Here is a 277,650-nt window from a genome sequence, read left to right on the forward strand (position 1 = left end):
TCTCAAACTTGATTGTTTTTATAGTTCAGACCCAATAAAAGCCATGGTTTTGTTTTTCCCCTTGTCATAATTTAGGAGTTTCTTTTCACCTTTATCTAACCAAACTTACTTAATGGTTTCTTTAAATTATTATAATTGAGAGCAATTTATAATCAAACTAGTTTCAAATTCTGTTTTGTTTTCAAAACAGGTAAGTACAGATTCAAGACATTAGGCAGTAGTGATGTTGGGATGGGTATAATTATTATATTTTTAAAGGATGACTAATATTTGTGCAGTGTTCCCTTTGCTTGTTTCCTCCCTGCCTTTCTCACAGATAGCTACATTTATCCCAAAGGGCACTGAGCTTTTAGGGGCAAATTAGTTTGTTCTGATAGCAGAAAAGTTGGGCAGATTGAATATACCCCTGGGATACATTGATCTTGTCCTGGACTTGAACATTGTTTGGGAATACTGAATGGGTTGCAGAAATTATTAGCAGACAAACTTTTTATTTTAGTTAAATTTAATTTAAAAATGGATTTATAATTTTTTATGCAATGGGACCTTCATATATTGCTATTAAAAGTTAGTTGAGCAAATAAAACATTAGGAAATGCTTTAGGAGAGCACTGTCCACTAGTCTTTTAAGTCATCGCTGCCTCTCTGGTTTTGAATAATAGAACTCAGGCTTTACCTGTGTTTCCTACCTAGGTGCAAGATACCATGCTTTGTTGATCCCTGACTGTCCTGGTGCTTTGACAGATCTAGCAAACAGTGGCTACCTGGCTAGAATATTGCAGCATTTCAGTTCGGAGAACAGTAGGTAAACTTCCTTGGTGTTTTACGTGCTATTGTGTACATCAAGACATCATAGATCAGAAAGGGTGTTGCAAAAAGTGGTGATTAATGTATAAGATACACATACCATATTACCTTAATATTTCTTCTACTTTACTCTAATCCTTAAAAAGATTTTGGACAGTATATCAGATACACAATGTGCTCAATAATTGTTAGGAATGCATCAACATTGCATTTATACAGCATGTATAAAGACCCATTTCAAAATTCATAAAACTGAAGATTTTATATAAAGGTTTATTTTTTTAATAGAGCCTATTTGTGCTGTTGGAAATGGAGTTGCTGCCTTATGTTGTGCCACGAATGAAGACAAATCCTGGGTGTTTCAAGAATACAGCTTAACGGGGGTAGGTATTGTATGCTGAAGGAACAGTGCATTTTTCACGCTAGATAGCTCTTTTGAAGTTTCAGTAGAAACCTATGTGATATAAAGTTAAGTCTCTTTGAATGAAACTTTATTTCCTATAATTTCACAGACTTACCTATACAGTATCTGTGTTTCTATTATTATTGGTTAATCTTTAGTGAGATTCACAGCCTTTGAGGCTGGTTAATAGCTCAGCAGCTCGAGTCCTAACCAAGGACCTAGGAACTGTTGTTGTTGTTGTTGTTATTGTTGTTGTTGTTGTTGTTGTTGTTGTTGTTGTTGTTATTATTATTATTATTATTATTATTATTATTATTATTATTATTATATTTGCTTTTCAATGTCCTGGTTTAACTTACAACAATGGTCTCCCATCTGGTCTAATCCTGCTACATTTTTGGAAATGGATCAAGATTGCCCAGGTACTGCTAAAAATCCAGGCAGTATGATGTAGTTTTTCATATGTGGCTGAATTTCTCATATTACAGCCACAGATCTTCCTTAAGATTGATGTTTTTATTTTTCTGAAGCAGATCTTCTTTACTTGCATTTAATTTTATGACCAGAAAAAGAGTATATTTGCTTTTTAAAAAAACCTTTGAAATCTAGTTTTATATCCAAGAGATTCTCAAAGTACTTTAGTAAGCTCAAGATAATCACATGCAGAGAGTATAAATACAGTTATAGCTACAATGAAACTGAATTAGTAATCGCTACAGGAATCATTTGCAACGGTAATGCATTTAATTCTGTATTTCATATAAAGTGATCCTACTGTATTCTCTTGATTAGGAACTGCTTTGCTGAATTATGTGAAGTTCTACTTAGTTCTATAACCAAAACATAAATCTTCCTGCATAGGTTTCACTATAATACAGTGTAAAAATATTACTTATATTGTTGTGTTTCTTCCAGCCTTCTGTCTATGAACTTGTAAGACTTCCTAGTTTTGCCAGCTTACCCATTATTGTTGAAGACTTTTCAAAAGATTCTGGAGCTACTTTTAGTGGTATGCCATTTTAATATTTTTTGTTAACATAGATTTTTATTAATACTTGTTAAAATCAGTATGTATTTAGAATTACTAAATTATTTTCTGAACACATTAAAGTAGAAAGTATGGTGTGGTAATAATTTATAGGAATTTAAAATATGGATGAATAGGATTTCTTTTTACATACCTTGTGATCTTAAGAATAAAGTACAGTGAGACAATTGTGGTTTTCTCAAGTCTGTAGAAACTATTTTGACCTGGTTGCCCGCTAGATTAATAGCATCAAATTTGCAGCACCATGCTCATAGCAATGAATAGTTACACCAGTCTCTCCACCCTACAATTAAAAAGCTTTAATGAATAGAATAGAATTCTTTATTGGCCAAGTGTGATTGGACACAAGGAATTTGTCTTACACTCTCAGTGTACATAAAAGAAAAGATACATTTGTCAAGAATCATAAGGTACAACACTTAATGATAGTCATAGGGAAACAGTCAATATAAATCTTAAGGATACCAGCAACAAGGTTACAGTCATACAGACGTAAGTGGGAGGAGATGGGTGATAGGAACGATGAGAAGATTAATAGTAATGCAGACTTAGTAACTAGTTTGACAGTGTTGAGAGAATTATTTGTTTAGCAGAGTGATGGCGTTTGGGGGAAAAACTGTTCTTGTGTCTAGTTGTTTTGGTGTGCAGTGCTCTATAGCGTCATTTTGAGGATAGGAGTTGAAACAGTTTATGTCCAGGATGTGAGGGGTCTGTAAATATTTTCACAGTCCTCTTTTTGACTTGTGCATTATACAGGTCCTCAATGGAAGGCAGGTTGGTAGTAATTGTTTTTTCTGCAGTTCAGTAAAAAGCTTTATTTAAGAGATGCATTTTTACTAAATTAGGAAACTAACTTCTAGTTTAATGGGACCCACTACTTTAATGGGACCCACTTTAAACAGTGCTGTTGCTGATTAATAGCAGAGTGTTGCAATGTAATAATTTCAGAATAAAGATCACACTAGCATCAACTGGGGGCCGCTTGCTTTCCTGATGCTGGAGTGTAATAGAATGGCAATGTGTTGTAGAATGGTAATCTGCAGTAAGAATTGCATAGCTACTCTTGAACTAGGCATTAGTCTTACAGTCTCCTCTCTATCAGAGGTAACGTATGGCTTCATGCCTCATTGCAGAGCCCTGTCCTGGAACAGATCTGTACTTCATTTTTTTTTATTAGCCTAAAGATTATCAGGGGTGATACTCTATTCTATCAAATAGTGTGTGAGGTACAAACCACACAAAATAAAGTGGAGAGTTTCATGCACATTTTAAGCATGAAATCCTGGTTTAGATAATACTGTATATGAAATGAACTGCAACATGTGATGGTCATTCACCTTTTCCTTCTTTACTTGCAAGAGGAGATGATATCTAACCAGGAAATTGACTTTTCCTCCTTTTTCATTATATTGAGAAAGCACAAGATTTACCTTGGCTCAGCCTTATCCCTTTTAACCTTCTAAAGACCTTTTAGAAGGCTGTTAAACATGAATACCTACATCTTACTAATGCAGGATTCAAGTATGAATTTCACACAAAGAAATTCATTTATTTCTTGCAAAGAAAGAAAAGTAAGCATTCCTTATTAATGTTTTAAAAATAGGTAACATTTTTCTTAGGTTTTTGAAAAATGATATATTGTTACAAGTGTAAATTAAGATGTGAATATATATATTTCCACCGCAGCCAGCAAGGTAGATGCAGTTCATGTCGTGCTTGACAGACACCTTGTCACTGGACAAAATGAAAATTCTACTATTGCAGCTGTGCAGAATCTTATTTTTCTCTGCAATGGCAGGTAAGAAAAGACAGATGACATTACTAGTAAAATACAGAATTTTTGCAAATGCATCTGCATTACTGTAACCAGCTTTAGTAATTTGTGCCAGCATTCTCCACCCCCACCCTGAAATTGGTCAATTTGAAGTTGTTGCTAGAATAAGAGATAGTATTATTAAGCACTTTATTCCTTAAATGTATCATATGGAAATATCTCTATAGTAATTAACTCGATGTAATGGTTCTTTTAGCAGAAAATGACGGAAACATCCCTGTGACTGAGCAGAATAAATGAACACGGAAGAGTTAATTTGACTTGTGAACATTGCTAATCTTTCATTTATCAACCAATAGAAAAGAACACAGCTGATTTCTAAAGTTGGTATTTTGTAGCTCATGAACAAGCAAATATTAATTCATATAGTAAGGCCTGCCTGTTATCAGATGTACCAGTATTCATAGATTTTCATAGTTTGTATGAGTCTAAGAATATTTCTCCCTACCCTCCCACTTTCATAAACTAAGGATAAATTGATTTGAAAGATTTCAGTCACAATTCCATGTTTCTGAACTTCCATCAACTGTAATGTGTTTAAATCTTTTCTTCTTAGGTACATTTCCCATTATGCCTGATCTGGCCAAAACCAGTGTAAGATCTGGGCTGAGTAAGTGATCTGATAAGTCAAGGGTGAATCATATGTTATCATTTCAGATTGTGAATTAAGTTTCAAGCTGTAGGACTATATAGTGACTTTTTCTCTCTCATATAGGAATATATAGTATATTGTAAAGGTTACAGTGAAAGTTATTAATGATATTACTAGTAACAGAAGTTGTGAACTTCAAGAAAAGGAACGATTTAACTGTAAAAATATTTAATTTTAAAATGGGACAGGTTAAATTTATTTCGTAAGAGTTGGTTAGTATTTTCCATGTGTTCATTTGTTGTAGCATGATAATAGTGGTTCATTTATTTTGCCTACTATAGAAAGCTTTTGATTTTGATTAAATTCGGGTTTTATTTGCTTAGCGATTAGCCATATTTGTGTATATAATTTTTTCATTTTATTCTTGAAATAAATCATTGTCAATATGAAAGCTTCATACTAAGCTTATTAACTATATCCAAGTTGTAGGTTGTGGATCTTATTTGTTAATCATAGAAATAGTACCCTACTTGCATAGATTATATACAGCATAATTTTGACTCAAGACTGAAGAAGTACTTAGGGTTTTCCTGCAAACTAGAGTTTGCGAATCAAGGTTTAGATTCATATAATAGACTAAATAACATGCTAGGCAACCCCTGTAGTCTAGGCAAATCTATTCCATATCTTATGATTGTATAAACTCAGACAATTTAGTTGGGTAACACAGACAGTCATAGAGTAGTTTTACTGTAGCAAAGGACCAGAGGAAGAATGCATTCCATTAGGTTTTTTTTTTAAAAAAAGCAGACTACCTTCTCCAGTGCATTTGCATCCAACGCCAAAAGAAAAGCAACTTTTCCAGAATTACAAAACCTAAAAACTTTCATTAGTACTTGAGCTCTGGTTTTTTTTAGATTCCAATACTCCACCAATAAGAAAAGAAGATGTAGCCAAGGTGGGCTCCTTCGCTTAACAATGATGTTACTTAGGTAATGAAACATCTGCAAGCAAACAGCCACATTGAGAGTACCAAAGACTCCACTGTATAATAGCCAAGGCTTGCATTCTGTAGAAATTGCTCTATTGTTGTCAAGTAGACAGTTTATGAGGGGAAAAACAAGTTAGAAACAAATTACTGATCTATTATTCCCAGGCTGCTATCAGTAGTACTTTAAAGCTACTACAGAACACCTCTTCCTTGCATAAAAGAATATTGTCAGTTAATAAAACAGCAGTATAAAAATATATGGGCACAATCTACACTCAGATTATGATGGAAAAATAGAAGTGCTTAATGAAATACATGAATACTTTCTTGATTCGTGCTCCCATTAGATACAGCCACTATACTTGTCCCAAATGTGCTCCCCCCCCCAAAAGCAACTGGACTTTGTTTTTCCATGTAAACATTTCGCTTCTCATCTAAGAAGCTGTTTTAGTTCTGACTGAATGGTGGGGAATGAAAGGATTTAGAGTCCTTGGAGTCATTTGGTCGTCATCTTGTCACCACTACCCTATTTCCCCACAAATAAGACATCCCCTGATAATGAGCCCAATCGGGCTTTTGAGCGCATGGCAATAAGGCCAAGTGGTTATTTCAGGGTTCAAAAAAACTATAAGACAGGGTCTTTCGGGGAAACACGGTATATTTTTAAATCAGAACTATGCCAAACTGGGATCTCATCCCCAGTATTGCACTTAGAATTCCTGTACTATATCTGATAGGATTCAGTCCAAAGAAATAATGTAGTATTAATGGCCTTTTGAAAAGCACTTTGCTACCGTTTGAAACTCACATTTAAAAGTCTACAAAAATGATGTTGAGACTTTAGAAAAGGTTCAGAGAAGAGCACCTAAAATGATCAAAGGCCTGGAGACTAAAACATATGAACGGCTGCAGGATTTGGGTTTGGTTAGTCTAAAGAAAAGAAGAATTAGGAGTGACATGATAGCAGTATTCCAGTATTTGAGGGACTGCCATAAAGAAGAGGGGGTCAAATTATTCTCCAAATCATCAGAGGGCAGGACAAGAAACAATGGTTGGAAACTAATCAAAGAGTTTCCATGCAACCTGGAATTAAGAAGAAACTTCCTAACAGTGAGGACAATTAACCAATAGAATAGCTTGCCTTCAGAAATCATGGACGCTCCATCACTGGATGTTTTTAAGAAGAGAGTGGACAGTCACTTGTCTGAATTGGTATACTATAGGTTCTCCTGCCTGAGCAGGGGGATGGACTAGATGACCTACAAGATCCCTTTCAGCTCATTCTATTAAGACAAAATGGGGGGGGAGGGACTGAAGGTGTTCAATGCAGCTGCAACAATGCCTCAGATTTTGAGAAAAGACAGTATTGCTTTAAAGTTTAGGCATGTGGGCAAACATCAGACAGGATGACCTAGGCCAAAATATCACTAAGTATTAAAATCCTAGTTGCTCTATCCTGGGGAGAGGGAGCAGCACAGTGGCAACATCAGCTGGGGAATGAGACTGCATCAGGGGTGAAATCTACTTACCTTCCATACCGGTTCAGAAGTGCACGCTCTGCACACATCACGTGCAATTTTTGGACCCTCTGTGCATGCACAAAGCCTTCTGCGCATGCGCAGAGGGTTAAAACAGTTTACTTCCTGGTTAAAACCAGGAAGTAACGACGTCCGGGAGCGTGGGCAGAGCTTCGTGCTGCTGCTGCTACCAGTTTACCAAACCATGTGCTGCCGCCGCTACCAGTTCACCTGAACCAGTGCGAACGGGTAGTATTTCACTTCTGGACTGCATTATAATTTAGATTTACCATACTTTTCAGAATACAAGACGTATTCCAGGAGGCCGTTCCAACCACCAATCAGCTGCTCATGCTGAATCAGGCTGTGATAACGTGCTGAAACTGACCAGGCTGTTTGCTGTAAGGTTGCTAGCCAGGTGAATACCAATGGATGCTGGCAGGCAGAGGCAGAATTTTTTCTTCCTTGTTTTCCTCCCCAAAAACTAAGGTGTGTCTTTATTCTCCAGAGTGTCTTATACTCCGAAAAATACGGTATATCCCATCTTTTGTTTGTACAATTCAAGCTTGTACATAATCTTTCTTCCTCCTTTTTTCCCACAACAATAACCCTGTGAGACATCATTCATTCTACAAGAACAGTAGGGAAGCTGCTCATAATTCTAAGAATGGAATGTTTATAAAACACACTTGTTCAAATCTTACAGTGATTTTGTTTGTAGAAATAGCATGTATACATCCTTCAAACGGAGGACTTGCCTCAATAGGAGTCAACAAAGCTGTATAAAATGTAGTACATTTTATTCTTTTGGAATGCACTCATACATCACAATGTTTTATCATTATTAGTAATAGTAGTACCTTGAAGAAAAAAAGCAAGGCAATTGGTCCTTTATGCATCTGCAATATAGTGAAGAATAAAAATATTGGTAATTGTAATATTACAATCCTGATATATAAAAGCACAGCAGACCTGAAGAATCTTTTCTCTGCAAATTCATACAGAAATCTCTGAATGCAGAAAATCTTTTCGTATGCAGCATGTAAATCTTTACATCTATAAATGGGTAACATCCATAAAATTTGCCATGTCTACTTTCCATTTGCAGTACCAAACATCCGTTCCTAAAAAAGGAGAAAAAATATATAAAAATAATAGGCACATTAGCTGCAGACATTTTAAGAAACCATTGCTATTTAATGTACAAGAAGAGATTGGCAGATAGGATTTCACCTATTTAAGGCTAATGCAGAACATGCAGTAGAACTGAAAACCAGAAAATAGCTTGCAAGTTATATACAGTTTAGCATATATCAATTTTTATACCTGCATGTTTAAATTTCAAATTAAAAGGTTATAAATAGCAGAGTTATTAATACAGGAAAAGGAGAAACCAATTTCATTTTGATTATTTTGAGTCAAGAGAGGAGCATTTAAGATTAAAAAAAAACATTCAATGTTGAAAATCCATGTGCTAGCTTTGAATGTTGCATGTGAACATCTACTGGTCCAACCTTAATATAAACGTTTGGAAAAATATCTAATTTATAAACTTCAGCTTTGTTAAGATATTTAAATTTAGGAAGTTTAACTTGTCAAAAATATTTCAGATTTATAAAAGAAAAGCACAGTAGTATAACCTAGGATCTGCCATCCAAGAATTTACAGTGATTTTTAAACTGCATTTAATTCTATGTGGAAAATAAATAAAATCCATAATAATAAATGGATTATGGGATCAACATCCTAATTACAAAATAATGTACTTATAATTTAAATCTCTTTGCCATTTGTAGTCAGTTGGTTTTATACTTGAACATTAGAATCATGTATGAAAACATACAACAAAAAATACAAATAAACAGGCTAACATTTAGATTTGCAATGCTTGTGAAATGTACCATGTGAAGGAATTTAGGAAATAATATTTAGTAAGACAAGAAACCCTTAATTTTACCTTTATCATGACTTCCAGTTTAACTGCATCAGCAGCAAACTTTCTGATTCCATCTGACAGTTTTTCCACAGCCATTTGGTCTTCATTATGAAGCCAACGGAATGTCTTTTCATCCAGATGCACCTTCTCCAAGTCAGATGCCTGGGCTGTATTGAAGATGATAGAAGCAACCAATTATGGAAGTAGGCAACGGTATACTTTATTGTGATACGAATCGTACAGTTATCACAGGGAATGCTGAATCTCAACATCTTACAGAAACCACTCAGTTAACAAACTAATATAAATATGTAGCAATAGCACTTACTGTATTTTTCGGAGTATAAGACGCACCTTTTTCCCTCTAAAAGGAGGTGAAATTTTAGGTGCGTCTTATACACTGAATGTAGACCCACTGGCCCCCGCCTCCCAGCAGCTTACCTCCTTGCAAGCAAACAGCAAGAAAAAATAGCTCCTTTCAGCTTCAGCACAGGCTAATTAGCACAAGTTGATTGGATTGCCTCCCGACTCAGCTGATTTGCTCTCAGCTGTTTTGCACAGGGCTCTGCTGCTTGCTGCAAAGAGGTAAATTGCTGGAGCAGATTTTTTTTTCCTTGTGCTAATCAAGCTATGCTGAAAACGAAAATGAAAGTAAAGCAGGCTGTTTGCTGCAACGAGCAGAGGCAGAGGGAGATTTCTTTTTCTTCTTTTTCGTTTTTTTAAAAAATAGATGAGGAATAAATATGGCAAAAAGGAAATATAGAAATTGTAAATTTAATTGAAATGACTAAACACTGTTTAAATTTGTGAACCGGCCAAATACTCTTCAAAGAAAATACATTGTATGTTTGTATGTGTGTTTGTCTAAAAAACCACAACTTTTTATAAAAAAAAAACAAAACAAAAAGGTAGGTGCGTCTTATACTCCGGTGCGTCTTATACTCCGAAAAATACGGTAAGACTTATATATCGCTTTACAGCCCTCTCGAAGCGTTTTATAGAGTCAGCATATTGACCCCAACAATCTGGCTCCTCATTTTACTGACCTCAGAAGGACTGGAAGACTGAGTCAACCTTGAGCCTGGTGAGATTTGCAGTCAGCTGGCAGTCAGCAGAAGTAGCCTGCAGTACTGCACTCTAACCACTGTGCCATTGTGGCTCACTTAACAAAGTAATATGAATATGTAGGTATTGATATTATCCTGTCAGTCCCATAGCAGAAATATTACATATTCCTGAACAGTAAATATATTAAAAAATGCTGATGTATCTCTTTGAGTTATTAGTTATTCAAAAAGTGAACTTACCTATTGAGGACTGAAAGGATTAACCGTTACACATATACAGCCCTCTGTAGGTATTTCAGTAAAAGTACATCCTTAACATTGAGAGGATGTGCTAAGAGATCATGATTAAGGTGTTTTAATCTATTTAAACTGTATTGAACAATGTCTGTCTAAGGCTATTGGACCCCAAATGTTTAGTAAGACAGAAAACTTACCATCTTTGACGCTCAGTTTTGGTGTTAGTTTGCTATTATCTTTACTGAGCTCTCCCAGTAGTTTAGGTGAAATGGTGAGAAAGTCACAGCCAGTCAGTGCTTTGATTTGTCCAGTGTTCCGAAAAGAAGCTCCCATTACAATAGTTTTATAGCCAAACTTTTTGTAATAATGGTAGATTTTAGTGACACTCTTTACCCCTAAAAGAGAATATAAGGTAACTATTTAAAGCAATTACTGCAACTTTATTCAGGGGTAAAGAAACCCTCAGAATGGCTTATTTTCAAATACTAAACATTGCAGGTTGATTCAATTGCAAACTTAATGTCTCAGCCACACTTATTCAATTACCTGGGTCCTCTGATGGCTCATAGGTTTTTTTGTCTGTATTTGCAACATACCAATCCAGAATACGCCCAACAAAAGGAGAAATGAGGGTGACCCCTGCTTCTGCACAAGCAACTGCCTGAGCAAAGGAAAAGAGCAGCGTCATATTACAATGAATCCCATGCTGCTCTTCAAGGATCCTGTAAGATAAAACAGAGGAGAATTATTTTTCCCATCAGTATCACTTCTGTTATGTATGCAATTTTATTCAATGCTGTATATACAATTTTTTTAAAACCACGTTACTTTTTTAAAAAAAGAAATGTCTTCTCAGTGAGTCAGGACACTTTGTTTTCTTCGTGGTTAGTGGGATGTGGGCAACAGTATATTAGCTTGCAAAGTGGTCTCTGCGTTATAGAGCGCAGCTTTCATAGAACAGCGGAAGGACAATTGGAATAAAATAGAATTTCAGTTTTCCTTGTGGCATACGGAGTAAAACAGTCCATCTTGGCATGCTAAGCATTAGGAGGGAAGGCTACTTGTGACATGGATGTGACTACTCTTATTAAAAAGTGTTCTGTGAAAGCTTTGACTGGTGAAACGTGATGGGGATCAAAATATATAGTCTCATCTAATGATGATCTCAGCATATGGAAATTGCAACTCAGACTGTAATGTGATCCAGGAAGGGATAAATGAACGTGACACTGCAGGGCCAATTATTCTGTTAGTCAACATGAATGGATAAGTAGGAATATAAGAGATAGATGAAAACTGAGTCAGCAACAAATTAGAATGATTGCTTGGTCAGTATCTACTTTGAAAAACATCTAGTTTTGAACACGTTGTTTAAGCATACATCTATTCATCTGTTCAAATGGCAAAAGAAGAAATTTAAATCTGAAATGATGATTTATTTGTCAGACATAAGGATAGCTGCTTCTGTACCCACTACCACAGCTCATCACCAGTGCCAAATTGACAGGCCCCTCTATGCCTTGATACAAGGCTAGACTGCAGCTGTCAATTGGCTTGTCACACTATATTTTTTCTTAGGAAGGTGGGGTGGGGGTTCTGTAGCTTCTGTCCAATACTGGCACGTTGCTGTCCTGTGTCTGGTCATTTCTCTCTTGTTATGTTGGGTGAGGAATGGGTTGCATAAAATGATCGGGGGGGGGGGCTTAAGTTTGAGGCTTCTGATGTAGCATGTTGCAAGAAATAAATGTATCTTGAAAGAAATGAAAATGGCTGTGTTTAACTGCATGTTTTTCTGCCCACATCGTTAAATGGAAATGAAAACTGGCTATGTCAGAGGAAACCTAAAAGATTAATGTAATCAGAATGAACTATTTTAAGAAGTGTGTATGGTAAAAATAGACAAGATAGGGTGAAGATAGAAATTCCTATGCAAAAAATGACAAACCAAATATAAAATAGCTACCAAATGAGCCTTATACTGTACTACTGTTCCTGGTACACTTACTTGCCAGCTTGGATGCCCTCCCATGTTGATGACAGCTTGATGAGGATACGATCTTTGCTAATTCCTATGTCTTTATAAAGATCTATGAATTGTTTGGCTCTCTTAACCATGCCTTCTTTATCAAAAGACAACCTTTAAAATAAAAAGATACATTTTATGTTTCATTATAATTTGTGTAAGCTATACTCAAGTAGGCAAATATGCAAAGATATGGGATGCAACATTCATGTCTGTCTATACCACTGGCACACCTCAGTCCTCTGCTTAAGAAGTCAATGTCATTAGGCGAGAACATCATTAAAATTGGCAGCTTCGCAATATTTATCATGCGCCATTTCTACTACTTCTGCATTGTCTTAAACTTTACAATCTATCAAATAAAATAATCTGAATAACGTTAAAAAAAACCACAAATGCTGTTAAGAAAATTAGTATCTTAATAGTAGGACAACAAAGGGCTTATTCAAAGGCCTTTCTAAACAAGGTCTTCAGCTGGAAGCCTTAAAAGAAAACATGAATGGTAAGCTAAACAAAAGACTCCAGTACATAGATGCAAATAAGAGGATGGCCATCTCTCTAATCCATGCAAAAGAGACTAACTGGTTTAACATAACAAAAAAATGCTTTGGGCTGGAGTGGTTGGAACCCCTTGTTGGGTGTGTGATTTGTTGTGTTGACCAGATCCACTATCTGTTTTTGTTTTTCACTATCTTTTTACCTGAATTGTATATCTGTTGTTTTGTTTTTATGCTGTGAGCCACTCAGAGTCATACCTCCACTGATAATCTTCACAGGCTCATATGCAACATTATGAGAGCGAATGTGGTATTGGAGTTATGAACTTAGACTAGAAATAGGGAGACCCAGATTCAAGTCCATCTTCAGGCTCAGGTGTTCTGGATCAGATAGTCACCCAAGCCTATCTCACAGTTTTTGTCTTATGGATATAAATAAGATGGGAGATGCGTGCCACTTTGATTTCCTGAAGTACAATATGGATATCAATCAATCAATCAATCAATCAAACAAACAAACAAATATAAATAATATATTTGATGAATTCAGAAAATATTCACCTTGCGTCTACTTCTGTGGACACACGGCCAGGTATCCTCTTCAGTATTTCTGCCCCAAACAGTACAAAAAGCTTATCGCAGGCATTTGTAACTTGTTCATTTTCTGACCTAGAATTGTATAATAATCAAAGTAGAAGTTCATGTAATGAGGAACAAATGTGGTGCCAATGTGACATCTACAAAAATAAATGAGTCAAATTGGAACAGTAATATAAATTCTTTGCATGATGTTCTGAACTTTATAGTGTCAGTTTAATGCAGTGGTTAAGGTGCCGGACTAGAAAATAGGAGACTGTAAGTTCTAGTCCTGCCTTAAGGCATAAGGGACATTGAGCCAGTCACCCTCTCAGCCCTAGGAAGGAGGCAATGGCAAACCATTTCTGAAACCTTACCTAGAAAACCATAGGGACTTGTCCAGCCAGTTACTAGGAATCATCACTGACTTAAAAGTGTGCACGTGTACATATACAAATGTTCTGAGCTTTATCAACATTAATCTAAGTCTTTAACTCCTGGGACAAATGTGATTAATGCAAACTCAGAAGAGAACTCTATTTAAACCTCTGACTCATTCCCTAGTGGTGCACTTGAGCCAACTATTCCCTTCTTCCTTCTGTAATGAGAAAAAAACTGGGAGTGGCTGGCAATTTGCAGAAGGGCTTTGACTTCCTCTATTCTGCGGTTATTTAATTTTTTTGATCCCAGTTTAAACCAGACAGTATCTTATGTGAAGGTGAAAGGCAACAGAGAGTGAGGAGGACGCATATTGATAATACCAACTAAGTGTCAAAGCGGCAAAATTAGAACATTGGCAAATTTACTCACCCACCAAGTTTCTTTCCGTATGCAATAGCATCTTCTACCAGTTGCTGATAGGCTGGCATCTGAGCTGCAGCTAGTATCAGGGATGGGTTGGTAGTAGCATCTAGAGGCTTGTACTCTTCGATAGCTGTGGAAAGAAAAGCAGCAAACAAGAATAAAAAGGGTTGGGTGGGGGGGGGGGCATATTAGTCTCTCAGCTTGTAAGAATTGTTTTAAGGTTATGCGATAAGATGGAGCAATGTAATTAATGTAGTTATTCCAGTGCCAGAAATTATGTTCGTATATAATTTAGAAGAGACAGATATAGTTCTTAATAAAATTAGCAGCTAGGATATATTATTCAAAGACTCATTCAAAATCATATAGGAGGTTGATAGTAGGAAGGCTGTTCTCCATAACAACTTTCTTGCTATGTCCTATATTGATTAACATAATGATTTTTACCACAGTGCAAACAAATTTCAATATGTTGTACAGATACAATCCACTAAATGAAATCAGTCTGAAAAAGAGCAATATAACAACAGAAAAAAATAACAATCTGGAAAAACATGGCATGTCTTTGGCACCAAAGTGAAAAGGCAAATTCGAGTTAGTGTCAGTGAGAATGTTACTAAAGAGACATCCCTAACAAAATGACTCCAGAGGATGGTAGAGGACAGGAAGGCCTGGAGGAACATTATCCATGGGGTCGCGATGGGTCGGACACGACTTCGCAACTAACAACAACAAAATAAAAAGGCACTTCAGTAAAGGGACCTTTTCATAATTGGAAAATATGCAGTCAAACCAAGATCTATAATATTTGAATCTAACTCAGAGCATAATAATTCCAATGAAAATATAGTTTAACAAAAATAGTAGAGATTTAACAAGAAAAGAAAAATCTACAAAAAAACTAACAGGATGAAATGTATTCCTATGGAGGAAAAGTTCTGAGGCAGAGACTCAGAAACTGTTTCAGAGTTGTTTAAGAATTCTAAAGGTCTTGGCCTGCATGCATTCTCTAATTTGTTTCTTTTTACATGAGGGGACATTTTTAAAATGACATCTGCTGTATATAATATCACTTTGGGAGTTTGCAAGCTTGTTTGATAGGCTGTACTGGAAGCAGTCCATCTGGAATCAATATACAGGTTGACCTCAACTTACAATCATTCGTTGTGTGAAGTTACAATAGCATTGAAAAAAGTGATTTATGACCAGTTTTCATAATTATGGCCATTGTTAGCACCATTGTTGTCACGCTTGGCAACTGGCATGTATTTATGAGAGTTGCACTGTCCTGGGGTCTCATGTTCACCATTTGTAACCTGTCCAGCTGGCTTCCGACAAGCAAAGTCAATGGGGGAAGCCAGATTCGCTTAATGAACAAATGATTCACAACCACTGCAGCGATTCACTTAACAACTATGGCAAGAAAGCTTAAAAAATGGGGCAAAACTCAGTTAACAACAGTCTTGCTTAACAAGGAAAATGTTGGATTCAATTGTGGTCATTAAGTCGAGAACTATCTATACATGGTAGTTTTAATTGTTCAGCTATAAACAGCTAATTACCATAATTTTGAGACACCAAATTAACACTAGTTCATCACCTTTTTAAAAAACTTTTAATGTAACTTTTGTTAGTAACCAGTATTCTTCAAAGCATTAAAAGCAACATAGCTTTGTTTCAAATTTCTGAATAGCAAAAGTCATGGAATAGAATTTAATTAACAGCAAAATGATACCCAGTTATGCGAAATGTTCTTTGTGAACTTCTTCATTTATGCAGATTTAGGAAGTACTAATTACTCCATTCTCTCTTTCAACATTTCAATGTAGACAGTCTTCTGTTAATAAGTCATTGGGACCAGAATTTCTGTTACCAAGTGATGTGGTTATAAAGAACAATGTTACATGACCGTATCGTTTAATGATGGCAATCCTGACAGCCCCATTACAGTCATTAAACAAGGACCTCCTTGCAACTTCCTGCCAGCTTCCCACAAGCAAAATCAGTGGGGAAGCTGGCAGAAAGTTGCAAGTCTCAGATGGTTTGCAAGCTGGCCAGCAGGCAGATAAATGGCTGCTGTTGAGTGGGGGAGAACACACTGTGTGAGAGGCCAGTGTAGTGTGACACAAGCAGTGAGGCTTGGGTTGGCTGCTGCTGGATGTGGGAGAATTACCTGAGCAAACTTGTAGTCTTCTTTGCCACCTTTCCCATTGACTTCACTTATGTGAAGCTGGCAAGAAAAGATCGCAAATGGCGATCATGTGACTACAGAATGCCACAAGGGTTGTGAGCCAGTGCCAAGCACCCAGATAGCAATCACATGACCTCAGAAGTGCTGGGATGACCAGAACCAGAACCAACAAGCCGGGCTGGCCTAATATGAATTTTATAATGGGTGTTAGTTTTTAATCTGTGGGCCAAATTTTTATATATTCGATTTTAAACTGTTTTTAAATTCTGTAAATCTATATGTGTTTTAATATGGCTGTACACCGCCCTGTGTCCTTCGGGAGAAGAGCGGTATAGAAGTCCAATAAACATAAACATAAACAACTTCAAGGACCGGTTGTAAGTTCCACTCATTCAGCCATCGTAACTTTGAACTTTCTCTTATAGTAAACAGATGTTTTTTTTTTTTTTTTTTTTATTGCAAAAGTTTTACAATTACATTTTCACCCCTTTTTTTCACCCCCCCACCTCCCTCCCCAAACTTCCCGTCCTCCCTAACCCTCCCTAACCCTCCCCCCCCAGACTTCCCTATTATGTACTCATAACTAATAACACTGATATATATACCTGAACCCATCCCTCCCCCTACATAATTTTCCCTCTTTGTCTCTTTATATTAAAATATTTCTAATACATTGTTTTCAAATAAAAGCTATTTGATACTTTCTAATTTGGTATTTGTTCTGAACATATTCTATCCACCTTTTCCATTCCCATTCATAAGTCTCTTGTGAACAATCTTTTAAATATGCTGAAATCTTCGCCATCTCTGCAAAGCTAGCCATCTTCGAAGTCCATTCCTCGATAGTAGGCAAAGCTTCATTCTTCCAATATTTACCTATCAACAATCTTGCTGCTGTTATCATATACAATATTAATTTTGTTTCATCCCGTGTAAAACCCTTAACTATGCCCAATAAAAACAATTGTGGAGAAAATTGAATTTTTTTCTTCAAAACATTCTGCATGACCCACCATATTTTTATCCAAAAAGCCTTAACTTTCCTACAGGTCCACCAAACATGATAATACGTAGCATCCAAACATTCACATCTCCAGCATTTTGGCTGAACATTAGGGTACATACATGACAGCTTTTTAGGATCTAGATGCCATCTATAAAACATTTTATAAAAATTTTCCCTCAAATTCTGCGACTGTGTAAATTTAACATTCTGAACCCAAATTTTTTCCCATGTTTCCAACATCACTGGTTCTTCAAAATTTTGTGCCCACTTAATCATACAATCTTTAACTAATTCCGTTTCTGAATCCCTTTCTAGCAAAACATTGTAAAGCCTTTTAATATGCATTGGACCTTTCTCTCTTATATGTCTAACCAATTCTTCCTCATGCAACATAATACCAGTTTTTTGGTCCTCTTTCCATCTCAATTGTAATTGATTATATTGTAACCAGGTTAAATTAATCCCTTCGTCCAACAGTGTCTGCAATGTCTTCAACTGCCATCTGCCCGCATCTGTAAAAAGAACCTCTTTGTATAAAAACCCCCCGAGTGACATTATATTTGTATTCCACAAGGTATGACCAAGATCCAGCCATAGCGGTATTTTATAATCCCATTTGAGTCGGTGCTTCTTCCAAACTCTCATCAAAGAGTCTCTAAGTATATGACTTTTAAATACTTTATCAACTTTGTCATCATAAAATAGGTAAGCATGCCATCCAAATTCAAGATCAAAACTTTCTGCATTCAATATTCCAGCCTTTTTACTTCCAAACCAATCACTTGTTAAAGTTAAAGCTGCTGCATCATAGTATAACTGTAGGTTTGGAAGTTTAAGGCCTCCTCTTTCTGGAACATCTTGCATAATTTTCAATTTCACTCTCGGCTTTTTCTCGTTCCAGACAAACTTATTAAGTCCAGTTTGCCAAACTTTCAGTTGTTTATCACTTTTAAGCACCGGAATCATTTGAAACAAAAACAGAAATCTTGGCAAAATGTTCATCTTAACTGCTGCTATTCTTCCAAGTAAAGACAGTTGCAGCTTTTTCCAAGTCCCCATGTCTTTCTGAACCTCTCGCCACAACACCTCATAGTTATTTTGAAACAATTTCATGTTTGATTCTGCAACCTGAACTCCAAGATATTTTACCTTAGGTACAATTTCAAAACCTGCCCTCCTTTCAAACTCATGTTTACGATCTTGTGTCATATTTTTGACTATCGTTTTAGTCTTTTTTGAGTTCACTCTGAAACCTGAAACTCTACCATAGTCTTGTATAATGTCGTTCATCAAGATTATTGATTCCATTGGTTGTGATAGGGTAACCACCAGATCATCTGCAAATGCCTTTACTCTATAATCCTCTTGCCTTATCATTATGCCTTTCAAAATTTTTGAGTCCCGTATTGTATTTAGCAAGACTTCCAATGTTAAAATAAATAAAAGTGGGGACAACGGACATCCCTGTCTTGTTCCTTTTTCAATTTTAAACTCTGTCGTCAAACTTCCATTAATAATAATCTGTGCTTTTTGCTCTTGATAAATTGCTGAAATTGCCTGTGTAAACTGGTCCCCAAAGCCCATCTTTTTTAAAGTCTTTAGTAGAAAATTCCAATCCACTCTATCAAAGGCCTTCTCCGCATCCAAAAAGACCAGCACTGCAGAAATCTGTTTATTCTTATCAAGATATTCCAATAAGTCTATTACTTGCCTTACATTGTCCTTCATGTATCTACCCTCAATAAATCCCGCTTGGTCCTCATGAATCACCTTTTGGATTACTGGCATCAACCTGTTGGCTAATACCTTCGCGTAAATTTTATAGTCTGTATTCAAAAGAGATATTGGTCTGTAGTTCTCTGGTTTTTTAGGACCAACTTGTTCTTTTGGTATCAAAGATATATAAGCAGTTGTCCAGGATGGGGGTATTTTACCCCCTTGTTGAATATTGCAAAATAAATCTCTAAGTTGTCCCACCATTTCAGCTTGTAAAGTTTTATAATACACTGCAGTCAAACCATCCGTGCCAGGAGCTTTGGCTGTTTTTAGCTGTTTAATTGCTGCTGTTATCTCCTCCTCTGTTATAGGATAATTCATTCTTTCCTTTTGTTGATCAGTAATTTTTGTAACTCTCTTATCCTTTAAATATTTTTCTATAAGTCCATTCTGCACCTCATCTTTGGCATATAGTTTAGTGTAATAATCCACAAAAGCTTCTTTAATTAGTTTTTGTTGAAAGATTTCTTTCCCTCCAATATCAATACTATCAATAGTCCGTATACTTTGTTTTTTCCTCAATGTGTAAGCCAACCATCTGCCCGGTTTATTAGCATTGCAAAATGTATTATGCTTCGCGTATTGTAAACTTGTTGCAACTTGTTCCGCCATAAGCATTTGGAATTGGTCTTTCAAAAGTTTTATAGCACTTCGTATTCTTTCATCTGTTGGGTTTTTAATAAGTAACTGTTCTTTATTCTTTATTTCCATTTCCAACTCAGATCTTTTCTTTTGTCGGAACAGTCTATGTTTAGAATTCATGTAGATAAGTACCCCTCTCATATAAGCTTTACTTGCATCCCAAACAATTTCAACTGGGGTACCTTTATTCAAATTTATTTCAAAAAATTCTTTCAAATGCTTTTTAAGTTCTATTATATTTTTTTCATATCTAAACAGGTTCTCGTTTAATCTCCAAGAACGTCTCTCAACCTTATCCATCTCGATTTCTATCCATACAGGACTATGATCAGTCAAAATTCTTGGAAAAATCTTTGTTCTTTTTGTCTTAACAAGTAGATCATTTGACAACAAGATAAAATCAATCCTAGAAAAAGATCTATGTCTATCAGAAAAAAAAGTGTAATCCAATTCATTTGGGTTATGTATTCTCCAAACATCTTTTAGTTCCATATCTTCTTTCATATCAAAAAAGGTCTGTGGTAATCTAATTCTAGACTTTGCCAAGCTCTTTTTATCTAATTTAGAATCAATTACTCCATTCCAATCTCCCATAATTAAAATAGATCTGTAGTCCCATTGCAATATTTTAGTATGTAACATCTTGTAAAAATAATCCTGTTGTTGGTTGGGAGCATAAATTCCAATCAAAAGAATTTGACCATTTGCTGTAAACAATTCAATTGCTACAAATCTACCATCTTGATCTACTTCTATAACTTTTGCTGTTAATTTTTTATTTACATAAATAACCACACCATTCTTTTTCTGCGAAGTTGAAGATATATAATGTGCTCCTAGTTTTGAGTTTATCAAATATTTTTGATCTTGAGTTGTAATGTGCGTTTCTTGTAAACATATTATATCATTATTAAATTGTTTCAAATATGTAAATAATTTTTTCCTTTTCTGTGCTGAATTCAACCCATTGACATTCCAAGATAAACACTTAAAGGTCATTAGCCTCTTCATGGAGCGCGGAGCAATATGCTTGAAGTTCATCCACAAGCTTCGATCTCGCTCCTCCCATAGCGCCAATCTCTTGTGCAGTGCTCTTAACTGCCTTCTTGTCTTGTCTTTCCTGTTGTTGTTGTTGCTTCTGTTTAAATAGCTTGGATTGAGCTCTAGTTATACGTTGATCTTTAACTTCAGTCAACTGAATCAAATCCAAAATTGGAGAAGAATCCAGCGATGGCTCACTCAGAATACCTCCTTCTGCACCTTGCACGTTTTCTAATTCCTGCTTAGACTGTTCTTTCAATTGCCTCTCTTCACTCTCCTTAATCTCCAGAACTGTAGATGTACGTGGAGATGGTGTTCTTTCCATAAGAATAGTACTGTAAAAGTGTTGCGCCTTCTCCACGGTATTCAACCGATATCCTTCTCCCTTATATCTGAAAATTACCCCAGCTGGTGCATCCCACCGGAAGGGTATCTGTAAATTTTTCAATTCCTTAACAAGAAAACCAAATTCTTTTCTAGCTTTCAGCATTTTAGGAGGTAACTCTTTAAAAATTACAAGCCGTGAGCCCCCCACTTGTATAGAGGTGTGGAAAGATTTTTGCAGGATATCATTTCTAATTTCTCTCTCAGTAAAGTATATGACCACATCTCTGGGTAATTGTCTTTGCCTGGCCACCCAAGAGTTCACTCTGTAAATTTTATCTATTTTATGAAATACCAAATCAGGATTAACTTGTAGAATCTTAGCCAGGGCTTCAGAGCAAACTTGTCTCAAGTCCTGTCTTTCCTCCTCTCGAATTCCCCGAAGCCGTATGGCAAATTCCATCGCCCGGAATTGTATCATAACAATCTCATCTTCAATTCTCTGCATTTTATTGTCAACTTCATCAATTTTATAATCATTGTCTTTCATCCTAACATTAACTTCTGATTTAAATTCTTCAACTTTAAAATCAACTTTCCCAATAAAATCTGCCAGGCCAGACGCCACTTCTGATATTTTTTTGGTCACCATAATTTGATTCTGTTTCACCATGTCTTTAATTTCATTAATTTCCTGCAAAAATTCCTGATGTGATTTTTGAAGTTCCTGTTGTGATTCTTGAAATTTATCATCCAAAGTTTTAGAAATAAATTCTTTTAAATCTGCCACATCAAATTCTTTTTTCTGAGTTTGTAACTGTTGAGCAGGGGGAAGTTGCGTTTGCTGTTTGTGTGTGGGGGATCCCCCCCCTAATGCCTTCCCTTCCTGCTTCTTTGAAGCCATCCTGGCTCGTGATCTAGTTTTTCTAAAGAGGGAGGTTCCTTTTCCTTTCCCTCCTGCACAAAGACTTCTAAAAAAGTCCCCCAGATTTGATCAAACAAGGGTTAAAATAAAGCAAAGTCCAATATTGAAAAGGGAAAAAATTTCCCAGTTATTTCTCTTATAACAAGCAAGGCAGCTTAGTAGCAACTTGGAAACTTTGTAGCAAAACAAAGTAACTTCACCAATCCACACTCGCTGGCTCGTTAACTCTGAAGCTAGGCGCCATGTTTTTTCAAAGCACTTTCACTCATTTGCATTTTCTCAGATTGAAAAGTCAACAAAGTGCTAATACTTGCGTTTCCAAATTTCAGGATTCAGGTAGTTTCGCTGTTTATTAAAGCTGGTTCTTTCGCTTTAAGTTTCCTGCAGCCGGCTTGTTCTGCAGAAGCAGAATCGTCCCACGCCGCCCGGAGTCTCAGCAGGTTGGAAGGGAGCCGCGCCTGTTTCCTCCCCAGAAACAATTCCCTGGGGGGTTACAGGGGCTCGACCTGTGCCCTGCTATCTCTCCTCCAACAATCCTCAGGATTTTGAAGTTTTCGAGCCGCTTCTCGATCGCGAAGCGGCTCTACAGGCGGCGGGGCTGGCGGAGCTTCAAAGAGCGCCGCCGTCGCCGAAGACAAGGAAACCGGAAGTCCCGTAAACAGATGTTTTTAATAACTTGCAGACAAGTGTTACATCTGTATCTACACTCTTAGCACATTTTTGCCTTTGAATAGAAAGCTCTGTGCAGTAAAGTCAATAGTTGCAGTTCTCACCATATCAAGATCCAGATGTGTTTCACAGTTATCCCACATCCACTTTCAAAAAGCAACTTTTATAAGGAAAAAAAAAAATTTTGATATACTGTGCATATGCATATGACTATTACCTTTTCCATATTCAAAGGCTGACTCAAATAATTTGCAGGGAGATCTACCAAAAGTAGAATTCCTGTCTATGTAGGACAGTGCACATACACTGTAATGTAGAAACAACTATTTCTGAACTGGCATGTCTTAAGTACGCTTTTACATTCCAAAATGCTACATATCAGGCTAGAAAATTGTGCTTTTCATGGTGAAGCTCCCTGTAGGTGCTTTGAACATAGCTATGCTGGTAATCATCTCAAACTACTTAAGGAGGACATACCGTACCATAGTTCTTTGCAAAGTTACATAAGTGGCATCACAGAAACCCACATAGCCATGTGATATTCTTAAATATATTATGCAATATTTCCATAGAAAATTTACAAAAGTATTTTTACATCAAATATTTAACACCACCACATATAGAGGGTAATTTCCTGCTCTGCAAGTTTTATTCGAAAGTTGAAAAGATTTTTTTTTCTTGTCAAAATCTGCTAACTCATAGCCCATCAGCAAGATTCCATCACCTGTTAAGCAACAGGAAGAAGAAATGTCTTTCATAAGACCATTTACAAAATAGTTAATATTTCATGTTAGGTTAGATTCTCTGAGCAATTTTTACCCTGAGAAATGACTATTATCCATGTATATTATACATTGACAATCTAAGCAATAGATCAAGAAATATTAAATTTTGCAAGCAATACTATTTTATGCAATTATGTAGTGAGTGTAGTGGTAGAATACATAGGAGCTTTGTAAACAGATCAGCTTACTTATAAAAGCCGATTTTCAATAGCATTTAAATAGAAAAGCACATTAAAAGCTGATTTTAATAGCAATTAATAGAAAAACATATAATGATTCTCTTCAGCCATTAAATCCAAGAAGAATTAGGCTAGGATTTGAAAAAATCAATAGGCACATCCTCCAGAAAAATATAAATATCAATTACTTGCAAAACTATGCAGACTAACAGGTAAGAGAGTTAAACTGCGAGAGAGTTTAAAAGATTATCTGAAAGATTTTTTTAAAATATACAATGTTTTAACAATTGTGAACTCTTTTTTTTTTTTTAAAGTTGATTTATATGCCGCCCTTCTCCGGAGACTCAGGGCGGCTTACAATACGCTAAGCAATAGCCTTCACTCTTGCCGATAGTTGGGCAGCAGGCACGTTTAATAAATTATCACTTATCCAAACTGTGAGTTACTTCTGCTTTTTGCATAAATAACATCTTCTAAGTGACTTATATCACTCCACAATAGCAGAGGTGGGACGTTTTTAATGCTGCTCCTTGTGGAAAGGAGTTAGTTAATCACACTGTGTTAGAAAGGCTACAGGTTAGTAATATGTAAACTTTTTCAAAGCCTTGCATTTTAGAAAGAATTGAAGTCAAGTTCCTTAATCCCTAGAACTAAATTGTGGGTGACGACAACAAAATATAGCAATAGCAATGAAGACCTGATATACATGTATTTCCCTGCCAGTAGACACAGAAGCTAGAGCGATTAATCCATGTTGCTTTCTTGGCAACAAAACAGAAGTGGAATGCCACTCTATAGCTATGAGACTTCCTGGCGGTCTCTCCCATTCAAGGTCTGATTTATTTATTTATTTATTTATTGGTTCGATTTATATGCCACCCTTTTCCGGAGACTCAGGGAGGCTTACAATGCGTTAAGCAGCTTACAATGCGTTCAAGCTGCCTCATAAACAGGGTGCCCTTAAATTGCCCATGAAAACAACATCGGAATCCAATAAAGCCACCTTTTTAAAGTCAACTAGAGCAGGGGTCTCCAACCTTGGCAACTTTTAAGCCTGGAGGACTTCAACTCCCAGAATTCCGAATTCTGGGAGTTCGAGTCCTCCAGGCTTAAAGTTGCCAAGGTTGCAGACCCTTGCACTAGAGCAGGGGTGGGCAAATGTGGCTCTTTTACAACCTGTGGACTTCAACTCCCAGAACTCCTGAGCCAGCTTGGCTGTCTCAGGAATTCTGGGAGTTGAAGTCCACAGGTTGTAAAAGAGCCACATTTGCCCACCCCCGAACTAGAGAAAGCTTATGAATATTCCAACACTGCAGAGAGTTTCTAAATGTTTTCCTTCTACTGAGTGGGTAGACTTATTAGGCCTGTTTATGCGAAAACAAGCATTGCACCGGGCTACGAAAAACAAGACTTCCTCATCTCTTCCCGCTCTTAACCAGCTTTCCCTGCAGGCGGGAGAGAAGAAGACGGGGAAAGAGCATTTACATCCACGCCAGCCCGATCGGACTTGATAGGGAACCCCAGAGGTCAAAGGAGCTTCCCCCGTTCTATCTATTTTTCCCGGATCCTAAAAAAAGGGATCGCCGCCCCTCACCGTGGAAATCCCCCGTGTCGGCCACCACGGTGGTGTGTTGCTTGAGCTGCTCCAGCGCCGACTCCATCTTCTGCTTTTTCACGGGGGAAACTGACATGGTCGCGCGGGGTTGCGAAGAAATAAGGAGGCGCGGTTGCGGCGCCTGAGACGTTTCCGTAGCCTCGGACGAGAAATCAAGTGGATCGGCACGCGGCTTCCGGGCTTGCGCAGCGCGAAGGTGTGTGTGTGTGCTTGTGTGTGTGTGTCGGCTTCTTCGTCGGAAGGCAGGAGGGCGGGCAGAGGGCGGCGCCTACGTCATCACAGATTCACATGTTCCCCGCCTCTCTCTCTCTCTCTCTTTCTCTCTTCCAAAGAGCGCCGGGGTGCGCTAAGGCGGCCCTGGGCAAAGGGCACAGGCGATTGGTTGTAGCCTTTGGTTTTTCCTGCTCGGCAGCCAATCAGAATTGCTCTGGGTTGAAGGACGAGCAGGCGGTGCCATGGCCTTAACTTAAATCAGAGGTCTTCAAACTTGACAGCTGTAAGACTTGTGGACTTCAACTCCCAGAATTCTCCAGCCAGCATAGCATGGCTGGAGAATTCTGGGGGTTGAGGTCCACAAGTCTTAAAGCTGCGAAGCTTGAAGACCTCTGACTTAAATGAACTAGAACCGATCATTGGAAGGGCGGGAGAGAAAGGGCGGTCGGTGTGCCTCGTCCTTGCCTACGTTTGAGAGGCAAGGTGTAATAAGTCAGGTTGATTTGTCGTCCCCGTCCCTCCCTCCCTCCGCCTGCAATCTTGCCTTGACCTCCTCCGTTTTACCTAATATGCTTTTTTTTAAAAATGTATTGTTTTATCATAGAAAATAAAATATAAAACAGTAAAACAAACAAAACAGAAACATACTTTTAACCCTAACAACAACAAAGAAAAAAAAAATAGTGTACAAAAAAAGAGAGGAAAAAATGGTCAATTAAATTTAACATTTAGCATGTAGGATTCACCCTGACTGGGTGCTGGGGAGAAAACCCCAATAAATTCTCCTCCCATGTATTTATATGTTTAGCAAGAAAAAGCAGTCAACAGGTTGAGCTAAACATTACACTAATCTTTAAATCCCTCTGTTAACCATCTGTTATTATATTTAGCATGTAGAAAGTCTACAAACTGACACTAATATGCTTTTTTGAATACTTGGCAGCTTAAAACGGAGGAATTAATCAAGTAAAATATCACTGACCATTTGAAAGAAAGCTTCTGAGAGCCAGTTTGGGCTAGTGGCTGAGGCACCAGGCTAGAAACCAAGAGACGGTGAGTTTTAGTCCAGCCTTGGGCATGAAAGCCGGCTGGGTGAGTTTGGGCCGGTCCCTCACTCTCAGCCTATGATGTCAGGTTCGGGAGCGCAACTCATGTATTAATATTAGGTTGTGCCAGAGAAAGCAGATCATGCATTTGTGGGAAACCCTAAGAAGAAGAAAAAAGTTTCTGCAAGAGACAGTCCCACATGATTTAATTCATTTCATGCATTGTTTTAACATATGGATTATATACATTTTTTTGTTGTTGTTGCAGGATTCAGTCTGAGTCAGTCATAGGGACTAAAGGTTTATTCTTCCAAGCTTCCAAGTTTATGGTGGAGCCCATCCTGAGGGAACTGCCATCTCTCCAGAATATGCACTGGCCTGTTATAAACTTGTTTAAACACTGGTTGTGGGTAGCTTTTAGTTGATAATTAGGGTGTTGATAGCTGGCTATTAAGTTGTTGATTGTTGTTCCTTTGTGCTGCCAAGTCCTCAGGTCCTAAATACATGATCAGCACTCCTGTTGACTGATAAGGGGCTAATTCCCAGGCTTCGATCATTTCTCTGGCTATTTTTGTCCCTGCTCAGCAACAATTGTAGTAGCTGCGAAATTGAATGCATGTCCTTTTTCATTGCAGTGTGAGGCTACCAATGAGTCCAACAATCCTTGTTAACGGCTCACTCGTGTTCTTGCAATCTGGTGGTTAGCTTCCTCCCTATCTGTCCTATATAGTTACAAGGGCAATCCATGCAGGGAATCCGGTAAATTACATTAGAAGTTTCTCCCACCTCCAAGTTATCTTTGTAGTGCACCAATCCACCAGATTGCAAGAACACGAGAGAGCCGTTAGATGAGGAAACCTGAATTCATTGGTAGCCTCCCACTGCAATGAACAAGGACAAAAATAGTTCTGATTTCTTGTCTAGACTACCTGAAAGGGCTGACATATATGAAGCAATATAATGAATCGTTGACTTTGATTTAATAATGGATGTTTTAGTATTAGTTGTTTGATAAGTAACACAATGTTTTAGAATATTAGACTTTTAATATTCTACATGAAATATTTAATAATTATCTAGTAGTTTAGTAATCTAATTTGAAGAAGTATTTTAGTTAACTCTTGGAATTTTAATATTTGCATTTTTGTTTCGTCTTTGTTAATTTGCCCCCTTTTTCCTTGAATATTCTATTTTTTATTGCATAATTGTGCAAAATTCTGGTCAGTGAACAATAGGGAAGGAATTTAGTTTGCTAAATTGAAAAAAGAGTCAAGAGTTTGTAATATCTTTAATATTTATTGGGGAGCTGCATGGAAGAGAAGGTACATTTACCAAGCTACAGTTAGTGAGAATTTTTCCACAGTCTTTGTGCCAGTCCGGAAACAACTACACACCTGTGATTTTGTTGTTGTTGCTGCTGCTGTTTGGCTGGGCTAGTATATTTACAACTCAGTTGCTTTGTGTCTAGAATTACATGAGGGGCAATATTTTCATTTCTTATGTTCAGGCTCTGCAGAATTTAGGAGTGACTATTTTACTGTGAAGTCCTTGGTGCTCTCTCTGCACTAGCATTGATGGTTGTTGTGGTCCGCCAGCAGCCTGTGAAACTGCGGAGTCAGACAGTGAGGAGGCTGGGGAGGAACATGGGCCAGTCCTGGAGTCTGAGGAAGGCTCGGACGAGGGCTCTGCATCAGAGGCAGAGATGGGGCCAGGGCCATCTGGGAGTTATGTGCGGACTCCAGAACCTCCAGAGTCGGACATCAGAGAGGCAGAGTAACAGGGGGAGCCCGTTCCTAGTGCGTGCATGCGCAGAGCTGGCAGAAGGCAAGAACAGTTAAAACAAAAGGGACAACTTGGGAGTAAGGCTTGGAGATGATTGGCCCCTCCCATAAGACATAAAGGAAGAGCAAAGGCATGTGGGCCTTTGCAGGAAGCAACGTTGTGGATGGTGTTGGTTTGTACTTTGAAGCTCTGTTTTTGATTGTTTGTGTGTGGCCTTGCCAAGATAATTGCCAATTAGGTCTTTGGCAGCATGTCAAAGATAAAGGTGGGTGTTTACCAGCCTTATCCAAAGGTCTGTGGCAGACTTCTGTTGGACTATTTATAAACTCTTGGTGATTCAGCATGTGCTGTGAAAGAAAAGAATTCACGACTGTTAAAATAAAAAAAAGGGGTTTGAGGACTAATTGTGTGCTTTTTACTATATCAGGAAGCCTAGGTCAGAACAATGGTGATACCTAGTTGGGTGTCTGCAAACAATCAAGTTCAGAGAGCACCAAGGACTCTACACCTCAAGCCAGAGCTGTACACTTTTTTTTTCATGCAAAGCAGTCATTGAGACTACAACTGTGTGTATCCTTTTTTTAAACTTTAGCTTTCTTTTGCTTTACAGATCTGCAAAAGTGGTAAATGCGAAGATTGGTTGCAAAATTCTTTTTTCATCACAGTCATAACTATGAATGGTTGCTCTATGAGGCAGTTGCTGACTGAGGATTACCTGTGCCTCCTCGTAAATAGGAATGGTTTTTTTGGGGGGAGGGGGGAGAAATCAGGGCCAGGCAAATGCACACAGCATCAATTAAAAGTGGAGAAACTGGTGGGGCACTTTGTGCTCTTACATTAGGTGTTCTTTGTGCTCTTACATTAGAAACTGGGAATAAGAAGTGACTGGTAGTTGAACACTAATAGGCAGTTGGGAAAAGTATATAATAATCCTAATTAGGTATTTCTTTTATACAATATTCAAAGCCAAAAAGAAAATCTCTAGCTATGGTAAGATACTATGATAAAGCTATGCTACTTCTGCTATGCTAAAACACCCATGCATCAGCTCGTACTGTTTGTCTGATTAATTTCTTACATATTGTGGAGTACTCAGTTAAAGAATATCAGGGGGAAACAGATCTTTTCCCCCTATAGATTGTTTTAATTTTAATTGAAACACATGTAAAAAGAGTAGAAATAAATATATATATATTTCTGATTTTAAAGTATGATTTAAATTATCTCTGCGAGCTACCTTTAAAATACTTAATGTGAGCATATTTGTATTTAGCAATATCTCCACAAAAGCTTTTTGTTTCGCTTTTGTTAAGAACTTTGTCTATATAGTTATGTAGAAATAAAATTTACCTCTGCTTTTTATCTGGAAGAGGAATGCCTAACTTGAATATTCAAAATTCAGTTCAGCCCAGCAGACATGTCATTCATTCAGTTTTTTGTTGAAATTGGCCAATGTTCTGCCAACGGGATTATAAGAGTCTTATTCAGGGTATACGGTTGGCCTGAGAAAATGGAACAAATTGCAGTTCTCTCTTACTTTGACCAAAATTTCAAACTGGGCAGCTACCTACTTCATATGCAATATAAAGGCCAGAATAGGAATGGGCAGTGTTTTGACTTTGTGCCATTCTCAAGTTGAAATGTCCCATTTTGAATTCAAAACAGTTGTTCTGAGTTCAGAGCAGCTGTTTTACATCTACAGTTGACGTTTTTGGCCAGTTCAGCAGTGTTTGCAGCCTGACGTCATGTTTCTAACTCAAGACTTAAATGACCAAAACAACCTGTTTGAAATGTGAAAGAAGTGGGGTATTTTTTTTTTCATATTCAAATTTTTTGCACATTAAAACAGAAAATCATTTGTGAGATTTTAAGTTTGGACTTGGAATAAAAACTAGAGGTAAACTCAAAGTTGAGTGGTGAGAAAGTGTTCAACTTCTTTGTAACTATCAGTATCTACAATTGCGTAGTGTATCTCATGTATGGCATATTTCATGTTGGTGCCCTTCAGATTAAATGACTTTCAGAATTTTCAGCCGATACAGAAAGCATTTTGACATCAGTTCCTACCAATATATGATAATTAATCATGAATGAAAATAGGGCTGGGTCTTGTCCATATATTAAGCAAATACATGCAGAAGGCTTTCCATATAGAATAACTACAATGTTAAGTTATAAGAGACAGCCCCAGTTTGAACAGTGCTGGTAGATAGTTTTAATATGCAAGAGAGGACACATATTAAAAATCTAAAATTTCCCATTTTTGGTTGAAATCATGCAAATTGTGCGACAAATGAAGCATAGATACAGTTAAGCAAAGAATTAAAATTTCCATTCATATTTTACATAAGGATACATTTTAAAATTAATATTAATTTTCAACCAACTTGTCATTTCGTTTATAGTACATACAGACAATTCAGCAACACTAATGAAAGCATCTTTGGTTAGGCATATCTTCAGACATAAGTATATATATATTCAATTTGATATGCTTCAAATACTTCCAAATAAATCAAGACAGAGACTAGTCTCTCTACAGCAGTTTTCTGGGGCTTGTGATGCAATGAGGATTGTGCTTGTCCATTAATGTGATATAGGAGAGTCTTGCAACTACATCTGCCATAGAGTGTTTGGCGGTCCTCCTCCAATGGCAGAGAGGAAAGTGATTGCTCCAAGTAGGAGGGAATTCAGTCTTCCAAGCTTCCTATTGGTTACTGCAGAAAAGTCACTGATGGAATTATTTATACTCTAATACCTTCAGATAGAGAAAAGTCAAACATGCCAAGACAGGCTGTGGATTTAGATGATCCAAACCTCTTCTGTTCTGACATGTCATTGGAAAATAAGAGCCAGAGAAATGTATTTCACTTCAATTATGAGAAGAGAAGTTTACAGAGTTGTAAAAAGTCAAATGAAAGATGGGACGTCACTTCAGTCCTCCTATCATATACATAGGTGGGGAAAAAGTAGTTTTGTTACTTTTATTTCTTCCTGGAATTGTTCCTTAATTGTGTTAATCATGTATCTTTAGTGAATTAAAATATACAGCTATTAATGTACATTTAAAAGTGAGAACATAGCCATTTATTTCTTATATTTATTGTTTAATCTTCATATTAGGAGTTCTCAATATCTATATTACTTTGTTTGGCTTTACCGTATTATTAATATTCCATATGATAAGCAGAGAGTTAATTTTGCCTGCTCTATATTTGGTCTATAAGTGCATCAGCTACTACTTATATATTTGTCAACTTCACATATATATAATATATATTTTTCTGATTTTAAAGTATGATTTAAATTATCTCTGCGCGCTACCTTGAAAATACTTAACGTGAGCATATTTGTATTTAGCAATATCTCCACAAAAGCTTTTTGTTTCGCCTTTGTCAAGAACTTTGTCTACATAGTTATGTACAGATAAACCATTCCGGCTAATGTACAAATAATAGTAGATAGAGGAACATTAAGCCTTCTTTAAAGGCTTGGTTTCACAAATTTCTCCAGACATGCAGAATAATACACATTTTTTGGAATGATATATTCCAGACACATTCCATGTTTAACAATTTCTTCAAGATTTATATATTTTCAGATTCAAAATATATGTAAATGAAGTTTTAGCAGCTAAAATCTTATATACTGATTTGCAGTTTGAACAGAGTTTGTGTTCACCAACATTGACTACAGCAATTTTCATAAGTCTACAGTCCTACTTCAATTGCATACTTTGATTTTGGGTAAATAGCTTCCCACTAGCAATGTAAGCAGCCAATTACATAATTTAGGCAGAAAAAGAAAAGCATCTGAGAATCATGACTGGTTGTGGATTTTGGCTTATGCCTAATTAAGCAAAGCGAAGCTTCACTTTACAAAAGATAGGAGACATAGTGGCACCTGTACCTTAGTATGATGAACCTACTAAAAACTTAGCCACCAAATATAAGTTTTCACCAACATTTCTGGATTTTAATAATTATAAGAGTAATTGATGGTCTTTTGAGTGCATAAGGTGCCATGTTCTAATTTCATATTTCACTTTCTTCCTCTCTATATGGCTCATAAACTTAGTTTTTATGAAAGTTTATATTCATTAGAGGATTTCCTGGAATCAAAATAAACTGTTTCATGAACCATACATTGGGAATCCTTCCCCTGATTAAAGCAGATTGCATAATTTGAATGCATTTGGAATGTTGAGAATCCCATCAGATTGGAATTATATGTTGGGTTCTTCCTTGTATTTTGATTAATCATTATTAATTGGGTGATACTGAAGCTTCTGATGAGTCAAGAGTGCCCAAACAAAGAGCTAATGTTGTCCTATCCCTAGGATAAAAAGGATAGGTAAGAAAAACATCCTAAAGCCATGCCAAACAACAAAAGTGAATGTATTTGTTTGGCAAGATTTTTGCCATATGGTACTGAGAATAGTTACAGCCCTTTGTTCTAAAGCTTGGTCTGAATACAGTTTAGTGATAATGGATTAAAACAAAGAAACCAGGGGTGAAATGCTACTGGTTCGGATCGGCTAAATCGGTAGCGGCACATGGTTCGGAGAACTGGTAGCGGCGGCAGCGCAAGGTTCTACCTACCTGCCCAGGTATCGTTACTTCCTGGTTTTAACCAGGAAGTAACCTGTTTTTGATGTGATGCATGCGCAGAGCACACACTTCCAAACTAGTACGGAATCAGTAAGTAGATTTCACCTCTGAAAGAAATGCACATTGATTTCTAGATTGTATTTCTTTGGATTACTCCGTTGGAAGAGGGAGACTTCTTCAATTTCCCTCTGGAGTGAAGAGATCTACCTTGAATATTCTTTGCCAACCTCTGTAAAAATGTTAAAAAATTGCTTGTTAACACCTGAAGTCCAATGTTGGGGGAAATGGAAGCAGGGAATATCCTGAAAACATATAGGTAGCCTTTTGGGGGCGCCTGACATGCTCTAAACCCATGATGGCAAACCTATGGCATGCGTGCCCAAAGTGGCATGTCGCCTGGCACGCGCGTCGCCTGTTCCTCTTCTGGGTTTCTGGCGCGCATGCACGCATGATGATCAGCTGGCCTTTTTGCATGCGGCAGTGCCAGAAACTAGAAGAGCTGGTCTTCCATTTTCCTGCATGAGCATGCGGACCGGTGCCAAAAAGGTTTGCCATCACTGCCCTAAACTTAAATCTTAATCTACACCAATTTTGCAGATGGTGGAGAACAACTTCCTCCCGTTGGTTTAAAAGAGAATAGGCACAAAAGAAAACGGGAAAAGAAAAAGAAAAGGTCTGGGGGGAAAAACCAAATGAAATGCTGTTTTCTTTTCCATCTTGCTGCAGTCTGAGGACTCTTCCCATGAGGCTCTGGTTCTAAACACATGAATATATATGTACAGACTTGGACTGTAGAACTCCAGATATCTCCTTATACTAATAAATAAGAAATAGAAGTTTTTATATACGTGGCTATAGGCCAATTCAATTATGCACTCTTTTATATGCCTTGACATTCCTTTTCATAAGACAATTTGAATACTGTGACTATTTAGATTTGCTGTTGAAATTATCAGGGATGCCTCACATGTTCACTTCAGGATCAGAAGAGAGGTATGTGGGGTCAAGCCTGGGCAAGTGCAAAGCATTCAAGTTGATTCAAGTCTTGGGTGTGTGTATGTGTGTGTGTATGTGTGTGCAAAGCCTATAGAAAAACATATGCAAAGAAAGGAGAGATGCGTTCTTGCAAGCAAAGAATGCTATCACTTTCAATATGAATGAAGCAGTGAATCATTAAACTGCTATTGGGTGAACCCAACTTACTACAGTGCAAAGTATTTTCCCCAAGACCCTTTTTGATTGTGTGCAATTTTTTTTTAAGCAGCCTGGGGGGGGGGGAATAATTCTAGGAAAAAAAGTAGGCCAACTTAAAGATCTTGCCTGCTAATGTTAAGCTTTTGTATGTAACAAAGGTGATGCAGAAGATTCCCCATTGCATGCTAGATACAGGTTGCACTGAGTTTTGTACCAAATTAGCAGAAGATTTGGAAGCATGCAGGCTTCAAAGCACATGGATTTGCTGACTAATAACAAAGGGTATTTTCAGCTGGTTCTGGATGCATTGATGGGCCACAGAGAAAACGTACTGGGTAGATTGATTGGGTTGTTTTGCTTCAATTCAACCTTTGCTTAGAGCAGAAATCTGGTCATCCTCATGCTCTGAAATCATAGACGTAACATCATGTATAAAATATATAGCAATATAAAAATATAATACTTCATTCAATACTACAGCTTCTTTCCCAATGCATTGTCAAATTAATAAGGGAGTTTAGTGTTCTCTTTGTCAACTGCTGAAGGAACAGTTGGTCTGAATGACAATGTACATTGATAGTCCCAACAGTCTCACTTGAAGAGGTACTCCTTTATATTTTTCCTCTTTTCCCTTTTTTCTGCAAGTAAATATATGTGACTACAAGTTGAAATAAACCAAAATAACTTAAATAGAAGAATCAATCCTCTCTTGGCGTCGCTGCATGATTTCCTCAAGTTCTGATTTCTCTCTATTTTTCTGTTAAGAAAAAAAAGATAATGAATTTTATTTAAAAAAAACCCATTACCTATGTAAGGCAAATCACTTTAGTAATTTAGCATTTTCAAGAGTGAGTTCACTACTATAGTTTCTTCTCTCCGATTTCTCAGAAGCAATTTGAGATGACCTGCAATTGTCTTCTCTTCCAGCAATCTCAAATTTTAAACAAAGAATTATTGTCATGCTCTGACTTGCCAGAGATTCAAAGCTATGTCCTGAGCTGCTGCAGTTCCTGCAGAAAAAACACTCTCCTTACTCCTCTTCCTGCAAAAATGAAATAAACATTGCAGCCAACCACTGCAAAACCTTGATTCAAGGTGAGCGTTTGTCCAGAAGTATACACATATATAATATCCCGGTGGATTCCATTAAAGCGAGCTAAAAAAAGTGCAAGCCACATTATTACTTTAAAGTTAAATCTGCCGTTTTACTATAGAAAAAATCTTTTTTTTTTACTGATTTTACAATACATGACAAAAACATATGAACTATAAGAGGTGCACATATAGAAAGTTAACAATTCAGATTTAAAATAGACATAAAATGCAAATATCCTTGGAGAGAAAATAAATTATCAGGCTCACCAGACAATGAAATAGCTAGCAGAAATAACTACTGCAACAAATTTAGGAGCCCATCTGGACAAATTTTGTAATCTATGAGCTAAAATGAGGAAAATAATTTCCCCCTTTGATTAGGCATGCTTGTAGTTAAGAAAGGTGCTTTTAATTCAGCACTATGTCATATAAAAGGGAATTGCAAGGAGATATATGGTATAAAATTGTTTAGAATAGAATAGAATAACAGAGTTGGAAGGGACCTTGGAGGTCTTCTAGTCCAACCCCCTGCCTAGGCAGGATACCCTACACCACTTCAGACAAATGATTATCCAACATCTTCTTAAAAACTTCCAGTGTTGGAGAATTCGTAACTTCTGGAGGCAAGTTGTTCCACTGATTAATTGTTGTGTCAGGAAATTTTCCCTTAGTTCTAGGTTGCTTCTCTCCTTGATTAGTTTCCACCCATTGCTTCTTGTTCTACCCTCAGGTGCTTTGGAGAATAGCTTGACTCCCTCTTCTTTGTGGCAACCCCTGAGATATCGGAACACTGCTATCATGTCTCCCCTAGTCCTTCTCTTCATTAAACTAGACATACCCAGTTCCTGCAACCATTCTTTATAATTATCCTTGAGTCCCCTAATCATCTTTGTTGCTCTTCTCTGCACTCTTTCTAGAGTCTCCACATCTTTTTTACATTGTGGCGACCAAAACTGAATGCGGTATTCCAAGTCTGGCCTTACCAAGGCATTATAAAGTGGTATTAACACTTCACGTGATCTTGATTCTATCCCTCTGTTCAGTGGTGAAATCTGAACCGGTTTGCTACCAGTTTGCTGGCTGTGCATGCGTGCTGTGCGCCAAGCGTGTGTTGCACACGCACATGTACACCAAACATGCACTGTGTGCGCATGTGCAGTGTGCACCAAATGTGTGCGGCATGCGCAGTGTGCACCAAACGCATGCTGCATGCACAAAGCAGGATTTCCTGCTTTCTAGCAAAGCTAAATTGTGTGGCACAGCTGATCCCCCCTCGCTGTTCTACTTACCTTCCCAAGCCTCCTTTTAGTGTGTACTGCGTGTGCGCATGTGCAATACATGCCAAAAGGAGGCTTGGGAAGGTAAGTAGAACAGCGAGGGTGGGATCAACTGTGCCGTGAGATTTAGCTTCTCTAGAAAACAGGATTTTCTGCTTGCTAGCAAAGCTAAACCGTATGGCACAGATAAACATCGGAAATACCAGTTCGGAGGAACCAACAGCTTTTTTTAACTACTGGTTCGACCGAACCGTTAACTTTTATCACTACTGGTTCGCCTGAACTGGAGCGAATCAGTAACATTTCACTCCTGCCTTTATTTATGCAGCCTAGAACTGTGTTGGCTTTTTTGGGAGCTGCTGCACACCGCTGGCTCATATTTAAATGGTTGTCCACTAGGACTCCAAGATCCCTCTCACAGTTACTTGAACTTGGACAAAGTTGTTTTTGCAGGAAAGTGGCAATTTTAGGCAGCGGTAAGGGATCTTTTGTGGGCCAGGCAATCGTTTTAGTGTAAGAGAACAGAAACTGATACAAGCCTGCATTATACATTGTTGGAAGATTGGTTTAATTCTGTAAATTAAAATGACACTGTTCAGGCTGTTTCAATTCCAACCAAGATCCAGCCAAATAAAGTCAATAAAGAGCTGATAGACTGCAATTCCTGCCTTTCATGTAAACATGCAATTATCCTGAAAAATCAGAAAGACGGGGGTACTATCAAAGAATGTAAATGGGTCTAAAACTTCAACCAATGATTTCATTTGGTCTCCAAAGAAATTAGCTCAAATTCCAGTCTCAACAGAGAGTAAGATAAAACAATGAGTTACTTGAAGCAAAGCCCTTAGAAATTTGAATTCGATTATCTTAATAGAGCTGGTACAAAATAGTAACATCCATGCATCATATAACTGAAACTTTTAACGGCACTAAACATGCTTATTATCTTTATAATTGGCAAAATGGAGGATGGTATTTGAAAACTTTTGGGGCTGGGGGCAGGTTAACCCTTATTTGTTCCAGATTATCAAGGCTTGGAAGGAGACACTTAGATATCAAAATACTCTCATCTGATTCATGTTAAAGCAATTAATTTCCCAGGAATAGTGGTGTGTAACGATTAATTTGAAGAAAATGACTGTGATTTTAAGCATCTGAGCTGGAAATAATTGGCTTTGCTATTGGACATTGTTAAGATCATAGGATCACAAAGGTCCAGAGCAGCTTTCAAAGTGGCATAGACAAAAGGTCTAAAGTTAAAAAAAAGAGAGGGGGGGGGACCGGAATAAAATGTAGGGATTATTGTTAAATTACTTTTATTAACCCTATAAAAATGCATTTTATTTGGAAGATACATTCAGTTCTTAAATGTTATAAGTTAAATTCTGTTGTAGCTGAAAGTAGATGAATCATAAAGTACCTCAATGATTCTCAACTTTTTATTTACCACAGACCCACTTTAAATATCTTTTGTGGCCATGGACCCCGAAGACTTAACTCAAGTTTTAAATCATAGCATTTCTTCAAGCCTTCTCAGATCCCCTGTGACAACATCGTGAATCCACAAGTTGAGAACTACTGAACTACCTTATCAGCACAGCAATAAAGTCTGCTTTAAAGGGGGATGAGGTGGCTCAGTAGCTAAGATGCTGAGATTGTCGATCAAAAGGTCGGCAGTTCAGCGGTTCAAATCCCTAGTGCCGCGTAATGGGGTGAGCTCCCGTTACTTGTCCCAGCTTCTGCCAACCTAGCAGTTCGAAAGCACGTAAAAAATGCAAGTAGAAAAATAGGGACGATCTTTGGTGGGAAGGTAACAGCGTTCCATGCGCCTTTGGTGTTTAGTCATGCCAGCCACATGACCACGGAGACATCTTCGGATAGCACTGGCTCTTCGGCTTTGAAACAGAGATGAGCACCACCCCCTAGAGTTGGGAACGACTAGCACATATGTGCGAGGGGAACTTTTACTTTTAAAGTCTGCTAGTTTATCTGTAATGCTTTAAAGCATCAACATCTTCCCAGGATTTTGAGATAGCCCTCAAAGTATTAACAGTCTTAAAAGATTGTGGACTGAGTTAACAATGTCACTACCCATCCTTTAAATTATGGCTGTGATCATCAAAGGGTTGCTATTTTAGGAACCTTACCTCTAGAATAGACCTTTGCACTGTGATTTTGCTAAATACCCGGGCGCCTTCTTCTCCGCATACTTTTTTCAATTCTTCTTTGTTCAAGGAGAAAAGCTGTGCTCCTGTCAGTATGCCAAGATGGTCCACGGTTCTAAAAAAACATGTTAAGGGGAAAAAAGCATTATTGAAAGATGTACAAGGCCCCAGACATTCAACACTTTTCATAGGCCAGTTTGTCCTAAATTTATGGAAGATTATAATTAATTCTGTATCCTTGACATCTGTTCCAAAGGTTTCTGAAACTATGCCATGATCTCTTCTCTGAGAAAGGTCTGCATTCAGTCTTCATGAAGTATAAGAAATTTGAAAAGTGGACCAGTTTCTTAGAAATGAACTGAACTAAAGTAAACTAAAACTAAACTATGGTAATACATTTTTTTAAACCTCTTTCAGACCAAGCTGTTTTTGCCTCTTCTCCTGTGCCATTCTGAGCAAATAAAAAGATCCTTTACTGACATACATAAGTAGTGGGCAAACTACTCAAAGTCCTAGTCATCACTGTCATAGTTATGTAAACTCTAATCTAGAACCTTGGTAGTACAGTGGTCTAAGGCACCCTGTTATTAAGCTGGTTATTAAGACAAGCTGCCTGCAGTTACTGCAGGTTCGAATCTCGCCAAGGCTCAAGGTTGACTCAGCCTTCCATCCTTTCTAAGGTAGGTAAATTGAGGACCCAGTTGTGGGGGCAATAAGCTGACTTTGTATAAAATATACAAAAGGATGAAGGCTATTGCTGAGCACATTGTAAGCCGCCCTGAGTCTCCGGAGAAGGGCGGCATATAAATCAAATTAAAAAAAAAAAAAAAAGCAGTTATGGGGATAACAAAACATCTTGATACACAAAGGCAGTGCCTCTCCTTTTTAGCTAGAATAGAACTAAGCATAATAAAACTATCCCTTAGTGATCTGCGGATAGTTTTTACATTATGATTTGCTGGAAATCCTGCACTAATCAGTAGAACATCCAAATGTAAGTAGAGATTATTTTGGCTGTTCTAAATCGAAAGTATATTTATATAATTCCCTTCACAGAAGAAAGTTCCCTTGAAACTGAAGAAGATGGTAATGCATGTGTTCAGCAGCAGTAACAGTTTATTTTTAGAAAAAACTTGATTTGCATCTGCAGATGTCTCTCTACAATTATTCCTTAACATCTTTCTGAGGAGGGTAATCTTTAAACACTGATTAATGTATGTATATGTGCTAGTCCCTTTGAGGGTAAGCAATATTATGCAGAGCACAGAAAAGGAGTAAGAACTAGCAAGCACCTCAGAAAAAGTCATGAGATTTAAAAAAAAAAAGGAAAGGAAATACAACTAAAATTACACTAACACCCTTCACCCTACCTCTCTTTATCATCCAGTCCTTACAAACCTACTACAGGCTTCCTACACTGCTTTTCGTTTTTTTAAAATTTCTCACCTCTTTCAGGATCACATCAACTTTCTCAGCCTTCCTCTTCCTCTCAATCCAATTACTCTTCCTTCATATACTGTATTGGCATCATAATATGAACCTAGATTATACTATCTAGATCAAATCACCATGTACTTATTTCATGCCAGTCATTAATTTTGTATTCCATCCACATTCATTAAATTCCATATAATCTTCAGCCCATCACTTGTTTTAACACACACATTCCATCTCACCACATTCAACTTATTTTTATATTTCTTGTGACATATCCAAACTTCACTGTCATACAAAAAAGCAGAAACACACACTTCGCACACCTATTGTCACTTTTTTTCACAAGCATTCTTTTTAATAGGACACATACCACCCATCCATTTCCTCATCTTTGAGAAACATTCAACTATGGTAGCTGCCAAATACAACAATTTCATCTTCAATATGGTAATTTTCAGATTTATATCACTGTTGCATCAAGACACATGTTAAAAGATCTCTGGGTAGCTCTGTGCTGCATTAAGTGCAACTTTTGCCTAGTATGTACAAATGAAATGTGCTTCCTCTGAATTAGAAACAAAGGCAGCCAAGCTGCTCCATGAGAAGAACAGATCCAAAATCCAGTTCTGCAATATCATTATTAGCACCAACTACTAAGTAAAAGGTCAGATCAGCATGTGTGCAAACTTTTCTATTTTCTGGAGATAACAGGCTAAAAGGGGATAAAGTAGGGAAAGGCTTCATTTCTGTACTGTTTCAATCCAAGTACATTTCTGTGTCACCTGAAGGCAAGATCTTACTGACAGCTGAGATTTATTGGGGACTCAATCAGAATTTCATCATCCCAGGATGATGCTAAGTGTAATCTTGTACCTTGTGTACCTTGTGGCAAACCATCATGATTTGGGGGATTTTTTCCCCTCTTTTCCTTCCCCACCTCTTGATTTTAAAGAATCTGAGAGGATGCTGGCTCATTGCTATGGCGCTTTACTGACCCTGTTAAAAATGTAAATGATATTTAAATTTTGATCTTTTAAATTCAAAAGTTATCAAAGATTTGAGGGACGTATAGTATGGAATGCAAAGACGTTTTTGTGCATTTTCTCCTGTTCCCTATTCTGCAAGAAACCTAATTGTTAAGAAACCTTTTTTTAAAATCCTGCTATCCCAATCACTTCACATTATCTGAAACAAAAATGAATCTGTTGCCCTATAGATGCATTAGACTTACTTCCATTATCCTTAGCAGTTGTAGGGAAGGGAAGGGAGAATTGCAAGAAATAAAAAAAGAAAAGATCTGGGGAGGCATAGAAACAGGAGAAGAGCCACTTACCCTTTGCTGAATGAATTTGCTTCCAGCCAAACTCTGACTTCCCCAGCATTGGATTCAAAGGTTAAGGGCACATGAACCTGCTGGGTCTTCTCTACTCTAAAATTCCTTTGAGGTTGCTGGATTTTGATATTTGTGATCTTTTTCAGCAATTCATCATTGACCTCGTCCATGTGATGGATCAATTCTAAAAAAAGAAATCGAAGAAAAATTATCCAAGTTCAGAAGAGACATCAGGCCTATCAATCTTTTAAAGCATGTTTTGTTGCAGAAAGTCTCTTCCTCATTTATTTGATTATATTTAAGCTGCATATAAAAGCACGTTTAAAGATGTCTGTTTCCAGCTACAAGTAGTCTTCGATTTACAACCATTCATTTAGTAACTATTTACAGTTACAATGGCACTGAAAAAAGTGACTTATGTTTTTCAGTCTTATGAGCTGCGGTGGCGCAGTGGTTAGAATGCAGTACTGCAGGCTACTTCTGCTAGCTGCTGGCTGCCTGCAATTTGGCAGTTCGAATCTTACCAGGCTCAAGGTTGACTCAGCCTTCCATTCTTCCGATGTCGGTAAAATGAGGACTCAGATTTCTGGGGTCAATATGCTGACTCTCTAAACCGCTTACAAAGGGCAGTAAAGCACTGTGAAGTGGTATATAAGTCTAAGTGCTATTGCTTTTGCTATTTTGACCATAGTAGCATTGCCAGGGTCATTTGATCAAAACTCAGACTCCTGGCAACTTGCATTTATTTATGTCGGTTTCACTGTCCCAGGGGCCCATGATCACCTTTTGCGACTTTCTAGTCAGCAAAGTGAATGGGGAGCCAGATTCATTTAACAACCATGTTACTGCCTTAACAGCTGCAGTGATTCACTTAAGAACTGTGGCAAGAAAGGTCATAAAATGGTGAAAACTCTCAGTTAGCAACAATGAATTTTGGGATCAGCTGTGGTCGTAATTTGAGAGCACAGCCCAAAATTTTCTTTCAAAGAGAAGTGTGCTCTTAAGTCTCTTCCATGCAAGTTGCATTTGCCCTGAAGCCTTTAAAATTAATTCTCAACCACTGTATCTAAAATCAGTACATTGAATTGTATTCCACGTGCGTTAAATTTGCACACCTACTATTGAGAACATTAAAATACGGGAGACAAACAGATGAACTGCCCTTCTTACCTTGAGGACAAGCAGCTATTGTCAACTTCAAAATGGTTCAGGCCTGTTACAGCCATCTTTCCATTTTTTTTTATTTTTTAAAAAAAATTGATTTATATGCCGCCCTTCTCCGGAGACTCAGGGCGGCTTACAGTGCGTTAAGCAATAGCCTTCATACTTTTGTATATTTTATACAAAGTCAGCTTATTGCCCCCACAAACTGAGTCCTCAATTTACCTACCTTAGAAAGGATGGAAGGCTGAGTCAACCTTGAGCCTGGCAAGATTCGAACTTACTTTAATTGCAGACAGCTGGTGTTAAATTACAGTGCCTTGTTTGCAGAGCTATCCAGGCTCCATTTCTCAAATTGCGGGGGGGAGGGGGGGAGTCTGGAATGTCAGACCAGACAACAACAGACCATCCTGTAAGATGGTCATCTCAACAGTTGCTGGCCAGAGACTGAGGGGAGTTGCCAAGGAGATGCCAATCAGTGGAACAAGTTGTCTCCAGAAGTTGTGAATGCTCCAGCACTGGAAGTTTTTAAGGAGAGATTGGACAACCATTTGTCTGAAATGGTATAGGGTTTCCTGCCTAAGCAGGGTTTTGGACTTGAAGACTCCAAGTCAACTCACTGATCTGAGTTGAAAGATCAGAATATTTTGGCCAGTATTAATAATATAAATTTCTTTTAAAATATGAAATATATTAGTTCAGATTACATGGGTACTTACGTCCTTTGGCTTCTGAAGAACTGTGGGCTGCCATTTCACTTCCCCATTTGTCGCCAGCATAGCTAGGAGGTAATTTATGGGAAGGACTGGAAGATCCAGATGCTCGTGGACTCAAGTCTCGGTATTTCTGATTACTCTACAAAATGTCCAATGATTGTTTTTGAGTTATTCAATCATATTTCTATTATCCTTCATTCCTTATTGCTTGATAAGAAAGTATAATCATTTAACTGATGTAAAACCTTGGTTTATTTTTTTCTCCAGTTATAAAATTCCAATCATTGATCTGACATTATTAAGAGATAATTTCAACCTTCAGCTGCTTAGGACATCTGCTTTTAATGGCATCTGAGATACTGATATGCTGGAACATTATGATGGACATTAATATATATCTATATAGACAGATATTTCTATGAATAACAGAACAGAGATTTTGATTCTCTCTGGAAATGTATTATTAAAGCCGTCCACAGAAATGAATACTTCTTTCAGTATTTGTGAGATGGGTGGCTACATAAATATGATTCATTTATTTAATGAATGCATCATTATTGCAGAAAACTCATGATTTTTGTGCCCAGGTTGCACCCTAATTCTTTAGGAAAATTTTTATCCTTTTAAACTACTTTTGTAAAAAATATAGAAGTGATTGTTCATACGTTCACCAGGAATTGAATCTGGCATATGGTTAGAAGGTCAATTTAGGGTCAATGAGTATTTTGTCTACCGTACCTCACAGAATTGCTTTGAGGAGAAAGGAGGAAGATACATATCTATGTAATTTCCGCTGTTGTTTTAATAAAGAGAATTATTAAAGAGAATTTTAAAGCTCTGTGTGTGTGTGTGTGCGTATGTGACTAAAATATGATTTCCTTATAGTTAAGAAAAATTAATAGCCAGAATTATTTAGGGAAGCATATCTATCAAAGTAACCTATGTGATTTTGTGTTTAATTTAAAGAATTACGATATTAATTTAAGAACTAAATCAGACCTGCTCCATTGCGGCAAAATCCTCCGAAGTCACCAGATCTAAAATATTATATGGAACATAACCAGCCTGTCCACTTCGGTTTTTCAGCTTCCACCATTGTTTGTTATCTTCCAACACCTGTGAATAAAAAAACAATTTATCTGCTAGAAAAGGTTATGTTCTATGATTTGTTTAAACATCTTCCTCTGGAATCTTTACTTTCCAGGTAGTCCTTGATTTAACAACCATTCATTATTGACTGTTTGAAGTTACAATAGCACTGAAAAAAGTGTTTTAGGACTACGTCCTTACACTTACAGCCATTGTAGGATCCCCACAGTCACAAACCTGGCAATCAGCATGCATTTATGATGTTTTCAGCATCATGTGATCATCATTTGTGACCTTCCCAGCTGGCTTCTGACAAACAGAATCAATAGGGAAGGCTGGATTTGCTTAACAACCGTATTATTCACTTAACTGCAGTTACGCACTTAACAATCATAGCAAAAAAAGACTATAAAATCAAGCACAATTCACTTAGCACCCGCTTTACTTACCAATGGAAATTCTGGGTGTAATTCAAAGACTACCTGTATATTCCTTGCACAATTAAACTGATATCACTCTTTACATTCTTGAGCACATAATTATTTCTATTCTGTAAATACCCTGGAATGTTTTTTCCCCCCCTGAGAATATATTATCACTTTCAAATAATTTACAGAAAAACCTTACTAGTAAATAAGTGAATTTCCATCCTATCTGCTTTTTAATCTTCTTTCCCTAATGTCCAGTGCCTCCTGTCCATTCAGCTTTAAGAATGACTAGTGAGCTCGAAAGCTTAATAGTGGAATGGGCCAACTTGCCGCGGCCAACTCAATGCAGGACAACTCGCAGCAGGACAATTTAACAATTCTATTTAATTATTTAAAATAAGTAAAAAATATTTTAATTTTTGCCATTCACATTTCATTCTGTCCCTCCCTTTTGCGTCCTTTCTTTAATGATTCTATTCCACTATTTCTTTGATATTAGTGTAACTCTTGTCCCACAGTGAGTTCACCATGACAAGTTGGCCGTGATGAGTTGGCCATGGAGAATTGTCATAGACCCTCCCATAGATAGGTGCCTTCTCCATGGGAGAAAGTTAGTGCTGCAGAGCATTAAAGTGCAGATTTCCTTCTCTCTCCCACCTGCCCTGAAAAAAATCTCACATGGAATATTGTGTGTGGTGGATTGAAGGATCCATTCAAAGCTCGTGTGATCATGCCCGCCTCCCACTTCCCTTTTCCAGTTATTTGCAAGGATCTTGGATTCATCCTTTTACCTCCAGAATTTCGTCTTTCAGCACTGACAGTTCAGTTGCATTTCGAGCAGTGAAATCATAAAGAATTTTGGCATATCTCTTTGACGGAGCCATACCCTGTGCCTCAAAATTCCTGCAAGAAAGATAATGTAGGGGGAGAGCCAGATTAGTCTATTATGGCAAAAAAACATTGGTAGCATGTTTGTCAATTAACAAATCTCTAGTTAGAATTTAATTCAAATTTTTATCAAAATTGGCTAGTTGAAGACGATGCTAATGCCTTCTGATTTTTTTTTTTCAAAAAAGATATAATAGCATTATCACAGCATTATGACTAGTCAGAATAACTCATGGCCTAATTTAAAACATGTTAAATGATACACCAGTACATTTTCCCAGTTTTTTTAAGCTCATATGCTACAGTTCCTGAAAAAAATTAAACTACACATTATATCAACAAAATAAAGTAATAATAAAGTCTGCCTGTAAAAGTAATTAAAACAATAACTCTTCAGAACATAGTTTTAGTTCATATTACAAAATACTTTTCTTAAGGTAAGCAAGCCAGACCTTCAACATCATAACTGCAACCCCAATTCTCCCAAGAGTTGGAATGAAATTTGGCAGCATACAAATGTGTGAAATAACAGAGTTAACAATTAGAAGACAGCAGCTGGATTCCCTGTTTGCCTGTTTGTATTACATTGGAATAGATAAAAGAGAAAATATTAGCTTTGATGGGCTGATGTTTGAAACCAAGGCAGGCAACATCATCTTACCAGGAGAAAAGGTAATCTTTTCCAGAAATGGCTCCCAACAAGAGAAACATAAAGACGCCCAAACAGGAAAAGGAGAATGATATTTAAGTTGGTGTAAACAGAATGAGTCACTGGAAAGAACGGTGGAGACTAGGAGAATGCTTTCATTGGATAAGTGACATTGAAATCTGTTCAAAAATACTCTGAATTACTCTGCATCACTTGTGAACCCTACTGTGAAGGACACTGATCATCATATATTCATTTATACTAACAAGATTATTCTTAATATTTTTCTTCATCCACAGAAATGTCCGTTTAAATATAGTGCTAATCATGGATATTTAAGCCTATTTAAGATTTTTAAGATCACACATATGTTGGTATTTTTTCTCCCTTCCTTCCTTCCTTCCTTCCTTCCTTCCTTCCTTCCTTCCTTCCTTCCTTCCTTCCTTCCTTCCTTCCTTCCTTCCTTCCTTCCTCATTATCTATCTCTTTCTTTCTATTGTTATTCTTCTTCTTCGGGTTCTTTGCTAGTTTCAAAAACTCTGTAATCCTTTTTGTCTTGTTTTATGTCTTCAGTTAAAAAGATAAAGGAAAAAAACCACTTGAGGGCAATTATTTCATCCTTCCACAGTTACATAGTTAAGCCCCACAATATGTCCACTAAGGCTGGGGAGTACAATCTGAGGTCCCAGGGTGGCTGCAATCACTCAAAATGTTAGCCACAGACTTCATTGAGTCCCAACCTGATTACCATTGAATGATTTAACATGACAGAAAGAGAAAATATTCAATACACAAAGAGTATGGTAATCACATTAAATTCATTTATATCAAATACTAAATCAAGTTGTGTGTACAGTAGTTTTTGCCCTGGCGTCATCCAATTGCAAGAATGCAGCTCCCAGCTTGGCCTCTCAACCTAAAGTTGTGTTATTTCTGAAAAGACAGATCTCCAGAATGTTATGACATCAGCTACTCACATTTTTTCATCCCACAAATGAAACAATGAAAGGAAAATACCTATTTACATGTTGAGTAACATGCTGAGCAAAGGCATCCATCCCTTGCTTTTGGTCCGAAGTCTGGACTGGCTTCAAGTGGCGATTGGGACACCCATTGGATGATGACAGCTTCCAAGGAGAGGAAGAAGAGGAAGAGACCAGAACATTATTAATTTTGTGCACATCCCAAAGGAAGTTCCGCATTTTTATCAATCAAAATCATAATATGAAAGGAGTCCCAAAGGTACTTTTTCAGGAGGCAATTGGATTTTCTTGTTTTTTCTTTGAAGATGTTTCGCTTCTCATCCAAGAAGCTTCTTCAGCTCTGAATGGATAGTGGGGAATGGAAGGATTTATATTATCCTGTCAGAGCTGAAGAAGCTTATTGGATGAGAAGCGAAACATCTTCAAAGAAAAAATAAGAAAGTCCAATTGCCTCCTGAAAAAGCACCTTTGGGACAATCACAACCTGGATGACTGAGAATCTCTACAGACGAATATGAAAGGTGGTATTTTCACTAATATCCGTTTCCAGGAGGTCATACACAAGTATATAAGAGTATTTGTAAGAGGGCAAGCCTGCCTGACTGCCAAACTATCATTCCTATTGTATGAATAATCTCATGAAGTGGTATGAAATCCAGTTATAAGTTTGCAACTAGCTGGATCCTCTGAAGTTTCTAAACATGGATTTAGGCTTCAGTACTTCAGCATTGACTAAAAAGGGGAGAGGAAGAGGTAGGTTCTAAGAACTACCTATGGACAGACACAAAATGAGGGAGAAAGAGAGTAGTTCAGGGGCAACTAAAATCTCATTCCCTCCCCCATTTCACACATTTTAAAAAATCAGTATCTCCCCCTCCCTCCAACTATGTCAAAGATCTGTGTGCCAAAAATTCCCAAGCAGATTGATTTACATCCCGGTTAGTTCAAAGAGGGAGGGGGGAAACTGAAAGAGCTCTTGTTAATTTCATCCTGGTATCTTGCTTGGGCTGCTATGCTCTTGGAACTGTTGCATAGGTCTGCAGAATCAAAACAATGCAAATCAACACTTCCTTTTAAAGTGGTATGATGAGCAAGGTAACTTGCATTTGGTCATATACAGAAATATCTAAGTGGTTATTAAAAAGAGGGTTAGTTATCTTTCCCTTTTATGGGTGGGAAAATAGAATGCTATGTTAGCTCAGCCATTGGGAGGTGAAATGAGGCAAGATTTCCACCAGCAGGAAAACAGAGACTTATAAAGTTTTGAGAATTTCACTGCTGGAAATAAAAAGAGATGGGTTTTTTTCTGGTTTGTTTGGCGAGTCACAAACAAATCAGCTCAGCTGCTATACACAACAATGACATGAGAACACAAAGATGCAGATTGATTCTGGAACAGTGCAAATAAATCACATGGGCGAGACTAGGAAGTGCTTAGCTAGATTGCTGAAAGTTAGCTAAGTATCAAAAATGTTCAAGATGCCTTGAATGATTAATTCACCTCCCTATTTTTTTTTAAAAAAATAATACAAATTCATAGATTTGTTTATCTACTTTAACAACAGTAGTGTATTTGGCTCACAATTTGAATAAAAAGCTAAATAGAAGGGAGGAGAGAGGAAGGAAGGAAAGGAAAGGAAAGGAAAGGAAAGGAAAGGAAAGGGGAAGGGGATCCACAAAGTACCTCTTCTTGCAAATGGCCAATATCGATTTCCCATGGAGCCCCACGAAAGATTTCCAGGGGTGGCTCCCATCCGTTGTGAAACTTTGGAACATATCTTGGGATGTTGGCATCTCTTGGCCATTCGGCTCTTGAAAGACATATTAAAAATAAGTTTATTTTCTAGGGAGCAATAACATACACAACCCTTTCCCATTTCAGATTACTAGTTTTCAAAGCTGAGCATCTTTTTGGAACACCAGCATCCTGATTGCTTAGCTCACATACAAATGTTACTAATGACCTTACAAAGCTAGATACAAAACAACCATTGCTCACAACGTGGATAGCCATCCCACTTCCTGGCTGTGGTCCACAAGTGCTTTTGGGGTCTCTATGGTTTTAAATTCATGAGGAGAGGCGCTAGCAAGGAAGAAATGTTAATGTGTGTTTCATTGCTAAAGGCCTCACTTTTTAAATCAGGGAAATTCTTGCCTTCAGTCTACATTATTTCTGTTCAGATAGCATTTTCACCATCTTCAGCCAAGGAAGGCATTATTTTGAAGGGTGACTTATGTTAGTTGTGATAAAAAAACAAGAAGAATAGAGAATCATATAGACATTCAAATGGAACTGATAAATAAAATGGACAAATATTCCCTAAAGGAGATATACAACTTTTGAACCAGGAAATGGACTTCGATATTTTTTTATTACTACATATACAAAAGAACTCTAATAAGGTCTTGTAAGACTCTATTGGAGGGGACAAACGAAAGGATGAATGTTATTTACTGGATACACAAAAGAAATCTGTTAAATTTCTGAAAGAATTGCGGCTCCAACATGAATAAAAAACTAGCTCTTTGAAGGGACTAAAAATGAGATTCTTAAAAACTCAGGGAAGGTTTACAAAATTAGCTTATTCAATCAGAGCTAAAAGAGAAAAAATAGTTGTATCTGGTTTCCCTTACTGGACTTTTGCTAACAAAGAACAATTGACAAAGTATTTGGATTTTGGTTTTTACTTACAAGATGTGCTATGGAATGAAGTGAAATTATGTATTTAGAGATAGAGATGAACTATTAAAATTGCCTTTAGTTGCTGGGATGAAGGGCGAAGTTAATCTTTGTTTTCATTTTTTCACACTTATTTTTCTTTTTTTATTTTACTGTTCGTATTTTTAATAGTTTTATTTGGTGTTGCTTTTATTGTTTTCTATTATAAAATTAGTCTGGAAGAATCCTTCTTTGGGTTCCTCTTCCGCTTTTTGCTTTATTTACATACCTTGACCTTGTCCAAGTCTCTCCTAAGGATTCCCACAATACCATTTCCTTTGGTGTTAGATGCCCTTTCAGAAAATCTGTAGTATCCTTTGAAAGAAGTGGACTGATGATAGACCTTGCAAATTCAGGGCCTCCACTACTGTTAACAATCTGGATTACAAACAAGAAATCACAAATGAGAATTTCCAATAATCTTTTATGGTTAAAACGTTTGGAAGTATTAGGCCTTTTCAGGTACTTATGACAATTGAGACCAAAATTTCCATTGGTACGTGAGACAATTGTTAAGTAAATTTTGACCCATTTGATTACCGCAGATGTTAAGTGAATCACTGCAGTTGTTAAGTTAGTAACATGGTTGTTAAGTGAATCTGGCTTCCCCATTGACTTTGCTTGTTGGAAGGTTGCAAAAGGGAATCACGTAATTCTGGAAACTGCAACTGTCATAAATAAATGCCAATGGCCAAGCATTCAAATTTTGATCCTGTGACCATAATGCTGCAGTAGTCATAAGAGTGAAAAACAGTCATAAGACAATTTTTTCAGTAGCACTGTAACTTTGAACGATCACAAAATAAATGGCTGTAAATCGAGGACTACCTGTATTTAAACTGCTAGATTAGGAAAATATCTGAAATCAAAGCTTAGCCATGGACTTTTACTTCCAGGTTGGTGCCATGCCAAGATATTGTTTTAAATAGCATTTGGGTGATAAATAGGAGTTAATGTACTGTTTACTGGATGCTCACGGCATGTTTACTTTTCTAAAGTCCATATTTGCAATACAGACACAATTGAGTGCAAAATGCACTACGCTACTCAAGTGAATGGGTTGGTGCCATCTAAATCCTCCAGAGAATGTGTTATGTTAAGAATGTTGCCACTGACGGCAATGGCTGAGATTCAGCTGAGGGAGATGCAGTTTTTAAGTAAAGTTGTAAGTCAATACATAATAAACACATTTCAGGTGCAGTTCCAATTTTACTCAGTTTTATCATTCAAAAGTATGGTCATTTAATTTTCTTTACACCTCTATACCAGGCAAGAGCCCAAGATCAAAAGTTTCAATTACGGAATGACTAATGTTAGGCTTATCAATGTTTGAAAAATTAACCGCAAAGAACGTTAAATGCTATTGTTGTAGCATAAGAGTTTGATGAAGCGGGTTCATGTGTGTCTGCAAAGGAGAAGAGTGGGGAGCAAGTATCCAAAGGTGTATTCTGCCATCAAAACTCAAACCCAATTGCTTATATACTTGGGGCACAATTAAAGAAGGCATTGTATTGTCACATAGTTCTATTGTGGAATCATATCTGTGAGAGATTATGGGAAGGCTGGAAAGGGTGCATAAAGAGATAGAGGGGGAGTCAGTTGATATTTTATCCCATAAATGGCAGTTTACGCTTAGGTGGAGAGAAATCTGAGCCATTCAAAGCCATTTTTCAGCCATTCAAAGGGACACTGCCTTAAAAGAACTCACTATAAAGGAGGCTGGGAAATTCCATGTACTGTATAGTTATCAAGATTTTGTATTTACCCCAGACTACCTTCCTATTACAGAGCTTGACAACCATGTCTTGTTATTTTTTCCATCATTGTAGTTAGTAATGAATGGCTATGAATGGAATGTTTTGCAACAATGCATGTTATACTTTAAGATAGCAACAGCATTTAGACTTAGGACTTAGACTTATATACCACTTCACAGTGCTTACCAGCCCTCTCTAAGCAGTTTACAGAGTCAGCATATTACTCCTAACAATTTGGGTCTTCATTTTACTGACCTCAGAAGAATGAAAGGCTGAATCAACCTTGAACCAGTGAAGATTGAACTGTTGGCAGTCGTCAAGAGTTAGCCTGCAATACTGCATTCTGACCACTGGGCCACCACAATTCTTGTAAGAGTCTTGTATTGTATTGTAAGAGTCCTATTTTTGCTGGAAAAGGCTAATACAGCTACCTTTTAAAAATTGTAAAAATCTCTGTAACCACAGATTTTTCTTTTAAGAAAGAATGTTCTGTTTTCTCTGCTTTTTTATGGTACACAAAATAGTCACATGCCTCTCCAGAGAAATAAATACACAAGTTGACTCATTAGATATGATAGCCTTGCTATTTCTATTCTCAGATATTATGGGGAAACTGAAGTCAATCCTCTCAACTTGTCATGAGCCTTTCAACCTCCTAGGTTACTACTTTGGAATACTGTAAATCAATCCCTAATCTGGAATAGATGAATCTTTAAACAGGCTAGAAAAATGTAATATGTGTCAAAAACATGCCTATTGCTGGTTGAGTTACCATTCTCAAACCTACTCCCAAAAACTACATGCAACGGTTAGAATTCAGGGAATCAGAAGTCAACATATCTGGATGCCATTAGATGAGGAATGCTGGATTAAAATTTATTATTGAATAAGGGAGAAGGTAATTTATACCAGTTCCAGTGGTCCAAACAGGAAATGGACTAATTCTGAAGCACTTGGATTCTGAATATGTTTTTTCAGTTTGACCTGAGAAGAGAAGAAAAACAAGTTAAATCTAAATCTTTTTTATATTCAACTATGTTATAAAACTGTTCAAAAATAAATAAATAAAAAATTAAGCAACTCCAAGAAATGGAGAACTCCAAGAAGATATCCACCGTATTTCAATCCAGATGGTGTAAACTATTTCTCTCTAAAGTAACATAAATCATACAGTCAGGTTCTTGTACAAAGCCAAATTAGGTACTGTATTATGACTCTACCTTATTCCCATGATCAAGTGGGCAGTTGGCCTCTTGGCATTAGATCAACTATTGCAGGAATTACTAAGATTAACTTGATCCCACTTAATGTAGAAGAGTTCTTTTGAGGTTTCCAAGGAACATACAGTTGTATTGTTAGTCAAACATTGTTTAATTAGCAAGAGCGTGTTTAAATTGTATAATGGGTTTGCTTTACTGCAGCTGCATTGATTGTAGTTCACTGGGCAGCCAAAGCTCCTGCAATGTAGCACCTGAAAGAGCTAAACTGCAAAGGAAACCCTATGAGTTGCTTTGTTCATTGGTATTGATATGGGACTTGGACAGATCTATTCGTTATACTGGAAAGAATGTGCTACCTATTTTCACAAGACTCAGTAGATAGATAGAAGCAGTCTGGCAACTGCTTGTGTAGCCTTGACACTTCTCCCATTCTGCAAGCAGCAGTCTCGCAACTGCTTCATAGCCTTGACACGTCTGCTATTCGGCAACAACCAACATAACACTGTAGTAAATCACAGTAATTTACTGTGAGATGGCGGCCATATACAAGTAGTTCTCGACTTACAACCATTTGTCGAATGACCGTTAGAAGTTACAATAGCACTGAAAAAAGTGACTTATGACCATTTTTCACACTTACAACCATTGCAGCATCCACATAGTCCTGTGATCAAAATTCAGATGCTTGGCAATTAGCAACAATATTTATGAAGGTTGCAGTGTCCCAGGATCATGTCATCACCCGCTGATAGGGGAAGCCAGATTCACTTAACAAGCCTGTTACTAACTTAACAACTGTAGAGATTCAGTTAACACTTGTGGCAAGAAAGGTCATGAAATAGGGCAAAACTCATTTAGCAACTGTCTTGTTTAGCAACAGAAATGTTGAGCTCAATTGTGGTTGTAAGTTGAGGACTTCCTATACGTTTGATTAATTAATAAATAAACAAATAACACAACATAGTAAAAATCAGATGTTGTATCCATTCATCCATTTGTCTACCTACCCATCTACTTGGGATTATTTCCTCCAAGACTCAAGACACTTTACAAGGCATTCCTCCACCCACCTTCTTTTCCCACATAGCATTCTTATCAGGGAGGGCTTGCTAAGAAAGAAGGAATTTCCAGGACTGAAGGTAAATTTGAACCTGCCTTGCCAAGTTCCATAACAATGCCTGAACCACCATATCGCACTACCTCTTATATGACACACATGGTAAGGTTGCCTTAAGATTTGCACAGGTACTGAACTAGCATATTAACCATGTGATTTGCCACTAGTGCAACATTTGCCAAAAGGGTAATGATCTTGCATACGGCACACATATTATTCGGTTTTGTACAGTTTCTACCTCTCTAAGTACATTTTTAGTCAAATGCTGTGGAGGGGAAACCTATTCTGTTTTTTTCTCTCTCAAGTACAAGAATATCATACTGTCAGAAGATTCTCAGAAAGAATTGATGTGTTTTTTCTTCTGTATGACAGTCAAGTGTCTCTACTAAGCAGGATAGTTAAGTACTTTGTCCTCCCTGCTTTGGCTTGATTTTAACAATGAACATGCAGAATGAACAGTTTTTGAACAAATAGTCAATAATCAGCACTTGGCTGGGGATGATGTGAATTGTAATCCAACACATCTAAGAGCTCAGGGTTTGGCAAGGCTGGGGTAGGGACATGCTGAGAATAACCAGTTTGAGGATAACCATTTTTGACTTGAGCAAAACTAGGTCTTGCCAACACCTCAGGTTTTTTTTAGAAAGGTTTTAGGGGTCACATTTAAGAATTTGACTGGATGATTGGTGGGAACAAGTTTAAATTTTTCTTTGCAAACAATTGTTGCATTCAAAATTTTTGCTTCTCCCTTTTCATGGACCAATAGAAGCAGAAATGAGACTTCATTATGTGACATGACATGTGACATGTATACAAGTGCAAAATCAGTGCAAAAGAGTATTTGTCCTATATGCTGATATTTTGTGACTGGATATTTTTGGGGATCTTCCTTTAATATTGCCTTTGACTGGTTGTCACAGCCTCCAGCTCCCATGTACATAAAGTGTCTCTCTGAGGGTAATTCTCAATGCATCTTATGAAATGGATCAAATGACACAAAAACTAACGCTCGACTTTGTGACTTTTTAAAGTGTCAGCTGCAACCTTGTGCTTTATTTTGGCAACTTTGTAAAGTTGTTTACTACTTTCTACTGAGATTCTCAACTCTTTGACTATATAAGCATAATATTTGGTTGATTTCCAATAACAGCATGAAGCAAGCAACTATGCCATTATCTATCTAGTTGAGACAACATTATACCCAACGCCCTTTGCTTCTTACCAGGAGATTTAGTGCCAGCTTGATTTTCTGAAAGCAGTCCAGAAACTCGGTTTCATGTGGAGGTCTTGCACGCAGAGTCAGAACTCCCTCTTTAAATCAAAAGATAATAAACACATTTTTTTAAAAAAAAATTGACACTCCCGTGCATGAAGAAATATTAATGTGACGTGCTGACCATAATAATCTACATTCCTTGAGGGCACTAAGTGTTTGAAATATCAATCTCGCCCAACTGGATGCCCTTCAGTGCAATGGCTTATAACTTCCATCATTCCACAGCCAGCACAACCAGTGGGGATGGCCAGTAGCTCTGCTATCTGTTAATGGCAGGATCTGTAGTCCTATATATTTAGAGTCTCCATTTGAGAAAAGGCTGAAACAGTCTACAAAGAAACAGCCACCTAACCCTATCAAGTATAGTTAAAAGCTATCTCTATAAACATCGATGGTCAAAATAACAGTATATTTTTCCTTCATGTTCTAGGACAGTGGTGGCAAACCTTTTTACTCACCGAGTACCAAACAGGTACGCGCTTTATGTGCTTGCATGCCATCCATGCTAACACGCGGCTTCACCCCGTGCGCTGTGTGCACAACTGCACCATCTGTGCATGCACACAGCTTTCATGCACCCCCGTGCGCTGCACATGCAACCACACCATCTGCGCATGTGCGTGACTTTTGCGAGGCTCTCCTGTGCTCTGCATGTGCAATCGCACCATCTGCGCATGCATGCAGGTTTCACGCGGCTCCCCATGTACTGTGTGCAAAATTGCACCATCAGCGCATGTATGCGGTTTTTGTGTGTGCAATGCAGGCGCATGAAGACCATCAGCCCTTGCACTATGCATAAGTACAAACACACGTGCATGTGCAGGAGAGCTCCAAAGAGCAGCTGGGTCCCCTGAATTGTGCACATGCACACCAGAGGCCCGAACATCAGCTGGGATGTGCGTGCATGCGCAGCTGCAGGTGAGTTGGGCAACAGCTCACATGCCTGGAAAGATGGCTCTGCGTGCCATCTCAGGCACACGTGCCAAAGGTTCACCATCCGGGTTCTAGGCTGATCAGAAACAGAGCTATGTAGGTTGGGAGTTGCTTGGTTCTCAAAGGCCTTATAAGGCAAATTTAAATATTGAGCCAATCCCTTGGGACACACTGAGAGATTGGTTTTTCTCATTGGAGACATTGGAGGTTTTTAACTATACCTTTTATTACATGTCTATGTGCTTTTGATTATTGTTTACTAATTAAAAGAGCATCACTGTTTACTCTACAGGAAGAAATGAATCATTGAACTTGGACCCAAATCACAATGGTGAAAAAAAAAAGGCCCCATCCTGACAGGGAATGGCCAGTGTTCCTACCCTCTAAGATGACAAGACTAAGAAAGCTAGAAATTCATCTTGATCCAGTGGCTTTATTTTTGAACAGGAGGAGAGAAACGGAGCAAGGAAAGAGGTGAGTGGGATTTAGAACTGGCCTAGAAGTCAGTATTTGAACTGGATCCTTCAAACCTGATGGGATAGGGTGTACAGTGCATTCAGAAAGTATTCAGACCCCCTTCACTTTTGTCAATTTTGCTATGCTGCAGCCTGATTCTACAGTTGTTGAAATTCATTCTTTTCTCATTAATTTCCACTCAGTATCCCATAATGACAAAGTGAAAACAGAATTTTAGAAATGTCTATAGATTTATTAAAAAGAAACGAAATATCACATTGGTATAAATATTCAGATCCTTCACTTAGTACTGTGTTAAAGAACCTTTGGCAGCAATTACAGCCTTGAGTCTTTTTTTGGGTGTGACGTGACAAACTTTGCACACCTGGATTGGGGGATTTTCTGCCATTCTTCCTTGCAAATCCTCTCAAGCTCAGTCAGGTTGGATGGTGACCATCGGTGGACAGCCATTTTCATGTCCCTCCAGAGATACTCAATATGGTTCAAGTCAGGGCTCTGACTGGAGCACTCTAGAACATTTACAGAATTATCCCTAAGGCATTCCTGTGTTATCTAGGCTGTGTGCTTAAGATTGTTGTCATGTTGGAAAGTGAACCTTCGACCCAGTCTGAGTTCCTGAGCACTGTAGAACAGGTTTTTATTGAGGATATCCCTGTACTTTGCTCCATTCAACTTTCCCTCAACCGTGACCAGTTTCTTAGTCCCTGCTGCTGAAAAATACCCCACAGCATGATGCTGCCACTACATGCTTCACTGTTGGGTTGATATTCGGCAGGTGATGAGCAGTGCTTGGTTTCCTCCAGACACAATGTTTAGAATTGAGGCCAAACAATTCGATCTTGGTTTCATCAGACCAGAGAATTGTTCATCACAGTCTGAAAGTTCTTCAGGTGTTTTTTTGTAAACTCCAAGGCCTTCATGTGTTTTGCACTGATGAGAATCTTCTGTCTGGTCATTCTGCCATAAAGTCCAGATCGGTGGAGGGCTGCAGTGATGTTGTCCTTTTCAAACTCTGTCCCATCTCCACACAGTATCTCTGGAGGTCAGTCAGAGTGAACATTGGGTTCTTGGTCACCTCTCTTACTAAGGCCCTTCTCCCCCAATTGCTCAATTTGATCGGGTGACCAGATCTTGGAAGTGTGTCAAATTTCTTCCATTTGAGAATTATAGAGGCCACTGAGCTCTTAGGAACCTTCAGCGAAGCATAAATTTTATTATAGCCTTCCCCAGATCTGTGCCTTGCAATTATCCTGTCCCTGAGCTCTGCAGGCAGTTCCTTTGTCCTCATGGCTTTTGCTCTGCTACAGTATGCCTTGTCAGTTGTGAGACCTTCTGTAGAGAGCTGTGTGCCTTTATAAATCATGTCCAATCAATTTAATTTACCACAGATCAACTCCACTCAAGGTATAGAAACATGCCAACAACGATCAAGAGAAATGGGAGGCCACCAGAGCTAAACTTCATGTGTTGTTGCAAAGGGTCTGAATAGTTATGCCAATGTGATATTTCAGTTTTTCTTTTTAATAAATTTACAGCCATTTTTAAACTTCTGTTTTCACTTTGTCATTATGGGGTACTGAGTGTAGATTAATGAGGAAAAAAATGAATTTCAACAACTGTAAAATCAGACTGCAGCATAACAAAACTGACAAAAGAGAAGGGGGTCTGAATACTTTCTGAATGCACTATATATGAAAATAGGCATCACTTAACGGAACTGGCTTAATAATTATAAACTACATCATGTGGTGAGGTGGGGTCATCATTAAAAAACACAAATGTGGCTCTTGAAAAGAGTTCTTGAGGCTGATATTTGTTGCTTCTTTCACTTTCATGATGTGCATGTAATGATATACCAAACGAACACGAAATCTCATTTTTCATTCAGCTGAAATTTTCAGGACAAAAACCATATTTGTCTTTATTTTGATAAAAAGTTGCAAGGGTCACCAAGACAAAAGAGAATTTACTTGAGGGTTGGCTGGGTGCTTCTAACCCCTGGACTGCCTGCTAATTTGCTTATTTGTAAAATAATTTATTGTCCAGATCCACAAGAAAAATTTACAAAGAATAACAAATCCACAAAGCCAATAAAATGACATCTACTCTAGTATTGACATCTGTTATGGATCCTCTCTCTTAAGGAGATGCATCTAGTGGGGCCAAGAAGAGAAGCCTTCTCAGTAGTGGCTCCCTCCTTGTGGAACATTATCCCTGCAAAGATAAATTTGGCCCCAATTTTGATATTTTTTTTGCAAGGCCCTGAAGATACGTTCTACCAACATGCTTGTGGACCCCAGAGTGATTTGGAGCCCTTTAAGTGGCTGGTCGATTTTTGTCATCAGGGGAATGAGTGTTTATTGGGTTTTGTGCTGGGTTTTTTATCTTTGTAAGTCACCAGAGTTACCACGAGAATTGGGCAGTCATATAATTATTCAAACAAACAAAGGCAGCCCTTATACCATTATCACCCCTAAGCAGAACAAAAACATATTTAAGTCCTTCTGGAAAATGAGGAAAAAACTGCCCAGGGTGGGCTAAGTCAAAATAGAAAGGCTGTCCTATACGCCATTATCCCTTTATCTCATGTACGTTTTTCCAAACCTCACCCCATTTTAGACACAAACTAAGGATGCTCTCTTTTTCCCTTTTGAAGGAGAAAATCCCCTGAATCTAATACTATACACCCTCTAAAGGGCCTTATATTTGCTCCTACAGCCAATAATTTAACTGTTGATACCTGCTGGCCCTTTCTTCTTGTTCTTCTTTCCCTTCTTCCTTTGGTTCAGTTGCCTGAATGCTTCTGCTGCTTTTTGAAGCTTGGCCACGAACAGCTCAATGTCATCGAGGGTGCAATTCAGTACTTGCTGCAAACACACAAACGAGAGAACTTCAGACAAAGCCAACAGCCAGAAGCCATCCATGCTCACACGAACTTACTCTGCATCTCCCTGATTAAGAGTCAAAATGTTAATTGCAGCTTTAATCATGAGCAGTCAATGTGATCTGCAGGTACATTATGTTTTAAATAATCACCACTAGGAAATTGTGGGCCGCCTCCAGACCAGGTGGAGAGAAATGCTTGGACAAGGGCATCTTTCCCCGCTATGTTCTTATTTGCATCTCAAAAAAAAAAAAGCATTTCTTTTGGTAACACATGAACAATCAACAAATAGATTATACCATCAAGTGGTTACCTCATCTTCTCCCATATAACTTTAAAAAAAAATTACTATCACTAACCGTTTCTTTTTCAATCTTCTGTGCTAAAGCTGCACGAGACTCCTCATATTCCTGGGAGCTACTACTTCGTCGATCAGTCTCTGGCAAAATACAAAAAGCAAAGTACAATTAATCCTCAATTTACAACAGTTCCTTTAGTGACTGTTCAAACAACGGCACTGAAAAAAGTGAATTATGACTGTTTTTCACACTTACAACCTTTGTAGCATCCTCATGAGCATGTGATCAAAATTCAGATGCTTGGCAACTGGTTCGTATTTATGACCATTGCTGTGTCCCAAGGTCATGTGATCACCTTTTGCGACCTTCTGACAAGCAAAATGAATCTGGGGAAGCCAGATTCATTTAACAACCAGGTTACTAACTTATCAGCTGCAGTGATTCACTTAACAACTGAGGCATGAAAGGTCGTAAAATGGGGCAAAATTCACGTAACAAATGTCTCACTTAACAACAAAAATTTTGGGCTCAAACAAAAAGTTTGGGTCATAAATTGAGGACTACCTGTATTGTCAATGGAAAAAAAACAAAACAGAAGTGGAATTAAATTATTTGTTTAAAAACATTCCCTGTATCAAGCTACCCTATGAAGCTTTCTTTGACATGAATATTATGAATATACAGTAGATATATGGATTCTGTCAAAGGAAACAGAAGTAGTCGTTTGGGAACTAAATGTATTCATTAAAAACTTAGAAGGTGGAAGCATCACATAGTTATTTATTTTATTGCTCTGGATATAATAATAATAATAATACATCTAAGAAAATTTGGCAGAGCTTTATCAGTTTGGCTGGTTCCAGACTCTGTTTTGCAGAAAGAGCTTTGCGGGCCTCATTGCCAAGGATTTGTCAGCTAAGAGCTGCAATGAAATTGTTCTTGCGCACAACTCTCATAAACCTTTAAAATGTGTCCTTTTTTAGCCACCCCTGCAGCAAAATTGAATTTGACTTGTTTTCAAACAGACTTTTTCGAAAGAAAAGAATCAGAGTAACCAGATTTTGAAAGTAAATCCTGTGTGGGGCTAGCTATGTCTAGCACAGTCAGAATCCAGGTATTCTCATCTAACAAGCTCATCTGACACGCAGCAAGATCCATGAAATAATTACAAAGTATATCTTTAGAAACATTATGTTTTAAATCAACTTGCAACATACTAATATACATTGAGGTGTGAAGCTGGCTGATAGTCAAGTTCATAATTTTGGGATACATCTTTTGATAAACATGGATGATTAGTTGTAATGCAAATGCATAACTTGCTATAAAAAGCATACACAAAGGCCATCTCTCTTTATCACTGGACATTATTCCTCTTTTGCAAAATTAAATTTTAAAATAGGATTCTAGTTCTCGGGATCAAACTATTGCTCTGTTAAGAAGTCCAAACAAAACGGTTCTCTATCCAGTAAGTTTAAAACAACTTAAACCTTCAATTAAACAAAATTTTCAGTGTCAAACTGACACAGTGGCTGGGGATGGCGGGTTATAGTTTCTTATGCTTGAGGGCATCAAGTCAGGAAAAGCTGCCATATATAAGAAAGGTTCCCTTCAAAGAAAAACTCTGTGTCAAGATTGAACAGCTTTGCTTCTTTCAAACCTAATACTTTTCAACTTGCCAATGAACTGGGGGGAGGGAAGGGGGAAATAGAATGTTGAGAATGTGTGCGTGGATCGTGAGAGCCTGGCAAGGTCACTACCGCAGGTGCTTGAGAAAGACATGGGCCGTTCCCATAACAAAAGGATGTCTCATAATTGGACAGGGGTGGGGAGAAAGGGAAAATATTGTTTAACTAAGCAAGCATTTTTGCGGGAGCATCAGAGTTGGTTTTGATTCTTTAGTACCAAAATGGTGTATCCAATAAAATTGTACTTTGTGGAATTCAAAGCTCCTGAGAGTGTTTCTTTATTTTGGATTCACTAAAACACTCAAATTTTGTACATTTTGCCTCTGAAGAAAATCAGCAGGTGAAGCTTTCCTCTGCATTCTATCACCAGATTGGCTAAAAGTTTATCTCTTAGTGTGCTATCCATCATGCAATTATAAAGTTGCATCAAGCTCCTATTAATTAAAAAAGGCAGTGGCTCTGTTCTGGTCCTTCTGGTTTCTTCAGTAGGAAATCTGCATGTCCACCCATTTTGCATAAATTGCTGTAAAGTAGCAGACAGGTTAACATCCCTTATTTCTTCTTGCAATGCTTGTGCTCTTGATGGAGCTACAGCACCCTTTTTCCTTTGGGTTGCTGCTAATTCACATGGCAAAAATCTCTGCTATCCTTTGAAAAAACCCCAGCAAATGCAGGGAGGGGTTCTTTTGCTGTAATCAGTCCCATTATCCACTGCTTCCTCACTGGGGCAAATAGGTTCTTGTGCTGTTTCCCAGAAGGAGGCAATGGATTAGAGGAGAAAAAGAAATTTAGGACTTTGTGATTGCTGGAAGAACTAATGACCAGAGAGGGGGAGTCCCTGGACAAACACCAGGAAATGTTAGAAAACTAGTATCAGTTAATCAGTAGCTAGTACCAGCTGGAAGTGCGCACAAGGTTTGTGAGAGGGAAAATAGACTCTATATCGAGTGGGTAGCTCTAGATTCAGCAATAGATTTCTGGTTGATTTGTAACAGTCTGGCAAAAATCTCTAACTCTTTATTGTTTAATAGCAACAGCACCAAAGACTCCTACCTCACCTCTGTTCTGATCAGCAAGAATCAGATCAATTATGATGGCCTATCTATTTTTGTACAGATACAGTTTTGCATGAGGTTCTAATAAAGACCAAGGATTCTACTAAAAAACAAAAACGTCATGAAGTTGAAGGCTGCCTTCCCCATCTATTGACGCAAAAACCACCTGCCATCACCTTCTTTAATCTGTTATTCTCTGGGACTACTGCTCCTAGAACTGAAGAGATTCTGAAGAGGTTGAAGAAGGAAGCTCTAGTACAGCAAAAACACCTAGGCATAATTCTGGCTGTCCAAAGGCTGAGGAGAATGGGATTTAAGCATGCTGTGTTTTAATTATCACATGGAAATATTCATGAATGCCTTGTTTTCTTGGGCCTTTAAGACATGCACATGAGTGACAAGAATGACATGGCCTTGATTTTCCATTGATCATGTTAGTGTGGCAATGAAGGCTCCTGCAAATGCTGGCAGAACTGGGCCTTCAAGTGCAGGTGCTGACCTATTCACGGATGTGGTGGAATGTAGTCTAGATTCCCAGGAGGGAGGGGCTGCATCCTAGAGGGAAATAAGACAGCCAAGCATGGAAGTTTCCTTGGAAGAAAAAGAGTTAAGAAGATTCCTCCCTAGCACTTCTCATAGTGATGCAAACATTGCTTTATTTTGGCAAGATTTCTGTCTATAGCTGAGGAACAATAAAGGAAACTACAGAGAAATAATTCTACTTGTCTTTTGTTGTTCTTGGGGCCTGATAGAGTACTGACAATTCCTATACCTGGCTGGGACGGAGGGACCACACGATTCTGGTTGTTTTTTCGGAAGCCTCTGTTTTCATCCTGGAAAGGGATGGGCGCAGGCCCTTGAGGTGGGGGAAGGATGGATTGCCTCTGTTTGATCTTCTCTTGGTTCACCCTGCAGAAGGAAAATAGGAATGGTTTTGATAACTAAAAGATGTACTGTTCACTCAAATAGCAGACACAGAGCAAATGAATTTAAACCTGTGTTGATTAATTTGGAATTTATTGGACTAAGAGCAATATTTAATTATGGAGGGGAGGAGTACAAAACATTTCATATAGACTTCAATTATGGGTGATCTAACAATGCAAAGCCTTTCATTTACATCCGTTGTACAGATTAAGCTGATCTGCATATGTTGGTCACTGTAGAAATCCTACTAAATTCAGCTAGATTTAATGCTAAATAAACAAGTGTGCATAAAATCACCATTCTATTTTGCTTATCTCAGCAAGCAAGGAGTCAGTAGAGGTATCAGACCAGACCCACAACTGCCTGTTGAACATTTTCTTCAGACACCTTTTTGGTTTCTAAAGTTCTATGGGCACATCAACATACTTGCTCCATTGCCAGAGTGGACATTTTTATCCTCCCTCTATCCAGGGCTAGTACTTTTGTTTTTATGTTGTATTTATTATTGTGACTTTTATATTTTTATCTGTTTTTGTTGGCTGTTTTGTTTATTGTAGTACATCCTCCCTTTGGGACGATATGAAGAGCTACATAAATTTGATAAATAAATACGTTCATGATTATCTCTGATTTATGTGCAATTTGTAAACCTGATCAGTTCTTTCACAACCTGTGCTTTTTTTTTTTTTCTGCTTGCAAAGCGTCATGAAATGTACATAGCAACTCTATGGATAATAGAGACTGATATGGATAAATGAATGTTTTTTAATGACCAAGCCTTCCGGATGCTGGGAAAAAGCAAACCAGTGGGCATCGTAAGGCCTAAGTCCAATTGATGAGAACTTTCAGGTAAAATTTCCATAGAAACGGGACACAAGGGTTTTGTACAAATTCAAAATCAGTTCCAGATTAATCTTATTGATTTTTATCCCACCTTTATTATTTCTATAAATAACTCAAGGCAGAAAACATTCCTAATATTCCTTCCTTCTCTATTTCCCCCATAACAATAACTCTGTGGGGTGCGTGGTGCTGAGAGAGAGTGTGACTGGCCTAAGGTCACTCAGCTGGCTTTCAGGCCTGAGGTTGAACTAAAACCCACAGACTCTGGTTTCTAGTCTGGGGCCTTAACCACCAGACCAAACTGGTTCACAACTCTGTCTGATCTGATAGCATCAGCTGGTTTGGGGAGCTGAGTCAATTTATTTCTAGCTCCGTGGTAGTTTACTTGAAGCCAGAGCATAGGTGACTTTTTTCCCCCTGAACTTGTGGCTCTGCAGAGTTTGTGGCTGATTTCATTTTCACTGATGAAAAGAAATACATCATCTTGTCTTCTGGAACCAAAACGGCCACTGTTCTTTCCCATCAACTCACCTACCATACAGTTTACCTTCCTAATACTTGCCTTGTTCACAATAATTGTCTACAAGCATTGCACTGCAGTTAATATGTAATCAAGATTACAAGTAGGAGGATAAAATGCCTGATTATAAAGTTGCTGACATATTACCATTTCACCATCGTGTTAAAAAAAAAAAAAAAGCAAGGGCCTTTTAAATGTGCAAAGATGTCAGCTGTGGAACCAGTTAAGTATCTCCTCAAAGCAGCTGCTTTCACATGTCTATTAAAAAGGCTGAATAAATGGACATATCGGGTACTGAAAAGGTAGTACTGATTTCTTTTATTTCCCTTTTATATGAAGTGGGGAAGAGGAGATTCAGTTACCCCAGTGCAACAACTGTTCCAGACAAGGCTCCGGCTGGATAGTGTCCTTTGGTCAATTGGAAGGGAGATGGATGAACATGGAAGGACTCATATTATTGGTAAAGAATCCCCAAATTTTGAGGTTCAAATTATTTTCATGGGAATTGAAGGTAGTATGCAACTATCTCTAATCCTATCGACTTTATAATATTTTTTTTCATTAACAAATGCATTAAGCAGGGCTCCATCTCTGCCCTATTAAGTTCCAGCAAGATATATTTAGGCACTTGCACAAAGCCACTGCTTTCAATTCCCAGTCCTAGAAACTGATTCACAATGACCTGCAATTATTTTCCAGCTGATGAAAAAAAATCCTAAATAATGAAATTTAGTTGGAATGATTTCTGAACAATTGTGCTGAAATGTGATAGCATTAAGAGGTGAATTTTCACTTGTGTTTTAGGCTGTTTCCTCTGTTATTGAAACCTGTCTGAAAGAGTCTCATCCAATTCTTTATTCATTAGATTTGGGTTTCAGAATGTCTTCCTGAGAGAAAGAGCAACTCTGCTGCCAGAGATAATTCTTTCTTCCATCTTCATGGAATATGGGTAAAATTCCTCAAAGTTTTGCTACTCCAAGTGAGCTTCCACCACCCATTTTCAAACAGCAACAACTCAAACTTGGAAAGGAAACTTGCAACCCCTGTAGTCCAAAAAATGCATTTTTCTGGGCTCCCTGCTACAGTTTGTCCATATACAGAAGCCACTTACTTGAGGGTCTGAGGTCGTATCTTCCTTCCAAACTTATGGTCAGCAAGTGCACTTTCTATGTCCTCATGAACCATCTCTGCCTAAAATACAGAATCAGAAATAGATTGGGGAAGGAAAGATGCAATGGAAAAATGCACGCAGCCTGTCTGATAGACAACATTAATTGACTGCCCTAAATCTACATTTTATTGATGATGTATGCCTTCGCTTTAAAAACAAAGTGTAAAAGGGAAACATACAGGCACAGGGCATCAAGGAAATATTTCATGGGGCTATGAGGATTGCTAGCAGCAGAATTTAAACAGAGAGGTTATTCAGATTTGAAGCAAAGGTTCCCTTCAATCCTCAAGTAAAACTAATTTCTGGAAAGCTTTAAACTTTCAAAATGCAGCCAACAAATATATTGCTGTATGAATCATGGAGGGTGTTTTCCTGCTCTGTAAACACATCCTCTTTTAAGGGAGCTCTGCAAAACCCACCTATTTCTGAAAACAGTCTCTTGTTTGCATTTGTTTTGGCAGAGGTGGGCTTCAGTGTGGAGCTTCTGCTGACATGGAACTCTTGGTAGGGCTTTATCCTCCCTTCTCCAAGCCATGAGATAATTTGGAAACTTTAAATATTCGTGCCACAGGATTGCCCCTCTCTAGGTCCCTTCTCTGAAATCTTGCCATCTAGTTGGACCAGGGATGTGTGCTTTTTCCATAGCTGTCCCTATCTTGTGGGATGGCCTTCCCGCAGCAATCTGAAAGGCTCCATCCTTTTAGTCTTCTGGATGGTCATCCAGACCTGGCTTTTTATGCAGGTACTGGGCTAGTGTGAAACTGTTTCTTGGTACTTGTTTTGGTACTTGTTTTGGGTGGTTTGTTGGGGCATCCCAAGGGAATGACCAAGGCACCATGTTAAGGTGTGTTTTATGGTTTTTATAGATCAGGATTTAATTACTGTTGTGAGCTGCCCAGGGTTGTGTTTTAAGATGGACAGACATATAAATCTTAAAAAACAATAAAATAAAATAATATAAAAATAATATAATAAAATTTAAAAATGAGGGCTCTTCTCTATAACTCTAAAATCTAGGCCAACCTTGCACTTGGGGGATTGGTTGGAACTGTAACTCTAGTGCAGGGGTCCTCAAACTACAGCCTGTGGGCCGGATATGGCCTGCTGCGGCCATTAATCCAGCCCATGCGCGACCATGAGCCTGCCCTGTCTACATCGCCCCACCTACCTGGCGGCCCCCACCTGTCTTCTGGAGGCCAAGGTGGCCAAAAACGGGCTGTGTGGAGGCCCCGGGAGACCAAAAACGAGCCTGTTTTTTGCCTCCCCAGCCTCCAGTGAGAGAGAGAGGGAGCGATGGAGGTAGGGAGACACACACACACAAGCAGAAGTCCCTCAATCCCCAAGGCAGCTACATCCCTTCACTAACCTGCTTTTCACCCCCAGGAGCATAACAAATTGAAGTTTAAATTGTGTGTATTGTTTAATGGTCCGGCCCCCCAACAGTCCGAGGGACTGTGAATTGGCCCTCTGTTTAAAAAGTTTGAGGACCCCTGCTCTAGTGAGTCCAAGTTCTCATAACCTCATTTGGCTCCCTCTTCAATAAGGACTGAAGAACTGCCGTTTACCTCCACTTCATCACAATTAAAGAAGTGAATGTCAGGTTTGTGTTGTTCAGAGTCTTGACACACCAACAGAAGGATGGAGGGATATCGCATCTGATTTAGCACAGTCTGGCAGTGCTGGACTGTTGGCAGAAGGAAGTCTTCGAGCTCTTCCTGAAAAGCAAACACCAAAGAGAATGTGGTTCAAATATACCGGTACATAAAGGGATGTTCAGCTAGAGGCTGCATTTGCACATTGAAATGACTGTTTGCAAAAGGAGACCATGAACATAGGAGCATTTGAGTTGCCCTTAGGAGTTTAAATCCATTAGCAGCCACATTCTCAACATCAGAGTGGCAACGCTATTACTGACGCACATTATTCAGCAGGGACTGAAAGAAAGAGAGCATAACTCTTGGTACCTGCGATAAATTGGGACATGCTGAAAAAAAATCTGATGAACTGATAACTTTTTTGTAATGATCTGTTTATATCTTGCCTTAATAATAGATTCTCTCAGATGCCAACCGGAAAAATTATCCATAACGCCTCAAAAGTGTAGTTCTTTCAGTTTATATATTTAACTAAGAGCTGATTGTGAGCATTATTTATTCAAATAAAATCGTTCCGGGCTTTCTAAAAGGTGGGCATGGCTCTTTGTATTTAGTTTAACATGATAGAAGTTCAGTATTTTATTCTGAGCATTAGGTCCAGAATGCGGCCGCGCGGGTGGTTATGGGCGCAACTTGTTGTGCCCATGTGACACCCCTCCTGCGCGAGCTGCACTGGCTCCCAGTGGTCTTCCGGGTGCGATTCAAGGTGTTAGTTACCACCTTTAAAGCACTCCATGGCATAGGACCCGGATACCTCCGAGACCGTCTTCTGCCACCAATAGCCTCCCACCGACCAGTCCGTTCCCACAGAGAGGGTCTCCTCAGGGTGCCGTCAACCAAGTTATGTCGACTGGCGGCGTCCAGGGGGAGGGCCTTCTCTGTGGGAGCCCCAGCCCTGTGGAACGAACTGCCCCCGGAAATTCGTAAGATCTCCGACCTCCGGGCGTTTCGCTGCGCACTGAAGACCCTATTATTCCGCCAGGCCGGACTAGCAACACAATAGTTTTTAAATTGGGATATTTAAATTTATTGGGGTTTTAAATCTGAGCCACTTTATTTAATTATTTTAAATTTTATATTGTTGTTTTGTTTGTGTTTTTAAACAGGCTGTACACCGCCCTGAGTCCTTCGGGAGAAGGGCGGTATAGAAATAAAATTATTATTATTATTATTATTATTATTATTACCTTAGAGCAGTGTTTCTCAACCTTGGCCGCTGGACGATGTGTGGACTTCAACTCCCAGAATTCCCCAGCCAGCTGGCTGGGGAATTCTGGGAGTTGAAGTCCACACATCGTCCAGCGGCCAAGGTTGAGAAACACTGCGTTAGAGTTTCTTTATTTCTTATTTGGAAAATAAAGTTAAAGACCACTTTTTGTTGTGGAAATTAGCTTCATTCACACATCATATCAAGTACCATACAGGTAGCCCTCGACTTACAACAGTTCATTTAGTGATCATTCGAAGTTACAGCCCTGAAAATAGTGACTTACAACCATTTTTCACCCTTATGACCATTGCAGCATCCCAAGGGTCATGTGCTTTACATTCAGATGCTTGATAATTGACTCATATTTAGGACGGTTGCAAAGTTCAGGAGTCATTTTGCGACCGTCTGACAAGCAAAGTCAATGGGAAAGCCAGATTCACTTAACAATCATATTACTAAATTAACCACTGCAGTGATTCACTTAACCAATGTGGCAAGAAAAGTCGTAAAATGGGGCAAAACTCACTTAACAAATTTCTCACTTAGCAACACAAATTCTGAGCTCAGTTTTGGTGGTAAGTCGAGGACTACCTCTACTTTACCAAAGCTAGATTAGTTTGTAGCAAGATAATCATGTTTTTTTTTAATCTGCTCCAAGCTTCTTTTCCTGTCATTTTAGTTAGGGTTAGAAGCATGAGCAGAATACAAAAATGAATCCTGGTGACCCAGCAGATCACAAATAAACCATGCTTCCTCACTCATATATCATGTAAACCACAACCACAATTGACAAGATAGTTATTTATTATCCCCCCCAGAAAAGATGGTTTATTTACCTGTCTTGCTTGCACATAATGCTAACCCAGGAACAAATCAATCACTCTGTGGCTCATTGCAATGAGGGAACCCAGACTTTTATCATTTTGATGCCCTCCAAATACATTATCTCATTAGATCCATCCATTATATGGGAATTGTGGTCCAACCGATTTGGAGGGTGCTAGATCAGGGGAGGCTGCCTTGTATTATTAGGTTTCTAACATTTACCAGCACAGCTCCTGACCTAATCTATCAAGACCATTTATTCTAATTGTAAACAACCTCTCTTGTCCAACACCCAATGCTTTGGCAGAACAGAAAGCATTTCCGTTAATATGCAATTCATCCCTCTGCTCAGTCATCTTGATTAGATCAGTCATATCCCTGCTGGAATACAGGCACACAGACAACAAGGTGCTTGCTATGCACGTAGGCGGAAGAAATCGGGCAGACTTTTGACTTTTTTTTGTGGTTGGTCTGAGCATGAATTCCATCCAGTTTAATATTCTTAGAAAAGCCTGCGGCAATTCATCAACCCATTGAGAAATAATATGCAATACCTTTATGTAAATCTTAATCTTTCTAATGTATGTTTAGCAACTTGCCTCACCATCACTCTCCAAAAAGAGGTTTTTGCTGCTCACCTGAGTTCCACAATCCAACAGTCGAATCGATTTGTCATTCACCTGCAGCAGCATTTCTTGGGCCCAGATCTTTTCTTTGGAGCTCAGCTGTTTGAGCTTCCTGATGGCATCTTCCACTGTTACGATGGCCTCGCTTTTATCCATGATGAAAGTAGCCAGGTGCTGGAAAGTGGGGGGGAGGGAGGGAAATGCCCCAAAAGGTCAAACAGGGATGATAAACAATTTAACTCCAGAGTTTGATTGTATTCATTGCATACACATGTGTTCATAGAGACAGCTAACTCTAGTTTCTATTAGAAACTTTGTCAATTATTTTATTTATAAGGGGGGGGGTTATCCCATCTTTCTTACTTTAGAGATAAGTCAAAATGGCAAACATGCCTAATACTCCTTCCTCCTCCTATTTTCCCGACAAGAACAACCCTGTGAGGGGGGTTGAGCCGGAAGAGAGTGATTGGCCCAAGGTCACCCAACTGGCTTTCATGCCTTAGACAAGGTTTTAGACCAGGTTTCTTTTTTTTTTTAATTTTAAAAACAAACTTTATTAAGTTTAAAAATATTAAAAAACAAAAATATACAAATTTTTCTCAATCATAAAATTACATATACAATACACAACACCACAAACAAACTAAATATATGTAATTATATGTACACACATATATAAACAGTGACTTATTACCTATTCTATCTACCTGACGGTGCTTATTTATTACATTTGATTTTTCCTGAATTTTGTCTTTACCTTTTTTTCTTTTGATTTATCCACTTGTACCACCTATTCCATACTTTAAAATATTTTGAGTCTTCCTTGTCTTTTAATTCTAAGGTTAGTTTATCCATTTCTGCACATGCATAAATTTTTTGAATTACCTCCTGATCCGTTGGCAAACAATCTGTTTTTCTATCCTGGTGCCTTAACACTAAACCAAACTGGCTCTCTGATTTTGGCTCTCCCCCAATTCTATGGTGCAAATACTGCCAGTGTATAAAAGAAACCACTGCTATAGATTTGATGGTTTTGTTTATCAGCAGTCTCTCAAATCTTACTTTATAGAAGATAATTTGCAAAAGAGCTATGTGAACTGACAAGGACCTGCAGCCAAATTCTAGGTTTTGTTTTGAAGAACTGTTAAGTCCTATCAGGGGTGAAATGCTCCTGGTTCGGACTGGATCACCCAATCCGGTAGTGGGTGGTTCGGAGAACCGGTAGCAAAAATCCCTGTGCCCCTCCCGCATGACCAGTTGAGCCGCGCGATCATCAGAGGCTGTTTTTTTAACTTTTAAAAGCATTTTTTCTACAACCTCTTCAGCCGAAAAAAATGCTTTTAAAAGTAAAAAAAAAAAAGCCTCTGATGATCGCGCGGCTCAGCTGGGATCATCAGAGGCTTTTAAAGGCATTTTTTTTCCTACAGTCTCTTTGCCCGAAGAGGTTGTAGAAAAAATGCTTTTAAAAGTCTCTGGCAATCCCAGCTGAGTTGCCTGATCGTCAGAGACTTTTAAAAGCATTTTTTTCTGCAAACTCTTCGGCCGAAGAGGTTGTAGAAAAAATGCTTTTAAAAGTTTAAAAAAAAAAAGGTGGCCACGCCCTCCCAGTCACATTACCCCCCCCCATCAAGCCACGCCCACAGAACCGGTAGTAACAAATTTTAGATTTCACCCCTGAGTCCTATGTATTTAAACACACGTGGCAGCCCTTAGCTAGTTCTTTCTCTTTAGTGCAGAGTCATTTATACTGAGACCACAGCAAGGCATTCAGCTTTCTGCAAGCAATTAAAAAATAAAAACAAAACCGAACAAACAGCCAGGCATGATTGGACTTGTAATAATTCCACCTCAGCTCAAAACTTGTTGCCCTAGTTTGAAGGGGGAAAAGCCCTCCTTGGCTCCACACACTCCAACAGTTTGCTTTCTAGATGTGAGGATTTGCATACATGAGCTATTTTTGTGCAGGCCCTACTGATGATAATGCCAGGAGCAAGAACATTGTTATCAAACAGTGCAACAAAACACACAGGAAAGGGGGCCTTTTGTTAATCTCCATCTGCCTGCTGTTGTTGGCTGATGAAAAGAAGCTGTTCTTCCTTGGCTCAGGAAAAATCAACACAATGCTACCACTATGGCTTTATCATCCAGCAGAGGGAAGTGTAAAAGACCCTTCAAAATTACATTAATCCGTTCTCCTAGGAAACTCAATTAGACCTGTGAAAAGGCCAGCTTCTTGGATTAGAGGTTTGCCCATTGTGGACCTTCTTACGCTGGTTCTGCACTTGACCTCCTTCTCCTCATAATCCAGCAAGCAAAACACACATTCGCTTAATTTTGCACTATGCTGACTCGACAAAGTTCCGGATAAAGTTATTTATCCTGCAACTGCTCTGCTCTGAGGAGGGAATTTGATAGCAAGTCCTGACTATTTGCATCCCAGCTGTGTTCCCCACTTTTCTAAAAAGGCAGACCATCTCTTAAGGAAAAACAAAACAGCTGCAGAAAATCTTACGAGAAAAAAGTATAACAGTGCTACTGTTAGGCACTCCGTCACTGGAGGTTTTTAAGAAGAAACTGGACAGTCACTTGTCTGAAATGGTATTGGTTCTCCTGCTTGAGCAGGAGGCTGGACTAGAAGACCTCCAAGATCCTGATCCTGATTCCTGATCCTGATCCTGATTCCTGATCCTGATCTTATCTTATCATCTTATCCTATCCTATCCTATCCTATCCTATCCTATCCTATCCTATCCTATCCTATCTTTGGACAATACTTTCTACTGCCAGGGTAGTTGAAATCCTCATTCATACTTGCTGAATTCTGTCCCTCTGAAAAGGAACTATAAGATTTTTCCTGGGAGGTTGAAAACCTTTTTAGTTTCCTTAATCTCTTTCTAAAGCAAAGCCAAGAAACCAAGTTGGTTAATAAGTTTGAGCCATGTTTGCAACTGGAGAAGTGATAAAAGACATAGCAGCATTTTCCCCTTTAATTCCTTCATTGCTGCAAAGAATCTATTCCCATTGAGGCTTTGCAACGGAGAAAATGCTAGAATGGCACTTCAACTGGTAGAGCATCAGAGAGAGCTGGACCTTTACTCTGGTAATAACATGGGCATTTTGGTAGCCCTTGGACGAATGATTTACAAGCATCAAAATTACTGCTAGGCTTCCAGGCAGGAAATGCTCTAGTACAGTGCTTCTCAAATTTGGCAACTTTAAATTCTGTGGACTTCAACTCCCAGCATTCCCCAGCCAGCACGCAACAATTTTTTTGCTAAGAACAAAAAAGACCTTGGTTTAGAATTCTAGAAATAATATCTGTATTGATATGTATGAAGCCATACTAATCAAGAGAAATCTACTTATGAGAACTTGGTGTACTGGCAATCATATTTTATTTGATTAGCGTTCAGGATGAAAGCTCACTTCGTGCCTGAACAAACATGATAAGGAGAGACATATTTTGGTTACTGAAAGAGCAAAGGCATCACTCCTGTGCAAATGCTTACAATCATCTTATTGCTTATTTTCAAAAGGAATCACCAGAATTTAAGTCATATATACAGTTTCAACTCCAGCCTTCTGAGAGCTCAAATACATTAAATATGCCACAAATGAAGATTTGCTTATTTTAGACAATGGTACATTTGAATATATAATCCCAGCCTTTTATAGGAAGCCCAGAGCGAGCATGCAGTCAGAACGAACATGCAACGGGGAAGCAGGATTCCTCATGCTGTCCCTCCATTCTTTCATCCACTGAATGAACCAAGGCTACACCAGTAGCAGGGAATCTGGCTTCTGGCCTGTTGGGACCAGCAGAGCTTGTACCTCCAGCCCAATACTTTCCTTTGTCTCCCCATTAGGAGCAATTCTCTTTTACAAAGGCACCAACAGAAGTTTTTTTAAAATTTAATTTTAAAAAGCCTCACTGGTACACTGGGAACATAGGTGGCATGGGAAAAACCTAGCTTTTCCCTTTTTAAAGAACTGATTTCAACCAGGTATCTATCCCCCCCACCCCACCTCCAGTAATCTTGGAAAAAAAGAGGGGAAAATTAAGCAAATGGAAGGATTTCCAATTCTGTTGCTTGCTAACAGTGAACCTGCTAAACTGCTCGGGCTACATTATTAGTGTTAACTTTGAAGAAATTGTTTATTTTATTAGATTTATTAGCTAACTATTTCCCTCCTGTGACTTATTTCTGTTGTATTGGTAGTTGTGCAAAGAGATTGCACATTGACTCAGTTCCCTTACCTATTGCTAAGTAGTTTCCAACTCACCTGGACATGGTATTGAGATGTTTCGTGCATTATGACGTTTGAGTTGGAGTATTTCTTCCTTTGTTCTGTGGGAGGAAAAAATGTAGTGTAAGGAAATAGATATACTGAAATACTAGAATTAGTAGAAACTTGTTATTTGTTTCCTGCAACATATATATGTATGATATATGATGTCTTTGTATACCTGCATGCTGTAAATATTTGTTTCCTGGAACACATACGTATATTATGCCTTTGAATGTATCACAAATATGCCACACTGACTAACTTCCTGGAACAAACATATACTGTTACTGCGGTCTATAAAGTATCTGGCATTCGTCAAAACATATGTTCCACCTTTTGATCAGAGCCTTATCTCTGTATCTGTATCTTGAGTGCCCTTCACCCCAGGGGGCTAAATAGCCAAGTGTGAACACAAAGAAGATGATCAGGAAAAGATAACGCTAATGGTGCTAATCTAGAGGCTCTACCCTGTTCCAGGGGGATACACAAATCAAAGATGCCAGAATTGGAGGTTTATGACCTTCCTAAACAATATAAAAGGGATTCACATTCCCTCTCGTTTATAGTTCTTCCCTGCATGTATCTTGTATGTGTTTGGAACAGCTAACCATTTAAGCTTGATCAAGATTAAATGCTATGTTATTCAAGCCTCTGTTTAAGTTTCTTGTTTGACATTTATGAGCTTAAAGGTATTATTATTGGACCTTACAGTAGGATAACAATCGCTCTAACACTTGGCTAGCTTTTTCTTCCAAAAATGTATTCCTTTTTTTCCCTTTCAGGATAGCTTATTTATTATTGATAGTTTTATTTAATTGGTTTATAGAAGGTTTTACACACCATTCTATTGGAATAACAGCAAAGTTCTAGCGTGCATGGGTATTATTTAGTTAAGTAAGTCCCAAAGTAGATATTTTCTTGGCAAACACACAGTCCAACTTCTTCATTATTCAGAGAGAAAGTGAGGCCATAATTCAGTGTCAGTCTTTCCCCCTGATACAGTTTCCCCATACTTAGTGCTCATAGATATGGTTAGATGTAACTCCCACATCGCTTCTGTTGAAGGTTATCCTTCAACAGATAACCATCACACTTTGATAGCAGACATTCAGTATGGGAATATTGGTTGGGGAATTCTAAGAACTGAAGTTCAAAGATCAGACACCAATGAACTTTAAAAATTTCTATATGAGGTTTTTGGAGATGAAATGAGAGGGCAGGGCAGGACAGGGCAGGGCAGGGCAGGGGAGGGGAGGGGAGAGGAAGGGAGGGGAGAGGAGAGGAGAGGAGAGGAGAGGGAGAGGAGAGGAGAGGAGCGTACATATCTGGAAGGCAAATTGAGCTTTGATTTCAAGTCAAAAAGATTCTATTGGCCAATGCTGCATATAAAAAAAAAAGATCAACCATCCACAACTGTTCATTTATTTATTATTTAAAAACTGCCATTGAACCATAAGAAACCCCAGAACATTATAGATAATGCAAATACCATTTGAATATTATATAACAATAAAATTACAAATTATATAGCATTAAACACATTTTCCATCTATTAATCAACCAACCAACCAACCAATTAATTTTTTTTTAAAAAATGTTTTTTTAAATACCTGGAGAAAAAGAAACATTGTCATTTGATGTCATATAAAAGCAAAGTCGCTGCTCACCCCATCTTCTTAGAAAGGGCATTTAAAAGTTGTGGCAGCATCACAAAGATGTATTATGGAATTGCATTATATAAGTACTTGTCAGAGATGCTTTTGGGAATAGGGCTTTCTTTGAAAAAACTAATAAACAAGTGGGATTATACGACAAGCGGTTTTTCTAATATTTCAGCTCCAGTCCATTTTAGGACTTTACAGGTTGAATTAGAAAGATTCTGTTAATGTAGCTTTATATTAACAGTAGAATTAGTTCATCTGATCAAGTTTCTGGTCTGGTCTACTTGGGAAGGCTGATATCAATCCTGCCATCTCTTTTACACCCAGAGAAGTTAAGGAGGTTCCTTTCAGAGTCTCTTTCTTTACTCATTATGCAACTGTGTGCTATGCCCTCTCTTATCTGATTGTTCCCTAGGCAGCATCTCTCTCCTACACACACACACACACACACACAGAGAGAGAGAGAGAGAGAGAGAGAGAGAGAGAGAGAGACTACACTACACCCAAAATCATTCCCACATATCATTAAAATTCTTCATTCTGTTACTCTTCTGACTCATTCTCAGTTTTTAATCACTACTATTCCAAAATCTTTTTTCATTATTACAATTAGCATCTCAGATGTATAACTCTGTGATTTATATTTGTTTTGTAAATAAAGAACTTGGCATTTGCCTCTGCTGGTGTCATTCCATTATTTTTGCAGAAAAGACACTAGATGTGAAAAAGTTTGCTTAAGAAATAACTCGCAGCTTCCTGCTAAAAAATAATCAGGTTTACTGCCTCCCTTGGGTCATTTCCACACTGTTTTTATTTTTTAGTTTCAAAAGGAGCCTGACCAAATGTCGCTTTCACTGCTCTTGATTTGAATATTGAGGCCCAGTAATATTTTCTTCTAACTGATCAATACCAGAGTGCAAAAACCTGGCATTGAAGCATTCCCTGTCTCTATTTGAAGTTCATGTGTCAATTTTTCTGCTCAATAATTTGTTCTATCTCTTGTATATATTATATATGCATAAATAGAAGATAGAAGGTAGAATATTTTATTGGCCAAATGTGATTAGATCCACAAGGAATTTGTCTCCTGACTGAGAGCAGAAGCTCTCAGTGTACATGCAAAACAGTGAAATAATCAGAATCATAATAACAAATTAATAATAATCATAATAATGGTATCAATAAGAGAAGGTGGTGGAACAGATGAGAAAAAAAAATAATATATCCGTACTACATGAGTAAATATACCTATACATAAGATAGTACTGTGGGAATTAGATGTTCAGCAGAGTGAAGGCACTCTGTGTCTAGTAGGCATGCAATGCCCTGTAGCGGCTTCCCGGGGAAGGGGTTCAAACAGTTTATGTCCAGGATACGAGGGATCTATAGCAATTTTAATATAGGTAGTAGAAAGATTTGTGAAGTACAATGATTGGGCCATAACAGAAGGAAAACAAGAGCAGGGGATATTCTCATTCTTTCTTAGGATTTCTATTTTCTAACACAGATGAGAAAAAAATAAGGAATAGTAAATGTTTCTCTTATTGTTCTGAAGAGCTTTCTGCTTTAGCAATAGCAATATACTTAGACTTATATACTGCTTTACAGTGCTTTATAGCCCTCTCTAAACGGTTTACAGACTCAGCATATTGCCCCCAACCATTTGGGTCCTCATTTTACCCTCCTGGAAGGATGGAAGGCTGAGTCAACTTTGAGCCTGGTGAGATTTGAACTGCCAGATTGCAGGCAGGCAGAAAGGCAGAAGTAGCCTGCAGTACTGCACTCTAACCATTGCGCCACCGCAGTTTATGCTTTCTTGCTTTCTCCAAAATACATCATAAATAGAAACTCTGGGGGAAAAATAAACATGTTCCTAGGCATCCTACTTGCCAGATGGCCTGGGATACCCTTGTCCTGACAAACTTGAAGAGATTCATAGATGTCTGTGTGAGAAATCTACTTGGCAATGATTATACAAATTTGCAAATAAGATGTTGTTTAGTCGTCTGTGTTGAATAATAGACATCCAGATGACCAGACTGGAGATATTTACAACATTCTTTTCTTCTCCAGCTACATCTGGCTGATTTAGTCATCAGTAAGCTAGAAATAATTTACAATAATTTAATAATAGTATGTATGAATTAATTTGATGGGTTATCATCTCAGGTTAGAAAACAACATTTTAATATGTATTTTTAAAGTTTAAAAACATCCTGTGATCTGTACAACCGAAACACAAAATTCAACTTAAAAAAAAAAGATGAAAAGCACAAGCAAGAATAAATGATTGCTAAGAGACCAAAGACAAACATACTATAAAAGAACCTCAGGGAAAGAATGTTACTGACATAAATAGGAAAGTTATGTACTTCATAACATGATAGCCATAGTGTCAAGGGAGTAAAAACCTGGGATATTAGCACAACAGAAGACAAATAAAAAGAATATTTATACTCAGCAATTCCTTCTGGAGGGAATGATGTTTAAAAGAAACATTCTGGTTTTATAGAACAACCAGATAGTTTGATGAAAGAGTTAAAGTCAGGGTGGCTGGATTTAGCCAATTTAGTTGTTAAACCCAAATCTTGACCTGAGCCAGCCAGGTGAAGATCCAAATAACTATATACTAGCTAACTATAAACTAGCAAGACCTGAGCTAATATTCTGAATGTAAGCATAGGATTAAGAAATGAAAACATTTTTTAAAATATTATGCGGCATAAGATCCCTCAGGTCATTTATAAAGAAGTATTTGAATTCCAAATCATTTATTTAAGTTTAATATTCATTCAAGGAATCTGATATTGAAATGTTTCTTTTTCAATATTTATTGTTGAAAAAAATAAAAATGAAGACATAATTCACACAAAATGGCAAACTGGAGAAATCCGAACTTCAGAATAAAACTAAAAGTATAAGGAAGTGAACAGAGATTCCTTTATCTTTAAAGAGCACAAAAGACCAATGGAATAACAAAAATGGGAGAGGAGGTTTTGGGGGTCAAGGGGTGGGAGAGAGGCTATAATTCATCCAAGACAGTTCTGCATCTAGTTTTTTGTTTCCATTGGTTATACCTGAATAATGTGGCATGGAACTAGAGACATGGGAAGGAAACAACGAATTCTCCCCTCTTTGTTACATATCACTGAAATAGTAGCAAGTCACATTATGGTAGTTAGACACAAGAGGCCTATGTTTCTAGATCAAAGGTAAGTCTATACAGAAAGGTTAGTTAGAAAAGAACTTCAGAACAGGACAAAGATTTGTTGTCCATGTCCTGTACTGAAAAAGGCTGTATAAACCCTACACTTGTGAAGAAGGGGATGGAGCAAGTTCTCCCCACAAAAGATAAGCTTCCATTACAGTGATATTCTTTGTTTACTTCATTAACTGCAGGTCAGTCTTCTTTTCCTGAGCTATTGCAGGACAAAATTTTTGGTATAATCAATCTATTCTGTCACACTGTGTGTTACTCAGCATAAAGGATGAAGCCCCACCTTTCTATCTATTTGACAATCAAGGCAGCTTACAACAGAAAAATGTAAACAAAGAACCATTCATACAATTCAAAGCCAAATAAGATCTAAGCACTCAAGTACATTCATTGGGAATAAAAAGCTTGGAAGCAGGGATGTGTTTTTAACAATATATGGAAAATGTACAATATATGGAAAATGGGAGCCAAATGCTCTCTCTAGGGCAGGAATGGGCAACTATGCTGGCTCAGAAATTCTGGGAGTTGAAGTCCACAGGTTGTAAAGGTGGCATAATTGCCCACCCCTGCTCTGGGAAGTGCATCCCACCTCCTGGGAGCTATACTTCCTTTCCCAAGTACCAGAGAGTTGAAGCTGGCAGGTGGGGGTATCTTCAGAAGGGACTTCTCTGCTGATCAAGGGGGATTAATCAAGCAACTTTAGGAGATTCCACAGATAGTCAGAATTTAAGCCATTCAGGGGCAAAGCAAATAAATCTTTATTGTTCTGGTCCAAGACCGGTTTTCATACAGGTCTAAAGACTGAACTAAGACTGCAATAGGACAAGACCAGCACAGAGTGCACTAGAAGCAGAACGACTAAAAGTACAGGAAAAGTACAGAACAATTAAAAATAGTTAAGAGCTTAAAATCCTGAGCCATGAAATAGCTAAAATTAGCCCTGAATCCAGGGAAGGGTGGTCACTAATAAATACAAAGAGAAGTCTAATTTAAAAATAGAGATTAACATTTAGAGGTTCAAAATTGGAGTTAAAAATTTTGGGGTTAAGAAGAACTGTTTCAAATCATCTGGTTGCATCATTCCAGACCTCAGCTTCTGATATGTCCCTTTGACAATTCAGAGATCAGTGTAGAATCCAAGTAATGACATGGAGGTATCATAGGCTGGGTTTTGGCCATAGCAGATGAAACCCCATTTTTACTCCAACAAAATAGAATTCTAGTTCAAGAAACTTGGACTACTGAGCTTATTACATTTGATGTTTACCTGGTAGGCCACCAGCAACTGGAGACAAGCCTTACATGCCCCACTGAAATATGCCCCAGCATTGATCTCGCAAGAAGGCTAGCTATTCAGTCTTATGAACCACATTCATTGAAAGGAAAAAAAAGGGGGAATTGCCTTACAGAATCTCGGAAACGGATGTGCACACTTTAGCACGCAATTTCTCAATAAATTAATTAGAGTGCGGATTCTTGCCAACTGCTTCCTGAAACTAATATCCTCAATATAGAAGGAATACACAGCTTTTCTAGCCCTATAAATTTCACAAATTTCTGCCACCTTCTTTGCCAACTGAGAAGTCCATTACAAACAAACCAGGGTAAGTTTACACATGCTTTAGTGCAAAATATCACAGAAAATAGCCTCTAGCAGTTGTGACCCATCCAAGTCTCCCATGCCAGACAGGGTCAGACATTCAATGAATCAACATTCAGTCTGACTGAAGGATGCTTTCTTTAGCATGTAAAGAGCACTCTTTAATATAAAAAGAGCACTCAACTCCCTGCTTTTCTGCTGGAGAGAAAAAGGGTTTTGTTCATTTAACTCCAAGCCACAATTTGGGTACAGAAGCTTGGGGGGGGAAGGAACATTTCTCTTCTAAAACTCAGAATTATCCTTCTTATTTACCCTAGTCTGAAAAAAATCCAGAAAGAGAAGCAGGAACAGTTTGCTGCAATGACCCTTTGTCTCTAAAGCACCTCTAAACATTTAGCAATGAATTAGGGATTACATCTTTTGATTCACTTTGAAATGTGCGCAGTACTTAAAATCATTATTGTCCCTACATTTTTTTTGTCTCTAATGTTTATTTTATATGCATGCTCAAGGCTTTTCTATCTAATGTAGGCTTTCCTCTAAATTAGAAGCATATCAATATTATCTACCCAGAACCTTTTTTTATTATAAATAATTATATTCCCTTATCTTTTTCTTTTGAAGTTCCTACACTGCCTGTAGTTTTGAGTAGCCCTATATTTTACTATTTTGCTGCAGAAAGTTTTATATATGACTACTTAAAGTTAAAGTAGCCTTCTTATATTCTCTTCTTTCTTCTTTTTAACCTGAAATTAATTTAAATTTAAGTCTGACAGAAATGGTGAGATAAAAATAACATCTGTTTCAAATAATTAATATGTGGGCACTATGGTATGAATAGTAAGAACTCAGTTTACAATGGCTACTTAGAAAAAAGCCTGACTAAATTCATTGTTACCTATTTTAAGATAAATGATGATAGGACTGGAGAGTAAAGGATACTTCAGTCTCAGTAATAGCACTTTAAAATTTCATTTGTATATTATTTGGGTCAATTATGTTTTGAGCGCATTAATGTTTGCTAAGATTCCTTGTCTTTAAGAGAGTGCCAGTCTGCATTAGATTAGCAGAATTTTCCATATCTGCTTCCTCAACATTTCTATCATAGTATTAGAGAGCTATCTAAATCCATCAGCTAAGATGTGAAGACACCTAAATGTAGATCTCATTCAATCCTGCTCAGAATTTGACCTCCTTCTCAAATATAAGAAGCTTTTTAGATACTAGCAAAATAACTTAAAAGGCAGCTTTTCTTTTCTTTTAATATTCCTGTGGTCTTTTTTTCCCCAGACATTCAAAGCAGTAGGCTTTAACAGAATCTCAGAAAACCAATTTCTCTCCTGTCAGCCCATTAAGCAAGTGATTGGAATTTACAGTGTATAGTACAATAAAGGATTTAACTAATAGTTTGGTAAACATGGCCTTCAGCAAACATTCAACAAATATCTAGGAGTAACGTTGGAATTAAAGTAAATATGTACCATGGTTTTTTTTAGCTTTACTTAAATGATGGGTCAATGGCGAACATGAAGCTTGGCACACATGAAGAAAGATTAATGTCTTTTTACAAAGAAAATAAAGAAAGGAGAGGAATTCATTCCCCCAGTGCACTTCTCCCATAATTTCTCTGCATGTCCCAAAGGTGCTTTTTCAAAAGGCAACTGGACTTTGTTTTTCCTTGAAGATGTTTAGCTTCTACTCCAAGAACTGAAGAAGCTTCTTGGATGAGAAGCATAATGTCTTCAAGAAAAAACGAAGTCCAGTTGCCTGTTGAAAAAGCACCTTTGGGACAACTAAGACCTGGATGACTGAGAATATCCATAGACAATTTCTCTGCAAGAAAAAAAAGGAGAAATGTTCCCACCCTTCTTTGGAAAGAGAAAAGCATTCTATGAAAAGGATGTGTGCAGTATATCACTCACCAACCAAGAAAAACAGTGGTGCCTTTAAGTTCCTTTTATCTACAATGGAATGGCCGACTTTTGGTTGCCTGGATGCTGTGTTACACTTCCCAGCAATCCCAGCCAGACGGTCAGTGATGAGGGATGCTGGGAGTTGTTGTTCAGCTACTGTACCAATACTGTTGTATTGTTGTATTATTAAGGTATCCAGGAAATCAATCAATCTAAACTGTAGCCCAGCTATGCTGTAACTTTCTGATTTAATTCCTAATTTAGATAGATAGATAGATAGATAGATAGATAGATAGATAGATAGATAGATAGATAGATAGACAGACAGACAGACAGACAGACAGACAGACAGACAGACAGACAGACAGACAGACAGACAGACAGAGATAGAGATCAGGAAAGCTTTTTAGGTTTTATCTGTTTCCCTAAATTGGTGCCAGTGCCCTTTCCTCAAATTGGCTGGAACTCTATCATCATCATTTTTCCAAACTAGGATTTTTTTAAAAAATTGTTTGAGATTTGCAAAAGTGCCACAAATGTTGGGAATCCAAATCCATACAACAATACAAAGAATTTTAAAGATTAATATTCCATTGAAACCAGAACTCTTCTTGGTGAGAGTAATAACAGACAATTAGAAAAGAGTTAGATTATTTTTATATCTGATAACTGCTAAAAATGATATGCAGAAAAATGGACAGTCTCGGAAAAACCCACAATGGAAGAATGGCTGGCTAGGGTGACAGAATTAGCAGAGATGGCAAAAATGATTTTTTTTTTGTTAGACTAGAGAAAGGACAATAACTACTTTTATTAATGATTGGAAACCCACTCATAAGACTTTGCTGAAAAAAGACAAAAATGAACTTGTGATTTATGGGGTTGATAATTAGAAAAAGTAAACTATGGAAAGAAGGAAATTATATTATGAGAGAGAGAGAGAGGGTAAAATATAAATGTATTTATGATTGCTATTAAAATTGAAAGCCACATACCAGTATTTATATTTTTTCTTTTCTATGTCTTGCTTTGCATTTTTTTCGCTTATTATTTTTCTTTAGTTTTCTTTTTCAATATTTGTGTTGTTTTTATTCTTTTAAAAAATATTTAATAAAAATTATACACAAGTATAGTGTATAATTATATACAGTGTATAATTATATATAGTTATATACATCAACTTACAACCATTTGAAGTTACAGTGGCACTGAAAAAAGTGACTTATGACACTTTTCACACTCATTTTTCACACTTAAGACATTGCAGCATCACCATAGTCATGTGATCAAAATTCGGACACTTGGCAACTGGGAGTTGAAGTCCACAAGTCATAAAGCAACCATAGTTTCCCACCCCTGATCTAAATGAATCAAGGTCTTTCTCACATACAGTACAAACCTTTGGGGAAAGAATACAAACTTGTAAGGTGCATGACTGCCCAGATGTACCCAAGACACTGCTTGCTAACAAAAATATGCTTCTCACATGTTTGGTGATAGCAAATCAATTTCAGTCTGGCTACAAATCGTTGCCACTTTTCTGTTACGGATCCTGTTACAGAATACCCTGGATCAAATGTTCTTAATTATGCCATCGTACTGTTTTATTAGCACAAGTTCAGGGAGAAGGAGGGGAAATTAGGACACCAGAGAAAGCTATATTTAATTAATCTTACAATGCAGGTACCCAAGCTAATTGTGATTACACACCTTTTCCTTAAAGCTTTGTTAATGTTACATAAGTGAGGCAAGTGGAATGATGCAAAAACAAAGAAGAGCAAATATCTATTAGTCATTAAACTTTAAGGATGAAGCATTGAGGAAATATTATTATACAAATATCTCTTACACTTCTACTGTGTTTCCCTGAAAATAAGACCCTGTCTTACATTTTTTTGAACCCTGAAATAAGCGCTTGACCTTATTGCCATGCACTCAAAAGCCCAATTGGGCTTATTATCAGGGGATGTCTTATTTTGGGGGAAACAGGGTAGTTTCAGACTAGGCTTACTTCTAATCATGCTCTTGCTCTATGAAAAAGTCAAAATTTATTCTTGAATTATATTTAGGCCCACAATATTTGGGCTATAACAATTCAGACATCCACCATCAAAACTCATAGAATGGATTCAGATTATCTATGACACATAGATAATATCTGGAAAACAAGGAATAGCTCGAGAAAATTTAGCACAAAATTGTACATATATAACCTGAGAAGCAAATTTATTTCAGAAGTAATTCCTTTCTTCAATGCTTGATAATAGATATAAAACTATGCCAAAATGTGTTTGATCTGGAGTAGCACGTTCTATCAAGTTAATCATAGTAGTTTGGAAGCTCTGTTTAATAACCTAGCGTTGACTGTGAATCTAGGTGACATGACTTATTCAAGAAGCAGCAAATCTTACATCAGGATAAGTTTCAGGTAAGAGAAATACAACTTGTGGAAAGAATACAGTTCTTACACACTTGAAGCCATCTGAAGCATCTCACTTGGTATGCCACTATTAAGATCATAGTGATGAGGACATGGTGAACACCTGCTCTGTGATTTCAGTAAGAATTGTCTTATATTCTGTAAATGTCTATGGAGCTTCTCAGTCATCCAGGACATGGTTGTCCCAAAGGTAGTTTTTCAAGAGGCAACTGGACTTTTTGGTTTTTATTTGAAGACATTTCGCTTCTCACCCAAGAAGCTTCTGCAGCTCTGACTGCATGGTGGGGAATGGAAGGAAATAAAAGAAGACCCTACAGGAGCTCTTCCATAACAAATAACGAAGAAAACAATAAACGAAGCAACGTTGTCATTCCGTATGTTGCAGGCATATCGGAAAAGCTCAGGAGGATCTTCAGCCAACGTAACATATGTGCACACTTCAAACCCAAGAATACACTAAGGTAGAAGCTTGTCTACCCCAAAGATAAAACACTCAGACAAAAACTGAGCAATGTGGTAGATGCAATACAGTGAGATCTGTACATTGGGGAAACAAAACAACCACTTCATAAGTGCATGGCACAACATAGGAGAACAAACACATCAGTACTAGATTCAGCAGTCCACCCCCATTTAAAAGACACAGGTCACTCTTTTGAAGACAGCAAAGTCCACATTTTGGACAGAGAGGATAGCTGGTTTGAAAGAGGGGTCAAAGAGGCCATTTATGTCAAAATTGAACAGCCTTCTTTTAACAGACGGGGAGGGATACGACATCATCTATCTCCAATCTACAGCACAGTCCTTTCAACAGTTCCAAGAAGGTTCCATACCCATTTGCACCACTCAGGTGATCCTGATGACACAGATAAACTTCCGGGTGACAATGACTCGCTAAAAGAATGCAAATGACCAGCTGTCTGCAAGGAGTATAAATCCTTCCATTTCCCACCATCCAGTCAGAGATGAAGACGCTTCTTGGATGAGAACCGAAACGTCTTTGAAGAAAAACCAGGAAGTCCAGTTGCCTCTTGAAAAAGCACCTTTGGGACTTATATTCTATAATGACTACAGAAATAGCAATCCACTGCTTTCTTGATACTGGGTTGGCAGGCCTTTAGAGGAATCTCTCAGCTAAATTCCTTTCCATCATGTCTAATGTTTATCTTGAAATTACTGTAAAGTGCTTGCATTCCTTTGTCTATTAGCTAATGTGATAAAGCCAGCAAAGAAAGCAAACATTGATGCAGCCAACGCTTCCTCCTTCTTGGGAGAAGGCTCCATGTGGTGAAAACACCAGAGCAATGATTGCCTGTCAAAACATGCAACTTCAACTGCAAGTGTTTGCACAGCGTTTTCAAGATTCAAAATGTTTTATAAGCATTATCCTTGTTAACTAGATTGTTGGGTAAATCAGCATTATTTCTCATATTGCAGACAGGAAAACTGAAAAGAGCACATGGTGGCAGAGATATGATTTCACTTGGGAACTTCCCCTCCTAGTCTAAGTCTTCCTGGCATCCTGAAATTCCAAATATTGCAAGTTTCCTTGTTTTTCCCCAATAACACAGAAACATTAGTTTTGCTTTTTCTGCAGTGCAAATTGTAAAGCTAGCATGGAAACACAACAGATGTCCAACTGTGAAGTTCTTAGTACTAAGCTTGGATGTGTATTTCAGACATTGTCTCGCTTACTAATGAAACATTTGCAAGTAAACAACCAAACTCAGAGAGCAGCAAGAGTTCGACAGTTCAACAGATATTGAGCTACAGCTTCTCTTCTATTGGAACATGTCCATCTGTAACAATCATTATCCTATGGGGTCTCTATTGTACAAGAGTAGCATAGGTTAGCACCATGATTGTAGGCAAGTATGGAACAGTAGAGTGTTGCTAAAAGCTGTGATTTGGCTACTTTTTTGTGAGCAAATAGCATGACAGATTTATGACTTGGGCAGATCTCTTGGGCTACACCTATCACTAATTGCAAGTACATAGCTACTTTGAAAATCAACTTTTAGAATTTAGGACTGCAGCTGGCCAAATAAAACTCACCAAGAACAGCATGCTACTATACTGTAACTATACTGTAAGATTATGCAAAGTGCCACATTCTTAGGTAAGGCTTCATTTCTATAAAACAGGAGACATAACTCTTCATACCTTATACAAAGGCACCAAAACCTCTGAAATGGAGCTCTTGCTGCTCTTTGAGCTTGGTTATTTGTTTGCAAATGTTTCATTACCCAACTAGGAGCACGATGGATCATGAGGTTAGGATGCTGGGCTGACTATCAACAGGCTCTCATTCAAGTCCCAGTTGCTGCCATGGGAGGGGTGAGCTCCTGTCACATGCTCTAGCTCCTGCCAAACCAGCAGTTTGAAAGCAGGTGACCACAAGTAGATAAATGGGTACCATTTCAGTGCGCAACTAAATGGGGATGTGAAAGGAGCCCTCAACTGGGCATTCTCCCAGGCAATGATATTGTCATCGTTCAATCCTTCCAGCCAGGAAGGGCTTCGGAGCTCCCAATATGACTGTAGTAGTAGTAATAGTAGTATCCAACTAGGTGAAGTTTCTTAGTTGAGTAATAAAATATCTGCAAGCACCCAACCAAGCTTAGCACCAAGAACTTCACAGTTGGACATCTGTTCTGACTCCATATTAGATTTACAATTTGCTCTGCAGGAAAAGCAAAAATGAGGTTTCAGTGTTATTGGGGAAAAACAAGGAAATTTGCAATATTTAGAATATAATAATTCAAATACTTGCAACCTGAAGAAGGCATGACATAATAGTAATTGTATTAGTTCACAATTACAGATGTCAGAGGAGTATAAAAGCAAAAGTGTGGATTTGTCCAAGGGAATAAATGCCTAATCACCGAGAATGAGAACAATTTGAAGGGAGGATTGTGTTTCTAAAATTCACATCCAGGCCTGTTTGCAATGGGCTATTTCACTAAGTGATATATTAAAAAATGATAAACAAGCAGCAACATTCCTTTTATGCTTTCAGATAATTAGTTTACCTCATTCATTTTCAACCAAATACAAAATTAGGAAAAATAAATCTGGGATTTAAATTATTCTTTTGCGAAAATGATATGGAAGAAATAACAACATTAAAAAAAGATTAGGGAGCCAAATTCTGTATCAGAAGAGAATTGAGTAGTACTTGGTAATACTGCATTGAAATAAACAGTGGAGTTTGTTTATTTGATTATTTATATCCAGCCTTTATTATTTTCATAAATAACCCAAGGTGATGATCATAATCAATACACCTTCCTCCTCCTATTATCCTCACAACAGCAACCCTGGAAGTAAGGTTGGGCTGAGTGGGTGACTGGCCCAAGGTCACCCAGCTGGCTTTTGTAGCTAAGGTGGGACTTGAACTTACAGTCTCTTACTTTGTAGCCTGGTACCTTAACTACTAGACCCGTGATAACTAACCTATGGCACACATGTCACAGGTAGCACGCATAGCCATATCAGTGGGCGCGCAAGCTCAGTTCAGGACCCACCGGAAATTGTCAAATGGGGCGTTTTCAGCCTCCGGAGGAGCTCTGGGGGGGGGGAGGCTGTTTTTGCTCTCCCCAGAGAGGCCCTGGAGCCAGGTAAGCAAGAAAAATGGACCTACTGGTCCGCTCCGCGTACCAGGAGCAGGGGCGGGAGGGGAGGTCGTGCACACATGCGCGGGGGCGGGACCCATAGAATTATGGGCATGGGCGTGCACGCAACACCCCCCACGCCCCCTCTCCTAGCACACGATGGCAAAAAGGTTAGCCATCACTGCACTAGAGTAAACTGGCTCAGTTTAGACTTGTTCAAGGAAAGGGAGGAGATTTAATTTTACTCTAAGTCTTCTCAAAGAACACACACACAAAGAGAAGAACAAGAGAATCCTGTAATACCTTAAAGACTACCAGTGAACAAACACAGCTTTTTGTGGTCTAAGATCTCATTTTTCTTCCCTATGCTACAGCATTTTCATTGCAACCACAAGAGTTCATCTGCTTCTGTTCATCTGTTCCTTTTCATTTATCTTAAAAGATAAATATGACACCAAGTTCTAACAATTAACAGAGATTACTAAACAAGCATCTTCACAAGCATCTTCACCAAGCTACTAGAAACCAGATATTTCTGAGTTCATCTAACTCAGAGATTTGTTTGCTGTTGCTTCAGAAAAAGAAAACAATTTTACTTATCTATTCTCAGTAGCCATAGCCATCCATGCCTCCAATATTTTGTAGCTATCTGTGGTCACGTGGTTTCATTTATGGAAATAAAGCCTATGGAGATGTTAAACAAATCTTGATTTTAAATGCTAAGGTTATAAAAATGTCTGACTGGCTGGTAAACAAATTCCTCTGCTATGTGCTTGAGAGATGGACTAGATAACGTTCCATGACTTGGGGGCCTCCACAGATTCACAGGAAACTACTCAGAATTCTCAGGAAGTTACTAAAATCAACAGTCAGGTTTGCTGGGCCTTCTAGGACTTACATTGATCACTACTGGAGAAGACACTCTTTCCTCTGTATTGCTGACGGAAATAAGTTCATTATTTCAAAGCACGGAAAAAGTATGAGCATTCAGAAAAGGTCTGTTGTAATCATGACTAGATATACGGACAATAACTCCCTGCTTCATACTAGCCTATCAGTGTACTGTTTCTGTATTTAACTTGTTCTTGAATTATATATAGTTTCTTATATCAAGTGACTTACCTTGAATATCCCATCATCAGTTGGCAACTATAGGAACATTATATGAACATTCTTTGAGGACTGGCATCCAACTTATGCTGGATATTTTCAGTTTTATGAGCAGAAAGACAACTGGTAGCACCTCAGCATTATTCTTTATGCCACATTTCTGTAACCTTAAGCCTTTCAGATGCATTGCATGGTTACTGCCATGGTCAGTATGTGTGCTCTCAGTATGAGAGTTGCAAGCCAATGTAACCAAAGGGCAGAGTTGTGAAGAAGACTCTAGTTTGCTAAAAGGTATCACCATTTCACCTTTCTGTCCATAAACAAAGGAAAATGTATGCCTAATACTTTTTAAAATTTTTACGTTGTAATATGTTAACGAATAGCTAATGGGGAACGGATCCATTTTCAGACTTCTATCCAGACAGTGAATTATTTGAATTAAAGCATCTCAAAGAGAATGATATCACAACTTCTTTCTATTAATTTTTTTTTTATCTTGGAGGTCTGATTGGTATTTTCAAGGCAGATTTCATAACTCTAATTTTGTGTGATATAACATCCCATTTTATGACTTCTGCAACAATTCGGACATACTGAGCATGTTTCAGTTTTTTCTTTGTGTGATTTCTTGCTGGAAAAGTCAAAAGGGGAAAGAAGGGAGAAGGGCTAGCAAACAGCTTTCTCTTTGGCATCACTAAACATGAGGACCGTTGTGTAAAGTTAATTGATTATGTGCTACTAAGTCATTTTGATTCTCAGCAACCAGATAGATAGATTTCCTCCATCATAATTAATCCCTAATCTGGTCTTCCAGGTATTCGAAAGTTGCCACTTTCACCTTGTTGCTGGTTGGTCTTCTCTTTCTTTCTACCTTTCCCAGCATTACAGATGTCTCAAGAGAGCTGGTTTTCACATAATGCGTCCAAAAGTAGTATAATTTGAACCTGGTTGTTTGTGCCTCCAGTGAGAATTTTGGATTGTATTGTTTGATGATTCATTTGTATGAGCAACAGAGCCTAATGCCATAGCAAACGCATCATTTGATAAGGCTCCGAGAGCCACTTTGACCATGAGGATTGATCATATCTCAAATGGAACCTCCAGAAAGGAATGGATTGTTTACATATAAAAATAAATCCAAAGATCTGGACTTATTCCCCTTCTAGAAGAATTCAAAGGGCAAGACGATCAGGAGGTACAATTCTACTACTTCAGCCTTGCTAACAATTTACTGTAAGTTCAGGAAAGGTGTGTGTGTCTTGCTAATATGACAGTAAAAGCAGCAATGGGCTTTTCATACAAACCTCTAATTATTCTGAAATACTCCCCCCCCCCATCCCTCAGACTTGCCAAGAATATAATGGATTCCCCTTCAATGCCCTTTCTTTTTGGTTCAAAACAGAAGCCAGTAAGCAGAGAAGTCACTTTATTTATTCATGGTCTACATTAACATTTATTCAGCTGGCAGCTGTGTACTGAATGAAGCAGAAACCTGAGATCTACCTGCTGGATCTGTAAGCCTACAGATCTTTCAGCAAGTATGTGGCGAATCTTTTAGAATATGGGCTTAACACATGAGAAGCTTAGGTGTTTGTTGCCAAAGGCAAAGAGCATTCAGTACCCTAATGACCTCAAGGGAAGACAAGGAACATTTGTGGCCGGCAAAGGACAATTCATTCATTCATGCAAGTAGGAAGAAGGGTCATTCATCAGCTCCTGTTACTACTATGGGAGCAACTACTGAAGAGGTGTGTTATTATATTTCTGCATCCTGAAGTGAAGTTCAATAAATATCCATGAAGCTTCTAAGACCACTCTCAATTAGCAAGTTCAATGCAGTAGAGATGAATTTTGCATCAGGGGGATTCCTGGTTCACAACTGAGTCTCTCAGGGCTCATCTAGAGAGCAACAGCTATGTGTTTTCCTCCCATCCTTGAGGCGAGAGGACAATATGCCAACAGAAAAACTTCTCTCTCCACAGCCTATCTTTTATTGCACCTTAACAAGGAGCTGGCAGTGCCTACATATAGTTCAGTGCAAGGTAATTTTAGGATAATTGGTATGTTTCCCATCAAACATGTGTTATATCACTAGCAGAAAAGACACCACCACATTAGAGGATGCGAAAAGAGGGCAGATTAAGGTTGTGCATTACACATGCTAGAAGTGAAATAAAAGCTACCAACACATGCAGAGTCCACCAAACTTTTGCAACCCGTGTATTTGGGGAGAGTGGGGGAAATGAGTTGAAAGTGCCAAATTTCAGGCATTAAAAGACAGACCAACTGGGCTGATAGAAACAGGGATACAAATTGTCTATGGAGATTCTCAGTCATCCAGGTCATGGTTATCCCAAAGGTGCTTTTTCAAGAGGCAACTGGACTTTCTGGTTAACCAGAAAGTCCAGTTGCTTCTTGAAAAAGCACCTTTGGGACAGAGATACAAATTGCTGTGATGAAAAAGGCTGGAAACATTGGCCTAGTTGCCCCGGCAAAGGACATGCTCCTGCAGAAGCAAAAGGAAGGACTCTACTTATAAAGCCTGGTGAGGCCAACTATCTAGAAGAAGTTCAGTCTAACAGATTATACCAGAAGAAGTCTGGCCATACTAACTCTCGACACAAGATCTGCTTAGAAAACCAACAATGGTAACTGAAGAATTCATGGCACACTTTGTCTAAGAATCCCAGAAGGCTAACACTTGCAAACTAATAGTTTTTTACATATTTAAAAGGAGATTCTTGATTAATCTAATCTTCTGGCAACTCTTTCTTATAATTCTTGTCCTTGTATATGACAAGACTAAATTAATCTTCTGCTACATGGTGCTGTTTTCCAGGTATCCAACAGGTAGCCAACAGAATTCCTAGCAAGCCCAGACGTTGCACCAAATAAATCACAGATAGTGACTTTAACTGCTTGCAGTAGCAGGAGGAGCCAAGTGGGAGTGACTGAACTGCACTACATTCTGGAGAGCAGTACAAACTGTTCATTAACCTAGTGTACACATGGCAATATCAATATGTTTAATATAAGAATTACATTATATTATATTATTACTTAAATTCTCCTGAGTTTCAGTAGAAATCATTGATGAGAACTGTTTTTAGAGATGATTGGTCTTACTAGCCTGACACTTGTGGTCCTGTGGTTTAGCGGTTAATTGGCTGAAATCACCCCCATTGTCAATTTTCTTTTCCATTTTATTTATTTATATTTTATTTTTTATTTTAAATTTATATACCACCCTTCTCCCTGAGGACTCAGGGCAGTGTACAGCCAGAATTAAAAAAACATAAAATACAAATATTAAAAACAATTAAAATATATATAAATTTGGCCCAAAATTAAAAATACAAACCAATTAAAACATTTAAAATTTCTTCTTAAGCCAGCCCGGCTTGCTGGAAAAAGTGGGTTTTAAGGGCACGGCGGAAGGCGCTAAGGTCTTGGATTCTCCTTATCTCTGGGGGCAACTGATTCCAGAGGGTAGGTGCCCCCACAGAGAAGGCCCTCCCCCTGGGGGTCACCAGCCTGCATTGATTGGCTGATGGCACCCTGAGGAGGCCCTCTCTGTGGGAGCGCATGGGACGATGGGAGGTCATTGGTAGCAGCAGAAGATAGCTAGGCCCGATGCCATGGAGCGCTTTAAAGGTGATAACCAGCACCTTGAAGCGCACCCGGAACACCACTGGGAGCCAGTGCAGCTCGCGCAGGAGTGGTGTTACATGGGAGCGCCAAGCTGCTCCCATCACTACCCGTGCTGCTGCATTCTGGACCAGTTGGAGCCTCTGGGTGCTCTTCAAGGGGAGCCCCATGTAGAGAGCGTTGCAGTAGTCAAGACGAGAAGTGACGAGGGCATGAGTGACTGTGCACAGGGAATCCCGATCAAGAAAGGGCCGCAACTGGCGAATCAGGCGAACCTGACAAAAGGTCCCCCTGGTTACAGCTGTCAGATGTTCCTCCAGGGACAGCTGCCTATCCAGGAGGACTCCCAGATTGCGAGCCCCTTCTGTGGGGGCCAAAGACTCTCCCCCAATAGTCAGTGATGGAGTCAACTGACTATATCGGGATGCCGGGAGCCACAGCCACTCAGTCTTGGAAGGGTTGAGCTTGAGCCTGTTCCTCCCCATTCCATAGTGAAAATGGAAAGGCAAATTTCTTCAAACAATCCAGTGTATGTTATATTAGCAATCAATAATTTTCTTTAAATTGCCAACAAATAAACATTTTTCATCGTTTTGTAAGTTAACTCTTGCTTTGTTAGATACAAAATTGGATCTAACCTTCCATGTTTGGACAAGCTTTATTAAGCATGAAATGTGGACTTACCATATAAATCTTTTGCACTCATTTTGCCAGCACCATCTCCTTTACCCATGCTGCCACTGGAAAAAGAGAAAGCAGTAAGATGAAACAAGAGCACTTTAATTTGCCTTTGAGAGAATTCACCATTTGTTTCCGTAGTGCTGATGACAGGAGTTTTAACATCCTGCGTGGGAAAACAGGACATAGAATCCTAAGCAAGGTTTGGCTGCAAGGTCCTACATTTTTTCCATATCATGGGATTAAAAAGCAGCATTTTCAAATTTTCTTTCCCAATTCTCACTCCTCAAACAGATAATGCAAGTGAAGAATGTAGAAATTTCTCTTAGAGATTGGACAATAAGCTTATCAATTCTCCTCACTTGACACTGACTTCTTATGCCTCTTGTAATTTGCAGATTTCAAATAGGTCAAAAACTTTGCAACAACTCTGGCTCTTTGTCATTTACTATGTGCTCATAGATACCAACCTTTTTTATAATCTTATTCTAATGTATTTTCTATTTTTGCTTGCTTTTATTGTACATTGCCTAGAGTGACAGTTTGGAATTAGGCGGTGCCTAAATTGAATACATTAAATTAAATCCCCTGCTGATGTCATAGGAAAAGAATAAAAGGGAACAAATTGCCATTGTTCTTTAGGAGCTGTAATCCCTAAATTGACATAAATAAGCAGCAGGCTGGTTTCAGGCTATAGGACTTGCTGTGTCTTTCACTAGAACCTCCATCCTGAACCTGAAGCAAAAGAGGTCAAGATATGTCTTCTGCAATTTAAGAAATCAGGACATGAAATAATACATTTAAGTTACAGGAAAGCAGATTGAACATTATAAAAAAAAATCCCGAACAGAGTAGTTAACCCTGGAATCAATTACCCAGAGAAACGCTATATTCCCCTTTAGTAGATGAGTCTAAACAGAGACTAAACTGTCCTATGTTGTGGATGTTTTAATCTGGATTCCTCCATTGAATGGGGTGGGTGGGGGTTGTTGACTATTATTTATTTTTTGCTGCCCATCTCGCAGTCAAGGCTACTAAATGGCTCCTTCCAAATCTATGATTCTACATACAAGCACTATGGAGGGCTTTGTGTGTCAGAAGTGAATGGAATCATTCCACACAGAAACCAATGCTCCTCACTCTCACACAAATGCTTAGACTTAGAATAACTTTATTGTCACTTTGAATGTACACCAATTGACATACATTAAAATGAAATTTGATTGCATACAGCTCTCAAAGGGTCACCCCCACTTCATGTCAGGAGAATGAAACATGTGCCATAAAATCATGATGCAAATATCATGACTTGCATAAGTATTTGTGTCAGTTGTCAGAAGCAGGATTTGTGTCATAAATAATAATCATTTTGATAGACATTTTGTTTTCTACAGGTCCCATATTTAATTGTAAAGTTTTAGAGCAGGGGTCCCCAACCCCCAAGCAATGGACCGGGACCGGTCCACAGCCCATTGGGAACCAGTCCATGCAAGCAGCGGGTGAACGCACAAAGCTTTATTTGTGCATGTACGGGATTAGGTCGTGCATGCACCACCATCCCTTCCCCCCCAACCACTCACTGCCACTGCTGCCAGTCGGTGGACCCAAAAAAGTTGGGGACCGCTGTTTTAGGGGACAGAAAAACAATTGAGTTGTTCCCATCATTACACAATGGGAATCAGAAATGTAAACTGTACATGACTCAGAGACCCACCAGGGGGATTTCATGTCCACCCAATCTAGCCAGAAATAAGAAAGTAGAATTACTATTTCCATAGGATACAATTCTACTTTTCAGCATCTGCAAAGTTGCTCTCTACATATCCTCAGCATACTTCCTGTGACAATCCAGACTGTAGAACTGTGAACCTCTCCAGTTGCTTTCTCCCTTCACCCACACTTTGTTCATTTAGACATTAGATTCCTTACTTTGAAGAGCCAGAGTAGCTGCCTGTGGATCCTTTTTGGCTCATACTGCTTCCAGGATATTCACCTGCAAGAGAGCAACATGGATTACATGAGAGGCTACCTTGCTTACATTGTAATAATTGATCTGCTTATCTATATAACTTTTATCTCACAAATTACAACAGTGTCCTCGACTTACAACAATTCATTTAGTGACCAAAGTTACAATGACACTGAAAAAAGGGACTTATGACCATTTTTCACACTTACGACCTTTGTAACAGTCGTATGATCATGTGATCAAAATTCAGATGCTTGGCCACTGGTTCACACTTATGACCGCTGCTGTGTCCCAAGGTCATGTGATCATCTTTTGCAATTTTTTGATAAGCAATATCAATGGGGGAAAATATGGCATACTTCACTTAATCTCCAAAGAAAGATTGAAGGCAAACGAGGTCCAGGAAGAAGAACATCATGGATTCAAAATCTAAGGGACTGGTTTGGACAAAACTTTCAGCAGCACTTTTTCGTGCAGCTCTTGATAAAAATAGGATCGCCAACATCCGATGGCGGATATGGCACAAGAAGAAGAAGAAGAAGATCAATGGGGAAGCCAGATTCACTTAAGAACTGGGTTACTAACTTATCCACTGCAGTGATTCGCTTAACAACCATGGCAAGAAAGGTCCTAAAATGACCTTTCAAATGTTAAGTGTCGTAAAAATGACACTTAACAAATGTCTCACTTAACAACAGGCATTTTGGGCTTAATTGTGGTCATAAGTCGAGGACTACCTGTAATTGCAGTGGGTTGGCAATGGGAGCAGGCTGGTGCTCAGTCTGGACTATGGTCACCATAAAACCTTCTGTCTTATGGTACCGTACCACTGTAGTCCTGTTGATGCAAAAGGGAACCAAGGGATTTAAAAGTAGAATGGAAGATGAATTTCTAGGTTCCCTGAGAGCACTTTACTGATTTAACAGGCCATCATCTATTCCTGTATTCAGAAAAGATTGAGGGGTTAGGGTTAACAATGGGCCAAGAAGAAAGTGTAGATATTCCTGCAGACTTCCCTCCACGCTCTAAGATGTTCCTCCACAACAGCCTTTGGATCCTCTTGGGGATGCCGTACATCTTTGATTAACCTCTTTGCTGAGTGAAGAAGACCAATTGATTTCTGCTTTTAAGGGTCTTCAAAATGTCTCTTTGGGCAGTTTTTTAAAAAATTGCTGATCATTTTAGTTCATTTTTAGTATCCTTGGTTTTAACTAAATACATTTTTATCCTGACCTGCCAAGAGATTGAATAGCCAGTAATTATCAAACTACCAACCAACCAATATACATTTAAATTAAATACATAACTGAATAACCAATCTGGAAGACATTTGGTTGCAGATGAAATGTCAGCTAAAATTAATTTCCTTATTGCACTACATTAAAACCCTCCTAACTTTCATAGTGTAAAAAAAAAAATCAAAGCTATATTCTAATCTATACCTAATTTATGCCAAAGCCAAATGTTAAACTACCTTCACCTGCAAAGTACAATTTATGCTATTTTTAAAAGCTTATTAATAAATTCAGATTTGAGAAAAAAAGATTTTACTTTATATTGGATTCAGTTGATTTTTTATCTTTATCTTTTTTTAACTATGAATCTATTTTTATGAACTATGTCATAGTTATTGTGAGTCTCCATGTTGAGACTGTTTGTAGCTCTACAGCTTTTCCGTCCCTCCTTTCCTTCGTTTTTAATTCTCTCTATTCTCAACGAAGGAGAATATTTGCAGCTCAGGGTTGAAATGAAGGGTCCTTGGTGCCCTCTGAACATGATCCTTTTCTTGTAGACGTTTCATTACCCAAACTAGGTAACATCATCAGTGCTATTAGTTTGGGTAATGAAGCATCTGCAAGAAAACAACCAAGCTCAGAGATCGCCAAGGACCCCTCTCTATTCTTCCCATCAATTTTTATTTTTAAAAATCCTCTTGTTTTCCTTCTGATACTTTTCTCATTCTGTCATTTCCTGGAGTGAATTAGGTCCTCTTCGTTGTTTGAATAGGTCTGAGATTGTGTGCTTACTGATCACTGCATATGATACTTTCTTTTATCGGAATGCAGCTAAATAACTTATCTCAAACATTTTTATTAATGGTTGGGGAGGAAGCACATAATAAATAATTCCCAGAAGAGGTTAATCTTGCCCATCAACCATGTCAAAAAACCTGCCTGACTAGAATACTACTATTCATAGAACAAGAGACAATTTTTTAAAGCAGCTTTTGAAATTTTTTGAATAGGATTCTCTCTGCACTGGTTCATGACATCTTCTGTACAGGCTCTTTGATGGACTATTTGCAAATGGCTACTGATCATTCTTTAGCCCTCATATCTCTGCCTCAAAAGAAATACACAGGGGATATTTCAAAACTTCCCTGTAGTGAAACTTTTTAAATTATCTGGCTGAAATTTTGCAGGGTAACATATCACTGTTTTTCCCCCCTTTCCCATTCTACCAAAAATTGAAACAGACATCATACTATTCCATACTAGAATTTATAATCTTTTACCAAAACTCAATTCTCAAAATAATACACATGGAATACTGTTAGAATCAGAATTTTAAAATCCAAACCAAATCCGACATATAAATCAAATCTTGTCTAGTTCTCATAATCCAATTTATTCATATTTTACATTTTTCTCCTTGGTGTATCTATACACCCAAAGTAATATCATAGTAATAAATGACAATAAAAAAATTGAATCAGTTCAAGGTTTTATTTATTTTTCTTGGTTTACTCAAAGAGTGTCATGACACTGAACCTGAAATTAAATTAGATTATCATTTGGTAGCACTGCAATGATTAGCATAGAGACAATCTGAAAAAAGATCACTCTTAATACCAAATATGGAATAGTTAAAGCTATTTTTCCCATTAATTACATATATTTGTGAAAGTTGGACAATAAAAAAGCAGATAAAAGAAAACTAAACTCCTTCAAGTTATGACCTTGGAAATAGATACTATGCATAGTTTGGAGAACAAAAATAAATAACCAAGCATATTTTAATCTGCATCAATCCAGAAATATAACTAGAATATAAGACTGCCTTATTTTCGTCATATTAGGTAATCAAATTCTTCAAAGAAACTAATCATGTTTGGAATGGTTGGAGATGCTAAAAAACAAGGGTAGCAAAGAATATTTTGGATTGATGCCATCAAGCAAGATACAAGTTTAAACTTGGAAACATTAAAAGAAGTTGTAAAACAAGAAAGAATGAAGGCAGCCAATACATAAAGTCTCTGAAAGTTGGATGTGAGTGAACAGTTGGAAGACCAGCAAAAACACTGAATAAATAACAAATGCTTGCTCCCCATACGAATCTTATTGTACTATATTAACAGGATTTGGTTTAGATAGCATTACTGCATCATATTTGGATTCCTTTTTACTTTTCTCTCACAGATCTGTCAATTTGATGTATGGGACACAGTTTTCTCTTTTACTTTTACAACTGAATTACCTATCCTACAATATTTTTCTTCAAAGCCATCAATTTGCAAACATCTCAGTTGGCCATACTGTGGGGCATCCTTTGCAATGAGGGACGCATAGTAAACGAACAAACATGATTGCATCATGCTTGGGGTTTCTTTATTCACACACAATGAATTTCCAATTTTTGAGTCTCTTCCTATTGGGAATTGTATATAACATATGTGTTGAAAGTCATAACAAAACAAAAAAAAAATTGTGCTGATGATTGGCTGTAGCTGCCCAATAAATAAACTTGCACATGATATTAAAATCCACACACTGAATGGGAAATGGTAACCCACATGGAGACTTTCTTTTTCAAAAGCGACTGGCTATTACAATGTTAGAGGAAAGTTTAATTGATCTATTGTATGAGATTCAAATATATTTGGTTATACAACAGTTCTTGTACTTTGTTTTTAACATACACACATGCCTTGTAGCTAGCATATATTTTGAAAAAAAAATTCCCTTCTATCTGTGGAAGATGGGAGGAACCTCTAAAATATTAGCTGATGCTGGAAAAGAGTCTGTTTATCAGAAAAACAGTTACTGAAGAGGGTGTGTTCCATATCTCCCATACATCCTGTCTGTTGCCACCGTGGTAATCTGATCCTTAGAAAGCACCACATTTATTTACTGAAAACAGTGGTCTTTCACTGGCTTTTGTTGGGAATACACAGACACTTAATTTAGCAATTTATACAAAATTCACCATTCAGGGAAAGATTTTTGTGACCTTAGAGCAACAAAAAGGAACTTGCATTTCATTCAAAGAAAGAGGGTGGGTCTTGTTAGAAACCCAAAACCAGTAAACCTTGTTCTTGATCAAGAATAGTTCACATTGCTGCCATTTAGCAGAAATTAAATATAATGGAATTCACGAAATTAAACTAAGCTAAACTGTGAGATATGATGGGTGTGCTACAAAAAAAACTAAGCATGGTGGAAGACATCATACTGGCAATAGGGAAATTATAAGAAACAACTTTATTAAAGGCACTTCCTGGTATTTTTAATTCTTCTCAAAACCTTTGCCATCTGGCAGCTACGTTGGCTGGAAAATATGAGATTGGTAATGGAATGCAACTGAGAGTACACCAAATTTGGAAAAGGTGCAGTAACCATAAATAAGCAAATAAGAATTCCTCAACAGGATCTCTTCAAGCACTTCTCCTTGCAGCAATAGCCAATTATAAGTTCCCGGGAAACTGATGTTGGAAGAAATGTCCATCTAGGTTCAGTTCCAAGTGGGGAAACAGACACTGGAAACATGGAAACTGCTTGGAAAGATGGTTTAATGGTGGACAGGATCACATGGTTTGAGTTCCTGAACAGAAAAGGGCTGAGATGATGCGAGGCCCAGGGTTTTATGCCCTCTCTGGGTTTTGAACTTCCTGGGGCACAGGAAGAGTATCCTGATTGGTTGTCAGACTCCCAGGGGGTGGGGGTCTTAACTAGCCTTACTGGCTGATGTAATCTTCCCAGGTGCCATGTGATGAGTTTCTGTTGCTAGATGGGTCCTATTGTGTTGCAGAAGATGGTCGATTGACAAAGGGGGGAGGGAATTGGGTTTCTGCCTCTGGCCCATTGACAAAGGAGGGGGAGGCAGGAAGGTGGGAGCTGCTTTGTCTTTAAAACACGTTTCTCCATTTTTCATCCAGGGAAATATATTCTGCCTTTTTTAATATTTCCTAAAATATTTCATTCTTCTAGGAGAGGGGTAGGTGCTAACTTCCTACACTGAAAAGTAAAATGTCATAGAAATGTTCTTGTTTAATATTCGTCCCCAGCTAGTAGTACCTGGAATATATTCCCTGCAGTTCTGGATTTGCCAGGGAGCGTAATGGTATGTAGAATGACCTAAGGATGTTGGGCGAAGAGATGCTTCCTAGGAAACGGTCCAATATAACTCACAGTTGCATAGTGGGCAGAGCAAGCAGCTCAGGAGGGACCCTCCCTTAGTCATTGGGCTGTAAGGGTGACGCTGGGAGAATTGTACTTTCAGACTTGCAAGAGTCTATTAACCTGGCTTTACAATAATAAAGTAAAATTATCTTATTGGGCTTTGTTACTTGTGCTCTGACTGGTAAGGCTGAGATCAATCAGCTGTAAGGAATTATATGGATGCTAATCCTGTTGTTTGTTTCTTTGTTTTCCCAAGAGTGGAATGCTATAAGGTTATTTGCTAATTAGTTCAGAAAACTGTGCCTCAATGATATATTTAAAACACATCCAATATCTTTAATATCGTTAATAGATTAGTTAATAGACTTATTCTATCAGGCAAACTTCAAAGGACAAGTATAAATTGGGCTTCCCCTGTTTCTCTGACAGTATGCTCAGTCATAAAGCGTTCCTGAATGGATACAGCATGTTCTTCACAATTGAACAGAGAAATCCAGCAAGATCTCTTCCATATGGCCACAGTTTCTCTTTGCAAAAGAGTTGATAGCTGATCCGCAATTCAGCAGCTGACGTTGACACATGGCAGGAACCAATTAAGTGACCAGCAGGAGAACACACTAACCGGCATCAGACAGCTTCCTTATCCATGTCCAAGGGTGATGATTCCATGTTGCAAGGAACATGATATTTAGTGGTTCTAAAGAACCTAAGCAATTGCTATGAAGAACAGTTGCCAAACAAAAGGTATTTTTGCTGTACTGAATTTTGGACCATGTCCAGCTGCAGGATTAAAGCTGTGGGAGGAGAGAGAGCCAATGAGGTAAGACATAAGGTGAGGTGAAAATTCCCACCAAAGGGGAAAACAGACTGCCTCACAGCTTGATACAGCATTAGTTTTTCTGGCTGCAAAGTAGCTCCAGGATATTTCTCTTGCACTGCAGTTGACGAGGAAGTAAACAGACTCATCTGCCAGCAGAAACACCAATGTAGGATGATCACAAGACAGCAGAAATTCTGTGCATAGAGTTGCCCTGAGTTGGTGTTTAGCAGGGTGGATAAAAATCAATGATTTTTTTTAAAAAATAAAAAAAAATCGGATTTTTTTGATTTAAATCGGATTTTTTTGATTTTTATCGAATTTATTTTAATAAAAAACTTTTGCGGTAAAAATCTATCGTAAGATAGTTTTCTATTTAAGATACATAAATAATTTAGTTTATTCAGCATGAAATGGAGCTTAGTTATGTAGCATGAGGCTGTATATTCTGCAACACTGGGACTATCAGTGAGTCAACAGTGGGTCAAAGGAGTAGCAGAGTTGACAGTTGCTCTTTAAAAATTATGATTTAAATCAAGTTGATTTAAATCAAGCCTTTTTACTAATGATTTAAATCATGATTTAAATTGTGATTTAAATCAACTCGATTTAAATCAAATCCACCCTGGTGTTTAGTAGAGCAAAAAGTAAACTCATATATTCCAGCAAGCCAAACAAACGAAAGCTGAAATTGCTTCTTTTCAAACATTTAATTTAAAAAGGATGCACCTTTGACAGCACACCCCTATACACCCACCTATTTAATAGTATGGCTTTGCATTTTAATAATGTCTACTTACCAGTAAGTGGTTATAAAAAAAATAGATACTGAATTTGGTAGAAGGCAATTACTTTTGCAATGTAGTCACATACTACAAGATGCATTTTAGTTCAATCAGACTTATACCAAATGAGTACAGGACTGTAGCTCATGAGCGAAACTCAGTAATAACTCCATTCAAGTTCCACAAGCTACCTGAATCCCTCTTCCTCAAAACTTGAATTTAGCTAATCTCTTATATCGCAGGATCCAATCTGGGTCGGTCACCAGGACCAGAGGTTTTGTCTTCTGAGATTTCAGACTCGTTCTGGAGCCCATTCCAGCACAAGTCTGAAAGCTCGGAAGACAAAACCTCTGGTCCTGATGACTGACCCAGATTGGATCTTGCAGCAGTATCCTGGGACACATATACTCACCTTCATTTGTGAATCTCTCATATCAGTCCTTCCACAAACAAAAAGAGTCATTCACCTAAAGGAATCACTTTTCAGGAATTGACTACAAAGTACTTCTTGAGTACTGCAAGCAAGGCTTAGTTGCCAAGGAGGAAAATAGAGAGTAGCACCTTCTCATGAGTTTGGTAATTCAGCACTATAAAGGAGAGCAATCCAAAAAAGGAGGTACATTATATTGGCAGATTTGGGGGAGGGGGAGGGGGAAGAAGGCTATCATAGAAAAAATACACAAACATCTTCGTATAAAAACTCACTGTAACTCTCTGGGATGAAAGGGTTTTATTGAAGAAATACCTAGTGATGATTGTGTTACAGCATGCATTATTGCTTTTGGCTTGGGAAACAAACCCCCTGTTTTTCAGCCTGACTGAAAATAAAGCAAAGAGAATTTGGAAAATAATTTTGTATTTTTTCATCATACTCCATTTAATATGGATTTGAATATCGGACTTTATTTAAGAATTACAAATGAAGGAAAGATATGGAGTTAAAAAGTAAAAAAGAAAACAAAATCTTTCTCCCGTTGATCTAAAAACACAAAACACATTTGGCTTCTCCTTGATAGATTACCGCAACGTTAATCATACATTATTGCTGCTACTTCAAAAAAATTCTAGGTTTGTTCAGTGAATCCTATTTTCACCCCATACTCATTGGGTTTGCACACACCATCAAATTTAAATTCAGAATTCCTTGGGGAATTCCTAACCCTATGAATTTGAAATTTGTTGCTGTAGGTGAATAATTTTAATACCAGGAAGTATGCCAATTATATCGGTATGCAGAGAGAGATTCCTGGCATAACAACTTTTAAGTATTTATTCAGAAATGTCCTATATTGCAATGGCGCTCAACCTTTTGGGAACCTGGGACCGGTTCTGTGGAGAAAGTTTTTTTCCCACAGACTGTGAAGGGGGCGTGGTTTTGGGTGGTGCCTGCATCCCACAGATGGATCTTCGCTTGTTTGCACAGATTGGTTTTTGGCATGCTGCAGACCAGTGCCTGTCTACAGACCGGGGGTTGGGGATCCCGATCTACTGTACTGTCTGAGTCCTGGCCACTGAATTTAAGCTCAACCAGGTATTTGTAATTTCAGAATCGTTTTGTAAGAGCTTGCCCCATTGCTGAGTTAAAGTGTTATCTATCCATCTTGGTAGAAAGCAGCTAGTCTCTGTTTTGCATTTATAGTCTCTATTTTGGCTTCCTGCCAACACCTTGTGTTCCAATTTCGCATAAACGGGGCAGATAAGCAAAGCAATTTGGGAAATCCTCTGGCTTTGGTGTCTTCTCACATTCTGAATAACATAGCCAGAAGGAAATGATCTGCCAGTCAGGACAATGATGGAGGAGGGGGTAAGTTTCAACAGGTGTCTGACTGGCCTCTCCTTTGACCCTGGCTGGGTGAAAGCAGGAAAGCATATCTGTCAAAACCTGGAAAGCTGCATCATCAATTGAAGCAGCCAGTTCCCTCAATCAGCTGTCTGGAGGGCTGGTCTTGATAGCAGGTTTAGCCTTCCTCCAGAAGAGTTTTAAGCCTATATAAAAGCAAGTTTGCTGCTAGCTTTGGAGGGAACCACTCTTCTGCCTCAGTTTCTTTTTTCTTAGTCACTCAATTATCTGGTGGATTGAGGGATGCTGCTAAAAACTGATACAGCAGGCAGCTATGCCCAGCTCTTTCCATCCAGAGGGGAAAAAAAAAAAAAAGAACAGCAGCAAGCAAAATGGCCCAGGATCCAAGGCGAAGGATGGTGCCATCACTCCATCACATCAACCTAAAGTGTCAATAGCACCAATCTGCTCTGTCCTTCATGGGCCATCCGATTGGGCCATCATTGGAACAGTGGGTGAAACGTTTTGGATTTTAAGCCCTGCTATGCTCTGCTGTCGGTCTAAGAGGAAATATCACTATAAACCTCAAATACTAAAGTTGACTTAAGCTTGTCTCACTCATGGGATGAGAATGAGGTGAAACCAGCATCATGGACTCACCCTAAAATAAAAAAAGTTGCCAAAAAGATGTTCTTACTACAATTAGATGCAAGGGTGGGGAGGCTCTTAATTTATTTTTTTTTCATCTTTATTCTCAAATTGTGACCCATGAACTTTATCCAAATGGTCTACAGAAAGATTAGAATTTATCATACCAGGCTAAAAATATTACATATTAGATCTAATAATATTTGGCACAACAATTACATTTGAAATGTATGATTATTGTTGAACATCTAACTCCCTCGGTATTTCATATAGTAGGTAGATATTTTGAAAAACGTATGAGAACTAAAACTTAGCTTATAAAAAGAAAGACAATCAAATACTAGGGAACAGTGCAGAATTTATTATGCCTGTCTGTAACATGGGTAAATAAAATTGTTTTTATATGTGAATATGGTTTATATGTAAATATTCAACTTTATGTCTACACATTGCAAAATTAAATGTACTTCTGAGGGAAGAGTTAAAAGAAACTTAGAGGGGAAAAAGCTGCCATGAAGCTGCAAAGAATGGAAAGAATCTGAACAATCTACAGTCCTTCACCTAGAAGAAAAGTCCTCAAATGCCTTTTATCAACAGGATATATTGGTAAAAACAGCAAAGCAATTTAAATATATAGAATTTAGTTCCTTCATAATATCACTAGGCCCATCCCTCTTTCCATATTTGTGTAACAAGAAAATGAAGTTCTCTGGGGAGTGACTGTGATGCATTCCATGTTGCTAATTCTGAAGTTCGATTAACTCTCATCCAACCACACCTCAGTCTAAACCAGTGTTTCTCATGCTGGGCTGGGAAATTCTGGAAATTGAAGTCCACACATTGTAGCATAGCTAAGGTTGATAGACCCTGTTTAAGTGACACACCTTGGATTCCAAGGCAAATTCTATAGTAATCAGTAAACAATTAGGCTCCATAATACTCACACTAAGACAGAAACTTCACACACAAAAGCACTCAAAACATTTACTTAGACAAAACAAACAGGTGACTCTCTCGATAACAACAATGAAGGTATCCAAAATGAAATCTCACAATTGATGCTGGGGGAGAGGGGAAAGTGGCAGGGGTAACACAAGTAAAGAAAGATAAGCTTACTATACTGCAGATGCAAACTTCAATTAAAAGGGAAATTAATGCAGAAGAATATTCTTGAGTTATGACCATCTTGCTGAGTACTCAAGCAATGTACTACAGTCAGCAAATTCCTGGTCTCCTAATTTTCATGAATTGATTTTAAGCTATTCAAGCTTTATATTTACATAAAATAATTTGAGGATCTAGCCTTGCTGTACAATATTATATTATCCGAGATATTGCAGGTACTTTAGCTAATTTGTTTAAAAAATAATCCTGGTGGCTTCGTGAATGAAATATTACCTTTAGTGGTAGCTTTATCTGTATACTTGCTAAGTTTATAAGCATTAATTAAAAGTTTTATGTTTCCTTATAATCATATAAGTGTTCATTTCTTTTGATTGCAAACACTAATTTGTTATCCAGTTTCCAAATTGCATGTCAAACTTCTATCAGAAGACTGTAGTTACTCTACAACAGGGGTGTCAAACTCAAGGCACACGGGCCAGATCTGTTTAGACCTGGCTCACGGGGCTGCTCTGGAAACAGAGGCAGAGGGACTGGCCCGCGGTGCCTCTGTCAGCAAAAATGGAGATCAGGAGAGCTGTGTGCGGCGCTTCCAAGCTGTTTTGGGCTGCAACAGCCTACTGCAGCCCTCTGCCAACAAAAACAGAGCTTGGGGAGGCCGTGTGTGGCCTGCCCGGGCTCCATTTTCAGCCGTGACAGCCTCCTGCAGCCCTCTGCCAATGAAAATGGAGCTTGGGGAGGTCGCGTGTGGCACCCTGGCCTCCGTTTTAGTTGGCAGAGGGCTGCAGGAGGCTGTCATGGCCAAAAACGGAGCCTCAATGAGTGATGTCGAGCTGGCGATGTTCCCCCCCACCCGGCCATGCCCACCCCATGAGGTCAAATACTACCCTGATGCAGTCTTCAATCAAATCAAGTATGACACCCCTGCTCTACAAGATAAACATATTTCAATTTATGTCTCATGGTAAAACACAACTTAGGAGCGCTTTCAAAACTTGTTTGTGGTCCTCCGAACATTTAACAAAGAAAATTCACTACAATAGTTTATTTCAAGGTAAAGCATGTGAAACTGAAAAGTGTTTTTTCTTCAAGGAAAATATTTCATTTCTAGGACCAGGGAATGTATTCTGTATACTGTGCACTGTATACTGTAATGGGAAAGCTGCAACCCCCTTTCCATTGACATTTTCTGGCAGATTTTTAATGATGATCTAGCAAAAAGTCACCATAATTTGCTGTTTGAAATATAATTATATTTTGACAAACAGTATTTTCAGAGGAAATAACAACAAAATAATAAAGTCTATTTTGCTTTAACAAACATAGCATTTTCAGGAAAACAATAACATAAAAGCCCTTGGAACCTTTTTTTCCCCTTGGGCTTTGTTCTCTAAACTAATGTAAAATTGTGATTGATCATTTGCAAAACCACAAAAACAATTTTGTGTGCCTGGAACTGGGTTCTGAGTTAGGGCAAAAAAGGGAAGGGTAAGAAGATTTGTCCTGTGTCCAGAGCAAAAGATACCATTCTGCTTTTATTCTGGTCACACATTCTCTTTCATCACTAGCCAATTTCTCTTTTCTTAGCTTTGTTCCACATGCACAAATTTATGGAGGGGAGGGGGTTCAGCTGGAACATTATTTCCCAAGCTGGTATCTTCCAAATGATTTAGTTTAGACTAAAGTACCCAACGTTTCTGGGTAACATAGATATGCTGACTGAGGGTGATAGGAATTGTTGTATAGATCCTAGTTGAAGATTGGTCAGCACAATTCATAATGCAATACAGGTAGTCCTCCACTTACAACAGTTCATTTAGTGACTGTTCAAAGTTACAACAGCATTGAAAAACAGCATTGACTTATGACCAGTGGTGAAATGTAAAATTTGTTACTACTGGTTCTGTGGCGTGGCTTGGTGGGGGGGAGAGTAATGTGACTGGATGGGCGTGGCCAACTTTTTTTTTTTTTTAACTTTTAAAAGCATTTTTTTTTCGGCTGAAGTGGTTGTAAAAAAATGCTTTTAAAAGCCTCTGACGATCAGGCAACTCAGCTGGAATTGCCAGAGGCTTTTAAAAGCATTTTTTTCTACAACCTCTTCGGCCGAAGAGGTTGTAGAAAAAATGCTTTTAAAAGACTCTGATGATCCCAGCTGAGCCGCGCGATCATCAGAGGCTTTTTTTTCACTTTTAAAAGCATTTTTTCGGCCGAAGAGATTGTAGAAAAAATGCTTTTAAAAGTAAAAAAAAAAAAGCCTTTGATGATCGCGTGGCTCAGCTGGGCATGGGGGGTGGGGGACGCAGGGACTTTTGCTACCGGTTCTCTGAACCAACCGCCGCCATCACTACCAGATCAGGTGATCCGGTCCCAACCGGGAGCATTTCACCCCTGCTTATGGCCATTTTTCACACTTACAAGCATTGCAGTATCTCTATGGTCACGTGAGCAAAATTCAGATGCTTGGCAACTGGTTCATCTTTATGACAGTTGCAGGGTCCTGGGTCACATGTTCCCCTTTTGTGACCGTCTGACAAGCAAAGCCAATGGGGAAGCCAGATTTACTTAACAACCAGGTTACTAACTTAAAAACTGCCAAGAAAAATCATAACATTGGGCAAAGCTCACTTAACAAATGTCTTACTTAGCAGCAGAAACGTTGGGCTCAGTTGTGGTTGTAAGTCAAGGACTAACTGTATCAGATTTTTGTCATAATGGCTGAAACCATAACAGCAAATCCTACTTTAAAAAAAAATGTATAAGATTGCTCGGTAGTCTCTTTCAGGTTTGTTGAAGAAACTCCAACAATGCTTGGAGTCACCAGACCTTTTTCACTGTGTTATCAAGCTTTTCCTTTTCTCTCCACCCTCTTATCCTACAGTAGGCAACAGACTATTTTTGAAATTGCAGCCAGTCTCTCCTAAAGCTAGCATGTATTTATTTTTATTTTTATTTTTATTTTGAATTTGTATACCGCCCTTCTCCCTGAGGACTCAGGGCGGTGAACAGCCAAGTAAAAACATCAAGTACAAATATTAAAATACAGTTAAAATATATATATATAAATTTGGCCCCATTTATTAAAAACAATAAACAAAACACTTAAAAATACTTAAAAAATTAGGCCAGCCCGGCTTGCTGGAAAAGGAAGGTTTTAAGGGCACGGCAGAAGGCACTGAAGTCTTGGATTCTCCTTATCTCTGGAGGCAATTGATTCCAGAGGGTAGGTGCCCCCACAGAGAAGGCCCTCCCCCTGGGGGTCACCAGCCTGCACTGTTTGGCTGATGGCACCCCGAGGAGGCCCTCTCTGTGGGAGCGCACGGGACGATGGGAGGTCGTCGGTGGCAGCAGGCGGTCTCGAAGATAGCTAGGCCCTATGCCATGGAGCACTTTAAAGGTGATAACCAACACCTTGAAGCGCACCCGGAAGACCACCGGGAGCCAGTGCAGCTCGCGCAGGAGCGGTGTTACATGGGAGCGCCATGCTGCTCCTGTCACTACCCGCGCTGCTGTGTTCTGGACCAGTTGGAGCCTCCGGGTGCTCCTCAAGGGGAGCCCCATGTAGAGAGCGTTGCAGTAGTCAAGGCAAGAGGTGACGAGGGCATGAGTGACTGTGCACAGGGAATCCCGATCAAGAAAGGACCGCAACTGGCGGATCAGGCAAACCTGACAAAAGGTCCCCCTGGTTACAGCCGTCAGATGTTCCTCCAAGGACAGCTGCCTATCCAGGAGGACTCCCAGATTGCGAGCCCTCTCTGTGGGGGCCAACGACTCGCCCCCAATAGTCAGTGATGGAGTCAACTGACTATATTGGGATGCCGGGAGCCACAGCCACTCAGTCTTGGAAGGGTTGAGCCTGAGCCTGTTCCTCCCCATCCAACTTTATGCAAATAAAGTTCAATTTCCAAAATGCTAAAAAATTATTTTAGTCTGTAAGTGGGTGCCATAGTCTAATGTTCTATTGTGAATCAATTCCCCAGTGAGCTTTGTAGAACTTTTGGGTAAGAGATGTTCTGGGAAATCCAAAATACATTGAAAAAGGCTAGATTTCCCAACATATGGTCTACTTTTTCAAAAGCTTGCAGAAGACAGTTTTTCACCAGGATGAATTTCACTGTAAATAGACATTGAAATCTTTTAGGTTATAGTTGAAAGACTCATTTTAAAGTACACCTTTCTTTTTTTTTAAAAAAATGGCTTAATTACATTAATTAGGACAACTGACACCACAGTGGCATAACATTAGAGAAGCAGGCTTCTCAATGGAAAAGCTTTTATTGCTGAAAATCCGCTATAAAGTTGAATTTGCTGATCATTTTTTTAAAAGATCAAAAACTATTAAATAGAACATGCTGCAAATGCTCTTGTCCTGAAACTAGACATTTATTTTAGGTATTGGACACAAAATGATCCCCTGGTGTTTCTAGCAAAAAAAAAAAAAAAAGAAGCTCTGTTTATCACAAGTCTTCATTTCCACAGTAGAAATTACTGCAAATATATATCAGCCTTAAGAGTACCTTGTATGTCATGCTAACAGCTGTACTCCAAAAATGATAACCTTCTTACCATACAGCTTAAAACATTATTCATGGCACAGTGTGATTCATGGACCTTGCCAACTATGCTTTATTCAACAAACTGCAATTATAAATAATTATTTATTGGAACATGCAAACCAGGTTAGCAACAGCAATGGAAAAAAATATTTGACATACAGTTCAGTACATCTAAAATTCATAAGATACAGGTTTATGAGACAATGCTTTTTTCCTTCCTTTTTTTTTAATAAAATAACCAGAAAAAGGAAATTTAATCAAAATGTAAAAAGGAGAGGATTTCAAGTGCAATAGAAAAATATTTTAATGTACACCTTTTTGGAAAAAAATGTATCTTCAAAGTATATTTAAAGAGAGGCATATTATATGGTAAGGCAACCGGCAAAATGAAATCTTTAATAATAATAATAATAATAATAATAATAATAATAATAATAATAATAATAATAATAATAATAATAATAATAATAATAATAATAATATACTAAATGTACACTCAGTGGCAAACTAGGTTAAGTATAACTTTAACCATTCTTTCCTAATGTGTGGAAAATATGTCTACAATTCTTTGCAAAAGCCACAGTGATGGGAAACTCCAGGAAGTGGAATCTACATCTTTGAGGGTATCCATGTTAGGGAAAACTACTGTTATACATCCCACACTCTTAGTCTGGTCATTTGAGGGTAGTCAGCTCCTGAAGAAGGATTTTTCAAAATCAGGCCGAGCTTTTTAAATCCTTTGCCCCCAGAGGTTTTCCTCTTTTTCATGCATTTTAATGGATACCCTTTTAAAAAAGGAAGCACAAAACATTCATGTATCATTTGCCAAAGCAAAACGGAAGTATGATAACCCTTGTTCTAAGCCACAACCAGAGGAAAACCTAGGAGTTCATGCAAAGCAAGAGTGAAGCCTGGAAAGGCTATTTTTAATATATGAAACATGCAGTCAGGCTGGAATAACCCACTCAGAGCAGTCACTGAAACATTTAATGACTATAAAAAATGTTTTTTGTTTTTTTTAAAAAAAGGGTGTAGTTGTACCCAGGCTCACTTCCTTGCTTCCCCACCCACAGCCTTTGGTGGTACTGTGTAGCTCCTGGAAAAGAGAAAAATGGCATGGTGTGTAAATTTCCTGCCTTTCAAAGTGAAGGGACAGTGATTGCATTTGAAACAATGAATTTATGTGTGTGTAGCCTAAATATAAATAAACACTGCCAAGTTTTCAAGAGTTGAAAAAGTAGAAAATCAAAACTTGAAAAGAGGCTTTTTTTAAATCTAAAAACAAAACCATCTATCCCTCAGAAATGTAGGATTGACCTGCAGAACCCTGTCGAAGTTGTTAAAAATATATAAATTTTAATCTGTCAGCAAAGTACTAAATAAACGACTCAAGTGTAATTATATTAGTTGCATCTCATTTTCATTTAATGTAAATCGAATCAAGTTTCATTTATGAGATACAGTCCACAGCGTACCACTCAAAGGTCAAGCGTCTAGAAAAAGGATGCATTCCTGTCAGTAAATTGAATCATATTTTTTTTTTAGTCCAGAAACAGAAGCAACTTGTATTCCTGTAAGGGCTTTTTCATCCACAAAGGGATCTTTCTTGTTTGATAAAGCAAGCCAAACTTTTTGGGTTGATAAGAACATTCAGTATTATGAGAATTTCTGGATGGTCTCACTGAATAGTTGCCAGGGGGATCAGGAATTCTCTATCATGGGCCAATTATGAGATACTCATTTTCCATAGATAAACTGGTAACGCTGAAACAAGAAAAAAACCCTACTCAAAATCAGGGTGGATTTGATTTAAATCGAGTTGATTTAAATCACAATTTAAATCATGATTTAAATCACTAGTAAAAAGGCTTGATTTAAATCAACTCGATTTAAAACATAATTTTTAAAGAGCAACTGTCATCTCTGCTACTCCTTTGACCCACTATTGACTCACCGATAGTCCCAGTGTTGCAGAATATACAGCCTCTTGCTACATAACTAAGCTCCATTTCATGCTGAATAAACTAAATTATTTATGTATCTTAAATAGAAAACTATCTTACGATAGATTTTTACCCCAAAAGTTTTTTATTAAAATAAATTCGATAAAAATCAAAAAAATCCGATTTAAATAAAAAAAATCTGATTTTTTTGATTTTTTTTAAAAAATCATTGATTTTTATCCACCCTGCTCAAAATTAAGTACAGGTGGGGGAGAGGTCTGAGATGCAAAAACATAGGAACATCTTCTGAATCTGCATTATTCTACTCATTCCAAAGAAGACAAACTGGAAAATTCAGAGACAAGGGATGGCAGTTTAAGCCTCAAAACTTCACTACTTCTCCCATAAATTACGCTGGTGATGCTCAAAGAACCATATAAACTCAGGAGAAACAACTTATCCATAGCAAGCAAGCAAAAATCCACAGCCATACCTTTACCAGACCTTCTTTTTCCCAGTATCCAGTACCTATCAAATTAAAATAAAAGGCACTAACAGACATATCCTCAAAGGCAAGTGCAAATATTCTCAAAGACATGTTTGTTACTGCAGTTTACGCCTCGTAAAATAATATTCTCTTCCGCTTCTCCTCCTCCACCCTCGCTCCTTGCTTCCTAGGCCTCCAGCTTATGTTTATTTTTTCCTTTTTCCATCAGGCTGAATAGTTTTTAACGTGAAGCCCTGCAGCCAGTCATAAATTTTATTTTCTGTAAACTCGTCTGCTGTTTATGTAGGGCATACAGAGATTCTAGGAAACTAAAATCAGTTTGAAAGTTGTACGTTTCCTTCTACACTGCTGGCCTCCCTCTTTCAAAAGAAAGCCATTGCACATTACATAATCTGGCAAAGCCTAATTTTATTATACTAAAGGTCCAAGTATGTAAGCACTAGTTAATACTGTATTTCCCCAAAAATAAGACATGTCTGGATAATAAGCACAATTGGGCTTTTCAGTGCATGTGATAATATAAGCCCCCCACCAACTACTTACACACATATGCACCTGGTCCCGCCATTTCCTCTGGTTGCTTGCCGTGCAACCAAAATGAGGTGAGGAGGTGAGGCCGGAGGGAGGAAGGGGGGGGACATGCCTTCCCCACCCTGTTCTTCGCGCCAGCCGAGCAGCCCAACACGTCCCACCCCACCCCAATGGCAACAGCAGCCTGGCTGCTTCCTTTCCCCGCTGTCTCTTTATCGAGAAGGGTGGCAGGTGGGGCAGGGGAGAAGCAAGATGCATGGAGCGAGACATGGCTCCTTTGCCGTCTCTTCTCACCAGGCTTGGCAGAGCTCCGGCCCCCTTTAGGGATGCAATTTGGGGGTGGCAAGTAGGGCGGGTGAGAAGTGGGACATGCATCTTACCTTTCCAGCTCCATCACGTTCCTCGCCGTTGTATCCAGGGAAACACACTGTAAAAGAAAACCTTCTCGCAAGTTCAATCAAACTTCTTGAACTCGTGATAAGATTTTCTTTTACAGCGTGTTTTCCTGGACACAATGGCGAAGAACGCGACGGAGCTGGAAAAGTAAGACGCACGTCCCACTTCTCATCCACCCTACCTGCCACCCCCAAACTGCATCCCTAAAGGGGGCAGGTGGCTAAGCAAGGGGCAGGAGCCCTGTCATGCCCGGTGAGGGGGGGAGAAGAGATGGTAAGGGGAGCCACATCTCGCTCCACGCGTCTCGCTTCTATTCCGCCCCACCTGCTACCCCTCTCGATAAAAGAGACGGCAAGGAAAGGAAGCAGCTGTTGCCATTGCGGAGGGGTGAGACGTGTTGGGCCGCTTGGCCGGCGCGAAGAACAGGAAGGGGAGGTGATGGCAGCAACAGAACATCCAGTCCCATGCTCACCGCCTCCTGCATCCCAAAATAATAAGACCCCCGATAATAAGGCCAAGCCCTTATTGGGGGGGGGTTTCAAAAGAAAATAAGACCCTGTCTTATTTTTGGGAAAACACGGTAGAACAGAATAACAGAGCTGGAAGGGACATTGGAGTTGGTTTCTAGTCCTACCCCTGCTCATGCAGGAAACCCTGTACCATTTCAGACAAATGACTGTCCAATCTCTTCTTAAAACTTTCCAGTGTTGGAGAACCCACAACTTCTGAAGGCAAGTCGTTCCACTGATTAATTTTTATAACTGTTACAGAAAAAAAGCAATAATGGAGGATTGGGGGAAAAAATCAAAATAATTATTTGAAAATAATTTAGATAAAGTTACTGTTTTAAAAAAAGATTTTGGATGTAAGCAAAGCTTTTATCAGATGTTATTAATACAATTCAAAATGGTTAAAAAAGAAGAGACAAGAGAAAAAAGCAAACTTTTTTCAGATAAGATAAAGAATAAAGAATAATTAAAGAAATTTTCAGGCCAGGTAAGTTTTTCTCAGCAAATTAAGCTTATACAATGACAGCTGTCTATCTATTTATACTTATTTACTTATACTTACATACTTATAAGCTATTTATACTTATACTAATGGCTGCATATTTAGTATCCAATTAACAATTATAATATTAATGTCCCTTCCATAGACAGCCTCATTCTGTTCATGGAGGATTTTTAAGCCACTGGTGGAAAGAGAAAGGCAGTGTCATTAATTATTCTTTTGTTTGCAATTTCCTCCCCACTGTTTCTAAATTTAAGAGCATTTTCCCCCTGGAACTAAAGCATCTGCAAAGAGAGAAAACATTATCAAATGTTACGTGGTTCCTCCTTGGAGATTCAGCAAAAGGAATTGTATTTATTGGACATTCTCACTGGAAAAGAAAGCTGGCGAGCCATTGCACTCTCTCTCAGGGGTGAAATGCTCCCAGTTTGGACCGGATCGCCCGATTCGGTAGGAATGGCAGCGGGTGGTTCGGAGAACTGGTAGCAAAAATCCCTGTGCGCCCTCCCCCATGCCCAGCTGAGCCGCGTGATCATCAGAGGCTGTTTTTTTTACTTTTAAAAGTATTTTTTTCTACAACCTCTTCGGCTGAAAAAATGCTTTTAAAAGTAAAAATAAAAAGCCTCTGATGATCGTGCGGCTCAGCTGGGATCATCAGAGTCTTTTAAAAGCATTTTTTCTACAACCTCTTTGGCCGAAGAGGTTGTAGAAAAAAAAATGCTTTTAAAAGCCTCTGACGATCCCAACTGCCTGATCGTCAGTCTTTTAAAAACATTTTTTTGTACAACCTCTTCAGCTGAAGAGGTTGTAGAAAAATACTTATATTTTTTTCAAAAAAAGAAGAAGTTTGCCACGCCCACCCAGTCACATTACCCCCCCACCAAGCCACGCCCACAGAACCGGTAGTAACAAATTTTACATTTCACCACTGCTCTCTCTAGACCAGAGGTGGGGAACTATGGCCCTTTTATGACTTGTGAACTTCAACTCCCAGAATTCTTGAGCCAGCCATACTGACTCAGGAATTCTGGGAGTTGGTCCACAAGTCATAAAGGGGCCACAATTCCTCATCCCTGTTCTAGACCATACTTTTGCCTTATCAGGGAACTCAACTGCAGCAGGTACTCTATGCCACAGTTCTTTGCAGAGGATCTCAGATTTAATCTCTGACCTCTTTAGGTAATATTGGCAAAACATTTACCTGAATAGCCGCTGCCAATCCATACCAGCAGTACTGAACTAGTTGATCCAATGCTCTTGGCTTGGTATATAAAAGATGAACTCCCTTTCTAAGTTAACTCCTGGTGGCTATACAGACACACCCATTGGTGTCAGGTGCAAGAAACCAGGAGCTAGAAAAGAGTTCAGAAAGCATTGAGAATTTATTCCATGTAACCTATACACACAAATCTGATCTACTAATGGTCAAGGCAAATTAGTGCCAGATAAAAGTCAACGGACTTCAAGCAGGGCTGGACTTAGGTCTCTTTTGTGGGTATAGGGACTCAAGACTGGTGATGCATTTGACCCCTCCCTCAGGTTCAGCCTTGTAGTCCTCTCCTACAATCGGTTTTCTATTATGTAGCAGCTGAAGATCTGAATTTCAGAAACATTAAACAGTTTGGGTTTAATGCCAAAATAAACAAGTTAGTCTTCCCAAAGTGAGTGGCTTCTTTTTTGGGGGTTGGGGTGATGAGATGTGAGGATACAATTTAAGAAAAACATTCAATTACTTATATTTAAAAATCCTAAAAGTTACATATTCTAGAGCCATGATGGTGAACCTATGGCACGCATGCCAGACGTGGCACGCAGAGCCCTCTCTCTGGGCACCTGCGCAGTCACCCCAGCCCAGCTCCAATTGCGTTTCTCCGTCACGTTTCACTCAATCAATTCCAACTTCTCATGAAAAGAAAAAGATCTCCCGAAGTTGGAATTGATTGAGTGAACTTTTTCACTCGTGAGCTTCACAATGGGGGAGGGAAAGAGAGAGAGAGAAAGAGCGAATTGGGAGGGAAAGAGAGAGAGAAAGAGAGGGGAGAAAGAGAGAGAGGGAGGGAAAGAGAAATGATATTACAAAAGTTTTTCTTTTTTATTGTTGCTAAACATAACATTTCAAAAGCAGAAAAAAAATGAAGGGGCATAGAAGTGCATTACCATGTTTTTCTTAGAACAATTAGCTGAACTCTACGTTGTTTATCCTTATTTTAGGTAGTAAAACCTCATTAATTGGGTTAAATTGCCGTGTTGGCACTTTGCGATAAATAAGTGGGTTTTGGGTTGCAATTTGGGCACTCAGTCTCTAAAAGGTTCACCATCACTGTTCTAGAGGTTATCAAAATATTTTACTTATTATATTTACAATAACAATTAAATTGGAATGTAAGACATCTAATGTTAAGCAGTAATACTTACAAATTCTATCCTTTAGTCAAACAAATATTTAATTGTCCTGAATTTCAACTGGTGGGAATTCAAATTCACTGTAGTTCATAATGATAACCAGATGTCCTAGCCAAGTAAAGACAATCCATGGGTGGAGATTTGGATTACCTAGGAGAATCAGCTCTGGGCTACCATAAGTTAGAACATCAGAAAGCGGAAGCCTTTAGGCAGCTCGTTTGGGTTTTATTTAATTATATAATATGAGCCAACAAAACTACTGCTCAATAAGAGCAAGGACTATTACGATCTGCCCTACAATTCATGTCTGTACAATTCTGAATGGGAACACCACTGTGCAAACGAGATTGTGAAGCCAAAGGTACGCATCGTTAGAGCCTTGCAGAACTTGCAGATGCATTTCTCTATTCTCTTTATGATGTCACTTCAACAATTATTTTCATCACATTTAATTTCTTCAAGACCTGCTTCAGTTGGAAAACTGGAATCCTGTGGAATTATGTATTTCAACGGATCCAGTGAGCACAGCCTATGGAGAGGTATCCTGAGAACTTAAACTCAACGTCATCTGGGTCTGTACTGGCATATGATAGCTTTCCTATCCTTGAATTAAAGTTTTTTTTATTAAGATGCAAATGTGACTCGGTCTCCCTCTTGTGATGTTGAGAACATGCAGTGAAAAAAAACTGTACTCCCAGGGCAATTACAGTTAGAATTCTATTCATAGGACAATTGCAATCCCCACTAGGGGAATATACAGGTATCACTGAGCATGACCATCATTCTTCAGAGCACTGTTATAGGACCCAGCTGTGTTATCGGACTGCTTGTTTTTGAACAGCACACAGAATCACATGGAAAATCTAAATGGAAGTCATTCACACAACAAATTGTCGCATCAAATGAATATACGGATCACCCTCCTGAATATACAGATCACTCTCTGTGCCTCATCACAATAAAATAATTATCCTTCATGTTAAACTTGACTTCTGAAGCCTTCACCAATGCATCCATGTAATCTTTTTTAATAGAAATATGGATGTGGTTTGTCACTTTCAGGATATATTTTTGACTTCCAAACTAGTCTAATTAATATTTTCAGGGATAGATACAGCTCTGGCATTTTCTGATGAGCTGTACCGGAAATACTAGGTCTGAGTCTGCTTGGCCTTTTGAGAAAAATTCTGACAGCTAGCACCCTCAAATATTTAGAGAGTACTAAGTTGGAGAACAATGAACTAGTTACTAAGCTTCTTAGTTTCTACAGATTATTGAGTTTGGCACCAAGAGCAAGAGAAAAATGCTATTGATTGTTAGTCAGTTACGTTATGTGATTTCTACTTAGCAGTTGGTGAAAGGTGCCTTCATCTCCAAACTGAACACTAGATCTTATTCCATAGACAAAAGTTAAAAGTTAAAAAATAGTTAAAAAATAATATTCTGATTTGATTTCACAGGTAAGCATTGGATAAATCTAGAAGGCTGAACCCTGAAGATCTGTTTGCTCTACTGAATTTCCATAAATAAATTAATAAATTTCCATAAATGCTCCTAAAATTAATATTGCCTAATTACTGCAGAGAACCGGCAAGATTTGATTTTTCAGTATTTACATATTTTTGCATAGCAAGCTAATGCCACCCAAACTGATTATCACAAACACCCTAATCCTTTGTTTTTGTTATAAGGATCAGTGTGGCCATTAATTATTTAATCATTAATCATCATTAAGATGATGAGCAAGAAGGAAAGTATGTCTGGTACACCCCATTCTCACTCTCTGCCTGTGATGTTTAATCCCTTACAAAGGCCACTTTCTCATGGGCTTCATTAAATTCTGATTGCAATCCTATATTCCAATCTCTACCTACCTGGGAGAAGGCCTACAGCATTGCAGTCAATTATATATATGAAGTACTGTTTCCCGAAGGGAAACCAAGGGATAAAAATCACTTCAGATCTGAAATACATGCAAGGCATTGGTTGGGGAAAGAGAGCTATTCTCTCCTAAATATATTAGTCAAAGCATGCATGTAAAAACAAATGATTCAGTGTTATTATATAAAAGGCCATATTTTATAATGAACTCTATACAGAAAATGTCTTCATAGTAATGGATACCAGAAGGATTATGATGAATTCTGTAGACATGTACAGCAGAGGTGGGTTTCAGCAGGTTCTGACCATTCTGGAGAACTGGTAGCAGAAATTTTGAGTAATTCGGAGAACCAGTAGTAAAAATTCTGACTGGCCCCACCCTCATCTATTCTCTGCCTCCCAAGTCCCAGCTGATTGGGAGGAAATGGGGATTTTGCAGTAACCTTCCCCTGGAGTGGGCTGGGAATGGAGATTTTACAGTATCCTTCCCCTGTCACGCCCACCAAGCCACAGCCACAGCCACAGAACCGATAGTAAAAAATTTTGAAATTTGGAGCCTACCACTGATGTACAGTGGTGGGCTCCAAATTTTTTAACAACCGGTTCTCTTCCCTAATGACTGGCTGGGTGGGCGTGACTAGGGGGGGTTTCAGTCATGTGACTGCGTGGGCATGGCCAACTCTACATCACTTGTGTGGGTGGTACCTGTATGGGAGAGGCAGGGTTGGGGAGGGAATCTAGGGGGCTGGGGGGGAGAGGAAAGAAAGATCCAACCTCTGTGTGTGTGTGAGAGAGAGGGGGGGGGAGAGAGAGAGGCTGCATCAAGCTTGACTGGCTGCGAGAGGAAAAGAAGCGGGGTAAGGTGGACCCAGAAGTTTCCCGAGTCCCCTCATCCCAGAACAGCAACCTTGCACTCTCCCCTCTCAGCCAGCTTTTTTGAGCTGTTTTCAGGCTGATTTTGGCTGGAAAAATGGCCTGAAAATGGCCTAAAAAACAGGCAGGGCCAGCCGGTGCTCTGATTTGCCGGTTCTCTGAATCATGCAGAATCGGAACAACCGGTTCAGATGAACCAGTCTGAACCGGCAGCAGCCCAGCTCTGGACATGTAGAATTTTGCACTTCAAAAACAAAAACTTCTGAATTGCTGTCCTTGAGGTCCGTCTAGCCCAGATTCCACTTAAAACATAAAAACAAGTCCCAAGATCTGCAAAATAAAACCCAGCTTTTTTCCAAAACTGGTGCTCTCTAAATGTGTTGGACTAGAGAGCACCAAAGGAGTGGTTAATTTCACATCTGCAGGAGTCTGGGTGGGAAGGTGGACTTGGGCAATCTTGAACAGATATATGGTTTGTCTCAGAGACTTTTAATTATTCTTGTCCTCCTTTTCTTTCATACTCTGCTACTTTGATACATTTGAAACAGCATGTGTTTGAAAGAGAAGTTTAACAAATGGAATTTAACCAATTCCAAAGGTTAAAAGTGAATGTTTAATGGAATTTTAACAAATGAGATATTTGTTTCTAGACAGATCAGCTTCTGTGTAAACAGTGATAAGAGTACATTTAGTGGTAACACAAACACACTTAGAGATTGTGAGAAATAAAGATTCCAGTCATTTAGTTTTCTGGAACGGATCACTGTACACGTTTACTAGCTGCTTTACCTCTTCGATCCTGACCTGCTCAAGGTTGACTCAGCCTTCCATCCTTCTGAGGCCAGTAAAATGAGAGCCTCATTTTATATATACACTGCCCACTCTTGCTAAGACAAAATCTGCCATAACTCCAGTCTTCCACTTTCGAGGAAAACCATGGAAGAAATTATTGGACTTGATTTTAACTTCCCAGAGTTCTAGCTAGCTATACCTAATTGCATCAGCTCATAGGAAACCTTTACAGCTGCCTGAGCCAAAGCAACATAAGAACAATTCTGAGACTGGACATATATAATTACAGGATGGGTGGAGTGACCAAGGCAGACTCCAAAAAATGCAAGAAAACTATCATTTGGAAGGATGTGTGACATACATCATTAATTTTGGTGGCAGCACAGTAGGGCAGAGAACAGGTGATATGCATCATTCAGTTTTCTAAATTTTCTAAATTGATCCAAATTTATACAACCCAGTCTGATGTGAACAACTTGAAGTATACAGGTTTCCTTTGCTGATTTTCTCAACAGCAGAGGGTCATCGTATTGACTCTGGCAGGTATGTCTTCAAGAAAAATCCAAAAAGATTGACAAAGTCATCGTTTCATGTTTAAATCCAGCTTAAATCAGGGTTTTCGATAGATATAGTTTGTGGCATATGCCGCTTGTCTGGGCTCACATATTTGCCTAACTATAAAACAGAGCTAAACAACACTGAACTCAGTGACTAGGTATAAATATTATATCATGTTTCAATATGTTTATTTAGTTCTGATTTATTGGCAGGTTGTAGAACTCCAGACACAATGACTTAAATATTAAATTTATGCCTTACCATATTATACTATCTATAGACTATGGTTTATTCAGTAATACTTAACACATGACTTTAATGCAATATATAACTCCAATAAATGGAATTTCTTCAAATAGAGGAGTGCACTATAAACATCTGTTTGTAAACAAAACATTTGGGATGTTCTATCTTCTCTGTTTGAATAATATATAGATCCCTATGCATAATTAGAGTGTAAATTTCATGACTTTTCTGATCCAAAAGGCTTCCCTTGTGATAATTATGCTACATAGAAAGCTGCCAGGAAATTACATAATTCAGAATTGTAGTAATATGATTCATTATCATTAATTTATATTAGTGCAAATGAGCCCACTCATTTTGGGCACAGAGCCCTTGGCATGACACAAGCACTACAGTCTGTGTCCACAAGACAATAGATCCCCAAGGCACAATAATCCACTAAGTCAATGAGTGATACTCTTGATCATTTCTTTTTTGCTAGCTTCAACCAGAGATTCGATACACAATGCCAATAAGCTTTTTGTTTACATAAAGGGCAATGGAAGTAACAATTAATCTCAGTAAACCAACAAAACAGAGATTGCAAGAATTACAGTACTTCCTTGCTTAAAACTTCCGTCTGACATAAAGCAAGATATGCTTGCATTACAAAACCAACAAGTTCCAATTTCTGCATGACAACTCCTGTTCTTAACAAAACATCTTCAAAATATCCTTCAGTCATCACTGTGATTCATTCTTCACACAGGACAAGGACTTAGAGCAGACAACCAGCTTTTCCTGTTCTGCTGATTGATCTTTGTATAGGCTGTGTGTCACATGCCATAAAAATTTAGGAGGCTGGCCTTCTCTTGTTGCCCCGACAACTGACCTCAGCTATCAAGAACTCTCCAATTATGCCAATAGGTGGCCTTTGATCTCATAATCTTTTCCAAGTCAGGTTGTTATCTTGCCACCCAGCACAGAACTTGAGTAAATGTGAATATGAGCTCAAGAGGCAGCATCTCCCAAGTTGGTACCCCTCCAGTTGATTTAACTACAACTCCTATCGCCTCTGACTAGGCATTTTACAGCCCCTGGGTCACATCCAACTCTTTGGCTCTCCCTATCTGGCCCGTGTGGGATCAATCAGAAATTAGAAACCAATGTAAATAAGATGTAATGTATATTCTTACCAGTAGCAGTTAATCAAAACCATACAATACAATACAACCGCTTTTTATAATGTGATAAAATTAATACTGAGTAGAATTAAGTTCAGCCAATTGGTCCGATCCTCCAGAACAGTCCTAGTTTCTCATACGGCCCCCTGGAAAAAATAATTGCCTAACCCTGCCATAGACCAACCCTCCTCACTCTGATGGGAATGTTCATTTTTTAATATTTGTCTACAACAGTTTCATACAGTAAGAAACTTAAAAGCCTGCAACAGGTTTTTTATTGCCTGTGTCATATTGTACAATAAAAGAGCTTGTGATCATAGTTTTTTTTGAACAAGTCAAGAGTGACTTGCCTCGCATAAAACAATAAGGAGTAAACCATGGTTTACATGTCACAGTTACATGTTTCTCACAGTTACTAAGGCCACCAAATAAAGTGCACTATGGTTAGAACTTGATCATGCTTGAGAAGTTCCAGACACTAAAAATATTTCAAACTGAGTTACTGTAGCTTTCTGTTTGTTCAATTTCAAGTATAAGATTTGATGCTATTCTAATATGATTAGGAGTTGTATGATCAACACCAAACCCCTAATAATTGCTCTCCCAGTCTTTGAAGAATGTATTATTCTTTGCAAGCTTATTGCCTTAAAAATTGGATCAGAACTTAGTTTTGACAGGTGCTCTGATGTCCCTGCAGCATGGGAACCTCTAATGATCCAGCCAAGAAAGAAGGGGGACACGATGGTCAGCAGTTCAATGGTTCAAATCCCTAGTGCTGCGTAACAGAGTGAGCTCCTGTTACTTGTCCCAGCTTCTGCCAACCTAGCACTTCGAAAGCACATAAAAAATGCAAGTAGTAAAATTGGAACCACTTTGGTGGGAAGATAACAGCGCTCCATGCGCCTTCAGCATCGAGTCATGCCGGCCACATGACCCTGGAGACGTCTTCGGACAGTGCTGGCTCTTCGGCTTAGAAACGGAGATGAGCACCGCCCCTAGAGCCGGAAGTATGCATGTATGAGAGAACCTTTACCTTATCTGATGTCCCTGCATCATGGGAACCTCTAATGATTCAGCCAAGAAAGAAGTACATTTACTCTACTTTCTCAACAGCTATTAATCAACTGACTTGTATGGAGCCTGTCATTCACAATGCACCTTGCATCACCTCTTTTTAACTAGACGAATTGTTAGACCAGAGAAGGTTGACTTGGGCAGTCTGTCTCTCATTCACTGGCCTGCCTTATCTTCTTCCTAAACTATGAATGTTAATGATCAGGCTTGGCCAATCCATCACTTTTATTTACCCGGCAAAGATGAATTCCACCCCTGAGCCCTGAATATTGCTTTACCTAATCAATAGACTGAATAAGCCAGATAAATTTGCCAACTGACCATGTCTTCTCCTTGACAAGCCAATAATGGAGATCTAATATATAGAAAGCTATTATCGAAACTTTCATGACACGGAGCTCAACATTGATATCTGCTAAGTGCTGCACAGCAATAGGTTAAAGTTCAAGTCCAAAGATAGGAATTCCTAGAAATACATGATCTTTGTTTACTTCTTCCATTTGCAGCTTCCCATTGTGGACTATGTAAAATCCCCATGCAATCTTTTAGAACCAGATTCATGTTTGGCAGAATCATCAAAACCTAGTTTGTCCCAGATACAATTCTGAGAGCACTAAGGACTCCACCGTTCAACTCTGAGCTACAAATACTATCTTCCTTTGGGAGAAATTTAGCTTCTTAACTTCTATGTGAGAACTAGTTTGGTGCAGTGGCTTAAGACAACAGCGTAGAAATCAGGAGACCATGAGTTCTAGTCCTGCTTTAGGCATGAAGCCAGTTGAGTGGCATTGGGCCTGTCACTCACTCTCAGCCCAGGAAGGAGGCAATGGTAAACCACTTCCAAAAACACCTTGTCAAGAAATCTGTAGGGGCTAGTTGTCTCCGGGTGAATAAAAAGAATGGGATTGGTCAAGACTGAGCATTAACATTCATAGTTCAGGAAGAAGACAAGGAAGACCAGTTGCTAGGAGTTAAAAACTAACTGGAAGACAGAGACACAGCCCAAAAATCTTTCTCTATAACTCCAGACCAGGAAATTCAGCAAATGATGGTCACATTATCAAAACAAAGAAATGGACGAGCTCACTGCAATCCAAAAGTTTGGCTTCATTGCTTGTGTGGCTGTGAGACTGAACAGAATTAGAAGCTGCAAGTTCAAAGAGGGTGCTTCCCTTCCTATCTTTTCTTTTCACAAAGCTATTCCTCATCTACCTCAATCCTCCCTACCCCTTTGGTTTCTTGAATTATCAACAATTTAACTGGAGCAATTTTACTCTTTGTAAAAGCCACTAGGCTTAGTTTAATTGAACCAGATCAGACTGAGTTCACAAATTACACTAATCCAAAATATGATTTGCTTGATTTGGGTTTGATTTGTATAAACTCAACTATTATGGATTGTAAACCAGGATTGTGCTTTAGCACATATGAGGCCAGCCAACTGTGGTTTACGCTGCAAACCAAAGTATATATCAGACCTGGTATAGTTAAGAAATTTATCAAAGTTGGACAGAAGATATTGACAACCCCAATAGCTCAGTAGAACTGTCTTCCTCTGTTTGGGCTCTGACAAGTTTCTCTGGTTTAGCAAATATTCTCCAGAAGAGAAGCTGCTGGAGGGCCTGGAAGCATGTTATGGCTTGTGGTAATAAGAAAGCTTTCATAACATGAATCTACTTCTACCATTCCTGAGATTAATCACCTGTATTTGTTACTGTTGTGGGAACAACATTCCTTTCAACCTTCAGGAATAATAACTCATAAAGTCTGAAGCCCTGATGCATTTCAAATAAAGACTGCAAGCCCAATGATAAGATAGCAGCAATAGATAGTTGCTATTGGTTCTGTAGCTTTGCCACAATTGTGCTTATTGTGCTTGTCTTTGAGCAAATATCCCAGGGCACCAACATATCAGCCAGCATTGCCGATACCCAAACAAGTTTTACAACTGTAAACATAAATTCTATATGCTAGAAACGGGGCAGAGAGGAGGGTTAGCAAATTATCCCTCTTCCTATTACATCATTTCCGGTCCATTTAATTTTAGTTTCAAGCCTGCAATCACTATCTTGCTCTGTGCTGGTTATTATTTGCACACTATCTGGAAAGGAGTCCAAAGGGATGCTTAGTATATTACAATAACTTCCAGGAACTAGACATAATATATATGCAGATTTTAGTTAATGCTAGTGTTTTCTTTTTTTATCACTTGTTCTGCCTTTCTTCTTATTACAGAATATCCACCCCAAAAAAAGGGGGGGGGGAATGATTTATTTTATTGTGGATTTTTTGAGTAAGCCATTGTTGGCAAGATTCACACAGCTCTCCAAAATAAAGAAGGCAGAATTATGGCTTGGTGCTAAGGACGAATCCGTCCAATCTCTTTGTAGGTATGGATAAAAATATATGTAGTTTGTCCCTGGGAAAGTAGCATTTTCCATCTTTTCATCAATGCTACCTACTATTTATATCTCAGGGTCAGAAAAAAATGAAACCATCAAGTTCTTTTACTTGACTTGGTTGTAGATCAGACATTCTCAGGTCAATCTACGAGTATTTGTAGTGATTCTTAACCCTGTTTGAAAATAAATTTAGCTTTAGGCCTCTGGCTTCATGTTGTGATCAGAGCTACAGATACGTAGTATCAGAAAAATGGGTGGATTGACCACTGAAGAGGAAGAAAGGTAAAGTGAAGGAAACAATATTGCCCACATAGTTTTTTCTGCTCAGTTGCTAGAACAGGGTGAGACACCCTGAGAAGCACTATCTGCAAAGTAGTTTGATCCCCGATAATTTACTGTAAATTCACTGCTAGTTTGCAAGCTTGCACTGCTCTGAATGATAGACTATGAGCCTTCTGTTGGGAGTATTGTAAGAGTACCAAGCCATAGCAAGACAAGATAATCCCACTTCTACAGCAAGATGGAGACTTACTGAAACATGCAAATATCACAGAACAGATTGGCAGGTATATAACAAACAGGCAGTGGCATTACTCATTCCATATGAATTCACTTAAATTCCATTCTCCAGAAATACTTTAACATGTTGCTGTCATAAACCAGAAATGTACTTGAAGTTTTCTTAAAGCTGCAACCCAGTCATAGCACTGAAGAAATGTCATTTCAAAAAAATGATAGATATCAAAGCTATAAAACAAAGAATAAGCATCTTGATAAAGATGCCCGAATAATTATTTGAAACATTAATAAGTATTTGTGATTTATTAGTAGTTATTGCTTTTTTAAAAAAAGGTACTGCCTGTAGAGAATTTTGTACAATTTCTATCTCTGTTGGACCTTAACAGGCCAGGTTTCTGCTACATGGATGTATTTTTTTGTAATTTTAGGCACTGTATTATCAAATGTTATATAACTTCAGATATTATCACATCCTGTAAAACACGTCTTCACATTTTTGTAATTTTAGACACAATCTCTTTTATAGCCTAGATGTCGAGTGTTCCTTTTGGATTTTACTCTGTGGTTCTATAGTAGCCAGGTTGTATTATAGATGTATTTTAATTTTATCTCAAGTTTAATTTACTGGTTTCTTGAGATAGATTTATAAGTGTTCAGAGATCACTCATGGACATACTTGTTCTGGTCTAACAATGCGATCAACTGACTGACTGAATTCTTACGTCACTTTGCCTCTTTGCAGAAATCCTGGAAAGGCATTGACACACTTATTTTATAGAGGAAATCCTAATGTTAGGTAGTTGCAATTTCTAGAAATCCTTCAAGACTGAACAAGGGTTTGAACACAAGTGTAAACAGGTTTCCTCCCCTCTTTCAACTGGGCTGCTCTGGCTGTCTGATCATATTTTAATCCAATGCTGGATCTGAAACTTAAACAATCCTCATAACCTGGTGGTTCATGCTGATATCAGGGTGGAGACTTGCTATGGGGCTCAGTTGATAAACATTGTTCCAGAAACTTACAGTATTTATCACTGGCTGGAATCCTACTGAGTATGACTGCATCATTTCTTTTCAATATAAAAAGTATTTTAAAAAATAGACATACAAGGCCTACCGAATCTTGAACCCTTTCAATCCTGACATAAAATTTGAAAGACAAGCAGTAAATTTCCATATTGCATTTATAACTACATGAAGCCCATTATTTAAAATCATCTCATGAAGTGGAACGAAAGGCTGCATTATGCTTTTGCATCCATCAGGTGCCAAAGGACTGTAAGTGATTTTAAAGTACCATGAAAAATGTTTTCCTTGAATGTTTGTGGTATTATATTGTAATATATTTCATGTATACCAGTATATTGTAATTACAATTGGAACCAGGACCAATCAAGGATGTGGACCTCTTTTACCAATTGTGCTAAAATAAGCTGCAGTTTTTGTACCCCATCATATAATTCTGGCCTTACAACTTTAGCAAAACATCGTACAAAGAAGTCATAGAAAAACAGTTCTGCTATATTACAGCATTAGAAAATGAATCAGCCCCGAGTTTGTTTTCATTTTGCTTAGTACACAGACCATCTTGAACCTTTTCTTATATTTTTCCACAGCAATGCTAATATATTCCAACCGCTTGTTTTATAACAGATCCTTTTAACCAAAAATAGCAATCAAATGGGACTTCTAAATAGGGCCATTCTTTTCTCTAGACAATTAAATCAGGTTACGCAGTAAAACATTTTGGAAAACTTAAAAATTCTGATATGCTTAATGTTTGTTTACTTGGCAGCATACTCGCATAAAAATATAAGGCAATATTTAGAAAATTCAGATACTCGGAATGCTTAGACATTTCATATCAGAAGTTTTGAAATTTAGCTATGTTCTTTAATATAGAGATACAGAGTGGTTTGATTGTTTATGGTTTGATAAAAGTCAGGCAATGTTTTACTTCTCCTTTTTGTGCCTGGCCAGAAATATTCATATCCATATGATTTGTTAACAGCCTCCCTGTGTATACTTGGTATGACTTCATTAAAGTGCCTAATGAGCAGCCTGTCAAGGCTAAGATAATAATTTATAAAAATATCCTGTTCTTTCATGTGATATTTGTATCTAATTCCAAGGTCCAAAAGGTGTAATCATACTATGCCCTCACTGTAAGCTTGTAATTTGTGGGTGAGAAAGGAAAACTCTTGTGTTTATGCTTCCAGGCAGTTAAATATTCAATATGGATGAGAGATCCTGCTATTAAACCTTATATCAAATTATCCTAATTAAAGTCAAGCAACAATTATGGTCAACTGTCCTATTTGTCTAATGATATAGTGATTAATTCCCTGGATTCCATATCAGAAAACACTTAAGAAAACTTTCTTCTACTGGAGAGAAGAAATGGGGGGGGGGGAGAGAGAGAGAGAGAGAGAGAAATGTATCTTGCAATATTTGCTATTGAAATTCATGTATTACCGCCGCCACGCAGGCAAAGGATAACTGCGAAGTTCAGAAAAACGGGTTCCATACAACTCAGCTTCTCCTCTCGTTAGGAACCGGCTGTTAGAAGGTCATTGGACAAAAACTCCGACCAGACTGGTAGAAAGAAATCCCAACCGATCCATATTCGGCAAAGTTGTGTAAACCGAAAATAAAATACCGAGGCTTCCCTCCCCGAGGCAGAGCGTTCCCACGCTCAGGAAACTTGCTGTCCTGGATCTTTAGCATTAAGGCAGGGATGGGTTTATTATGGCACACCGACGAGGCTGAGAAAACGCTGCCCTTTCCCCCCCCGTTTTCTGTACTGAACTTCCTCCAAGGTTGAGTTTCGGCTGCAGCGCTCCCTTTTCCAGGTAAGAAGAGTGCAAAAAAATAAAAAATGGTCTTCCGAGAGTTTCCCCCCGTTTCTTGTGGGGGACGCAACTACAGTACTCACCTCCGTTGGATCAGGCAGGCGGACCCTCCTGTTTCGCCGCCGGTCCTTGTCACACTTCTCCCGCTCGCGATTCCCTCGTCCTCTTCAGTCGGCCCAGAGTCCTGCCATGCCTCGGCCCTCGTTCCCGAAAACAAACAAACAAACAAAAAAAGCAGGGTTGTCGTCGTCCTGCGTCGTCCTCTTCCCTCAGGCGCCGCTGGCTTCTCCTCTTTTCTCCGCGTCCGGACGAACAAGCGTCGCCGTGAGCAGGTGGAAGGAGGCGGCTTTCTTCGCCTAGCTAGGAAAAGAGGCGGGGTGGTGGAGGAGGACGAGGAGGAGGAGTCGCTGGGGCCGCAGCTACAGGTTACTCCCTTTCCCTGCCAGACCGGCCTGGGATCTCTGGTGACCCCTGGCGCGACGCTGCCGAGTGCCGGGCTGGCCTCCGCTTTGGAGCCCCGTTTTATTTCCCCGAGATTTCGGGGCGGGGAGGGGAGCCATTACTTCTCTGCAACCCTCCCACCGCACTTTCTTGCCCCTCTTGTTAAACTTTTTTCACGCGGAAGGAAAAGTGAACTACGCAACATAGACACGCGCAAACACACAGACACACGAGCGCGCAAACACACACCGCTAGCCGCGGCTGGAAAACGTTGCCACACGAGTGCCAGGCGGCTGCCGTGAAAGGCGGCTCCCGGGCTAGAGGGCTGCGTGCCAAGGCTGCTCCCGAGGGGCATCGTTTTCCAGCTTTGCGCGCGGATCCTAGGCTCCTCCGGGGCTCATTGCACCGCTCAGACCTGGCCTGTGGAGCCTCTCTGCCCAGCAAGGGCCTGACATGAGGAGCAGACGGAGGGAGGGAGGAGTGCTCCTGCCCAGCCCGGTGCGGTTCTGATGGAAGCGGGGTTGACAAGCTGCCTTTCAGCACAGCGGGCCTTGGCCTGGACCGGAGTTGGAGGCGGGAGAGAAAGTTAACAGCTCAAGTCTAGGCATGTTTTCTGAGAAGGAGGCCTGCTAAAGTTGACGCCGTTAATTCCTCAGTAGAAGCGGCCTTGCTTTTGGTATTTTAATACTGTATGTATGTATAAGTAGCTGGTTTCCTAGAAGCGGATGCCGTGCAGAGTCTGCCTAGTTACGGCAGTGTTTAGAGGGGAGATGTGTAGGGATACCAGGGTGTACATTAAATTCTCCTGGGAAGTCAGAGAAAGGTCAGTCTTGGTGTCAAAAAAACACAAAATCGCCAGGAGTTAAACTAAACAACCTAGAAATAAGGAGAAATGTTCTAAGGGTGAGAGCAATCCACCAACGGAACAGCTTGTCTTCAGAAGTTGTGGGAGCTTCATCACTGGAAGCTTTCAAGAAGAGACTGGACTGCCATCTGTCAGAAATGGTGTAGGGTCTCCTGCTTGGGGGGGGGGGTCTGGACTAGATGATGTACAAGGTCCCTTCCAACTCTTATTCTGTTTTAACTCAGACTCTGAGTGACTTCATTTTTAAATAGCCTGCCAGCTGTTGATCATCTACCACAAGGAAGAGGTGAGCTGGATGGCTCCCTTTGCATTTCTTTACCATTATCCATGATGCATGTTTATCATTGATTGGAAACCCCATACGGACCTTTTGTGTAAAACAGAAAAAAAATCAATTTATAATTTAGATTAGACAGGACAGACTACAGAAAGTTCAATTGTAACTGTAAACCGTCTGTTTAGTCTTTCAAACAAATTGGGATTTTTATAAATTTACCTCTCGTTCTACGGTTACAATTGAACTTTCTGTAGTCTGTCCTGTCTAATCTAAATTATAAAGACTAAACAGACCAACAGAAGATGGCACATTCCACATTTGTTTAGTTCCTGCCACTGACAGGAGGTGGTAAACAACAATGGATAAACACCAATACACTACTTATTTATGATTAAGCACCTTAATCTGTAGAGGAGTTTGCATCAAGCTTGGGGGGCCCTGCTGCCCGGTTTTGTTTATTCTGATTTGCAATGCTTCTCCAAAGTCAGGGATGGAAAAAAAGAAAGTTTTCTCCAGTTTGTCACTTATAAAAGTGCTGTGGCTTGAAATTGAAATCTTGTACGTGTATCTTTTTAGTGACAGTGGTGCTGCTTTTCCTGGATGATGGGGGCATTGGAAAACTGCCATAAGGTTTACACAGAGCCTGACTCTGCTAGGAATGACATGTGCCCTTCTTCACTAAGCAGCAATTTGCTCTTGCAAATTAGAAACCAATTTAATTTTCATTATAAAGGCAAACTGATATTCTCAGACTAATAAATTACAGTATACTGTTCCAGGAAAGAAAGAAGGGAGGAAGTTAATTGAGTGACTTCAAAGATTGTGATATCCAGATGCACGTGAAAGTGCCTTACCATGGCTTCTTGATACCAATAGCAGTATGAATTGTTCCCAGATTTCCCCCAGTCTTTTTAATTTGCAAGGGGAGAGGGAATGTGCTCAGAACATGTTAAATTGACAGATTTCTCAAGGGTACAATGGTAGATGTGGACATACAAGAGACCCACATGATTTCAGTGCATGAAGGAATTTGAAGAGTGTGGGAAAGGAGATGCCTATTCGACATCCTGTCCAGAGTACACTTTGGAGGCTTACAGTCCAATCCAAGCAGTGGACAGTGAAAGAAAGAACTGAGATCTTTTAATTCTAGGCATATGCTTACTCTCCCAGATTCAGATTAGTGGATAGAACAGATTTATTTACATTAATATATAATAATGCCATAGATGAATCAATTTGCAATATCCTACTCATTTTTAAATGCCTCTAATAAGAGGTGGAAGAGTTATAGTTGGCGGATTCCTAATTCCAGAATAAGCTTGTGTTTATTGCATTATCTATGACTTGAACACAGAAATTGTATCTGTGTAGGCTGATTTCTGTTTGGTCTGATTCTCTTATTTTCTGCACATTAAGACTTTTCAAAGCCCAGAGAATGTATTATTGAGGTGAAGAGAGCCCTTAAGTTGCCTTTAGCGCACATAACTTATTATGTTGTGGACAGAAATTTGCTTACTGCATCTTATGAAATCTAGTACTTTGCTTTGTTTTAATTTCCCTTCATTTTGTTTGGTTTGGAAATAGCAAAATAATGCAAAACAGCAAAGCCTTATCTCTATAGGACATCTTGTTTTTTTTCTTCTTTAAAGCAAAATTTTAAATTAAGCTAATGATAGTAAACCAAATTGTGTGTAGAATAAGGTTTTTTCCTTGAAGCAACCACCACCCAAAGCAAGATTTTGACATCTAAAAAGCATATTCTTTATTTTTAATGCAGCTTTAATTTAAACTTGCTTATCCTGTTCTAGAAGGGCTAGGCTTTTTAATTAGACACTTAAAAATGTTAGTGTGTTTAGCAATTATTGTGACTTCACCGTGACAATTCATGTTCATATATACAAATACCAGATGAAGCATAGTATAGAAATATTTGGGAAATCTACTCCATGGTTCAGTTAAAATTATTTAAGGTTACAGTATTTCACTTTGATACAGGAAAGCACTTCTAATATGCTTAGTAATCAATGTAAACCATTTTTTCCAATCTGATACTCATTACAGTTTTCACATTTGGCTGGGAATTGCAGTCACAAAATACCTGAAGGGTACTAGATTGCTTTAAAACATTTATTAAATGTTGTGTATGCGTATTTGAAAATATTATATATGCCCTTTAGATTAGTTTCTGAGCTATTAAGATACTGCTTTGTTTTATACAGATAGATTACATAAAAAGAATGGACAGTTTAGCAGTATCCGTCTGTAAAACATTTAGTGCATCAGTATGAATATTATTAATGCTATATATTAGATAAAAAACATGAACATATAAACAACAGTTCCGTTTTTTAGCTAGAGTTGGCTGTCAAATGCATCAAGTTCTTCCCACGAACCTAGCTGCCTAGCATGTCGTAATGTATTTGTGTGTATATATTGGAATCCAAAGTGTGGTTTTTTGCAATTAATGATCATTTTGTCAATGCACAGATTTTCTTAAGTGTTGTCCAAGATTTTTTGGTAAAGTACACCCGGTTTGCCAATAACCACAGGCACCAATATAATCAAGTTTATGCCATAATATTTCAACTTTGATTTTCAGATCTTGATACTTTGTGATCTTCAGTTCTTTTGTCTTCTGTCTTACTATCCCGATATTGCCACATCAATTATCCATACTTTCTTCTTTAACTACAGTTAAATCTGATGTGTTATGGAGCAAAACTATCACTTTGTCTTTGCAAATCCCACATTTTAACCTGCTCACCTTCAAATATTTTTCGACTCTATGTTGCCACCTATTTTTCATTACTGGCACATTATAATTTTTACAAAGTTCCAGTGAATCATTTTGGTGTCTGTGTTATAGCATTGTTTATAATCAGTTTGTGCAATCTTCCTACCAAAAAAAAAAAAGTGGGGAGATTTTGGATCCACCTATTCCGGGAATGTTTTGAGAATTGCAATCTAAATGTTTCCATGGTAGTAAATGCTATTGATCATAATGAAAAATATTTATGTAAACATGCACTTGAACATATGCCAAAATTCACTGAGAGTTACAAATCACAATTGTTGGGTTGGTAAGTGTAATTATAAAATTATATGTCATTCTTCTTGTTTCCAAAGTTTGGCTCATTCTGATTTAATCAGCACTCATTCTAATTAATTGAACATTCCTGCTGCATTGTTCTGAAATGTCAGAAATAATTATATGTTAGGCATTCTTATTATAATCTTCACAAAATCTTGAACTTTCCTCTATCTCTGGTCCTAATACATCAATACAAGGCACTTCCAGAGAGTCAGCCCTACAAAAATGATAAATGTCTGCAATCAAATTTGAAATAATTCCAGGCTTTTACAGCTGTAGGACTCACTAAACCCTAAACTTGACATTTCTCTTTCCTAGATTAATCACAGCTATGCCTTTTGTGAAATGCTCCATTATCTATAAGAACTCCATAATATTTAGCACAGACAAGATAGACTTACATTCTACATTCGACTATCATTGTTATCAGAAAAACAATAAGAGACACCCATTAAATATACAATCTATGAAATATTTATTTATTAAAAAGAGATATAAAAATATAAATACAGTAGTTTTGGGAGAAAAAAGTCATATCAGATCTATATATCTATTTTTGTTAAAAAACACAAAACAAGTATTTATAAAAGAAAACTGGAATGTTGCAAATTAACATACATAGAGAAAGACAAAAGGTAAAATTCATATTATACATAGTTTCTAGAAAATTCATTTATATCTTACTTTTCCTTAGGATTACAAGAAACACGAATGGATGATAAAATCACCAGAAATGCTCTTAACTATACTCAAAACAAATAACAATTTGAGATATTCTGAAGGGGGAAAACATGTTGAAAAAGAATTATTCCAGGTATTCTATAAGACTTATAAAGTGAAATAATTCTCAATCTAATATTCTTGAAATGAAACTTTGAAATGTGTTATTATGCAAACAAGAATGCTAACAGGTTTTAGAAAGATTATACATAGGTCAGAAGAGCACACTACATCTTTTAAAAACTGTAATGTACTGAATGAGTCTACTAGCAGGATTTACATACTAACCTACATTATAAACCGTGGCCTTTAAATGTATCTCACATTCTACTAAGCAAAAAGCAAAGGAACCACTTTTTATTTTAGTATAATGTGTAACTTCTGTCTATGATATGGCAGATTCTGATGTAATATTTAATATTTTCTCTTTCTGCTGCACCTTGCAAATCAGAATTAGAAAATATCATAATTCTAATTGTAGACTAATTGATGATTTGTTGGCCTGGTGCAGATACAACAAGAAAAAATATACTTGCCACAAAAATTTGAGCCTGAGGCTACCTAATTTTAAGATATTAACTCTGAATAAATGTGCATACACCCTATTTTTCGGACTATAAGACGCACCAAGAAAAAAGCTGGTTGGGCGTGGATCGGCTTCCCGGAATACCCCCAATCAGCTATTCCCAGAGTTGAACTTTAGCAACAGGTTCATTGGTTGTGAGCTCTGCGCCTTGCTTTTTTTTCAGCCACTGAAATCTCCGTTTCAGAGGCTGGGTGGGACTACATTCGGACTATAAGATGCACCCAGATTTTCACCCTCTTTTGGGGGGTAAAAAGGTGCGTCTTATATTCTGAAAAATACGATAATTTTGGATTCCCGCAATACGCTTTACATGGGGCTACCCTTGAAGAATATTTGGAAGCTACAATTGGTACAGAATGCAGTAAAATAATCCGTTCTGACCACCCCAGGAGGTCACACATAATACTGTGTTGTGTGACCTCCACTGATTGCCAGTTTGCTTCCAGGATCAATTAAGCTGTTGGTCATCACCTTTAAAGCCCTTCATGGAATAGATCAGGTTAGCTGAGGAACCATCTCACCCCAATGGGATTGGCCTGCCCCACTCAATCTGTCAGAATCAGCATGCTCTGCATCCTATAGGTCAGAGTTTCAGCTGACAGGGATAGTTTGAGGTCCTGATGGGGATCCTTCATGTTGGAGGAGGCTGGTGGCCTAATAGGGAAGACGCCACCTCTGTGCTGTCCTTGTCATCAGTTTTTTTAGTTTGTATACATTGTTGATATTTTAATACTTTAATATCTATGATTTAAACTGTAAGCTGTATACTGTATACTGCACGAGACAAAAAGAGGGCTGTGAAAATATTTATGGACCCCTCACATCCTGGACATAAACTGTTTCAACTCCTATTCTCAAAGCAACGCTATAGAGCACTGTACACCAGAACTAGATAGAAGAACAGTTTTTCCCCGAACACCATCACTCTGCTAAACAAATAATTCCCTCAACACTGTCAAACTATTTACTAAGTCTGCACTACTATTAATCTTCTCATCATTCCCACCACCCATCTCCTTCTACTTATGACTGTATGACTGTAACTTTATTGCTTGGATTCTTACGATTTATATTGATATTGTTCCTGATTGCTTATTTGTACCCTATGACTATCATTAAGTGTTGTACCTTATGATTCTTGATGAACATATCTTTTCTTTTATGTACACTGAGAGCGTATGCACCAACACAAATTCCTTGTGTGTCCAATCACACTTGGCCAATAAAATTCTATTCTATTCTATTCTATTCTATTCTATTCTATTCTATTCTATTCTATTCTATTCTATTCTATTCTATTCTATTCTATTCTATTCTATTCTATTCTATTCTATTCCATTCCATTCCATTCCATTCCATTCCATTCCATTCCATTCCATTTGCTTTAGAAAGTGAGGGTGGTATATAAATTTAATAAATAAATAAATATTCCTCCTGCATTGGCCTGCGTATTTAAAGAAATATTTTCCCCTTGAAAAACAGCTTGTTTTTTGCCACAAACTTGCAAACTTTCATTGCAGCACAGGTCATTATAGTAAATACTCTATGCTGAAAATGGGCCAGCAGAACCTGTTTAACCAACGTCTCAGGCAACTTTGGTATGTCACATGGAACAGAATTGCCAGGACATCTCCTTTGTGTAATTTTTAAACGTTGCTTCCATTGCAAGAAAATGCAGGAAAAAAACCATGTATACAAGCATCAACATGATTTAGCTGACAAAGGCAGCAATTGCTATGATTTGTAGAATTCCTTCAAGTCCATATGCAACAAGCAGCACCACATTAATAATGACATCTGCTCTCAGGATATACGTTTGCCACACTAGAAAGTAGACTGACAGAAGCACACTGCCAACAGTGATCCCGAGACTGATCCCAAGGGGAGCTTCCTCTTCTCTCAAGTTGCCTTTGGTACCTAATAGGGGGAGAAAAGGACATACATGCACCTGATGGTATTTATGAATCTGTTAGACCATAACAGTAGAACTCTGAAATTGAACAGGAATTTAATTTACAGAGGGGGGTAAATCACTTATAATGCAGTCTTAAATAGAAAATAACCTTAATAATGTTAGAATTATTAAAGATAAAATATCTGGCTGGATCTAAAGCTTTCATACTTCTGGAGTACTGCTGAGTAGGGTTCTGCTAAGAACTTTTTTGTGACTGGAGACATGTTTCTTGTTTATTTGTTCATTAATTCATTTGTCCATTCAATTTCTTTGACTGCCCATCTCAGTTCAGTTGATTCTGGGCAGCTCTTCCTTCAATAGCTGTATTGGCATGTAATGCTAAGGAGATGCTACATATTTAGACAGGTCTTAAGATGGAGCAGAAGGAACAGTTGTGGTTCATTGTTCTCTTCTGCCTGGCAAGCTCATTGCCAAAAAAAACCCCATTAGTCTATGGCACAGGTGTCAAACTCACAGTGTCACATTGCCGTCATGTGACGTTTCATGTTTTTCCCATTCGTGGAGCTGGGGTGCAACTGGCCCACAGGCTGCCAGTTTGATGCCCCTGGTCTATGGGATACCAGCTTCTTGTAAGCTATGCAGCTACTATCCTTTATGTAGCAACATATTACAACTTTTGTCTGTAATGATCCAGTATAGAATGTTACAGAAGGAACTCTTGAATACAGGTAGTCCTTGACTTAAGTGAATCATTGCAGTTATTAAATTAATCCAGTTGTTAAGTGAATCTGGCTTCCCTATTTATTTATTTATTTATTTATTTATTTATTTATTTATTTATTTATTTATTTATTTTTCATATTTGTATACCGCCCTACTCCTGAAGGACTCAGGGCGGTGAACAGCCATAACAAATACAAATACATATAGAAGTTAAAAACTATTAAGAAACAGATTAAGTAATTTAGGCTCAAAGATTAAAAACATCCAAATTTATCTAAAGAGGTTTAAAACCCAATTTAAAAGCCAGTTTAAAAGCCAATTAAAAAGGAAGAGTTAGGCTTGTTGGAATAGAAATGTTTTCAGGGCACGGCGGAATATGCGTAAGTCTTGGATGTTTCGTAACTCTGGGGGAAGCCCGTTTTAGATGGTAGGTGCCCCCACAGAAAAGGCTCTCCCCTGGGGGCCGTCAGTCAACATTGTTTGGCCGACGGCACCCTGAGGAGTCCCTCTCTATGGGAGCGAACTGGTCGGTGAGAGGCTATTGGTGGCAGGAGGCGGTCTCGTAAGTACCCTGGTCCTGAGCCATGGAGCGCTCTAAAGATAGTAACCAAAACCTTGAAGCGCACCCGGAAGACCACTGGGAGCCAGTGCAGCTCGCGCAGGAGGGGGGTTACATGAGAGCGCCACATTGCTCCCATTACCACCCGCGCGGCCGCATTCTGGACCAGTTGGAGCCTTCGGGTGCTTCTCAAGGGGAGCCCCATGTAGAGAGCATTACAATAATCCAGGTGTGAGGTGACAAGGGCGTGAGTGACCGTGTGTAACGAGTCCCGATCCAGAAAGGGATGCAACTGGCGAATCAGGAGAACCTGATAAAAAGTCCTCCTGGCTACGGCCGTCATATGCTCTTCAAAAGACAGCCGTGAGTCCAGGAGGATGCCCAAGTTGCGAACCCCATCTGTGGGGGCCAACGACTCGCCCCCAATAGTCAGAGATGGCGCCAACTGACTATATCGGGACGACGGAAACCACAGCCACTCGGTCTTGGATGGGTTAAGCCTGAGTTTGTTCCTCCCCATCCAGATCCGTACGGCCTCCAGGCACCGGGACATCACCTCGAGGGCATCATTGGGGTGGTCTGGGGTGGAGATGTACAGCTGGGTGTCATCAGCGTACTGATGGTACTTCACCCCAAAACCACGGATGATCTCACCCAGCGGCTTCACATAAATGTTGAATAGAAGGGGCGAGAAGACCGATCCTTGTGGCACCCCACATATAAGGGGCCTCGGGGTCGACCTCTGCCCCCCTGTCAACACAGACTGCGACCGGTCAGAGAGAAAGGAGGAGAACCACTGTAAAACAGTGCCCCCCACCCCCAACCCTTCCAACCGGTGCAGCATGATATCATGATCGATGGTATCAAAAGCCGCTGAGAGGTCTAGTAGGACCAGGACAGAGGAGCAACCCCTGTCCCGAGCCCTCCAGAGATCATCAACCAATGCGACTAATGCTGTCTCTGTGCTGTACCCGGGCCTGAATCCTGACTGGAACGGATCTAGATAATTCGATTCATCCAGGTACTGAGGCAGTTGTCGTGCAACCACACTCTCAACAACCTTTGCAACAAAGCGAAGGTTGGAGACAGGACGATAATTTGCTAATACAGCTGGATCCAGGGAGGGCTTCTTGAGGAGGGGCCTCACCACCGCCTCTTTCAAGACGGTGGGAAAGACACCCTCACTTAAAGAAGCATTTATAATCTCCTGGAGCCAGCCTCGCGTCACCTCCCGGGAGGCCAGTGCCAACCAGGATGGACATGGGTCCAATAAACATGTGGTCGCATTTAGTCTGTTCAGTATCCTGTCCACGCTTTCGGGAGTCACAGGATCAAACTCTTCCCAAACAATATTCTCAGGACCTGCCCCTGTCATCTCCTCTGGATCAATCCAGTCAGAGTCTAGCTGTTCACGAATCTGAGCAATTTTGTCATACAGATATTGTACAAAATCCTCAGCTCTACCCTCCAAGGGGTCTTCCCGCGTCTCTTGATGGAGCAGAGAGCGGGTCACCCTAAACAGGGCGGCTGGGCGATTATCTGATGACGCAACAAGAGTAGAAAAGTAGTTACTCTTCTCTACTCTTATCGCCACTAGGTAATTCTTAATATGAGATCTTACCAGTGTTCGGTCGGATTCAGAACGACTAGCCCTCCAACTGCTCTCTAGGCGTCTTTTCCGGCGCTTCATCTCCCTCAGCTCCTCAGTATACCAAGGAGCCAGGTGAGACCGGCGCCGGGTCAGAGGCCGCAAAGGCACGACTCGGTCTAAAGCATCAGCCGCCGCCCTATCCCAGGCGGCCACTAAGTCCTCAGCCGAGTCGTGTGCTAGAACCTCAGGAAATGGCCCAAGCTCCATCTGGAATCTCTCAGGATCCATCAGGCGCCTGGGGCGGAACCACCTGGTCGGTTCCGCCTCCCTGCGGCGGGGTGTGGCGGTTCGAAGGTCCAGGCGAAGGAGGGAGTGATCTGACCATGACAAGGGTTCAATCACTATATCCCCTATCTTGAGATCACTCAACCACTGTCCAGAGACAAAAACAAGGTCAGTGTGTGTCCCCCCATGTGAGTAGAGCCATAAATTAACTGGGTCAGGTCCACAGCCGTCATGGAAGCCATGAACTATTGACGTTGCTTGTCTGAAGGTCGCAAAAAGTGATCACATGATCCCAGGACACTGCAAGTGTCATTACAAGCCAGTTGCCAAGTGTCCAAATTTTGATCACGTGACCATGGGGATGCTGCAACAATTGTGTGAGAAATGGTCATAAGTCACTGTTTTCAGTGCCGTTGTATCTTTGGTCACTAAATCAATCAGAATAGAGCCAGAAGCGACCTTGGAAGTCTTCTACTCCAACCCCCTCCTCAAGCAGGAAACCCTATACCAGTGATGGCTAACCTTTTTGTCATCGCGTGCTAGGGGCGGGGGAGGGGGGTGTCACATGTGCGTGTGCCTGCCCCCATAATTCTATGCGCCCTGCCCCCAAGCATGTGCACGTGACCCCACCACGCTCCCCCCACTCCTGGCACGTGATGGCATGGTAGGCCCGTTTTTCCTCTCTCCCTAGCTTCCAGAGCCTTTCTAGGAATCTGGGGAGGGCGAAAATGGCTCCCCCCCCCCAAGGTCCTCCAGAGGCAGGAAACAGCCTGTTTTTCTACTTCTGGTGGGCCCAGAAGGCCCAAAAATCAGCTGTGTGCACCAGAGCTGAACTCATGTGCCCACTGATATGGCTATGTGTGCCACCTGTGGCACATGTGCCATAGGTTTGCCATCATGGCCCTATACCATTTCAGACAGGTGACTGCTCAGTCTCTTCTAAAAAACGTCCAGTGATGAAGCGCCCACAATTTCTGAAGGCAAGCTGTTCCTAATAATCACTATTAGGATGTTTCTCCTTAATTTCAGATTGCTTCTCTCCTTGATTATTTTTTATCCATTGTTTCTTCATCTTGCCTTCTGGTGCTTTGGAAATAAGTTGACCCCCTCTTGAATGAATGAATGAATGAATGAATGAATGAATGAATGAATGAACGAATGAAATGGCTATACATTGACGACTACCTGTAAAGTTAAATTTCATAATAGCGGCAAGTACTCTGCTTATCTAAAAAAGAAGATAATTTAAGCTGTACAATTTATTCTATGGCTGCTTAAACTGCAGATCCAGACCTGGAATCTAGCAATGGTCTTTCATTCTACAGCACTTTTGACTATTCAAGTGGTTTGAAGAATTTCTCTCCAACCCCCCAAAATAGGTCCTTCCTTTTTGTCACATTTTCTTCTTCTCTAGTGGCCTACACAAAGAATACTGCTATATACAATAGTTGTCATTCTCCAATAGTTATAATTTTTAAAATAGAAATTTTATACAGAGTAAGTCACGCTGAACTCTTTCTGAGCAAAATAGCTGAATTAGCCAGCAAAAAAACTTATTTTTATATTAGAGTAATGTCTCTAATATAAAATTTGCACTTTCACCCAACTAGATTGACCAGTCTTTTAATGTTTAACAGTAAAAGTATTTAAAAGGCTTATCAGATACGAGTAATTGGCTAGTTGTCTTGAATTGCTCAGTTGGACTCATATTTTTACATACAGATTAATATTAAGGGGTGGTTGTAAATTACATAATGCTTACCAAAGTACAAGCGGATAACTTCGAGAAGTGCCATAAAGAACAGCAATACAAGATCAAGAGTCAATAAACTATATGGATAAGTGAAAATCTGACCTGACAGTAAATAAAATATAAAAGGGAGAGAAAAATCAAGTTAGCGTATATCATGTTGACAAGAATCAGCAGAACCATCTCTTAACTGTGTATTTTAAACAACTTACTTTTATAAATAATCATTAGAAGTGCTGCTAAAAAATAAAATACATAATAAATTCCATCTAAAAAGAAAAGGATCTGTAGGGGAACAGATGACAGCTAGCAGGTTCCGTCAAGGAAAATTATTTATAATTATATTTTTCACATTTTATTTATGTCGGATCATAATTCAGTGTTATATACTATAAAACTGCACTGCCACTCAGTACATCAAGTGGTAGTATAAACTGTACTTAAATCAATAGTCCATTTCCAAAGATTGATAATAAACTTAGGCTTGGATAAGTATAGCAGAGTGAAGTAACTGCGCTTCAGTTGAGTAGGAGCCACAGGCAACCCAACTACACCACATTTCAGTAAGCAGTCTTAAAAAAAAAATCTTTTTGAGGAATGGCTGCTTCCAGAGTAGATCTAGTGTTCCTGCTGAATCACCATCGAGCGATTCCAAAGTTATGTTTCAGAATACTTCAAAACATTACATTTCCTTTCTATCCAGTCATGATGTTGTTTCCCACCTGCAATGTGAGATTGTTTCAACTAGAGACTGAATTGGGAACTTTTTGAATAAACGTTACGTGCTTGGCTACTGGGCGCATACAGCAAACTGGTTTAGAAGCTGCACTAAGTCACAATTTTCCCTTAACCATGGTTTATGAATAAATCATAATTAGGTATATTTGTACAATGCATTAAGCTATAAACTATCGTTTACAATCAAAATGGCTGTGATTAGAAAAGTTAAAACCAAATTAATCGTATTGTGGTATCGAGAATAAGATCAGAAAATCAGCTAATGGTCTATTTAGCTGTGCCACTGTAATCTATTTCAGGTTACTAACCCACATATGAGAGTCCACTAATTACATACTCTATTAATAGCTAGTAAAATGTCATAAGAGAATCTCTGATCCCATATAGAGAATTATTTCTTTAAGTTAGGAGAAATAGTACAGATAGTATTATTTCCAAGAACTGTGTCTCCTCTAAAGATTCTAAAAGTTAAATATTGTCTCCACTTCAAATCACAATGCAAACTAGCAAGCCTGTTTCCAAAAAAAGGGCATGCTTTTTTGAAATCTAAAAATCAAGAAATCTAATTTTTCCCGTGTTCCTACTGCATCCAGTTCCTCATCTTAAGTGTACCCTATTGGTTAGTATCAGGTTAAAGCGAGCTAATCTTCCTGCGTCTTCCAGGCATTGAAGGAGAAAATTGTTATGAATGCACATCAGGAATTTTTAGGCCATGTTTGTGGCAGATTTTGACTCCTAACAGATAACAGTATAATTAAAGTTCTCTATCTTTATGAATGCGTGCTTTTTTGAAAAATCTGCAATTTGCTATTGAAAATTACCTACATTTTCTTAGCAAGATAAATGAACGATACCAACAAGAGTACTGCTTTTATTTGTTCATTTGCTTAGTCCTAGATCCTGTTTTAATGGCACTACCAAATTCATTCGTTTTTGCTTTTCTAAGCATGGATGAGTATAGTTTACATTAACATGCAAATCTTCCTCCCTTTCTATTGCTTATGTTCCGTTTGAACTCTGCTCTTCCGTTTCTAGCTTTCATCTATGGTAGCAATTCCATCAGATTTCTGTTACACTTGTTAAATTATATTTGATTTTCTGTACAAATTGTTCAAGCTCATCTTGTTTACTTCTCACACTGTGAACATTAGTAAGTAGACAATGAATGTCATGAACTTTATGAAACATAGGTCTGATTTTTCAGCAAGGCCCTATTTCAGCACTATTCCCATATTTCATAGTGCACAAGTGTTTATTCGAGATCCGTCAGTTTTTAACTTACACGGGACTTAATTTAAAACCCTTCTAACTAAAAGCCTAGGATTCTTTATCTTACGACCCTGTTAACAATCCTTGAGAGATGAAATTCCTCTTATGCCAGCAGGCCATCGTAATCCAGAAGACAAACCCAGAATCATGTTATTTGCATAATCAGTAACTGATTTCTCTTTTTTAGTTCTCATTCATGGATTGGACAGATGGATAAGACTACTTGAGCCTCCAAGATCTTAGCTTTCCTTTTGAGAATTTTAGTCTGCGTGTAATACAGTTATAGTATCCTTTGCCTCCAGCTGTGTTAGCAGGAACAAATGCCTGCAAGGTGACTTGATAAGTGTTAGAAATTGACATGTCACTAATCCTTCCTTATGGCAAACAGAAAGATTTCAGGAGAAATTTGCTTTAACTCTTTGAGGCAAATCATCATCCACTGTGCCTCCTCTCTTTGTCTTATTTGAGGATATAGCTTTCTCTCCTTTAGGGATATGCTATACTGGCTCATTCTCTAGTCTCCTATTTAAAATGCTTGGAACCATTTCTTTTATCTGCAAAGGCCTGAATTTTTTTCCTGAACTTTAGATACAAAGACAAACAGGACGCATCGCATGACCTGTATCATCTTTTGAAGGATTCCTCAGAAACAGGTAGCCAGATGAGATGTTATTTTCTGAAATTCATGCCATCTATCAGCAATTGAATTCACAGACCACTCTTTAGATGCCTATATAAAGTGCAGACTATTGGAAGTATCCAGGTTCTGGGATTCAGCAGTTCCATAGTTCCATATCTAGAAGCACTATTAAAATGTTATATTTTAATTAATTAAATTTAATTAATATTTCTGTTAGGCTCTTCCTGAGCAGGCAAATCTTAAATTATGTCATGACCCCTTATATGGGGCCTTACATAACTTCCATGCTTCTGGAGCAGGGGGGATTATTTATTTTTACAATGTACATCTTGTGAGGTATTTTCAGTTATACTGACCATCAGGAGACATAACATGACCGGTTTTGCCCTTATTGGGATTTCTTAGACATAAGTAGCCAGATGTTATGGATGCTTGGATGCAACTAAATGTTTGGGTGGAAAGGAACAGATTCAGATTAAATCCCTAGAAGAGAGTGGCTATGGGTCCTAATCTTCCAAATCTAAAGATTGTCCATTTATGACTCTGGATGCAATCATATCCCCATACTGAGCTCGTTCAAAATGTGGGTAATTGTCCTAGATTTGCAGCTCTTCCTTGAGAAGAAGATGGAAACAGTGATCAGAACAGCCTTTGTGCTCAATTGTATTTTTTCCTGCATAAAACTGCATTGTGCAATTTGTTCTATGCAGGACTGTCTTTGAAAAGCAACTGAAAGCTTAAATAGATTCAGCACACAGCTACCCAGATAGTTGGGGAAACACTTAAATTAATCAATATAATATCTCTATTCTTAGAGCTGCATTGACACCAGTCAGCTTCTGGGCACAATACAGTATGCTAGGTATGTTTTTAAAAGCCTGTATGTTTCAGGGCTTGGATTCTTCAAGAATGATTGTTCTGAAAGCTCTCCATCTAGTGAGATCAAGGAGAGAAGACCTCCAGAGTCAATCAAGGTCAACCTGTTGACCTTGTGGTCGTATCTACTCAATGGTAGCTCCTCTTCTGTAGAATTTAACCTTATACATATGGACCATCACCTCCCACCTTTTCCATGGAGCTGTGAAAACATGGCCGTATGATAGAACACCTGGAGGAGTGTTAAATATCTCCAAGTGGATGGGATTACTATTGTAATTTGACCTAGTTTATAATTTTCTTTTTTATGTAGCATATTGTTCAGAACGGTTTGAAATGGGGTGCTATAGAAATCCAAATAATAAATACTGTATTGATTATGAAAAAATAAATAAATTTATTTTAAAATTATATTTTTATGCCACATTTTTATATATAACTCGAGGCAGAGGACATCTGCCTCCTATTTCCCCACAACAATCCTGTGGGTGGGTTGGGCTGAGTGACTGGACCAGTCACCCAGCCTGCTTTCATACTAAGGGAAACCTAGAACTCACTGTCTCCTGGTTTCTAGGCCAGCACCTTAACCATTACACTAAACTATCTCTCTGTTAAAATTATAACTGAAAAGCACACATCTGGTAGTTTTTATTTGTTCTCTTTAATTTTATAAATCTACAATAGAATGCTAAATATGCCAAGCAGCCTTTTAAAAACAGCAACAGTTAAATTGATATGATTATTTTTGCATTTGTGATAGTCTTACACTGAAGACATATTTGCAATATTCTTGCTAGAACATGTAAATTGCTGAAAGCCAAACTTTTCTTGGGGAAAATGAAACCAACCACACCCACTTAGATCTGAAAGGAATTTGTGTATTATTGTTTGTTATGTAAATATTCATTTTGCTTCTATTTTACTTAAAGGATAATCCCTTTTCAATTGGACATTTTAAAACCTACTGATAACAGATGTATCCCAGTTTACAGAATGGATGAGGAATGAAAATGAAAATGAGATTGCAGTCGAAGAAATAGTTGAAGATTATGTCTCAAATGCTTTTGGAGGGATTTTTTCTGCAAGTTGTATTATGTGTCTTGCAGTTTCCTCCTTTAAATGTTATTATTCTATGTATTTCATTTCTTGGTTTCACATATCAATCAATTATATCTTAATGCCTACAGTCAATAACAATATGGTCATTTTGCATAGCATCTTCTTAAACATTAAAACTGGAATGACACTTATTAGAGGATAATGACATATAGCACCATTTCTCATATCTCTGAAGTTTCTGGAAGTAATCACATTAACAGACTGTCATAGAATTAATGTGGATTTTAGTACTGTAGATGATATTCTAAGGCTACTCATGCGAGATCAGATGAACAGGAAAGTTGTTATAAGATATACCTAACAATCTCCCGCATTTATATGTCAGAAATTTATCCACCATTATTCATTTTCCTAAAAGGAACCATCATAAACTTCTAAGAAGATACCAACTTCCTTTGAGGCACATTTGAAAATTATAGGTATGATTAATCAATAAAAATGTATTTGGTTTTCTGGATAAAAGAAAAAGGATACAACAGACGATGAGCTCCCTGTACACAAGACAAAAATAAAACAATTATCCAACGTTAAACCTTTAAGGTGTAAAAGATACAAAAACTAGTGTGCAGAAATTCTTCTAATTGGTTTGAAAAAGAAATATTGTCCTACAGTAATCAGCTGTATAATTCAGAACATGGCACAACTTGTTTCAATACTGCAGCACCCATTTCAGCCTTTGATAATACCTTAATTCAAAATTACTTCAGCAAAACTTTCTGCCGGTTTTTGGTTTAGACTCAGAGCTATAATCCTAAATACATTACTAAATAAATTTATGAAACCATTAGGCAGATATTCGGATTTAAGCAGTTAAAATATAGTCCAAAATTCTGATTAAAAAATAAATAAAAATTAGCGATGCAATACAATGAGAACTTACGAATTCTAGGCTTATTTAAATCTATTTAAAAGCATGTTTATATCCATGCTAGGAGTCATGTTGGACTGGAGTATCTTTATTCATGCTTTATATGGAGTGCCAGAAGTACTGTGTGACCCGTTTCATTGTTTATTGAGAGTCTTCAGGTATGGGTTGCCAGATATTATTCTTTGGGGTTCAAGCTATCTACAAGTAGTCCTCGACCTATGACCACAATTGAGCCCAAAATTTATGTTGCTAAGTGAGTTTTGCCCTATTTTCACCTTTCTTGTTATTAAGTGAATCACTGCAGTTGTTAAATTAGTAACACGGTTGTTAAGTGAATCTGACTTCCCTATTGACTTTGCTTGACAGAAGGACACAAAGGTGGATTACATGATCCTGGGACACTGCAACCTTCACAAATTTAAGTCAGTTGCCAAGCATCTGAATTTTGATCATGTGATCATGGAGATGCTGCAGTGATCATCAGTGTGAAAAATGGTCATAAGTCACTTTTTTCAGTGCTGCTGTAACTTTGAACAGTCACTAAATGAACTGTTGTAAATTGAGGACTATTTGTATTGGGAACTGAACTCAACCACTGATGACTATATAGAATGCAATAGTTTTAGGAATTATCCAGGTCCTCTCATTCAGTGATTGCAGGGATATTTAGATGTGCTATCAGACTGGTATATACAGTCCACCTTCCCTTCAGCTTTCAGAACAGAAATATACAAATATTGCCTTATGTCATGACTCCTGTATGAGTTTTTACATGACCTCCACACAACCCTCTACAAGAGGGAGGGGGAGATTTCTCTATTTTTTTACAGTGTATATCCAGTGTGATATTTTTCCCTGTAGGTATAGATAAAATAATATAGCATCTATATCTTTCTGTTCAGAGCACAAGGGAAGGTAGACTGTATACAGCTCACAACTCTTTGAGATCTTTATTGAAATTTATTTCAATTACATAGAGAACCTCTGTCTCCCTCTATTGAAATAACCGTGAAATGGTTTTTTTTAGTTGGTAATAATTTCAGCCCAAATGCAAGTTTAAGGTGCAAGTTTCACTTTTTAGTGGTTAACATTGATAGTTTGTTAATTAGTTAAAAGTAATAGCCAATCAATATTGAATTAGAGAAACATAGATTGAAAGAGGTCATTTAGGCAATCCAATTCCTTCCTCAATAAGGAATCCAAATTAAAGCATCGTTCCAGAATAATTCTCTATTAGAATAAAAATAAAAGGTAAGTCTACCATCTTTCTAGCTCCACCACTGTCATTGCCCTTATTCTCAGAATGCCCTTTTCCCTCCTTTAATGTCCATTTGCAATCTGCCTTTCTCTAAAATCCATTATTCAGCTTTCTGCCCTCTGGAATGAAAGAAAATAGGTGTTGATGATGGCATATAATATTTTTTCAGATGCCATGTTTCCCTGAAAATAAGACCCTCTCTTATATTTTTTTGAACCCTGAAATAAGCACTTAGCCTTATTGCCATGTGCTCAAGAGCCCGATTGGGCTTATTATCAGGGAATGTCTTATTTTGGGGGAAACAGGGTATCTGAAAATACTGTAACATCCTTCAGCTATCTTTTCTCAAGGCCAGACTTCCCCAGCACTTTGATTCTTGTTCTAAGATTTAGTTTCTAGTTCTCTGTTCATCCTTGTTACCCTTTTTGAACCTGCTCCAAGTTCTCTATATTGTTCTTAAAACTAGATTTCAAGATGGGATTTGACTAAAATGGAACAATAAGTTTCTGTAAAATATTTATTAAAGCCACAAAATATATTAAATGCACAATATACTAGAAAATGGAGATTTAAGCATTTGACAAATATCCTCTCCAGATGACAGTATTATTGCCTATCACTTGCCTTCTATAAAAGATAACATGTTTGTTAGATCACACTAAATCTCTCATTAGTATAGGGTAGCATTGTACAGTAAACATCCTGGAAGAAAATAAATCTTCATAAATAAGGCACCTCAAGAACCTGGACGAAAGGCAGCATATCAATTAAAAACATATATGAATATTATTAACTGTAGTTCAACCTATGCTGAATTATTTAGGGCATGATTCAGTGATTACAGGGACTGACAACTCCATCGCTAAGCAGCACGGTCATTATGTGTGATGCCATGTGATTGTATCTTGCAACTTCCTGCCTGTTTCCCATTGCGTTTGTTTGTCAGAAGCGGCTAGTGAAGGTCACAAATGGCAATCACATAACGGGGGTGGGTGGGTGTCTGCAACAGCCTTAATTTTGAAGAGCGGTTATAAGTCTCGGTTTTCAGCATCATCGTAAATTCCAACAGTCACCAAGTGGTCAGTAAGTGAGAACCACTTGTAATTTCCACAGGTGACACTGCCACAATGCCACAGAAATAAATCGGGCAGTTAGTCTGTGCCTCGACTGTCCTGTAAGGCAGTTATGTGACTTTATTTTCCACGAGGAATTCCCCTTCGTGGCTTCCTAGTCTACAAATATAGTTACCTATAGTTCTATAGTTACCTATAGAAACTACAACCCCCATTATTGCATGGTGGGGCGCCATGCAATCCTGCAATATCAGTTTACCAGTACTAGTTTTATTTATCATAGCCCGGATAATTACTAATTATTACAGCATAAGCAGGTTGCAACCACGTCCCCGTTGACTTCAGAAGCAACTTCTCTTCAACGGAGCAGTAACTTGCTTGAAAGCCAACTAGGCAACTGTTTCACTATTGTCAAGGTAACCCATTTGCAAGCAGGCTAGACTGCAACCTAATAACCAGCTGGTTATTAGCTGGTTAACCAGATGGTGTCACCAACGGTGTCCAGGATTTCTCTAAGTCTCCCCTTTCCACATCTTAACTCGGGTCTCAAAACTTGGAGCAATGTTTTTAGTCAAAGCAACTCCGCTCACCTTGCCTGACGGCCGCCATACTCTCTCATCCCATCCCCCCCCCCCATTCCTCCCCCTCCCCAATTCCTCCAGCATCCCGACAACCCTTGCGCAGCCTCCTAGGGCTGCATGGGCGGATTGCCGTTCGGCGGGTTTCGCGCGAGCGGAACTCCACGATCGCCTTTATTGTTCGCGTCCTCGGAGATATTCGGGGCCCCTCGGACACCGCCGGTGGGTCCGGATTGTGAGAGGGAGGATTGACGAAGCCTTCGATGTTCTTCGGACCTTTGCTTCCCATCTCGGTTCGGTCATAGCCGGAAAGACTCGGGCCTCTTCGGCAACGGCCGTAGCTCGACGAGTAACCGCCATCTATTCGGGTACCTTCGCGAGCTTCCGATCTCGCTCTAGCCGCCTCAACATGAACTTTCGGTGGATCGGGAGAAATCGGCTCCGATCGGGATCACTCGGGTGAGACCGAAGCGGGTTGTTGGACGGGTTCGGGAAGACCCGTCATCGACTATACTCGGATAAGATCGGAAGCGGCTTTGGGCCGTTCGTTTCCCTATTCGGGATTCTTAAAGTGGAGATCGGGGGAGATCGGAGAATAACTTTCATTCGGACGAGTTCGGCTAACCTCGCGGGATAACCCCCCCCCCCGCTCCACTAAGTGTCTTCGGATGGAGGACTCGGACTCGGCCGCGAAGCAACTAGGTTTAGCCGAGGCGGCGGCGGTAGCTGCCGCTGCTGCAGTAGCTGCAGCAGCGGCAGCCGCCGCAGCCGCAGAAGGATCCGAGCAGCAGCACGAACACCGAGGACAGGTGCCCGGTTCGGAGGCGGAGCCACAAGAGGAAGAGGAGGTGACGGCTGTCACCGTAATGGCGGCAGATGCCGAACACATTGAGATGGGAGCCGAATCCCTGCCGAGTGCGGACGAGGCTGCTGCGGCAGCTGCCTTTGCAGGTCGGCGCGCATGCGTACAAGCACGCCACCCGCCGGTCATTGAGCTCGGGTCGTGACTGGATCGTGTGTTCATTCGCTTGCGTGAATGGTGCATCACGCGAATACTTACTTTCAAGCGCCTCTCCTTTAGTGGAAACGTTTGGATCTTCTTAACTTACCTCTAGTACCTCATCATGAGGATATATACATACATGTGTGCATCATCCATGACGTCAAGAAAGCGCAGAAAGTGCCACCTTTTCCTCTACATTATTTTAGTTGTGCCGTTTCTTATCCCTGACAGGACTGTGGTGTGATCATTGTCGGTAGTCAGACAGGCAGAAATCTAGCATTTCTCCATCACTGCCTTTCACCAGAGCAATATGACTTGTTGATTATTTTTTTTTATACCTACATCTGAGTTACTAATTTAGTTGGAGTACTTGATGAAAAACAATTGGTGTAGCTGCCCGTTTGCATTTTAAGATGCTGTAACAAAAGATAATTGGACTGATTAAAATTTCTAAGAACAACAGCAGACAGATTAAATACAACACACTGAAACCTTACCCAATAGCTATTGAACTATACAAAAATCAGCTAAAATAAGATTGTCAGGTTATAAATAGGGGCAAGGATTCCTTTTCTCCCTTAACATTTGACTATTAATATTATGACTATTAATATTATGGCTATTAATATGTGCACATAATCATTGGTAGCTCTATTAATAAAGTCAGTATATGCATACTGGAAATCGATAGGTAGATAATGAAAATTTTGCCCTCAGAATCAATATTAAGATATCATTCTATAAACGTCTCGTTTAACAGAACATGTGCATATTTGCTTCTTGGATTTTGATAGTTCTGAAGGAGGATATCACAGCAAATATTTATTTGGATCATGTTTTACAGAAGTAACCACAGTAACAGTAGCCAATGTGGGTGCCTCTGCAGACAATGTATTCACTACTTCTGTGGCAAATGCAGCATCAATCTCAGGACATGTATTGGTAAGGTCAGGTTTACTTAATCTTACAATATTTATTTTTGCATATTCAATATTTCCTTTGTGGTAGAAAGTTTCTATTGTAAATGTGTGTTGTGAGTAGCTATGAAGGTTCATTATGTAATCAAATAGCACAGATTTGTGTTAGCAAGGTTTGTATTGGAGATGAGCAGAATAAATGCGACTGGATTTGCCAAAGACAGTAGGCTAGCCATTACTTAGGTTGGCTAGCTTGCAATTCAAGGGTATTGAATGAATCCAGCTAAATCTTTAATTTAGTTAGTCACAGTTAAACATGGATTAACATCTTTGGACATTTTCTTTATTGTTATTAGCCCACAAAGGTATTCTTTCACTAACTCACGCTCTAGTCATTTCTCACATTGACTATTGCAATGCACTCTACCTATGTACGCTTACCCTTGAAGATTATCCGGAAGCTACACTGGTGTACAATGCAGGGCTGCAAACAGTTTTAAGCACTGCTAGAGTTCTGCATGTAACATCTCTCCTGTGCGAGTGGCATTGGATGCTAGTTTGCTTCTGGGTCCAGTTCAAGATGTTGGTTTTCACTTTAAAAGCTCTTCATGGCATGGGACCATGTTTCTTAAGGAACAGTCTTATCCCTATTATATTAACCCATCAATCAATTTCAACTGGTGGGGTCTAGGAAGAGAGCCTTCTCTGTAGTTGCCCCTTCCCCTGGAGGTGAGGTGCACCCCTCCTCTCTTGGCCTTCCAGAATACCATCCAGACTTGGCTCTGCCAACTGGAATGGGGTTCTAACAGTGGCATGCAACTTGGGGGTGGCTGGTGGTTTGAAGGGTGGTTTACTCCCTCTGCCGTTTTAACTTCGTTACTGTCCACTGTCCACTCGTTTATTGTTTTTTTTTAATTTTGTTCTAATTTGGGTTTTTTTTTAACCATGTTGTTTTATATGGTTGTATGGTTTTATTTGTAAACCATCCAGACTCATGCAGGTGAGGTGGGCAGTGTAGAAATTTGATTAATTAAATACATAAATAAATAAATACGGTCTCCCCAGTTAAATGGAGTCACATTTCAGCTGTATCACTTAGAAGAGAGCTGCACCTAATTCCTAACAAATGTATAAATTTATTAGAAAAGTTAAAATACTTGTGTTATACAAGTGTTATAAATATAATATTTAATGTTATATTATAATACTTGCGGTACATCTGGTTCTACTGATTCCATTATCTTCACTGGGTCCCTTTCCTCTGGCTAATGCAGAATGTTAGTCAACATAGAGGTTGTATTTGGTACTGTCAAGGTCTTGATTACTATATCTCCTGAGGCAAGGAGGTTTTATCTGATTCAGTATAAAATGCCATAGGCATGACTAAAATAATAAATAGAGCTTGCAATGGCAATTCTAGTTCAGTATGACTCAGGGTTCACTACATAATATAACAAATATCTTCAGACCTTAAATGAGTTCAAGGAATCGAAACCATATATATCAATTTTGATTAAACTTATGTCTGTTGTCTCTGAGAAATGCTATAAAACTGGTGAAGTGCCAGTTGACTTGAGAAAGGCAATTATCTTTATCTTCAAAAGGGGAATAAAAGGAAGACAGAACTACACACCATTCAGTCTGGCATTAATATCTGGGAAGATTTAAAAATGAATTATAATGCAACCAATCTATAACCATTTTGAAAACAAGAATATTAGAAGTCAACATGGCTTTATGAACAAATCTTGCCAGCGTAACCTTATTTCATTTTTTATGAGAAGATTTATTTAATAGATTCTGGGAGTACTGTACTGGAAATATATCTAAACTTGAGAAAAATATGTATGTGATTCTGTCAGATTAGATTAGTTAATTAATGTTTAAAGTGTATTTGCAGTTGTCTATATCCAGACAGTGCTCCTTAATGGTTCCTTATAAAATTGGAGTAATGTATCAAACAGGGTACTATAGCTATTGATCATATGTCGAATATTCTTTTTTTTCATCAAGAAAGGAGAAAACAGAGTGTTAGTCTCCATACGTTTGTATGTGGAAGAGAGGCATTTGACTGCTCTTTTTGCACTCTTCAATATATGCAACTTGATATTTCTACGGGAATTTGCTATGAATTCTTACGTATTAAGAAACATAAAAATATAATCCTTTCAGTAAGTTATACTAGCAATTTTTTTTTATTTCAGTCTGGAAGAACAGCTCTTCAGATTGGGGACAGCTTAAATGCTGAAAAAGCCACTCTGATTGTGGTTCACACAGATGGCACCATTGTGGAGAGTGCAGGTCTGAAGGGGCCATCTGCACCTCTTACTACAGGTAAAATGTGAGCTGAGGGGACCTTTTTAAAATGTCATATAGAAATTCAGTATACATTTATAACTTTTTTTCAACATTGCATAAGCAAACTAATATTTGATTAGGAGAATTTCTTGATTTTCATTCCATCCCTTCTCAAAATTGCTTGAGGGGGAAAGGAGGGTCCTGTAATCCAATGATCTACAGCAACCAAGATAGCCAAACTACATCTAGTACCTATAAAAGATAGTCATTTTTTTATAATTAATTCTAAAATTCTATAAAAGTTAATACTTCAAATTTAGCTCAACTCTTAATCTGTTTTTCTCAGATCAAATTGTTATCTAGCTTTTTGCTGTTTATTTCAAATACTTAAATTTCTTAAGTTTGTAATTATTTTTTCTTTTGTTCAGAATTGATGTTAAACTTACCTGGCAACTTTGCAAATTTGTTGTCTTGAAATTTGTTGTCTCTAATAGCTTTAAGATGGTTAATAGGCAATTTCTGAAAATGATTAGAAAGTAAAGCTTGCAAACTTAATGTCCTTTAAAATGTAATGTCGCAGTTGCAAGCAATCTCTGAGGGTGATGGGTGGTTAAGAAGTACGAAATATAAATGAAAAACATGGCTAAGATGTCTCCTGGCACTCAAACTCACAGAAGACCACACTCTTTTAGTCTTCTCATGAAAATCAGCTATCTGGGCACATGTCGGCAACCTTCCATCTTCTTGTCTGGAGAGGTTCCAAAGAACCAGATTACTCAACAATTCTTCAGTCTTTGCTATTGTTATCGGCTCTGCTTTTACAGAGGCATCTTCAATTTGCCATGCCTCCCTTGCAAGTCTTGTAGTTCAAGCTTTTCATTGGTCTGTTGTGATAGTATCTCAGCATTTTCTGACTTTTATGGAAGCTATTAAGACACAAAAACATCTTACCTATTCATTAGCCATTGCAGATAAGCAAACTCAGGCCAGTTTGTATACTGTATTATGCAAGCAATGGGTTTCAGTCAGATGCCCCCTCTTCTGGTCTTTAGGAATTTGATAACATGGCTGTGTTGTCAAGCCAGGGAGGCTGGGTCATTATGACAGTCCCTCCAGATGATGGATAATTTGTTGTTTATTTTGAATACGTCTCCCAGTTTTATGTAATTGTAATAGATAGTGTTGTTTTTAATTTTTTTTATATTTATGTTTAATCCCAATTACATACTGGGAAATTGTATGCTGCTCAGGTTGGTTAATTGAAGTAGTCCATAAGCCCCATAAGTAAATAAATAAACAAGTAAGTATCCAGTGTTGCTTTAGTAATAGCTGAGGTATGGAGATGACATGGAACTTATAGATAAGATGCAGTTATTTCTGGTATCAGTGCTATTGTTTCCTGAGAGGAATAGTATAAGTATAGCACGTAATGACTAAGTCCTTTCTAATGGATTCCACATTTCAAAAATCAGATAAGTGATGTGTTGTTTAGAGAGGATTTAATATTCATTTTTCTTCTTTTAATGATTGAAGGAATAAGTTGCACTCTGGTTTTTTATTGACTACCTATCATTTTGAGGATCACGTTTTTGACATTCTAAAGGAAATGCAGAAATGAAAACTGTATGTTAAGACTTGGTTACCTTTCCTTTTATTTGAAGGATCTCAGTCCCCCTCTACTCAGTTAACATCTGGTCAAGAAAAAGGTGGAACAAAATATAACTGGGACCCGTCAGTGTATGATAATGAACTGCCTGTGCGATGTCGAAATATCAGTGGGATATTGTACAAAAACCGACTTGGTTCAGGTGAGGAATTTCAACCTATATTTTTCTAATCCATCTGAGTGATTAAGAACCCTCCAAAATTGTTAATCCACTAAGATTAAACATTGACTTTCACTAAGAGTTAAATTTCCTAATATCCAGAATATATATTTTTTATTTTTTATTTTATTTTTTAATTTGATTTATATGCAGCCCTTCTCCGGAGACTCAGGGCGACTTACAATGCGTTAAGCAATAGCCTTCATACTTTTGCATATTTATACAAAGTCAGCTTATTGCCCCCACAAACTGGGGCCTCAATTTACCTACCTTAGAAAGGATGGAAGGCTGAGTCAACCTTGAGCCTGGTGAGATTCGAATTTACAGTAATTGCAGACAGCTGGTGTTAATCACAATGCTTTTAGTCTGCTGAGCCACCAGGCTCATAAATTTAGAACATAGTCAATCTCAGAGTTAATGACAGGATCTGTTTTTAAATTTGATAGCAGTGCAAATGTGGAATATAACTTAAGGAGAATTCCCTGCCTATATTCACTGTTCTTCTGTCCTCCAAAATTCCACCCAGATAACATCTTGGTCTGTTTTGAGAATAAAAAGAGGAAATATTACCTTGGATACAAGTCATTGCATGCATCAAGCCATCTAAATGACAGCTATTTGCCCACTTTTCAATATATGATACATGTTTCATATCAAGTTTATTTGTACACAGCAGGCCAAATCTATAACAATGTTAGCAATTAAAAGTGGATGAATGGCCCAGAAGAAATTCTTTTCTAGACTGCATGTTATTCATTTCAGTGTTGTGCTTAGCTGTGAATGGGAAGGGAAGGAAAATTGGCACTTGCATCATCGTGAAAGTGAATGCTCCGTTTTGCGAACTCATTAAGAGTGTTTATATTGGGAAGGCATTTTTATAGTGGGAAGGGAACTATTAGTCTGCAGCTTGTGGGGAAAGGTTTTTGCAGACTCTTCTGAGCCTCATTTGTATAAAACAATTATTAAGTAGGAGTTGTTTCGTTGTTTTATCCTGGACTAGGTGGTCGAGGTCGTTGTATTAAGCAAGGGGACAACTGGTACAGCCCCACTGAATTTGAAGCTATGGCTGGAAGAGCCAGTAGCAAAGACTGGAAAAGAAGTATTCGTTATGCTGGGAGGCCAATACAGTGCCTTATTCATGTAAGATTCCTTAGATTCATTTTCTTCCTACTGTCACATATGCCACAATAAGTACTACTGGATTCAGTGGGATTGATTCCTAAATAAACGCCCATGGATTATGACATTTGAAAGAGTTTCATCATTTGCTGTATTTGGATTTATGTTTCTACAACATATTTCTTGAAAATGGAGAAGACCTCCCTTAAGGTCTTACTTAGGATAAAAGTTACCAGAAAATATATGTGGGAGTCAGAGAACAGTAGAAAACTTTTGCAAGACACCTTTTATGCATACATAAATATCCACTATGTTATTCCCTTAATGGGTAAACAACATTTTGCAAAACACAGGAAAAGAGAAGAATTTAATAAGCAATATATTGAAAATGGGAGATGAGAGAAAAGAAAAAAAAAGAAAACCTAACTAGTTTTTGGTAGTCCTTTCATATCCAGTGTTCTTTTCACCATAGTCATATTTCATGGCTGTACTTTAGACAGCTCCCTATTTGCATTATTTGTAGTTCTACAGTATCTGGAGAGTGTATGCTGTAAAGAAGCACGACAGTAGTGAACACCGAGGTGAGGGGAGAGGACCATAGGGTAGGATATTAGATTAATTGGTTAATTTTACTTCAAAGCAGTGTGCCAGCCAAGCTCTCGGTGCTTGGAGAACTAGGAAGGGCTTCCTTGTGTTAATGCTGGATGGGTATCAGTTTTTCCAACCTAATATTGCTCTTTTCCAGTTTTAATATTTTTATTAAAGTTTGTTATAAAATAAAATACAAATAGAATCAAAAGTCAGGAAAGATGAAGAAGGAGAAGAAAGAAGAGAGCTTCAAAGAGAAAGAAAAAAAAAGTAGTGACTTTCAACTTTTTTCAGTGCAGAATAATACATAAAACTTACAGCATTAACTTTCTGCTTTACATTTCAGACCATTTCTATAGCAACAAAGTCAATCTGGTCATCAAAACCTAAGCTCAAAGTTTCATTATTTTTTTTTCTCAGTTTCGAGCACAAAGTCCAGAAGCAATTTCCAAGTAGCAACAAAACTACATAGATTCTTCCTTTTCATTAAAACTTTTGCCATCTCCACCAACTTTTATCATCTTTACTATCCACTCTTCCATTGTGGGAATTAATATGTCTTGCCATCTTTGTGCATATAAGATTCCTAATACTGCTCTTTTCCATCAATTCTATTCCAGGATGGAATACTAAATCCCCATGCGGCCTCATGCACTTGTGCTGCATGTTGTGATGACATGAGTCTGGTGAGTCTACAACTGCTGCTTGGATTACTTGAAGATGTGCTGAACTGCTACGTGCTGGTTATCATACAGAGATGATTTATAAATACTGTGGGCTGAAAGCGCCTTTGTCGGATTGGGAAAGGCAGCAGGGAAACAAATAGGGTCCTACCACCATTTCCAATTTATATACTCTTATTATTGCAGTAGCAGGCTTTTAGGTAAAATAAATTATTCCCAGATTTTACTTAGTTTTGGTAGTAGATTATTAACAATAAACATCCACTGATTGTTTTAAAAATGTATTTAAAATCTGTGGAGTTTACCTCAATGTTTGTGGTGTGGTGAGAGGGCGCTCAGAAATGAGCCTTCCCTGTGGGAACTTCCCTCCTCTTGAATTGCTTACTTCCCCCCCCCCCCCTTGAGATTGGCTCCTTCCCTTACTACATTTTGGATTTTATTGAAATCTGATTACTCTGCAGAGCCTTTGAGAACTCAGGAGTAAAAGAAAATTACCTATGGAGTAGGAAGAGAGATTGTCACTGTGTGTACTAGGAATTCTGTTACAATGTTATTGATCATGGGATTTTTCTCTGTTTATGTTATTTTGTGATTAGATGGATTAGATTTTTTTTTTTTATCTGATTTATATGCCGCCCTTCTCCGAAGACTCAGGGCGGCTTACAATGTGCTCAGCAATAGCCTTCATCCTTTTGTATATTTATACAAAGTCAGCTTATTGTCCCCACAAACTGGGTCCTCATTTCACCTACCTTAGAAAGGATGGAAGGCTGAGTCAACCTTGAGCCTTGGCGAGATTCGAACCCTGCAGTAATTGCAGGCAGCTGGTCTTAATAAGCTTAATAACAGGGTGCCTTAAACCCCTGTACTACCAAGGCTCTTTATTTATTAATCTTTTAAGCAACCCAGTAATCTATATATATAAAAGCAAAATACCACTCACGCATCATCACGAAATCTCCAGAACCGTAAAGCCTACAAACTTGAAATTTGGCAAGTATGTTCCTTTTGGCTTCTAGGTGCTCACTAAGAAATGGTTTTTCGAAATGACCATCAAATCATTAGTATTTCTTATATTATTATTAACATGATGTTAAGGAGTTAGACTTTCTACTCCCCCTCCCCACCTGAAAAGAACTCTGTTCCAACTACCACTTAGGCGTGGATGTGGCCAGCGTGTGACTCATCCGGCCTGCAGACTGGGAGTTTAGACACTCTACTCCCCACCTGAAAGGAAGAAAAAGGGATAGGAGAGGATCATTGGGGCCAGCCTCAGGGAGAGAAGGGGAGAGGAGAGGCCGATCATAACTACTCATTAATTTTCAAGCTGTAAGTGTTGATTTATCTAGCCTGATCACATAGTTTCCTAGCGGAGCACAGGTATCCATCTAGTTAATTTTTAGTCAGTTTATAATTAAAAAAAAGCACAATTTGAATTTAAACTCATCAGATAAATAAAATAAAATGCAAAGCAAATGCACCTATGAACTAGGCAGCAGCAAAGCAGTTACCAAAATCTAAAACTATATGATTTATGCAGTCTAAAGATCCTGGGAAAATTGGAAAAAAAAGTCTTAATTTGGCACTGAAATGAGGTTACCGTGGATGCCACTTGAGTCTCTCTGGGAAGAACATTCCAAACATAGAAAGGCTCGCTCTCCTCTGTAGAAACCCATCTCACCCCACTGATTATTGGACAGTTTTTTTCTGATTGAAGTGGCATATATGTGCTAGCAATTAATTAATTAATTAATTAAACAAACAAACATTTGGCATGAGGTTTGGTCATTATTGTAAAGGTTACTAGGTATAGGCAGGAATCTCAAGAGAAAGTTGGCTCCACGGTGTAGAAGCATTAAAAGGAAAACATGACTGTTTCAATAAAGCAGATATCTTCCCCATCCAGATGTACTCCAAATTTGTTGAACTGCACTTCTTGTCAATTGTAACCCGTCAGCATATCATTTTTTTCATTTTTCATTTTTTATTGAACTGCAGTAGCTAACAAACCCAGAGCAAGCAGTGGGGGAAGTTGTAGTCCACCACACTTGAAAGTAGCTCATTGGGAAAAAAATCAGAAAATTTTGGTACATGAAAACTAGACTCAAGAGAAACATTGGGCCCTTAAAATTCTCAGATTTCACTAACATTGTGTTCCTTTCAAGAATGTGTAGTCTAACGTGAAACGAAAATAATTTGAAGTACGTTATCAGAGCTGTCCTTTTTAGTGAATAAAAAATAGTGTATTATTTGAATTGAAATAGCAATAAGTCATTCAATATATTATTCAATAATGTTCAATATATTGAATATTATTGAAGTTTCTCATGCAAGGCATGACAGCAGTAGCAACTGAGCATTGAGCTGTCTGATAATATTATTTTATAATGAAAGGATTTCATATTTATCAGAATTGTGAAGGTAAGAAGATAGGCCTGAGTGGCTTTGGACTGGGATCCTTTGTCGGCAATATAGAAATCTTTTAGATCCTGTGTTAAATTCATTGTGTCAAGATGTCGATTTTCTTTTCTTTGGTGAGGCAATTTATACAAAGTTTAGATTATATCAACTAGCGAAAAGCAAACAGACGAACAAACATTAATTGTATCTCCAGAAAGAATTACTGCCATATTCTGACAATGGTTGCTTTCTCTTTATCAGAGTGGTCCCATAAGACTGTTTGTCCCCTATAAAAGAAGAAAAAAAGAGAATGAATTGCCTACAACTCCAGTGAAGAAGGATTCCCCCAAAAACATCACCCTGCTTCCTGGAACTGCTGCCACCACCTGTAAGGGTTCCATGCGACATTCACAAATGAATCCTAACTGTCATTTAACATTTATCGTTGTTTTTAAAATGAAAAAAATTTCAGTTTCAAAAACAATTCAATATTTAATGGTCATTGTACACTTTGTAAGAAACAGCCTTTTCTCCTTTTCATCTTTAGTATAAATCGCAAACCATCTCAAGTTTCCCTTTTGGCACCCTAAATCCTTGTTTGATCTTTATTTACTAGCTGATGGTTATAATTTGAGTAATAACATCAAGAAAATGTTTGCAAGTATTACTTAAAGTCTTGTCCTTTCTATTTAATTTTAACGTTTGCTTCCCATCTTAATCAAGTATGTTCTTTTTTGCCCTGAACTGTCTTTTTGGTGTGTTAAACTGGGAAGCTTTTAGTCTTATTCATTTGGCTTGTTGCATTTCTTTCACTCAGAGAAGAAGTATGATTGTTTTTGGAAAGTTTTATCTATAAACCCAGTGGGGAAATCCTCTGAGGTTTGCCACCGGTTCACTGCACGTGTGCGCAGTGCATGCCAAACATACACACACACGTGCAGTGAGTGCCAAATGCACGCTGCATATGCGTGCATGCGCAGTACATGCCAAATGCACGCTGCACATGTGTGCATGCGCAGTACACACCAAATGCGCGCTTCGCGCACAGGCATACCACAGGCAGTACCTTGCAGCGTGGAAAAAGGAGGCTTAAGAAGGTAAGTAGAACAGCAAGGGTGGGGGACAGCTGTGCCGCACGATTTAGGTTCACTAGAAAGCAGGATTTCTTGCTTTCTAGTGAATATAAATCGCGCAGCACAGCTGATCGTGGGAAATACTGGTTCAGGTGAACCGGTAGCATTTCACCCCTGCTATAAGCTCAGTGGGGTGTTTCTGCTGGTTAGAAACAAAACTGAGGAGATCCTTTGATCAGTAAAGCATTCTACTTAATTCTGAAAATATTTTCATCATTTCTTTAGTCACTGTGACTCCTTCAGGACAGATTACAACTTCTGGCACTTTGACCTTTGATCGTACAGCAGCCGTGGAGGCCACAGCTATTATCTCAGAAAGTCCGTCCCAAGGTGATGTTTTCACTGGTACCACTGGTGAGTAAGACAAATCCACATCCATACGTGATTGGGATACTTCTTTAAACCTACATTTTAGGAGGAGGAATCGGGCAGTGATGAAAGAAGATAGAAAACGTGATTAATAGCACAAAAATAGAAAATTCTATCGATGAGTTCAGTGGGATTTATTATGAGATACAGGTGTATGAGATTGCAGTGTAAAGCAGCTGCTTCAATCAATTGCCCAGCCTCAGGAATGAACCACAGATAATATTCTTGGAAAGGGCCATTTAAACTATTCCCTCTGTTCCAAGGTAGGACTCTAAATCAAAATAATCCGGAGAGATGGCTCTGCAGTTCTGTTTAGACTCACCTAAGGAAGGAAAATCTCCCAACCCTTGTAGGTAATTGGTTTCACCGATGCTCCCAACTGTCAGGAAGTTTTTCCCCATGATTCAGTTGGAACCTGCCTTTCTGTAGCTTAAATCTGTTATTCTGCATCCTTTACATATAGTAACAGAGAACATGCCTTAGCTTTCTTCTGGTACCCTTTTCACTTCTTGAAGACTGCTTACTCTTTACTCTTTTCAAGCCTGAATATCATCATATCCTTCATTCTTTCTTCATTAGAAGTAGCATTTTGGACATCCTCAGAGCTCTTTTCTGAACTTACTCTAGTTTTCTGAAATCTTATTAAAGTATTTTGCCTGTTCAGAGCCCACCCTAGAAGCGGGGTCTGATCAAAGAAAAAATAGATGGATTTGGAAATTATATGAAATTGCAATTTGCCTTTCCCCTCCTCCCAGTCACCTCAGATTGCTAACCTATGTTCAGTCTGTAATCATTAACCACAGGTAGTCCTCAATTTATGATCACAATTGGGACAAGAATTTCCATTGCTAAGCAAATGAGTTGCGCCCGATTTTACAACCTTTTTTTTTACCACAATTGTTAAATGAATCCCTACAGTCATTAAGCAAATCCAGCTTCCCCCATTACTTTGCATGTCAAAAGCTAGCTGGAAAAGTCACCAATGGCAATCAAATGACCCTAGGATGCTGCAACCATCATAAATACATTCCGATTGCCCAGTGCCCAAATTTTGATCAAATAATCATGGGGGGAGGCTGTGACAATCATAAGCATGAGTACCGGTCATAAGTATTTTTTTTCCCCAGTGCTGTTGTAACTTCGAATGGTTGCTAAACAAACGGTTGTAACTCTTTCACAAATTATCAGATCAGATATCCTGCATTTATTTCTGTTTCTTTTTTTAAAATTTTGCAGATGCCTTGTAAATTCCAGGATCTTATTCTCAGCCCATTTCTGTATCCCATCAAGATTATTTTGGTTCTGAATTTGAGTATATTAGCTTTTTGTTGTTGTTTGCAATTTCATATATTCTGAGCTTTCATTTTCCTGACATCAAGTCTACAGTTCTGGGCTATCCGTATGTATCTTTCTTTTACGATTTGTCAAACTTTCCATCCAAAACATCTGTGTATGTTCTGTTTTGCTTTCAGATCTTTGTTAAACTCCTGCAGTCTTCTTATTTCCCCCCCCCCCCCCATTTAAGTTATTTGCCATTGTGCTTTTGATATCTCATTTTTAAGAATTCCTATCCATTCTGAGGTCCTTTTCTAATTAGTTTCTCCTTTCATGGACTCATACTTATTTTCTGAATTTATAAAAAAAACTTTTTTTAAAGTCCAGGTTTTGCATTCAGATCCTCTTAGTTATTTTTATTTAAGATCTTAAGTGTAATGTGATCAACTTTGACCAATGTTACTGCTTCCTTGGCTTCTTCCTTGGCTATGTCTTGCTGAATAATTAGTATCAGGTTAAAGATAGCTGCTCCTCTGGTGCCTTGCTTCACTCACTGAAAGAGAAAGTTTTTAGTAAGATGTCTGAAGGAATTTCCTGGAAGGACCATACTCAATCGAGTTTTGACTTTCAAACAGATTTTGAGATAATTGAAATCCCCCATCCCTGGTACTTCATGCTGCTTTGAAAGATCTGCAATTTGCTTTTGTAAAACCGCATCCATATTTTTTTACTTGGTTGGGCAAGAATAATAGACATTATTCCAATATTGCTTTTATTTGCTTCTTCCATTATTTTAACCCAAGTGCTGATTATGATACCACAGAGTTCATTTACCTGGATTTCTGAACAGATGTGAATACTTGCAATATAAAGTACTCTTCCTTCTCCCTTTTCATTGTTTCTGTTCCTTTTGAATAGATTTTACTTCTATGCTGGGAATCATTTACTTCTATTATACCTATTAAACTTCAGTTGCCTTCCTGTATTAAACATTTAAGTTCATTTTGTTTATTTCCTATACTGTTGGCATTAGTATATAGATAACAATATAGCCTGTGAACTTTATGGGCCAATGTTCTTCCTGATTTTTTATTGAGTATGTAGTTTAATAGGCACCATTAAGGCTTCACTCCACTTCCTTCTAGATCATACAAGAATTAACCCTACCTCTTACTTCAGGGTTTACGGTAATCTTCTGCCCTCAATTTAAAGTTCTCCCAATCAAGCTTACTCAGCTTTGGCTAAAGACTTATTTACAAATCTTTATGAGCTACAATCCATCTCAAGTCAGCAGTTTATCACCCAGATAATAATGGACTTTTTCTGTTGATGTTGCTTGCATAGCTCTTCAGTAATCTGCAGTATTGTTTTCATTCTCAGTCCTCTTCCATGGCCTGCAAAGATGGATGAAAACACCATCTGTTCTTGAGCTCCCTTTCTAGATCTTCAGTGTCACTGACAATATATTTCTAGCTGTTCTTTGCAATACCTTTAGCCCCAGATGAAATTGTAGGACAGCGGACTTAATATGTCCTAATGTTCTGTCACATGTTTGATTTTGCTCTTGGGAGGCGGTTTAATTCATATGCCAGTTGGTCCAATCAGCATGTATTTATTTCTGTTTTTCTAACTCCTCTGACTCTTTTTGTTTTATTGCAGGGCACATTAACATCTACTTCATTCTTCAATAATCCACTAACCCCCCCCCTTTTTTTTTTTTTGTTCTGCAATTTTCTTGTCCTGAGAGCTCAGAGAATGCTGCCTCTGCAAATAGCCTAAAGCTGACATCTCTTGTTTCTGGTTGCCATTCTTGTTCACTGGACTTGTTTCCTTTAATTCTCTTCCTTGGGCGGAGTTATTTGTTTAACAGGTGCTGTTGTAATGCTTCCACATAATAGGATGATCTAATAAATCTTCATCCTCTATGATTGCTCATTGGTCCAGACTTTCGTTTTTTCTTCATATTTTCATCTAGGTTTCTCTTTGTTGTTGTTGTTACAGGCTAGATGAAAGCAAATAAAGCAAACAGAATGGTGTAGTGGTTAAGGTTAGAAACGAGATTGTGTTTTAGTCCCACATTAGGCATGAAAACTGGCTGGATGACCATGGACCAGTCATTCTCTCTCAGCCCAACCTCACAAGTTTTTTTTTTTTTTTTGGTGGAGAAAATAGTAGGAGGAAAAACATTGGCTTTGTTTTCCAACTTGGAATATTTATAAAAATAATAAAGGAGGGAAATAAATAAATGAAGATAAATCCTGATAAGACAGAATTGTATTAATGGACTGTTTTTCTGTCCATTTTAGTGTTAGTTTTTCTAGATTATTAAGAATGGCTTAAGACTGTTCAAAAAGGTTGCTTACAAAAAAGCCACCCAAGTGGATATACTTAATAAATTGCATTACATTCAAAATATATATTTTAAATAGCTGGAAAATATAGATTGGGGGCCCCTTGGTGGTCTCTGAGCTTGATTGTTTTCTCGCAGATGTTTCATTATCCAAACTAGGTAACATGTCTGCAGAAAACAATCAACTCAGAGAGCACCAAGGACCCCTCATTTCAACCCTGAGCTACAGTATTCTCCTTTATTGGTAAAATATGGGCTTAAATGTTATTAGGAATCTTTTATATGAGGCATTTTTAAAATTATAACAAATAATAAGGGAGAAACCTCTTACCAATACATAGAAGTCTGCAATCCTTGACACATTGTCTTGCCTAAGGATAAGTACTGCATGTTTCTTTTTAAATTGCCCACATAATCCAGTGAGCGGTGGGATGGATTTATGTATTGCAAAATAATTTTATTTCTGACCATCTCGCTGGTATTCTCATTTTGAGATAATCACTTTCCTTAATTCTAGTTTTAATCATTTATATTGAAGATGAAATGTATTTCGATTAAACAGTAAATGCAGGAACTTGGGCATGTTTTGATCTTGCAAGAAACGATATTTCTTGCTAAACCCTTTTTCCAGAAGTGTCCTATTTTCCTTCATGTCTTCTTACTTTTTGTGAACTTCCAAGATGTAACATCCAAACCAGTTCCTTTAGACTCTGACTTTACTCCCTTCTCAACAGTGCAAGATACAAACCTTCAGCAGCAACCTTGTCAGGTCAATCATCCAGAGCCTCACTATCCAAGTTATCAAGACAGTTGTCAGATCTCCGCATTCCCCGAAGCAGCTTTGCCAACTTCTCATCCCAAAATTGGTAAGATTTCTTTTGTCTCTAAAATAATCTCCACATTGTTAAGTTACATAATTTTTAGTATTTTTTTCATGGGAGCAAATACACTCATATTTTGGGGAAATAGTAAGCCATCTGGGTGGTGTAGGTGTGCTAGGGTGCTGCTGATGTCCTCACATAGGAAGAAAAGAGCAGGAATTATAGGGATGAAAATAACCTTGGTTGTGAATGCAGCACTGTCAAGGATCTAATCCAAGTGCTATGTTATGTTTTTTTTAAAAATTTGATTTATATGCCGCCCTTCTCCGGAGACTCAGGGCGGCTTAGAATGTGTTAAGCAATAGCCTTCATACTTTTGTATATTTTATACAAAGTCAGCTTATTGCCCCCACAATCCGGGTCCTCATTTTACCTACCTTAGAAAGGATGGAAGGCTGAGTCAACCTTGAGCCTGGTGAGATTTGAACTTGCAGTAATTGCAGGCAGCTTATGTTAATAATAGTACTTTAGTCTGCTGCACTACCAGGGCTCCTGGTTAGAGCTGTTGTTCTACACAGGCCAGATGATTGTGGATTTGGAGATTGGAACCCTTATAACCTGGTAGTGGTTGTGTTAAGGCAGTTGCCAGCTTAGGTACAGTTTCAGGAGCTTTCAATTTCCTCAGGATGAGGACTATTAATTTGACTTGCTCTGAAAAGTCATGGAGCTCTCTTGACTGAGCAAGAACCTAGATATTCTCTGGGAATATCTAGGTCATAGCTCTGAACCCTCCCAGCCCTTCCCACCCCCCACCCCCCAATATGGTTCCTTGGTTTAGAGCTGAATTGTTGGCTTAAGAGGAGATGGAAAACTTCACACAGCGGTGCCATGAATCTATTAGTTATACCAGATTGTATTTTTATAAGGTTTCCTGCATGAATACAGTGAGATTTTAAAAGGATTTTGACAACATAAGGGTGTGTTCTTTCATGCAAGAGAGACTTGAGGGCTGTCTCATCCTCACATCGATGTCCCTTTGGCCCCCCACATCCCACGGCCCCTCCTGCCCTAACTGACATTTACTGCCTTCTTGCTTCTGACCCTTTGTGAGGCCGCACGAGGCTTTCTCTCCAGGGTTCTGCAGAGCAGCTGCCTCACGAAGGGCCAGGCTGGATGCCTCCTCAACAACAAGAGCAAGAAGACGGTGAAAGTCAGATGGAGTAGTGATGCTCAGTGCAGCAGGGGCCTCGAGTGCAGGGTGGCAAGGGCAGCTGGGATAGGAGGACTGAGGTGGCTGCAGCTTTGCAAGGAGCTGCTGGGTGAGCCTGGGTTTTTGCAGTGCAAAAGCTACGAAGCTTTTCACAGTGCAAAGCCAAGCCTTTTGCAGAAACTCTTAGCACTGTGAGAAAAACACTTTGTGGTGCCTTGCTGGGCTGGGGCTGGTGAAAGGCTTCCCAGGAAGCCTGCCATCATGGCGCAAAGCCTTTCCAGTGCTAAGGCTGGATCAGCAGTGCAGTGCAATGGGGCTTCCTGGAACCTCAGTTCTGGGATTCCCAGGATATGGCAGTTTTGTGCCATGCTGCTGGAGCAGCTGAGGTTTCCAGGGACAGCTGTGGCTTTGCTCTGCACTGCAGCTCAAGAGCTTCTTGCCGCCCCGGAGCCGTGGCACGCCAAGAAACCCCTGAGCTGCAGTGCATTCTTTCCTTGGCTTCCCTGAGCTTGTGCTGCATCACAGCACACCTACATGTGTGTGTGGCCTGTGCTGGGCCTCCCCCACTCCCTTGTGGTATCTTTGTGTTCCTCACCCAGGACTCTCTCTGCTGCCCATTTAACAACCCTGGAGTTAGCATCTGCAGTTATGACGGCAACGGGGACTGCCGTGATTGCTGTTGCTAAGCGAAGTGGTCACATGATGTCATGCTTTATGACCGTATTGCTTAGCAACAGAAACGCAGGTCCAAGTTGTAAATCAAAGACTATCCATCATAACATGGGCCATGCCCCTGCAGTCCAGAGAGGAAGGACTGCCTCTCAGTCTGCCCCATCTTGCCTTTCAGGTGCCTGGTACTGTAGATCCCTCTGCAATCTTGGATTCCACCTCAGTCCTGGATCCCACTACCACCACCACTTGTGAGAAGTAGTGAAAGAAAGAAACATTCAGCATAGATTTAGTATCTCCCACAAATTTTGATCTTGTGGAAAACTAGAAGAACTGGATTTGCAAAGATTGAAAAAAAAAATCACTGAATATGCGGTGAAGTCTTAAAGTTATGAAATGTGTATTGCTGCACTCCCTTCGGGAGCTGGATTTCATTAGCCCATTGTGAGAGGCCAGGCTGCCTGCAAGTTGGCTAGCATCTGGGCTGATGGTACCCTGCCCCTTTAAAACCTTTTCCTAGCCAGCCCAGCTGCTCAGCAATCAGCAGGTATAAAAGCTGAGCAGAAAAGTAGCTGTGTGTGTGTGTTGTTGCGGCTGAGTTTTTGGTGTGTTGAAGTTGTTCTAGGAGTGAGAGGGAGATAGTTTTTGTTCTTGGTGGAAATAGAACTACTGGAAGCAGCCAAAAGGGCCAAGAGACACTAAAACTTTTCTTTAGCACTAGGGCTTACAAATTGTATTGGCCTAGAACTAATAGTAGGAGTAGATTTGGGGAAGTGTGTGAAAAACAACTGTTGAGTACTACCCATTGTGTGCTTGTGTGTGGGATGCCTAAAGTCCAAAGGGACTTGGGTTGGTTCTCTGGGGTTTTGGGAGCCCATTGACTTCGGATATCGATAAAAGAATCTGCGGCACCCATAAAGCTGGTTTGTTATTTTAAACTGTTGATAGGGTCCACTGCAATTGTTACAGTCTGCTTGCTCTATGGTTTGCTTCAGTTCTAAGATTTATTAAAAGCATATACATCCTACTACCAGATTCCTAGACTAGTAAAAAAAAAAAGCTACTGCATCAAAGAGAAACAATTCAAAATCTCAAATATTCAAATGTTCTTGTATTGGTTATTTGTAATGCAACCAGAAATTTTCAATGCTTTACAATGATGAAACACTCAGTGGAAGCAGCTTAAATTACTGATTTCTGAAAGGAACTGAAGTGAGAGGTCTTAGTCTGCTGCCTGGCTCTCTACCACAATCATATTGAATGGCTGTGGATGACAACTAGGATGGAAGATGGATCTGGCCAACTTTCAGGCACAGTTACTGGTGGTTCAACTCATTCTGTGGTTCTATCTTTTAGTGTTGACCTCACTCCCTGCCCTTGCGGTGCCACCTGCTACGCCCACTAAGACAATCTCCTCTTCTGTGATGAATGGACTTGAAATGACAGAACAACGGAACTGGCTTTATCTAGAGGAGACCGTCAATTCTCTGCTTAACACAGCTCGGCAGCTGAAGACGCTGATCGAACAAGCTAAGCAGGCCAGCTCTTCCTACAGAGAAGCTGCTGTTTCCCAAGCAAAACTTCAAGCTGATGTGGAAAGGAAAGAGGTAATAAATAGTGTTTCAAGAAAGGAATCCATCTTAGCCCCAAATATCTTATAGCCATATTTTAAAACTACTTATGCTGCTTTAGAAACTGTTGAAAGAAGAAAAACTTCCACCCTGATGCATGGCACAGTGATGATATGGATGTAGTCATTACTATAGTCTCAGTGAATTTCAGAGTGCAATCACACAGTGATTTTGGATTTGGTAGCATCATTTCTGATCTGCAGTATACATTCTAAAACAGTGTTGCATTTCTTCTACTGCATTCAGAGCAACATAACTTAAATAATTGGAGCTCCTAGGATTTATGTTCAAACAAATATTTTCACAGAGCTTAAAGGGATAGCAAAAACTCTTCTAAAATGCATAATAGATGCATATGGAGTATTATTTACTTAATTATTTAAAGTATTTATATACCATTTGCCAATTAAACATCACCAAAATGGTTTATGGTAATATATACTGTAAATAAGCTTTTACATAAAAGTTCCAAATAAAATAAATAAGGTAGATAATAAAATAAGTAATCAAAGCAGTGGTAAGGAAGTTAATTTATCACAGTAGCAGTGGTGGGTTTCCCCCAGTTCGAACTACCAGTTTGCAAGAACCGGTAGTAAAACCAGCGGGAGGCTCCACCCACTGACCCGGACGTCATCATAGGTGATCTACACATGCAAAGAAGCTTCTGCGCATGTGCAGAAGAGTGCATACGTGCGTGAGCAAAGCAAGCGTGCGCACATGGTGCAGTGCGAACCGGTAGTAAAGGTAAGTAGAACCCACCCCTGCACAGTAGTATATAAAATAACACATTACTAAAAATTCTGCAAGAATAAAAATGTGCCTCTGTCATTCAGAAGACAGTAGAGAGTCTTCCAGGCCTACCGCACTATTGCAGGCCTATTTACACCATTGGAGAATATCCAGAGTAGGCCTTCCAAATATTATTTTAGGGCGCTGAGAGGAATTTACAGGAAGAATCTCTTCATATGCCCTGATCCTAAATACTGGAAGTCTTTATACATTAATACCCAGTAGCACTTAGACTTGTTTACTGCTCCATAGTGCTTTAACAGCACTCTCTGAGTAGTTTACAGTGTCAACATATGGCACCCAACCATCTGGATCCTTATTTTACCGACCTGGGAAGATGGAAGGCTGAGTCAACCCTGAGCCCCATCAGGATTGAACTCCTGGTTGTGGGCAGAGTCAGCCTGCAATGCTGCATTCTAACCACTGCATCACCAGGGCTCCCAATGGCATTGGGATTGCAACTGAATTACAAATTAGAAAATATCTGTAGTTTTCTAATATTAAAAGTATTCAATCATGTCTATTTTGTTTATAGCAACAAGGTTATGAATTCTATACGCCGGGTAGTGTCGGATCTAGACTTGAGACAGGAGGGAAGTGGAGCAGGAAAGGCCTTTACAACAAACACGGGTTGTATCCGTAGTTGGGTCAAAACTAGATTCTCCAAATGTTGAGTTCAAGGAGCAATAAAGTGGCAAAGTCAAGGGCCATCCAGAATTCAGTTGCACAGTTAAGAATTCACAGTGTGGTAAGGCAAAGGCACTAGCCACAAATTCAGTTACAAGCAGTGCTGGGAATGAAAGTGAGCCTGCTTATATATCCACCAAGCCGGGCATCTCTCTTTCTCTCCCAGGGTTTTTAGATGAATCACCTGGGGAGCCCTGCATCCACCCACTCTTGTCCTCAAGTGCTTTCTCTGCATTAATTCCTGGAGCCGCCTTTGTTTGGGCTTTCTAGGACCCAGGAGGAAGGAGGCATGGATCTCAATACCCTGTTTCCCCCAAAATAAGACATCCCCTGATAATAATAAGCCCAATCAGGCTTTTGAGCGCATGGCAATAAGGCCAAGCACTTATTTCAGGGTTCAAAAAAATATAAGACGGGTCTTATTTTCGGGGAAACACGGTAACTGTTCTTCACCAGCTGTCTGTAGGAGAGATGCTCACTTTACTTCCTTTTTGATTTGAGGCCAGGTGACTCTGTGTTCTTCCTTGGCTAGATATTATTTCCTCTTCCAAGGCAGTTCTAAGAACATATTTGTCACTTGATTGACATGCCTATTGGCTTAAGCGCACTGCTTTATAGTTGTTAGTTGCTTCAATAGGTTGCTCTTTTATTTAGATGTTTGAGAAAGGATTTAATCTTACTCAAACATCTAAATAGCTATTTACATTATTTAGATGTTTTAGTATGATTTAATTCTTACTCAAACATCTAAATATTTAAGGGCTTTCTTTCATAGTGCTTGAGATTGGAGGCAGCTGGGAATATCTTCATATTGGTCTCTAGCCATTTAATAAAATTTAAGAACTATTCCTCAGAAAGAAATAAACATTGAACATTAGATTTGCTATGGTCAGAACTAAACGTGGGTGCTGAAAATTTCTTATTTTCTACAGTGTCAATTGCTTTTAGTACAGAGAGCTTTGTAAGAATGTACCAATAGTTTTAATGAACTATCCTTTACTGGAAGGTGTCAGCTGGCTTTTATTGCTAATTATACCTGCCATTTTATGTCAGCATTCTTGGATTTTTGTCTATTACTTATTTGTTTAAAATATATTTATTTATATAGCCATCTCTTGTTAGAGGGTATGGCATGTGGTGATTTCAATGGATGTTGAATTGGTTAAATTGGTTAATGTGTAAGCGTTGCAGCTGCTTAGATTTGTTAAATATTGGGGGAAATTGTATAGTGTTTAAATCTATACAATAGTAGAACAGTGTACATATGGAAGTTGTAGGTCCCTCCCTCCCACAAGGCATTTAAGTAGAGACTAGACAGCTACCTTTCATGGAAAGTTGGACTAAATGATCCTTGTGGCCTCTTCCAGCTGTTCTGTTTCTATGAAAATGTGAGAGGGAAGGGTTTGAGCTCAGAAAAAATGATCACATGGAAATTTGTAATGCATTTTTTGCTATTAGAATGCAAATCTATTCAATATAATGACACCCTCCTAATGGCCCCAAAAATAGTTGAGCTAGCTTGTAGATAACAAATCAAGAGAAAACAACATAATTTCTTGCCAATATAGAGATGTGAGGATCTAAATGGCAGCAGACATTAAGTGTTGGGCAAGGAAGGAGGTAACCATCTGCAAACTTTATCTTCTCTGGACAAAGCCTTCTTCTTCTGGACTAGCAAAGCTACAGATGTGCAATTTTCAGCTGTGGGTTTTTGTTTCTTTGTTTTTAAGCACGATATAAAAGGAACATTTGTGAAGTAATTGAAATATATGCAGTTCTTTCTTTTATCTCAAATGTTTCTTTCCTATTTGAAAGATAAATGATAGTGTATAATTTAGTACACAAAATATACAGTTTTTAATATTACTTAAATAAGTCCTCACTCATGCTATTGCTGGTTGATGACCGTAATGAAGTTTTAATTCATTCATTCACTCATGTTTATAGCCGTATTTTCCAGATAGCCGTATTTCCAATAGAAAACTCTTCCTTGTAACTATACTTCCAAGAGCAGCATGAGGTAATTGTTAAAAGGAAATTTATGATGTCTTTCAATTTTTCCAGTATCAGAGTCAGTTATTTCAGCATACAGAAGATGTTGATGGAAAAACAGAAATTATTATTAAGGTAAGCCCAAAGATTGACTCTGAATGGTATCTAAGGATTATCAATCTATTTCCATGTTCTTTTTTGCTACTGAATGGTGGCTTCTCAGTGGCAGCAGTCTAATGGTCTGAGATTGAGCATGTTCATGCTGATGTGGCTAAACTGGCCTGGTTCCTGAGACACCAACTTATCTCCCATAAGGGGTTGGCATTCATTTTGTCACTTTCCTTTAGCCCCCAAGTCTTAAAGAGCCCAGTATATCATCCATTATTGTGGTGTGCTTCTGATCTGCCCTTGTGGTCATTACATTAATAGCTGGTAGATGGGAATGTATGGATTGTTTTTTTACAGTGTATTTTGAATTGGTAAAAGGTGATCTTTTACCATCTGGTACTTTGGGGGCTTTCCCTGGGGGAGAACCTGGGGGTGGACAGCGCCCTAAAATTGCATTTATGAATAGGGGGAAGGTGATACCCCAACAGTTTGGTGGAAGCAGACTGCAGTTGGTACAAAATGCAGCAGCACAGACTGTTACGAGTACCTTTCAACCTACACATTTTATTTCTTTGCTCCATGAGCTGCATCAGTTGCCAGTGCGCTTCTGACTTTTACTATATTGTGCTGGTGGTTACTTATAAAGCTCTCCACAGCATGGGGCCAAGCTTATTTGCAGGGCTACCTGCCACCAGTTATGTCTGCCTCTCCAAACAGACGAGCAACCATGTTTACATAATCTTCCTTGAAATTTGGTTACCATGCTCCCAAGTGCTTTTTTTTTTTTTGGCAGTAGCTGCATAGAAAAAAAAAAAAACAAAACCCAGAGCGTTTTTTTCCCCCAAGTAGTCAGTCTAAATTCCTCCGAGGAAGAGTTAATCTGATCTCAGGTCTCCTGCTTCACAGCTATTTTGGTTTTTCTTTTCGGCTAGTACTTTTTTCTTTCTCTGTTTACTGAGCTCTTTATAAGTGTCATGACAAGTTCTTATTGGGTTGCATCCCTGAGGCTCAGCTTTGCATATAGCCACTGAAATGAAGGAAATCTGTGACATTTGTTGTACTTACTAAGAGCCTTGGTGGAGCAGCAGACTAAAGCACTGTTAAGTAACACCAGCTGCCTGCAATTACTGCAAGTTTAAATCTCCCGAGGCTCAAGGTTGACTCAGCCTTCCATCCTTTCGAGGTAGGTAAAATGAGGACCCAGTTTGTGGGGGCAATAAGCTGACTTTGTCTAAAAAAAAGAACACCGCTTGGGGTGGGGGCGAAAGCCCTACTAAGCAGGTATATACAAAAGTATGAAGGCTATTGCTTAACGCATTGTAAGCCGCCCTGAGTCTCCGGAAAAGGGCGGCATATAAATCAAACCAATAAATAAATAAATACTTCAGTTTGCAGAGAATTTATTGGCAGAAGGTGCAAACAAATTAGATGTTAATCAGTGTGAATCAGTTGGGCCTGAAATGAAGTCTCTGCATTGCATATGGCAGGCCTGTCAAACTGGCAGCCCATGGGCTGGATGCGTCACGCACAGGCCACGCCCATCCCAGCTCAGCAAAGGCAAAAAACGTTGCAATACATCACGATACGTCACGTGACACCATTGAGTTTGATACCCATGGCATATGGTCTCGCTAATGCTTTTGCAGCAGGGCAATTTATTCACAATTCCTTCCTGTACTCACCTTATACAGAGACACCAATCATGCCGAAGTAATGATATGAGTTGCAAGCTAATTGATCTGTAAATCCATCTTCCTCCTCTTCTGTTTTGAATGAGCTGTTTGAGCAGACATGTTAGAAATACAAAACCAAATAGTATTTTCCCAAATTCCCGAGGTTTCCTATCACATTAAATCCGAATATAAGAGATTGATGGTATTAATCATGTAAACTTAAAAGAGGTCTGGCTTATCTTGAGGCCAGTTTCTTAATCTTGTGCTGTTCCATATTTCATTCTCTATCCACCATTCCACATTCTGTTATTAACAATTCACAATCATTAGACTTTAATACATCTTTCCTGCTAGCATGTTTTAACCATAAAACTACTGAGAAATGCCAAATTGCCTATTCTTTTGAAGACTCTTGTTCTTGCCCCAGTGTGAGACAAAAAGTACTAATTGCACTAGTTGCACCCTCATATTTTTTTTTCTGCTGCATGCTTATCGTATATACTTATGACCATTTTAAATTCTCTCCTGTCCGTTTGGATTAGGATGGCCTTTTTTATGGTCTAGTGGTAAGAACTTTGCATTGTGCGATCTCAATTCTTGGGACTTCCGGGAAAGAAAAGGCAAACTGAAGATGGCTTTGCTAAAAAGCAGATGATATTTTAAGGATTTGTTTATAAAGAAGAAATGGGATAGGGGAAGAAGAGATTATTTGTTGTATTTTAAGCAAAGATGAGGTTACTAAAATTGTTTAAATTTTAATTTTTAAAATTGTTGTGAGGAAGGGAGAAGTAATTTCATTTTATATTTCTTTTTTCTTAGTATATTCTTATTTTTTTTCTGTTTTTCTTTTCTGTACCTTCAACATTTCTTTTTCTTTCATTTTTTTACTTTTGTATTTATCATTGTAATTGCAATTTTTAATAAAATTACAATTTAAAAAAAATCTTCTTTTTATAACATAGATTAGTGGCACTCAAAAGTTCCTAGCAATTACAAATGCATATGTGTGTGTGGGATGATAGATGGATGAATGTCTCCTGCTAGTTGTCCTATCTGTTCAGTTTGCTGCAACCATTGTATCAGAGACAAACAGATACTTTCCAGAGTCTGATAATGACATGCCATTTTCTACTTCATATTATCAGTATAAATTTGGGCTGTTTTTGGTTCTTGAAAGAAGTTAGAGAACTTGTTTTAATTGTGAAGAGTGCCCAGTTTCTGTATTATGAGAATTGTACCAGTACATGGGCGGCAGAAATTATATATGATTTCTTTTTTTATGCATCATGTGCAACCTCCTTTTACTTCCATTTAACTTGTATTCTTTGCCTGCAATCTCACAGCAATCCTGTGTAAACTGTGGCCGGGAGGCAATGAATGAATGCACCGGTTGCCATAAAGTCAATTACTGCTCAACGTTCTGTCAACGGAAGGTATCACACCCCTTATGAATACAGTTGTCCTGCAGAGCTGAAGAAGCAAGTGCCCATGTATGATCTAGTACTTTTGAGCAACCAACAATGATTATATTAGGAGTACTAGGTTAGAGCTGCAAAAATCCAACTCTTTAGCAAAGAGTTAAAGAAAACCCCAATTTTTAATCCCATGTAGTGGTTGTTTGGGTTTGTAAACCTTGTCTGTAGACTTTGAATCCCTAGACTACATCAAGAAAGGACTATTTTCCCTTCTAAAAATATGAAGGAGGAAATTTCTCTTGTTTCTATTCCTTTTGGTTTTCACCTTTTGGTATAAAAGCAAAACACGTTTAGAAACATGGGTCTCTCAGTGTCAGAGCAGTGATTGGGTGCCCAAACAATTGGTTCTTTTGGATCCAGAGACAATAAGCAATTTTAAGTTTTATTATTAATTCAAGGAAATAAACTTAAAAGGGTAATATATAAAGCATACGAACCGAGTAAAATGATACCCAACTCTTACAAGCTGTCAGAAGCTCCCTAATAGGAACAGCAGAGATACTCCAAGGGCAGCCATAGTATCCAATTTTATTTATTAAATTCATTTGCCACCCATCTCACCATGAGGCATCTCTGAGCAGCTTACATTACAGTATTAACCAATGCTAAGTTCTGTGCAGAAACTCCCAACAACCATCCCAAGATTTCTATCAAAACCTGGAACCATGATGTCATGGCCCTGCTTCTATGGTCATAAGATTGTAAGACCTGACATTGGCTGGGTGGCCCGTGACTCTGGGATGGTAACTAAAAGTCAGAGAGTTTCACAGATTTGTAGTGAAGATTTCCCACCCCCCTTTTCTCCTTTATTCAGCAAACAAGCAAAAAACAAGCAGGTTAGCTCAGAATAAGCTCTAAACATCTAGACCTTTCTTGATACGAAGAAAAAAAATCAAAATATGTCTTCCTCGGAATAACAATGATCTTCTGCATTGCCACTACAGGGTCTTTTTAATTTGGTAGTATGGTGCTTTGCTGCCATTTACAACTTAGTGCTATTTAATTTTGGATTTCAATAAACGTCTCTTTCAGTTCGATAATTTCATTGGGTGTTCATGCTTCTCCTTTTTCCAACTTGTCTAGGATATGTATTTAAGAAAGATGGAATGTACCAAAGATTTTAGCACCCAATTACTAAGCAAGTTTAGGAATTACTTGGGAGTGCAATTATGTGAGAGTCATTTTGTGTAATGCTTTATTTATTAATAAATAAAATGTGTAATGTTATGTGAGAATGACCTTGGGAGACAAGGCAACAAGATGCAGCCAAGGGAATGATCAGATAAAAGGCAGTTTGGTTCACAGCAAGAATGTGGACTGGGTAAGAGGTTCAAAGAGAGACTTCCTAGTTTGGGGAGCTGCAAAGGAGAAGGGTGGAAAGAGAAGTATTTGCACATTTGCAAATTGATAGCAGCCTTACAGACAGGAAATATGACCGGATGAGTTAATTCTACCTTATTGGAAGGTTACATTAATAGAATATTGCAAGTCTGAAAATACTTCTCTGCCCTCCCCCACAGCTCCCCAAAAGCTAGGGAGGGTCTCTTCTACATCTCTTGCCCCACCCACATTCCTGCTACTGGCTAAGCTGCCTTTTATTGGACTGTTCCCTTGGCTGCATGATCTTGCCCTGTCTCCTAAGGTCATTCCCACATACCATTATGTAACGGTAGCATTCCCTGCCCCTGCTGTATGTTGCTGTACTTTTACTTTATTCAATAATTGCTTTCGATTCAGTCTTTTTTTGTGCTCATTTTCAGGATTGGAAAGACCATCAGCATATGTGTGGGCAGTCAACCGCAGTAACTGTTCAGACAGAAGAAGATCATGATACAGATAACGTGATTGAAAAAGTTATTGTCTAAAACCTCCTTTCTTCCAATTTCATGGATTGTGTGGTGCAGTAGACTGGCTGGACCAGCAATTCTTCTGTGAAGTTCTGTGATAAGCAAAATAAAATATAAATAAAACTCTTCACCGAGATGGCGAAGGCATAGTATTACTTGCATGTTGCTGGCCAACATATGAATTTTCTCTAACCAAGCAAAAAATTAAACCTTAAGGGGACAAGAGCATCAAGGAGCTCCACTGTTTTAAGGGAACTTCGGAAGCTGATGGATCTTTACAAGCTTTTCTACAAAGCTGCTATAAAACAAATGGGTATATTCAGCTGTTGCCTCCTGCTGCTCTGATGGATTATGGGAATTCTTTGAAGTATTTTGAAAATGTTATTTAAAGCAGCTTCTGGGTCTGCATCCTTTTAAGATTCCTCTGATGAAGTTTCAATAAAGATTATAACAGCAAAAGGTCTTTGTGATTCTTGTTCAAATATGAAGCAGTTCTACTTTTCAGTAAATTTAGTTTCCTGACGTGTATTAAATCTTAACTAAAACACATATGGAATCTGATTCTATTAATCAGATTCAGGGTATCTTCGAGACCGCCTTCTACCGCATAACTCCCAATGACCGGTAAGATCCCACAGAGTTGGTCTCCTCCGGGTCCCGTCAGCTAAACAATGTGGCTGGCAGGCCCGCGGGGGAGAGCCTTCTCTGTGGCTGCCCCAGCTCTCTGGAACCACTTACCTCCTGAGGTCTGGACCATCCCCACCCTATTGGCCTTCCGAAAAGCAGTGAAGACCTGGCTTTTCTGGCAGGCCTGGGGCCGTTGATCTCGCTCTTGTGATCCGGCGAGATCCGGCCATGAATGGTGTGAATTAGTTTTAATGTTTTTAATATTTTTAATTTTAAAATGTTTTTTATAATGATTTTAAATGCATTGTGAGCCGCCCTGAGTCTTCGGAGAGGGGCGGCATACAAATTGAATTGATAAATATTTATTTATTTATTTATCAAATTTCTATACCGCCCTACTCCCGGAGGACTCAGGGCGGTAAACAGCCAAGATAAAATACAGATAATACAAACATTAAAAGTCCCTTAAAATTATTAAATATTTTGGCCGAAACACAGATTAAAACACCCAATTTATAAAACAAATCAAACGATTTAAAAAATTTAAAAGGGAGAGTTAGGCCATTATTACATTATTACATTAACAAATAATGTAAAAGTTCTCCAATACGGTAAAAATTCTTTACAATGCCCACAGTGCTGGAAGCATTATGAACCTTTTGTAGTTGTTACATTGATAATGTGGAATATATGAATACCTATAGAGAATAATTATTCAATAATTAGATTAGTATTGCAGGAAAATTCAAAGCTGAAATCTCCCTTGTTGAGTTCAACATTCATACCCATATGGTCTTCTTTGTAAACATACAGAACTGTTTGGACCTTCCCTTCTTTCAATAATTTTTAGATACCTTTCTCTCCTCAGATTTTGTTGTGGTCTTCCAGCAAAGTAGCAGGACCCTGCTTTGTTACTCAAGATCAACCCAGATCAAGTAGATGCTGTTACTTGCTGGACCTATTAAAACAGGAGTCTTCAACTCCAAGCCTTGAGCCATTTAGAACTGAGCTGCAGAAGTGGCGGGCAAGCACATACATGCATGCTCCATTTGCATGAATGGCTGGCATGCTTGCCCTCTGCTCGAGCAAATGAAGCTGCGCATGCACATATTTGCCCACGCTCGCATGGAACCATCCCCTCTCCTCCACCCGCTGGCCCAGAAAGCCGAAAAGGTTGGGGAACTCTGTACTAAATAATTACACTAACTGTCCATGGTCCTGAACCCTGTAGACTTCAAACTACAATCCTGTTATTCTGCTAGACTTTCTTAACAATCTACCACAATACAGAGTGGCATAAATAGCATTTTAACATTACTGAATTGACTGCTATTCCAGTAAAATGGTAGAATTTGTCCTATTGAGAAATGAAATAGCAACAATTGTACTTATTTGTCAGTCACATGCCACTAAGGACATGTAATTAAATCACAGCTGATTGCAAGAATACATAGGTAAATTACACTGTGGAATACTGTAAATCAGAAGCAATATAGAAAAAGTATTGAAGCTTTTGAACAGTGGTATTGTATGTAGAAGAGTTGAAAACTGGATATCCAAGAAAACAAATAAATGGATCATAGAACAAATTAATCCAAAATTCTCACTCAAGGCACATGTGATCAGGCTCAAATTATCATATGTGAAACGTGAAGAGCCAGTTCTCTTGAAAAGTCCTTAATGTTTGGTTAGGTGGAAAGGAAAAGAAGAGAATGACCAATAAGATGAATGTACTTGATTACAATGGTGATGGGGCACAGTTGGCAGATCTGAAGAGTCAGGTTGGAATAATCCTGGAGAAAGTCTATGTGGTTGTTAAGAGCTGACATTAACGTGATGATGCTTAAGCAATTTAAAACATCAGATTTGGTAAATTGATGGAATCAAAACAGTAATTTCCATCCAACATCATACGAATCTTTTTTCTTTTTCATCTTCTGTCTCAAATCTTGTTCCAGGGGGTCCATCAATTATCTAGGATTTCTTTGGAAGACATGCAGTCAAACAGGACATAAGTCCTTCAAGGCACCTTTTCTGCTGTTGGAAGAATGGTATGGCTGTTTTCTTATAATTTTGATTTTCATACTTCTGATTATATAGATGAAAAAAATATCTCGGACATCTTTCTGGAACTCAGTGATCAAATCATTAAACATTTGCACCACGTTTACAGCTTTCTGTTTGTGCTGCCAAAAATAAAAGCAAAGGTGCAACTGTGTATTTCGTCAGCATCTCACTTGAGGAGAGAGAATCTTATATCCTAGCAAGAAGACTAATTTTGAAAATAGCACTTCTTGAGTGTTAAAAATCACAATAGATTTAAAAAAAAAGTACTGGTTTTAAGCCAAGAAGAAGAAAAAACTTTATAGAGATATTGATGCTATTTTGTGGAAAGTGTTTCTGGCCAATCACAGAAATGTGTTTATAGATCAATCATGTGTGTAAGCAACAACACAGATAAATATAATAGCTCTAAATGTCTACCTAAGCAAACGGAGGTATGAGAAGACTTGTTTCAATGCAATGTTGGTAAATGTCATCATGATGGATTTTGTAAATGTAGCAAATATATATTTTCAGACATATATTTGCCATGCTATAGTCAGATTAAATTATCCTCATCAGCATAATGGTTTTCTGATCCCATGGTACATAGAGCGTGATCAAATTGATTATGCATCTTATCCATGCCTTTGACATTGAGCAGCACTCTCTGAGCCAGCGAAATGCACAAACTATTATAGCTATGACAAGCATGGTCGTTTTTCCAGCCCTATCTCTGTTTTCTCAGTTTCTAACTCATCACATCCTTTGCCAAAGATTCTAGGCATTAAACATCTTCTGATGGTTAATTATTTTTACAAGTGAGGTGGGGGGGGAACCCTAGACTCTATCAGAGCCATCAAAACATGTATAAATTCTTACAGCATCACTCAGGAGATACATCTACATTTCTTTGGGGGAAAATGCTGTCATTATTGTGGGACAACCATCACAAATGCTTTTCTGAATAAATGTTCTGCTTGAATGGAGGACAGATGGCAAACCCCAAACGGAGTATTTTTCTCAGTCAATTTAGAAGATTATCATGAAGTCTAACAAACAATGCATTGGCTTCAGGCCATTTTTGCATTCTCACCAAATATGAAGGAACTGCTGTCTAGAAAGCAGTATTTTTATCAAGTGAAAAAAAATTGAAGCACACAACTATGTAATAAGAAATAAAGCTTTATTAAACTATACAAAGTCAATAATTGGTCTGGCTCTTTCCCCAGTGTAATATACTCTCCTTTCTTCTTGGTTCAGTTCTAGACAAAGAATCCAGCAGGATTAGCAGAAGATGTGCAAAACTTTGCGGAAGTAATTCCTAAATTCAGTGTTGAAGATTGTGTAGATGATAGGGTTGAGGGCACTGTTGACATAACCCAGCCATGTGACAATACTGATTACTTGGCCAGACCTGATACAGGACTCACAGAGAGCTCTGGTTATGTGCACCACAAAGAAAGGAGTCCAACAGAAAAGGAAAGCACCTTTGAAAAAGAGAGAGGGGAAAAATGAGCCAGTTCTTCCTTGCGTATGTCTTATTTTCTCAAAAGTAAACATGTCAATTTTGAACAGTGGCATGTACAGTACATTTTTTAAAAAATGAGGGAGGAAAAAAATCCATCAAGGTTACCTTTTAATAATGTGAGGTTGCCATTTCTGCTCTGCCTAAATTCTTTGCATTTAAGAATGCTGAAATATATTTAATTTCCCCGTTCTTGCTGCATCTGGTGTCCAGTTTAAATGTACCTAGCATTAGCTGAATGAAACACCAGCAGACACCTCCTACATCAGTTTGTATATAAATTCAAGGTCCCTTGGAATGCATATTTATTAAAATGGATACTTGCATATCTATTAACATATTAATTGATGCACTAGGACCTTAGGGATCCTGGGGTCAGGAAGATACAGTGCAGCTGGTGCGTAAGTGCTGTCCGTGTAGGCTCTAGTAGCATCTGCATTTACCTCGCTGGAATCTTAGGAAACAGATCTTTCTGCAAAAGCTGAAACAAGGCACACAAGGTGGTTGGTCAGGTTTTTCTGCAATGCAAAAACATCTTGCCAAACTGGGCTACTAGAAACTATTTCTGGGACCCCAAAATGCAGAATATACCTAGAAAGTACTCTTAAGTTTCACTATATTTTGCTGATCTTGAAGGGCACTTCACGGGTTAAAACCAGAAGGGTCAACATATTCCAACATATGTGCCAGGTTAAACACAATATCATTAAATAGAAGCACATGAGAAGCAGAGAGGCCTCACAATAAGGAGGGAACGGACGTTGCTTACCTGAACGTCCCTTCTCGACGCGCAGCTGGAGAATCCAAAGCTTCGGGTAGTTCAGTAGTTGGGTAGCCTACACTGAGTGTGCTCCTTTAAGAAATTTCTCTTCAGACACGCCCACTTGCTCAACAGAGTCCCAGTTTTGTTCACGAAGTAAGGAGCAGTAGAGCGTAAGAAGGGTTCAGCAGCCAAGCTGGGTGGGTTGGATTCTCCAGCTGCGCGTCGAGAAGGGACGTTCAGGTAAGCAACGTCCGTTCTCCAATGCGCAGCTTGGAGAATCCAAAGCTTCGGGATTTACCCAAGCAAGTTTATACAGGGAGGGTGACTGGCTGCTGCGCATCGTCTGAAGAGTTGCATACAGCTTGGAGCACCCGACGGCCAAAGGATGCCTCTGCCGAGGCAAAGGAGTCCACCTTGTAGTGCCGGATGAAGGGATTCAAGGATGACCAGGTGGCCGCTCTGCAGATGTCAGAGATGGAGGCATTAGTGGCCCAGGCGGCCGTTGTGGCGGCGCTCCTGGTAGAATGTGGAAGAATCCTCTGTGGAATTGGTCTGTTCCGAGCTGAATAAGCCTTGGAGATGCAGGACTTAATCCACCTCCCAATGGTTGTGGAGGATACCTTCCGGCCCTGGAGGAGGGCAGAAAGGAAACGAAGAGCGATTCTGATTTCCGGAAATGCTGTGTTCCTTTAATATATCTGCGCAGGGCCCGTCGGACATCTAAGAGGTGCCAGTCTGCTTCCCGAGGATGTCGAGGATCGGGGCAGAAGTCCGGAAGGATTAATTCCTGGGCTCGATGGAATGTTGAATTTACTTTAGGCAGGAATGAGGGGTCTAGTCTTAGTACCACACGATTTGTATGGAAGATACAAAGGTCGCTTCTCACCGACAGTGCAGCTAGTTCGGATACCCGGCGAGCCGAAGTAATCGCGACCAGAAACGCCACCTTAAGAGTCAGAAAGCGGAGGCTGATGGAGGCGAGAGGCTCAAAAGGGGGGTGCATGAGGGCTTGAAGGACCAGGGACAAATCCCAGGTCGGGTATCGATGTATAACAGGAGGACGCAGGTTGGATGCCCCTCGCAGAAAGTCGCGAATCGTAGGGTCTTGGGAGAGAGGAAGCCTTGCAGAAGTCGAAAGGACTGTACTAAGTGCAGCAACTTGGCGACGAAGAGTGTTAGGCGCAAAGTGCTTGTCCATGCCCCGCTGAAGGAATCCCAGCACTTCGGGGACAGAAGCAGACGTTGGATCCAGGTGGGATTTAGCGCACCAGGAGCAGAAGGAGTTCCAGGTTGCGTTATAAATGCGGCATGTTGACGGCCGTCTTGACGCCTGAATCGTGGGGATTGCATCGCTAGGCACATTGGCTCTCCTTAGCAAGATCCGTTCAAGCGCCAGGCGGTCAACTGCAACCACTGCGGGTCTGGGTGCAGAATGACCCCCTGGCTGAGGATGATCCTGTCCGCTGGAATCCTCCACGGCTGAGTCACCGACAGGTCCATCAGATCCGCAAACCAGGACCTCCGAGGCCAGTAGGGTGCGACCAGGACGACGTCTGCCCTGTCTGCTATTATCCTGCGGATCAGACGAGGAAGGAGCGGTAGAGGGGGAAAGGCATAGAGGAGACCCCTGGGCCAGGGAGAGGCGAGGGCGTCGACTCCCTCCGCCTGAGGGCACCGGTACCGGGAGAAGAACCTGGGGAGGTGAGTGTTGTTGCGGCTGGCAAATAGATCGATTAGAGGTGTGCCGAATCTGCGGACGATCTCGGCGAACAGCTCTGGGTGAAGTCGCCATTCGGCGTGGTCCAAGTGTTGTCTGCTGAGCCAGTCCGCTGTGATGTTCGTGGTCCCGGCGATGTGCTCCGCCACAAGGGACAGGACGTGCGTCTCCGCCCAGATCAGCAGTAGGGTCGTTTCCTCCATCAATGGACCCGAGCGAGTCCCCCCCTGGCGGTTCACGTGCGCCTTCGCTGTTACATTGTCCGTGCGTATTAGGACATGGTGCCCCGACACAATCCGCTGGAACCGTTGGAGGGAGAGGCGGATCGCACGGAGTTCCAACCAATTGATCCCGTTGAGGCTCTCCTCTGCTGACCACGTTCCCTGGGCAACGTGGGATAAAAGATGACCTCCCCATCCCGTCAGGCTGGCGTCCGTTGTCACCACCAGGCGCTGTAGATTCTGGAAGTAGCTGCCCTGATGTAGACTCTGGGAGGACCACCAGAGGAGAGACCTTGAGACCTCCGGCGGGAGGGAAACTTGTGTGGAAGAGTTGCTTCTCCTGGCTCTCTGAAAGGGGAGGAGGAACCATTGGAGCTGGCGTGAATGGAACCTCGCCCAAGGTACGACAGACAGGCAGGAAATCATTTTGCCGAGCAGGCGGGACAGGAGCAGCAAGGTCACCTTCCGAGAGGAGAGGACCTGGGATGTTAACGACTGGAGACTGGAACACCGGTCCGTTGACAGGAACACCTGGCCCCTTACGGAATCTATTATTGTCCCTAGGTGAAGGATGCGAGTAGTGGGCTGCAGTTGGCTCTTCGGAATGTTGAGGGAGAAGCCATGATGACGAAGGCAGCGACACACCACTTCTAGGTCTCGGGATGCTCGGGCCGGAGAAGGGGAGAGCACCAGGATATCGTCCAAGTAGCAGTGGAGCCGGACCGGATGTTGACGTAGGTGGGCCGCCACTGCTGCCAGGAGCTTTGTAAAGGTCCTTGGGGCGGAGGAGAGGCCGAAGGGCATTGCTCTGTATTGGTAATGCCTGTTGTTGTAGGCGAAGCGTAGAAAACGACGATGGGACAGTCGTATGGGTACGTGGAGGTACGCCTCTTTCAAATCTATAGAGGTCATCCAGTCCGATGGTCGAATGGAAGCCAGAATTGATCGGAGGGACTCCATTTTGAATTGATGATATACTATAAATTCGTTCAGCCTCTTGAGATCTAGGATGCCCCTGTGACCCCCGGATGATTTGGGGACCAGGAAGAAAATTGAATAGAAGCCGGTCCCGCGATGATGGTGGGGAACCGGTTCGATGGCTTGAATTTGAAGCAGGTGATGGATCTCTGCCTCCATAAGCTGGCGCTTGTCCAGGTTGGGAGAAATAGGGCATTGGACAAAGTGCGAGGGAGGTCTGGAGCGGAACTCCAGGGTAAGGCCAAGACGGATTGTCTGGAGCACCCAGGCGTCCGACGTCGAGATCTCCCACTGGGGAAGAAAATGAGTCAGACGGCCGCCAATGGGAAGATGGATGTAGTCACTTCCCTCTTCTAAAGTTACGGGATCCCGTACCTCGAAAGGGCCGTTTGGGTGCTGGGGCCTTTCGACCACGGTCTCTGAAGGAGGGTCGATCGAAGGGACGGTCGAATCCTTGAGAATAGGGCCTTGAGGAGAAGGACCCCGAAGGGCCGGAGTCGCTCCGAAAGGGCTGCCTGGTGAAGTAGGACGATGGTCTACGATCTGCCCTCTTATACGAGGATGGCATCACCTTCCGTTTATCCTTGTCCTCGACAAGGATGGGGTCTAAGGCCTCTCCAAAAAGACGGGAACCCTTATATGGAGTTGAAGCGAGGCGCCACCTAGACTTGGCGTCAGCTCTCCAATTTTTAAGCCATAATAGATGGCGAGATGTGACGGATGACACCAGGGCGCGCGAAGCGAACTTCGCGGCATTGAGCGAAGCGTCTGCCGTATATTCAGTAGCCGCCACCAGTTTGTTGACGTCTTGGCGGAGGCGTGAATCCGCCGGGGGAAGGCGCTCGTGAAGTTGGCGGAGCCAGATTAAGCAGGCACGGCTGAAGAAGGAAGCTGAGGTGGCCGCCCTAACCGCCCAGGCGGCCGCGTTGTGAGTACGACGGAAGTTAAACTCAGCTTTTCGGTCCTCTGAACGCAAACCGTCGGCGACATCGTTGGAGATTACAGAGGAAGCCGTCAGATTGGCCACTGGCGCGTCTACAGTCGGTAACTGAAGGAGATCTTGGAGATTAGGCGCCGAACAATAAAGCTTTTTGTCTAGCCCCGAAGGAGCGGGCAGGGAGGAGGGCGTGGTCCAGGATCGTTGGACCACCTCAGAAAAAAGCTGTGGGCATGGAATAAAGTCCGCTTGCGTCTTAGGCGCCGTAAACAAGGCCTCATGTTGTTGCGAGGTACCGGGCTGATCAACTTGAGAGACTGGGTCAGCCATATTTGTGGCCAACTTGGCCTTGCGCAGGAGCGATTTGAACAGCGTGGGTCGAAAGAGCCCAGAGAAGGCTGGCTTTTCAGGTGGCATATCTGCATCATCAGATAAGTCCATATCCGACGGGTCGCACTCACCCTCCTCCGAAGAAGACTCCTCGCGGTGACCATGGTCCAGATACAGCTCGGACCCATGCGTCATAGCCTGATACTGGGTAGGGACCTGTTGAGAGTCCCGGGCCAGAGGAGGAGGAGGAAATCGTGGCTGAGGCCAAGCCCCATATGGTGCAGCATGTTGGGAAGTTGCTGCCAGTGTCCTGGTAACCGTGTCAGAGATGATCCGCTGAATATCATACTGAGGAGGTGGAGGGGCTGTCTCCGCGGCGCGCAAACCCGCAGCCGTGGGAGTAAAGGTAGCCTCAGGCTGAGACCGCCGAGGAAGAGTGGCATTGTAGGAGAGGTCCACTGGTTCCATGCAGTGTGTTGATAGCGCCTCAGGGAAAACCTCCATGTTTGGCATCTGATACAACGGTTGCAGAGGTTGTTGAGGAGACTGATGGGCGGGCTGGACAGTAGCTTCGACAACGGGCGAAAGCGAAACTGGTAAGTGTGTGAATGCAGCCCGAGTTGACAGGCTGCGCGCTTTCTCGAACTGACGCTCCAGAGCCTTGTGTCTCCTGGAGGCGTCCTTGTCTGCAGCTGATGAGTGTTTTGACTTTTTAGAGCATGGAGCAGCCGACGAAGACGAATGTGTAGCGCGTTTTCGGGAGCTTTTACGCCGCTTGGCCGGTTCATGAAGGCGCTCGGGAGAACTGTTGTTGTCCTCCAGATCCGAGGAGAGAGCACGTTCGGCCATGTTGAAAACTATGCTTTCTTTTCTGTCTCTCTCTCTCTCCCCATTTTTTTTTTTTTTTTTTTTTTAGAAGGGAAGAGGGGGAAGGTCAAGTAAGTAATTAATTTTGTTTTATGTAGATATATACAAGATATGGTTATTTTTTTTTTTATTTTTTTTTTTTTTTTTTACAGGAAGCAGTTGAGGATCGAAGGATTACATGTACATAGCCAAAAGGCTAGCAGGTAAGTCCAGGAACAAAGTTGGGGGGGGCGGGTTTGGAGTAGTAGTAAAGAACTAGCCGATTGCTCCACAGAGGCAGGCTAGTTAGGTCACCCAATGCAGTAGAATAGAAGATTTGCCTCCAGGGACCAACTGCGCATGCGTGAGGCTGTTGCCAGGCAGAAAATTACAGCCGTTGCAATTCTTCTCCTTCAGGCCCTTAAAATGGCGCCGAACAGGGTAGCAGGCCTAGGGTGACCGTGAGGGTCAGAAGAGCTGTTCCCCCACGGAACTGTCCTTGAACGGGCGATGAATTCGGCCAGGCAAGAGTCCAAGGCCGTCAGGAAGACTTCTTATGGGGGGAAAACCAAGGAGCGCGAGCTGCCGCTAAGCGCAGCTCCCAGCGCTGAGGCGGCTAAAAAGGGCGCGCACTTTGAAGCAGTTCAAGCGCCGCCGCCTTTGAGCCTCAAGCAGTCTATAATGCAGGAGGGGGCAGCCGAAGGCTCAGAAGCCTTCCCCCTGCTGCTTAATTGCCGGAGAGGGCTCCGTCGGATAAGGGGCGGACGAGGGACGCTCCGGCGCTCGAGAAAGGCTTCAAATGTGAAAGCGTCCGTGGGGGGGGGCAGCAACACGATCCGTCCGAGAGTGATGGCGTGCGATCACTCACAAGTGATCCGGACGCCAGGAGAGAGAGAGAGAGACGCCGCTGAGCGCAGGGCGTCAATCTCAAGCCGCCAATTTAAATGCAGTCCGGTCTGTCAGGGCGTAATTTCTAGCAGTTAAGCAGAGAAATTTTCAGACAGTGTCACAGGCTCAACTGAGTGAACTAAACTGGGACTCTGTTGAGCAAGTGGGCGTGTCTGAAGAGAAATTTCTTAAAGGAGCACACTCAGTGTAGGCTACCCAACTACTGAACTACCCGAAGCTTTGGATTCTCCAAGCTGCGCGTTGGAGAATAGTTACCTCTTCTCCAGCAGATGACTGGCTAAAGCGAGTTAAGCAGGTGGGTGTTGACTGGCAAGGGATGGGTAGAAAGTGTATTTATGGGCCTCTGGCATCTACGAGCCTCTTCCTGTGATGAAATGTAATAAGGAGATGGATTCCCAGGAGAGAGGAAGCACATTCCAGATGACTAAGAGGCAACTCAGTCTGGATGTTGTGCGAAAGAGGGTGAAGACAGTCCCTCCCTAATAGTTTACAGAATATATTGTAGGTGCAGGTAGCAGAGTCCTCAATCTGGCAAGATTTTGTCTATAGGCTTGAAAACAATAAAGAACTCGGCTCAGAAGAATCACCATGTGTCAATTTTAGGTCTGACCTGCCACTCTCAATAACTTTGCTTGCTCTTTATCATACCATCTGTTGTTCCACCTTTGCTTCACTTCCAGAGCATGCTCCATCTTCAGTGGGCAGTTTGGGGGAAGGGGAGCATTTTATCTCTAAAGAAAAGTACTATCTTTCTCAAGCCTCCAGGGATACCCCAAATCAGCAGATAACTTTCCTGTTACGCACCAAACGTGCATGCAATCCCAGTGGAAGTCCTAATTCTGTGTTGTGGTCTGCCAGCAGCCTGCGGAGCTGGCAGCAGAGTCAGACAGTAAGGAGACTGGGGAGGAACATGGGCCAGTCCTGGAGTCTGGGGAAGGCTCGGATGAGGGCTCTGCGTTGGAAGCAGAGATGGGGCCAGGGCCATCTGGGAGTTATGTGCAGATTCCAGAGCCTCCAGAGTCGGACATCAGAGAGGCAGAGGAACAGGGGGAGCCTGTTCCTAGTGTGCGCATACGCAGAGCTGTCAGAAGGCAAGAACAGTTAAAACAAAAGGGACAATTTAGGAGTAAGGCTTGGAGTTGATTGGCCCCTCCCATAAAACATAAAGGAAGAGCAAAGGCACATGGGCCTTTGCAGGAAGCAAGGTTGCGAAGCTCCATTTTTTATTCTGTTTCCATATGACCTTGCCAAGATACTTGCCAATTAGGTCTTTGGCAGCGTGTCAAAGAAGATAAAGGAAGCCTAGGTCAGAACAGTCTGTGTGAGATCTCAGGGAAATCTCAGTTCTTGAGCATTCAAGAAACGCTGCCTGGTTGTCTTCCTGTAGCTGCTACAGGGCATGCCAAGAAGGTAAGAGAGGAAGAGCCTGGCCTTATTGGAAAATTGACTTTCCTCCCTGGCGGGACGTTGCAAAGCAGCTGGAGGCTCTTGCTTTGGCAGCACTTTGTAGGAAATAGCACAAATCATTTTGAATTCTGCGGTTGCAAGCACATCCCTCAATTTATACAAAGCTCAGCAGAGCACTTCTAAAAACTCATTTGTTTTATTCTTCAGTTACCTTGTTTAATTAGATGTGGATCCTCTTTTCTTGCTTGATATAGGACCCAGCGATCCTTGGGTTGTTTGGGGACAATTTTTAAAAAATCAGTGAAAATCATATTTTTGAAAGGAATAAAGGAGTGTATGTATGGAGGATTCGGCCTTAAATTGAATGTTAGTTTTCATGGTATTTCTCTTTTTAATCTGTCTCTGTAGCTGGATGGGTGGGGAATTATGGTGTTGCCGATTCTGGAAAGATGTAGACCCAGTTCTCAACATGGAAAGTAAAAATCTGAAATCATAGTAACTTGCAGTAATATTGAGTCAAGGGGGAAAAGGTGATTTGCAGCTTAAATGGACACACTTATTGTACTTCTTAGTGTTTCTTTTTTTAATCAAACACATCTTTTACTGCGATCACATGGTTGCTTCTTTGCCAAATTACCAAGAATGCAACATATGTGTATACACTGGCAACCTGAGTATGCGTACATAGGCTACTGGGGGTTAAGTCATATTGACACCACACACACAGACACACATATGGTCCATTCTTACATACTATGTATGTCATAGTTTCTGCATTATAATGCATGTTCCACTTCCCTACCTTCAACACTTATATTCACCCATGTGTACTCTGAATATCCTTCGCTTTTGCATCTGGATTTCTGCAAGCTCTAAACAGCATATCCAGGGAAGACAGCAGAGCATTTTTCAAATGCAATTCTTCCAAAGGGAGGCTCTGGTGTGGAAATGATTGTAAGGAGCTGGAGACCTTTAATGTTGCTAATATTCAGCTATAAAGTGGTTAATACATCATCTAATTTTCATTAAGATGCAAAAACAGGCTGGATGTACTCCGATCCACAACCACAAATGGCTTATCCAGGCTTTTGCTGCAATGGAATGATTGTGCAGTGAGCGAGCCACTACAGAGGCATCTCTTTTCACCAGGGGTGGGTTCTAAATTTTTTTACTACCGGTTCTGTAGGCGTGGCTTATTTTGTGGGCGTGGCTTGATGGTCATGTGACAATTATCTAGGATTTAGCAGAGGTACTGGTCTACCAGGCTTTTAACTGCTTGCAGAGCTGTACCGATCTACCCATTTATTTTTGCAGGCACTGATCTACTCATGTATTTTTGCAGCCACTGGTCTACCCATTTATTTTTGCAGGCACCGGTCTACTCATTTGTTTTCTTTTAACACTGATCAGCTGTAGGGCGGCCCTTTGAAGCTCCGTGGCAAGAGTTTAAACAGTTTTTTTTCCCTCTAGCCATCAGCTGGGACTCAGGAGGCAGCAATAGATTGGGGGTGGGGCCAAATAAAAGATAAGAATAACACGGGGTGTGTGTGGGGGGGGGCAGAATCGGTTCGGTGACGTCATATCATCACCGCTACCGGCTCCGTGGAACCGGGAGGAACCCACCACTGCTTTTCACGGACCTGAGTGCAAAACACCGAAGAAAAGAGCAAAAGCATCTCTTTTTCATAACAGTTCTTATATTTGGTCCTTCCTCCTTCAGCATCACATCTCCAGATCTGCAAAACCTAGCCTGCTTTCTGACCGGGGAAAGCAAATTCTTGTAAGAAGCTCTATTGCCAAAGTTCCAAAATTAAAATGGCATTTTCATATGCAGCAGAAGCCCTTTTCCATTCACAGCTCTGCTCTTTAACTGAACTGAATGTGGCTGACAAAATCTTGGCTGCATAAATCCAGAATATTTCTAGATGGCAGTAAGAAAGAAAACTAGAAGTTATTGGTCAAAATGGTTAGTCACTCTCTGTTGGTTGTCCAACATATAGGCAGTCCTCAACTTACGACCACAATTGAGCCCAACATTTATGTTGCTAAGTGAGGCATTTGTTAAGTGAGCTGTGTCCCATTTTACAACCTTTCTTGCCACAGTTGTTAAGTGAATCACAATAGTCGTTAAAGTTAGTAACACAGTTTTTAAAAGAATTTGGTTTCCCCATTGACTTTACTGGTCAGAAGGTTGCAAAAGGTGATCACATGATCTTGGGACACTGCAACCGTCATAAATATGAATCAGTTGCCAACTATCTGCATTTTGATCATGCGATTATGGGGATGCTGCAACGATCGTGTGAAAAATGGTCATAAATCACTTTTTTCAGTGACATTGTAACTTTGAATGGTCACTAAATGAACTGAGGTAAATTGAGGATTCCTGTATTCTGTGTTCTCCTGTACTGTATATCAAAGGGAATCCTGAACTTTTGTTCGATCATTGAATCAGACTGCTTCTCCGGGGAGTCTGATATAAGGAGGATTTGGCAAGTCAAGCAATTTAAAGAAAAAGAACAGGAGAGGAAAAATAAAATTCACTGTGTAGATTTTAAGTTGTTGCAAATCCTCCTGAAAATGAGTGGAATCTGTTTCCCAGTGCCTATGCTGCTTCTACAGAAATTTGGAACATGTTGAGAATAAGATATTACAGCATAAAGTCAGCTACGTAAAGGTGAAAATTAACATAACTCATGGTTCTGTACTTTCATTTTAAAAAAGAGAGAGAAGGATCTAAAGTTCTTATTGTTTTCTCCTTTGTCCATTCTTAGCAAATAAAAAGCCCAGTTGTTCTGCTACTCCTCAATGCAGTTTGAAATCTCTATATAGCTTGAATGACACAATCAGTTCATAAGCAGAATATTATACAGGACTGAGATCCCTGATTTTTCTTTTTTCTTTTTCTCCAGAGAACAATGTGCCAAAACCTGCAGGGGAAATTTGGTTAGATCCCAGAGGAGTTAAGTCCAACTAGAATGTCTGAAAAAGTTACTTGGTGAAAAAAATCCTACTGCCTTTTCAGATTATCCTCAAAAGATCAATAAATTAAGGAAGGACTAATTAACTAATCAGACCAACTGGGCATCTAGCATAGATGGGAAAACTTGTTTATCTGAATTGAGATGTCTGAACAACTATGGGTGCCCAACTATGGGTGCCTAAAGAAAAAAGTCTGTAGCTTCAGGCCCTCTCCTGGGTTTGACCCTACTGGGACAGAAAATGTTGACTGCCAAGGTGTCTTTTATGAGCTAGCTTCATCTCTGTTTCAAGAATGTGAACACTCACCTCCAATCGGTTCCTCTCAGCTTCTGATACATAGGAACTTAAGCAGTGAACTGCTGGATCAGGCCTATCTAGTCCAGCGGTCAGTTCTCACAATCGCCAACCAACTGCACAAAAACTAGGACTAAGCAAAATCTGAAATGTCATCTGCTTGTCATTTTTATACTCACTCATATTTGTTTACTACAGATAGTCCTCGATTTACAACCGTTCGTTTAGAGAGCTTCATTCAGAGTTACAACGGCACTGAAAAATGTGACTTAGGACCATTTTTCATAGGTATGATCTCTGCAGCATCCCCGTGGCCACATGATCAAAATTCAGATGCTTGGCAACTGGTTCATTTTTATAACCATTGCTGTGTCCCAAGGTCATGTGATCACCATTTGCGAACTTCTGACAATCAAAGTCAATGGGGAAGCCAGATTCACTTAACAACCGAGTTACAAACTTATCAACTGCAGTAATTCACTTAACAATTGGGGCAAGAAAGGTAATAAAATAGGGCAAAACTCGCTTAACAATTGTCTGACTTTAACAACAAAAATTTTGGGCTCAATTGTGGTCATCAGTCAAGGATTACCTGTACTATCCTTTGGAATTGCTCTGGTGCATTAACAATAAATCCCAGAAAATCCATTTCCATTAATGCCTAATTCAATCCATGATAATACAGTTGTTTCCAGAATTATTTGGCAGCCTGATAGGATGAGGCTATTGTGGTCAATAGCCTCACCCTACCAAGCTGTTGAACAATTCTTCCTACTTCCATTTTGAAGAACATTTTTGCCTCACTCTATAAGTCTCCTAAAAAACGCCATTTTATTGGACTTTTTCCTACTAAAAACAGAGAATCTTTGCATGGTACCATTTTTACTCTTCAATCCCTCCAAACCATTATGAAGCTATAGCAAAAGTATAATAAATGTCTTAGTGTGGGAATGTGGTAGTGGAACAAGATTTGGGTCTTTTAGCGGGAAAGCTGGCACTTAGCAGCCCAACTATACAGGGGTGAGGAATGGGTGCCTGTGTGTACAGTACAAACACACACGTATACTATGAAGGGAGTTTCAGAGGACTCAGTCTTCCGAGGATGATCAGATGTGCAACACTCACTTCGTCCTTTTGGAATTATCTCTCTAGTCAGCCACTAAAGTGCAATTAAGAGACACAAAATGAGGAACAAAAAAAGCCAGTTTCTGTGTCATGCTGTACTTATCAGAATGCCAAATGTCTCTCTCTATGCATCACTGTATCCTATTTTTTTTTATACCCTGGTTTTACAGATGTCTTGATCTGAAATTGAACTGTCTGATGGTTTACAACCCTGAAAACCATTTAATGTTTTATACTCACCAACCACAACTGGAAGCACCTTCATGGCCTTCCTTTCCCTGCCATTGATTTTGGCTGGCTTCCTACTGAGTTCTCCATTCGGTGCATATTTGATGTGTGGATAGGACATAGTTTGAATGCCATTGTTCTTGTAATCCCTGGGTAAAGTGCAATCGGAGCAGGCATAGGGATTAAATTCCTCTGTCTTGATATCCTCCTGGTTCTTCTCAATGACAGGCGGTGGACCGTATACCTGCCTATTGCCCAGATAAATGCTACTCTTCAGCTTGGCTTTCCGAGCCTCTTCCCAGCGCCTAAGTCCATGGAATATGCCGCAGTAGAGGACCAGCATGACAGGACAAGGAATGAAGAAGGAACAGATGGAGGAATATACAATATAATTCTGATCCTCCAGACGACAGAAAGATGAATCCCGGTTTGGAACATTGTTGAGACCAAAGATAATTGGGGATGCCACAGCAAAAGCGAAGATCCAAGTGGTGGAGAGGAGGATCAGTTGACGCAGGTCAATCTGTCGTCGATTGTAGTTCAGTGGGACAGAAACAGCAATGAACCTGGATGACAGAAAACAGGGTGTAACCATGGGGTTCCTTGTGGAACCAGTTTACTTCATGATGGTAAAACAGAACAAACTTTAAAACTAGAAGATGGAGCCGGGCAATATAGGATGTTTCAGGTATTACTGGTTTGAAATTCCCATTTTTCTTCTCATACTGTCCATTCATTATTTAGGAAATGCAGCATTATTGTATGGCTATGCCACCACAAGGCAAACACAAAAGGTTCTTTTACCCCTATTTCTCCATTCTGATATATCAATATTTCCCTGCGCAAGTTCTTTGCTCATCCAATTACCTTTGGCAATTACCAATTACGCTTGCCTGCTCTATGGAACATTTATTCTCCTCATAATGGCTCCATGATACTGCTTCGCCACCTTCAATCAATTCATACTGTTGGTAAAGGACAGTTGCAACTACACTGACTAACATGTTCTAAAAACTGGGCCTCTCCAGAAGAAAATGGGTTCTAATTTAATAGGTCTCAACCTCATTTATTTAGCTTATAAACTCTGAGCTAGTGAAAGAAAATTTGACCTGATAAGATGAAAACTTGGTTAGAAATCAACAAACATATGGTAATCCCTAAAGTTTGAACTGGAAAACCCTTTCTGTCCATTAAATATGTCTATCTTATTTCCCTGCTTTGTATTTCAATTTCTTTTCAGAGTCGATAGCCTTGTATTTTGGTTTATTTTTCAAATAAAATACCACAAGTATTACTATCAGCTGAAGGGCCTTGTTGTGCAGCCAGGTGAAACTGTAAATAATATCAATAGTCCCCCATATCAGGGTAAAGTCATTTCTTTCAAATGCACAATAAACTTTCTGCTAGTCCCCGGCAGTGCTCCTATTTTTATTCTTCTTTTTCCTTAATGCAGACTGACTGTTATATATGCAAAATGATTTAAAAGCATTTGTGCGTGTCATCAGCACTCTTTCACAGTTAACATTCAAGATGTGAAATTTGGGGACAATGGAGCAGATGGTGGTATAAAGTGCAGGGGCAATGTACAAGTTCCTACCCAGAGCAGGACATTTTTAGCATCTGGAGGAATAAATTCAAAAGAGGTTTTGATTGAATTGATTGTCATGGCCCCAAGTATTTTTATCCCTGTACCACAAATGAGTATATGAATCACAAATGGGCAATATCTTTATTAAAGATAGTGTGTGTGTGTGGGAAATTCATATCTCTATGCAAAGACCTGAATGATCACTAGACATCAGCAAGATGAAAACACTTTCATTTCATCTAGAGCATGGGTGTCAAACTCGCGGCGTCACCTTGCCATCATGTGATGTATCGCTATGTTTTTTCCCTTCGCGGATTTGGGGTGGGCATGGTTTGCGCATGACGCATCTGGCCTGCAGGCCGCCAGTTTGACACCCCTGATCTAGAAGTTATCTGGATTTTTGAAACTCTGATATGGTAGCCCAAAGTAAAGTTTCCTTTAAGTCAACCTCAACTCTTGATAATTTCAAGAAATATGTCTCTATGTGGCTTTCTTGGCAACAAAATAGAAATGTTTTTTTCTTACTCCTTCCAAGGTATGCTTCCATCTTCCCATGTCTACAGGGTGATAAGATGCTTTCATCATCTGGTCTACAGAGGTTTCCTGGAACTCTCTGATTCAAATACTAACTAGGCTCAGCTCTGTCCTCCTTTCTGAGATCATTGAAATGGGCATGAGATTTGTGTTCCCAAGAACGCTTCATCAGAGAAGTGGTTACAGAAAGTAGAGGAAGTGGAGGAAAAGGCAGAGTCTAAAAATTAAGCCAGATATTTCAGGTCTCCAGGTTAAAATCACTCTCAAGAGAGACTGCAGTATGAATGCTTTAGTGGATTAATAAGTGTTATATCAAGCATTTAGATAAAAAAAGAAAGAATTACCTCTACAGGTTTGAAAACACAAAGGCCATTAATCCTAAACTTATCTCTTGGGCAAAGCAAACCCTACATGTGACATGCTCTAACTCCAAGTGCAGGTCTAACCAAAAGGCAGATGCATGGGGAAGACAATGTGAATTTCCCAATTGAACAGGATATCCCCCCCCCGCCATTTAAAATGTTGATACAAATCGTCAGTTCCTTGGTTGGTAGCCACAGAAAAAAGAATTGTCATTGCAGCTTTCTTAGTTTTAATTCATTTTAATTCAAAAATTATTTGAAAGCAACCATCTTTGAGAATAATGACTACAATGGTCTTTGGTTGGTATAGGTAAGTTTATATTCTATTCTTTTAGCTACCGTCTATAACTCAAAGAGAAAAACGCCACTCTTCCCCTTCTTTGCTCAACGGTGACAGGAGGAAAACATTAGAAATGATGTTCAGATTTTCTTGCACTAGAAGCAGCTTTGTCCGATTAGCTGCACAACGGGAAAAAGTTGATGGGGAGCCTAGCGACAGATAGGATAAAACAAAATAGTCAGAAGCAATGTATAGGCAATAAACCACCTATGTTTCCTAGAGTTTCTCAGTACCTCCTTGCCTTTATTTGGTAGGCCCCGAGTTCTTTCCAATAGGAAAATCCCAAATGCAATTATTGGAAGAATTTCTTCAGCTTCTGTTAGTGAGAAGGGTGTTGATCATGTCTGAATTTGCCTTTTCTGAATAGAATATTGCTTTATGGACTGCAAAAAGCTTGCCTTTATAAAGTAGTGGGTGTTTTAGGGGAGAGCATTGTTCTCTCTACATTTTCACTCAATAGACCTAAATTATATATTATAGACAAAAATGAGTTATTAGAACAAATATATTCTTCAGTCTGCAAACTCTGAATTTTACAATTCACTTTACAGAGTGAATTGTAAAATTCACTTTACACTTTAAGAGCCTTGGTAGTACAGTGGTCTAAGGCACCCTGTTATTAAGCTGGTTATTAAGACCAGCTGCCTGCAATTACTGCAGGTTCGAATCTCACCAAGGCTCAAGGTTGACTCAGCCTTCCATCCTTTCTAAGGTAGGTAAATTGAGGACCCAGTTGTGGGGGCAATAAGCTGACTTTGTATAAATATACAAAAGAATGAAGGCTATTGCTTAGCGCATTGTAAGCCGCCCTGAGTCTCCAGAGAAGGCCGGCATATAAATCAAAATTAAAAAAAAAACAACAATATCCCACATACGCTAGAGAAATGGATGTACAGATATATAACTGGTATTGGAAAATTGAAAAAAATATGGAAAAAAATAAGAAAAAAATATGTATGTTGATTAGAGAAATCAATGCATTTTTGTATATTCTAAAGCCAGAATATACAAAACAAATACATAGTAAATGTTCAGAGAGTGGATACTGATTGATCTATCTACATCTACTATAGATGCTGAATAAATGAGAAATTTGCAGTCCTTATGCATGGCAGCATTAAACTTACATTTCCTCAATTTTTCTAAAGAACCCTTCTAGAGTTGCTTCAGTGGCTGAGGCAGCTAAAAAGCTGATTAAATAAATATGTGTGTATGTATGTATGTATGTATGTATGTATGTATGTATGTATGTATGTATGTATAATATGTGTTAGAACGGAAAGAGTTGGGAAACTTAGCATCTAAATGCCATAATGAGCAGAATTTCTTACCGATCCACGCTGATAGCACAGAGATTGAAAATGGAGGCAGTGCATAGCATGACATCCATGGTCATCAAGGCATCGCATAGGACTGGGCCCAAAGACCAAACACCTCCCTGGAACTGAAGAAAAATCAGTGAATGCATTCAAAGTTCATACTTGAGTGTTCCCTTCACTATATTCTTTAGCAACAATTCTAGTTGGATTCTCAGGTTGTGCCTCTGCTAGTTTTCTTTGAGAAGATCCTCTTCAATGGCTGGCACTATCAAGAGGGTTGCCAGGTTGCAATCAGGCATTCAGTTGTAGCTCTAAAACCAGCAATCAAGTGGTAGTGGTGGGTGAAATAGCAGCATCTCCTCCCACACATGCCTGTCTCAGTGCAATCATTCAGCCTTCTTTGTTGCTATACATCATACTAGGAGGCTTATATACTGAAACAAATGAGGGGACGAAAGAGATAGATGGAAGACGCAGGGGGGAAAAAACCTCACCAAACTTGAAAATCAAATATCCAGGATGTGGTATAAAACAATTTTATTCCTGGACCATGAACCACTATGAGTATCAAATGTCGTGACTCAGAAGGAGAAAGATTTCTCCAGAGGAGGCACACACAAAGCCAGTACAGAGATAGCTAAAACATTTATTTTTATCCGTAGCAACTGCAGCACACCTCTATAACCAATAGTAAATACCAAATCATTTCCTGATAAAAGCATTCTAGAATCTTCCGTTATTACTGTAATGTGCACTGATGGCGCCTCTATCTGTTTGTAAAATCTTGGATTATATTAGGAAGAAAGTAAATCACAAAGCCCTGTGCTAATATCACTTAATCCTCACCCTCTTGGTGCTATAAATATCACCTAGGAATGATGTCAAGAGAGGTGGCTTATTTACACCTTATAAACTGTAGCTTCATCATTCCTTAACTTTCAGTCTGATTGAGGGGTCAGGCTAGGAGAGGGCAAATGCCTCAGTATAAGCATTTATTAACTGCCTGAAGATTATCCAGCTGTGACCTGTGGTTCCCCAGAAGGCCAGGAACAACTTTTCTTTTAAAAAATAAAAGAAGACTTAAGTAAAGTGAGATAGTCGAAATTTGCTCCTTACTTCATTTCTGACAGCTTAAGCAAGCCACAATGAGCTGTAATGATAATAACAATGTCAAGCAACTTAACAACATACTGCAAGGAAGTGAAATTGAAGATTGGTTAACATCTGGCAAAAGCTACCTGATAATAAAAGATCCAACAAAAGGATCTAAGCAACTATAGGCTAAGTACCTGCTTACGGACAACTTTCAAATTGCTAATTGGTTGGTGGCTGATGCAGTCCGACAGCATCTGGTTGAAAATAATCTCTTTTACCTGAGCAGAAGGGAAACTGCAGAAGGGAAACTTGAACAAAATATCAACTCCCAATTGACTAGATCATTTTGGAAAACTGCAAAAGGAAGATCAACCTAAATGTAGCTTGAATTGATTACAAAAAGACATTCAATTCTCTGCTGCATGATTATTTTTTTTTAAATTGATTTATATGCCGCCCTTCTCCGGAGACTCAGGGTGGCTTACAATGCGTTAAGCAATAGCCTTCATACTTTTGTATATTTATACAAAGTCAGCTTATTGCCCCCACAAACTGGGTCCTCAATTTACCTACCTTAGAAAGGATGGAAGGCTAAGTCAACCTTGAGCCTGGTGAGATTCGAACTTACAGTAATTGCAGACAGCTGGTGTTAATCACAATGCTTTTAGTCTGCTGAGCCACCATGATTGGACGATTAAGAGCGTAGAAATAATAGGAGTCAGTAGTTATGGAGTTTCTCAGTCATCTAGGTCATGGTTGTCCCAAATATGCTTTTTTAAAAGGCAATTGGACTTTCTGGTTTTTCTTTGAAGATGTTTCGCTTCTCATCCAAGAAGCTTCTTCAGCTCTGACTGGATGGTGGGGAATGAGAAGCAAAACGTCTTTAAAGAAAAAACAGAAAGTCCAGTTGCCTCTTGAAAAAGCACCTTTGGGATAGGAGTCAGTAGAAACATTAGAAGCTTTGTGCAAAGATTGAAGGCACAATGGAAGACACAGTTGCTGTTCAATGATGATAGACTAGTAGAGGTTAATATCAAGAGAGGAATATTTCAAGGAGACTCCCTATCACCACTATTGTTTGTCATTGCATTGATTCCTCTTTCAACAATACTGAAGAAATTAAGGTATGGCTATTAAACATCCTTTACATGGATAATCTAAAGAAAAATATAATCTGAAATAGAATTGCTAGTGTTCAACAGGGTGAAATGCTCCCTGTTTGGACAGGATCTACCAATCCGGTAGCGATGGCGGCGGGTGGTTCGGAGAATCGGTAGCAAAAATCCCTGTGGGGCCCCCCCCCCAATGCCAAGCTGAGCCATGGGATCATCAGAGGCTTTTTTTTTAACTTTTAAAAGCATTTTTTCTACAACCTCTTCAGCTGAAAAAATGCTTTTAAAAGTAAAAAAAAAAGCCTCTGATGATCCCGCGGCTCAGCTGGGATCATCAGAGGCTTTAGAAAAAAAAAAGAAAGCCTCTGCCGATCAGGCAGGTCAGCTGGAATCATCAGAGGCTTTTAAAAAAAGAAAGCTTCTGCCGATCAGGCAAGTCAGCTGGGATCGTCAGAGGCTTTAGAAAAAAAAGAAAGCCTCTGCCGATCAGGCAGGTCAGCTGGGATCATCAGAGGCTTTAAAAAAAAGAAAGCCTCTGCCGATCAGGCAAGTCAGCTGGGATCGTCAGAGGCTTTAGAAAAAAAAAGAAAGCCTCTGCCGATCAGGCAAGTCAGCTGGGATCATCAGAGGCTTTAGAAAAAAAAGAAAGCCTCTGCCGATCAGGCAGGTCATCTGGGATCATCAGAGGCTTTAAAAAAAAGAAAGCTTCTGCCGATCAGGCAAGTCAGATGGGATCGTCAGAGGCTTTAGAAAAAAAAAGAAAGCCTCTGCCGATCAGGCAGGTCAGCTGGGATCATCAGAGGCTTTAAAAAAAAGAAAGAAAGCTTCTGCCGATCAGGCAAGTCAGCTGGGATCGTCAGAGGCTTTAGAAAAAAAAAGAAAGCCTCTGCCGATCAGGCAGGTCAGCTGGGATCATCAGAGGCTTTAAAAAAAAGAAAGAAAGCCTCTGCCGATCAGGCAAGTCAGCTGGGATTGTCAGAGGCTTTTCAAAGCATTTTTTCTGCAACCTCTTTGGCCAAAGAGGTTGTAGAAAAAAATGCTTTGCAAAGTTAAAAAAAAAAAGTTGGCCACGCCCACCCGGTCACATTATCCCCCCCCCAAGCCATGCCCACAGAACCGGTAGTAACAAATTTTACATTTCACCCCTGCTGTTCAACCCTATCTGTATTTACAGCCAAGATATTGCAGTGGAGTTTGGACTGGACAAATCAATAGGGCAAAAATAGTGAAAACTGAAGGAATCAAGATGCTATATGGAAATAACATCAAGAGTTTGGATGAAGACGATCAAATACCTGGGCATCCTACAAACTGAGAACATCCAGTTGACTGAAGTTGTGAAAAAGCTTAGAAGTCAATACATCATGAGACTAAAAAAGATTCTAAAATCCAAACTCATTGAAAGAAATACCATCAAGGCAATTAGCCCTGGACAATCTCAATCATTAGATACACAGCTGGAATAATGGACTGGACTCAAGCAGAACTAAAGGTTCTGGATAGTAAAACCAGAAAAATAATGACAATGAATCATGCCTTTCATCCATGAAGCAATGTTGACAGATTCTATTTAGCAAGGAAAATAGGTGGGCATGGAATCTTGCAAATATATAAAACAGTTGAAGAAGGAAAAAGAGCATTGGAAGAATATCTGAAGGAAAGTGAAGATGATGCACTGAAGCTAGTGTACCATGAAGACTTATGAACAGAGGAAAGACCAAACATTTGGCCTATAAGAAAGACAAAATGAAGAATAATATAGAAATATTAGAAATACGGCAAGGCAAAGTATTACATGGCCAGTAGATAGAAAAACTAACAGGCAAATAACAAGACCTGGCAATGGCTAAGAACAAGAACGTTGAAGAAAGAGACAGAGGGGCTAATTCTGGTTGCATAAGATCAAGCCTTAAGAACAAATGCATACAAAGCCAGAATTGAGACAACAACAAATGAAAACAAATGCTGCCTCTGCAAAGAAGCTGAATAAACAGTGTGCATCTAATTAGCTGCTGCAAGAAGATCTTACAGACTGACTACAAACAATGGCAACATAAAGTAGCATCAATGGCACATTGGAATATCTGCAAAAAAATACCACTTGTCTGCAAGCAAGAACTGGTGGGAGTAGTAATAGAATATGAAGAAGCTAAAGTACTCTGGGACTTTACAATTCAAACAGACAAGCACTGCCACATCACACCTCAGACTTAATAACAATCAAAAAGAAACACAAGAAAACCTGGATAGTGGACATGGCAATACCTGGAGACAGAACAGAAGAGAATGAATTGGAGAAAATCACAAAATACAAAGGCCTGCAAATAGAAGTAAAACCAATGTGGCAAAAGAAAGCAAAAATAGTATCAATAATAATAGGTGTCTTAGGTGCAATTCCAAAATATCTGGAGCACCACTTGAACACCATTGGCATTAGCAAAATCACCATCAATCAATTGCAAAAGGCAGCTTTATTTGGAATAACTTATATCTTGCAACAATATCTTTAACACTATGCAGTAACATCTGCCTAGCCTAGGTCATTGTGTAGGATAGGGGGATAAAAATGCCAAATCCAGTCTAAAACAGCTGGCTAACTGTGTGTGACCAACAACAACAACAACAACAACAACAACAACAACGCCACCTGACCCCCAGTGACTCTGGGCAGTTAGTGGAATACCAGCGATGCAGGTTAAAATGTAATGATTTATCATCATCCTTAGGCCCTGTGCAGAGCATAATGGGCAGCAAGTGCTTTCCAGCAGTTTTGATCATTCGCAGCATCTTCAGCATTGTCCCAAGGGACATTAATGATCTCAAGGATCTTCCTTAACTGTTTGATGCCAAGTTTTCTAAGGCCAGCCTCATTTCGTCTTTTCTCCAGGAAGTATCTGAAATAGTGGAATTTTTGGATGCTTTACATTACGTCTTTAGCATACGTAATGTAAAAGTATAATGATTAAAAATATAATATTCATTTTTTATCCAAGCCTAACTCTAGTGAAACCATGACTTTGACTCATGAAGAATCATAAAGATTCAGTCATCTTTCAGGAAATACAAAGTTTGAGATTTCCCATTTTAAATATTAGCAGACAACACACAAGCATGTGATCAAACACACACTTTTCTATCAAATGTGATGAAGCTAAAACTAAAGGGTGTGTGCATTTAATTATTCTTCCTTATCTCACGGTGGAAATGATTATTAAAAGAATTAGAAGTCACAGTCAGATAATGATCTTATTAGGACCAATCTTATAACATTTTGAGATCTTCAGATTCTCTTCATCTGTTAAGCGTAACCTCTCCCACAGGAAAAAATAATGAAGGCAGGAAAAGAAAGAAAAGGAAAGCTGATTCGATGAAGTCAGGATCTGAGTCTTAAAATGGGATGGAGGAAGAGTCACAGGATTAAATAAACTAATCAGCTTTTCTCAAGTCCCTCCAAGGAGCCTTGGTGGCGCAGCAGACTAAAGCACTGTTAAGTAATACCAGCTGCCTGCAATTACTGCAAGTTCAATCTCACCAGGCTCAAGGCTGACTCAGCCTTCCATCCTTTCGAGGTAGGTAAAATGAGGACCCGGTTTGTGGGGGCAATAAGCTGACTTTGTATAAAAAAGAACACGACTTGGGGGGGGCAAAAGCCTACTAAGCAGGTATATACAAAAAAGTATGAAGGCGTAACGCATTGTAAGCCGCCCTGAGTCTCCGGAAAAGGGTGGCATATAAATCGAACCAAATAAATAAATAAATAAATAAATCTTTATCAAAACACCAGGCGCTTAACAATCAGAGAGCAAAAGCTAAAATAATTGCGTTGATTTTTCTATAAGTACAGATAAAATACTGGGGTATGTTTTGGGAAAGTTTGGCCAAATTGCCTACTGTCTTTCTAAACCAAATCCATTTCAGGTTAGCATATCTTTTCTAACAAATTTTAGCCCCTTTCCAATCTGCCTAATTTGAAGAAAAGAAACAAATGTATTTTCTTCCATCTTTCTATCTCTGCTGGTGAATAGCTGTAGTAAAATAGTCATACAACCTATGTCCCTTTCAAAGGCACAGGAACAAAGTTTTCAGAGAAAATAGCATCATAAGGATAATAAGTGACATCATAAGTGATGTCTCAGTGCCTGGAGGCTGTGCGGATCTGGATGGGGAGGAACAGGCTCAAGCTCAACCCTTCCAAGATTGAGTGGCTGTGGCTCCCGGCATCCCGATATAGTCAGTTGACTCCATCACTGACTATTGGGGGCGAGTCCTTGGCCCCCACAGAAAGGGCTCGCAATCTGGGAGTCCTCCTGGATATGCAGCTGTCCTTGGAGGAACATCTGACAGCTGTAACCAGGGGGACCTTTTATCAGGTTCTCCTGATTCGCCAGTTGCGGCCCTTTCTTGATCGGGATTCCCTGTGCACAGTCACTCACGCCCTCGTCACCTCTTGCCTTGACTACTGCAATGCTCTCTACATGGGGCTCCCCTTGAGGGGCACCCGGAGGGTCCAGCTGGTCCAGAACGCAGCAGCGCGGGTAGTGATGGGAGCAGCATGGCGCTCCCATGTAACACTGCTCCTGTGCGAGCTGCACTGGCTCCCGGTGGTCTTCCGGGTGCGCTTCAAGGTGTTGGTTATCACCTTTAAAGCACTCCATGGCATAGGGCCTAGCTATCTTCGAGACCGCCTGCTGCTACCGACGACCTCCTAGCGACCCGTGCGCTCCCACAGAGAGGGCCTCCTCAGGGTGCCATCAGCCAAACAATGTAGGCTGGTGACCCCCAGGGGGAGAGCCTTCTCTGTGGGGACACCTACCCTCTGGAATCAGCTGCCCCCAGAGATAAGGAGAATCCAAGACCTCAGTGCCTTCCGCCGTGCCCTTAAAACCCACTTTTTCCAGCAAGCCGGGCTGGCTTAGGAAGGAATTTTTTAAAATTTTTAAATGTTTAATTGGTTTGTGGTTTTTTAAATTCTGGGCCAAATTTATATAGATTTTAATTGTTTTTAATATTTGTATTTCATGTTTTTAATTCTGGCTGTGCACCGCCCTGAGTCCTCAGGGAGAAGGGCGGTATATAAATTGAAAATAAATAAATAAATAAATAAACTGCATTAGATCATTCATACATTACATTTATCAAGTGACTGATTTTTTTAGTTCAGATAGTCTGAATCAGATTTACCAAATGGACTGGATTTGTGCAGCTTTCCACGTACACAAAACCTAATCAAGGCTGAAAATCATTAAGCTTAATATGTTGCACAAATGATCATCATCCTAACAGGTGCAGGGTCTACTGATCTCTTGCATCAATACAGCTATTAATTTCTATCACACATACAGTACATACAGTAAACAAAGCCTTCAGTGCTGTATATTCATCTGTTCTCTATGAAGGCCTCCATCACACTGCTGGGCTATAAGGCTTATGTAAAACTGTCCTGCCGGGAAAAAATGGGGATTGCATCAACTTCCTACCACAAAGTGAGAGGATAAAGCCACATGGTTGTGATGGCATTCTTCCCTCTGCACATTCGCAGGATAGGCCTTCTAAAACAATTCAGCCTGTGCTGTTCTAATGTAATTTTTCATAGGGACATTCAGGTGGTTGTATCTTACTCCTGCTGTGATGCTACCCAGCGGGAATTGTTTATTGCCTGTATAAACTTCTGAGTTACTGAAGTGAAAATGAGGCAGTGGTTGATACACTGAATGCCCTTGTTTTTCTTTTGAATTATGTTTTTATGTAATTTTCTGATTGAAACAAGCTAAATGTTATTATGATTATAATGATTTTTATTAACAAGCTAGAAACAGGGCAGGGGGAAATTGAGCAAAGGTGACATTGCAAATCAGTGCTAGAGCCAGGTGCTATAAATATTGACTGTGCTAATATGGGCAATTGTACAAACTCTTAACAATCATCTCTTATGATTTCCATATGACCTGCAATGGCTTATCCTTTAATATTTATTTATTTATTTTATTGGATTTATATACCGCCCTACTCCCGAAGGACTCAGGGCGGTGAACAGCCAAAAAGATAAAACACACAAACTACAAAATTTAAAAGACAATATAAAAACCCATTAAATAATTTGGCCCAAAACAAATTAAAACACCCCTAATAGTTTAAAACAAATTTACAATTTACAATTTAAAAGGGAAGTTAGGCCAGCCCAGCCTGCTGAAATAAAAATAATACAGCAAGAGGTAGCAGTGAATGTATAGATCAACCAACTTTTTAAGTTTAACTTGAGAATTTATAATTATAGTACTCTTCTGCTTCACTTCACACATTTGCTGAGTTTCTTCCTGCAAGGGTTAACTGTTCCTTTTGTTTAGGGATAATTCGTTGAATAAGGCTCCATTGGCTACCTCATACATTTGGAATGTATGATTTTTATTAGTTGAAACGGTTCGGTTTGCACAAAGTCAAAATTAAAGAAATCATATATCATGAGTCCTAGCCTTGTTTATCCTCATGACTTAGAGAAACAGAATCTCATTACCTAGGCAGAAAATTTGCTTGCTGCTGCTTTTAGGACACACAACATTTTCCTACTAGCTTCATCCAGCCACAGCTGAGTTACAAAATCTAATCCTCACATAAGTGTCTGCAAGGGAATTTGCAAAAGTGGAACTAACAAGCATGATCAGAGTCCTGTCCCTTTTAACATGCATGGACATGACACACATATACAAAGGGGAAAGACTTTGCCCATGCCAGCTACCTTGAACTGTTCAATCCCTCTCACACAGAAGCCCTTGTTTACACATGTTATTTGGCAATGCTGTTTGAATGACACACTACCAATCACTAATGGGAATGTCCCACCAAATTAATTTTGAATTAGCTTTTAAACCTGTACATCTCCTGATAAGAAAGTTTAATGAAAGGCTTCTCTCCTTGTTAAGTATGCAAACACTGATACTCTCTCTCTCTCTCTCTCTCTCTCTCTCTCTCACACACACACACACACACACACACACACAAACAAAACAAAATTTTGCTACCAAGCAGAGCCTAAGGACACAGTGGCAATACATAAGCACACAGCCCAACTTTTTGCAAGTGTATTTCCTGTCCGTTTGTGTGTGTGCACTCCCAGGAGCTGAATCCAGTGCTTTGGAGTCAAAGGGAAGAGCCCACCAGAAATGTTTGTTTACCATCATCATACGACAAAACTTGCACTGAAACCTAGTACAATGTCATCAAAATATGTACCAATCTGTTTTTCTGAGGAATTTGAAAAAAAAGAGGAAAGGCTAAAGAATCAATGTGTTTGACTGAACATCATTCATTTTGATCTTTCCCTTGTTTCTTTTTCCAAAGCAAGTAACAGATCAATTATCCTTCATAATACTCATAATGGCATATCTAAAAAGTCATCTGCGTGGCTGCCGATTCATTTGCACTGAACGTTATTTAAAAAGTACTCAACAATGATAGATTTTCCAGTCTCATCAAACACAAATAGGCCCTCACTTGACCTGTGCCTAATCATTTTATCCCAACCCAACAGGCTTACGTCGGCCTCTATCATTTGGTTCTAATAGAATTTAGTGACTATATTCAGTCTCCTTTTCTTGCTAAATTACATATTATTTTCTGTTTAAAATGCTAGTAGGCCATTGCATTCAGAATTATTGCCCCAAGTCAAGCTGAGTTTCGTTATTTCTGGTTTCTAGTCTCCTGGGTGACATGCACAGTGTTTTAAAGTCCCAGTTTTGTTCTCCATGGATGACAGCATTGGAACTCAATTGAACTTACTCCCAATTTTCTTTTGAGATGGTAAATGAGAATTGAGCAACCTTTGGATGGCCACAGAATCAGTGGGATCACATGGGCAGGCTCAGTTTGCAGGTCTCTGGAGGTCCCTGCTTTGTTTTTCTAATGTGATAGACTTATTTTGCACTATACAATACAATTTTCACCTATTTCCCAACCAAACTGGGGGTGGCAGACAGCTATGCTTTTAGTGATCATAGTTAGAAGGGATTCTGAGGGCTGTAAAAAATAAACCAATTAATTTTAAAAAATTAAGAGGCAAACAATAACCGCAGGTTGCATTTGTGGTTCACATGCCTAAATCTTCTTTCATGTGTGCTATTACAAAGCCTGGTTATTCAGTAATCTGCAGTTTTATTAAATAGAGTTATTGTAACTGCGGAAAATACAAAATCTTCCCTATTATATAAAAATAGGGTGAACAGAAATTGCTGTGGCGAGATGAGCCTTCAGCCACCATGTTATCCCCTCGTTTTCAAATCCCAGCTTCCCTGTAAGTATCTTCCCTGCATCCTTGTAACAATAGAAATATTTCTATACTGCAGAATATACTTCCTGTGGAAGCCATAAAATACAATTGCTTCTCAGTAAGTATATGTCAACCAATACAATACATGATTGCTTTTTTTTTCTTTTTTTGGAAGGTGAGCATGAAACACACATGATGACATTCAGAACCTGAAAATAGCTCTGCAGTTGCAGATCACAGTGGCTGCCATGGGTAACCTTTTAAAACCTTACATTCTGGGTACAAATATGCATAGATTCAAACCATCATTTCATTTCTTCATGTTTTAGGTACCTAAAAAGCCTGCGTATTTTCCTACCCACAAAATTGTTAGTCTTTTCCAATTCTTCTAGTGAAGAGCATAGCTCATTCCTTCCAGAGAAATCAATTTCATAATTTTTTAGTGTCACCATACTAAGAGAAAATTGTACCATACTTTCCTTTAGCAGCTTCCCAAAACTGCAGCTTTAAACCAGTTGGGAAAAACAGATTTTTCAGAGAAAGTCAGGATAAGGAGGATGCATCATATCATGCAATTCATCATCTGCATCCAACCTATACTGATGGGATTTAATGTCCAAGGAAATCTGCCATTGCAAATAAATTCATTTTGTGTCAGTTTTGTATCTCACAGTAAAATGAGATGGCACAATATACGATTGTGACGAAATGGTTAAAACTGATTTTAAATTTAGGAACTTTGCACATGGCAATGGCTTGAATTGGGCCAGAAAATGGATAATGAAGGAAGAAGGAAAATGAAATTGGAAATCCATGCTGTGGCTCTGAAATTAAATAATAAGGAAGCCAGATGTCAAATGGCCAAATGCCATTAATGTTGTCTAGTACAGGACAACATACAAACGGAGATTGAAAATATGATTGCCCCATGCCAATCATGCTCTTCCTTTTAACACCTTTAAGGAAATAGCATTCTTGGACATTATCACCATGTCTGTCTTACTATGCTTCTTTGAAAAAGGTAGCCATGGACTCTCTCCTGAAGAAGACATCCCTAAACTCAAGAATTGAACAACCTGAGTCCTTTTTCCAACTTGGTGTTTTTAGGAAGATTGTTGGAATGGCAGCAGGGGACTCAAGGATTCTGGGTGAAGCAAATTAGCATGTTTTAGACCTGGGCATTGAATGAAAACTGCATTGCTCACACTTGTAGTAACCTAAAATAGGACTTGGAGGGAGGGAGTGTAACCCGTCTGATCCTGCTTGACCTCTTAGCAAAATTTGGGATCATCGGTGGGTGTTGAACATTTGAGGGCCTGTTTTATACTATCTCTGCTCCTTCTGACTGGGCAGTTTAAATTGAATTCCAACAAGATGTTATGCCTGTTTGGAAATATTTGGCTCCATGCTAGTTCTATCACTGGAAGGCATCACATTTCCCTGGAAGAAGCAGGTCTGCCATCTGGGGTTTTCTTGCACTTGCAGCTCCTGGTTGAACAAGCAGATGGAAGTGATGGCTAGAACTTTTACCTAGTTTCAGGTAGCATCCTGGAGACAGCCTTTCATGGAGCAGGATGCTTTGGCAACTGTCACTCATTCTTTTCCATTAGCACAATCAGGCATTTTCAGGATAGACTGGATAGAAAACATTTCAACAAATGCACAAGAATCCAAGAATTTCGACAAGTATCTTTATAGTAGAAAGCCAAAAGAATTCCAGAGACTGCTGTATATCAAAACGGAGTTCTATTTACAGTGACATCAAAGTGCAGATTCCTGCAGCTCTTCCTTTTACTCACATAAAGCAAAGAACTAGATGTATCTCTCTTTGATGGAATAGATAGTGACTGTCTATTTTGGTAATTGCCAGATTTTGGTATCTGGCTATTTGCCTCTGAATGTGTGAAAATGTGTGATAAAAGGACGATCACATTGAAAAAGGCTACAACACTTCTTGTACTTTAACAATTACACAAAAAAGACAGTTGGCTTGTGCATAGGTACACAAGAAAAACCACAGTGATTGAGATTCCTGCTTTATACAGATGTAGGAGCTCACTTCTCTCAATCGCTCTTTTGTGTGCAGATTCAAAAGAAGACTTGATCAAGCTATTTAGGCATGTGCTTACACTGAATAAAAATAACCCAGATAAATATATGTAACAAAAGAAGTATAACTCTTTGAAGTGAAAAAAAATCATTTTTAAATAAGTATGCTACCTCAGCTACAGACTTGGGTGGCTCTCTATAAAAAATTTCAAAACATATCATAATTAAAAATGCAACATTCTAGATAAAAACCACGAACAAATAAAAATAATCCAGATAAAGGGAGGCAGCAGGCTGTGCATGTCAATACCATTTCTTACATCCCCGATTTATTTTGTTTGAAAACAGGAATTTTGCTACTGAGGGCTAAACTATAAGAACACAGAGAACAGACAAGAAAACAAATCAACCGACAGTTCTCACTCAAGGCAGACGTGACCAGGCTGAAATTATCTTATTTCAGACATGTTATGGGAAGATACATTATGGAAAAGGCTCTAATCCTGGGAAAGATGGAAGGAAAGAGAAGAAGATGACTAGCAGCAAGGTGAATGGATTCAATTACTGTTGATGAATGCAACTGTTGGAAGACTGAAGGGACAAGTCAGGGATAGATCATTATGGGGAAAATCATTCTATGCAGTTGTTAGGAGTAAAAAAAACAACAACAACGAATGGCACCAATAAATTGATGGATTAAATTTATTTTATTTTATTTATTTTATTTTATTAAATTTCTATACCGCCCTTCTCCCGAAGGACTCAGGGCGGTGAACAGCCAGAAGATAAAACACAGAAATACAAAGTTTAAAATAAATTAAAACAAATTAAATAATTTAGGCTGAATTTTAAAATACCCCATAATTAAACAGATTAAAATTTATGTTTAAAATTTAAATTTAAAAGAGGAGATGATTTAGGCCAGGCCATTGCCCATTGTTTGTTGAGACCTTCTGGGATTATTTCCTGAAACCCTTTGATATATGTGAGTTCTACAATTTCTCACTCAATGGTGCCATTAAGGTCCTGCTTTTCCAAAATAGTCACTTTGCACTCTGCTACAGTGTTCTATAATATAAATAATGTAAATGAAACTATTTCTACTCATTTTCTTGCAAATGAAAGTAGAAATCCTTTGCAGACTCCTTCATCCAACACCAAAAGATCAGAAGTATTGGGAGTATGGCAGCACATCTAGTTCCATCTTTTTCTTTGGACTGATTTTATCCTATACACATATAATACTGAATAAATAAATATATAATGGCTTCCTTACATATGTCTCTGCAAAAATAAATGTGTCAGATGGTAAGAAAAAAAATTATAAAGCTGGTTATTCCTTTAAAAATTACACACATATACACATACCTATTTTGATAAACCACCTACTGTTTGTTACAGATTGGACTTAACCTACAGGGATTGTGCAGATGGCCCCAATGAATAGAGCCTGGTTTTCCATCTCATGCAACTGAAATTGCATGAGATATAAAATATCCAATACCCTTATTCTACTCCCAACTTTTATTTACTGTTAGATTCAACTGCTCAATTAAATGAAAATTAAGAATCTCCTAAAAAAATTTTTTGGGGATGAAAGGTGTCAGACATGATTTCTCCAGAATTAGAATGAAACTTCAGATTTCCAAATTTTCCCACCAAATAAATCCTTAATATCAGAGTGTCTAGCCATTTTGCTGCACAAATATTCTGATGTTAAGCAAAACATTAATAGTTATTTTTATCTAATTAGTGAGGAAAGAACTAAATTTGAAAGCTGAATATAAGCCAGGAAAGAAACGGTGGATTCCCAGAAAATTATGGTCAACCGTCTATGATGTTCCAAATTCCTCCCTATTGCATGATTATTTTATAATTTGCTCTGTATTCTATAGGTTTTACTCCAGCTGCATGCAATGGGAAGTCAAAGAAACCCCTTTGGAGACTTGAAAATTCTATTATGAGTATTGGTACAGTTAAGACAGTCTTAGATTACAGACATAGTATCTCTGTCTTCTTATGTTAACAAAGAGAAATATTTATCCGTTCTGGCAAAAGACAGTCCAAATGTAATGTAAGCTAGGAAGGTGCAATCAAGCAAGAGTCTAGGCTAGGGTAAAAGACGGGCAATGCTCAGTCAAGATAAAGATTTCTGAAAACAGAGAAGGGGAATGCTCTGTGTATATATGTGAAGGAAGAGAAAACTTTCAGGACCCTGGACAGAGCCCAGAATTCAAGGTGGCATTCAGTTAAAACCAGTTTTGTTTTTTTATTTTAAATATTCCATAAAGTTTACTGTGTTTCTACACAGAGGCTGATCTCAGAAGCTAATCCCTAGTTTATAGCTGGTTGTAAAACTGTGTGGGATTCTCAAAGCTGTTGGTTAGACTGGAAAGTTGAAAAACACATTTCAGAAGACAGCAATAGTAAAACAGATCTATATCACCATCAAGAAAATGGCATAGGTAGAATCGCCAAGAGTTGAGCTCCACTTAAATATTGCCTTTTACCTCTCAAATGTGCAGAAACTTAAATGGGAGTTCCTTGGCCTGAAACCTTCCATTCCACTGTGTCTCCATGAAGACAATTTAGGTCAGGCTCTCTCTAGAACTGAGCTCTAAGACTGGATCCTTTGGGGATCCAGATTGAAGGTTCTTTAATTTAGGGCATTTTGTATTGAATAACAGATTCAAGGTCTCTACAGTTCACACCACCAGTTCTTCCGCATCTGCATTGCCATTTCCCGCCTAAGAAATCAAAAGATAGTGAACTCTTTATTGGTAAGAATCTTATTTGGAAAGTCGTGTGATCTGCAGTGACTCTGATTTACCAAAAATGGGGTTAACAAAAAACTATATAGAGGGAAAAAAGAATAAAGCATGATGAATTATATATGACACTGAGTGTATTCTATTTCACAAAACCAAGTAAGTCCCTGCTGGGTAGATCAAACTTTCCCTTTGAATGACAAATTAAATCAGGTCCATTGCTTATCAGCAAGCAAAGATTTAAAAACCTCAAGAAGGGAATTGCTTAGCCAATCACTGATGATTCAGTCTCTTTTTCCTAATAAATTGTATTAAAAATAACTTCTTAAGTAGTTAACCCAAACTTGCCTCAATAGGCAATAGCAGCCTAGCAGGGAAAAAGACTGTATTAAATTGACCACCCACTGGCTTTACATTTTATCCAATACTAATAGAATTCACAGTACAGTGATAAAAAATTGCTACTAGGATCTTAATAGAGAAAACCATATCATGTTGTTCTGCTTACTCCAAATTGCTTGCAGTAGAATTTGTCTACTCTGGCATGAAGAAATAAATGAGACTTTGGGGATACCAGAAAAGCTGTCAACCTTTCTAGATGGAACTGTAATGCCAGTAATATTTGGTATTTAAAGACCCAGAGTGTTATCTAAGAAAAGCACACACATCTACACACAAACCAAGCTGAGGTACCCAGTGTAAAGTCTACATTTTAGCTCTCATAAATGAGAGGAAAATAATATACTTTTAAAAGATTCTGAAATTGGAATATGCTGAATACTGACACTCTTAACCATGGTAACTGCATTAAAGGCAGCGGGATTTGCACAATGCACAAATGCCTTCTCTTTGAGGGCCTTACAGTGTTACATATACACCAACATTAACTGGGCCAATCAATGAATGATATATCTCTGGTGAAATGTTCTGATTCTATTCTCTTTTTCTCATAAACATCTATTCCAAACTGGGAATTATCTACACATAATAAGGTCTAAGCTTACACTTTCAAGAAACTCAAACCAAGCCAATAAAAAGTAATTATTGTATCAAGTAGGATTTATTTGGTGGGGAACTGCTCAATGAACCCAGTACAGCAATGTGATGAAAAGCTAACATTCTGGATCTACTAGCTCAGATAATCTGATCAGGAGGAAAAAATCCATCTGAGATAATTAAACATCAGTATTGCTCTTGCTGAAATAAGTGCTACACAACAGAGCAGAGCATAAGCATGTAATATTAGTTGATATGTAATTTTCAACCATCAAACTTGCAATCATGTATTGTTCACTGATCTGGGAGCAAAATCCAGTGGACACTCCCAGGTCAGTCTACTTATCCATTTATTTCCAAACAAGGTTGTGTTGCTGCTTGTAACATTCACTGATGCCTGTGAAAGCTACAATTCCGCATGAATAAAAATATAAACAGACTTCTTTAAAACCACCCAATGTTCTATTCCAAGACAATAGATAATAACCCAGCTCTGCAAATGAGAGAGCCACATTCAAAATCTATATTTAAAAACAAAGCCATATAAAATGAGAAGTGCACTCTGGATAGGAAGGAGTCTCTATAACTTTCAAAAAAAACCAAAACCTTTTCTTCTTTAATCCATGATATTATACAACATTGCAGCAGAAAAAAAAGCACACCTTGATCATAGTGTATAATTATTCTTAAAGAAAAAGAGAACATTTTCACACATAAAGATTACAAAAGTAAATTCTCTAAAGATAAACTGCATCCCAGAAAAAGGGCAGGTAAGAAACTACTCTGGATACACCCACCAGTTGCAGGAAAAATAGCTATAATTTATTTTACTTTCCCTGTCAAAAAGACTATTCAGTTCAAATTGCAGTCACCCAAGGGAAGTACACCTGCCATCAGCAAGAAAACCACAAGCCATTGGGAAGATGCATCCTATATTCTTGTAAATGTATTCACTGCCTTCCCCATTAAATAAAGCCACCAGTCCTTCGTGTTACCTGATATTGCTCTTCTCATTGGGACATGAAGTCCTATCACTTAAGCACTGAGGTTTCCAACAGACTAGAAAATTCTCTAAAGTTTAGGAGAAAAAGCCAAAACACAACTGCTTCTCTTCCTTAATCATCCCTTGCTTTGGCCACTTATATATCTCGGAGGACCTCTCATGGACTATGAATGCTAACGTGCTTGTGAAGAAGGCACAGAAGAGGCTGTACTTCCTGAGAATGCTCAGGAAGATAAATCTATCTGAGCATCTACTTCTGTCCTACTATCACAGCACCATTGAGTGTGTCCTGACATACAGCATTCTTGCATGGTATGGGAGCAGCTCTGTAGCGGACAAAAAGTGCTCTACAGAGAATTATTAAAACTGCCCAGAATATCATCGGACTCCAGCTACCAGCCCTGGCCGACATCTTGAATCTCGCTGTTTGAGAAAGTTGCATAACATTCTCAGAGACTCTTCCCATCCTGCTTACAATCTTTTTGGACTGTTGCCTTCTGGCAGAAAATACAGAACAATTAAAACTCGGACCACACGTTTTTATCCCAGAGCTATAATTGCACTCAACAATGAACTAAAGGGCCACCATCAGTGAGCTGTTGGACAGTATTACTTGGTCTGTTGTGTGTGTCAGCATTCTGATGCTGCCATAAAAAGACGAGGCTTGACTTGAGTGGTTTAGGGGTGGGGAATTGTGGTGGGTGGGAGTGTGTTTGGGGATTGTTATGTGTGTTGGACCTGGTCTTTGGGTGTTAAGTGAATTTCATTGTATGGGTATACTGTGTATACCCATACAATGACAATAAAATTATTTATTTATTTATTTAAGTACCAGTGCATTTTTGAGGACAGATGTACATAAATGTTATTTGCTGAACTGAACATAGGCACTTTCAATGAAAGCTCTGTTTTCAAAGGCTGCAAAACCTGAAAGACTATCAAATACCTCAAATGAAATGGTTGATGGGTTGCATGCTGTTGAGTGAACAACAGATGGTTCAGATTTGCCAGCATAGATATAAACTAAATTTGCCAGCATAAACTAGCAACCACCATGATGATTCACACTTCTGTCTTTTTTAGACTGTTGACTCTTTACTTCCAGGACATACTAATCTCCTAAACCTTTAGCAAATCTTTCTGGCCCTCATGCTGGTTTCTTAATGTACAGAATTGCATTTGGCTTTGATTGAAAATTACAAAGCAGAATTTGATTTGGTTTCATTCTACCTTAGCTGTTGCAGTGTTCACCGACTTGCAAATATCATTCACAAACAGGGCATTGTCTTCATTGTTTCAGAGATCAACTGCTATAATAAAGCTAGGTGGTATATTCTAACCCCAATAAGCAAAGTCCCTTGTATTGATTTTTCTTTAGCCTTGGAAACTACAGAAAGCCATATCTTTTCCAGAATCAAATTCATTGAAACACAAATACAGGGACTCAAAGGGCTGCTGCATCTTTTGGTTTACTTAAATGGAATACGAGGCTGTGCTCTCCACATCATTACAGAATACCGGCGTTCATTAAACACATGCATGGAATAATGTTTTAGCGTTCATCGAGCTCCTTTTCTTCTTTAAATGAGATGTACCCTTGGAAACATGAGTGCTTTTTTCATCTAATAACAGCCTGTTAAGATAATGGATAATAATAGGGTGCGGTGAATGTCACATCACTGTTTCTAATTCACATTCTAATACATATTCTTGACATTCAATCTACCCCACATTTAGCTTCCCTCACATGATTTCCATTAACTGCAAATGATTTTGAATCAGATCTAAGAAGGATTGCCACATCTATTTTGGACAATATTTTTAGTGAAGCTGAAAACAGAGACCTTCTATGCGCACATACTTTGAAGTATGACAAAATTATCATTACTCCAAAAAGGAACATCAGAAAGGAAAGGTACTCATATTTCCCCCAGTCACTAATTCTAGCTACTCACAAACTTTTATCTCTGAAACTCCCTTATATGGCTTACAAATGTTCAGCTTTGGAACCAGATGTCTTCCATAGCTAGAGATAACATTTGACATGTTTTCTTTGCCAAACATTATAGAGTCACCTGTTACTGCAGATTTTAAAAGAATGTTTAGTCTTCAACTAGTGTAAATCTCTCATGTATCAACCAGGTGACAATGATAATTATCATTAAGAATCCTGTCATTTTTCTGAATTTCAAATTATCCAGGTGTTTTCCATTAGACCTATGTTCCATTGTCAGGAAATTTTAGACCACATCTTTTAGCATACCCCACTTCCTAGAGTGGGTTTTATTTTTGAGTAAACATGTTTTGGACTAAATCATGCTTCTATTAAACAGCATTTTAATTTTTGTTAAAAACCCATTAGTCCAAGTTTTCTATTACGTGACCCATTTCTTCAAATTACTTAATGGAAGCTTGTACAACAGGGTATGGAAAGATTACTGCAGTTTAGCTATTTAAGATTAGCTAGCACTTAAGCAATACTGCACCTGGCCCAAAAATATCTAAACAGAAAGGCCACTTAAAAATACTTAAGGCAAACCTTTAAGCCTCCAATTTCTCATCTCTAAAAAGATAACCATAATACATATGTCCAAAGAAAGTCTGATAAAACAACACAATTCCTTCTCCTAAATCAGGTTCAGGTCCTGTGCATATAATCCCCAAGATTATGATTGCTACACTATTTTTGTAGGCATTTTAATTATTGTTCTAATTGTATTTATTGAATTGCGCTTATATCTTAACTTCCTTCCAAAGAGATCAGAACAATGCAGTTTCACATGCACTCCTTCACATTATTTTCAGGGCATGAAAGGATGAAGTCAGGATGACCAAAGTTTATATCCACAGCTGCTTTATCAAGTGAAATTTTGAAAGGGATTTCTCCAGCTTTGAACTGACACTCTTCAGACCATCACGCTAATTATTCTCCAGAAGAAAGTAACTCTGTTCATATAATCTTTGTTAGAGTCAAATAATGAATACAATCATGCTGACCGACTCTTCTTCCATCACCTTGTCCATTGGGAGACCACAAGAGTTCAGTGAATGCTAGAAATACCCAACCTTCCTTCTCCCGGTGAACAAGCTCATATCCTTGCTGGTCAGGAGCTTCTGGCACAGTCCAAACCTGAACCAAAAGGTCCTAATATATCATGTGCCTTCAAACTGTAGTCCTAGTTGCAAATGTATGTAATATCTTTAATAAAAATATGTTTTATAGTGGAGAGATTATAAAGTAGAAGATATATATATATATAAAAAACAAATTAAGGACCCAACAGAATTGCAGCATTTCTTCTGCAGAACTAGATTAGTCTAGGGAAAAAAAATTGCTATTTCATTTGGACTGTCAGAGATACATCCTGGATAATAGACCAACTTCCAGGATACAAAGGTCCTTATATATGGTCTGTTTATAGGGTCTTTTGAGGCAATTTTATGGGCAACTCATCTATGCATGAATTGGATGGCCAAATAAATTTTTTTAAAAATTCAATAATTCCACCTCTATCTTCTTAGGAACCCTTTAATAGGAATAGATAAAAGAGGGGAGAAGTAATGAGAAAACCTGAAAGGGCTCTAAAAGGAATGTGATGTGATGAAGACCCCTGTAAAATATCATGAATGAGGCAAGGTACTTGTGAGGGAAAAGCTTTATCTGGAAATACAATCACCCTGGGCTGGTTCCCTGCCTAGCTGCCTAACCAGTCTTACAAGGATATACTGTAGTTTCCACCAAGGCTGCAATGACTGCAATACTGATGTCCTATTGTTATCCCTTAAAGTTACAAATGTCCCAAGTGTGCAGCAACCTACACATTGCAAAGACTATATAGCCCATGGCGGCTCTGTCTGTCAGCCAGTTACCAACAAGTAGTAGTGCACGCTAAATGTAACCAAACAATAATATTTACATTCTGTGAGTTTGAACATTAAAACCACCAACCCTTTTAAGGAAGGTAGCAACTTAGTCCTTTTACAATTCTGGGTTGCCGTGATGTAAGTATACATCTTCCCCAAGTCCAGTAAATTCAATGGAATTTACAACCAGGTGGGGAGTGCCATCTTATAACAACATTACACAAATGAAATGTTTAGGATTTAGTTCTTTTTCTCTCTCTCTCCCATGCGTATCTACAATTGCATCAGATTACCTGGGTCAAAAAGGGACGCCTTAAAACCCCAATAATCAGATATAAAACATATCTCGAACCCTAGAGGAAGCTTTTTTTCCCCCTAAGGGGAAAAAAAACCCGACTGCATCATAAACCATCAGTAGAGTTGGAAGAAGTTAAAGAGTGCTCCGGGGGGGGTCTTTACCTCGGAATAGACGTAAAGAGGCAGCACCAGGATGGCTAAAAGGAGGTCGGCCACGGCGAGGCTGACGATGAAGTAATTGGTGGTGGTCTTCAGCGCTTTCTCCGTGCAGACGCTGAGGCAGACCAGCAAGTTCCCGCTGATGATAAAGAGGATGAGGAAGATTCCCAAGACCAAGGCGGCGTAGTTGCGGGCCGGGTCCTGTTCAGGAGGAGGGTGGGTGCTGTTGGAAGAGAGGAGGTCTTCCGTGCTGTTGGCCCCCATGGCCCTCTCCCGCCCAAGCGCCTTCTCGCCTGCCTTCTTGCCTTCCGCGGTTGGGTTGCAAAGCGGCCGCCCACCTCGCCCTGTGGAAGAGCAACGGTCCGGCTCGAACTTGGCCGGCGATAGAGTCACCTTTCCCGGCAACTGGGCTGGCGGGAGTCAGTCCCCAGGCTGCCCCACTCCATCTCCGAAACGACCGAGCCGCTGTGCCCCGACCCAACCCAAGGCGGTCTACTACTCCCGCCGCCGCTGCTGGGTGGGAGTAGCTTCGCCCTAGCAGCCCTTCCCGGCACTTGTCTTAAGTTAAAAATTGTCACCCTTCGCCCATTCCACGCCCATTCCGCCCCTTAGCCGGGCGCGGTCCAAACTATACACCACCACCTCCACCCTCGAGTTCCGCGGGGCTCACTCCGGGCGCCACCCGAGACCGCCCTTCCGCACGCCCGAAAGAAAAAGGGGAGAAGAGCTGGCGTGGCCCTCTGGAATTCTTGCCGACTTTTCCTCGCTTCTGCTTATACGGGCAGGCGGGCCAGCCTTGCACCGCGTCGGCGCCACAAGTGGGTCGCCTCCAAGAGGAAAGTAAGCTGATTAGGGCGGGGGGCGGGAAGGAGTGGGGAGAGAGTGAGTCCTGCTGCGGAGCTGGAAGGCCCGGCCGGTTCGCTTAGCCAATCAGCAGCGGCCTTAGGTGCAGATAGGACGACCGGCGGACCTTCCCGAGTCGCCTCAACGCCCGACGCGAGTTCGCGCCCAAATTCGCCTCCCTCTCCCTCCAGCCTAACTCTGACAGACGGAGGCGCGCTGGTGCTCCGGGGAGATTCCTCCAGGACGGGGGGCCGCGCCTTTCCCCGTCAAAGAGCGAGGAAGCTGTTGCTTTTCCAGACAGGCGCCCCCTGACAATGGTTCTGCGAGCCGGGTGACCGCTCCCGCCACGTGGTAGCCGCCAAGCACGAAGACTTCTGCCTCGGCGCGGGTGCGCAAACGAGCGGAAAGGGGCTGCTGAGCTGAAGGAGACGGAGGAAATCCGAACATAAATAGGTTTCCCCGCTCCGAGTGTGAAGTTCGCGTGGACAAAAGAGAGGCAACATTCCTGCTTTGGAATTAGTCTTCCGAAAATGCCAAGGGAGGGAGGAGCAGGTCGGCTACAGGATGGAAGAAGATGGGGCTCTCAACTGCCTTTCTTTAGGAATCTCGACGACGCTCATCCTTAAAAAGCAGGGCAGCATTTGGCCCGGCCCTGCCAGATGATACTGCGGCGTGTGTGTGTGTTTTTTTTTAAGAGTTAAGCAACTTTCTTGGTCCAGATATGAGCCGTGAAAAAGAGGCTCCGTACCGACCCCTCCCAGATGCGGGGGAGCAATTGTGAGGCGCCGATGTGGCATTACTGTCGATTAACTTTGGACACGGCGATCAGGGGGCTCATTGAGGTAGTAGTTATCAGGGGAAGAGGATAACACAGGTTTTGTAGATCCATGGGCTTGGCACTGTGCAAAAGATTTGTTCCACCTGGTCACATGGTGATGCAGAAAATGGGGAAAACTCTTCCATTTTCTAGAATTTGTTCAACTGCCCAGGCTTGTGGGGCTCCATCAGAACATTGACATTCACGAGCAAAGGGCTCTTGGTCAGTTTGTGAATCTTTCCAGTTAACCAATTCTGAGGTAGAAAAAAAAAAAGAAGAAGAAATATTCCAAATGGAAAAATAAAATATTCCTATAATATAGTCCAGGATGAAATTTGTTGTGGGTTTCGTTCCTGGATAGAATCAGGTGGTTATTTCTAAGCAAGTCAGAATAGGGTTGAAGATGTTAGGCCACCAATTATAATTCTGTAATCCCAAATCTTGTGGCTCCTTCAGAAAGTGCCCTTGAACGTGAGGAAGGAATAGTGCTTTATGCAGACGAACTTGCATATCATCACCAAAGACAAAATGCCTTTTCCCCCAGAATAATTGTTTTATTCATATGTAGATTTAATTAATTATAACTCGTGATTACAATTATCTTTTAAGTGTTTCATCGAGTGGCAGGCCTAAATCATATTTTAGTTTTTAAAAGGCTTCTTGATTTAATTCATCATGCCTCTATTAAAACTCCACTTTTTTTTTACATTGACTGATTTCTAGATGATCTCAGAATCAGCATTTGATTGAAACATCTTTTAGGTGTTTAATTAATAATAGTCTTAAGGAGAAATGAGAGATAAAGTGTCATTCAGAAACTTTTTGTGACACCAGTACATTTGATGCATAAGGGAAGAGCAGAAGTGCCTGAAGAAAATTTGCTTTCCAGTATTACCAGAGAATTGGTCCAGTTTGCCCAGTGCACTAGCCAAAGTATGATTTACTTGATTTTGGCTTAGTATGATATTAGACTCATCTTTTATTCTGATCCATGCCTTACCATGTAAATATCAATTCAGTTAGTTGTGCTTTATTTAAACTGTGACTAAATGTAACCTGAACGGAAGATTGGTTTTATTTTTCTCCAAATAATTTTCCTTTAAAATAGGAGCATTTTAGAATTCTTATGTCTATCTTCATGGAAGGCAGATAAGTTTATTTTTATTTTCTGATATTCCAGTTTTGAGTAGTCTAAACTCAGTAACACTATTAATTATCCTTTAAGAAAAAACAACAAAATAGAATATTATGATCTTAAAACTAGCAGAACAGTCTCATTTTAAATAACCCTTCTTGTGTTCATTAACAGAATTATAAAAAATTACATGCAAATATAATTAATTTTATGTACATTTTTATTGAGTCAAAAATTTGTATCCTGCTCTTGTAAATTACATCTAATGAAGATATCATTGCTTCTAATTTTTTTTTAGAAACACTGAATTCGCATTTGGATGGCCTTAATCATCAGTGCTGAAAAGTTCTATCTTTCCTCTATTTAAATCCTGGGGGAAATGCTGAATGACACTCTGAGAAATAAACTGCCTCTTTAAAACTGATTATCAAAGGGATATTGGAGCCAAAATAGATTACTTGATAGCAAACAGAAAATATGCTTCTTTATAAGCAGCACCACAGGGGTAATGATTTCCACCCTTATTCTGATTAGGGATGAAAAATTATCATTCATTTCTTCAAATGCATATGAGGTTTTTAAAAATCTTTTATGTTTTGGGGGATGGACAAATTATTATTTTGAAGAGGATTTAATTAATACCTCTTTTGTTGGCAGTACATTTCTTGCTGCTTAATAGTATTCCCATTGTATTTCAGACAGAAAAGGGAGTGACTAATCAGTCTCCCTGCCATTCCCTAATTCCCCCTATATTTGTTGCCTGACACATTTGGTTCACTCAACCTATTAGTGACACTGATCCGATTTGTTGACAAATACAATGGCATCATCCAGCTAAGAGTTCTTTAAATTGTGACCCTCCATCCTTTACATGAGAAGATGTAAGTGTGGTGGCCGAGAATTTGGAGTGATGGCTCTAATGCTGGGAAAGGTATAAGGAAAGAAGAGGATGACCAGCAGCAAGATGGATTGACTCAGATATGGTGGCCATGAATGCATCATTGGAAGACTCCAAAAGCCAGTTTAGGGATAGATCACCACAGAGAAGAGCTGTCTACGTGGTCACTAGGAGTCAAAACAACTTTATGGCACTCTCAAAATCTATCAGTGATGGCAAATCCTCAATTCAAATCTCATCTTTGTGAAGCAATTTCCTAAAGTAAGCTTAAGGCCACTTGCTAGTCCTTTACTTTTGTCTGCAAAAGGACAGTAATAGGAGCATACACCAACTTTATTGATTCACTTGGAGCCTGGACCTGCTTCCTCTGCTCCAGCTGTTTCTCTTATTGTTGGGTTTCCAAGGCTCTGGATGATCTTTTGCTGTCCATGTCAGGAGGTCCATTCTGGCTAATTTTGAGTCCTGATGGAATTGTCTCTCATATACACCATGTCCTACCAAATCATTTCCAAAAAGCATATTATATGGGCAGTTTCCATTATCACATGTACTAATTTATTCCCACCTTAATAGACGTGGTCAATTTTTTTTTACAGTTCTCCAGAAAATGCTCTAGATCCTCACCTTGTATTCTGAAAACTTAACACCCTTCTTGGGATCTGCTAGAGCAATTGGACTGGTTGTCCCAAAGCTGCTTTTCTAAAAGGCAACTGGACTTTCTTGGGTTTTTCTTTGAAAACATTTCGCTTCTCATCCAAGAAACATTTTCAGTTCAGAAATGAAGACGCATCTTCAATGAAAAGCGAAAAGCACCCTTGGGACAAGCATGACCTGGATGACTGAGGATCTCTATAGACATTTACTGAATTGGTTTTGGAAGAGGACATCCACTGTTCAGTCTCCCAATTAAAGAGAAAAAGGAAAAAGGGAGGCTTATGTGTTCCAGCATCAATAGTAATTTTTCTCTCTTCTCCCAATTTTTCTCTTTCTCCACTCTGGATTGCCACTTTACACTTATCCCATTACCTCATTATGGAGTGAGCAGGGCTGAGACCACAAGGTAGCTGATTGGAAGTCTCATCCATCCTTTTCTAGACACCTTTTGGGTCTGCCCTCACTGACCTTGCATCCTGTTCAGAATAGCAGTTTCTGCTGCCACCACCTGTCTTCCAAGGGAATGCCTCTTTTGATGTCCTTCCCTTATCTCCAAATAGTGAGGTGGGGAGGGGGAAGGTTCCCACACCCTGTTGGATTTTTGGTGAATAAAGAGATAAGCACACATAGAAGAATTGAACATTTAATTTACCTTGTTTTCTTAAAGTTCACCTGAATCTCAAAACAAAGTTGTCCATTTTTTTCCCATCCTACTTCCCCCAGCCTCTCACAGTATTTCAGCCATTCATAAAGTTGTTGTTTTTTATTTAAAAAGTTTTAACAATCATTACAACAATTCCCCCCCCTTCCAACCCCCCCATCCCCCCTCTCGCCCCAACCCCCCTCCCCCCAAGACCCACCCACCCCCGGACTTCCCAGAGCAAAAACAGGGTATAGCATAACAAACATAAGCTAAAATAAGCTACCTTTCTGTGGTCTCCAAACTCCCCCTTGCTCTTTAACTCCCCCTTCAACTAACTAAACATATTCAAAAAGGAAATATGGATTTCATAAACTATTTGTAATTTTTAGTCCGATATTTGTTTTGAATATAGTCAATCCATCTTCTCCATTCCAATATATATCTTTCATTTGAATGGTCCTTCAAATAGCTGAAATTTTAGCCATCTCTTTTAGTGTCCATGTAGGCAAGTCTTCCTTCTTCCAGTACTGTGCCACCAAGAGTTTGGCTGCTGTTATTAAATTTAAAATCAACTTAGTCTCTATAACAGTACAGTCTGTAATTATGCCTAACAGAAAGAACTGTGGAGTAAATTTTATATTCTTTTTGAGAATATTTTGAATAATCCACCATATTTTTATCCAAAATGCCTTAATTTTTTTACATGTCCACCATATATAATAATACGTAGCATCATCACATTCACATCTCCAACACTTAGGTTGCACACTTGGATACATACAGGCTAGCTTTTTAGGATCCAGATGCCATCTATAAAACATTTTATAAAAATTCTCTCTTAAATTTTGGGCTTGCGTGAACTTCACATTTCTAACCCATATTTTTTCCCATGTTTCCATCATTATTGGTTCTTCAATATTTTGTGCTCACTTTATCATACAGTCCTTAACGAACTCTGTTTCTGAATCTATTTCTAGCAACGCATTATACAACCTTTTTATATGCATTTGACTTCAATCTCTAATCTGTTTTACCAAGTTCTCCTCATTTTGCAGAAAACCAATTTTCTGATCTTCTCTCCATCTAGCTTGCAACTGTACATATTGAAACCATGTTCGAATTGTCCTTTCTTCTCTTAGTTGATTGAGAGATTTTAATTGTAGTATACCTCTTTCCTTATTAAGAATCTCTTTATATGTAATCACATCCTGCCTTTGCTCTACATTGCTTCATAAAGTTGTTGGGGGGATGATATACCCTGCTTGGGCTCAGCAACATCCTTCCCTATTTTGCTGGAGTTCTAGCTCTGATTTTAAAAGAACAAAGTTTTTTCCTATCCAGGGCTGTTTTTTGCCTTTGCTTTCAATGAAAGAAGTCATACTTTCCCCAGTGTTGATTCTGCTTGGGATGAAAAAATGAGTGTTTTTCCTTTCTTCCTTCCTTCCTTCCTCCCTCCCTCCCTCCCTCCCTCCCTCCCTCCCTCCCTCAGAAATCCCTATAACTGCAGACTGGTACTGGTATTACAACAGAGCTTTAACTAGTTTGTAAGAAGGATTACAGAATTCATACACGCTACCTTGCAAACACAAAATGCATTAAAAGAAGTCCTATGAAAAACGGCAAGAAATCAAACATGTCAGCCACAGATACGGTGGTATGGAATCACTATTTCTCTCTATCTCCCCTTCAAAAGACTGCAGACATATCTTTAAAAACCCAGACATGTATTTCCAAATGTTATTTCAAACCCAGAATCAAGCTGCAGTTGGTATATTTAGCAAAATATCAATTTGGTATTGGTACTAGAAAGCAGACTATTCAATTCCAAATAAGTATAGATTTGGAGCATAGAGTGATTGCCTATACAATATATTGTTTATTCCACCCCCTTTAATTTTTCATCCATCTTTTATTAATTTTTTACTAGCATTTTAAACGTGCAGAATTACAGATCTTTCCCCCCCAAATTGTAATTATATGTTAATGTTATTAATTCATTTTTTAAAGTATAACAAGAATTTATTGTATTGCATGTGCATATAATTCACAATCTCCTGAGCATTTAGGAACAGAACCTACAACATTCTTTGTTATAGTTAAGCAATTTCAAGAAACAATATTATTATTATTATTAGTCATATTTCTATGCCGCTCACTCTCCGAGGACTCTGGGTGGCTTACACCAAAGACAGTATACTAAATAGCATATTGCCCCCTAACAATCTGGGTCCTCATTTTACCCACCTCGGAAGGATGGAAGGCTGAGTCAACCTTGAGCCGGTGAGATTTGATCCGCTGATTTGCTGAACTAGGAGTGATCTGAAGTAGCTGCAGTACTGCACTCTAACCACTGCGCCACCTCGGCTCTTATATTTTGAATATTTTGAAACTTATATCTAAATATGTAAAATAAAGAAAATTTCTCAGCAAAGTTAGAAAAAGGATGTGTAATAATCCTTGAGCAGGTGAAACAGATCAAACTTATTTTCAATGCTATAAATAAAAAAGTGCTTTTCTGAGCATTTATTTATTTATTTTTATTTTATATTGGATTTCTATACCGCCCTTCTCCCTGAGGACTCAGGGCGGTGTACAGCCAGATTAAAAAACATGCAGAACAAATATTAAAAACAATTAAAAGATATATAAATTTGGCCCAATTAAAACTCATTTACCAATTAAAAACGTTTAAAACATTTAAAAACAGTTAAAAATTTCATCTTAAACCAGCCCGGCTTGTTTAAATAAATGGGTTTTAAGGGCGCGACGGAAGGCACTGAGGTCTTGGATTCTCCTTATCTCTGAGGGGAGCTGATTCCAGAGGGTGGGAGCCCCCACAGAGAAGGCTCTCCCCCTGGGGGTCACCAGCCTACATTGTCTGGCTGATGGCACCCCGAGGAGGCCCTCTCTGTGGGAGCGCACGGGTCGATGGGAGGTCGTTGGTAGCAGCAGGCGGTCTCGAAAATAGCTAGGCCCTATGCCATGGAGCGCTTTAAAGGTGATAACCAAAACCTTGAAGCGCACCCAGAAGACAACTGGGAGCCAGTGCAGCTCGCGCAGGAGCGGTGTTACATGGGAGCGCCATGCTGCTCCCGTCACTACCCGCGCTGCTGCGTTCTGGACCAGCTGGAGCCTCCGGGTGCTCCTCAAGGGGAGCCCCATGTAGAGAGCGTTGCAATAGTCAAGGCGAGAGGTGACGAGGGCGTAAGTGACTGTGCACAGGGAATCCCGATCAAGAAAGGGCCGCAACTGGCGAATCAGGCGAACCTGACAAAAGGTCCCCCTGGTTACAGCCGTCAGATGTTCCTCCAAGGACAGCTGCATATCCAGGAGGACTCCCAGATTGCGAGCCCTCTCTGTGGGGGCCAATGACTCGCCCCCAATAGTCAGTGATGGAGTCAACTGACTATATCGGGATGCCGGGAGCCACAGCCACTCAGTCTTGGAAGGGTTGAGCTTGAGCCTGTTCCTCCCCATCCAGATCCGTACAGCCTCCAGGCACTGGGATGTACAGGCATGTACAGATAGATGTTCTTTTTCTCAGGCAAAATAGCCATAGCTATTTCTACTCATCTATTATTTTTTTTATCAAAGTTGTTGCCCTCCCACCCCCCAAATCCCAGTGCCTGACATTTAAATGAAACTTTAGTGATGTGTAAATTGCCAAATTGAGGCAAAATATTATTTAACAAATATTTGGCAAGAAACTAAAAGAATTTGAATAATCCTTCACTATATATTTAGGAAAAGTATATAAATATGAGCAGGTATTTTAAAGATACTAAATCAGCAAATATTAGTAAAAATGCTGTTATAAATAATTATTAAATGTTATTACTTTACTAATTTATCCAAAAGGACCTCTAAACAATCTGCAAATTAAATTAGTTTGGAAGTATTCAATAGTTTTCAATAAATTATTTTTTCCACTATTCATGGGGTTGAAAAACCAGAGGCTGCTTGCAACATAATAATTCTACTTCTAAAAGTTTCAGTGGTAATTGTAACTTTCATCCTACCCAGATGTCTCCAAATTTGTCAAGCATGAGTTAATATTGCTCATATTTGCAAACAAAATTGTTCGGTTCCCACATCAGAAGTTCTAACATATTTATTTACTTTTAGCATATTGTGCAGATCTATTCACTGCCACTGTCATTTATAAATCATGAATTATGGACTATAAATTGTGGAAGCAATTTTTAAATGATTAAACCTTTTTGTTTTCAGGCTGCTGGATTCTGTCATCAGAAACTCAGTTGGTTCTTTAATAAAATATTGTTTTGAGATTGGGAAACTGACTCAGTGATTGCCTGTAAAAGATCCAGGCTTACAAAATGAACAGGAAATTGGATAACATAACAATACGAGCAGGTCTGGATACAGATTTTTAAAAAAGCCCAGTTAGAGGCATTTGCAATGATGAATTACAAATGTGTGAAAATGGCATTGTGCCCTATAATCCTCTAGCTGGTTATCAGATTGGTTAGTGCTACAGTTTTAGTGCTGAGAAAGATTTGTAGGAAGACAGATTATTTCCTGCTGAAGCATTTGCCTGGGCTAATCAAATTTGCCAATAACGGCATCTGGCTTGTAATAGCTTAATCAGTACAGCAACTATTAGCCTCCCCACCAGCAGCATCACCTTATCCCATACCCTGTGACAGTAATTGAGATAAAGAATATGCTTAGCCCTGAATCCTGGCTTTTCTGTTTCAGTTGCTGGGCAATGAGAATATGAATATTCTGCTGGACATAAGATTGGTAGGCACACATTTTTCAAGTCTGTGAGATATCATAGTTTGAATATGTGACCAACTACTGAACCGAACTAAAGGTTGAACGGAGCATATCTAATCTGTTAGAAAAATGGGTTTTAAAAAAAGTTATAAGAAGAAGAAATCCAGTGTACTTGTATGTGTGTCAAAACTAATGATATGGATCATTCAGCCCCATCCCCTACAGCTAAATGAGGATTAAAGCAATCATTTGGCATCTGTTGGGAAGGAAGCGGGAAGTGTGAAATGTAGTATCCTCTGGAAGAGCTTGGCTGATTGCTAAAACTGTGATTGGATGTGTAAAAGCCATTCTGTTGTACTCTGCAGATCAATGTAACACTTGGCTGCAACGAGATGCGCTTGGTTGCATTATGTTTGGATAGTGTGCTATCTCTGGAGACAACTTAGAAACTGTAATTGTTCCAAGTGGTATCTACAAGATTGTTGATAATAATCACAGGAGCAATAAACATGCAAATAGTAACAACACACACACAATACAATAAACACAATAAACGCACACACAATAAACACACAAGTTCACAATAAAATGGGGGGGAAGGCAACCAATATGCACAACCTTTAGGACCTAATTCCAAGCAAAAATCACTAGATAACCAGTCAAATAAGGAGGTAGGGAGTAAACAGAAAGAAACAAACTCAGATGCAAAGTAGGAGATACAGGAAGCATATCCAGGGCTACCACAAAGAATTGAGATGCCTATACACTAAGACTCAACGTTTAGGCAACAAACAGGGTGAACTCGAAATACTACTATATAAGTACAAGTATGATATAGTTGCTATTACAGAAACTTGGTGGGATGAAATTCATGCCTGGAAATTCAGTGATAGAAAGATACAGACTATTCAAAAAAAAAAAAAAACAACCCAGACCTAACATAAAATAAATGTTAGCGATCACTTCCTTTCTACAGAGATGTATACAACAAAGGATGAAAGCCTTCTAGAATGCATATGGGTCAACATAAAATGGGGAAAAATATATTGCCATAGATGTATATTTCAGGCCACCCAACAAGCAGAAGAAATAGATGAATGTTTTGCTAATCAGTTAACCAACGTATCAGGAAATGCATCACAGAACTAATGGGGGACTTTAGCTACCCTGACATCAACTGGGAGACAAACTCTGCAACAATGAAAGATCAAACACATTGCTGACCAACCTAGCTGACAACTTCATCACCCAAAAGGTAGAGGAGGCAACTAGAGGGAAAGCTATACTGAACTTATTCTTACTAATAGAGAAGAAGGGATAGAAAGGATTGAGGTTGCAGGAATTTTAGGGGAGAGGGACCATGTGATATTAGAATTCAATATAAAACAGACCCAAGCAACAGAACATAATCAAACCAGTGTCTTAGACTTTAAAAAAAACACTTTGGGAAGGATCCAATGGATGAAAATCTTAAAGGGGAAATCAACTCAAGAAGTTTGGAAAACTCTGAAAAATATGATCATAAACCTCAGTCCAGTTCAATATCACTAAAAAAGAAAACAAACAAACAAACACGGCATGTTTGCATAAAGAACTCTCAAATCAATTGAGAGAAAAGAGATGTACAAAAAATGGAAAGAGGGACACATAAATAAGGCAGAATACCAATAAATAGCCTTTACCTGCAAAAAGAAGTTAGGAAAACTAAGACTTTGAACTAAGTAAAACTTGCGAGAAATGTCAAAAACAAAACATTTCTTTCAAAACCCCAAAAGCAAGAAAAAAAGTCAAAGAAACAATCAGTCCACTAATGGGAGAAAATGGCAAAGGAGTAACAGGCAGTAGAGAGAAAGCAGAACTGCTTAATTCATACTTTGCATCTGTCTTCATGTAAAAAGAAAAGACTACTCATCAGAAACAGAAATGTAAATGACAGGTTAGGAATACAAATTAAAATATGCAAAAATAAGGTAAGAGAACACTTGTCAGCTTTAGACAGATTCAAATCACTGGCTCCTGATAGATTACATTACATCTCAGAGTTCTTTTTTTATTATTATTTACATTTTCTCTTTACATTTGTAAGTGCTTTGTGAACAGTGTATTGTCTGGGTTAATTTGCTTACATAATACTATTTTTCCAGTTCCTAGTTTCTACCTTTGTTGTCTAACCATTTCTAAAACAAGTCCAAAAATAGTCTGTCTTCTTTTTCTTTTATCTTCAGTGTCAATCTGTCCATTTCTGCACAGTCTAATATTTTTTTGATTATTGCTTCTTCTATAGGTGTTTCCTCATTTTTCCAGTGCTGTGCAAATACAACTCGTGCTACTGTCAAGATATGTAATATTAAATATACATTCCCTTTCTCATATTTTTCTGACATTATGCCTAACAAAAATAATTCTGGTTTATAATCTATATGCTGTTATAACATTTTTTCTAACCATGTGTGCATTTTCATTCAGGGTTTGTTTGTTTTTTTTTTGCTTTTGGACATGTCCACCACATGTGGTAGTATGTGCCTGGTCTTTGATTGCATTCCCAACATTTGACGGACCTGTTTTTAAACATCTTTGCTAACTTTGGTGGCATCAAGTGCCACCTATAGAATATTTTGTACAAGTTTTCCTTATAGGTGGTTGCCATTGTCATTTTATAGTTTTTTTCCCAGAGCTTTTGTCAATTATCTAATTCTATTGTATATCCAAAATTTTTTGCCCATAATATCATTGTCCCTTTTATCTGCTCATCCTCCATGTTTAAACTTAATAAGAAATTATATATTTTCTTTAGCTTTTCATCTGTTGCTAGCAATATTTGATCAAATGCTATTTGCTCTTTATAAAAGCCATAAATCTTTCTCATATCTCATTTGCATTTACATATGTGGCCACTATGACAAGTCAACACCTTGATTCTGTAGTTCTCATTTGGTTTTAAGTTCCCCTCCCACATTAAAAATATCTTTATATGTTAAAAAATTTTTCAGAGTTACTAAATTTGGGTGAATAAAGGTTTCCATTGTTGAAAGCCAACCTGGTATTTTCATATAAATATTTGTTTTCACCTTTTCCCATACCAAAAGCAGAGCATTCCTTAAAGAATGTCTTTGAAAATATCTGTGAATCTTATTCTAGTTTTTTTCCCTTGCCAAATAAATTTCAAGATTGTTGTGTTTAGTTATACTCATCAAAATATTTTTTCTCTACTTTTATAGGGATCGTTTGAAACAAAAAAAGTAATTTCAGCAAAATATTCATTTTTATAGTTGCTAATCTTCCTACCATTGATAATTGCAAATTTTTCTTTCTCCAGATCCAATTTAATTTGTTGCAGTAGCCTTATATAGTTATCTTCTTAACAGCAACATCTTGCTGTTAAATATATTCCCAAGTATTTATTTTCTTAACTATCTGAAGGTCTATCTTCTTTGTCAATTCATTTTCTGTTTATCTCTAAGGTTTTTAACTATTATTTTAGTTTTTTCTTTATATATTTTAAATCCTGCTACTTCTTCATATTCTTCTATTCTTTCCATTAACTTAGGGCCAGTTTTCAATGGTTCTTCTAGAATAAATACCAGATCATCCGCAAATACTTGTAATTTATATTTTTCCCTTCTTATTTCCATACCTTTTATTTCTGGATCTTGTCTAATATTTCTGTTTAACACCTCCAATGTTAATATGAATAGTAATGGGGACAGTGGACATCCTTGCCTTGTGCCGTTTTTTATATTAAAATTCTCTGTGAAGTCCCCATTGACTATTACTTTTGCCATTTGATTATGATATATTATGAAACATGATTCTTTTAATCATGTTTACAAACTTCTGACCAAAATCCATACATTCTAACTGTTGTATCATGAATTGCCAATTTACATTATCAAATGCTTTCTGTACATCTAGAAAAATCAATGACATTTGCTTTTCCAAGTGTGTTTCATAGTATTCCAACGTATCTAGAATAAATCTTACATTGTTTTTAATTTGTCTTTTGGGTAGGAATCCATTTTGATCTGGGTGAATAAATTCATTTAAGAATCTTTTAAGTCTCTCTGCCATTATTGATGCAAATATTTTGTAATCTGCATTTAATAGTGAAATTGGCCTATAGTTCTTTATCTGTGTCAGATCTGAGTCTTCTTTTGGAATTAGGGTAATATTTGCTTTTATCCAAGTGTTTGCCATCTTAGCCTCTAGCAATACTTCATTATAAACCTCTAACATTGACAAACTCAATGTGTCTTGTAAATGTTTATATACTTCTGCTGGTAGTCCATCTGGTCCCAGGGATTTGTCATTTTTTTTGTCTCTTTATCGCTTCCGTCAGCTCCATCATTGTTATTTTTTCATATAACATAATTTTAATGTTTTCAGGCACTTTTGGTAGTTTAGCTTTTTTCCAAGTATTGTATTATCTTTTCCTCCAGAACTTTTCCTTTATCGTATAATTTTTCATAAAATTCCTGAATTTTTTCTTTATCTCATTTTGAAACTGTAGGTTTTCTTTCACATCTGGTAGTTTATTTATCAGTTTCATCTCTCTTTCTTTTTTCTGTTTATAGGCTAACCATCTTCCCAGCTTATTAGCATTTTCAAAAAAGTTTGTTTTGCTCTTTTAATTTGTTGTGCCAATTCTTCTTTTACTATCAGAGGTAATTTGTGTTTTATTATTTCCATTTGATTTTTTAAAGTTTTTTTTTGTGGATCTATTTGTAATTCTAATTCAAGTTTTTTATGTTCTTCTCTTAATGTTTTTTTATGTTGCTTTTTTTTCTTATTCTTTCTCACTATGTAGGTTATAGCTAATCCCCTAATATATGCTTTATTTATTTATTTATTTATTTATTGGTTCGATTTATATGATGCCCTTCTCTGGAGACTCAGGGCGGCTTGCAATGCGTTAAGCAATAGTCTTCATATTTTTGTATATACCTGCTTAGTCGGGCTTTCGGCCCCCCCAAGCGGTGTTTTTATACAAAGTCAGCTTATTGCCCCCACAATCTGTGTCCTCATTTTACCTACCTCGGAAGGATGGAAGGCTGAGTCAACCATGAGCCTGGTGAGATTTGAACTTGCAGTAATTGCAGGCAGCTGGCAGCTAAGTGCTACTTAACAGCACTTTAGTCCGCTGCGCCACCAAGGCTCCTTTAGTTATATCCCGTACGTTTTGCAGTGATCTGCCTTTTTTGTTTGTTTGTTTGTTTTCTTTGAAGAAGAATTCCATTTCTTTTACTATTGTTTGCGTAAACTCTTTCTCTTTTAGTATGGATTGGTTCAATGTCCATCTCAGCCTTTTTTCCCCCTCCTTTCCAGCTTACTTTTACTGGGTTATGGTCGGCCCATATATTGGTTTCTATCTCTATCTCTTGTAAATTAGTTATTAGTTCAGGTGACATCCACATCGTATCAATTCTGGACCATGATTTATGTCTATTTGAGTAAAATGTGTCTTGATTCCCACCCCTCGGGTTCATTTCTCTCCATGTATCCTGTATACAAGTTTCCTCCACCATTTTAAAAAAATGCCTTAGGGAATATCTTTCTTGCCTTTTTCCCATCTTACTACTCCTATAGTCTAATTTTGAGTCTACAATTGCATTAAAGTCTCCTACAACACAAATATTTTGTTATTCCATTTCTAATATCTTCTTCTGTAGTTTTTAATAAAATTCTTCTTGCCTATTGTTTGGAGCATATATTGCTATCTCAAGTATCTATTTTTGGTTCATCCCTATCTCCACCATTAAAATTCTTCCTTCTTCATCTGCATATATTTGTTTGGAGTTTATTGTTTCTTTAATATATAGTGCTACCTCTCTTTTCTTTTGTTGTGCCGATGAAAAATATAATTTCCCAATTTTGGGGCTCTCCAATAGTTTACTATGTTGCTTTTTTATATGAGTTTCTTGAAGACAAATTATGTCTACTTTTAACTTCTGTAATTGTGTATAATTTTTTCCCCTTTTTATGGGGGAATTCAGTCCATTTATATTTATCAAAGCACCAAAAGGCAAGAAACAAGAAACAATGGACAAGAAACTAACCAAAAGAGAACAACCTAGTACTAAAGAGAAATTTTCTAACAGTTAAAGCAATCAACCAATGGATTAGCTTGCCTTCAAAGTTGTGAGTGCTCCATCATTGGAGGCTTTAAAAAACAAACCAACCTGGGCAAACATTTGTCTGAAATGGTACAGGGTCTCCTGCTCAAGCAGAGAGTTAGACTAGAAGACCTCCAAGGTCCCTTCCAATGCTATTATTATACGTTCTATACAGAATATATGCGACTTTGTTATTAAATAGATGGTCTAGCTTTCTGTTTTATTTCTAGGGTCAACACCTTTTATGGTTTCAGATCAAAATACTAAAGGACTGCTTTCCCCATTACATTATCTTCATGGGACTTCAGAGATCCAGTATGATCAGTATGGACCAGGAACCTTAGAAATACAGTAATGGGGTTGCTTTATTATATCATTTTAAATGTCTCTAGATTTTGTGTCTTTATTGATGTTGCCCTATGTCCTATCCTGTTCTAGTCTTAGACTAAAAGCAACTGAAACTCTAAAAAAATTAAAAACTGGAAATGAAAGAATTGGAAATCTAACTAAATCTAATTTACACCAACATTATTCACTAATCTTTACACCTTTCAAAGTTCGCAATTCACTCTCGCTCCCATCACATTCATATATATGGACATACTTCAAATGTGGCATCTTGTTCTTTAAACTGCTTACCTATCTTCTTTTGAGATTTTACCAATTTCATCCTGTTAGGACTTTCCCAATCTTCCCCTTCTCCCTCTTATTCATTTTTCCTTCATATATTGGTTTTGTAATTAATTCCTCATTCTCCCTATGTGACCAAACCATCTTAGCATACTGCTTAGTATACCGGTTGCTATTCTATTTAGTCCATATTCATTAATCACCTGGTCATTTTTTACTTTTGATCTATTTTTATTTTATCATACATCCTTCTTATGTTATCTATTCCACTGCATTCAATTTACTTTTATGTTTGTCCTGACATACCCAACTTTTACTTTCATTTAAGAATATGAGAAGAATAAAACATCCATATATAGAGGAACCTTCTGATATATATTGATTCCTCACAATGAATCATGTGCTATCTATCACATTCTTACCAACATTTGTACAGCGTCTTACATTTTTCTGTCCAGTTCTTTACTAAACACTCAGCAAAGATACATAAATCCATCTACTTGCTCTATTTTTTTACCATTTTATGCATAACTTCCATTTGCACTCTATCTTCTCTATATCAGACAGATCTACTTTGGACTTTGACATATTAATTTTGAAGTTCACACCTCTTGTTGTATCCTATATTCTCTTTAACATATATTCTCTTTTACAAATCAGTCAATAAACCTTTACTATTGTTTCAAGCATTTACCCCATAATCTTCTATAAATTAAAAAACCCAGGACACATCACATAATCATCATCACATTTGGATTTAACCAAGAGAAAAAATATGGTTTCTTTCTATATGTATCTGGGTTTACACCTGCACAGAGAAGAAAAGGAACGCAAGGAAAATATTTCTAGAACATAGAACATGGAATAATAGAGTTGCAAGGGACCTTGGAGGTCTTCTACCCCAGCCCCCTGCTCGAGCAGTAGACCCTGTATCATTTCAGACAAATGATTGTCTCTAGGCTCTTTTTGAAAGCCTTCAGTGATGGAGCACCCACAACTTCTGAAGGCAAGTTATTCCATTGGTTAATTGCTCTCACTGTCAATGCATTGGTTGATTGTTTTAACCATTAGGAAATTTCTCCTTAGTCTAGGTTGCTTCTCTCCTTGGTCGTTTTTTTCTCCTGCCTTTTGGTGCTTTAGAAGTTTGTACGAGCCCTTCAAATATTAGAACACTACTAACATGTCCCCCCTGGTCCTTGTTTTCATTAGACTAGACATACCCAATTCCTGTAACTGTTCTTTGTACATTTTAGCCTCCAGCCCCTTTATCATTTTTGTTGCTCTTCTCTGCACTCTTTCCAGAGTCTCAGCATCTTTTTTGTATTGTGGTGACCAGAACTGGATGCAATATTCCAAGTGTGGTCTTACTAAGGCTTTGTTAAGTGGAATTAGAATTTCATGTGATCTTGAGTCTATGCCTCTATTAATGCAGCCTAGGGTTGCATTGCATTGTCTGCTTCAAGACAATGTTGCATAGCCATTGAATGTTTGCACCAGAAAGCTAACATTTCAATAGGTAATTTGCTAGAGGATTGAAGGGAAAAAAATCTCAACCGAAATAGTCATTACTTATGTACTAGAACATTATAGAAGATAACATTTATAGCTCAGAGTTGACTCTCTGTGAGCTTGGTTCTTTTTTTGTTTTGTTTTGCAGACATTTCATTACCTGACTAAGTAACAACATCAGCACTGATGATGTTACCTAGTTGGGTAATGAAACATTCCACATTATTCATCTGAAAAAATCCAAGATGTTGGCCTTAGAGGCTAGCCTCTATTGATTTATATATAAACTTTCTTTAAGATTAAAAAGTTAATTTAAAAAGATCAGGGATTCTTCACATCACCACCAAAGCTCCAAATTCATTAATATCTATTTGCACAAACACATTGCCCCATTTTTGTACAAATATTGCCTTTTCCTAAAGACAAAATATTAATCCTATCTAATATAGATCGATGTTATATCTCATGGATGCTAATTCCACAAAATATGCTTTCGGGTGGAATTTTGCAATTATGAGATTCATTTTGCTGAAAATTAGGGAGAAGAACTGATACTATTTTCTGGACTTCAAAGAAAAAGATATCCGAGCATTTGCTGATTTGGATCAGTTTATAATGTGGCAGTGAAAGGCATATTAAGGTTAATGTTTCATTTCCCTAAAGTTCAATATTTTTTAGTTTGACATTGATTGCGTATTATATAATGCAATACATGCTGTGAATGACTGATTTAAAAGTAGGGGCGAAAGATATTTTAGCTCTTCAAAATCAATGTTCTTTAGCACAGTTAATGATTGGTAACTTTCCATGCAAGGGTTCTGTGTCAGTTTAATATGTCTGTAATTCCAGAGTGTTGGTGGGTTGAAGTACTGACCCAGTTCATTTCAAGTTAAGTTTAGACTGTCGTCCGTTAGCACTTCTATCAGTCTGTTTGTTATGTTGCAATCAAATTGTTTTCCATGTCTGAATATGAGGAAGCAGTGACGCTCTTCCAATTTAATACTAAACATATTTGGTCTTATTTAACAACTGTGAACTGACTTGCACAGAGACAGTCTCACCACAGCTATACATGCTCTGGTAATTTTCTGGTTGGATTATTGCAATGAGTTCTATATGGAGCTGCCTTTTTAATAATCTTGAAACTTTAGTTAGTTTCAAATTGACTCTAGGATTGCCTAGTATGACCGGTATGAACATATGCTTGTACTTTGCCATCTATATTGAGTGCAACTTTGTTTCTGGATCTAATTCAATGTGCTGTGTTTGATCTTTAAAGTCCTAAACATCTTAGGACCAGTTTACTTGAAAAAGTGTGGCATGGAATTACCCAAACTTTAAGACCCTCTAATGAGGTCTCGTCCTGCCCCGCCCCCACCTACCCACCCACCCCGGTACCAAGGGGGTGAAGTAGATCTATACAAAGGAGAGAGCCTTTTCTGTGGGAGGGGACCCCATTTATAGAATTCCCTTCCTTGATTGGTTGCCTGCATTAGTATAATTTTGGCACTAGATGAAGACCTTCCCCCCCAACTTTTAAATCAGTGTTAAATTCACATTTAAATCCATTTTTTTTCCAGATTTGCAATTACTGCCATGCTGCTGTCTATAGTTTCCATGGTTTTACGTAGTACATCTTTGATTTTATTATATATGTTTTTATCCAAATTGTATTTTTAGTGCATTTTATTATAAACTGCCCAGAGAGCTTCAGCTATTGGGCAATTTATATTTTTATTTAAATAAAATAAAAATTTCTGGAGTTCTAGTAGAATTCTTGGAGCAAATCAAGTTATATCTAAAATCCACGAGGCTCTCTAAGCATGTTTTCAAAAAAGAATGGTGACTGTATGAGGACCTGAGACCCCAGCCTTGAAAGCTCTTCCATTTATTAAAAAGGAACACATTCTTTTCAATTCTTTTCAGTCTATTTTCCTCTTGAGCATACAAACTCAGAACAGGAAGCTGCCAGCAGTTTAGCTGCACACTTGATAAATAACACCGAAAGAGACCCTACAGAGAAATCATAGTTAGATGCACAGGATGCAATTAGAACAGTACGTAGGAAGCTTGTTGCAGCTGGGGCTGTGAGGAAAGCAGGGGTCTAGGTGGCACAGGCCATGCTAAGAACACATAAACAGCACGACATGTACATGTGCTTTCCACGCTGAACAGCATTGTTTATACATGTGCTATATTGGTAAGAAATTTGCAACCTATCATTGCTGTTTTGAATTTCCTGTATCCTGAGGTATAAAAATAGAATGCCAGTCCTCCCTCCCAGCTCCCCCCCCCCTTTTTTTTTTTTTTTTTTTTGCTAACAGAGAGCCCATTTGCTTCTGATCGGAAATAAAGTGACAAATTTCCACTTTCCTCAACCCTGTGTTATTGATTGGCTCTTGTGCCAGTAAACCAATGACAGATTGGCTCTTGGCCAACATGTATAGGAGGTTAGAAAGGAAAGGAAAGCGTGAAAGGAAGATCTTCTGGTCTGGGAGATCTAAATTTCCAATGAATCTCAGTTGTTTTTCTTGACTGGCTATTGTGGATGAATTTATACAATATACTAAGCCATACACCCCAAATTATGAGCTAAATAGCTAGGGTCAGATACTGAGGTAAACTAGAACTAAATTAATCTTTGGTGGTCGCCTGACTGAGTTGATAGGGAGTAAACTGGAAGACTCAGTCTTCCTATCGCAGAAACTCCTTAGTTCTGCATACTGTGGTTCCAATCTCCTGTCTTGGAATAGCAGATTGATAGCATCTGCCACAGTCTGTCTTCTAGGGAGTGCCTCACCTAGCAGTCTCTCCCTAAACTCAGTGGTGGGATTAGGCCAGTTCGGGATGTTTTGGGTGAACCAGTTGTTAAATTGCTGGTTGGCCCCTTCCTGTCCTGCCCTGCCCCTTCCAGGACTCCCCCCTGCACCCCATTTTGGCTCCCAGGTAAGTGCAGGGAGGCCTACCAGGTCCAAAATAGGGTGCGGGGGCGTGTGGTGTGCCCCTTCGTGGCCCGTTTTTGCTCCCAGGAGGCTGCAGGGAGGCCTACTGGGTCCAAAACAGGGTGCGGAGTGTGTGGCACGGGCCCCCCCATGGCCTGTTTTTGCTGCCAGGGGGGTGCAGGAGGCTGAGTGCTGCCTGTCACACCTCCTGGCCACGCCCACCATGGCCACGCCCACCCAGCCGGTCATTAGGGCAGAGAACCGGTTGTTAAATTATTTCAATCCCACCACTGCCTAAATTTAGCGTATGCAAAACAGAGAGCCCTCACAGTTTGTGCTTCCTTTCCGGATATTAAAAGATAAAAATGGGAAAAATGAAATGATCTCTTTAATGCAGCCTCTTGGCTATACAGCTTAAAGGTTTGTGGCCAGACCAGCACCAGCACTTCTCTGCTTTGGGAAATTCACCAGTCTCATAAGGTATAAGAACAATCAAACTTTATTGAAAAAGTAATATAAAACATATTTTATTGGAGATAGAACTGATCAAGTGGTAGATTTGATTGTGTTGCTGCTGACACGGGGGTGAGTGGGTGGGTTATAATTCTTCCGTTGTGGAGTTTTAATGTTGTAAGTAGCCCAGAGTCATCTGTGTGTGAGTTGGGCAGTCATATAAACATGTTTACTAAATAAATACATATAAACTTTAAAATCTTAAAAGGCAAACACTGAGCAGGACAGGAGCAAAATAACTGTAATAGAATGGTTCAAATCACAATGATACAGCTTAAAACTCAGTTGGGAAAGAAAAAGAAAAAACACAAAGGGCAAATGTTATACACTAGGTTGATCAGAAGATGGTGCTGATCTCTTGTTCTTCCTGCTAGAGCCTTTATTTAAAAAAAGAGAGAGAGATTGGAAAGGGTTCAAGAAATACAACAGATTATAAATAGGTAATGTTATTATGCCCAAATTGTACAATGTATAAGAACTGAGTTTTAAAAACCCAGTTTTATCAGTAATACAAAAAAATAAAGACAGGAATAAATCTAAATTGAGATTCCTGGCTAAGCTTGTTATCTATTACTCTGCAACCTGAGTTTCCTTGTTGGAAATATCCTTCTGGGTTCTGCTCCAAGTGGGGAAAAAGACACTGGAAACATGGAGACTGCTTGGAAAGATGGTTTAATGGTGGACAGAATCACATGGCTTGAGTTCCTGAACAGAAAAGGGGGCCGAGATACAGCGAGTCCCCAGGTTTTATGCTTTCTCTGGCTTTGAACTTCCTGGGGCCCAGAAAGAGTATCCTGATTGGTTGTCAGACTCCCAGGGGGTGGGGGGTCTTAGCTAGCCTTGCTGGCTGATGTAATCTTCCCAGGTGTCATGTGGTGAGTCTCTGTTGCTAGATGGGTCCCATTGTGTTGCAGATGTCCTTTGACAAAGGATTGGGTTTCTGCCTCTGGCCCATTAACAAAGGGTGGGGGGCAGGAAGGTGGGAGCTGCTTTGTCTTTAAAACATGCTTCTCCATTTCTCATCCAGGGAAACATAATATTCTGCCTTTTTAATATTTCCCAAAATATTTCATTCTTCTAGGAAAGGGGTGGGTGCTAACTTCCTACACCCTTAAAACAGATATTCCATCTGTCTCAATTCCCTGTACATCTCAAAGGATCCTGGTACACCAAACTCTAATGAGAGGCTCTGGGACATGTATTTCTTTTTTTTTTCTGCCTCAGTTTGTATCTTAAAAAAATTTGGTTGATTTTAAAAGCATTCCTGTTATGTCCTTATATGGGCATCCCCGCCAGATTGGCTAGTCCAACGGCGGGAGATTTAAAGATCTGTCATTGGCCAGCTTGCTTGCCAACTCCCTTTATAAGGCGAGCCCGGCAGCACAGCCGGCAGTTCTGTTTTCATCCTAATAAAGTGCTGAACGGACCATACGCTGCTCGCATATTCTTTTCCCTGTGCCAATCTAACACTGGTGATGAAGGATCTCAAGAACCACAGTGAAGAACCTCGTGGCACGATCACCACCCAGCCTGACTCAACAGAGCAAGTCACTGAGCTGGAGTCACTTAGAGCTGATAGCACTAGAACCATGGCAGCGCCACAAATCTCGCTGGCACCATTCAACCCCGATCAGGAGAAGTGGAAAGCCTACATGATTAGGTTCTGCCAATTCCTGACCGGCAACGGCTATGAAGACCTAGAGGACAACCGCAAACAAGCCTTGTTCCTGGCACATTGCAGATCGGCAGTCCTGGAAATGGCCATCAACCTCATGGCACCCCAGGACCTCGAGGCCATGGCGTGGAGCGACCCCCAAGATGTTCTCCAGGAACACTACGCCCCAACTGGCACGCCGATGGCGAACAGATTCACTTTCAGCCAACGGAACCAGCAGGAGGGCGAATCCATAAAGGACTTCGTGGCAGCACTACAGAAGTTGGCTGCCAACTGTGAGTTCGACCACGTGGACAACGCCATCCGAGATTGCATCGTCTTTGGGATGCGGGACATTTCCCTGCAGAGAAAGTTGCTGAGCAGGAGAAAGGTCTCGCTAAAAGATGTAATTGAAGAGGCCACAGCCATAGAAACATCGGAGGTGGCAGCAGCAGTGATGCGGAAAGCCAAGGCAGTCCACAGAATTAAGAAAGCTCCCCAGACCTTATCCGAAGAATCCACCACAGGATCCGAATCGGACGAGGAAATGGTGGTCCATAAGGTCTCCAGACCACCCAGATGCGAGACCACACAAAATGGTGGCCGAGGGGAGAGCTGTGCCAGCTGCAACGGTGACCACGTGAGAGCCAGATGCCGGTGGAGAGATGCGACCTGCCGCCGTTGCCAGCGAAAAGGCCACATCGTGGAGGCCTGCAGAGTTCCAGAACCAGTCCGGGAGAAAGCCAAGCCGGAAAACCATGATCACCAGAGGTCATCCAGGCGGTCCTACCAACCAAGGCGCGAGGGAGACAGGTACCCGCGAAGCAGAGCGGTCCACCAAACTACCATTGCCCACACCAATGACCACAATGCCATGAAGTTCATCATGACAGTGCACGCGGAAGGGACTCCATGTGCCATGGAAGTAGATTCGGGCTCAATCTACTCCATTATGGACTGGCAGCAGCTCAAAAAATTGAAACCGCGAATTTCAAAGAGCCAACTGCAGCTGCTACACGCAAGGCTCGTCGATTTCAGCAGAAATCCCATCGGGGTCCTGGGGAGAGCTTCACTGAGCATTAGCTACTACGGCTTCAAGGGCAACCTACCCATCACCATCGTCAAGGACAGCCACCCGACCCTGCTTGGAGTGGAGTGGTTCGAGCCTCTAGGGCTCTCAATCAGAGGAATTCATCAAATTCAGCAGGATGAACACGACAAACTCCTTGGAGAGTTCAAGGACGTCTTTGATGGCAGCTTAGGAAAATTTTGGGGGAAACCCATTTCTTTCAATTTAGACTACTCAATCACTCCAATTCGGCTCAAGCCTCACAGGGTTCCATTTGCACTTCGGCCTAAGGTAGACGCTCAGTTGGACAAACTGATCGCCCAAGGCATATTGGAACTGATTGATCATGCTGCATGGGAGACCCCCATTGTGACTCCACTGAAGCATGATGGGTCTGTGCGCATCTGCGCCGACTATAAATGCACCATTAACCAGGCATTATAGCAGAGTGCATACCCAGTTCCAGTGGTGCAACATCTGTTGCATTCACTCGGGAGTGGGACCATATTTGTGAAACTGGACCTGGCCCAGGCTTACCAGCAACTGCCAGTCGACCAAAAAACTGCGGAGGCTCAGACTATTGTCACCCACCGGGGCGCATTTAAATGCAACCACCTCCAATTTGGAGTCAGCGCAGCCCCTGGCATTTTTCAATCAATGATGGAGCGCCTTCTATAAAGCATTCCAGGGGTGGTGCCGTACTTTGATGATGTACTAATTTCCGGCACCTCCAGAGCTCAACTCTTGGAACGGCTTAGGCTCACTCTGAAGCGGTTCCAAGAGAAGGGCCTGCGTGTGAGGAGAGACAAATGCATCATTGGGGTCCAGGAGGTTGAGTTCCTGGGCTATTTTAATAGATAGCACGGGCATACACCCCACCAAATCTAAAGTCAAGGAAATTCACGGAGCTCCAGCCCCCAAAAACAAGCCAGAGCTTCAGGCTTTCTTAGGATTGCTAAATTTCTATAGCGTTTTCCTCAAACAGAAAGCCATGATTGCTGAGCCATTCCATTGCTTTCTGGGAAAAGCGGCCCCTTGAAAGTGGGGCAGAGCCGAGGAAACCGCTTTCAAGAACGTCAAAGGGCTCCTATCCTCGGACAGTGTGCTGATACAATATCACGAGATGCTTCCGTTGCTATTGACCTGCGATGCATCTCCATATGGGGTCGGGGCTGTCCTCAGCCACCGATTGCCCAACAACAAGGAAGCCCCCATCGCCTTTTTCTCTAAGACTCTGGTGGCAGCTGAGTGCAACTACAGCCAGCTGGATAAGGAAGCCTTGGCCATAGTGGCTGGCATCAAGCGCTTCCACGAATACCTCTACGGGAGGGCATTCGAAATCATCACAGACCATAAGCCACTCCTCGGACTATTCGCAGGCGACAAACAAACACCGACATACATGTTGCCCAGGATGACGTGCTGGGCCATCTTCCTCGCCGGGTATTCATACACCCTCACGCACAGACCGGGCAAAGCCATCAGCAACGTGAATGCCCTCAGTAGGTGCCCAACGCAGGAGCCGGTGGAAGACCCTGCACCCACCCTCGGCCTTTTCCACATCGACGGAGACTTGCTGTGCCCAGTATCTTCCACGGACATAGCAGCCCACACGAAGAAGGAAAAGACCCTCAGGCAAGTCATGTCCTGGGTCCTGAGGGGTTGGCCAACGGAAAAGGTGGGCAAGGAGTTCAGCCCCTTCTTAAGAAAACAACAAGAACTTTCAACCATGAAGAGCTGCCTACTCTGGGGCGACAGGGTAGTGATACCGAGACCGCTGCAGAAGAGGACCTTGGAGAGCCTTCACATTGGGCACCCAGGCATCATAAAAATGAAGGCGCTGGCCAGAAGCTACATCTGGTGGCCCTCCCTGGACAAGGACATCAAACAATGGGTTTCCAACTGCGCCCCATGCCAGGAGGTCAGACCAGCGCCAGCACAAGCCCAGCCTACAGAATGGGAGATGCCTAGTGCCCCCTGGTCCCGCATCCACATCAATTTTGCGGGGCCTATGGCGGGCAAATACCTACTCATAAAAGCTCCACAAGGTATTTTACAATGAAAATAGTTTCAAAATATATCCAGTTAAAAAAAGGGGGGGAAAGGATGGAAAACCAAGAACTATCTACCCCAAATCTCTAATAAAAGACTTGGATAACAATGGTCATCAACAGATGCCTTCTACGACACAGCCTATTTAGGAGCCTGTTGAACTCCACTCTCTCCATGCAGGTCTCCTTGGTATAAACCTTTGAATTGTTTCAAAAATAAGTGAAAGAGTTTAATTATTTTTATTTGTAGAACGAATGTGGAGGAAAGTGCCAAGTGAAAGATCATCTTAATTCGTCAGCTGTTAAAAGGTCAAGAACTAAAACGTGCTCCAGGTTTGTTAACTTTTGCAGTAACTTCTGGGGCTGTAAAGCTTCAACAATTTGGTCTACTGGAGTTAACAGAATGTTGCATTCATCTTAATACTGTGAAAAGCTTTCCTTGCTATTCTCCTGATCCAAGCACATTTTCAAAATGAAGAAATTCCGTTCTCCTAATGTAGCATAGAAACATGCAAATTAAGTTTTTGCTACTTGGATTGGAAGCAAACCTGCATATAATTAAGATTTGAATGGCCTTCTAATGTGCCAGCAATATATTAATCAAGTTACATTTACTTTACAGTGATTGATTTCCATATCCTGTTCTTTAGAAGCAATATCTCTGTAAGCAAATAAAACACTAAACAAATCAATACTACAATATTTAGTTTTGTTATCAATGCAGTACTCACTACTTCTCTTTTCAATTCCTTGTTTTATATTCAGTTTAGGTTTTTTAAATTCAATTTCTCTAATACACAATTGTGCATCCAATCTCGCTTTTCAAAGACTGTTCTAGTAATATTTATTTCATTATTTGTTTTATTAGTACTTGATAATTCTTTCATCTTGCTACTTATCCAAGTAGCAAAATAAACGATTAGATCTTATTTTCACATGTCAATTTCAAAATGCAGTTTTACTTGGAACAATTTACATTCTGTGAGAATGCCTTTAAACAGAAACATCTCATCCCACGTATTTGGGAAGGATTTGAATGGTGGACAAAGACGCCAAATCCAATCTAAACATTTGTCTGACTTTGTGGCTAATGTGAAAGTATTTTCCTAGAGATAACATTGTGGTATTTTTGTGGCAAATGTCTTGGTTGAGACTATTCCATAATCATGTTGTCACTACTAATCAGGTTTTCAAAATACTCACATGGCATTCAGGCTAGAAAGATATTGGGAACCAGGGCAGTGGCTCTTATCCCAGCTAATATCTTTGCAACTTGTTTAGGGTTAATTTCAAATGTTGAACTAGCTTCTAAACCAATGTTATTTCTGACAACTTAATGCTCACTGACTGGTTAATTGCTGGGAAAATAATCTAAAGCAAACCTGTTTGGAAGATTGAAAGTGGGAAACTGGTCAAAAGAGTCACTATATGCCACTGATCTGGAAAAATGATGCCTCCATTGATAGCAATAGCACTTAGACTTGTATACTGGTTCACAGTGCTTTACAGCTCTCTCTAAGCTTTTTATAGAGTCAGCATATTGCCCACAACAATCTGGGTTCTCATTTTACTGACCTTGGAAAGATGGAAGGCTAAGTCAATGTTGAGCCTGGTGAGATTCAAACTGCTGAAATGCTGGCAGTTGGCAGTCAGCAGCAGTAGCCTGAAGTACTGCATTCTAACCACTGGGCCACCACGGCTCTTATAGAGCCATTATTTTGTTAAAATGTGGCTTACGTTTACTGGTTCTGGGACACCATGACAGTATTCTTCTTGCACAGTTGCACACTTAATAAAAGCGGTTAAGTTGGTTGACTTTCTCTCAACTCTAAAAGGAGTACCTGGTTTGGCCCCATACAACTCAGATATTCTTTTGCATTCCCAAGTATCATCTTGCTCTTTTCTGACCTGAGTCTGGACTCCTGTTTGCTCTTGTCAACACAGGTTTTCCATTTGCTGTAGGAAACATTTTTAGAGATTCCTGGTTAATGTTAATAAGCCTGATTAGCATTCCTAATTAATGCTAATAATAATCAACATCTGTGCCTCTTGAATTTAGTCAACCCTTAAACCAAAACCAAGCTATATCAGAGTCTGATGTGTGATTCCCACATATTGAGCTATAAACTTGGAAATGCAAAGCTCTAAACTTTGCATATATAAATACACCAGGTTGTACTAATTAGAAAACCAAAACCTGACTCTTATACCAGCACTTTCTCACTTAATAATTGTCTTTCTCAGTCTCAGCCTGAAGCACTGATTGGTCATGGAGTTTGCCTCAGAGCTATTCTGAAATTAATTTCAAAAGGTGCCAGATGTGAAACAGGAGTGAACATAAATAAGTCAATTGGCAGCTGTTGATGATTTCATGTACTCTTCAAGGAAAAATCTTATTCCCCCTTGATCAAAAGATCCAGAAAAAGAACATACTGCTCACAATTAACCAGCTTGGAGGTACACGTGGTGTGCTGATGTACAATGTTCAATATTTTAAAAAATATTTAAATGTTACATCTAACAGTTGCCTTGGAGGTTTTTAACCAGGAGAGATAGATAATAGCAATCTCTTCATAATCTGTCCAATATATTGAGAAATGGAAAGATGCATTAATAGTTAGCCTTTTGGTTTGGATGATGAATGTCCCGTCTGAACTTTAAATCTGGATCGCCTGGAAGTGTGCAGGGTTGTTAACTTGAAATTCAGTCCAGTGTTTCTTTTCCAGGATGCAGTTTCCGTTTGCTCTGACTGTCCTAGCTTTCATCCATAAGGCAACTGCTGTCTTTCTGGAAGATGTTTCATCAAGTAAGATCTTCCAAAGGACAGCGTTCTGTCTGGATGAGGCTTCTTGTTAACCACTTGATGTATGACTGCATTTGAAAGTGTACCACTGCAGGTATTGGTTTAGTGGATCATTAATTTCTCTAACTGGGTTCTTAAGTGAACTTTTCTTCATTAAATGGTATGCAACATTTATTTTGATGATCCTCCACTTCACCAACCTGTCAAGTGTTTTATGAGTTCTAAATTCAGTGAGGCACTCCATTGACGCTAACAGGGAATAGCCGTGGCTTAATTTGTCCCCCCCCCCCTTTTTTTTTTTAAGGACTTATGATTTCAAAGAAGAGAGAACAGCAGGGTATTTGTATAGGCAGTTTAAATCAATCCTTAATTTCATGTCATTAAAACAATCTTCCAATGGGGACAGGAAGAATTCAGCATGCATCGTTTTATGTGCTTGCCCATGACTTGACATTGTATACAGTATATGGCTAAACAGCAGCCAGGAAACCCCATGGCAGTTTACTGTTTCATTCTTGCCACCTCTATTAATATATTAGTGAGAATTTCAGGAGGACATGTATCGATTCAAGGCTTTAATTTCTTTTGAATTGTTTTTGAATGTAGATGGCTTAGTTACACAAGTATTTTATATGTATCCTCAGTGTAGCCCAGAATGCTGTCCCTTCTTGAAAACTGATGGGTTGGATGCAGGGGTGAAATGCTAATGGTTCAGACTACCAGTAGCGATGGCAGCGGATGCTTTGGAGAACTGGTAGCGACGGCAGTGCGAGGCTCCGCCCACCCGCTCGGTTGTTGTTACTTCCTGGTTTTAACCAGGAAGTAACCTGTTTTTTACCCACTGTACATGCGCAAAAGGGTTTGCGCATGTGCAGAGGGGAGTGTGCAGCGCATGCACTCCCGAACTGGTAGGGAAGGTAAGTAGATTTCACCCCTGGTTGGATGGCCAATTATGTGTTAACATTCAAGGTCATCTCTAGATTAGACATCTTAGTGTGAATGAAACAGTGAGGGTGATCTTAGGATAAAACTGGGCTTTGGTTATACTTGTGACATCCTGGCCGAAATGTGTGTTGAGGGTAAAGATTTGTTCTCCGAGCTTGTGAATTGGTTTCCGAACATTTCGTTACCAGGCTAGATAACATCAACTGTAACCAGTGTAACCAATTCTACATGGAACAAACATCACGTCAGTTAAAAACCAGGATCCACGAACCCTGTCTGGCAGTCAAACACCACAATCTCAAATCCTTAATCTCTACCCACACCAACACCAAAACAGCACCAGTTCGATTGGAGCCACACAAAAATCATTGGACACACTACCATCCGCCACACTCATGAGTTCATCGAAGGCTGGCACTCCACAAGCAATTCCACCAACAGACACATTGACTTACAACCAGCCTACAAGCCCCTCAGATTCCAGATCAACCATACAGCCAACCAGAGACAGCACCGACTCTCAATCAACACACACAATTCCCCTTCCACCAGTGATTCACCTTCCAATGATGCTGACCTGATGTAATCTCCTTATCACAAGACCCTCACTTTGACACACCCACACCTGAAGCCCTTATAAACAGAACACTGACATCCCCTAAACTCCACTGAAGATGTTACCTAGCCTGGTGAGGAAAATTTTGGAAACCAATCCATAAGTTCAGAGAATGAACCTTTACCCTCATCCTATACCTGAGCCACAGATATTCGCCACTATTGCAAAATGTGTGTGCCTGGAAAGAGAATGCTATGATAGTATTATGGATTTACTGCAGTTTGGACCCAGTTCAGTAAAGGGGCTTTGGAGAGGTTGTGGGCACGCCAGGCATTCCTGTCTGTATTTCCTAAAAGAAGATGTGTTTAGCCTTGAGCTAAACATTTGAGCTCAGTAAAGAACATGCTGAAGGTGGCATCTCTTTACCTGAAAAGCATGTTTTCCTGGGCTTGCATGGCTTCTATACAAGCCCAGGAACAGATACACCTTATTGAAGAAAGAATTGGTACATGCAAGGTCCTTGCCAGTGGTGAAATCCAATTTTTTTTACTACCGGTTCTGTGGGTGTGGCTTGGTGTGCATGGCAGAAGACGGATACTGCAAAATCTCCATTCTGTCTCTACTCCTGGGGGAAGGATATTGCAAAATCTCCATTCCCACCCCACTCTGGGGCCAGCCAGAGATGGTATTTGCCAGTTTTCTGAACTGCTCAAAATTTCCGCTCCAGAACCTGTCAGAAACTGCTGGATTTCACCCCTGGTCCTTGCACCCTAGGAAGAAACTTTTTCCCCTTTGGATCTGAAGCATTAGGCATTCCTATTATGCATGTAAAATCATCCAGGAGGTGGATGTGTCAAACACATCAAGATATTATCTGTGATCACACATTCAAAGCTCTGTTCTATTTCCACATGTGGTGTTTCAGCTTGACACGTATAAAAATGGTGGGCTTTGACTGCACTGTTGCATTGTAACCATCTTGACTTTTTGACACATACCCTTGCAGACATATTTGCAAGTAGATAACCAGGGTGTGCACTGCAAAATATATTCATAGTATTAAATGAATATCTCCCCCATTTGCTTTCTAATGGAGTTTTGCACCCTAAAATGCTTCCAAAATCCTGTTTAGATATCTCACCTGCTTCCCAGTTTGCGGGAATCACTTTAAGAGCTGAAGGCTGCTTGATGCATTCCCTTTATGCAGTGATTGATTTGGCACTTTGCTTGGAGAGTGAGAAGATGATGGAAAACATTAGCTGTCATTCAGAACAGGCCAGGGCTCATAGTGACAGTTCTAAGAAGATAAGCAAAGTCTCCAAGGAGTAAGACAAACCCAAGCTCTGTGGAGTAAGGATAATGAGTCTTCCATCATATCATTTTCAGTTCTCTTAAAATGATTGTCTCCAGATGGTATTCTACTAGTTTTAATGATTCAGAAATATGATTATAAAGTAGAGCAGTTGTGCAATAAAATGCCTATCCACTGTTAAACTACATTAAAACAAAAGGATTAATTTGTGCTGCTGTGCCCTACCAAGACAAATGATCATTTCATCTAGTTTAATACTAATCCAACTTTTCCCAAATGGGTACTCTTCAGGTAATTCCCATAGTCCTCTAGCTAGAGGGTGAATTTTAATCTCATTTTCTAATCTCCTTCTTTTCAGCTGTGATGACACCAGTATTTGCTCTGAAGAGCCTCTGAACCTGAAAATGCTATTCATGAATGCCAGGTTGCTCAAAGACTTAGTTGTGTGAGCATTACCATAAGTGTCATGAGCGCTCGCGGCCCCAGTCGCATGATGGTTGCAGTGAGTATCGCAGGCACTTGTGGCTCCAGTTGTATGAGCATCACATGCTTTCGTGTCCCCACTCGCATGAGCATCATAGGAGCTTGCAGCCCCACTCGCTCAAGCACTCCGGCCTCACTTGCACAAGCAATGGGTGTTCACACGAGTGCACAAACATGCATGTGCCTTCCCCTCACACAAAATAATCCTCTCTTTCCCCCTCTTCCCCACTCTGGGCTGCCAACCTGGAAAGGTTGGGAAACTCAGTTCTAGTCCAACCCCCTGCTCAAGCAGAAAACCCTATCCCATTTCAGACAAATTGTTGTCTAGTCTCTTCTTAAAAACCTCTAGTGTTGGAGCACCCACAACTTCTGGAAATAAGTTGTTCCACTTATTAATTGTTCTAACTGTCAGGAGATTTCTCCTTAGTTCTAGATTGCTTCTCTCCTTGATTACTTTCCATCTTGCCTTCAGGTGCTCTGGAGAATAGGCTGACTCCTTCTTTGTGGCAGCCTCTTAAATATTGGAACACTGCTGGAAAAAAATAATAAAAAAACGAGATCTGCGAACATCTAGAAACAAAATAAAATTATAACTAGTAGCCAGCATGCATTTGTTAAAAACAGATCATGCCAAGCCAATCTTATTTCATTCTTTGACCAAGTGATGATATTAGTGGGCTAGCAAAATTGTGTGGACATATTATACTTAGACATCAGCTAGCCATTCAACAAAGTAGACCACAACTTACTTCTTGGAAACTAGAAAAATTTGGGATGGACAGCATCACCACCAGATGGATTTGTAGTTTGCTGACAAATTGTACTAAATGGAGTAGTCATTATTAGTACCATGTAGGCTCCATCTTTATGGAAGGAAGCCGTGGGGTACCACAAGGTTCCATCTTAGGCCCAGTGCTCTTCAATATCTTCATAAATGACTTAGATGAGGGAATAGAAGGGGAACTCATCAAATTTGCTGATGACACTAAGCTGGCAAGAAGAGCCGGGACCTCAGAAGACAAGATCAAGCTCCAAAAGGATCTTAACAGACTTAAAAAATGGGCCCTATCCAACAACATGAAATTTAATATGGAGAAAAGCTTGAGCAGGGGGTTGGATTAGAAGACTTCCAAGGTCCCTTTCAGCTCTATTCTGATTGATTGATATCACCCCTAGTCTTCCTTTTCATTAAATTAGACATACCCAATATTAAAGCGGAATGTGAAGATCTTGCTTGCATACTGTAGCAAAAATTAGTAAAATTCCAAACCACTTTCCGATCTGATGTCTTCCTTATCAGCAGTAATCAAGACTCTGTGTGTTGACTGGGAATTCTGGGAAATGAAGTCCACGTGTCTTAAAGTTGCTAAGTTGCTAAGTTGCTTAAAGTTGCTAAGATGGCAAAACACTGTTCTAAACAATGACTGACGTAGTTCTCTATGTGAGTGATGTACAGAGAGACTGTGAAGAGTCTTCATATGTTTGTGAACTTGGAACCTTGAATGCTTTCCGATAGGGCCCTATTGCCACCATCACTATCACTCTGCCTTGCTTGCTCAAAAGTGGGTGCCCACACTTCCCTCTCAATTCTTTGTTGGAGTATCAGTATCCAGAGGAAAGTTCTTCAAGAAAAATTTGCTAAACTTAACTCATTTGTGCTTTTCTTTCTTTCTTTGCATTTTTATATACAACATTCTTCTTCACTTATCTTTATCTTTAAAGAGAAAAAAAATGAGAGATAGAAGTGATTGATTTATTATGAATCTGTATAGAGAAATAGGGCACACCAACATATTTAGGGTCTATTAATTTAGCCATATCAAAATAAAAAATAGATCAAAGAATTGTTTGCTACACTCTAAAGTAACCATGATCCAAAACAAACATTTTGGATCGTTAGTCACATTCTCAAAACTACCATTAGATCTGCCATGGGAAAAAGACATCCCACCTTATGTTTGAAGAGTTGCTGGTATGAGAGCCAAAACTCTATTCTGCCATCATTAGTCCATCAATAATAAGTAATCTGTCATTTCTCTGCACATAATAAGTAATCTGTCATTTCTCTGCACCATCCACAGGAGTATGCGAAAAGGTTACTGTAAAGATCAGCAACATTTTGAAAAATATTTTATAGGCTGTAGATTTATGAAAAGGCATCTCAGTCTTCACAAAAGCCTAACCTTTCACATTTGAGGAGGTCAGAGATAGTCCTTCAATAATGTAAGCAACAATGATATTTGTGAAATTGGTTTTACTAAAGCCCATTTATATTGGAACCTGCCTTTATTATGAAATCTACATTAGCTAAAAGAAAATAATCTAGCAATGTATTTTAAGTATTTTGAAAGAGTTGGTATATCGATGTTGGGCTGCTCCTTTTGTTCAACAGTCTATCTTTGCAAATGCCATTTATTTAATACAGTATTTCTCAAGTTATATTTTGTGCTTCACTAAATATCCAGAAAGCATTGGGGGTATCCAATTAAACAAACATTCCTTCTGAATGTTTTTGTCTTTAGTAGCATGAGAGTTCACATATGTGCAGAATTAGGACTGCAGATATGTATGTATTCCAATCCCTTTATTTTAAGCAGGTTCTGAAATTGCATTTTTATCAAAAGAATGTATTCACAATTAAGTATCTACTATTTGAATTATTTTATGTACTGTGTGGGAGATGGGTGGTTTCTAAAATTAATAACTAAAAAAATAGTTTGTGCTGTAATGACAACACAGCAGAAATTTGCCGTTCAGGAATATTCTTTAATATGGCAGTTTTTAACGATAAGGGTGAAGGGAGAAGTAGATCTTCAGTCCAATGAAATTCTGTTTTTTAGATATTCATTATAGTATCACCGATTCATATTTTTATTCAGGGGTTAGTTCCTGTATGTGTGATCCCAGTTCCACTTATCATAGCTCCATATATCATCTGATTTTCAGTCAGTAACTATACTTCATTCTTGTTCTTTGTTGTCCCAACAAATAAAAAACTATGCCTCACAAATCAGTTGTTCTTGTGGGGAGATGAGGCTGAGGCAGTGAACAAGTCTGAGCAATGAACAGGTGAAAAGGGCAATGGACCTTTCTCCTATTCCTCTCCCTTCTCCCCCTCAAAAAAACCTCTGAGAAAAGCTTGCTTTTACAACCTGCTACTGATATTATTGTTTTAGAAGCCTATGAGAGCCTTTAGCACATTAGCTAATGGCTAATTAACCATTAGCATGGTTAATATGTTCTGGAAAATCTGTACTCATTTAGCAACCACAACTGGGGCCAGCATCACAGTCAGGGGTGAGATTCAGCCTATTTGGTCCGGTTTGGGCAAGCTGGTTGCTCCGACAATCAGCTGAGAGTGAACCGGTTTGCTCTGACCATAAACTGGGTGCCCCTGCCCGCCCCTGCACTATACCTACCTTTATTCCATTCAGTTGAAGCCCAGCTGATTGGCTCAGCAGAGCTGATTGCCACACCTCAGCTGTTTTTAATGCTTTTAACACTGCTTGTAATGGTCTTTTCTAATGGACTATTTGCATGCTCAGCGAATCGGTTGTTACACCAGTTGAATCCCACCACTGATCACAGTCATGATATGAAGTGATCACAAAACGAAACAATGACTATGCTCGTGGTCTTACTTCAGCTCTCTTTTGCTTTGCAGCCCTGAAAAGGTCGCAAATGCGAGGACTGATCAGAAACTTTTTTTTTCCATCACTATCATAACTGTGAACAGTCGCTGTCCGAAGCAGTTGCTAAATGAGGACTGCCTGTACATGCTTTTCTAAGGCTTTCCTAATGGGCACGTCTTCAACAAAGCTGAGGTCTCTGCTGATTTCATCACATCACAAATCCATGCAATTTCCAGTTTCACTTGAATGAACGAATAACGTTTTCAAAAGGTAGCAGAAAAAGATGGTATCTAATAACTGAGACTTCTTTCAGATGAAGAAACACTAGAGGGCAGCTTTATCTATCATTAAATCATCTAACATTGCTATTGAATTAAATAAATCCTGTGTTTACTTAGAAGCATGCTAACCAAAAAAAACTGTCCAGTTTTTGGGGATAATAATGCTTATTCCCCCCTCCCTGCTTTCATTGGAGAATCTTGTGGTTTGTCTACTCTCATTCATTGCATCCTTTAGTCTCAAGAGACTATGGTATCGTGCTCTGGAAAGAGGTCCTAAAACAGCATCTGGTGTGATTAAAAAGGCCAATTCGAGAGTGGCAATCCCTCCCACACTGAGGGCAGATACATTCTGTCCCCTGCCCAGCCCCCAGATTTCACTGGTTCTGGGACTGCCTCTTTGCCTCAGCCTGCTGAACAAGTGTCTCTTCGAATTGGAGAAGGCCATGCTGCGTCTTTATCCTCCAAGCTGAACGATCGGAGGTCAAGGTTTCCCAGTTGTTAATGTCCATTTCCAGGGCCTTTAGATCCCTCTTGCAGATATCCTTATATCGCAGCTGTGGTCTCCCTCTAAGGTGCTTTCCCTGCACTAATTCTCCACACAGGAGATCTTTCGGAATCCGACTATCAGCCATTCTCACGACATGCCCCAGCCAGCGTAGACATCGCTGTTTCAATAGTGTATACGTGCTAGAAATTCCAGCACGTTCCAAGACTGCGCTATTTGGAACTTTGTCCTGCCAGGTGATGCCAAGAATTCATCGGAGACCGCGCATATGAAAGGTGTTCAACTTTCTCTCCTGCCTTGTGTAGAGGGTCCAAGACTCACTGCAGTACATGAGTGTGCTCAGGACGCAGGCTCTATAGACCTTGATCTTTGTATGCTCCGTCAGCTTCTTATTAAGCCATACTCTCTTTGTAAGTCTGGAAAATGTGGTAGCCGCTTTACCAATACGTTTATTCAGCTCAGTGTCTAAAGAGAGAGTGTCAGAGATAGTTGAGCCAAGGTACACAAAGTCATGGACGACCTCCAGTTCTTGTCTACTCTATGACTAACATAATTGACAGACAGAAGAGGGCAAAGAAAAGAACAGCAGTAAAAGCAAAGTAATGGGGATTTTAAAAAACTAATCCACTTGCTTACCTTTTTATAAAAAACAATTCCAGTAATGTAACATAGTAGCTGAACAATGATAAAAAGAGTGGGTTTGGTCTAATGCAGGGGTGTCAAAATGGATTTCTTTGAGGGCCAGATTAGAACTGTAGTTCTCCTCCGTGGGCCGGCCGGGAAGGGGGAGATGGGACGGAAGCCTCTTGCAGCACTCTCCTGGCCAAAATGCGGGGGGCGGGGCGTGCAGCCCTTTTTTAGCCTGCACGGACTCCTGCAACATTTTGCAGGCCAAAAACAGGCCACATGGGGGACCCCCGTGCCCCATTTTGGCTGCCAGAGACACCACAGGCCAGTCCTTTCCTATTTCCAGACCGGCCCCATGGGCCACATTTAAGCATCCAACAGGGCAGATCCGGCCCACAGGCCTTGAGTTTGACACCCCTGATCTAATGGTTAAGATACTAGGCTAGAAACCAGGAGACTGTGTAGCTGCCCTATCCCCTGCCTCGCCTCACCTCATCCCATGGGATGAGCCTCCTGCCCCCTGCTCCACCCACCAGAGAGACCCCTGGATTCCCTCGCCAACCCTGCCCAGTCCCCACAAGCACCATCCACGTGAGTGACGTCAAGCTGGCCACACCCTTGGCCTATGCCCAGCTGGCCGCCCCTACCATGCCCCTCCCACCTGCCCCCGGACAACAATTACAGTGCTGATCTGGCCCTCAATGAAATCGAGTTTGACACTCCTGGGCTAGACGATAAGCCAGTGGGTCAATTCCTGTCACAACCAATGGATCAACATTCGACTGATCTGAGAAAAGCGGATCTTGCACTTGCAGGGAAACGCTAGGAAGAAAAAAATACATATGAATAACGATACAGAAATATAATTGTGCAGCTATGTCTATCTCTGCATGGTTTCCCTCTGCCTCATGCAGATTTATCTCAACAAGAGCCCGGTGCTGGAACTGACCCATTTACAGCATGAGATGATCTATGACCAAATGTGTTTTGAATGCAAGCAGAAACTCTTATGAAATTCAGTCTCTGCCAGCATCAGTAGAAAGTCACCTAATCTTTCCCTGTCCTATTAACATTTAGATTGGTAAAGTATACACTGGATTTTGCACGTCCTAAAGCTTTCCTATTTCAGAAAACATACTTTCTTTTGGGAAAATATATAATTTAAAGAAAAGGTTATTTAGGTATTACAATAAAAATGCTTGTTCATTTTTACAGAACAATACAGAAACAAGATGAAATAGACTTACAGAAAATAGATTGAAACAAGTATAAAACCAAAAGGGTATAATTTATCAATTTTCAAATTTGACCCCCATATTTTTAACATTATCTCTCTCCAGTGTTTCTTGTTTGCCTCCCCTCATATATTTATAATTTTAACCAACTTTCCCATAACTTAATATGAAGATCTCCAAGACGAGAGATCAGATCACCTCCAATCTCTTCCTGCCTAAAAACACGCAAACAAACATGATATTTTCCCCCCCTTAGTTCCCTGACCAATGTTTCCTGTTGGTACCAGGCTGTCTTAATGTGTCAAGATAAAATATTTTTCACAAGATTACTTTTCCAACGGATTTTAATTGAAAAATTGATGAGGAAACAGATGGGAAAAATTAGCATTGTGGCTTGCTTGTTGTCAGGTAATATACATCTTTGCTAGTTGTAGTTGAACAAACAATGCAACGTTAATATCATATTAATACATAGCACTGATTCTTGGCAACTGACTATTCCCAGGACAAAATATGCAATGGCCTAAAGGGATTAGGAAGTAGTTTTATATTTAATATTTATTAAATTTATTTTCCAAACATTGTGCTATCCAGGTTTCTATTTATTGAAATGATGTTAAAAGAAGCTAAGCCAAGTTGGGCTTGAATGGACCAGCAGGATATTCCAAAAGCTATACACTGGAGTAGAAAGGTGTGTGGGGGGGGGGGGGGAGTCATGTAGGAAGGCAAAGCCAGGAGATCTAGTAGTTAAAGTGCTGGATTAGAAGCCAGGAGATCATGAGTTCAAGTCTTGCTTTACTCACAGAAGCAATCTGTGTTTCTTTGGACTAGTTACTCTCTGTCAGCCCTAGGAAGAAGGTAGTGGCAAGCCAGCTCTGAAAATGTCAGCAAGAAAATTGAAGGGACTTGACTTTATAGTTACCAAGAGTCAGGATTGATCCAATGAATCGTAACGAAAAGAAAGCAATAACAAATCACATCTACCAAAGGGGCATGTCAATGTACAAAGTTGAGCAAGAGTCAAGCCCAATTTAAAGGAGATAGCATTGTTGATAGAAATAGTGTCCAAACGGTTTCCAAGAAAACTGGGGAAAACTATATGCGATAGAAAGGTAAGGTTTAAATAAGTCATAAAATGGGTCTTTCCAGTCAAATCAATACTAGTAGACATTTCCTCCTATCCATTCTTTCATAGTTCTTTCATTAGAAATCTACCAAAAAGCCCTCTAGTATAATTTTGTAAAGAGCGTCCTTTAGCACTTATAGCTTGGGGCATTTGAATCTGGATATGGACATTCAACTTTCTTCAGAAAACTCCTCCTGCTTGGGATTCAAGCATACCCTAGAAATATGTGTGAAACTGGACTCTGCTGAGAACTTTATGTTGAGACAGCTTTCCTTCCCATACAATTAATCAGAGCAGCTTATGCTTACGATCAAATCAGGATTGTCAACTGTTATGAACAATCTAGAAAAGGATGAGTAATCCGATATTCCCATCACAACTTCTGTGATACACCCATCATTCACAATGAATCAAGAACATTCCAAACACATAACTATTTCCCCTGGTAAATAAAATCTAAGCAAACATATATATTGGGTTCCTATCAAACAGAGTAATATGAAGATGGAAGGAATGACAGATAGCACTGTGGTTCCCCCAAATCAATCACTTTTATTATGCTTGCTATCATTTCAAGGATGTTTGCCAGATAAATTAGGAAATTAAAATTAAAAACTCATTCTAGCTTATTTGCCAGTAAGCATTACCCTTATTTCAATCTTTACCCAATTAAGGGTTGCTGATAAGGGTAGAGTATTTATAGAAGAACAAAGCTGTGTTGTGACATTGCAGGAACTGAGGAGCAGACATTTTGCTTGGCCCAAAGCAGCACCTTGGCCCAAAGCAGCATCTTTGAACAGTGTAAGTATTGGGGGAACTTTAGCAGGTTATTAGGATGCTCAGCACTAAATTCATCTTCGACAATTGTATGGAAAAAATAGCTAATTTATTTTTTGGTTTAATTTGCTTTGAAGACATTCTGCAAAGACTACACATCTCAAAGGTGCTTTTTTCAAAAGGCAACGGAACTTGTTTTTTCCTTGAGGAAGATTTTCACTTCTCATCCATGAAGTTTCTTGGATGAGAAACAAGGCCCCATCTCCTATATTTCATAATATATGACTCCCAACAATAGAATATAAGAAAGTTAGAAATCCCATAGGAAATCTTAGACAAGAGGTGGTTGGGCATCTTTTAAAATGCTTGAGTTAAAAGTTCCCTGGAAATAGAAGATATTAAATAATACATTCTTCTCCCTTCTGTGAAGGTTCTCTATTTTCAAGCCATGCCCCCTTTGCTATCTGAACTGGTGCTGTCTGAATAGTTTACTATCTCATTCTCCTATAACTATAAATCAAGCTTTAAGGAGCACTGGATTATTCCAAGGGAAAACCAGCGTGGTGCAAATATTCAAATTACGTTGGCATCTGAAAGAGGCATTAGCAAACATTCATTGTATGCAGGGATGTAATCACAAGTCTAATAGAATTTCTATTTCTCCTGTTTTTCTGCATTCTGTTTTGCCTCTCCCCGTCCTCCCAGCATGTCTTATTTTATTATTAACAGAAGGCGATTTATTAATCGCCTTATGTTCTGTAGTCTCCCTTCTTCTCCACGGGAGGGAGCTGTACCAGAGGTTCTTGCAATTTAAATGGGGGGGAAAATGATGGTTGTAGGGCTGGAGCTTACTTTTATTCATGATGTTTCCAAGATAATTTGAGCATTGCTTGGTTTGTCTTTTCAGTTTTTTTTAAATTATTATTATATAGGTGCATTGCTATTAGCAGTAGGACTCTCATCCTCCTTCAATCCCATTAGCACTTCACCTTAAAAAATCTATGTCAAATACAAGTTTTAACAAATCACATAAAACAGCACACGTGTACAAGCCACTTAAAAAGAACATGATGCAGAATAAAAGGTTTCATCAAAATTCTAAAGCTTGGAGAAATGGTAAAGTCAGATGGTAGCCCATAAGCCTCGATGGGGAAAGGATTTCAAACCTTCACCAGAAGCCTGTGAGATCTTTAGGCGTCATTATTTTTCAAGGTGGTTTGTAAAATAACTCAGCTGATTATTATACAATCCTTTGCTGACTCTGCCCATCTCATCCAGGGAGAGCTATGGACATTGGACAGGTATACAATAGATGAATTTACAGTATGCTAAAGTTCTTTACATATGTGTCAGATTCCAACTCCCAGAATTCTGACTGAGATTCATGGGAAGACAGACTAATATATCTGGAAGCAGGGTGCATTTTCTCCCAATGGCCCTTTGCTTATATATCAAGATTAATGGATATTGATTGATTGGTTGGTTGGTTGGTTGGTTGGTTGGTTGGTTGATTGAGAACTGCATTGACACAACATGCAATTTTCAGAACTCAAGAGACAATAATTGTTTATTACTCATAAATGTTAATTTGGATTTTTATGAAGCATCATGACATCAGCAGTGATGGGACTTTGGCAGCTAGCTGTGGCAGTGATGATCTTGATTCATATGTCCGCATCATTTCCTTCATTGGAAAGGTAAAGTCATTTCTACGAATCCCTTCTATAGCTCCAGATTTTTGATTTTAGTGTTTGCTTAACCATTCAAAGATGATCTGATTTTTGCCAGAAAGTGATAGGTAACCTTTTCACAAATACTCGAGCGGCCGCCTTAATTCCACAGATGAGCATCAAGCATTGTCGGCATTCAAGGGAAACTTTCCATTGTTCATGATGCACTTGGGCAGTCTGATAAATGCTTGATTGATCACCCATATCCTCTGTAAATTTGCAAAAAGAGGGCAGAAGGAGAGGAAAAACAGTATAAATTTTGAATACTCAGCATCTATTCACCATCTGAAAACAATTGAATATTCAGATTATATATTGGGCCAGATGTGTTAGTCAATAATTCTAACTTTCTCCTGTGTTTCACATCCAAACCAGTTGCTGATTAACAGAACATGGTTTTTTTCTGCATAACTAAAAGTCCAGGAAGACAATTGCCATATTTGAAGCACTATAGTATACATTGCAATTCAATTAATTCAAAATACAGGTGGTTTAAGAAATACAATACTTTATTGGAGAAATAAAAATGAGTTGAAATATTACTTATTTTGTAATTCTAAAGTTTTTCAGAGTTAAAAACTCCTGCAGAAAGGAAAGTGTTATGATAAACATATGAACAACAATCCATCTTCCAAATTGACAGTTATTCTCCCTCTCTCAAAGGAAAAGGACACAAATATTTTCCTTCTCCAGACATGCTTTAAATCCAATTGCACATGTTCAGTTGCTAAACTCTAGAGAACTTGGTTTAAGAAACAAGCATAAAAAACTGAAAGAGAGGTAATATATTATATGAGCCTTATAACTCCAATTCTTCAGCTGCATGGAGTCAACATTAAACTCCCTTCCCCCTCTTTTTTAAAAATCTGGGGAGTAACAAAAGTCCAAACATTGGTAGATTAGTTTTTATATAGCAGAGGAATGAGAGTTAGTGAAAATTGCAAGTACAAAGAATACAGTAACTCAGAGTTATTCTTTGCCAATCCCAGACACCAGCGGCAAATTGAACTCAAATTGATGCATGATGCAGGAATGAGAAGAGAATATGAAAAAGCTGCCAAGTTACTTGAAACACTGATGAATTACAAGCGCAGGTAAAAAAAAAAAAGATAAATAAAAACTTGCTGAACTATTCATAATCATAGACGGGTAGTATCTATTCACTTGACAGATGTGTGAAGGATCTCAAATGAAACGTTCCCAAATTTTTAGATCATTATTATGAGTCTTGCAGAAGATGATAAATGTATCTCTCTCTCTCCCTCCTTCCCTCCCTCCCTCTCTCAATTCTTGAGCAAGAACTCTGCAAACAATAGCAGATGAATCAATTAATATAGGGAATGCCAGAAATTCTGGGAGCTTCAGACCTAATACCGTGTTTCCCCGAAACTAAAACATGTCCCGATAATAAGCCCAATTGGGCTTTAGAGTGCATGTGGTAAAATAACCCCCTCTGAAAATAAGCCCCCCGCAAATACTTAGACGCAGGCGCAGCTGCCGCGCAAACAACACGATGTGAGGAGGTGAGGCTGGAGGGGGGGAAAGGGAAGGGGAACATGCCCCATGCGCCCCACCATCTACGCGGAACAGCCTCATGGAGGCCGCTTTCGCAAACCCTAGGTCGCATGCCCCTTCTCTTAGTCGTGAGCTGGATACACAGCTGCCACTAGTGGCCTTAAAGCGCTGCCCATCCCCCTTCAGCCCTGAACCCGACAGCAGAGTGAAGCCTCCCCCCAGCCTTCAATGTCTGGGCTGCGCAAACTGAACCAAAGAGATAGGGAGGAGGCTTCACTCTGCTGTCGGGTTCGGGGCTGACGGAGGTGGGCAGTGCTTTAAGGCCACTTGTGCAGCTGAAGCAAGAAATGCCTCATCCCATGCCCGCCCCTCCCGGTTAAAGAATGAAGTGGGGGGGGAGAGAAAAGCGAGGGGGGAAAAATAGTTGCCTCCCAAATCTTCAAAGAATGTGGAGTTGAGATCTGGCTAAATGGTCAGCGTGCCATTACCAAATAAAAGCCGACGGGAGGATATTCACTCTTGTTGCTTCTCTCCCTGTCTGCCTCTCTGCCTGTCTTCTCCACCGTGTCTTACCTGACTTCCAGCTCCTGCCATGCTGAGCGAGGGGACGGCAAGGAGAGTCTCATCTCGCTTCTCTGCCACCTCACCCCTCTCCACCTGCTATACCCCCTCGCCGGCCGAGATTGGCAAGCCAGATTTGGGAAGCTGAACGTGCTTCCACCACCCAGGACAAGAAAAACATCAGAAATGGGCTCTCTCGCAGCGCCTCCTCTCTCTCTTCTTCTCCCGAGTGGCAGCAGTGCATCCAGCTCGCCACCAAGAGAAGGGGTGCACGAGCTAGGGTTTGCGGGAGCGGCCTCCAGGAGGCTGTTCCACATGGATGGCAGTGGTGTGTGGGGCATGTTCCCCCCTTCATCCCCCCACCTTACCTCCTCACCTTGTGCTGTTTGCACAGGAAGTAACGAAAAAGCTGCCATGATTGCTGGGGACAGTGGCCTGAGTAGCACTGGCGAAGTAGCCAGTTGGCACTTTGGGGCCAAGATTTAGGGATAAGGACCCCCCTCACAATAATAAGGCCAAGGCCAAATTTCGGGGGTCAAAAGAAAATAAGACAGGGTCTTATTTTCGGGGAAACATGGTATTTGAAGGACAGTAAGCTGGAGAAATGTGCTTCAGGAAATCAGGAGTATCCTTAGCTTTGAGGAGTAGGAAAACTGCACATTCAAATTCTTGCAACTGGTTCATATTTATGACCGTTGCTGTGTCCCAAGGTCGTGGGATGCAACCTTCTCACAAGCAAAACCAATGGGGAAGCCAGGTTCATTTAACAACTGGGTTATTAAATTATCAACTGCGGTGATTCACTTAACAACTGGCAGGAAAAGTTGCAAAATGGGGCAAAACTCCCTTAACAAATATCTCACTTAACAACAGAAATTTTGGGCTCATAAGAAATTGTGGTCATAAGTTAGGCACTACCTATACATGGGTACATATTGGCAGAGTGGGTTTTCTTAGCTTTAACAACACACCTGTGGCTCTTCCCTTGTATACAAGCATCCCGAGTACATCTGGAGCAGAGGATGACTCTGATTTCTTTGATAAAGATGCCAGAGATTCATGGAGTTCAGAAGACCAACTTCTTAAGATGAAGACCTGTCTGCAATATGTACAGAATCTTGATTCAAGGTAAGAGCAACAGAAAGCCTTCACCAACTGCTGATCTTGAAAGTTGAAAATCTTGAGAATTAGGAAGGAAATAATCAGAATCATGAGACTGAATGCTTTTGTAACATTAGGAAGGTCAAATTTGAGGAGACAGTACATGACAGTTTTTAATCTAGAAACCAGTCACTAAACTAATATCAAATTGCCTCCTTCTTATCAAACATCCATGGAAGCAACTGCAACTGTAGGTAGTTCTCATTTAGCAGCAGCTTCGTAAAGCAACCATTCGCAATTGTGATGGTGATTTAAAAAGAAAAAAAACTTTGCAACCAATCCTTGCATTTTTGACCTTCATAGGTCTATAAAGCAAAGGACAGCAGAACGAAGATCATAAGCATAGTTGTGGTTTCACTTAGCAATGGTTTCACTTAACAACAGAATTGCTGGTCCCAATTGTGGTCACTCAGCAAGGACTACCAGTATTTGCTCTTTGGCTGATGAATTTTCTCAGTTAAAGTATAATATGTTTTGCATTCTATGCAACCAGTTTAGAACTTTCACTTGCCACAGTATACTTACATATTACTCTTGTCCTACAAATAGACTGATGTTATTTCCCCTCCACCCCCAAGCACATCATCTCTCCTTACTGTTCCACACTGCCTGATCCCAGGCCTTCTTAGTAACATTTCAAACCAGGAATATTGGGGTCAACAAAAATACTTCCTATTTTCCTACCAAAAGGAAAATACAAAAGCTGAATCAACTCTATTGATTCACCAACTTTACTGGCATCAAAGCCAGTGCAAGTTATATTGTCTCAGGACAGATTGTACTGAAGTCTTATGCATAATCCTAAAGAAGGAAGGTGTTGGGCTCTGGAATAGGAACAATACCCAATATGGAAATAATTAAGTAATCCTCCTCCCTGTCCCTCCATAGGTCAACACTTCTCAGTTCATTGCATTGTAATGGGGAAAAAAACCTCCCCTATGAACATTGCAAGAAAGGTGACCACATAAGGGTAACTTGCACCTTCAGCTACTAGTTGTACATTAAGCAACATAGGGCATTACTTGGCTAGTCACCTGTGCAAAGTACCCTTTATTATCTTGCTGTTTTTCTTAATTTTGTTTGTAGTGGCAAAGAAGTGTAGATCTGCTGCTGGGATTCAGGTCAGGGACTAGGGTTTCAGGAAGATGGAGGGACTTGAGGTTACAGAGCAGGAGAACATGATTTTAAAAATGGATGAGGAGTGGAATATCTCATCTCCTGCTTCTGGATGTGAAGGTGAAGCCAGAGATGGCTCAGAAAGGCCAGCAGAGGCAGTAACATTGGGAAAACAACCAATAGCGCTTCCCCTCAGCCACTAACCTTTAGTTTTATGCCAACGTACAATTGTCCTCCCTGTCAGGCTGCATCTTCCGATGAGTCAGTCAGCACTCCCTCCCCCAGTCAAAGCCCTGCCCTACTGCACCTTGCTCTGTGCTGTCACTGAATTTCCTTGTGGCCCTGAGAAAACAACAACCTTCAACAGCCCATGGTACAGAGGTGTGGCAAAACTGCCTCTTGTAGCGACTGTGGATCATAAAGGGTGATGCTTGAGTGTCCTAAGTCCTGAGGGAGAAACTCTCAGGGATTGAGAGGCAGGGTGAGCTAGGAATTTCTACCATGTGGACGCCTGTCCCACAGCAGGCAGAAATATTACAGATCTGTCTTTGCAGTAAAAAGATCCGCAGGGGCGCAGTGGTTAGAGTGCAGTACTGCAGGCTACTTCTGCTGCCTGCCGACTGCCTGCAATTTGGCAGTTCAAATCTCACCAGGCTCAAGGTTGACTCAGCCTTCCATCCTTCCAAGGTGGGTAAAATGAGGACCCAGATTGTTGGGGGCAATATGCTGACTCTGTAAACTGCTTAGAGAGGGCTGTAAAGCACTGTGAAACGGTATATAAGTCTAAGTGCTATTGCTATTCTTTCTGGAGCAGAGCTCAAGTTAACAAATCACAGTTTCCCAAGGCTTACAACACTGTGGGAATCCCAGCATACAGCTATCTCTGTTTGGTTTCCCATGAGTTAAGACTGTGAGAGAAGGTTCAGTAAACAAACAGGCAGGTGGAGGAGAGGCTGTCCAGTAGAGGAGCTTCTAGGTTTAGTAACGATGGGATGGCAGAGGCCAGGATTGCAGGAATGTCAACCAATCCCAATTGCATTCTGTTTTATCTGATGGCAGCTTCTCAGACAGAACAGCCAATGGTGCAGTTCAGACCTTGATACACTCCATTTGCCAACTGATTGCAAAAATGAAAGAAGAAGCCTCTGGACCAGCAGTTCATGGAAGCCAAGAGTGAAGTATCCAGTACTGGGAGAATTCTCACACATGCAAATTGCCACTTCTGTATGTCCTGTGTAAAGGAAGATAGTTTCAGAAGAGACAAATGACTAAACATATGAAATTGTTTTAGATAATGCTGTTCAGATTCTGTAAACTAAGGAGAATGGAACATGGAAAGAAGTAGATTTAGATTTTAGAAGAAATCAAAGAGGTCAATCATTCTTTCATCTCCTTTCAGCTTCTCCAAATTCTAATAAAATAATGATAGCAAGAAACATAAAAAATCTCTATTATTATTTTGCTCGTGATGCTCAGTTACCAAACCTAGAAAAATATTTGTAAACTAGACACATTCTCGTTAAGATAAGCATTTAAAAGATATCTTGAAGTAAATAACAAGCGGGCGCAGATAACCCTGTGTGGCCTCTGGCTTCCAGTTTGTTTGTAGATATAGTCTGGCCTTAAAAAAAAACCCTGGCAAAATGAATAAACTAAATAATTCCAATCTATCTTGAGAAAGCATCAAAATATCTTTATATTATGCTGATTTGTATGCTGCATTGGAATATTAGCCTGAGTTTCAATTCACTTCCAAGAAGCAACAATTCCACCAAATTAATTTTATGTCATAGCACGAATCCAGAAACTTTGCATCAGGGGTGAAATCTACTTACCTTCCTTACCGGTTCAGAAGCGCACGTGCTGTGTGTGCATCACATGCGTGTGCAGATCTTGTGCGCATGCGCAAAACTGTCTGTACATGCGCAGAAAGTAAAAAACACATTACTTCCTGGTTAAAAGCAGGAAGTAATGACACCCGGGCAAGTGGGTGGAGCTTCACTCTGCCATCGCTACCGGATCGCCAAACCAATGGCCAAGATCACTACTGGACCAGGCGATCCGATCTGATCCAGGAGCATTTCGCCCCTGCTTTGCATCCACCAGCCTAATCTGCAACTACTTGCCTTGGTGGGTACTTCTTCAACACCCCCATCACTTTCGTTCCCCATCTCTCAAAGACTGTGATCATCTGTGATGGCCTTGAACTCCCAATGCTGCAATAGGAAAGTCAGGGTCCAAAAACTCTGCTGCTCACACTAGAATTCTGCAGATCTCATAGTAACTAAAATCATTTCACAGCCCATGTGTCCCAACTCCAAGCAAAAAGATAGTGATAATTGGTTGTTTACACTCCCATGTATATATCTTTATATCAGCCTTGACACATTCATTTGATCATGAACCAAAAAAAAAAAAAGAAAAGTCAGCGGTTCCTATGAGTTGGAACTGCAAAACTATCAAGATACCTTTCCTCCCAAAAGATGTACAGCTCAGGAAGCAAAATACGGCAAAATAAGAGTTTTATAAGATTCTTCAATCACCGAGGTTCTCAGCCACAGTGTCTGTGGGAGGCAAAGGAAGTGGGTAGATGACCACCTATGCATCATCACATCTTGGCGCAAATAATGCAGTTCGAATATTTGTGTCAGATATCATGAGGCAACTGTTACCCTGTCTTCTTTGCAGGATGGTGTCCTGGTATGTACTGTCTTCCAGCTGCCATTGTGGGGTTTTGTGGGGGGGGGGTTGACTGCTGCTCTCTGAGCTTTCTTCAACTGAAGCAGAATCTTAGCATGGAAATGCCATGGGATGATTGGAAATACTCCAGCCATTTATTACCACTGAGTGGGAAGCGTGGAAATCCCTTAGAGTGGATATAGCTCATCCATTAATTATGGGAGCTACATTTTTGAGAGAATTTTTACAAGACCAGCATTCCACCAGTCCTTTTCCTGCCAAATGCTGATTAAAAGTTCCCTTATACAGCTGTGACCCTTTCAGATTATTCAGATTAATTATCTCGGATCTCACATGACCACTGTACCTGATTGTTGTTCAAAAAGGCATCCTGGAAAAAAAAAGATGCATCTGCTTTAAGAAGTGCAATAAAGACATATTACTTTAATGGTTTGATTCATGAAAGAGCAGCAACTTTTCCATGTTTGCGTGGAGCCTGAGGGAGGGGTGGGGAAGTTGGCTGCTTTAATGAAAGGAGGAAGGCTCTGTCTTTGCACAAGATCTGAATCATTTCATTCAGAATATGTGATGGAGTGGGATTGGGAGTCTCTAGGTGGCAGTCACTGTTATGAGAATATCAGTTCCTAGGAGACTGAGAGTTCAATAGGAAAAGAAAATATAAGTACATCTCTCTCTCCCTCCTCGCCCCCAAAGTTGATCTCTCAATCAGAAAGGTTGGTTGTGATGCTCACTTCTACTCCCCTCAAGAATCCTGCTAAAAGATCAGTTGGGGGGAAAAAGAAAAGATCTTATAGAATTCTCCACTGTTCAAAAGGCGTGTGTCTAGAAAGTTTGCTTTTTGCTGGGAAATAAGCAAGAATGTTATTTCTTGCTTATTTCCCAACGCCCCCCCCCCCGACTTTTTGAGGTTCCCAGTTGCAGTTCAATGGGGTGAAAAGGAAGAAGAAAGCATGGACTTGGGCTCACATGCTAGTCAGTATGTTCTGCCTGCTAGTTCTCACACGCTAGTCAGTATGTTCTACAGACCCCAAAGAACGCAGCACACACTAAGTCTGTACAAACCTTAGTTTACTAAATTAAATAAATTAAATAAGTTTTTTTTCCAAACAAAGGCTGTTAATTAACTTTCTTAACAGCCTACAAGAATCCAGAGAATAAATAATCTTAATCTTACTATGGTTGGCAGAAAGCCCAGAAGCAATTTGCAAAGAACTAAGATCAAGGCATGAAGGAGAGTGAACTAAGTTGTTCCCTGCAAATTGCTTCAGTCGGCATTCCTCCTTAAATAGGCTAAGAGAGTGGCCAATTAGCCCCAAGCCTTACTCTCGAGGACACCTCCTCCTGAGGAACCACTCCTGCCTTTTGGCAGCTCTGCACGCTCGTGCATCTAGAAGAGGCTCCTCCTTTTCGGTCTCTTCACTTAAGGGAGCTTCTGAAGGTTCTGAAGGCCCTGGCTGAATCCCAGCCTCTGGCACCACATCTTCTCCAGCCTCATTGTCCAACTTGAATGCTGCAGCCTCCTTGCTGTCCAAATCAGCCACCAACCGCACAGGCTGTGTAGGGGCCACAACACAGTATGAGGAAAATGGGAAGGGGGGTGGGAGTTGCAGAACTTTTTCCTCACCAGGTAGGTGTGAGAGATTGTGAAGAGCCTAAGAAAGGCATTAGATATCAACAACCAACAGCTGGGAAAAGAGGCCTTTAGTAGCTTATCTCATAAATAGCAGCTCAGCCTGGGAGGCAAAAAAATTCAGGAAGAACTTCCAAACATTCAAAGAGTTTTTGCCTAAATGAATTCACTAATAAAAGTTTTTCTGAGATTCTGTCCCTCACTCCTAATTCTTGCATTAAACCTCCTTACTGAAGTCTGTGTGATTCTTCTTTCTTTGATCCTACCATGTAGGACGGGCATCACAGTGGAAAACGCAGCTGTAGCCTAGCTTCTTTTGCTAGTAATGCCACCAATCTCTTCCCTGTCTTCCTTCTAAGAAGAGTGGTCTTTCCCCCTCCATTTACTGAACATTAACACTTCAGAAGAATATGCTGTACTGAGCTGTTTTCTGTGGTCTGGAATTAAATCTCCTCCTCCCCCCCCCCAATGACATTTTAGACTGCAATTCAGTATTTACTTCCCTGTAAATCCTTCCTTTACTTCCCTGTAAATACATATATGAACTGGGCTGCATGAATTGAAATTACTTCTATATGGCAGCACCTAAGGCTTTTACTTTTTTCATAGGATTAGTCGGATCAAAGAAAAAGAGGTTGATAAATCTGTATCAGAAGAAACAGGAGGATTCTATACCCATATCAAAGAAAAAACAACTCTTTCCAACTGACTGGTGATATGTTGGAGATGCATGAAAATGATCATGGAAGCAAACTTGCTTGTTGTTCATTATGCACATTCCTTTTTATCCGACTTCTAATTCTGAAGATTTTGTGGGTGATTTTTTTTTTTTTTTTTTTGGTGGGAGGCAGTGATGGGAATCAGCCGGTTCTGGTGAACCATTTGTTAAATTGCTGTCTGACCCCTCCCCTCCCTGCCCCTCCCCTTCCAGGAGTCCCCACTTGCCCCATTTTGGCTCCCAGGTAAGTTCAGGGAGGCCTCCTAGGCCCAAAATTGGGCACAGGGGGTGCGGCACCTCCCACATGGCCCGTTTTCGCTCCCAGGAGGCTTCTGGGAGGTCTCCTAGGCCCAAAACGGGGCACAGGGGGGTGGCGTGTCCCCCCCACGGTCCATTTTTGCTCCCAGGCAGGTGCAGGAGGTGAGTGCTGCCTGTCACACCCCCTGGCCACGCCCACCATGGCCATGCCCAGCCAGCCGATCATTAGGGCAGAGAACCGGTTGTTAAATTATTTGAATTTGACCACTGGTGGGAGGTGGAAGTTTTAATAGGTATATTGGTTTTCTGGAAGACTCCTTCAGGAAACTGCTCTTCCAGGAGAGCAATATTACCATGGCAAAAGAAAACAAAACAAAAACAAGCTGCATAAACAAGATAGCTGGTTTCTTAGTTGAAATGAGCAGACATGTTCTACATCTACCGTATATCAGAAGAAGAAGGAAACATTTTAACAGTGTGATAGGACTAAAGACTTCTACAGCAGGCTGGCAAACAGAAGGAAGCCAGAAACAAGTCATAAAGACATCTCCCTTATCATGTTGGACTAAGCAGGATGCAATGATTAGCTCCGTATCTTAAAAGTCTTAGACACTTAAGATTATTTTTACACTCTATATTTCTTCTATGTTCTATAAATATGTTCCCTTTAACTCTTAGTTTGGTCAAGTACTCCCTATGAATCCATAGTAGTTTCCATTTTTTCTCTCACTGGAATGGTATATGATAGTGTTGGGGATGTAGTATTGCCAGTATCTTATTTTTGAGAAGTTTTCAACTCTCTTGGCTTTCTTTGACCTGAGAATTTCGGTCCATGAGATCTCACACTACTTCTCGAAATTTCTTGACATTGGCTCTCCTGAAATCAAATGTGCATATACCGTGTATGACAACTACCCCAATTTCTCTATCTGCAGTAACTCAAACCACAAAGGGATATGGTCATGCCATCCCAAAGGCCTCATTGCTTCAACTAGCTGTTACTTAGTGAGGTGCCTTTTTGAATTCAATAGCAGAATTTTTAGATAAGACAGAAAAACAGTAGTGTTTTTTGAGATCATATCTTCCAGAGATAGTTACACTTTCTTATTTTTAAATTGAGCTATCAAGTCTAGGCTGCAAAATTCAAGACAGTCACATGATATGGTAACAAAGAGTGTTTATTGTATCACTTTGCTGCCCATCTACTGGTTGTATAGATTTGTGTAGCTCAGAACTAGTAGTTCTAGGCTAAAGTATTCTGCACATGCTAAGACTAAAGTCAACCTTTGCTATTACTTCATAAGTTCCTGGACTGACTTTGAGTATAACCTTCCTCTCTTCCTTTTGCTTATGGTTGCAAACATCCATGCAATTGCAAGAGGCCAGCAAAGAGTTAAGATGTCTGTATTTTGGCTGCCATCTTGTATTGGCAGGATGCTTGCAGTCCAGATCTGTTAGTCCCAGTTAGCCCCAGCCCCAGTCCAGATCTGTTAGCCCCAGTATGCAGAAGAGGCTGAAGGCAGAAACCCTAAATTTTTAAGTTCAGGATTGAGACTTGGGAAAAAGTGCAAAGAAGAGCAACTAACATGATTAAGAGCCCAGAGACAAAAACATATGAAGAATGGTTGCAGAAATGACCAGTCTAGAGAAAATAAGGAGTGGGGTGACATGATAGCAGTGTTCCAGTATTTGAGAGCCTGTCACAAAGAAGAGGGGTTCAACTTATTTTCCAAAGCACCAGAAGGCAAGACAAGAAACTATGGATGGAAACCAATCAAGGAGAGAAGCAACCTGGAATTAAGGAGAGACTTCCTAACAGTGAGGACAATTAACCAGTGGAACAGCTTGCCTTCAGA

At 39.4% G+C, this 277,650-nt stretch overlaps 6 protein-coding genes across 13 annotated transcripts in view; 2 read left to right on the top strand and 4 right to left on the bottom strand.

Moving 5' to 3' along the window:
- The window catches only part of GATD1 (glutamine amidotransferase class 1 domain containing 1), a 7,776-nt gene extending 2,615 nt beyond the window's left edge, over positions 1 to 5,161 (top strand). Inside the window, exons 4-8 of one of the 3 annotated variants that reach the window (XM_034416809.3) lie at positions 694 to 801; positions 1,096 to 1,190; positions 2,126 to 2,219; positions 3,945 to 4,056; positions 4,289 to 5,161. In XM_034416809.3, coding sequence (XP_034272700.1) covers positions 694 to 801; positions 1,096 to 1,190; positions 2,126 to 2,219; positions 3,945 to 4,056; positions 4,289 to 4,298 — 419 coding nt within the window. In that variant the 3' untranslated portion in view covers positions 4,299 to 5,161. Of the gene's footprint in view, positions 1 to 693; positions 802 to 1,095; positions 1,191 to 2,125; positions 2,220 to 3,944; positions 4,061 to 4,288 lie in introns of those variants that run through there. The other 2 variants (XM_034416808.3, XM_087880617.1) reach the window with 2 other exon arrangements.
- Positions 5,162 to 7,975: 2,814 nt separating this feature from the next.
- Positions 7,976 to 25,833, bottom strand: TALDO1 (transaldolase 1). Its single transcript, XM_034416807.3, has 8 exons — positions 25,465 to 25,833; positions 14,339 to 14,462; positions 13,514 to 13,621; positions 12,438 to 12,569; positions 10,979 to 11,154; positions 10,630 to 10,827; positions 9,150 to 9,295; positions 7,976 to 8,316 (listed from the first exon to the last, which is right to left on the bottom strand). The coding sequence occupies exons 1-8, from the start codon at positions 25,559 to 25,561 to the stop codon at positions 8,284 to 8,286; spliced, it is 1,014 nt and encodes a 337-aa protein (XP_034272698.1). The 5' UTR covers positions 25,562 to 25,833; the 3' UTR covers positions 7,976 to 8,283.
- A 4,884-nt stretch (positions 25,834 to 30,717) lies between these two features.
- Positions 30,718 to 132,098, bottom strand: EPS8L2 (EPS8 signaling adaptor L2). Of its 2 annotated transcripts, none has more exons than XM_034416805.3 (21): positions 131,233 to 132,098; positions 96,854 to 96,917; positions 94,931 to 94,986; positions 75,038 to 75,102; positions 70,766 to 70,927; positions 68,003 to 68,152; positions 66,378 to 66,457; positions 63,749 to 63,885; positions 60,294 to 60,373; positions 59,791 to 59,917; positions 55,587 to 55,675; positions 52,937 to 53,011; positions 50,500 to 50,648; positions 49,236 to 49,362; positions 47,586 to 47,695; positions 45,823 to 45,934; positions 44,514 to 44,630; positions 43,518 to 43,653; positions 41,638 to 41,821; positions 38,850 to 38,982; positions 30,718 to 35,087 (listed from the first exon to the last, which is right to left on the bottom strand). In XM_034416805.3, exons 2-21 carry the CDS (start codon positions 96,895 to 96,897, stop codon positions 35,016 to 35,018), a joined length of 2,205 nt encoding a protein of 734 aa, XP_034272696.1. In that variant the 5' UTR covers positions 96,898 to 96,917; positions 131,233 to 132,098; the 3' UTR covers positions 30,718 to 35,015. The 2 variants fall into 2 exon arrangements, with proteins under 2 accessions (XP_034272696.1, XP_034272695.1); XM_034416804.3 differs by having other exon boundaries at positions 47,586 to 47,698.
- Positions 132,099 to 138,432: 6,334 nt separating this feature from the next.
- On the bottom strand, positions 138,433 to 152,464 carry TMEM80 (transmembrane protein 80). Its single transcript, XM_034416803.3, has 5 exons — positions 152,384 to 152,464; positions 149,069 to 149,085; positions 144,165 to 144,258; positions 143,965 to 144,057; positions 138,433 to 139,046 (listed from the first exon to the last, which is right to left on the bottom strand). The coding sequence occupies exons 1-5, from the start codon at positions 152,400 to 152,402 to the stop codon at positions 138,841 to 138,843; spliced, it is 429 nt and encodes a 142-aa protein (XP_034272694.1). The 5' UTR covers positions 152,403 to 152,464; the 3' UTR covers positions 138,433 to 138,840.
- Positions 152,250 to 181,693, top strand: DEAF1 (DEAF1 transcription factor). 5 transcript variants are annotated; one of them, XM_087880646.1, is made up of 14 exons: positions 152,276 to 153,322; positions 154,219 to 154,316; positions 156,496 to 156,625; positions 158,251 to 158,397; positions 159,416 to 159,555; positions 160,743 to 160,808; positions 163,467 to 163,593; positions 164,564 to 164,692; positions 169,067 to 169,198; positions 172,389 to 172,639; positions 176,204 to 176,266; positions 179,256 to 179,345; positions 180,471 to 180,572; positions 181,148 to 181,370. In XM_087880646.1, exons 1-14 carry the CDS (start codon positions 153,040 to 153,042, stop codon positions 181,250 to 181,252), a joined length of 1,863 nt encoding a protein of 620 aa, XP_087736772.1. In that variant the 5' UTR covers positions 152,276 to 153,039; the 3' UTR covers positions 181,253 to 181,370. The 5 variants fall into 5 exon arrangements, with proteins under 5 accessions (XP_034272692.1, XP_087736772.1, XP_034272693.1 ...); XM_034416801.3 differs by lacking the exon at positions 180,471 to 180,572 and having other exon boundaries at positions 152,250 to 153,322; positions 181,148 to 181,693; XM_034416802.3 differs by lacking the exon at positions 180,471 to 180,572 and having other exon boundaries at positions 179,256 to 179,402; positions 181,148 to 181,693.
- Positions 181,694 to 185,073: 3,380 nt separating this feature from the next.
- DRD4 (dopamine receptor D4) lies at positions 185,074 to 225,325 on the bottom strand. The gene is made up of 4 exons (XM_034416800.3): positions 223,919 to 225,325; positions 202,325 to 202,437; positions 198,182 to 198,735; positions 185,074 to 185,394 (listed from the first exon to the last, which is right to left on the bottom strand). The coding sequence occupies exons 1-4, from the start codon at positions 224,177 to 224,179 to the stop codon at positions 185,192 to 185,194; spliced, it is 1,131 nt and encodes a 376-aa protein (XP_034272691.2). The 5' UTR covers positions 224,180 to 225,325; the 3' UTR covers positions 185,074 to 185,191.
- Between the last annotated feature and the right edge of the window lie 52,325 nt (positions 225,326 to 277,650).

The sequence above is a fragment of the Pantherophis guttatus genome, chromosome 1, assembly GCF_059756535.1.
Source record: "Pantherophis guttatus breed Tessera chromosome 1, ASM5975653v1, whole genome shotgun sequence".
NCBI lineage: Eukaryota > Metazoa > Chordata > Lepidosauria > Squamata > Colubridae > Pantherophis > Pantherophis guttatus.

What these genes read in the sequence shown, in the direction of transcription:
- TMEM80 (XM_034416803.3), bottom strand. An exon ending in TCTAATGATTATTTATAAAA is followed by an intron (nt 144,058 to 144,164) that starts GTAAGTTGTTTA and finishes ATTTACTGTCAG; the next exon opens with GTCAGATTTTCACTTATCCA. An exon ending in AGTTATCCGCTTGTACTTTG is followed by an intron (nt 139,047 to 143,964) that starts GTAAGCATTATG and finishes TCCCCCTATTAG; the next exon opens with GTACCAAAGGCAACTTGAGA.
- TALDO1 (XM_034416807.3), bottom strand. Translation starts at nt 25,561, where the DNA reads ATGTCAGTTTCCCCCGTGAAAAAGCAGAAGATGGAGTCGGCGCTGGAG. An exon ending in GAGGGCATCCAAGCTGGCAA is followed by an intron (nt 11,155 to 12,437) that starts GTAAGTGTACCA and finishes TTTATCTTACAG; the next exon opens with GATCCTTGAAGAGCAGCATG. An exon ending in TGAGCCATCAGAGGACCCAG is followed by an intron (nt 10,828 to 10,978) that starts GTAATTGAATAA and finishes ATTCTCTTTTAG; the next exon opens with GGGTAAAGAGTGTCACTAAA.
- EPS8L2 (XM_034416804.3), bottom strand. Translation starts at nt 96,897, where the DNA reads ATGAGCCAAAAAGGATCCACAGGCAGCTACTCTGGCTCTTCAAA. An exon ending in AGCTACTCTGGCTCTTCAAA is followed by an intron (nt 94,987 to 96,853) that starts GTAAGGAATCTA and finishes CTCTTTTTCCAG; the next exon opens with TGGCAGCATGGGTAAAGGAG. An exon ending in ATTTTGCCGCAATGGAGCAG is followed by an intron (nt 43,654 to 44,513) that starts GTCTGATTTAGT and finishes GACATTTTGTAG; the next exon opens with AGTAATCAGAAATACCGAGA.
- DRD4 (XM_034416800.3), bottom strand. Translation starts at nt 224,179, where the DNA reads ATGGGGGCCAACAGCACGGAAGACCTCCTCTCTTCCAACAGCACCCAC. An exon ending in CTCTTTACGTCTATTCCGAG is followed by an intron (nt 202,438 to 223,918) that starts GTAAAGACCCCC and finishes ATTTTTCTTCAG; the next exon opens with TTCCAGGGAGGTGTTTGGTC. An exon ending in GGTGCTTCCAGTTGTGGTTG is followed by an intron (nt 185,395 to 198,181) that starts GTGAGTATAAAA and finishes TCTTTTTCAAAG; the next exon opens with GTGCTTTCCTTTTCTGTTGG.
- DEAF1 (XM_087880646.1), top strand. Translation starts at nt 153,040, where the DNA reads ATGGAGGACTCGGACTCGGCCGCGAAGCAACTAGGTTTAGCCGAGGCG. An exon ending in TGCGGCAGCTGCCTTTGCAG is followed by an intron (nt 153,323 to 154,218) that starts GTCGGCGCGCAT and finishes CATGTTTTACAG; the next exon opens with AAGTAACCACAGTAACAGTA. An exon ending in CAAAAACCGACTTGGTTCAG is followed by an intron (nt 158,398 to 159,415) that starts GTGAGGAATTTC and finishes ATCCTGGACTAG; the next exon opens with GTGGTCGAGGTCGTTGTATT.